The sequence below is a fragment of the Suncus etruscus genome, chromosome 7 (assembly GCF_024139225.1).
Source record: "Suncus etruscus isolate mSunEtr1 chromosome 7, mSunEtr1.pri.cur, whole genome shotgun sequence".
NCBI classification, from domain to species: domain Eukaryota; kingdom Metazoa; phylum Chordata; class Mammalia; order Eulipotyphla; family Soricidae; genus Suncus; species Suncus etruscus.
In genome coordinates, this window is record NC_064854.1 from 34,983,869 (window position 1) to 35,253,952 (window position 270,084).

General features: G+C 40.4%; 1 protein-coding gene, 5 non-coding genes and 3 pseudogenes across 8 annotated transcripts; 6 read left to right on the top strand and 3 right to left on the bottom strand.

Annotated features, from left to right (window-relative positions):
* The first annotated feature begins 4,331 nt into the window (after positions 1 to 4,331).
* On the top strand, positions 4,332 to 4,965 carry LOC126014231 (elongation factor 1-alpha 1-like; annotated as a pseudogene).
* Positions 4,966 to 103,015: 98,050 nt separating this feature from the next.
* ARHGAP12 (Rho GTPase activating protein 12) lies at positions 103,016 to 231,989 on the bottom strand. 3 transcript variants are annotated; one of them, XM_049777162.1, is made up of 19 exons: positions 231,852 to 231,989; positions 206,207 to 206,244; positions 201,768 to 202,516; positions 159,701 to 159,964; positions 153,543 to 153,683; positions 152,053 to 152,133; positions 146,103 to 146,228; positions 141,103 to 141,177; positions 134,777 to 134,838; positions 132,457 to 132,538; positions 125,409 to 125,510; positions 121,756 to 121,854; positions 113,906 to 114,008; positions 111,807 to 111,923; positions 108,913 to 109,011; positions 107,198 to 107,275; positions 106,961 to 107,095; positions 106,609 to 106,711; positions 103,016 to 105,418 (listed from the first exon to the last, which is right to left on the bottom strand). In XM_049777162.1, exons 3-19 carry the CDS (start codon positions 202,446 to 202,448, stop codon positions 105,244 to 105,246), a joined length of 2,523 nt encoding a protein of 840 aa, XP_049633119.1. In that variant the 5' UTR covers positions 202,449 to 202,516; positions 206,207 to 206,244; positions 231,852 to 231,989; the 3' UTR covers positions 103,016 to 105,243. The 3 variants fall into 3 exon arrangements, with proteins under 3 accessions (XP_049633119.1, XP_049633118.1, XP_049633120.1); XM_049777161.1 differs by having other exon boundaries at positions 201,768 to 202,519; XM_049777163.1 differs by lacking the exon at positions 141,103 to 141,177 and having other exon boundaries at positions 201,768 to 202,519.
* Positions 107,789 to 107,928, top strand: LOC126014607 (uncharacterized; annotated as a pseudogene).
* LOC126014743 (small nucleolar RNA SNORA51) lies at positions 130,186 to 130,314 on the top strand. The gene has a single exon (XR_007497741.1). It is a non-coding gene; the product is annotated as a small nucleolar RNA SNORA51 (small nucleolar RNA).
* Positions 183,815 to 183,921, bottom strand: LOC126015253 (U6 spliceosomal RNA). The gene has a single exon (XR_007498139.1). It is a non-coding gene; the product is annotated as a U6 spliceosomal RNA (small nuclear RNA).
* Positions 200,119 to 200,238, top strand: LOC126014635 (small nucleolar RNA SNORA28). Its single transcript, XR_007497644.1, has one exon. It is a non-coding gene; the product is annotated as a small nucleolar RNA SNORA28 (small nucleolar RNA).
* LOC126014828 (uncharacterized) lies at positions 216,110 to 216,312 on the top strand (annotated as a pseudogene).
* A 9,479-nt stretch (positions 231,990 to 241,468) lies between the features above and the next one.
* On the top strand, positions 241,469 to 241,597 carry LOC126014640 (small nucleolar RNA SNORA44). The gene has a single exon (XR_007497647.1). It is a non-coding gene; the product is annotated as a small nucleolar RNA SNORA44 (small nucleolar RNA).
* A 20,850-nt stretch (positions 241,598 to 262,447) lies between these two features.
* On the bottom strand, positions 262,448 to 262,640 carry LOC126014910 (U2 spliceosomal RNA). Its single transcript, XR_007497859.1, has one exon. It is a non-coding gene; the product is annotated as a U2 spliceosomal RNA (small nuclear RNA).
* Between the last annotated feature and the right edge of the window lie 7,444 nt (positions 262,641 to 270,084).

A 270,084-nucleotide genomic window follows, 5' to 3' on the forward strand; every position in this document is an offset into this window, starting at 1 on the left:
ACAAACATGCTTTCCAGCCTCCATTCTTATCTTGTGGACATATTTTCTGGGCTTGAGGGCTGTGAGACAGTAGGAGGGTGGCCTCTGCACTGACAGGGAAGCTGGTGATTTCTTGCAGGAAACAGACACCCACTAGGAATTGCTGAGTCTGAGCTCCTAAGGGTTAATCTGTTTTAAATCTATCGTTTTGACAGCAAAGCACATACATTAGTCCTATCCAAAGCTGTCCTGGCCTCTGAGTTTGTGTGTGTGTGTGTGTGTGTGTTGTGTGTGTGTGTGTGTGTGTTATGTTCATTTCGATGTTCCGTATTTCGATTGGAGTCCAGGTGTCAGAGTGGAATTGGAAACCCTCCGATTGCGGTGCCCTCCAATGCCCTGCGGCTGCTTTGTCAAAGCAGACCCAGGGTCACTTAATTTCCAACAGATGAGCCTATAGACCTTATCACTAATGCCTTTCTTCTTCTAACCCTCTACAGCTGTGACCTGAACTGTTTTATGGCCTGGGAATTGCAATCTATCATGCCCTGCCCTCTCTTTTTCAGTCCCTGAGAAGTGTGAGTTCCAACCCACATAATGTTCTTCACACTTATTCCCTTAAGGCTCATGGATTGACCAGAAATAGATGGTGACCCTGTAACCAACAGGAGTGACCAAAACACATACTGTTGAGAACAAAGATGATACTCCACATGTTGATGCAACTCTGAGCACCCATGGCACATGAAAATGTAACATCTTCCCATGGAAATCTTTTCCTGCTATCATCCCATTCTAATATGCCTAACAATCAAGGTCATCAGTTATACTCAGGAGGAAAATGGTTAATCCTAGATAGAGGCTGGGGATGGGAGGAACCTTCCGCCTTTTCATTTTCTTCAAATTTATTTTGTGTGCCTACAGGTGTCAGTATAAGGCAAAAAATAGGTCTCAACCCAGATAAAAAGTTTGAATAACCATAAAATTTATTCTCTAATAAAAAAGGAAAAATTATAACATGTGCTTCAGTAATTCAAAATGTAGAGAGGTTACTATGAACAATATTATGCTCTTAAACTGGAAACCTAGGAGAAATGAATAGATTTAGTCATGTAATCTCCCAAAGCTGAATGAGAAATAGAAAATCTAAGCCAGGGGTGGTGAACACGCGGCTCTCGAGCCACATGCGGCTCCCGGCCAAAATGAATGTGGCTCTTTGCCTCTTATCATTCCTTTGTATATTGTGGCTCTCTGCCAAGTTTGGATTTTTTTCTGCTGCTTCTGAGGAGGGACCTCTGAGAAGAGATCTCCGAGCGTGGAGTCCCGCCCCCAGGCTGTGTCCTCCCATCTCCCATCCCTCGGAAACAACTGCACGGGCCAGTGAGCGGGGAACCTGTGTCACATGCTGTGTCACATCTGGCCGTTAGTTCTCAGTGTGGAGGACGCAGCACACCCTCACCATGACTGCAGGATTTTGACCCTCACTCAAAATGGCAAAATGCAATATGTGTTTAATATATTATTGCTAAAATTATATGCTTCTGTGTGAGTGTTTGTCTGTTTTGGCAGGTCACTGAGTGGTATGGCTCTCTGACTCTCACAGATTAAAATTTTGGCTCTTTGTGTCGAACTTGTTCGCCACCCCTGAAAGCAGACCAATCGCAATTATAGAAATGGAAATACTAATTAAGAATCTTCCCAAGATCAAAAATCCTAGTGAGTTCATTGGTGAGTCTAGCAAACCTCCAGGAAATATTTGCTGCCTTTATGCCTTTGAGTTCTTCCAAATCACCAGAGACACAGGAATTCTTCCTAACACCTTCTATGAAGCTAACAATTCACTAATATCCAAAGCACAAAGAGAAATTTCCAGAAAAGAAAATTTCAAACAATATACCTGATGAACATTGATGCCAAAATCCTTAATAAAATCTTAGCTAACTGAATCCAACAACATATCAATAAAATCTCCCACCCCAATAAAGTGGAATTCTTTCCAGGGATGTAAGGAAGGTTCAATATATGCAAATCAATTATCATAATACATCACATTCATAAATGGAAAAATATGAACCATATGATCATATTAGTTGATGAATAGAAAGCTTTTGATAAGATCTGACATCCAACATTTTTGAAGGTTTTTTTCTCAAAAAATAAGGGTGGGCAGAACTTTTCTCGAAATAGTAATGGACATCTATAATGAACCCACAATCAGTATCATACTTAATGGTGAAAAAAAATGAAACCACTTTCTCTAATATTAGGCACAAAGCAAATGGCACAAGGCCATTGTCTCCACTTTTATTCAAAATAGATTTCAAAGGAGGTTACCTGAAGGAGGTTATAGCCAGTCCTGATCATCTGCCCTTCCCCTGCAGTGGCATTTCAAGCCTGTGTCTGGGTGAGAACCTATCATCAACCCTCCATTCCCCAAACCATAGGGAAGGAAGACAGTTCCATTTATATCATATAGTTACAGGCTAATTGAATCTAGCACTTCTTTCTCTTAGAAAATATACAGCTCAAAACCCAGCTTAACTAACCAATGAACTAGTTTGCAATATGTTTTGTCATACTTAGATAACCTTGCTTGTTTAGAAAACTAACCTCTAAAGCATATATACCTTTAGCCACTTTTTTTACAAACAGTTCAATAGGCCATTTTCTTAAACACCCTAAAACTCCAGCATTCCAACCCCCTAAATGCAAAAAACAATGAGGAAACTAAGAAAGACGACCACAGTTGAGGCTATGGAGAGAAATTCTGGCAAATTTCCAAGTTCACCAAAATGCTTGAGCCTTATAGATGAATATGTAAAATCAACACTTACTGTTTTAGTGATAGAAATTAAGGAGACACTAGCCTGTGAAATTAAGAAATCTATATATGAACAACTAAAAAAAAACTCTTTCAGAAGATTAGAGAATACATATAAATGGAACTAAAGGAACTAAAATCAAGTCATGATAGTAAAATTACATAAGTGGAGAATCACATAGATGAGCTTGAAGACAAATTACAAGCCAGCAGTGATAAGGAAGTCTAAAAAGAAAGGAGAAACAAAACAATGGAAGAAAATGTAAGGTTCTTAATGAACAAAGACAAAAGAAATAATCTCCAAATTGTAGGAATACCAGAAGGGGAGGAAAAAGAGAAAAGGAAAGTACAAGTAATAAAGAAGATAATAGCAGAGAACTTTCCCACTCTCTGGAAAGAGGCTGCTCTACAAATCCAAGAGGCATAAAAGAGTGCCAAACAAAATAGACCTGAATAGAACAACACCAAGACATATAGTAATCCAAATGGCAAAAGACAAAGAGAGAGATAAACTTTTTAAAGCAGTAAGGAAGAAGAAAAATCTTAAGTATAAAAGAAAGAATATAGAATTAAATCGACAAGTTTACAGGTGAATTTTTTCATACACTCAGAGAAGAATTACTACCATTTATACTTAGACTCTTCCAAAACATTGAAAAGATAGGAATCCTCCTTGATATCTTCTATGAATCTAATATGCTCATTTCCAAAACTGACAAAGATATAACTAAGGAAAAAAACTACAAACCAATCTCACTAATTAATATGGATGTAAAATTCCTTAACAAAACCTTAGCAAACTGAATTCAACAACACATCAAAAAGATCATACATAATGACCAAGTGAGTTTCACCTCAGGGATGCAACAAAAATCAATCAACGTCAGTAAATCAGTAAACAGAAGAATAAAAACCACATATCATATTAATTAATGGAAGAAAGTATTTGACAAAATACAACACCCATTTGTGATTAAAACCCTCAGCAAAATAGGTGTGAAAGGAAACTTACTCAAGATAGGAACAGCTATCTATAAAAACCCCACAGTCAACATTATTTTTAATGGCAAAAAACTGAAAGCATTTCCACTAATGTCAAGCATGAGGCAAGGATGTCCACTGTCCCCACTCTTATTCAACATAGTACTAGAAAACCTTTGCATTAGTAATCAGACAAGAGAAGAAAATCAAAGGTATCCAAATTGGAAGAGAGGAAGTCAAACTTTCTCTATTTGCATATGACATTGTGATATACATCGAAGACCCTAAAGAGTCCACAGAAAAGCTCCTAGAAACAATAAGTCAATACAGTAAAGTGGCTGTCTACAAAGTCAATATACAAAAGACAGTTACATTCCTTTATACAAATAATGACTCAGAGGAAGAAGAGATCAATGAGTCTATCCCATTTAAAACAGGATCCATTGAAACCCACGTTATCCCCAGGAAGAGCTTCATTAATATCTTCATGGTGCATTTTAACAGACTTGACTTCAGTTGTAACATTGATTAAGGCAAACATTACCACCATGCCATGTTTGAGAACACCAGTCTCAACTCGGCCCACAGGGACACTACCAATATCTCTGATCTTGTACACAACCTGGAGGGTCTGGAGCAGGAGTTTGACAATTGGACAAGTGTGTGGCAGGACGCACTCCAGGGCTTCCAGCAGTGTAGTTCCACTGACACTGCCATTTTTATGGATTTCAATGTCAAGAAAATATCTGTTAAAGATTTTTGTCTTGGCAATGTGGCTGGTGATAGCAAAAATGACCTGCCAGTGGGAACAGCAGGCTTCACTGCTCAGGTGATTATCCTGAACCATCCAGGTCAAATTAGTGCTGGCTATGCATCTGTGCTGGATGGCCACACAGCCCACAATGCTGCAAGTTTGCTGAGCTGAAGAACAAGACTAATCGTTATTCTGGAGGAAAAAATGGAAGATGGCCCTAAATTATTATTGTCTGGTGAGTCTGCATTTGTTGGATATGGTGCCTGGCAAACCCATGTGTATTGAGAGCTTTCAGACTACCCTCCCCTGGGTCATTTTCCTGTTCATGACATGAGACAGACTTGCTATGGGTGTCATCAAAGCAGTGGACAAGAAGGCAGCTAGAGCTGGCAAGGTTATGAAGTCAGTCCAGAAGACTCAGAAGGCTAAATGAATATTATCCTCAGTACCTGTCACCCCAGTCTTGGTGGAAGAATGGTCTCAGGATTGTTTGACTCAAATGACCATTTAAGTTTAATAGTGAACGGCTGGTTAATGATAATAATCCACCGTAAAACCTTCAGAAGGAAAGGAAAATATTTTGTGGACCATTTGTTTTTTATGTGTGTGTGACAGTTTAAGTTATTAATTTCTAAAATCTATACTTTTTAATAGAAACAATTTGACCAAAAATCTGTCACAGAATTTTGAGACCCATTAAAAACCATTAAAAGTTGAATTGTAAAAAAATAAATAAAATAAAATAGGATCCAAAACAATCAAGTACCTAGCTTCAATTGAAAATAAATTACAATAACATATTTGATGAATGAGCACTGTAGCAAGAGTATATGGCATGCAATTGCCTAATCTAATGTTATCCTAGAACATAAACATGAGATCAATTAGTAGGCATAATCTCTTCAAACGTGGTTGTCACAGTAAGATTTCTGTAATTAAAGATCTTGGGTTTTGCACAGATCCCCAATGAAGAAAGTCATTGGGTTTAGACAATTTAGTATGCCTAGAGCCTGTAGTTGGTCTTATGGCAGGATGCTTCATGGCTAGGATTTCCCTGTTTTTAGGCCAAAAGTCTTTCCTTTCTATTTTCCCCCAACTTTTGCTGTACCTATGCAAAAATCTGCAATCCCCTTTTTGCTTGTTATAACCCTTTAAATAAGGTCTCCTGCCTTTTTTATAGAACCTTGGGACATGGAATACTTTGCTTTACTTCATATTTCTGCATTTTCTATAAAATTAAGAAGAAAAGAGAAAGGATGGGGGTCAGGAGCCAAGCACTCTCAGGTGAATTGTTGGAGGAAAAAAAGACAACTATATATCCAAGTCAAAGTCAACAATAGTAGAATTAAGAGACCTAAACTTTAACAAAAAAAAAATTAAATACGCCTGTTATATTGGCAGGCCAGGATAAACTCTAGGAACATTGATGGAGCGAGGCTGACATTGACACTGATTCACTGTATATCTGAAATTCATCTATGAAGGACTTTGTAGATCACAATGGTTTCAATAAAATAAAATTTTGAAATGATAATAAAATAAAATGAAAATTAATTAAAAATAGAAGTTCTGCTACAAGAAAAATAAATCAAAGGGATCAACATTGAAAGAAAAAAATCAAATCATTTCTATTTGTAGAAACATGATAATATGCATAGAAAATCCTAAAGAGTCCATAAAAAGTTTCTAGAAATAATTTATACAGAAACAATTTATACAGAAAAGTAGCCAGCTACAAAATTTGTTTGCATTCTGTATTCACAAAATGAACCAGATGAGAAAGTGATCAAGGAGTCTATTCCACTTAAAATAGTCTCCAAACACATCAAGTATCTGGGAATCAACTTAACAAAATACATGGAAAATCTATACCATGCTAATTTTAACTCACTTAAAAAGGAAATAAAAGACCACCTTAGTAAATGAAAAAATATTGCATGCTTATGGAAGAATCAATATTGTTAAAATGACTATCTTACTAAGTTATTATACATATTCAATGCAGTCTCCATCCAAATTTATACAGCATTTTTCAAGGACCTTCAAAAGTAAAAAATAGTTTGTATAGAATCAGAAAAGAACACAAATAGCCAAAGTCATGCTGAAAATATAAGAAATGATATACCTACTTTGGAAGTCATTATTTCATTATCTACTTTGAAACTGTAGTATAAAGCTAAAGTGGGGCGGGGGAAGCCTGATTCTGGAATAAAGATAGAATCTCCAATTAATGGGTCAGAACCAAATACCCTATATGTATGGACTATAATTTTTTATTAAGAAGCTGAGAACACGAAATGAAGTAAAGATATTCTCTTCAACAAATAGTGCTGGGAAAACTGGATAACTACATGTAATTAAAGCTCAGTTATATATCACACCTTACATAAAAGTCAGTTCAAAGTAAGAGACCTTACCAGAAACTAAAAAGTACACTGTGGTAAATATAGATTTGAACCTCAAAGGCATCTTCAGCTATGTGATACCATTAGCAAAGACAACAAAATCAAAAAATAAACATATAGGACTAGATCAAATGAAAGAGATTCTGCATGGTAAAAGAAATATGGGCTAAAACTGAAAGACATAAAATTGAATTGGAAAAATATTCATATTCAACACTTCAGATAAAAGCTTAATATTCATACATGTAAAGTACTGACAAAGATTAAAAAATCTATTAAAAATGGGGAGACAAAATGAGCAGACACTTCTTAGAAGAAAACAAACAGATCACCAATAAATAGGCACATGAAAAAGTGTTCAGCATCACTTATCATTAGGGAAATTAAAATCAAGACTGCAATAAGATATAAACTCACACCAGTAAGAATGAAATATATTAATATATAGTAGGAACAATATGTACTTGTGAGGATGTGGTGTAAAAAGAAGTCTCATTTACTGTTGGTGGGAATGTTGTCTGCTTCAACCCTGGAAATGGCATGGAGAGTTCTCAGTAAACTTAGAGTTGAGCTTCCATATGACCCAGCAATTCGACTTTTGAGTATCTATAAGGATTTAAAAAAAATCATTCAAAAGGACATATGCACACCATTACTCATTGCTTCACTTAGCATAATAGCTAAGATTTGGAATCAACTTAGAGGTCAAATGACAGATGAATGATGTACAAATACACAATGGAATACTATACAGCTACAAGGGTCAATGAAATCATGCAATTTGTTGCAACCTATTTCAAATTGGAAGATTTTATGTTGAGTAAAGTAACCAGAAGAAGAAAGACAAACACAGAATGTTCTTACTTATCTGTGGTATATAGAATAACTGGATGAGGGTATGTAATAGAGGAGAGATGCCTATAATATCACCTTTGGCTCCAGACCCTAGGGAGGAGAATAAAGGAGAAGGGGGAAAAAATCAAGAAAGAGAAGGAAGCTGAGAAAAGCAAGTAATGAGGGAATAGGAGTCAGCGCTTTAATTATATTGAAGTGAGTGTTAATAACTATATATCCAAAGCATAGACTTGACAACACTGAAACCATGAAATCTAAGCTGCTACCACTGACAAATTTTTTTAAATTTTTTTTACAAGTCTTTCACAGTTGTATTTTAGTTACAAAATGATAGTGAATTAGGGCTGTTTCCACAACCAGTGTTGACCTCCCTCCACCATATTCTTAGCATGCATCCCGTATCTCCACCCATAGCCCTCTAGACCGCTAGTTTAATAGGTCCATTTTGTGTATAGTTTGTTACAGTTTAGGTTTCTTGAGTCTACTGTCGTTTACATTGGTTTGGGTATTTAGGGCTGACCATTTCTATTTCCATTCAGTGCTCTTGGGACCATTTGGCTCATGGGTTCCACCCACTGATTTTTTTCCTTTCTTCAGTTTGTAGGGTAACATAAATGCGAGGCAGAACCAAATCATGTTCTATGGTTCTGTAAAAAAAAAAAAAAAAAAAACAAACAAACCAGGGACCCCTACCTAATGCTATAAATATAATAAAATTGAAAAACGGGGGGGGGGGAGCAGATGTTGCAAGTGGTTGTGTTTTGTTTTTGTTTTTGCTTGCATGGGTGCAGTAAACGTTGGGGAAAAAAAAAGAAAATTTTCTTGGCCTAGGAGATATAGGATGTCTGTACCCTTGAAGCATACCCTTGAAGACTATAGGTTCCAGGCATGTTAGTTGTCAAATCCCAGGGTCTTTATGGTCACAGGAAAAGTTCTGCTCAGTCGCAGTTGTCAGAGTCAGTCTTCTATAATTAGATATCTTGTTTTTTGCACAGGTCCTAGGACAGAGGGTCTTCTGATTTCATCTCACCATTAGGTGGTGAGATAGGGCAACCTGCCTTTAGATCAAGTTGTTGCCACTTCCTTGTCATACCACTGACTTTTTTTTTTTAAGACCACTGACATTTTTAATGTGCCTGCTACGGTGGCAGAAAGGATGAGGGAGAGGTGGAGATGACAGACTGTGGGAGCATTGGTGATGGCAGTTGATACTGGTGGTGGGATTGGTATTGAAATATTATGCCTACAACTCAATGATCAATAACTTTATAAACCCTGGCTCTTTAATTAAATAAAACTTTTAAAAATCATTCTCTAAATCTGATACTAAAGAGATCAACTATTAATAATTATGCCAGAAAAGTGTGGACTATGACTGTCTCAAACTAAGTGGGACCTATAGTCACCTTATGAACTGGGCACTCGAGATTAGCTTTGGCTTCTACATTGGGCTCTCATTTACACACAAATGAGCCTCAGTCCATCAGAACAGAGGATGTTAAGGAGACTTGATCTCAACAAACATGCCCATTTAAGGCCATGTGGGGTTGGGGCATAGAAAAAGGGAATTAGTTCATCTTAGAAAAAGCCTGGCTCTGCTACAGACAGGAGGAGAGCCAGGTTCCTTTTCTTGTCTGAACTGCTAGTTGCTCTCAGAAAAGTAACTGAGTTCAGCCAACTTCCTTTCCAGATGCAAAAGATAGAGTCCTGAGTCCTGAAGCTGGAATTATAGGCACACTGTCCTCCCACTGACATCTGTGAAGTCAATCAGGAGACAGTTTCTGATCTGCAACTCTCACTGCACCTTGGCTTCCTACGAGTGGTTCAGGCAAGTGCTGTCTTTAATCCTGGCTGCCAGTCCCCCTGTTTTGCATGTGTTCTTCTCCTGAGCAAGGCCAGAGCGTTCAGTAACTAGTTAGTAAACTCTGCTGGATGCTTCTCAACACACACACCCCAACATAATTCAGCTGATTAGCAGTTTTGTTTATTTTTAATATAATTTTTATTTTAATCATAGTGGCCTACATATCATTGACAATAATATTTTAGGTACATATTAACATAAAATCAGGGGAATTCCCATCACTGAATTGTCCTCCCTCCACCTCTGTTCCTGTCCTACCTCCCATATCCTCCTCCCTCACCCCCAGTGCTGCCAGAATAAGTGGTCCCCCCTCTGTGCCTAGCTAAATACTTAGTGGTCCTACACCTGTTTGGTCTTGGTACCTCCCTTATTTCCCGCTCTAATTGGGAGGTGGGACTAGATAGTTCAAGTTATGTGGTTTTGTTTGAAGAAGAGAAAAGTAATAAACTGGGGGGAAAATCAAATACGCCGAAAATGGGCGGAGTCCTTCTGGAAGCTCTCATCCTAGATTTGAGAGACGAAGGGGAAAAAGGAGGTGGAACACCACAACAGTACAAAAAGAAGTGTCAAATAAAATATCCAGTGAGCACTCCAACAATAAAAATAAGCACCACATAAAGGCCCTGGTCTTGAGATAAAAAACATGGCAGAGCACATAAAGAAAGAAAAGAAAAGAAGAAAAAAAAATATGAATGGAGACAACAACTTCAATAACCATACCAAAACAAAGAAATTGGCAAAAACTAGATAAATAAATAAAAAAATTGTTTTGTGCTTTTTGCCTTTTTTTTCTTTTTTCTTCCCTCCTGCACAGGCACAGTAAATATTGGGGGTCATTCGAAAAGGAATTCCCTTGACCTAAGAGAAACAGGGTTTCTCCACCCTTGAAGTATATTGTCATGGGATTAACTTTAGACTCCTTTCAGGTTCATTTACTCTCGCCTTGGTGCTTTTGTGGTGTATGGAAGACTTCTGCTCCGTCCTGGGTGATAAAATCAGACCTCTGTATTTAGAGATCTCGGTATCTACACAGGTCAGGGAGTGGAACTTATGATGAAGTCTTTGTGGTTCTAGAAGTTCTGATCTCTTCGTGTCTTTTTAATCCGTTTTCTGTGGTTGGTGGTCTTGGTCTTTGCGCTGATCCTAGGATGGGGCCTGGGATAGCATCTTCCGTTATGTCTCCAGAAGACCCATTTCATTGCAATTGTCTCAGACAGACCTCTGGAACTAGAGATCATGGTTGTTGTGCAGGTCGTAGCTCAAACCCTAGACTAGGGCTTTTTTATTGGTCCCAGGATACATACAGCCCGGTCATTGTTCTATCAGCCAGTCATCTGTAAATCGCGATCTTGGCATTTGGACAGACCAAAGGGTGACAAGACTTCTGATTTTGTCTTATCGTTAGTTGGTGAGGTAGGATAACCTGCTCTTAGGTCAAGTTGTTCCCAGTTTCCTCGTTGTCAGGATATCATATTAGAGCTGGCACTTGTTGATGTCCGAGCAGTATTAAGGATGTCCCAGATGGGATTTGTTACCTGTGGCTGTTGTGAAGGACTGTGTCATTTCTATGTCTGGGATCCAGGGTTCAAGGCTGGACGGTTGGTGTCTAATCACCTGGGGTCTAAGTTGGGACCACATGACATATTTTCAAGGTGGGAGATGCCCCTGTATTGTAAAGAAGTATGAGTTCTTATGTCTAGTAAATAAGAGCTCGTTTTTATATGTAAGATTCCCCTTTTTTTTAGTGTGCCTTTGCAGGGAGAAATGGTGCTACATTATATTGCCGGAGCATTTGAGGGTAGAAAAAGAAGAAAATAGAAATAGGTCTCACACCCAAAAAAAGTAAAAAATAGAAATAAAAATATATGTGCTCACATATATATATATATATAAAGAAAAAAGATTTAAAAATTGAAATAAAAAAGTGATTAAAGGAATAAAGTGATGCAAGAGATTACCTTACATTTGGGGAAAAGCAGGTAAAGAGGTGGTATAATAAAGGTCTTATACTTATGATGGAAGTAGAGGTTTCCCCATAGTCTTTTGAGATTTTCTTGTGGTGTGTGGGTTTCCAGGCACCTTTTCATCACACAACCTGACCCTCTTGAGAATGGCAAAAGATTTGCAGCAGGGAGGTCTTGGGAAGAGTTCTTGCATTGGGGATACTTTTATTGCTAAGTCTGGTTTCAAGTAACATTCCACGTTAGGAAGAGTTGGTAAGGAGGACCGCGAAGCATGAGTCAGCAGGAGAGTTGGTTGCCTTTTCTTGCAGGGGATGAGGTGTGGGTTTGACTGGTTGTCTCTTCGCTTGGGTACTGGGTACTGGTTCGTAGGGGTAGGAGGTCAGTCTTGATACCTAATGGATTAAGAACTGAGGGTGAAGAGTTTTAGTGAGGTGGGAAATCTGGGTGGGATTGAGGGGTGAAGGAATAGTCGGATTTCCAAAGTGGGGGAAAGGGGAAAGTATATGGTTCCAGCAACATGACACACTGAGTAGAGGATCTAAGAAAACTCTTTTCTGTATAACAACGTATTACTTGACTAGGAATAAAAACTTCTCTGTAACTGTGAAAAGAAAAGAGAGAAAAAAAAACTTTATATGTTGCATTCTTAGATAATTTAAATAGACAAGAAATAAAACTCAATATAAATTTTATTTTAAAGTCATTTCTCTTGTTTTATGTTTTAATTTTCTCTTCCTAAGCTTATAATAGATGGTGGTCATGAGAACTTTTACTTTACTTCAATCTTCCAGAGTTTTGTTTTGCCCATGTGGCACTAGCAGTAAGGTGTCTGTCTTGCAGCGCTAGCCTAGAACAGACCATGGTTTGATTCCCCAGTGCTCCATGTGGTTCCCCAAGCCAGGAGTGATTTCTGAGCATCAATGGGTGTGGCCAAAAACAAAAACATTGACATATAAAATATAGTTTTGATATGCAAATAATATACATAGTAAATAAAAATCCTGTAAGTCATCAAAATATGACAGATATAAATAATAAAAATGTGCTCAAATCCTCTAATTAAATTGCAATGCAAAATTTAAACTTTTTCTCATGTAAGAATTATCTAAAACATAAACCTGGACCAGAGAGTTAATACAGTGAATGAAGCACTTGCTTTGCATGTGCTCAACCTGGGTTCAAACCCCAAAACCCATATGGTACTCTAACCCCTCTAGAAGTAATTCCTGAATGCAGAACCAGGAGTAATCCCTAAGACCTCTGTCTATGACCCACACCCCCATTAAAAAAATAAGACATTAATGATCTAATGCTTTTAATTTGTTGTTGCTGGGTTTTTTTGTTTGTTTGTTTGTTTGTTTGTTTTTGGCAATACCCAGTGTTCACACCTGACTCTGTGCTCAGGGATCATTTCTGGTGGAGCTTGGGGGAATGTAAAGAATCCCAGAGATCAAATGCATGGAGTCTAATGCATGCAAGGCAAGCACCCTACCAACTGTACCATTGGTCTGGTCCATAACCCAATGCTTTGAAATATAAAAGAATGTGATAGGGACAGGGATGTAACTCAAGTACTTACAAGTACTTATCTTTGTTAAACCCAGGTGAAGACCTGGGTTCACTCCCTAATATTGAAATAAAATCTAGTACAGTAAAATGTAGGAACATACAGGGGGAAAGGGGAAAGATAACTAAAAATTTGGAAATATTAATGCATCAGAAAAATTAGAATTTGAGAAAAATTAAATCAAAATAATAGTATTAAACTGTCAAAAGTAAAATCAACAGCTTTCCAGAGAACTTTTTGTAGAATTTTATTTGGGCCATTCAAAATATATTTATTCAATTCATTATTTTGTGTGTGTGTATGTGGTTTTTGGGTCACACCCGGCAGTGCTCAGGGGTTATTTCTGGCTCCATGCGCAGAAATTGCTCCTGGCAGGCACAGGGAACCATATGGAATTCCGGGATTTGAACCGATGACCTTCTGTATGAAAGGCAAATGCCTTACCTCCATGCTATCTCACCGGCTCCAATTCATTATTTTTTGAGCAAAACAATCTCAATAGTAATTTATCAGCTATAGGAACAAATAATATAATGCAAATAATTCTAGAGAGACATAAAATATTGACAGAAACACAAAGCCATGGGATGTTTAAAAAGACCTTCAACGTAACAATAACAAAGCAAATGGAAGGATAGAAGACTTGAATAAAACAATGAGGTTGTTCTTTTAATTAGTATATATAAAACACTTCAAGAAATTATCCTTACAACCCTAACAAAAAAGAAAACAGTCTAGATGAATTACAAAATCTGAGATTTTCTCAAAACCACTCAGAGGCTGTATAGTAGCCTAAGTGAATTCAACTACCAAAAATGACAGGTTATTTATAGAAAGTAAGATACCTACAGTCATCCCCAGCCCTGGTCTCCGGTAAAATGTCAGGAAGAGGAAGAATCACCCACATTCATAGATAAACTGAAATCCACCAAACCTGTAAAAACCTCTAACAACCATGTATGGACTGACATGATAATTTGGAATTTCAAAGTCTTCCAGTCTGACTACCTATTTTTCAATAGTGTTTTCCCATGTTTTACTGAACCTCAGGGGCCAGTCTGTCTAAGATGAAGTGCCAGAGAGCTTGGCAAGATACTACTGTGTGTGGGTTTTCCATTAAATTCCAGGCAGCCAATCTGTAATAGTGGGGAAGAGAGTAGACAGGCTAAGTGAGAAAAATTATGAAGTATTTTCGAGCACCGAGTGATGGAGAGGAAAGTATAACTGAGGAAAAAAATTGCTCTAGGAATTCTATACATAAAGTATGAGGCAAGAGCAGAGAGCAGGACTGGAAAAATATAGTACAGTGGGTAGGGCTCTTGCTTTGTCAACCAGGGCTTGATCCCCTGCACACCATATGATACCCTCAGAGCCTCACCATGAGTGATTTCTGAGCACACAGCCAGGAGGCAGCCCTGAGTACTGCCAGGTGTGCACTACCCCCCCCACCCCCCAAAAAGAACAGAGAACAAAGCTAGCTGCTTTCAACTCAAAATGCTCAGAGTCACCCTATAAAGGAGAGGAGCAGGGAAAGGAAGATGGCAGAGAGACAGTACAGCCAGCAGGCAGGATGCTTGCCTTTTAATATGGCCATTATGGCCCCTGGAGCCTTGCCAGGAGTAATCTTTGAATACCACTAAGTGTGGAGTGGGTTGGGTGGGAACAGTGGGGAGAGAGGGAGCATGGAGAGATAGAGATTGAAATGTTCTATGACCTAGAAAATTGTGTGGCTTAAAGAATTCTTTGGAATCTTACTGCATTTCAAATTTCTGATTATATCCTCAAGCACCAACTAATCAAACAAAAATAAAAACTGCAATAAATCCAGAATCAACTACAGAAGTTTTAACCCAGCTCTGAATTTTAGCATCCCTTCTTGGGGTTAACTGTTATTTACTTTGCTCTGCTGTTATTTTATACCAATGACTGACATTAAAAAAAAATACAAGAAAAATTAAGAAAACATGTTTTCTGATTACTTCTAATATATGTTATAATTATCAGACAGAATTTAAGACAGTTGTGATAGAAATGCTAAAGAATCTAGTCAGAAGATGAGAAACATGCATGAAAAAAAGAAATTTCTAGAAACATGGAAATTGTAATCAAATTAAATAAAAAAACTAGAAATTACAAATAAAATATTATAAAGGACTCATTGATGGCCTAAAAGAAAAACAGATCAGCAAAAACGTTAGTAATTTATAAACAAGTTACTAGAAATTTTTCAAACTGAAGTAGGAAAAATGAATAAAAATTATTTAAAAATTATATTTCTGAGAAAATATCAAATATAAAACTTTGTGTGTATGTGTCATTGAAGTGTTAGGAAAGAAAGAGAAATAAATAGAAAAAAGGATTAAGAAGATTATGGTCAGTAAACTACCAAGTTCACAAATCTAAGAAACTCACAAATATCAAGTAGGATAAAGAAAAAGATAATCTCACCTAGGAATATTATACTTATACTAATGGAAAACAAATAAAAAGAGCAATCTTAAGAGCAACCAAGAAAGGAAACTTATTGTTTCACACCAAATACAATGGAAAACAATGGGCTATTGGATGGTATCTCTTTAAACATCAACAAAAATAAGTTGACCTAAAAGGTCTATAGCTGACATTAAATTGCCTCAAAAACAAGGCAAAATAAATATATACACACAAAAACCTAAAAATTCATTTCTGGACTATTAAAAATGCAAGAACTGTTAAAATTATTGCAGACGATGAAATTCTTATGCAGTTCGTGAAGTAGCATGGTATTAAAAAGCATTGCACTAAGACATATCATAAGGATATACAGCCAAAAAGTCAATATACAAAATAAAATGGCATTAAAATTAAAGAGAAAGAGAGAAAAAAATTAGTCAACGGGTTTAAACTTTTTACTGCAAAATGAATAAGTACAGACACCATAATTAATAATATTGCATTACATACTTCAAAATTTGTCAAGACAGAAAAATGTATGTTAATTGTTCTCATTACAAACAGAGAAAGAAGAGGACAGAGGATACTTTTGAAGTAATAGATGGATTTATGTCAGATTGTACCGATGCTTTTACAAATGTACTAATCTCTCCAAACTAATGAAATCTGTCATTAAATAAGTACAACATTTTGTATGTCAATCATCCTTTTTTAAGACAGGGAGAAAAAGCAAAGGAATAAAGAACTACTAATGAGGTGAATAATAACCAATTCAACTGGGAGACATAAATCTAATATATAGTAATTATATTGACTATATATAGAATAAATATTACAATTAAGGGTCAGAGCTTAGTAGATTGGAAACTTAAGCAAACGAAACACATATACTGTTAAGTACAAAGATACCTATGATTGGAAGTAATAGGGTGGGGAGATATCCTGCAAATTTTAGTGAGAGAATGTGTATGACTGTATCCATATCAAAGTAGACATTAAGTCAGAGTTACTGAGCATTTACCGGTACTTAGTATTTAATTAAATAACCATCAAGAAAACATGTATATGCATTTCATAACAGATCTTTAAAATAGATTTTAAAAATTAAAAGAAAGAAAGGAAGAGATAGCTGTAGCCATAAAACTAGAAGGTATTTTAAACATCCTCTTTGAATACTTGATAAGGAAAGATTCTTGTAAAATTATAAAATTTAAATCATATACTCATTAGTTTTACCTAATTGACTTTTACTTTGGTTTGTTTTGAAACCAGATATGGTGATGCACTGGAGTTATTCCTGGCTCTACAGTCAGAATAAAATCTGGGCTGGCTGCATGCAAGGCAAGTGCCCTACCCACTATACTATCACTCAAGCCCCCTAATTAACTTCTGTTTTCTTAGGCTACACCCAGCTGTGCTCAGGCTTACAACTTGGCTCTGATATATATATATATATATATATATATATATATATATATATATATATATATATATATATATATATATATATATATATATATATATATATATATATATATATATATATATATATCTCAGCACTTTTTGAACAAAAAATTGGATACAAATTACTTAAATATTGAAATATACTCTTCAAAGTAGCAATGATTAGAGAAGAAAGTAAGATAACCTGAGTTATGACAAATAGTTGAATGCATACTTTAAATGGAGAAGGTCTGGATTCTATTCCAGGTTCTGCATGATATGGAGCACTACAGGAAGTGACCCTACCATTTGTGGTACAAACCCCACTATCCCAAAAAGAAAAAATTAAGAATATGATGTTGGGCCCAGAGAGATAGGACAGCTAGTATGGTGATTGCCTTGCATGATCCCAACCCAGGTATAATCCTTATATGGTCCCACTACCAGCAGTGATCCCAACCCAGGTATAATCCTATATGGTCCCACTACCAGCAGTGATCAACAGGAGTGATCTCTGAGTACAGAGCAGAAGTTACCACTGAGTATTGCTAAGTATGGTTCAATAACAAACAAAAAGAATAGGCCAAAGAGATAACACAGCAGTAGGGTGTTTGCCTTGCAAGCGGCCAACTCAGGACCCATATTGGTTTGAATCCTGGCATCCCATATGGGTTCCCCGAGCCTACCAGGAGCGATTTCTGAGCACAGATTTCTGAGCGCCACTGGGTATGGCCCAAAAAACAAACAAACAAAAAAGAATAAAATGGAAATGATATTAGGGAGAGAGGGAGGGAAAGCAAATAATAAACCAGTTCACTAGTGAAATTTTTAAATAAATGGAAAGTAAATAAAAAGTTAAAGGAGTATGAGAAATTGCTATATAGACAGAACATTGGGCATTGAACTTCGGGCATTGAAAATACTTTGTGTAATATTATAACCATGCATATATGTCATTATAAGCTTATCTAAACCCATACAATATAATGCAGATCTGAACCTCAATATGAGCTATGGCCTTTAAGTGATAAAGGTGTGTCAGTGTAAATTGATCAATTGTAACAAATGATCCCTCTGACGTGAAATGCTATTAAAGGAAAAGACTAGGCAGGAAACATGACCCTTGTTAATTGAAGTTTTGATAATTCCATTTGCCTTTGTGTTAAAACCAACAATATAAAGTAAATTTGTTTGTGCCTGTACAGAGGCAAGTGATAGTGGTGAGTAGGAAATTGGGGACACTGGTGAAGGAATGGTGACTATGTGGTGGGATTGGTGTTTGAATATTCAATGCCTGAAATTACTGTATTATGAAGAACTTGGTAAATGATGGTGTTGTCATAAAACTTGGGAAAATAAAATAAAATAAAATCTCATAAAAAGTAATGATGAAATATTGGTAAACATCAAAGGTAGAAGATAAGATTTAAATATTTATGGCAATAAATTTGAAAATCTTTACAAAAAAGGTCTTTCCTTGTAAATAAAAATAATCATCACTTGTTGCAATATAAATTAATGAAGCAAAAATTGGAAAACCCCAAAACAACCAAACCAGGAAGATATAATGGCTAAAGTTCAAGAATCATACTCAAAAGGATTCAGCATTCTGTTGAAATTACTAGTAGCAAAGGTGCAATTAATCCCAATGTTATATAACCTTTCCCCAAAAATACCAAAAAATGGGAGTAAAACTGCTTAATTTGTGTAACAAATCATATAAGCCTGACTTCAAAATCTAATGAAGAGGGTTATTAAAAGGATATGACATTGTTGATGCAAGGATGAATTTGATTAAAGGGAACCAGGGGACCATCCAGATCACAGTCCCATGATGCTTGGTAGGTGAACACAGGGATAAAACCAGCATGGTGGACATGGATAAACATGAATCACTGCTATTAAAATAAAATGTAGTACTGTTCCACAAATAAAATAACATTCAACAAATAAACACTGTACTTACAAAAACAATGTGGATATCCTGCCATGGGCAGAGGTAAAGACCTGAATGAGGAAAGATCCTTTCAACAACACCCTCACACAACCTGTGACAATCTGGGAGAGGAAGTGAAGATGGGAACATTAAACGTTCCCACAATTATTCTATTTTATGTTTTTATCTCCTGAGGGGATGTGTCACAAAGAGTATAACCTGGTTACCAACAGTATTATCATTTGTGATGAAATATTACCAGAGCAAAACAAAAATAGTGTATGACTAACCTTATTATGTACTATTACCTCAAAGCATAATTATGACATCTGCAGAAAGAGGTGCTGCCAGTTTTTCCTTGTCATCAGGTCCCCATCTCTCCCAGGACATTCCTCTGACTTCCTCCTGAAGGATCAGAGCCAACACTGGATGGATAATTCAGCCTGGAATTAACCCTTCAATCCCCTTCTGTCTTCCCAAGATCTGTGCACATTCTGTCCCACAGCTCCCTGATTGTCATGTATTATAATTTGACTCAAATTTGCCATTTTGTTTCATATACAGATGTGTGAAAGCACGTGGCTAGGTTCCACCCAATTGAATAGTGATAGAAGTGTGTGCAATTTCCAGATGTTACAGGAAGAGGCAGACCCTGGTCAATTTCCTGGATAGAATGCAGACACGAAGTCTAAAGTTCAGGCATTCATCAGATTATGGTGTATGTAGTCCCATCCCCCCTTTCCATATTTACACTGTTGAATTAAATAATAAAAAGGCCCAAAAGGTCCTTTCTATATGGAAAATATAGAGACCAGCAGTAAAACATTATGAAAAAAGTATCAAGGAACTCAAGAAGCTGGGTGAATGATACATTTAAGGTAAGCAAGCGCAATTCCCCCGTGAAGGCTTTGGATCTGAAGCCAGCAAGAGCAGATGAAGTTGGAAGGTCCAGCAAGTTCTGCCTCCTCCTCGCCATGGAAATTTATCAACCCCTAGAATAGTGGGTTCCTTTCTGCTAAGAGAAAAAGGTTCCCAGATATGATACTGCTCCTCCTAAGGTCACAGCACTGTCTGACACTTGCTCTACATGTATAGCCAGAGGTCAGTCTACATGTATCCACAAGAATACTTCCCACTTTCAATTTCTAGAAACTCACTAACGAAACTGCTGAAGTTAATCAAGGTAAAAAATTAACACCCTTTCTTAAATAATTTCTTAACTGTCTTCTTAAGTCTCCGAGTTGCTCACAATTACTATCAGATAACTTGAACTTCCCATATAACATAATTTATAACACAAGGCCCTGGGAGTTCATATGGGATGGTCAATGTAGCACAGATGTACCAGAATATTCCTTTTAGACAGGAGCCCATTTCACAAGAAATGATTATTCCCCAGTCTGATCCTTGGAGCTATTTCTCACACTTCTGAATCATGAGTCTGGCCTCCACATTGTCTCTCCAGGCAGCAACTCTCCCTGTTCTTTCCAGAGTCAAGATGAGGGCAGGAAGTCCGTACCTTCATTCATAATTAGAAGGCTGGGCCAAAGTAATAGTATAGTATTACATATAGCATACTGTATGTATTATATAGAATATACTATACTGTTTATACTATATATAAAATATACCGTACTATATTATACATCCTATAATGTAATGTATACTATATTACAATACTATAATGTAATAACATACTATATTATAATACTATCATGTAATACTATAATATATAGATTATATATGTAGATTATATTATAGTATATTATAGTTCTTGTCAATCTGGGTTCAATTCCAAGCACCCTTATGGTTTCCTGAACTCTCTAGGAATGATGCCTGAGCACAGTCGAGTATGGTCCAAAAACCGATCAGAGTTGGGAGGCTGATCTGGGGAGAATTCAAGATATTGAAACTGCACATTCCCCAAAATTTTGATAGGCTCCTGAGATGAGGAGCAAGAATCCAGGGCAAGTAAGAGGTGAGGAAAAACCATTGGAACATGACAGCAGGAGCTCCTTTTGCATCTTCTTTGGGACTCCCCCTGAGCCTGCATTTACTAGGAAAATATAAATGAATAGTATTATATAGCAATGACCTCTAAGTTTTTTGGCTACTTTAAATTTTAATCACTTTGTCTTTTTTCCATAATAAGTGGGTATCTGAAACATACTTGATATATTAATTTGGAGATATAATGGATGATTATGATTCATAATCATCTTTACCTGAACCTATACCTCTCAGATTCATAGTTATATATGTCACACCATTTCTGATTTACCAAGTATAACATTAAAAAGATCTTCCTATCATGCAGGCACCTAGACAACCAGAATAGATGCCAATTATAAATAATAGGAATGAGCCAACCATAGCCTACTAATGCAGTGAATACAGGACAAGACAGCACACCATCAGTTGCCAGTCTCACAACCAGCTCTTGTATGTTCCTTGCTAATGACTTGATTTTATCAAAGCATGAAGTTTGCTCTCTAAAAGTGAGCTACCATCTAGGACTTGGGGATGAATCATGATGGCCTGAGGGATCAGAACAGTCCCATTGCCACTTGCCAGGAATGATGTAGGTAGATGAAATTTAGAAAGCTCAAGTGGTCTGAAGGGATGTCGAGACTTCTGGGGGAAATTTTTTTTGGTAAAAAATTAAAACGATGTCAAAGTTAACTTCTCTCCTGCTATCCTTTTTGAAGGAAAGTCTTTGAACGTAGCTGCATGTACAGAGTTACACAGACACCACTGACAAAGTGGGAGCAATCCACAAGTCAAGGACATGGAGCAAAGAGATGGAACGTGTCTGAGTCCTCTAACTCTGGAACCTGAGATGCCTCCTCTGTGCCACAATTTAATCTCTTGTTACAGCCACTTTTAAAGAAAATCTTCTCTGCTCTTTGGAGTTAGAGCTTGTCAACATTCAGCCTTTCCATCTTGCCACCCTCTCTCCCCCTGTTCCTCTCTCTGTTCCTCTGCAGCTGAGATAAAATTCTCATTTTCTCCTGCAGTACAGTTTAAACAGCTCTTTTCTTTGCTTGGGTCCCTGCCAAAACTTTGCCTTTCTCATCGTGTCACCCAAAGAGCTTAGTTAAATTATTTCTTAGTCTAAGAAAAAATTCCTTCTCCAAGGAGAATTCTGGGAATTCTTTACAATCAGAGAATGTTTGATTGTCATTGTTGATTTCAACTTCAGCTTCTTGTAGGCTTCATGAAGCAATTGTTGTAGACCTCACAGTGTTAATGGTTCTATCTGGGAAACTTAGCCTTTCCTTGGTCAGCTCTTTTGGAGCCCTATTTCTGAGGGCTTCTACTTCTGGAATTGAACCTCATACAGATGTCCTCCTACTCTCTTCCCAATCTTTCTTTCCAAACTTTGCCTCCCTAGTCTCTGCTGAAATATCTCTGCTCCAAATAATTTCAACTAATCTCTCCCATGTTCTCTCAACCCAACATCTTTATCCCCATTCTCTCAAACCAATACCTTTTTCATTCAACAATGACATCTCATTTCTCTCCTTTATCCCAATTTCTTTATATCCCACAGAGGCCCCCTTTCCCATTCAAAATGCTGTTTTCTGTGCTGTACCAACTGGTATGAGGGAGGGTGCTGAAGTGAGCAGAGGAACCAATTATGAATAAGACAATTGGTCTTTCAGCCTATGAAGCCATTGTTTCAACTCACAAAACGAACATAAGAGGGTAAAATGAACCTTGAACAAATTATTGTACATGCAGTCAAGTATGGTACAAATAAGTGCAATTTGCCTTTCATCGGAGATAAAATGGGGACATGGCTTTCCTTCAGGGAGAACAGGAAGACACATGGACAGAGGGAGGCACTTGATTTCACATTTTTAAATTTATTCAAAGAAAATGCATCACATAGTTGACATAGTTAATCATAATATATTTATTTCCAGTTAAGTTATTTAAAAACAATAGAAATAAAAATAAAGGAAAAGAAAAGACAAAAGAAAGAAAAAGTACAGTAGTAAGCACTTTTGTGAAAATTGTGTCTCCGATAAAGTAATTAAATATTGGCAGGTTTAGTAAGCTCTTGTTAGCTGTCAGTTCTGTTAAATTCTGTTAATACTATATAGGAATGATAATATTAAACAAGTGAAGTTGTCCAGAGATTCAAAGCATTCTTACTGATAATGAATTTTTGGGGTGTGTACTCAGCTGGCAGACCTCCTGGAAAAAGATATGGGTGAAGGGTGCCTGAACTCACTCCAGAGAGCCCTGGTGTACCTAAAGTCTGGTCAAATTAGTGCCCCAAAGGGAATCATAGTGGGTCAGTGATGAGGCAGGGTCTTTGGGAAAAATGATTGATGTTGGGGCTGGGGCTTGGCCTGCCATCTCCTCCCAAGATGGCCAGCTTTTGCTGCATGGGCTGATGTACCCATGATCTTTCATAATTCGGTTTATATCTCATTTGTGAAAAGAGTGACTGTATGGAGCTGGTCCAGTTTGAACATGGTGATGAATTTATGGGCAAGGGCACAGCTGCCAGGCTTCCCAGAAGAAGGAAGATATTGGTAGAGACTCTTGATTTCAAAGCAGTGACCCATTTGTAGAACAGAAAATAGTTACCGCATTTTCCAGTGTATAAGACTACTGGGCGTATAAAAAGACCCCCTAATTTTAGACTCCTCTCTGACTCTGGCCAATCTGAGCAGGCGTTTTACAGTGTAGATTTGGGTACAGAACATTGTCCAATTTGCAGTCATAAAAAGCCTGCTTGGATTGGCTGAGTTAGAGACGTGGTCTGAGCAGCCTTGCAGTGATTGGTGCAGGATCGAGTTGGAAAATTCATTTCCTGGCAATATCCAGACGATTTTCATTTAGCGGCATATGGAAACGTTTTTCGGGATATACTCGGCATATAAGATGATCCCCGATTTTCGGTTGACTTTTGTCGTTTCAAAAGTCGTCTTATATGCCGGAAAATAGGGTATTTAATTTCTGGCAACTCCCACCCCACTTTTGGGAGGAAAACTTCCCTAAGTCTTTTAATCTGTAAATTGGGGGTAATAACACTTTACAGGATTGTAGTAAAGACTAAAGTATTTACAAAACTCAAGCATTTAAAGGCAAACAGGGGCCAGAGCAATAGAGTAGGTAGGGCACTTGACTGAACATGGCCAACTCAAGTTCAATCTTGTAAAATAAATCTCCGGAGTTGTAAGACCACCCCACACACTGTATCTCCAACCCCAGACAGACAGACTTGAAGCAGGTAGGGTAGCCACAAAGGATTAATAAACCTAGCCAATCAGGAAAGAATCATGGAGTTAGTGGCTTCTCCCTGGCGGTGTCTCTAGTGCACCAAGCAAAACTGACTCTATTAAAGTCAATACCCATCCATCAGGAGGGGGAAGATCCAAAGAGAGACAAAATTACCTATCCAGGTGGACTTTTGCATATCAAAGGAAAAGGTTTAAAAAAAGAGGAAGTTGGGGGAACACCTTTGGTTTGGGTTAATGGGTGTCATGTTACACACAATCTGGCATTTAATATGATCCCCAGGAGTAATTCTTGAGAGCAGAACCAAGAGGAAAGCCTAAGTACCACTATGTATGACCCAAAACAGAACAAAACAAAACAAAAGCCAAGCAAAGCACCTTGATATGATAATTATTATAAAAGAATATGAAACAAGAATTTTAACCAAGGCACCAAGCAATAATCAATAAACATAAAGGAGCACGTAGGCCACCATTAGCATTTAAGAGAAGTAGTTAATACTGGATCTACCATCCTGAATGCCTCATTTCTTTCAAGTTACAGGAGTGAGGCTGAGCATAATTCTATAAGATCATCTTTAAAAACTGCTTAAAAACAATGGGTCTCCTTTTCACGCCAAGGATATTTAGAAAAAGTAGTCTCTGTCCTTAGCTTTGGTAAATAAAGGCTTTCATGGCACCTTTTAGAATACTTCAAGTCTTCTCCTACAGGTGGGTCACCAAGACTGAAACTCTGAGGCCTGAGTGAAATAGAACCACAGATAAGGTGCTTGCCTTGCATGTGGCTAACCCAAATTCTATCCTAGGCACCCCATCTAGTTATCTGAACACTGCCCTGTACATTACCAGTTGTAGCCAAAAATAAAATAAAAATAAAAATAAAAGTAATCAGCTATAAAAACTGCCAGGCCCTCTTCTCTCTTTCCTTTTACCTCAACTCTTAACGTGATTAGAAGGGGACAAAATGATAGTATAGCAGGTAGGACATTTGCCTTGCACGCAGTTGGCCTTATTCAATCTTCATCACCTCAAATGGTCTGCCAAGCCTGCAAGAAGTGATTCCAGAGCACAAAATCAGGATTAAGCCTGAGTACCACTGAAGTGTCCCCCAAAATAAAATAAAATAAAATAAAATAAAATAAAACAAAGTAGCCATAGGTCAACTCTACTGTCTGGGAGAAAAAGAGGGAAATGCAAATCCAAGGAGAAAAGATGGTTTGGGAGCTGGTCATAATTTCCCTGGCAGCAGGCAGGCGCCTGTAATCAGTGTTTGAAAGAGCTTAGAAACAGTTAACTTTCAAACATGATTCAATATTTTGAACTGATCATTTTGACTTATGAAGTGAAATTTCTTTAAAACTGAACTTTGTGTTGAGGCCTGAGAGATAGCACAGTGATAGGACATTTGCCTTGCACACAGCCAATTCAGGACAAATAGTAGTTTGAATACCGGCATCCCATATGGTTCCCTGAGTCTGCCAGGAGTAAGATTTCTGAGTGCAGAGCCAGGAGTAACCCCTGAGCACTGCCAGTGACCCAAAAACAACAACAAAAAAAAAACCCTTAACTTTGTGAACTTAACTCTAATAGCAAAAGGGCTCCATAAAGTCAAAGAGCTAACCAAAATGTTTTGCCCCAGCAGGAGCAAGTTCACAGGCAGAGTGTGAGACCCTAATCTGAAGAGCTTTTGTGAACATACCCACGAGTGCTTCCCATAAAGATAAATTTCATGATTATGAGCAGGGATTTAAGTCCCAACTACAGGAGATCTTGGGAATGAGGATATCTCTTTCCTGTCTTCCTCATCAATCTCTGGGCTACCATGGGCTCAGTTATTGCTTGAGTCGCATGTACCAGAGCTGAGCAATTGGCCCCAAAATAGGCAAAATAATCAGTGGAAGCAACTAGGTATTAATGGTAACCCATAGAGGAGGCTGAACTCACCATTCATCATTCTTTCATTCTTTCTCACAACATATTTTTACTAAGTACAAACTATATGAGTAACTGGGTGTTGTGGCCCAACAATAACCAAAATAGAGACAGTCTCTCCCTCTACATCGCTTATATTCTAAAAGAGTAAATTGATAACTATAACAATATAGAGGCTTAACCATGCTCCACAGCTGCGGCTATGCCCATTCTTAGACCAACTCCATAGACTCATTTTATTCTCAAAAGAGATATACACCAAGTCACAAAAAATCCTGGGTACACATGGCCTCACAGCTAAAAACTGGAGCACTATCAGGAGAGGGGTGGGCCAAGTCCTCACCCTGACAAAGCTCCAGCAGCTATACCCATGACCCAAAATCACAGCTTCATCAATGGCCCAATTTCACTGTTTATCACTGAGCTCTGCAGAGACACAAACTCTAACTGTGCCAGTATTTAGGCTGACATCACCAAGACTTTGTCTTCCTCTCACCTTTTCATACTTCCAGAAAGCCTGGCAACTTTTACCATGCCCCATAGCTTCCTACATATCAGTCATGGAACTTGAAATTCTTGACACATATGCAACACTGTGATATGTGCAGTATTTTTTCAATTCTGTCACTCTAAAAGGAACATACCAAATTAGTTGTCAAAATAGCATAAAAGTCACCTAAGGTTAACAAAGAAAGCCAATAACAGAATGATCAACTAGCTACAAATAGCTTACTAAATCTTCAAACAATAACTTAATGACCCCATTGCTAGATAGAATAATTTTTAAAATTTTTATTTGCTATAGATTTTTTTAATAATTTCATGACCACTTAGTTATAAACAAGCAGTATAAAGATAATTATATCATGCCTGCCAAGGAGCCAGGCTTGGGGGGGTGGGAATCTGGGGATAATGATGGAGAGAATTTTACATTGGTGGTGGGATTGATGTTGGAATATGAAATGGCAGAAACAAATGTGTTATAAGCAACTATGTAAACCATGCTGTTTAAATAAAGTAATTTAAAAAATAATAACTATAACTTTTAAATAATTTTAAAAATAATAACAACTATAACAACTCATGCTAGAAAAACAATAGCAGAACTAAGAGATAAGAGGGACTTTATTGACAATGGAGACTTTAGTCAGGAAAGATGTCTACCAGCACAGCCTAGAGAACAACTTCAAAAATAGGGAGTAAAAAATCTGGTTTTATGCTCATCAGAGGACTTGTGAATTAACTGTTTATATTCTAGTAGTTTTAGAATACATATATATTCCCTTAAGTGAACAATGAGCATGCACAGAAAGTACAAAGTATAGATAACATGCACAGAACATGTAGAAGAAACATCATAGTGTGGTCGTAAAGATCAGAGAAGATAGAAGTTTCTCTATGAAGTCTCCATTGGTTGGTCCAATTTGACCAAAGCCAAGGATCCTTATCAGGGCAAAAGTATTATTAAAGTTCCACTTTGGCCCAGTCAGAACCAACAGAACACAATAGAGCAGCTTGTCCTTAGGAGATTTTCCCACTCTCCACAACATCAAGTCCATTTGTTTAGCTTTTCCTATCTCTGGAGAGTCCTAAATTTTCAGAGGCAAAGAAAAGGCAAAGTTGCAGGAACATTTGACACAACCAAACTGGCAAAATCATTAAAAATTATGAGAACTTCTCTAAGGGAAACCAAGACAATTGGCATTTAAGTGTGCTCTGAACATTAAGTTCCACATTCCAAGATTCTGAGTACAGGATTCTAGAGTCTAAAGTTTGGTTTGAGTAACTGAAAGTAAACACATCTAGGACTGGAGCTCAGAGACTCAATCGCAAATGACTGGACACCCTGGGCAGTGGTTCTGAATTTACTTAGGAAAATTAGATGGGGGTTTCTGGGAGGGTTAAAAATAGCTGGTTAGGGGCCGGAGAGATAGCATGGAGGTAAGGTGTTTGTCTTTCATGCAGGAGGTCATCAGTTCGAATCCCGGTGTCCCACATGGTCCCCCGTGCCTGCCAGGAGCAATTTCTGAGCCTGGAGCCAGGAATAACCCCTGAGCACTGCCGGGTGTGACCCAAAAACCACAAAAAAAAAAAAAAGAAAATAGCTGGTTAGTCTAATTGTTCTGGCTCTGATAAGGGAGAGGCTGGAAGCAGGTAAATCGGGAAGGGAAGGCCAGTGACCTGTTTGTCTAGGTTGGTCAATGCAGCCAATGGGAAGGAGTGGTGAACATAGAGACTAGTATGTATATCCAAGACTTGTAAATAAGAGGCTCTGCTAATAGAGTGAATATGGAAGAGACCAAAAACCTTTTTTCTATCCCTAACTCTGTGCATAACTCCAAGAGAAAACAACAACAACAAATGAAACTCAGCTCCTAAAATGTTGAGAGGTTTTCTAATGGAAGAAAATAAGGAAACAAAACAGCCTACATTTACTAAGTATAGCAGTAATTCAGGCACTGTGTTATTCCCTGGTGTGGGAAATAACCACAAAACCCTCTGGACTAGAGATGAGGTATTCTGAAAGGAAAGAGCTGTGTACGAAGGAATCAGCTGAGCCAGGAGCCTAAATCTCATTCTCCAGGATTCACAGCACTCTTCCTTTTCAAATCCCAAATCTTGGCCCAAAGGTTCTGTTTCCATAATATATTTTCCACTAGAAAACACAAATAATTCTGAATGAAAAAACAATCACTTCTCCAAATATACAACTGAACCTGCATATATATACACATAAGTGTATATATATATATGCACACAGGAACTGGAACAGCAGCCCCAGACTTAATAAGGATGAGATTAGAACTAAGATATGCACAAAGGTGGAAATTTTGAAGAGAAAAATTAAACTAAAGAAAATAATCAGTCCACCAGCAAGTTGAGATTATAAGGAAGCTAGTCTTCATGTCCAGATGTGGGGGGAAAAAAACCTCCTGAGATGGTTTTGAATTATTAATTTATTGAGGTCATATTAGTTTATATCAGTGCAAATGCTATTTTGTTTCAGGGGATAATATTACCATACCATGCCCATCACCCGAAGTGCTAATAACTGACCACCATTTCTGTTTCCTTTAGCTAACCTTAGTTCTATTGGGGAAGTTCACAGATTCATGTCTATTGTACATTTGTCTATTTCCCTGTTTTATAATAAAAATACAACTTCATGATAATCCAGAAATGCCAAGTCAAGAACTTAATATAAGAATTAGTTCTGCTCCAGAGGCAAGTGGGGGAGGGGGGGGAACCATGAACATCGGTGATGGGAAATGTTCATGGGTGAAGAGTGGTGTACATTGTAATACTGAAACTCAACCATGAACAACTCATGGTGTTTAAATGAAAGGAAAAAAATTAAACTCAGAAAAATAATTAGTCCCAGAATGGTGACTAGTCTAGATATGGGAGTCTCTTGGGTTTTCTTACCAGGTCGAACACATAGCTTCAGGCTGGTTTTTCCCTGGAATCAAGGTCTGATCTCGTTGCACCCCTGGGCCCCAACTCCAACTTTTTCTTTGAAGATTGATAGCAACCACCTTCTACCTTTCCCCAAGGTTGCAGTTCCTCTTCCATGACTACTTCTAACATTACCAGTGTGCACACTCTCTCTCCCTCTCTCCTCATTTTTTCTCCTGCTTTCTCTCTCTCTTCCTCTCTCATTCTCTCTCTCTCTCACACACATATTTTCTGTCTCTGTCTCTCCCACTTTCTCTCTCTCTCTCCTACTTCCTACTGAGACCTAGATAAGATAATGGATCCCAGCATCAACATTACCCAATCCAAGAGTCCTCTCCCATACCCTGCTGATTCCCTTAGTTCATTCACTACTTGGTAAATACCTCTCTGTAAAACCCTCTTCTATTACCCTACTTTTAATTGCTATCTTTCTTCCTTTAGAGCTTTAGCTAATAGAGTACTTGGTACCAGGAATGGCCTCAGAGGGAAAAAATCTTCAAATGAAAGTCTAGGATTTGATTGCTCACATATTTGAAAGGTGTCAGGATGATCCAAGTACCAGACTGAAATTGGCTGCAGGTAATCTGTAAAATATGATGGCATCACAGATGTCAAAGATAGAATATGATCGGTAGTGTAGAGAAATATCCCAGACAGGAAGTCAGTGCCTTGTGTTTTCTAAAGATCTTCATTATTGAAAGGCAAAAGTCAGCCAACACTAGGAGGCTTTTAGGCATAGTTAAGATGATGAGATCTGATTATTATGAAAAGGCAATAAGGCTACAAGGATCCTATCAGGTGAGGCAACAGTCTCTGCTGTAGCTAATGTGCTGAAGTGCAGTTGAAAAATACAGACAACCAAATATGAGAGGCCCCTAGAGTCATAGTGAAAACATATTCACCTAAGAAAACTATAAAACATATTGAGTTCAGATGACAAAAACCAAAAACAGAGACAATATTGAAAGCAATAAGTTCACAAAAGGATCTTACAAAGGAAGACTCATAACAGCAGATCTATCAAATGAAGTTTGTACAAGCCAGAAGAGTATGGAAGAATATAGCACAAAAACTCAACAAGATGAACACAGCTCTAAGAATATCCAGTTAGATTATCATTCAGATTTGAGGAAATGATACAGAGCTTCATGGACAGTCAACCTCTTAGGAAGTTCATAACTTTGAAAGTAGATTTGCAGGAAACATTAGAAAGAGCTGCTTTAAAGGATAAGAGAAACTTCCCAGCACGTGACATTGAGGACACCCTCACTCATTCATGGTGTCTATGTTTGCCCTCCAGTAGGTAAGAAAGGTTTATTTACACTTAGCTTGCTAAGGGATTTTATACATTGTCAATGACAAATTAAAGTTTTATTTATATTGAATGAATTTATATATCTGACCAATTGTTTTTACATCCAAATAAAATTTTATTACACTCTTTTACTTATCTGTAAGACACTTAAAGAGCATCTGTAACATATTTTCTAACATAAAGTCAATATGCCCTTTCTTAGAATAAACCACACTTTATGTTTTTATAGATCTATTCAGATTTTCTCCTTAAATTCTCTTAATTCTCTTCACTTTTTTTTTTTTTTTTTTGGTTTTTGGGTCACACCCAGCATCGCTCAGGGGTTACTCCTGGCTCCACGCTCAGAAATCGCTCCTAACAGTCTCAGGGGACCATATGGGATACCAGGATTAGAACCAATGACCTTCTGCATGCAAGGCAAATGCCTTGCCTCCATGCTATCTCTCCGGCCCCTCTCTTCACTCTTAATAAAATTTACATTTGTAGGATTTACCTATTTCATGTAAATTTTAAAAGGTGTTATCCTTAATAGTAATTCTTCAAATGTATATATCTCTAAAAAACATTTTACTTTGGAAAACAAATTTTTCAACCTACCATTGACAACTTTATGAAATTTCAGATTAGCCCTATTCACTTATATTTGTGTAGATAACACCACTTCTACAAACAAAAACAAATCTCTGTATGTGGGATTAAAATAAAAACATAGAACAAAAAGAAGCAGGGCCAAAGCGATATCACAACAGTAGGGCATTTTCATTGCACGTGACTGACCCAGGACCAATCAATCCCTGGTGTCCTATGTGGTCCTCAGAGCTTTCCAGGGGCAATTTCTGAGCACAGAGTCAGGAGTAACTTCTGAGCACCGCTGGGTGTGGCCCAAAAACCAGAAGAGAAAAAAAGAAAGGGAACAATCAGATTTTGTCTATAGAACTGAGTTACATGAAGTGGAAAGCCTGGGAGAGTTAGCAAGTGTGTTTGGCACATCGGTGGAGGGAAGAGTGTATTATGAGTGTGATACTAGAATAAAGTACATGTGAAAAATATAATTAACAGTATAATAAATCCTAGTAATTCAATAAAAATGGTGAATAAATAAAGGGTTGAGTGCATCAGCTAGATACAAGGGTGAGAAGTAATGTATATTTTCAAATGAATCACCCCCCCTTTAGCTCCTTCTTTCCTCTGTGGACCTTAAAATTCCTTACCTGGTATGGAATAGGCACCAAACTGAGAAACATGTCACAACTCAGACCCTGAACTCCAAACCAGAAAGCTATAGAACTTCTTTGCTATCTTGGAAACCTACAGTTTCCTATAGTAACCTACAGTTACTGCCCTTGCATCTCAGGTTCTGACTGCCAATAGTGTTCCCTCTTATCTTGAAGAAATACACAAGCTTTGGGGTACACTGGCCTATCACATTATGTTTCTCCCTGATAGGTAAGGGCCCTCTAATCATGTGGATTTTCTAATAACAGTAACAATAGAAGTATACTAATAGGAGGACTAGCCATGCTAACATGATGATTACAGGTCTTTGGTCTAAGATGGCTTTTCTGACAGCCCAAGATTAGAACAGAGGGAAAGTTCTGAATATCCAATCCAGAACCTGACAAGAAAGCTTTCAAGTTTTGAGACAGCATTGTATCTCCTCAGGAGTTGATTTCCTGTTAGGCGGATAAGTCCCAGAGATTCATGATTAAACTGACAAACTAGTCAATTAGATTCTCAGCTCCACCAGATTTCTCTTACCTTTGGCTAGATGTAAAAAGTGATTCATAGACTGGGGTATTTGAGAAGACACATATGTGACTGCCAAGTTATCTCAAGACACCCTTCCATGTTTCTTATTGTCTCCAGGCTAATCATTAGACATATGTCAGTATAGCCCAGATTGAAAAGGACAAAACTCGCTATAGGAGGTGAGCAACCAGGATTATTGCAAGAAACCAGCAGGAATCTGTGTGACATGTTTAGGAGAGAGTTCTAAGAGCACTGGATGGAAAAGAATAAAATATAAAGTTAATTGAGGATAGTTTAATTATCAAACCAACTGACTCACAGTATTTAATTATACTGGCCTGAACACCTAAAAATGGCATTTCTGATTTTGTTGACTAATAGCAGCCTAGGATCCACAGTGGCTGGTAGGTAATGAGGATTTCTCTAGCATTCTGGAGAAAAGAAAACCAGAATCTTCAGAATGTTGGAGAGGATCTGTACAACCTGTTTAACTACACCTCCCAGGAGGACTGTGAAAGGACTCCTTTCACAAGGCCAGAAGAATTCCATTGTAGAGTGTTCTCAGATCCTGAAAAGCTTTTGGCTGTACTCTGTGAGCAGGAAATGGTAGTGAGACAGTTTACCATGTAATTAGGCTCCCTGGTTTTAGTGGGAAAGAAAAAGGATCTCAGCTGAGAGAGATACAGTAGATGTCTCAAAGACATGAAGAATTATGGTAATGAGTTGTGGAAATGGGCCTACAGGGATCTAGTTAACTAGTCCTGAGGAACTTACAACTGCAATCAATATGCAGATTTTTTTTTCCTTCTGTGCTGATTGACCATGCAATTGCAGACAAATTTTGGGTCTGGTGGGTGAAATCATAGTGGATAATCAGAATTTTCCCAGTATTCAGGCACTCAAACCCAGACCCAGAAATAGGGGGGGGGGGAGATACACATGTAGAGGGCCCCTTGAGCAAGCACCAGCAATAAGTCATATAGTTACACTTGGGGTCTCTAAAGAGGCCTGAGACCACTGAACATAACAGGGGAAATGTGATATCCAGACCTTCCAGGAACTCTTCTAGTTTAGTCTCTGAATTCACCACAGGAGACTCTAGCTGCTACTGAGTGAGTCAGAATGTAGGTATTTGGGGCTGGAGCAGTGGCGCAGCAGTAGGGCGTTTGCCTTGCACGCAGCTGACCTAGGACAGACCATGGTTCTATCCCCTGTTGTCTCATATGGTCCCCCAAGCCAGGAAAAAAACCCTGAGCGGCACCCAGTGTAACCCAAAAACCAAAAAAGAGAGAGAGAAAGAAAGAAAGGAAGAAGGGAGGGAGGGAGGAAGGAAGGAAGGAAGGAAGGAAGGAAGGAAGGAAGGAAGGAAGGAAGGAAGGAAGGAAGGAAGGAAGGAAGGAAGGAAGGAAGGAAGGAAGGAAGGAAGGAAGGAAGGAAGGAAGGAAGGAAGGAAGGAAGGAAGGAAGGAAGGAAGGAAGGAAGGAAGGAAGGAAGGAAGGAAGGAAGGAAGGAAGGAAGGAAGGAAGGAAGAAGGAAGGAAGGAAGGAAAGAATGTAGGTACTTGGAGATCTGGTTTAAGTGGAAAAGTGACCTAAGTCTGTTTTACAGTGGATTCAGTAGACTGAGTTTTTGTGTAATTGTTACTTTCCCAATAACAGAGTGTTCAAAAGTAATAGATAATTTGGGCCCGGAGAGATAGCACAGCGGCGTTTGCCTTGCAAGCAGCCAATCCAGGACCAAAGGTGGCTGGTTCGAATCCCGGTGTCCCATATGGTGCCCCATGCCTGCCAGGAGCTATTTCTGAGCAGACAGCCAGGAGTAACCCCTGAGCAACGCCGGGTGTGCCCCCCCCCAAAAAAAAAGTAATAGATAATTTAAGAACCAGATTCAGCCTCACATTGACCCCATGGAAAGAAGACCACTTTTGCAGGGATGATGGAAGAAAGAACAAGTAGAAAGTAGAATTCTACTATCCAAATAGAATGGATCCTCATCCCACTACCAAAATTGTAAAGCCACAGAAATATAATCCTGGGAAAAAGACATAGATTGGTGTATTTTCAAATACCTAAAAAATGTAGAAGGGGTGGGAGCCATAGCACAGTGAGTAGGGTGTTTGTCCTGCACACAGCTGACCAGGATTTGATTACTAGCATCCCATATGCCTGCCAGAAGTAATTTCTGAGCCCAGAGCCAGGAGTAACACTCAAGCACCACCAGGTGTGGCCCCAAAACAAGCAAACAATAAAAGTAGAAGTAATGATTCCTCCCATATTACTCTTGAACTCAATTTGGCTAGTACAGAAACCGGATGAATCTAAGAGAGTAACTATAGATTACTGATAATTCAGGCATATGGTCATGCCATATGCTGCAGTCCCAGATGGGAGAAAAACAATAGTAAAAATTAAAACTAAACAAAAACAATCAAACTAGAAGCAATTATAACTTCAATAGAATGTGTTTAAAAATCACTCCATCAGCAAAACTGCAAAACTGATTACCTTCCTATGATGGGGGAAATAACTAAGGTTTGATATCAGGTTTATATCAACTATTTTGCTCTGTCTTCATAGAGTTAATAATATTTTAATATTATTAAAATTATTAATATTATGATTTAATATTTTAAAGAACATCACTGTATTTCATTGGGGAAGATTGTGCTAAATAGACTTGGAAAGCAGAAAATGGCAAATATATTTGGGGCTTGAATAAGACGTATGCAGTTCAGAGGACAGGCAATAAACACCATAAACAATTAGAAGCACAGTTTCATATCATCAAGTTTCCAGAAACCCAAAGGTATGAAAAAATATGGAGTGAGTGACAAATAGTGGTATCTTCCATTTCTTAACACAAAGAAAGTGATAGAACTTGTGAGTTTCAGAGATAACATAAACTATACATCTATACTATCCTGACTCATCCAAAAAGCGATTTTGAAGGAAGTTAGATTCAAAACTACTCTGTAGTACAAGCTTCTCTACCTCTTGGACTCCATCCATGTATAAGCAGACCCACTGGTAGAGGAAGCATCTAAAGGCACTCTGTACAAAATGCATTGATAGCAGCTAGAGATTTCTGATACTTGCATGGAGATCTCTGGGAGTTGGCTGTAAGACCTCTTTTGTGAACAACTATTCTCTACAGGAAAATCAGTTCCTTGCTTTCTACTAGATTTTGGTAGTCATTGAATCTCTGACCCTATGCTACAGTGCCCCATCCTCCAGTGGGTCATACTGACTGAGTCTTATCTATCTTTTGTATCAGGCACAAGGAAGTTCATGAACATTGTTATAGTTGATTTTAGACCAACTTGCCTCACCTGAAGTCTGGAAGATAGGGTGGGATGGGGGGAGAGAAAGAGAGAGAGAGAGAGAGAGAGAGAGAGAGAGAGAGAGAGGGAGAGAGGAGAGAAAGGAGAGAGAGAAGAGAGAGGGGAGAGAGGGGAGAGAGAGGAGAGAGGAGAAAGAGAAAGTAGAGAGAGAAAGTAGAGAGAGATAGAAGAGAGGAGAGAGAGAATGAAGAGAGAGAAACTCACTGTCTAGAGAATTGGGAGGAGAAGGCTGTAGCTCCAGGGTTTGAGAGAGAGAAAGAGAGAAAGGCAGAGCAAATTGCATCTTCCTGATTCTGTGTATCAAGCCTGGCAGGCTCTACTCCCATATTTATCCAGGGCCCCTTCCTAACTGCCAGGCTTTACCTTTTATACTTGGACAGTTGTCTGTTACAGGCGGGGCGTATCCCAGTCCAATTGCCATTACAGGGGGGGGGCGTCATCACTCCATAAAGATACATTGACAGTAATCCCCTTAAATACATTAACAATCTTCATTCCCTTAGTTGAATGATTGAACTGAACAAAAAAGCTAAGCTCCCCGCAGATTACTTTTGTTCATGAACTGCAACTATTTTTTTTAATTTATTGAATCACCATAAAATACAGAGTTGCAAAGTTGTTCATGGTTGTGCTTCAGCTATAGAATGGTCGAGCACCTATCTCTCCACTGGTGTCCACTTCCCTCCGGCAATGTTTTCAGGAAACGGCAACACTTTCCTGAACCTCTTTCCTGGGCCTGCCAGCCCAGCCTTTCATATCAGATTTTGGACTTGTCAAGACCCCATAGATATGTTAGCCATTTGCTTCAAATACACAGATATACACAAACATACACACATTTTAGTAATTATGTCTTGTTTAAATATACATGTCCCATTGGTTCTGTTTGCCTGGAGAGCACTGATGTATACAAGCCAAAACTGATTTTTGGAAGCTGCTTTGATTGCTCCCCTATCTCTCCTACCACTCACATTTTCAGTTTCAAGGGGAATTCCCTATGACTAATTAGTGGAGAAGGGGAAAGCCCAGGTTGAGATCAAGGAAACAAAAGCATCAGCCAGAAGTACACAAAAAATCAGGGGTGGCACAAGTAATAGGGCATTTGCCTTGCACGTGCTAACCTAGGACAGATCATGGTTTGATCTCCTGCCTCCCATATGGTCCCCCAAGCCAGGAGTAATTTCTGAGCACATAGCAAGGAGTGGCCCCTGAGTGTCACTGGGTGTGGTCCAAAACCAAACAAAAATAAAAGAAGTGCATAATCAGTATCATTACATCCCTAGGTGACAAGAAAGACTAGGGAGAATGAATGACTGGACATCACTGACAAGGTCCAGAATATGAAGACATCCATATCCCACATGAATGCCTATCAGAGGGCACTCTGAGGCTCATTCATTGGCACCTTATACAAAGCCACATGTCCATTTTTCTCTGTAACAGAATATGTACAATATTACAGACACTGGCCTTTGCCTCTGCTGTGTGCCTAACTGCCACAACAGAGATGAAAACTAAATTACTCCAAGTTGAAAAGAAACCCCCCCTTGGTGACTGGTAAAAAGGCCAGATTAGTTCCTTCTTGGTGGGAGGACACAGATCTGTTCTTACAGGAAACCATACATATTTGACTTGGGTTTTTGCTTCCTTCAGTCGGCCAGCACTAATTCCTCCCTATAGAATGTCAAATTTTTAATTTCTCACCATAGACCACAATCAGCCTTGAGCGAGAAACATTTTTTAAGTAAGAAAAGCATGTGGCAACCAAGCATGAGGCCCTGGCAAGCACTGTGACCAACATATGTGCAAGTGCCATATCTGAAGTGTGCAACCCCCAGTGAGATTTGCATTAAAAAATATGTGTGCCTTAAAATGAGCTGTGCAGCACCCCGATCCACCCACCCCATTATCACAACAACAAAGGGAAGGGAAGGAGTTATTTTTTAATTAAGGAAAAACTGTGTGAGGTAAGAGCGGTAGAACAGCAGATAGGGTATTTGTTTTGCATGTTGCCAACCCAGGTTCGATTCCTGGCATCTCATTTGGTCCTCTGAGCACTGCCTGCCATGAATCACCCCTGAGCACAGGGCCAGCAGTAACCCCTGAGCACTGCCCTGTGTAGCCCAAAAGAAAAACAAAGAAAGAAAAGAAAGTGCATCAGAGTTTACTCTAATTAAAATCATTTGATTTCCCCACATGCCCTGTCCACAGAGAAGATAGCTTCATGTCCTAATGTCCTTCATGTCCTAATCCTGTTGAATGCTCAGTTACTGTGCCTACTGGCAAGCAATAGTCTGCACACTTGGGGTGCTCTGACAGTAGATGTCATGTGTGCCAGACCAGACACCAATAAATAAAGTCAACTCATCATAATTTGAGAGCCTGCATCTGGGAATGAGAGGGCATTCAGAAGAATGTTCCCTCCTGTCCATCCTTGCCCTTACACTTAGTAGACTTGGAGTCCCTGCCTACAAGGAAAGAACTAAGGAAGTTTTGTTACAGTGGAAGTAGGAACTGCTTTCATCTTTGCCTTCTCACTCTACTAACAGGCAGAAAGGAGCCAGGAACACACTATTGACCAAGGCATTTAAGCTAATTGCAGGGAGAAATTGAGTTGCTGCTGCGCAGTGAGGCAGTAGAAGACAGAAACTCGTAGGCCCCATAAAACAAGTGACCTTTTTTCCAGTTTGTTATCAGGAAATGGAGACAATCCAATACAGATTAGACCATCAAGGTCACACAGACCACAAAGGAATGAGTAAAATATCCTGATCTAGCAGAACTGGAAATGTGTAATGAATAATAAATCAACAATGACCTACCAGAGTTTCATGACCAAGTATAAAAGTTAGAGTTGGGGGTGGGTTCACTGCTTATGTGTTATGTGATCATTTGACCTCCATTTTATCCGCAAATTTACCTGAAGATCATTATGGCTGACACTGAGAGATTTCAGGTGGGAGTTTATCTCAGCTACCTGCCACCCTGATTGGACTCTGTAGGTCCTTCTTCGGAAAACAGTAAGTCTGGATGGTGAAGGGCCAAAGGGGTAAAAGATGGGGCGTGATCTCTCCAGCCTGTCTCGTGCCAGCCACTGGCCTCTATGAGCACAGTGATAAGTTCAGCAGCAAACTTGATTTGACCAATGAGACACCTGACAGGAGGAACTGCATCAGTGCATCAGTTTCCTCTACAAACACATAGCTTCATTCCCCAAGTTCTGGTGACCTTACCCATCCCCAACTTTCTCCTTTTCAGGAACTAGGGAGTTAATAATGCTCTCCTCCAAGAGACTTTACTCACCATTGCCAGTTTCTCTTAACCCTGCCTTTCCCTTGTAAATGGTCCCTTTATTAAACTCTTCTCAGCTGATCCATTTGAGCTGCATATCACAGCCTGCTTTAGGCACTTACAATGGATCTTTTCTCTCAACCTCATGCCAGTCATCACCAGTTCTGTGTGGGACTGAGTCATAGCACTTGAGTCTAGGTTCTCTTGTATCTGTGAAAGGGTTTTTTTTTTTTTAATTTTTGGGCCACACTTGGTGATGCTCAGGGGTTACTCCTGGCTATGCACTCAGAAATCATTCCTGGCTTGGGGGACTATATGGGATGCCAGGGGATCAAACCACAGTTCGTCCTAGGCTAGCACATGCAAGGCAGATGCCTTACCACTTGTGCCACTGCTCTGACCCCCCCTTTTAAACCTTTTTTTAACTATCACCTTTTTTATCCAACTTTTGAACAGATCATCGAAAAGGTCTCCACTGAGACTCTCCTGGTCTCAACTAACTCAAATACTGTCTACAAGATTGGTGTCTCCCCAGTTCAAATTCTTACATTGAAATTCAGATAATGGTATGTGAGGTGACATCTTAGGGAGGTGATAAAGCCATCATGGTGGTGATAATGGCATTTATTCCTATATAAAGAAGTCAGGAAGCTCTTCCCTCTCATTCTGCCTTGAGAAAACACAATAGAAGTGATCCATCTGCAACATGGAAATGGGTCTTCCTGGAATCCAAACATGTGGGCACCCCTATATTAGACTTTCAGTCTCCATGATAGGGTGAAATGTTTTGCCAGAAGCCACCAAGTCTCTGATGCTTTCTTACAGCAGCACAGACTGAGTAGAGTCAAGGTTTTAAAGCAGCAAGGCTCAGTCCCTAAAACATCTTGGGAAGTAGTTCCAAATTGGGAGTAAACCAGATTGGGCAAAAGGAATATTTGAGGGACTGTCCTTTGGGACAGCTGAGCAGGGTCTGGGCACCTGCAGCTTCACTTAAGGGTCCCTGGAGGACAGCTGAGAGTGGGGCAACAATATCTGCCTTACTGCAGGCAGCTTCCAAAATTGGAAGCACTCCATATCTGTGATTCATCTTCTACCATCTAGCTGAGGCCTACCAATCATGCAACCTGCAACTTTCTCTCATGACAAAAACAAAACAAACAAAACAAAACAAAACAAAACCCTAGAGCTACTGTGGACTGTTACATGCATAGAAATAATATGTCCCATAGCCTGGAAAATGCAGGTTCTCTTCACAGGCACAGTCTATCTCTATCATCACACAAGCTTCAGTGGTATCTGTTGGGACCTGAATTCTGAACAAGGAGGGATGCCATTTTTTAAAAGCCACGTGGCAGGCTTCTTAGATTCTGAGCAGGGAGAGACACCATTTTGTAAGGACCACATGATGTAGGCCACATGTTGAGGCTTCACAAGCCGATTTCTATTTGCACCGCCCCAAACTACCTGGCCATATTAAGTAACCTATCTGGAAGGGACAAAAGGCAGCAATGGGAAGATACCCCTACATGACAGCCAATCATTCTAAGGATCATCAGAAAGCTAGAACCTCCCTATATCCCCATCCTATATAATCCCATTTGTGACCTTGGGCGGGGTTCTTCCATCCCTTGTGGAAGAGAACCCTGGCCAGTCAGTTAGGAGCTGTTGGCAGGCAGAATAAAGTTTAAACTTTACTCCAATTTGTGTGGTCTCATCCTTCAATTTCTGGACCCTAACAGTTTCAAGCTGTTGATAAAATATGGCACTAAATACTTTATAAATGATAAGATGGTTGAAGGGATTTGGGCCATATACAGCAGAGCTCAGTGACTATTCCTGTCTCTATGTTCAGAGATTGTAGTAGTAGTTAGGTTCCAACCGGTATCAGTCACATGCAAAACCTAACCCCTAACCTCTGAACTGGCCCCCAAAATGCATTTCTCTTCTCCAAATTAGAACTTCTTTTTGGGGAGTGACTGGAGAGGGAGTATTAAATTGTACCCAGCAGTGTTCAGGACTTATTCCTCATTCTGAACTTAGGTATCACTTCTGGCTATGCTCAGAAGACCATATTCAGTGCTGTAGTCAGCCATGTGCAAGGTAAATGTCCTATTGTGATAGTATCCATCTGGCCCACAGGACTTCTTTATCTGGAGTCAGAGCTATGAAATAAATTGGCTTGGCTTTTAAATGCAATTTATATTTTTTTCATATGATACCAAGAGAGGAAAGAGTTTGAGTCCTTAAATATAGACATAGATGTAAGGATGATTACCAAATATTTAAGTATTCATTGATTTACATATTAATGTGTACATTGATATAATTATAATAAATATTAAATTATATAAACATCCTCTTATGTTTTATTACTTATTGATATAAGAAGATCTCCACTTACCCAATTCTTCCAAATAGATATTTTCATTTTTAGAGGCTGGAAAGAGTTACTATAAGATTCAAGCACACTTCATCTCCCTACATATGACACTTGCCACGCCAGTAGAGCATTAGCACAAACCAACAACCATGGATTAAACACACTGGCTTAACCTCCTGAATAAAATGGTTCCCTGAACATAGACTCTACCCATAATTATTTCTTCTAAGATAATGAAATAATTTCCCACAAAACCATAACATATGGCCCCTGGTCATCCATAAAAGTGTCATTGTTCTTTTAAGGGTGAAGATGTCAATTAGCAGAAACCTGCCCCTTTGTAACTGCCACAAGTATATATATATATATGTGTGTATATATATATATACATATATATACGTATATATATACATATATAATATATATATATATATATATATATATATATATATATATATATATATATATATATATATACAGGTAGGCCTGTATATAAAGCCCTGGGCTGAAGTACAGGAGGAGACCAAAGAGGTTCTGCCTCCTCCACCCTGGCTCAGTTGCTTCTGCTGGAAGGTTGCTATTGAATTTCTGCTGAAACTGTTTGCCAGACTCACTGCTCCTGCTGCCTTTTACTGTCTCTCCTACTGCTCCAGTACAGAACACACACACACACACACACACACACACACACACACACCCTGCATCTACCCAAATATCAGATAATAATTGATCTAAGGAGAAGATGGTTAATTTTGAGGAATAAAAGGAGCAAAATAACAGCTAATGGTTTAATTGAAATTCTCATAATCTGACCTGTCCCTGAAAAACGTGAGAGTGATAGTCACCAATAAATAATTTGAGGTTGAAAGACCTTGATTTTCAGGCTCTACTAATAAAGTTTGATGAAAAATAACACAATGAATTATAAAAGATATAACAAATCTTTTTAAAATATATAAGCAAATAAGTTATAAAAAATAAAATATAGGGGCCTGGAGAGATAGCACAGCGGCCGTTTGCCTTGCAAGCAGCCGATCCAGGACCAAAGGTGGTTGGTTCCAATCCTGGTGTCCCATATGGTCCCCCGTGCCTGCCAGGAACTTTTTCTGAGCAGACAGCCAGGAGTTACCCCTGAGCACCGCCGAGTGTGGCCCAAAAACCAATTATATATAATTATATATAATTATTATATATAAGTAATATATTATGATATTATATACAATATATTACATATGTATTATATAATTATATGTAATAGTACATTATACAGAATAAAAACTGGCCCAATTAAAAGCAAGAAGGGCTTTTGGGCTGTTGATAATGTCCTGTTGCTTAATACGCATGTGATTTGATGAACTGTTTGTAGAAACATACCAAGTTTTATACTTCTGAGCACTTTAATGTGCATTTATTATGCTTCTGTGAAAAGCATTTTTAATGAAATAGCAGAGAACTCATACCAATACAAAAACACCTGATATCTTGGCACAGAAATGGAAAACTGAAGACGAAATCAATATCCAGGGACCACCAATGATCATATGCTGAAGATGAAATAACAAGTTAGTGTTATTAAAACCAAAGAAATTAAGCTGGGTTCATCCTTGGGCTATAATAAAGGATATTAGTGTGATGATATTTGCAGAGATTGGAAAGTATTTCTTCCACTGTGCACTGTCGCTTCTTATGGTTGATGGCTAATTTGAATTAACACACTCTTAAGACAATGGAAACCTAGAAGGAACTCAGAAAAGAGCAATAGATTGAAGCTTACGGAAAAATAGGCCCTTAAAAGTATAGAAAGTCGCACATTATTAAAAAGCAAATACTTATCTTGATTAATGGTGGAATGAGTCCCCTATCCTTTCCTTTATTCCTTTTCCATATCATTGGCAATTGGATTTGTAAGAACCAAATAAGTTAGCTGATGTTAATTAATTGAGCAGATACGTCAATGTCATCCTAAGAGAATGAAGGTGTTCAGTCATTAAAAAGCACTAGTCAGAATAATGGGGGTCCCTAGCAGGAGGGAAGAGGAAGACTTTCTTGGCCTTAAAATGACTGGTTTGCTTTGTTTTGTTTTGTTTTATTTTTGGAGATGAAAGTTTGTCCCTCATTCTTCACCTCAGACAAAGTGAAAGTCAATGATCTCCAAATAAAACAAAGATTTCAGCCGGATTGCAGAAAGACTCAATAAATCACAGGCACCGGAACACACAATTGGGAGATTCTGACGAGGCTTGGTTCTTTGTAACATCATTTTTACGATCTCCTGAGTCAATGCATCGGCTTTTATTGGCCACAACAAGACTTGACATTTGTAATGCCTCAGAGTGCTCCTCCAGGGACACTTTCGGGTTCTTTTTTATTTTTATTTTTTTGGCCTCCTCTTAGAACCTGCCCCTGAATTAGTGCTGCCAGAGGGAGATCTGGAGCTGAAAGGAGGCCCCAAGGCAGCCCGCGGCCCCCCAGGGGCGGGGCGCCAGGCAGACCTGCCAGCCTGGAGCCTGGAGGTGGGGCTGCCGCCGGCTGTCGCCTGTCACCATGGCGACCTCACAGCCCTCAGCTGAGGCGGGTCTGGCAGGCGAAGGCCCGGAAGAGGCCTGAAGCCTAGAGAAGTCTGGCCTCTGGCTCAGTTCAGCCAAAGGCCCCTCGGCGCTTTTTTGGGGTCCTTTTGCCTTCTCAGCCTAAGACACGACCTTTCCTAAGACAAGCTCCTTTCCTGCCCTGGAGAGTTGAGGCCTGGAAAAGATAGATTTTGTTTGCTTGGTTTTTTTTGTTTTGTTTTTACCAAATACAAATAGAATTCCAAAAAAAAAAAAATCTCAGGTCTAAGCCAATGCTTTATGGCCTTGATCACTGAGTATATTATTTTGCCTCTTTTGTCGCTATTGGTTGGTGACAGGTCCTATTGACTCTCCTAGACCTGAATCCTTAAGAGACAGCTGCCCTCTAGCTCCCTTTGCCTTCCTCTGGGTCATCCTGGACTTCACACTTGAGCCCCTCGACCACTGCATCCGCCTGCCGGGCACCTGCCACCTGGCATGCACAAAGCCGGGCCAGGCCCAGCACCCGAGGGAACCAACAGCTGGCAGGCCATGCATGGCTCAGGCAGGTGTCAGTTCTGCCAGGCTCCAGGCAGGAGGGCCGGCCAAGAGGGGCTCTTGAGGGGGAGTCTCTCAAGCAAGACATCTGCTCCCCTGGCCACGAGATCTGAAGGGCGGATGCAGAAGATCTGAGGGGGCGGGTGTCCAGGCAGCCCCCGAGCCCCGCAGCTGTGCCAAAGACCAGCTCCCACCCTGGCCCTTTCATGCAGCTCTCTCCTCCCTCCCCCCTTCAGCTGGCGTCTCAGGAAAGAGAAGTGTCACAAAGTGCCACAAAAAAAAAAAAAAAAAAAAAAGACAAAGCTGTCTGCTGGAAGCTGGCCCAGTCAGCCTGGGTCCCCTACGGATCCCCACTTTCTCCCATAGGCTGCCCCCTTACTCAGTGCCCAGTCAGTGCAGGGCACCTCCTTGCTCTCAGTCCTAGCTGGATGCCCGTCAGGTGCCAGGGGTATTGGCAGGCCAGAGCCTGGGGGTCAGCATGGAGTGATATATGAGAAAGGAAATTCTCAGTAAATCTCCAGTCCTGGAGCCTCCCTGGCAGCTCCAGAATAGGCCGTTCCTCCACTCTGGTCAACTTTTCTTTTCCTCCTGGCCGAAGTGCATCAGTTGGGGGGTGGGGGGCGGTCATTTCAATTCTAGGACTCAGAGGCACTGGGGTTTGGATGGCAGCGATATCAAAGATCAAGAACCACTTCTAGGAGCCCTTTAAAAACTAGAATGAAATGCAAAAGAATTTAAAAAACAAAACAAAACCTGATCTGCCCTGAGCCTTACCAGAGAGAACAGTTACAAACACAACAGCGGGGCCCACACATTAATGTTCCCCAAGATTCTTGGATTTCCTTTTCTGCAGACAAGCTGGTGATTGAGCCCAGGATATGAACATGAATTCTTGGGGGCCCTGGTCACCTCCAAACGTGACCTTGACCCTGGACTTGTGGACGTAATATCTATACAAAAGTACTATCTTGCTGGCCTCAGATGTTCCTTTAGAGGCTGCTCATTGGAAATCTCTAAATCAGAGGACCCCAATTTCCACTGGCACATGCCACTGGGGGTGGGGGTGGCTGGCTGCCCCCGATGGTTTGTAATGATTGTGTCTGCCCACTCACTTCCTGTTTCTGGTTTTTGCACATTAAGTTTTAAACTTCTTCTCCATGCCCACCACCTCCTCACCGCCCCCTCCAGTAATGCAGGGACATTTCAGAAAGTATAAAATATGCTTTCTGAAAAACATATAGACGGGGAGCTCATTTTCTGGGGGCCTCACTGTTCCGCCCATTAGTCATTAGCAATGAGGCACGCAGGCCCCTTAGAACCCCAAAACCTGGGGGTGCTGGAGATGCTGTCTGCATGGCTTCCACTCCAGAAAACAGAATGCACATCAGATCAATAAGCCCAGTCATGAGAGAGAAAGTGTGTGTGTACATGGCCTCACAAAAGTGTACGTGTGTGACCTCTATATCTCCTGCCATTCCCAACAATCTTTATGCACACCTTTTCATGCTCATTTTCCTACTACATTATCAGTCACTGATTTTGCTCTCTCATTCCATAAAGTGGCAGAGAGGCTCTGTCTTTCTAGTAGTCTGGAACAGGAAGTATACTTCACTGTTGCTGGTAAAATTTAATATGAGTTTTGCCTTCCACCCCATGACCCTACTTTCAGGACCCAGGTGACAGAAAACTAGCCTGGATTCCTTGGCTCCTTAGCTATACTCACCATCTAAACCAGAGCAAATGGAACATGTATTTTTAATGAAGTAGGAGATAAGTCCCCATGATTTTAATGGAACAACAAGGGAAAAACACTTAGTTGTATATGCAAAATGGGATTTATTCTCCTAGGACTTCCATTAGAAAATGGAATTAGAGATTGTTCCTTGTCCCCACACCCCCAAAGAAATCACTTTGCTCTGCTCCTTGCCAATTCTCCGCCTTCAGCAAATATTATATTCCCAAGTCCCCAGAAAACAAGTATGCAAAGTAGGTTGCCCAGCATTGGAGAAAGAACAGTATTATGGTGCCAGAAGAGATGGGTGCCAACCATAATGTCCCCACATCTACCATTTTATTTTTCCCAATGTGTTTCTCTGCAAAATAATGCCCTGACATACCAGACACTTAGAAATCATGATCGTGAGGAGAAAGTGGGCTAAAAATTAGGAGAGAGCTTTGGATAGCCCAGGGTGCCCTTTGAGAGTAAAACGCTGGAGCAATAGAACAGTTGGGTAGAGGGCTTGCCTTGAAAGTGGCCAACCTGGATTTGATCCCAAGCATCCTACATGGTCACACAAGCACTGCCAGGAGTAATTTCTGAGTGCAGAGCCAGGAGTAACTACCAAGCATCACCAAGTATGATCCAAAAACCAAAAAACTGAAAGAATGAAAGTGATCATCGTGGGGAGCAGATAATAGGACTGAAGTTCCATGGAGAAAGGGGCCTATCAAAAAGGAAACCTCCCTGAAAATAAGGGGAAAAGGTGACCAGCCATCTGCATGTCAAGGACAGAGGCCTCAAAGGTACCTCTCTGACAGTTGTTGTACACAGATGATAAGCCTTTCATATATAAGATATTTGTGAAATGTCCAGAAAACAATAATATTTTGACAGGTGTCACTGCTACCTTTCATAAAATCACACACTAAACACTAAATAACACACACTTTAAAAAATAAATACAAATATTCACAAAAATCTGCTAAGGCCTGGATATTGGATATCAGGGCCCAGAACAGGAAGAAAATAGATTCCTGTGTTGGAAGCTCCTCAGCCCTTTTGCTACTTCGTCATGGCAACACCAGTGACCTAATAATACAGCTCAATTCCATCCTCCACTGCTCTGTTTACTAGCCATGATGTCCTCCTAGTTAGGCAAACAAAGCAACTGAGGAGCAAAAGTGCAAGGCCTGGACAGAGGCATGTTAACTAGGGCATATGATCAAAAATGTTTGCTTCATGGGTGACTTAGGTATGTGTCACCAGCTTACAAATGACTTCCTGCCCATGGGAATCCCAATGTATGGACTTTTAAAAGCTTCTCTGTCACCTCGAGATGGTCAAGTACAGACACCTGTGCACACCCACAGGGATTCTAAATCAATCAGCATGAGTGACTCTGAGAATAGGTGCTTTTAGCAATGCCCCAGGAGAAATAGGTCCCCCCATTCCTAACCCAAGCCATCAATCTCCAAATCATGCAGGCTAGTTTGAGGCTGGGGATATGTGTGAGTGAAAATGAGAGTCCAGATATTAGCATAGTTCCTCAACAGGCCTGGGGATTAACAAACACCCACAACTCCAGAGAAAATGTCTCAATGTCCCCTTTGCAAACTTCATTCTTCTCTCCAAAGGAGCCCAATTAAAAATGCTCTCTGAGGAGGCCGGCGAGGTGGCGCTAGAGGTAAGGGTCTGCCTTGCAAGCGCTAGCCAAGGAAGGACTGCAGTTCAATCCCCTGGCATCCCATATGGTCCCCCCAAGCCAGGGCAATTTCTGAGCGCTTAGCCAGGAGTAACCCCTGAGCATCAAACGGGTGTGCCCCTCCCAAAAAAAAACTGGCCCGGAGAGATAGCAGAGTGGTGTTTGCCTTGCAAGCAGCCAATCTAGGACCAAAGGTGGTTGGTTAAAATCCCGGTGTCCCATATGGTCCCCTGTACCTGCCAGGAGCTATTTCTGAGCAGACAGCCAGGAGTAACCCCTGAGCACCGCTGGGTGTGGCCCAAAAACAAAAACAAAACAAAAAAAAACAAAACAAACAAACAAAAAAAAACACAAAATGCTCTCTGAGGCCTGGGAGACAGTATGCATGTTTAGTATGGCCCAGGCTTGGACTGGATCTCTTGTACCATGTTATTCCCTGGGCATCACAGGACAACCCTGTTGTGTGCCCTGAACACTGCCAGTGGTCCTGTTAACCCCCAATAACCACAAGGCCCAAGTAGTAGCAGCCTCAAGGACTTACAATGAACTAAGAATTGAGTTGCCCCCTGCCATCTACACCAGGTCTTCTAAAGGCTGCTCTCTTCCTGCCTCAAATTCTCTCTGCTGAGTCACCATTCATAGTATTCAGGAGCAGAAAGACTAGAAGGACTTTTCCATTTGCCTGCGTGATACAAGGCTACAAGCCTTGCCCAGTCTACAGAACCAGATGTGGCCAGAGCCCAAACTCAAGTTCTGAGTTCCTCCTTGGACTCTTGTCTTTTTTATTTCTTTTTTCTTTTTCTTTTTTTTTTTTTTTTTTTTTTGATTTTTGGGTTTTAGTTTGGAGGCAACACCCAACAGTGGTCAGAGGTTACTCCTGGCTCTGCACTCAGAAATTGCTCCTGGAAGGCTCGGGCAGCATATGGATGGCATGGGTCGAACATGGCTCCGCTGCATGCAAGATAAATGCCTTACTATCATTCTGGTCCCCAATCTTGCTTTCTTGAGTATTCACTTAAACACCATTTCATCTGCTGAATGAAACTCTGACCCAAAATAACAAACAAATCAGAGAAGGGCTGGCTGAGAGCAGTAACACCAGGCCCTGCTCAGGTGTTAGCAGTGATCACAGTGGTCTGGCATCTCCCCAGAACTCACCTGTCACATTTCACTCTACAGAGATCTGCCCAATGGTAGACATTAGAGTTTGAGTCAGGACCCACCTCAAGTGAGGCTGTCTAGCTCCAAGTCTCATAGACCCATCCATCAAAAGGGAACCAGATCCTACATATCTTCAGCTGTCACCTAGAGCTGGGAGGATTCTCCAGCCAGAGCCATATGCAGGACCTGGACCCCCATAACATCTATGACACAACAAAACCTCCTGGCCACACCCCTTCTTAGCCTTCTGGTTCTGCACCTTTTCCCAGCAGGCAGGCCACATAGGTCCACTTTGGCTGATGGTCCACGGGCCTTTTGTGCTGGTATCAGAGGACACCATGACAGAGGGGCAGGACAGCAGCTTCACCCAAGGCTAGGAACAAAAGCAGCCCCTGTCTTGGCACCAGGGTGCTTGGTTTCTTAGAGGCGACTTGATTTGCTCTCAGCATCCTGTTACCTCATACCAGCTCTAACACTGGGGGTTCTGTTTCACCCCTGACATCTCTTTCTGTTCCTGAACCACCAGGAGGTCCAAGGGGGCTCTCTATGCTCATACTGTGTGCTGGGACCCCATCACAAAGATGTTACCCAAATCTATAATGGAGATGAGAAAAAGGAAGACAGAAAGGGGCTCTCCCTTAGTCCGCACCTCATTCTTGACCTCATAATTTGCTCTCCACCTACTCTTCCTGTCCTAGAAAAAGTTTCTGTGGGGCCAGAGCGGAAGCACAAGCAGTAAGGCGTCTGCCTTGCCTACGCTAGCCTAGGACGGACTGACAGTTCAATCCCCCTGTGTCCCATATGATCCCCCAAGCCAGGAGAGATTTGTGAGCACATAGCCAGGAATAATCCCTGAGTGTCATCGGGTGTGGTTCAAAGCCAAAAAAAAAAAAAAAAAAGGAAAAGAAAAAGAAAAAGGTTCTGGATCCCTCCCATTAAATGGGGCAAATTATGGAACTTACTCATTTGTTGAATGAAGTATGAGGGGGTGGCTAAAATTTAAATAAGGAAGCCTGGAAAGCCTTATTAAAAATACTTTTGAGTAAATATGTAAAAACACAACTGTGAAAATATGTTGAGGGGAGAACAGGGCCTGTGCAAAGATCCTAGAGCAGGCAAAGAGGTTGGGATAAGCAGTGGTCAGAAGGGGAAACAAATGGTTCATGGAGAAGAAATTCAGGTGTGTTTGGCAAATGAATGCCCAAATCTGAGTTCTTGTGGTATGTCTATGACTCTTACTTTGAGCATTAGGCAGCAGGAAGATGAATCCTAAAAGTAGGGAGACCAGTCTGGGGCTGCAGAAGTTCCAGGGAGGTTTCTTGGTGGCTGTACCCTGGTATGAAAGTGATAAAAGGGATTGGAAATTGATTAGAGGTGATAGCTGTTGATCAATAGCAGCCTGAGCAAATGGAAGAATAGAATTTGTTCCCTTGCCTTCTAATCCCAATACTCATGTCCACACTAGTACATACATGTGCACATATGTGCATGCCACACCTTCAGCAAAACTGCCCCTTATTTGCTCCACATTTTGCCCTTCTAAAAGAAGGTTTAACTAACCAGAATTTTGCTCACTCATCCCCATTTCCTTGTCCTGGCCCAGTTAAGTCAAATTCAACATAGTGGAGGGGAGGAATAATTTTACTGTTACTGTCACCTTCTGTGTCTATAAAGTAAGAATAGTGTTTTTATATGTAATCTGGAGGATGGTGGGGATTGAGAGAAGGACTAAAAACAGCCCTGCCACTCAGACCTCTCCTAGGTAGGACTGATCCTTTTCACACCTCTCTCCCCCAGGAACAGACTTCTCAAGCAAGGCCTGGTAGACAGGGCAGAGTGTGTGGCCAATGACACCAGACCTGTTTGCTCCATGGCTTTCCTGGACCTTGATGCCTTAGGAAGCCAAAGCCTGACCACGGGTGGGGGCCCATGGTGGGTGGATAGGTCTTAAGATGATGGTTCAGGGGCAACACCTTGGATCCAGTCTCTATCCCTTTGGGCCTGTGCAGTAGGGAAGTGCTCCAGGAGACCCTTCTCTGGTTCTTCTGCTACCAAAGGCTATTTTTTGTGTTATATTGGTGCTAGGACTTACTCTGGATTTAGTCTGGCCTTTCTCATTCCAGCATGGTCAGAGTCCCGGGGCTCATCCTGTCTGAATCCCACTATGACCATAGGATGGGCAAAATGTTTTGCCAAGAGTTGCTGGGTTTTAGGTCAGAATCGACTGATTCTATCAGCTGTGTTCCTGAGCTGCTAACTTAACCTGTCTTTTGCCTCTTTTACCAGGAAGCAAGTGGTGATATTCATGCCCACTGGGTGGAGTAGCCATTGGATCAAAGAAAACTAGCAGTGTGTTGAGCCACAAGTTGGCCTGGTGGAAGCATTGAAATGATGGATGGCATCATTAGGATGAATATAATGGAGGTTGGCAGGACCTTCCAGCCATAAACAAAATGAGAAGTAGAATGTGAAAATGTTCTTTCCCATTCAATTCTGAAAGCAGCTGAGAGGATTCCCAGCCTTCTCACAGACAGCACCTAGTCCTGAGGTGGTAAAGGTCTTAGAATGGGAAAGACAGAGGTGAGTCCTACAGTCACTCTTTAAGCTTCCCACCAGTTAGCCTGAGAGTTTATCTTTAAGGGTCACAACAAACTGTCCAAATGTAGACTGAGAGAGCAGCAATTCTTTCTCCCCCAGTGCCTGACCTGAGGGCAGGCAGCAAGGTCTTTCCAGACACAAATCCTTGGGGCAAGAGATTGAAGAGAGCCCTCTGAACAGACTATAGCAGGGGAGAGACAATAAAGAACAACCCCAGAGACCATTTTCTTTTCCGAAAAGTTTTTCATTTCCAAGCTTAATTGACAATGGGGCCTGTTTCAGTCTCAAACTCAGCCTGATTTGCTCCTGACCTCCTGCCTCCTACTCTCTCTCCTCCCACTTCTTCCTGGCCAGCCCCAGTTAGGAAACACAGCTCAATACATCAGTGTGCTATCTTGTCTAGAATTATTAACCTCAAGACAAACCTCAAACCAGTTAGGCCAACCTAAATGGCAACTCTCACTTGCATTTCCATGGACTGACTACAGGTGAATCCCCTCCCTCCCTCCCACCTCCTTCAAACTTTTCAGAACTGCTCCACAAACTAAGGGCTGCAAGAAAGCCAGACCCAGCCCCTATGGGAACTGCAGGCCTCTTACCAGGGCTGGACCCAACCTTTCTCTTTGAAAGGCCCTTTATTCTAGTGCTTAATGAAGTAAACACAGTTAAGGGCCAGACCTTGGAACTGACCAGATGTGAGTGGCGAATTGGGAATTTGCAGGCACATTATAGGATGAAAGGAAGGCATTGTGGGCTGGGCTAAGCATGGACATGAGGCCAACATCCCACTCCTAACTGTTATACTGAGAGCTGGAGTCTAGGCATTGGAAGGGTGGGGCAGGTATTTAGATTTTAAGTACTTGAGAGCACAACCAGAAAACGTCTTAGAGTTTGGAGCACTAATGATGAAAGCACTTTTTTTCTCCCCCCCAAGAGTGAAAATATGAAGAGAATCTAGTACTAAGAGGCTTCCACACTTCATCTGTAAGGACACCCCTCTCTTTTCTGCTCCTTCATTTTCTAACCTAGTGGTTTCCACCTCAGATCTCCAGAATGGCACCTGGAAGGGCTGGGTTTCAAGTGTGAGAGGGCTGAAAACCAAAGCAGCACGCTGTCACTTTCTAGGACATTTAATGTATTTCACCTGGCCTTGCTTTCTTCATGGCACCTGCCCTTAGTTGATTCAAATATGTTTACCAGTCGAAAGAGAGGAAGAAAGGAAGGAAGGAAGGAAGAAGGAAGGAAGGAAGGAGGAAGGAAGGAAGGAAGGAAGGAAGGAAGGAAGGAAGGAAGGAAGGAAGGAAGGAAGGAAGGAAGGAAGGAAGGAAGGAAGGAAGAAGGAAGGAAGAAGGAAGGAAGGAAGGAAGGAGGAAGGAGAAAGAGAGAAGAGAAGAAGAAAGAAGAAGAAGAAAGGAAAAGGAAAGAAAGAAGAAAGAAGAAAGAAGAAAAGAAAGAAAGAAAGAAAGAGAAGAAAAAGAAAGAAAAGAAAGAAGAAGAAAGAAAGAAAGAAAGAAAGAAAGAAAGAAAGAAAGAAAGAAAGAAAGAAAAGAAGAAGAAAGAAAGAAAGAAAAAAGAGAAGAAAAAGAAAGAAAGAAAGAAAGAAAAGAAAGAAAGAAAGAAAGAAAAGAAAGAAAGAGAAAGAAAGAAAGAAAGAAAGAAAGAAAGAAAGAAAGAAAGAAAGAAAGAAAGAAAGAAAGAAAGAAAGAAAGAAAGAAAGAAAGAAAAAAAGAAAGAAAGAAAGAAAGAAAGAAAGAAGAAAAAGAAAGAAAGAAAGAAAAGAGAAGAGAAAGAGAGAAAGAAAGAAGAAAGGAAATAGAAAGAAAGAAAAAAGGTCTATTTTTAATTTAAGAACTGTAATTTACGGGCCCGGAGAGATAGCACAGCGGCATTTGCCTTGCAAGCAGCCGATCCAGGACCAAAGGTGGTTGGTTTGAATCCCGGTGTCCCATATGGTCCCCCGTGCCTGCCAGGAGCTATTTCTGAGCAGACAGCCAGGAGTAACCCCTGAGCACCGCCGGGTGTGGCCCAAAAACCAAAACCAAAAAAAAAAAAAAAACCTGTAATTTACAAACTTATTGATATGAGTCTTAGGCATACAATTATTCAACACCCATCCCACTTCCAGTGTCAGCTTCCTTGTACCAGTGTTCCCATGTTCCCTCTTACCCCTGCCCTTGTTCTCCACCCCATCATGACAAGCACATTTCAAAGTTAGTGATTGTATTTAGGGCTCATAAGTGCAATGTTGTTTAGTCTGTGCTTTGGACATATAGTTATATCTCTTTCCCACATCACCGAGTCCCCTGGCCTTTGTCCCTCATTACTTCCCTTTCTCCTCTTCTTTACCCCTTGATTTCTTCATTCCTTCTCTGTCCTTCCTATATTCTGGGGTCAAGTGTGCTTGAGGCTGTTACTTTTTCTTATCCAGCAAGCTAGACACCACAGAAAAGTGAGAACATAACAGGGAAACGTCTTCTTTTGGAGGGGGCACACCCAATGATGCTCAGGGGTTACTCCTGGCTATGTGCTCAGAAATCCCTCCTGACTTGGGGAACCATATGGGACACTGGGGATAGAACTAAGGTCTATCCTGGAACAGCTGCATGCAAGGCAAATGCCCTACTGCTGCTCTATCACTCCGGCCCAACAGGGAAATGTCTTCATTAATAGTCCCTGGACTGTCTTGATAGCTAAAGGCAAATAAAATAATTGAAAATTTGTCTAAAAGTGAGGCCTCAGCAGCAATGCATCTTCTTGCATTGAACCGTAAGCCCATGAACTTGGCCATATCAAGGGGATTCCAGGACCTCAAGAAATTAAAATCAGGAGGCAAAACAAATGTGAGGCTGAAAGGACCAATTCCTTCCACCTCAGAGCACTGCTTCAGATGCAACAGAGGTGACCATTGTATTTGGGTTTTGTTTGTTTGTTTGTTTTTGTTTTGGGTCACACCCAGCAGCACTCAGGGGTTCCTCCTGACTCTATGCTCAGAAATCGCTCCTGGCAGGCTTGGGGGACCATAGGAGATGCCAGGATTCAAACCACCATCCTTGTGCATGCAAGGCAAACGCCTTACCTCCAGCCCCCACAATTGTATTTGTTTAAGGAAAGAACCAACCTTTTATCCACTGGGATAAAAAGGTTCGTTTTAATTTTCAGCTTTTTATCCTGGCTGCTGGAAGATGGGAAGGAAATCATATTAAGTGCCGACTGCCAGGTTTTGTCATGAGCACAGGTATTGTGGCAACTGGGAAAAAATTCCGGGTAAAGTGCATTGCCTTGACCTTTAGAAATGCTTGCATCCTGATTGGCGACTGTGCTGCCACGTCCTGGAACAAACAGGCACATAAATCCAGAAGAAACAGAAAGGCAGGGAAGTCAAACAAGCCTGCCCAAGAATCCAAGAAGCTAGGGCAGAAAGTCTTGGTCATCCCTGGACAGGTGTGGGCGTGTGTATTTATTATGTGTGTGCATTGTGTGGGGATGAAGCTGGGTCATGCAGGGTGGTAGGTCTTCAGTGCACCTATTTACTTTTTTTTGGGGGGGGGTCACACCCGGTGACGCTCAGGGGTTACTCCTGGCTATGCGCTCCTGGCCTATTTACTTCTAGAAGACAATGCCTAGACAGCTTGGGGCCAGATAGGGAGTCAGAGTGTAGTCTGGGTCGGGTGTCTCTGCTTGCACACCCCGAGGTAAGCTCTTGTCCTGAATTTCCCACCCAGTAGGATGGCACCAAGGTTAATTCCCAAAGGAATGTCTGTCCTGCAAGGTGTCCTGGCACAAGAAACTGCACCATCCAGGGCCACCAGAGCCCGTGCAGCGAGTACTGAAAAAGCATCATAAAGGTCTGTCCTAGAGACCTAGGAGGAAGTAAGTCCTTCTGCGATCATGGCAAAGAAATTTCCTTGGGCCAGGATCCTGTTCTGTCCACTGTCTACTAAGTATCTGCACCCACTACTAATGCTCTTGGGCAGAATGGAGGACAGAAGCTTCGAATTAAAAATTCTGGTAAAGTTGCAGGGTGGGCTTTAAGGTAAGTCTCCAAAATGCAGCCCAGGAACCGGGGTGGCTGGCTTTAGTGTTTAGATCCCAGGCATCAGTGATGCTGTAACCATGGCAACCACACCAGCTGACTATGACCAATTCTAGGCCCCGCCCTTCTCCTGGAAGCCCCGCCTTCTCTGGATCTCTATTGGCCTTCGACCCTGAGGCTCCCTGAGGCCACCAATCAACACTCGAGCATCCTGACAAAGGGTGGAGAGATGCCTTGAGCCATAGTGGCGGTCAATAATGCAAAGCCAAACTGATGGTTTAATTGAGGTTAATGTAAACTCCAATCAGAGAAGCAAAGTGTGAACTGGCTTATCTAATCACATATACATAAAAAAGCAATTATAAGAATCCAAGAAACTTAATCATCAGCCCTGGTATGGTTTCTGTGGTACGGGGCTTTCAAATTGTACTTATACTGGATACCCAGAAAGACTATAAGTAGTTATGGCTTTACCACTACCTAATTCTTTGTTTCCTCAATTTAAAAATGACCTTAAGATCTTTCCAATTCCAAATTTCTGTGAACTACAGAGTCTGAATCACCTTTGGGTGTGAATACTGTTTAGCATTCAGGCCCAAACCTTAAAGCCCCTTAGGGGAGACTGGTTTGACTTTGGTTTTTCCTTTGCCTCAGTCTGCAGAAAAAGAAGTAGCTGTCTCAGTCCCCATTGCCCAAGGGGGGAAAAAATCAATGTGTTTAATCTGCAAGGGAGATGAATTTCCCATCTAATTCAAGGAGATGGGGGCACAGCTCAGGGCTGAGGATTGATAGAAGTGTCTGATGTCAGAGCTGGCAGTAACCAATTCCCTCCTTCCCTGCTGGCTTTACAGAGAGGACTCTAAGACCCACAGCTGCTTCAGGACCTGTGCAGAACTGCCCAGCTGACAGAGCTCTGGGTAGAAACCAGTGACCTTCTTGCCCCACCTGTGCTGGACAGCTGAAACCATTTGCTTTCTTCAATATATTGTTTGCTTGGCCTCTATCTTCCCCATCCCCCCACCTCTTCTCTTCCTCTTCCACTGCCCAGTAATTGGCAAAATACAAATTCAGCCCTTGAGACTTTGAAAGAACCAAGTTGAATTTTCTGACCCTGAACATGACCCATTTTTCTTGACAAAAGAGAAAGAGAAAAGAAAGAAAGAAAGAAAGAAAGAAGAAGAAAGAAAGAAAAGAAAGAAAGAAAGAAAAGAAAGAAAGAAAGAAGAAAGAAGAAAGAAAGAAGAAAGAAAAGAAAGAAAGAAAGAAAAAAGAAAGAAGAAGAAAGAGAAAGAAAGAAAGAAAGAAAGAAAGAAAGAAAGAAGAAAGAAAGAAAGAAAGAAAAGAAAGGAAGGAAGGAAGAAGGAAAGAAAGAAAGAGAAAGGAAGGAAGGAAGAAGGAAGAAGGAAGGAAAGGAGAAAGAAAGGAATTAAGGAAGAAAAGAAGGAAGGAAGGAAAAAAGGAAGGAAGGAAGGAAGGAAAGAAGGAAGGAAGGAAGGAAGGAAGGAAGGAAGGAAGGAAGGAAGGAAGGAAGGAAGGAAGGAAGGAAATTAGTTAATGGCCATAATCTGAAGCTCTGAAGCTTTCAGATGATTTTGAAACATACTTGGCTTTAGAAGTCTTAGAATTTATTCACAAACTTTCCATGCCTTAAAAAGCAGCATGATGAAGCGCTAGTAGAAAAGCACCTGATGGTGGGATTCTCTTGTGTCCCAAATATCACATCATGGCTACATAGTCAGCAAGATTTGCTATCCTCGAGGTCTTTCATCCCTCCAAGAATATTCTCTCTCATTTTACCAGCCCTTTCTTGTTTCCTATCTGTGTCTTGGGCAGCATTAAGCATGTAGTGAACTCCTACACAATCTTATACAACAATACTTGAGAAGTCACAGAAAATTATTCTCAAAAGTCTAGGTAATCGATGCCAGAGAACACCTGCATGCAATGAAAACCACAACAAGTAGCTCTTGAAAACTTCCCACATTCTCACTAATCTGTGTAAAATATGAGGTCATATCAATAATAATAATACCATCATGTAGACAAATCAGACCCACCTAAAGCTAGATGGCTCCTTTGTTCTGTTGGGACTTCTGGTTCTCTTGCCTAGGTGCTCAAAGCATCTTCCAAAGTGCTCTCTCTGCAGTTGCCTTTGGCCTAGTGTCTGACAGGTATGTAAAACAGTCAATTCCCTATTGCCACTAATGGTCTGTTTCCTGCCTGCCACAGAAGAGATGTGCATTATTTATGGATGTTGCTTGGGAATCCCAGAATCACAGAAATGCTGAAGAGCACAAATGCAGCCTGGTCCTGCAAGTTCACTGTGACTGAAATGGGCAGGCTTCCTTATAGGGCATTCCTTCAGGCCTCTGGACTTCTCCATCACCTACTCACCCTATTTCTTTGACTCTTCCACCATTACCCAGATGCAAAACTTTCTCTTCCTGGCAGTCTTTGTAGTTCCAGCTCTACAAGTAGTGCTCAGCAGCCATTAGCTCAGCAGCAACTTATGTAGAATTAGTTTCTCGCTCTTCAATGAATAAGAGAACTACAGTGTAATTACACAAAAACATGGTACGGAGAATCATTAGAAAAGAGATGTCAGCGAAAGCATGCATGTATGTACAAATACAAAATTGTAGTTGCCTTTGCTAACTCTGTTGGCCAGCAAAGTCAACTTTCATCCCCCCCTCGACCAACTTCAGTTGCCCCAGTGCATTTTTGATCAAGGATGTTCCATCCAGCTGATGACTTTGAAAGAACAGGTCCCATGCTAATGACCAGAGGCACTTCACTCCATTCCAACAATGCTTTTATAGGACAAGAGGAACTGGAATAGGTGCAAGGTAACAGTACATAGAAGAAGCATAGTCTGGGGCAAGTGAGGCACCAGGAAGAAGAAAAACATAAACTTTGGGGCTTAGGAATGCATCAGAAGCAACACAGTGTTGATAGGTATTAGTTCCTTCTAACAGAGCTCTCTATGATGGTAGAGGGAGGGCCCAGGGTCAAGTCTGACAGTAACCACTAATCCTGGAGGGATAGTGTCCCTCTTTGTGTTGTTCATTCCCATCTCTGCTGCAGTGTGTCTCTGAAGCTTTTTGCCTCAAGGAGACTCCCTGGAACAATTGTTCTCTAGTGTTTCCCAGAATATTAGCTTTACAGAACTCCATCTGATAGATGGTTCAGGAATAGTGTCACTGAGGCATTCCAACAGGTGCCCTGAGTTTTGCACTGACAGAAAAGATTTGAGAGTGAAGAATGGATCTGTTTGGGGCTTTTAATAAGTAGCAAGCAGAATGTTCCAGACATAGAGAACGGTGACAAGTTAGCATTGAACAGCATGATTTGGGAATGATGAAGACAGTAATTTTCCTGCTTGGGTGCTGGAAAGGAGGTGGTATCTAAAACAAGGTTTATAATCATGAGTCAATGTGTGCACACGGAGGAGGTGGGGATTCAGTTGGGCCTTTAGAAAATGTTGAGGTTGCCGGTGTTGTATGACCTACATCCACTGCCTGAGGTCAATCTTGTTTCTGTTTTCTTTGTAGATTTGCTGTGTCTCTAGAAACTTTTATAAGATTATTCTTTTTGCTCTGGCTCTTTTGACCTGTCCTATTGGTAGCATGTAAGTCCTCTGATCCTAGGTCTTCTTTATTTAATTATGGGAAATGCACTCCTATTATTTCCTTACATATTTTTCTTCAATTTAACTTTCCCCGAAACAGGGTATTATCTGATGTTTGCATTTGTTCATCTCCTCCATGCACTAGTGTTGTTCGTTGCTATGTAACCTCCTCCCTCTTTCTAGTTCAACAGAGCTCAATCAGTCTTCTGTATTTTAATCCATAGTGGTTTGTTTCAACTAGAGCTTTTTAAACGTACCTGAAGTATGTGATATATGTTGGAATTACTAAAACAGTCATGACAAAATCTCTCAGATTAAATGAGTTAAACAGAAGAAATGTTAGAATCCTAGAATCTAGAAGCCAGAAATGTTAGAATTCTAGAAGCCAGAAGTCCAAGTTGAGGGTACTGGTAGGATTGCTTTCTCTGAGGCCTCTCTTCCTTGTCCTCTCCACCTTCTCATCCTGGGCTCATGTGGCCTTTTCTCTGCACGTGACTGTTCCTGGTGCTTCAGCCCCTTCTGAAAATAATACTAATCTTTCTTTGCAGCAGGTAGGGTGCTGACCACTGCACTAGGCTGTCCTGAATTCAATCCCTGGCATTGTTTATGATGCCCCAACCTCCTTCAGGAATGATGTCTAAGTACTGCTGGGTTCAAAAATAAAAACAAAAACATAAAAGGAAAGTTAATGGTGGTGCCAGTACAGCAGGTAGGGCATTTGCCTTCCACGAAGCCAATGCAGGTTCAACCCCCAGCTTCCCTAAGGTCTCAAGCCTGCCAGGAGTGATTTCTGAGTGCAGATTTCTGAGTGATTTAAGGAGTAATGCCTGAGCACCTCTGGTGTGGTCCAAAAACAAAACAACCAAAAAGGGATACTGATTCTATTACATTAGGACCTTAGGACCTCAATTAGTCCTAACCCTAACTCCTAACCCTAATCCTAACCCTTTCCATAGCCCTAACCCTAATTAGGACCTCAATTAGTCTTAACCCTAACTCCTAACCATAACTCCTAACCTTAATCCTAACCCTATCCATAGCCCTAACCCTAACCCTAACTCTAACCTTCACTAAAATATAGTCACATCAGAGTATAAGGTTCATATTTTTATTTTGGTGAGACATAATTTTCTTGTGTCATACTTATTTTTAATTCTTTTCCATCCATGTGCTCTTCAGGTGCCATATATTCCCTGGTTGTTCTTTTCTGTTGAGATGACTTGTATTTCTTAGGTGTCTAGCTACTTTGGTTTGTGAGGCCATTCTGTAGAAGAAACTAGAGTTTTTTGGGAAGTAGGTAGGGGTATATTTAGCAATTGCATCCATTCTGATAAGTTCACAATGAGAGGCGCTGAGCAGAGCTCTACAACATCACAACCCTACAGGCAAGCACTAGCTACCCAGCACACAATGTCTCCTTGTCTCCTCTGGTCAGACCTTACTTCTGGGACAAATGCCAGCCCTAGGATGGGCCCTGTCCTGCAAAGGACTGAACATCAAGACAAACAGATCTTCTCAGCTCCTTCATCCAAAAGGGCTGGGACATACTATTCTGATCCCATCATACTGTCCCTTCCCTGGCATTTTAGATAAGAGCTATGGATTCTGCAGAGAGGATGCTGAAGCTTTTCTCTGGATCATTCTTGCCGTTTGGCGGTTCCACCCACCCTTGGTTGCAGGCTGCAGACAGCTGTCTGCCCACCACTTATACAATCCAAACCAATGACATGGTTTATATTTCCTAGTTTTTGAGTATGTCTTGAAATCCAAGTTTTTCTTTGATCCCTAGTTTCTCTGCAGCTGTTGAGATAGCCAAACAACAGCTGAGCTGATTTATCAGGTACCATAGATGTAGAAGTTGGTAGCAAGATCATGTGCCAACAAGGGTTGTTTCCCTCAGTTGTTTCCGAGGGATGGGAGACGGGATGATGCGGCTCCTGGCCAAAATGAATGTGGCTCTTTGCCTATTATCAATATTTTGTATACAGTGGCTCTTTGCCAATTTTGGATTTTGTTCTGCTGACCTCTGAGGAGAGATCTCCAAGCATGTAGTCCCGCCCCAGGCTACATCATCCTGTCTCCCATCCCTTGGAAACAACTGCACGGGCTAGCGAGTGGGGGACCCATGTGTCACATGTTGGGTCACATCTGGCCGTTAGTTCTTAGTGTGGAGAATGCAGCACACCCTCACCATCACTGCAGGATTTTGACTCTCACTCAAAATGGAAAATGCAATATGTGTTTCATGTATTATTGTTAAAATTATATGCTTTTGTGTGAGTGTTTGTTTTGGCAGATCACTGCACGGTGTGGCTCTCTGACTCTCACAGTTTAAAATTTTGGCTCTTTGTGTCAAACTTGTTCACCCCCCCCCCACCCTAGAGTCACTTTCAATACTTGGCTTGAAATCTATATCAGATCTGATGGTCATTGAGTGACCAACACTTAGTGTACTCAATTGACTGGACCTCAGTACCAAGAACAAAGACTTGAGATGCAGTAGGGTTGACTGAAAGGGACCACAACATGGAGAGGAAACACTACCATTTTATTGTGGTCCAGGCTTTTGGGGATATCTGTCTTTCCTGGTGTGAGTGGGAAGCAAGGCAGAGAGAGAAGAATGATTCAACTGGACACCAGGCCTACAAGCATTCAGCAAGGTTGACTTTTGTTCTCATGCAAGGTTTCCAACTGGAGAGACATAGGCTGTGAGGAGGAGGCTCATTCTACTCAGTTGGGATCCAAAGACACTACAGAGTGTAAACAACCATCAATGCACAGACTTTCCAGAAACAGAACCTTGAAGGCTGACGCCCGAACTGCCCCTCTGAGAGAGGCACATTCCAGCCCCACTCAGTTCACCCCAACTCAAGAATCAAATCCTTTTGTCCCCAAGAAGTTTAACTGCAGTCAAGAAAAACCTAGCAAAGGTAGCAAAGGTTGCCTTGGCGGGCTGGTATGTGTCCTCCAGGCTCCCTGACCCAACCAAACTGTCTTTCCCAGAGCCTGGAGATCCATCATTCCCCTGAGAGAGGACCATTCGTATTAGCAGATGAATCTCCTTAAAGCAAAACAGCCCAGGAACTGGGGATAATACTCTCCTCTATGGATTCGCCATTTATTACAAATTTCCTCTTTCTGAAGGACATTTGTACTAGACAGAAAATGATTCCCTTAAAATGAACATGTTCGGCCGAACGGTGGCGCTAAAGGTAAGGTGCCAGCCTTGCCTGCGCTAGTCTTGGACGGACCGCTGTTCGATCCCCCGGTGTCCCATATGGTCCCCCAAGCCAGGAGCAACTTCTGAGCACATAGCCAGGAGTAACCCCTGAGCGTTACCGGGTGTGGCCCAAAAACCAAAAAAAAAAAAGAACATGTTCTTCAGGCTGAAGAGAGTACATCACCTAGGCCAGTGGTCGGCAAACTGCGGCTTGCGAGCCACATGTGGCTCTTTACACTTTTAATGTGGCTCTTCTGTGTGCCGGGCAGCCGCTCCAGGAGTCAGGACTCCGCTCCTAGTCTCTGTCAGTGCGCGCCCTGTGTGGCTCTCAAAATAAATTTCAATCGTGGTTTTGGCGAGATTTGGCTCAGTTGAAAAAAAAAGGTGGCCGACCACTTGTTGTGTATGTAAATATTTTAGGGGATTACTATGTTACTCACCCTAAACTGATTGGTGATTGTGCCCTACCCTAGGGTGTGACCTGGCATTCTGCCCCCACCCTAGGGTGGTACCTGACTCTGCTTCCACCATTGGTTGGTATCTGATCCCACCATTGGGTGGTACCTGATTCTGGTGGATAAAAGCAAGAGTCTGTGGAAGGCCAGGGCTTTTTGGCTGGAACTAAAGCTGAGTCTTTGGACTTCAGTCTTGTCCACCGAATAAAGCTAATATTTCCACGAGCCTGACTGTCTGCGAGCTGTTTACCCGCCGTTTCACCTCAGAACCGTCGGCTAGACAGGGTGGCAGACGCGTGCTCCGAGCTGGAAGAGAAAGGCCTCATCCTCCATCCCTCCATCAGTCAACCTCTTCAGGGGCTGACTTGCAACACCACTGACCTAGACCATTTGCCTTGCATATGTACAATCTTGGAACCCCATAAAGACCCCCAAAACCAGGATTGATATCTGAGCACAGAGCAAGAAATAAGTCTGAATACCCAGAGTGTGACTTCCCCAAAAGAACATACTGTGGGGGCTGGAGAGATAGCATGGAGGTAAAGGCGTTTGCCTTGCATGCAGAAGGACAGTGATTTGAATCCCGGCATCCCATATGGTCCCCTGAGCCTGCCAGGAGCAATTTCTGAGCAAAGAGCCAGGAGTAACCCCTGAGCACTGCCGAGTGTGACCCAAAAACCAAAAGAAAAGAACATACTCTGATTATTTTTCTGCCATTTTTATTTATCTGCCATTTTTAAAACTCCTCAAAAAATGAGTTGGAATTCAGGGCTTGAACTGTGAATAATAATAAGGGGATTAAATGTTCTCAATAGTTATGTAGTCCTAGCAACCATAATTTTATATATGCAACCTAATAATAAAGATATGTTATCTATACATAATATATATGTATCTACATGTAATTTTTATATTATCCATATCAGACATGATATAAATTTAATTTTTTCATTAATACTACAAATATACTTTGTTTGTTTGTTTGGGCCATTCACAGCAGTGCTCAGGGGTTACTCCTGGTTCTTTGCTCAGAACTTATGCCTGGCAGAGATACCATGGATCAAACCCTGGTTGACCACATGCAAGGCAAATATCTTGCCCACTGTACTATAAATATATTTGACTTAGAGAAGGCAATGTGATTTTGGATAAGCTCAACTTTTTCTGAAAATTTTAGTGGAAAACTTTGGGATGCAACAAGTTGAAAGTCCAATGTTTCTGTAATAGTTCCTAGATTTTATAAAGACACAGATATAAATGAGTAAGGAGGCATAATTGGGCACACCTGTTAAATCATTTCATTCTCGTATACTAAGTATATGGAATTTTTCATTGAAATTAGGCTAAGTGAATTTTCTATCTACAGAACTTCTATGGACAATCTACACATTTGAAAATCCTGCTTTTATCTTTAATTTACTTATTTATTTCTTTACTTTAGCAGTGGTCCTCAAACTATGGCCCGCGGGCCACATATTGTATTTGTATCTGTTTTGTTTCTTCATTGCAAAAATAAGATATATGCAGTGTGCATAATAATTCGTTCATAAGTTTTGTTTTTACTATAGTCAGACCCTCCAATGGTCTGAGGGACAGTGAACTGGCCTTCTGTTTAAAAAGTTTGAGGACCCCTGCTATAGTCAGACCCTCCAATGGTCTGAGGGACAGTGAACTGGCCCCCTGTTTAAAAAGTTTGAGGACCCCTGCTTTAGAGGGACCACTCCTAACAATACATCCCAATGGTTAGTGCTTCAGGGTCACCAGGGTTATGTTTGGGTGAACTTGGGGAGCCATACCAGGAGTTGGACTCAGGACCTCACATATGAAAGGCATATGTTCTACAACAAGCAACCTTCCCAACCATGTTTCTCTGATTTTAAATGGGCAAATATAAGAGTTTATATTTATGTAACTGCACCTTTTCCCTAGCAACAAAATAACAGAGCACTGGAAATGAAAATGCTTTCAGGATCAAGGAGATAGTGTAAAGGCATGAGCACGCCTTTTGAATTCAAAATGGGATTTGAGTTTAATCACTGCACAATATCCGAAGCTCCACCAAAGAGTTCTTTAAGCATCAATATAAACAAAAATGCTCAATCTTTCTTTCATCAAACATTATTTATTCTTAAACATGAAGGTACAGATTTCATGTATTATATATTTTCCTCTCTCGCATATGGTGGTCAGAACAGCTACATGATTGCAATCATGGCACCTACATGATTGGTTGTTGTCTTTAAACTGTTATTGAAAACATCATGTATTATCAAGAAGATGCCCTTGAATTGTCCTTCCTTCATAGATTAGGAGAAAATTCATGTGTTTTGGTTTCAAGACAGAATTTAGCAAATGCTTCAACTGAATCATGTTGAGAACATATGTACTTTTCCTCATGTTACATGGCGGGACTCCCACTCTGCATTATGCATTCTAATCCTTGTTCCTTCAAATGACCAGCAATTGCTTTCGATGGATCTCCCAATAGTATTTCCTGACAAAAGACTCCAATTAAATTCATCCCCCACATTTTTCCCCATATGTTTTCTTGGCCAGTTTTACAATGATGTGTGACTTTTAAGCTACTAAACATGTAGTTTTAATACTTCAATAAAAATCTTGAAGCACTGACATTTTGCAATCCCTGAACATCTGTAGGAAAACTTAGAGATTTTCTTTGTCTTCTTACAGCTTTTTTTTTCTTTCAATATCTTTCATATGGGGATAGGCTCATTAGCTACTATCTCAAGATATAATATGCACTCAGGTTAAAGGCATCAAGTGATGGCTTCATATCCATCAGTCTTTCAGCTGTTATTTTTCACATAAGAAGAATGATGTTGAGTCCATAAGAGAGATTGAAAAATATACTCTGCCATTTTTTGTTCTCCACTCTGACCTTCCTTTGCAGGAAGTTTTAAAGTTACCACTTATTCATTTATGAGGATTATAAGTTAAAAGAAGTAATCTGGAAATCTCTTTCATCAAAATTCAGAAGTTATAATGAATTGCAATTTGCTAAAAGCAAACATATAGGGGCAGGATGAGGGCTGGTGTTGGGAATCGATAGTACAGCAGGTAGGGTGCTTGCCTTGTATGCTGCTGACCCAATTTCAATCCCTAAGACCCCATATGATACCCTGAGTCTACCAGGAGTGATCCCTGTGCATAGCCAGAGATAGCCCCAAAATAAAAGGAGCCCAGAGTCCACTCTCTGCCTTCTCCACAGCTCCCTCAGACTTTGTATAGCACCATGACAAGCCCAGGTATTAGATATCAGCCAAGCTTAATTTAGTTCCTATTAGATAGTCAAAATAAATAAGAAAGGAATTTTGTGTCCTTTCTTTCTTATTCCAACATATTAGTAATGTGTGAGCCTCACTTTGAGAATCACAAAGGAATATTTTTCAGTTTTTTAAAAATGCTGTCACATCCAAAGATGTGACTCCCTGCAAGAATGCCTACCTGGGGCTGGCGAGGTGGCGCTAGAGGTAAGGTATCTGCCTTGCAAGTGCTAGCCAAGGAAAGGACCAAGGTTCGATCCCCTGGCATCCCATATGGTCCCCCCAAGCCAGGGGCAATTTCTGAGCGCTTAGCCAGGAGTAACTCCTGAGCATCAAATGGGTGTTGCCCCAAAAAACAAAAAAACAAAACAAAACAAAAACGAATGCCTACCTAACAAGCTTCTGGGTCTGGGTTCAATCCCTTGTTTATAGAAATATGTTCTAGAAGATGGAGGTCTCAGGAAAACAGGATCAGCTGAACAGGCAAGCCCAGCACAAAGATGGGTGTCAGAATAATTTGTGTGCACATATACACACCTCTGACATTTGCATGTAAATAGCAGGAAATATCTACTAACACTTCATACCCAGCATCACCTGGGCCAATCTGAACCTGTTTGGGATAAGTGGTTGTGGGGTGCACACATCATCCTGTCTGGCCACCTCAGCATTAACCTATCAGCAGAGTTGAGCTTATGTGATTGGAAAAGGAGGAGAAGGAACTGGAGTCAGGGTGTGGCTTCTGCCAGGAGGCCAGGGAACCATCAGCTTTCTGAAGGGTATACCTCTAGCGCCTGTTCTACCTATGCAGATGCTATTTCAGCTCACTCTTAAGCAAGGGCCCATGTGACTGTAAAGTCCTTCCAAAAACACCTCTCCATACTTCATGCACCATACTTCCTGTTTAGCTCACGTACCCCACAAGGTTTTAGGCCCTCCATCAGGAGCTGTTCACCCTAAAAAGCCATGAAGCATCTAGGAAACAGAAAGCCAACAAGGGTCTGTGGGACTGTGGGTCACCAACACTTAGTGATCTCTGGTTTCTCCGAGTCTGTAAGCCCCTTAGTCCCTCATCTCCAGCCCTCCAAGCACTGAGCTGCTCTTGGCCTATCTTAATATCAATTGCAAAAGGCCTTCTGGTCCTGACAGGGGCCCAGGACTGCCTGTGGAGACCTGGACTGACCATCTAACCCCGGCTGTGGTGATGAGTCCCCCCATTTACTTTCTCCTCTGGTTGCACTAGAGGGAACACAAGGAACCTCAAAATAGTGAGGGAATAATCCAGAAACTTTCAGAGTCATCTGTCCTGCTCCATGTCGAAACACACATCTGAGGTTAAGCCTTTCTCTGATGCTGCTGGGAGACAATCTGGCAGGAATGTCAGCAGCTGCAGCCAAACCCATGACACCTCTTCTGCAACCAAAGCCTCAGGCACACAACTCAAAGATTAAAGAGTTAGATTTATAACTGTAGTCATGGATTGAGCTCCAAAGCAAGGTATTTTCTTTTCCCCCATCTACCGTCCCTTGTTTTCCTTTTCATAGAATAAGTGAATCCCTTGCACTGCGTCCTCTGCGTCCCCTATGCAAGCCTGGCCATCACTGACCCTTTGCTCCAGGCCTTACTGCTCATGAGGCTGGTCAGTGGGACTCTGAGTGTTCCACCCTGCAGTCCTGCCCCAGAGTCACTCCTGCCCCCGCAGAGGAAAGGAGCTGAGCAGTGTAGTACTTGGGAGTCTCAGCCATTGGGGTCTGAAGCAGTAGCATCTCTCACCCCCTGTCCACCTGATGTGTACCTCTAGCAAAAGGCCTGGGTCTGGCCTCATCAATGCTACTGGATCTTCCCCATGCTTGAGCAGTGAGATTTGAGAGTGAGGAGAGGCTGCGACAAAGGATGGAGAGCCAAGGCCTGGGCGGGAACATTTCTGAGGGCCCACAAAGCCAGAGAGCATCCCAGGCCTGGAGATCACACTACTGAGACCAGGAAACTCAATATATATGAGGGAATGTTTCTGTAACTGTGTGCATTGTGAATGTATATGTTACTATGAACATGACAGGATGAGTTAGTGTGTGCACGCCTGTAAGTGTGCACTTGCAAGTGTGTAAGCAGCGTGTGCATGCGAGTGTGTGTATGTGTGCATGAGAGCCCACGTGTGCCTACATGCACGCATGTTTATGTATGCATACGTGTTTGTGAATGTGTGCGCATGAGAGCCAGTCTTCTGATTGCGCGAGTGCTAATATACATCTAACAGCATGAGTGTATACGTGTGTTCGTGTGTATAAGTCTATATGTGTGTAAGTCTACATGTGTTGCAGTGTTCCTGCCAGCCCCGGCTCTGCTGGAGCCGGTTTTATGGATGAGAAGAGAAGCTCCGGGGAAATTTAAGAGGCCACCTGGAGAGTTGATTATGATTTCTCAGAGCTAATGCTCCCACCCACGACTCCGTGTTTACGCACGACCTTTGCTCGGCGCGCAGTTGTGAGCGGTGCGCGGGAGCCCCTGCGCGCGTGCGGCGCGGAGCTGGGTGGGCCGGAGTCGCGCTCAGCAAGGTGCCGGGGACCGGCCCGCCGCCTCCACCGCCACCGCCGCCGCCTCCGGGCCAGCCGAGCCAGGCAGCGAACAAAGGCGGAGGAGCAGCTGCGCGGGCGCAGCTGTGCGGCCCCTATTGAGGCTGACAGATCCCCTTAAGTTATGCAGCCAGGCGCACATAGAGGTGCCAGGCCCGCCGTAAATCAGCAACAGGCCCACAGCTCAGGGAAAGTGCCTGCAGGCTTGGGGAAGGGAACAAATGGGGCCACGGGCCGGGCTGGGCCGGGTGGATGGTAGCAAGTAGACAAGACTTCTGGGCCTCTTATGCAACCTGGCCCAGCCAACCTGCCAGGCCCAGTACAGGGTGCAAGTGGGAGGGCAGGACTCCAATCAAACCATCAATCTGACTCCAGGGCAGCGACTGGACTCAGCTTTCCCACTCTGGGTCAACAGGAAACACCTCCGGAGAGCCACATTAGCCTTGCCTACGTGGAGGAGCATTGACTTCGTTCCCTCCATCCTTCCCACCCAGAGCTGGGCTTAGGCGCTCAGCCCGCCCAGGACAAGTAGGTGCTCCCTCTGCTCTAGAGCGACCACAGCCAGGTGTGACCCCCACTTCTTCAGGTGCAGTTTGGAGACTTCCTGGCAGGGCCCAGGCTAAAGATCACAGTAGACCCCTGTTAAGCCTGTCCACTGCACAAGGCCACAAAGATAGCAAGGTCCTGCTTTGACACTAGAATTTTGGTTATCAGGAGCCAGGGACGCTCTCTAAGAGGAGAAAATCACATGCCATGCAAGTGCAAAGCTCCAGGTTCAAGCCTCAGTACCATCTGGGCCTCAAAGCATTGCTGGGAATGGCCCCGCTGGCCCTGGAGCATTAGCAGGTATGTCCTGCACTCCCCATTACCAGCATGCATTTCTGAAATGGCCCTTCCGAAGAAAAGACCCTGGTTGTAGGACCTTAAAACTAGGGGTTGGTAGCTTGGAGCAATGATGGTTAAAATGTAAATATAAAGCCTCCCGCCTCCGCTCTTCGGCTTTGCTCCCTCGTCCCCACCCCCTTCACCTTCTGCAGACAAAGGCAGGAATTAATCACTATTATTCACGGAACCACGCCTGCTGCAGCCTCTTCCAGGCCTCTGCAGCCTGTGGGAGGAGACCTACAAGCCTTCCTGCCTCCCAACACCATGGAAACAAAGGGAGGAGGACTCGGGGCCTGAAGGGAGAGAGGAGCCCTGGTAGGGGGTCCTCTTGTGTCTCACACTCAGATTCTCCGCACACCCATCTCTGGTCTGTCTGTAGGTACATTCATATGGTCCCCGAGCTGCTTCAATAGTCGGCTTCCTTTGGGTCAACAATCTTTCCATCTGCAAGAAGGCAAAAAAATGGGGTTGTCCTAGTACCACAAAATCAGAAAACTGAAAAGTGTATACCTGGGTTCATTTGATGGTGGGTCTATTTCACCATCACAGAAATAAGGACACTTTGAGGTATCTGGCACATCCAGGGCCAGAGAGCAGTTATGGCTGAGCCCAGAGCATTCAGTTCAGGCTCCCAGGTACTACACCTGCTTGGAAAAAAGCTGCCCACAGAGGTTATATTCCTCTTTTATGTTCCTCTGTGGGTAGCAGCCCACAGCATGAAACCACTACCAAAAGGAATTCACTCAGTAGGCCAAGTCCTCGCTAAACCCCCCACTGTCTCCCTGTCCTACCAAGGTTTGGGTGGAAGGGGTGCCGAATGTACTGACCATGCAGTCACAGGATGTCACAGAAGCACTGCAGAGAGGATTGGGGAAGGGGGTACAACAAGTATTGGAAAAGCCCAGGGCATAAAATTCAAATCATAAGGAGCTTTGCAGGCAACCGACCTGGGTTTATTTTCCAGCACCACATACAAATTTTTAGCTCTGGATTCGAGATCCATCCCATTGAGCTGACAATCAAACTGCAGCACTGCCAGGGATGTTCCCTGAGCACAGAGCCAGGAGTTAGTTCTAATCACTGCCAGATATGGGCCACAAAATAAAACAAAAGTTCATGTCATAAAAAGTGGCCTCCAAAACTATACACACAGGGCACAGGAAGATGGCCCGTGGGAGAGCACATGCCTTATCCATGTAAGGCCCTGAGTTCAAGTGCCAGCACCTCATAGTTACCAGCCTTGTCAGGAGGAAGACAGGCTCCCCCAACCCCTGAATATGCCTCAGAACAGGGCAAAAGGAATGGTGCTGTGGTCTAGACCACCTGCCTTGCAAGTATAGGGTCGCATGTTCTAATCACCAGTTTCACCCCATGATCCAAGCATGATACTGATACCTTGCCTATAGGGAGCTGGCAGCTCTGCTGTCTGTAATCCCTGGGACCACCAGTAATTCCACATGTGTGAACACAATAGTGCCTCTTGCAATGAATTCTACAACTACATTAGTGTATGATTCCCAATCAGTGCATGTGCAAGCACTACAACTAAACCCTGACACGTGGGCCTCAGTGAGCACTCCAGCTAAAACTATGTGAGAAGGGGCCAGAGCTATTGCACCATGGGTAGGGTACTTGCCTTTCACACGAACAACACCTGGGTTCGATACCCAGCATCCTATATGGTCATCCAAGTCCTCCAGGAGTAATTTCTTTTTTGGGGGAGAGGGGCGTAGAGGAGGTGGAGGGTGACACTCAGGGATTACTCCTGTTTTTGCACTCAGAAATCATTCCTGGAAGACTCTGGGGACATATGGGACACTGGAGATTGAATCCGGGTTGGTCATATGCAAGGTAAACATCTTACTCACTGAGCTATTGTGCTGGCCCCTCCAGGATAATTTATGAGCTCAGGAGTACTCCCTGAGCATCAGAGAATGTGGCTTAAAAAGAGACCAAAAAATGTGAATAATCCAATTAAGTGTTCAACCCCTGCTTACCACAATAAGGGCAAGAATAAGCAATAAATAAATAAGGATAATAAATAATAATAAAGGATAAATAAGGATAATAAATAAAAATTAAAAATAAATAAATGAGGGAAAGAATAAACAAAGAAATAAATTAAGCAGGGGCCAGAGAGATAGCACAGCAGTAGGGCATTTGCCTTGCATGTGGCAGACCCAGGAAGAGACGTGGTTTGATTCTCTGCATCCCATTTGGTCCCTCAGCCTTCCAGGAGCAATTTCTGAGTGCAGAGCCAATAGTAACCCCTGAGTGCTGCTGGGTGTGGCCCAAAAATCAACCAATCAATAAAGTTAAAAAAAGAAATAAAATAAACAAAAAATATATGATTGACTCCTCAAAAAGTTAAACACGGAACTACCATTTGATCAAGCAATTACACTCCTCTGCATAGATCTATACACACTTAAACAAATACCTGTGGATAAGTGTTCAAAGTCAAAAGGTGGAACTAACCCAAGTAGCTATTTATGTATTGCAGAGAAAACAAGGGGGGAGAGACCATAGAAAGCCAAGAGGGAGAGGCCAACAAAAATGAAATATGGGGATGGGGGGACTTAGATAATCCAGTCTTCAGTTCATTCTTCATACATGATTCATACATGATCTAACTGACCCACATTGGCCAATACAACCAATACAACAAACCAAACCATAGAAATAACAGGAGAGGTCGCAAGCCATTGCTGAGGAAAAGTAACAGTCATGGCAGTTGGGAATTTCAATGAGACCATCACATTCACACACACTCTAACATGGCATACTTGACCAGACAGGTAGGCAACCAACCAATCAGACAGCATAAACAAACAAGGGAGGAGACACTGTAGAATAGTTGGAGGTTTTGTGACCAGGTATGGAAACCATGTGTTGTCCAGAATGCAGAGGCTCCTGTTTCCCGTGGTTGTTCCAGCTAGCAGAAATATATCAGCATGTCTGATAAATAAAATGAGCTGACCTTGACTCTTACTCATCCCACTGACCTCAGCTCTAGAGTCATTTCTGCCAGAAGCTTGCTCTGATACTGTTTGAACCAAGTGCCATTATAAACATTCCCTTACAAACTGCCATTCTTAGTTTTCAGAACCTTTAAATCAGTTTTGAAATATAGGTTTATTAGAGGAATTCTTTGGTTACCATAGTGATCTCTCAGTGTATTAACACCCTGATAGGAGAAAATAGATCTAATATCTAATACATTTGAAGTATGCAAGAACTATTATTAGTGGCCAAATTGCAGACACTCAAAAAACTTGAGGTTTGTCCCAAATTTTCCTATTTGTGCCTTTTGCTAAGAATAGGTCATTCTGAAACCTAATTTCACTAGTATGACGAAAAATAAGTCCTATCTATCCATTTCCCAGAGTTCTTAGGGGGAGCAAGCAAAGTCCAAAATATAAAGAATGCAAGGAACTTTATTATAAGAAAGCAGTGGGTATATAACTTTATTATAAGAATGTAGTGTGTTATGAGAATGTTTTGCTCTATAATTAACATTGAATGAGCACCTATCATATCATTTATAAATCATATCATTTATAAATCAGTACAAGATATTTATAAATATGTACAAGGTAATTGTGCTACATTATTTCATTTCATCCTGATTTTTAAAACTGTGAAGCGATTGTCTGAGTCCAATCGAATTGAAGAAACTAAATTCCAAAAAGCTTCACAAAGTTTGTTTTGACTCAAAGTGAGAAATTTGGAATTTGAGCTCAAAGCATCCTGATTTAAGCACCCCAAACCCCTTCTTGCTCTGCCTGTGGCTCCTCCCCTAGCCCCATTGCAGCCTCCCCTTGAAACACCCACCTGATTGGTAAGGACTTCTAATAGAAATGTAGGAGACTTGAGAAAGGCCAGAACTGATAAAGGCTTGGTCACGTGAGAGGATTCATCTAAGTTCAAATCAACAAGTGGAGGGGAGCTGGCCTCTATGGCAAAAGGCCTGTTGGCAGGTAAAAGGCCATGAGTTCTACCACACATGCCCAGCATAATCCCAGCCACCAACGGGATCCCCTCTCCCAATGTTTCAGCAAGAACTGTGTGATCTCTGACACACTCTCTCTCCATCGAGCACCACAAACAAGGGATTCTCCCCATTTTAACAACAACAAAGGGAAGGGGGAAAGGAAAGAAATAAAATCAACAGGTAGTCTTGATAATATGCGTCTGAAATATGGTCCTGATAACACACCTCTCCGAATAAAAGTGGATCAAATGTAAAGATATCTCAGTTCTTCTGTCGTGGTCCTAAAGAACTTCTGCAGTGAGGACCCTCACTCTGCAAAGCAGAGCGACCCAACCCTGGGAAGGGACAGTTAAGGACGGACTCTCTGGTGCTTCCTGCTGGTTGTTAGCGAGCCTTTTTCTGAGCCTCCATGCAACTTGGTTGGGATCCCTCCTTCCACTATTTACTGCTCCTTGAATCGTGTGTTTGCATTGTCATAATAAAGCCCCCCTTTCTCCTAATTGTACGCAATTGGCGGGAGTCTTACAGTGAAACCTTCCTCTTAAGTATGGAAATTAGCGCTCTCAGGAACTAAACTTTTTTTGTTGTTTTGTTTTGGTGGGGTGTGGTTGTGGGTGATGAGTGGGTTAATGTGACTTCTGAAGGCTTCAGTGCTATTCTGGGGCTGTGAGGTTAGGACCTCCAGAGTCACAGCTAGTGATGGTTCGGGCTTGTGTAGTGTTGGGGATCAACCAAGGTGGCTGTGTGTTCTTCTAGTTCCCCCCACACCCTAACTAAGCCTCATTTTTACACCAGTAATCAAGGGACCCGTGCCAGGGGTCCTTGGCTCTCCTGGGCCAGTCTTCCCTGAAATAAGGCATCTGATAAGGAAATTCTGTTCAGCAAAGTGCCTCATCTGCCACCTACAGAGTTTGCATGACCTGTGGATGGTGCTACAGGACCCATCCTGCCCCAGATCCTTCCACTATAGACACATCTTTCAAGCAGTCCACAGGGAGCCAAGACCATGGGAGGTCTAGGTGAAATGAAAGGAAGTGGTTTTTCAATTTACAAGAGGTTTTATGTTCTGTACATAATCTTATAACCAAGGGGCTGGAAAGATAGTACAGTGGGTAGGGCACTTGCCTTGCATGCTCCTGACCTAATTTGATTGAAGCACCTCATATGATCCACCCAAGCCCCACTAGGAATGATCAGAGCAGGGAGTAAGCCCTGAGCATTGGCAAGGATGGTCCCAAAAATCGAAATCTTACAATCTAATGAGAAAAATATGCCAGCTTAAAATTGTCACTGTTTGCAAATCTGAAATAGAATTACCCTCTGTCTACCGTGGGATTGGTTTACAGATTCCATTTCATTTTTTGGAAAGCCTTTATGTAATTACAGTAAAGGTATTTTCTATTTCAATTATCTGGGAGCAAAGAATTTCTCAGTGTACAGTGCTTGTTCTCCAGAGGTATACAGACATGTACTTAAAGGGCAGAGGAAAAGGAGAAGATGGCTATTCAGAAGAGACTCCACAACTCTTTCCCAGAATACCAAGATTAATTGCTTAATAAGAGCCAAAACAGTAAGAGTTTGAGTGTTATACTTTGAACATCTCACTAGGTATAAGTGGACAACTACTCTAAATATGCACATAATAAGTTTACTTTCTAGGAAGAAGCATTTTCAACTTCTACCAGTAAATCAAGGAAATTAAAGAACACACACACACACACACACACACACACACACACACAAATATACACAATCTTCTCAACCTATTTTCACCAAAGATAAGAAATAGGGTAGACAAATCAATCTGACAGGTAATTTACTATTAACAGTTTGACTTCATCAGCTTAGCCACAACACATTATGAACCAAGGAAATTAGACAAGTCAAGAGGATGATAGTATCAGTGTTTAATGTTTATTTTCCATTACATGGCAGTGCAATTATTCTTAATAAAAGATAACATTCTCCATGAGAAAAACTTTAAGCAAGTCAGCTAATAAAATAGTACCATTAAAGTTTCAAGCAGATTCAGCTACTTGGAGACCATGTGGATTTTATTGATGATGGTGTGACAGCGAGAAAACCATGCAGATTTATCACTCCATTTAGGTGGAATGAAGGGAAACAGGACATTCTCTGGACAAATAACTTCTATAGTCTACATGAAAGATGTTTTTCTCCTTCCCTTCCAAATGTCATGTATATTTTTTAAAAATAAATTGATAGTTAACTCAAAGTAACAAAGGACAGAACTGTTGAAAATCTTGCCCAAATGAAAGACATCAGTAAATGTCATGCATACACCAATGTCCTAAGTTCAAATTTATAAACGTAACCAAAAATGTTACGAGAAGAATGTCTTAATAAATACTCTGCCTATCAGATTTCACAAAAATTGAGTTTTCAAATGCAGGTAATTATTTGAGGTTGAGTTCACGCACAAATATTTCTATGAAATGGGGAATGTTTTCTTCCCAATTAAATGTTTTGAAAAATATAGTGCAATGCAACTTAGAAGAAAAGAGAGTTTTCACACTTCAGATGTTATATAAATTATCCTTATCTTATTATTTGTGGTCCTAGCAACCAACTACTAAACAATTGGGCTGAGAATATTAGAAGAGCTCTTGGTACTTGAGCTATCTGCTAGGCTGCCTCCCTACCATGTAATACAAGTGTGGGAGAAGAAAATACAGCTGAAGAACAAACGATGAGGCAGAGTCTGAATAAACCACACATCAGAGGAGCAAAAGTAAAGAATGATGAGATACAGTACAAAGCTTATGGCATTTGCTTGCCTTTTTTTAATATAATTTTTATTTTGATTGTAGCGGTTTACATATTGTTGAAAATAATATTACAGGTTCACATTTACATAAAATCAAGGGGGTTCCCATCATCGATTTGTCCTCCTACACCTCGGTGTTCATCCTACCTCCCATATCTTCATCCCTTACCCCCGGGATGTGAGAAATTGTGGTCCCCTCTGTACCTAGCTTACTACTTAGTAGTCTTGGTCTTGGTGCCTCCCTTATTTCCCCCTCTAACTGGGAGGAAGGACTACATAGTTCAAGTTATGTGGTTTTATTTGAGGAAGAGAAAAGCTTGCTTTTAGCTCATCCCCAGTCAATTCCCAACACTGTATGATCCTTCCCCTTCCTGTCCCTCAGCATCCTGGGAACACCCTCTAGCACAGAGCTGAGCAAAGCCTTGAGTACTTCTAAGTGTGGTTTCAAATCAAAACCAAACAACAAAAGGACACCATGGACTAGAAACATTGGTGTTAGTTGTTAGACTGCATGCTACTGTCTAGAAGTTGTCTCAGAGGCTAGGATATTCATTCCCATCTGATGTTCATGACCACCAATTCATGACACACCATGTTTATACCAAAACAATGACTTTTGGTCCTTTGACTAGGATCTGTTTTGACTAGTTCTGTTCTCAGTTGGGGTTGAACAAGTTTGATTCCTTCTACTTTCTTAGTTGGGGAAAATAAAATATCTCAGAAGAACTTCTGTTTCAAAATTTTATCTTCTGGAAGTAGAAAGGTAGTAGTTACAAGAATTCCAATACTAATGAAAGGTAAAAGACATGGGGTCTGGGGGTTAGGCATATCTTCTGGGCCACACATGACAGTGCTTAGAGTTTATTCCTGGTTCTGTGCTCAGAGTTGCTTCTAGTTCTGTGCTTGGGATCACTCCGGGCAGTGCTAGGCTCTCTATGTTGTGTCAGGGATTGAACTGGGATTGGCTGCATGCAAAATATGTATCTTACCCTTATAATATTTCTGTTCCCTAAAATGCAGTTTCTAAAGTCGTAATCAAGTGAATACAATATCCTTCCATCACAAAGAAGAATAAATCAAGGAGCGATAACAAAAAAATAGTGGTAATAGTTCTCATCATTATCATTATAGAAGCAGTAGAGTTGTCAGAGAAAAGAAAACAGTAAATATGTCTATCTTTTCATTCTAATAATTCACCAAAGTACAATGAGTTTTTTTTATCATATCAAGAATCAGGGAAATAATTTCATTAAAACTAAAGCTTAAATACTCCAAATTCTATAAAACACATAGCTTTTTTTTTCCGGGCCACACCCATTTGATGCTCAGGGGTTACTCCTGGCTAAGTGCTCAGAAATTGCCCCTGGCTTGGGGAGACCATATGGGACTTCGGGGGATGGAACCGCGGTCCTTCCTTGGCTAGTGCTTGCAAGGCAAGACACCTTACCTCTAGCGCCACCTCGCCGGCTCCTACAAAACACATAGCTATGCATCTCTGCATGTCATTCTCATTCCCAGAGCATCTCAGAGATAAAATGATTCTTGATGCAGAGCAGCCATCTGATAGTGAGAATTCCAGTAAGAAAACATGGAATGTAGGGCCAAAGCCAAGTCACAGAGCAGTAAGGCGTCTGACTTGCCGGCACTAACTTAGGATGGACTACTGTTCAATCACCCGGCCTCACATATGATCCCCCAAGCAAGGAGCAATTTCTGAGAGCATAGTCAGGAGTAATCCCTGAGTATCACCGGGTGTGACCCTTCCCCCCCCCCCAAAAAAAAAGAAATAAAGAAAGAAAACGTGGAATGGTGTCAAAGAATAGATTCCTTCTGTAAATTTAGGCTTGTGGAATTTCTGCATCCAACTGTTAATTCAATAACAGTAATATGATATTACATTCTATTCTCTACCAGAATAATAATAATAATAAAAGCAATGTTTATGCTAGAGGACACCAAGAATGAAATATTCACTACCCTGCTTTTTCAGCAATTAGGTTGGAGCCAACAGGGCTTTGTGTATGGTACATCGTGTAGCCCAAGCGCAGTTATTTAATTCTAAGTCAAATAGCCAATAGTAAGACCTATTCTGTGGTGCCAATGACCCTGAACAAGACAAAACCTTTAAGAGAAGCTGACCCAGAGACAACCCAAAGTTCACATGAAAAAATGAAGAAGGAAAGCAAGAAGTTAGTTAAAGGAAGAGTAATGAGAAAATGAGGGAAACATTCTAGAAAAAAAAAAGTAGCATAATATGAGTACATGAATTCATAGATTAGTAGTATTAAACAGGCATCACAAAGATAACCTAAGTACAAATGAAAATTCAGAATATGATAAAATTGTCATTTCAAATCAGTGGAATAAAATTGACTTTCAAAGTAACATTTACTGAGGACATATGACTCGGTGGTAAGACAATTGCCTTACAGATGCCAGGTTCTGAGTTTGATCCCTGGCACTGAAAAAATAAAATAAATAAACAAAAACCCAAAACCCAAAACTTTACTGTAATAATTTAGTAGGGATAACAATTTAAAAACATACAAGGTGAAAAAAATCATAATAGAATATGGTTTAATTCTCTATTGATATTTATTATGTTCAAATCTTTCTTACTGCACATTAAAATTCAGAAGTTTTAAAAAATAATTTTTATCTTGGGGGTTCTTTGGGGGGTTTACTTCTGTCTCAGCACTCTGAGAATACTCTTGGCAGGGTTAGGAGAACAAGATAGGGTGCCTGGGTTTGAACTTTGGTCGACTAAGTGTGAGGCAAGTGCCCTATCCACTGTACTATTTCTCTGGCCCCCTTCAGGATGCCTTTTAAAAATTAAGAAGAAATTCACCCCTGTGATGTGTTTGGCATAAGTGAGACCCTGTGTTTGATTCCCAATACAGCATGGTACATGAGCATTGAACACCCCACCCCACACAGACAAAATAAGAATCACAGAGAATAGCACTGTTTGGGAGACTCCATCCAAGTCAAAACATCTGTAGAGGAAAAAGAAAAAAATTAAGTAATGAAAAACTAGGAAACAAATAATTTACAATGCACACCATGGACAAGTGCTTCTCAAAATTTTTAATCGCAGGAATCCATTGCACTATTCAACAAAGTGGAGACTTTTAAAGAATATTGTTTATGTGGAGCATATTTACCATGTTAGATATTTAATCTGAGAAACACCCATAACTACAAATAACAGTTTATGTTTGATAAGATCATTTACTCTTCCATGGGCCAGAGAGAGAACACAGAAGCTAATACACTTGCATTGCACGCAGCCAGCTCGAAGTTGACCCTCTCTTTGCATTTCAATACATTCAACTAAGCACTACCAGAGTAGTGCTTACCCTGAGTAAAAAAATAGAAATAGCCCCTGAGCACCTTTGGTTATGTCCCATTCCTTGAAGCTATATAGTTCAAAATGAAAACTGCTTCCTATTTTTCCAAACTTTTGTACTGTTTAGTAGAAAACTAAATAATAAGACCTGTATCTATTTCCACATTCATGCTGCTGCTTTGATTGAAACATTTGTGGGAAAATCCAACTTTACACGGAAGCATAGATCTACTGGACTCTAGAAACTTGGGTGCTATCCTTTATCCATTCATATTTTTATTATATTATGCATTTGTTCCCATTTGAAAAATGCCATTTCATTGGGTTGTGTTGATCTTCTAAATATTGATATATTTCAAGGTATCAAAAGTTAATGTCAGTGATCTCTTCTAAATGTCTTTAATCTGGGGTCAGAGAGATGGTATAGCAGGTAGAACCTTACTTGGATTTGATTGCTAGTGTCCCATATGGTCCCTGAGCATCACCAGGAGTAATTCCCGAGTGCAGAACCAGGAATAAACCCTGAGCACAGCTTAATGTAGTCTAACCCACCCCCAAAGTCTTTAATATTGGAACATTATAAGCTTTCTATAGGGAACACATTTTTTATTTTCTTTCTTTTTAATGAAAACTTGGATTTTGTCATTAGTTACAAATGTTATTACTCAATTCTTTGGACGGGACAAGATCACTTAGTTAATTTTTTGAGTAAATGTCTACCAAATATGCAAATAGGAATATCCATCAATAGTCAATATTTTTTAAGTAAAAATGAAGCTCCATTTTACAATTGACTAGTTCATTTTGAAATTTAAAAAGTGCCCTTCTTAAGGGCCAGAGAGATAGTGCAATAAGTAGGGTGCTTGTGTTCTATGTGGCCTACCCAGGTTTGGTCCCCATATGGAAAAAAAGGAGTAATTCCTGAATGTAAAGCCAGGAGTTAGCCCTGAGCATTTCCAGCAGTGGCCCCAAAATAATAAACAAACAAACAAACAAAAAAAAAAAACAGAAAAGTACATTTCAATAGTGGTGCTAGATGTAGTGAAATTTATTCACATAAAGTGGTATGAAGTGAGACTCCTCAAATTTTATAATGAATTTATGTACTTTAAAGCAATCAACAAACTGATATACAACAAAAAGCACTATATGTAAATTTCAAACTTCACATTGACTCAAAATTTAATAAAAATAATAACTTTATTGTTTCATCGAAGACATTTAAAAATTAAACTTCATTTAAAAAAAACTGCAAGTGCAAGGCTATGAAAAAATGCAAATAACTATTAGGTTGATGTCATTTTGCTGACTCATTAAAGTGTCAAAGTTTTCCATCTACTGACTTTATGCATCAGTGCCAAATGAGGTAAAAAGGAAAATAATGACTTAGTTTTAATACTAATAACCTTTGAAGAGATCTTGTGGGCCTGCAGAGGTACATGGACTACACTTGGCAAGAATCTGTCATAGACAAAGAATTTGTCTCCCTAACATTTAAAGCACTCATACAAATTAAATAGTGCAAGATCAATAATCCAATAGAAAAATGAACAATGGAAGAGAATAGCAACCATAAACGTCATAAATGATTCAGACAAGACTCATCAATAGATTAAGCCAATGAGTGGACTTTGAAAGAGAAACAATATCAACTCCTGTTTCCTTTCCATCATTCCCCAGTTGCTATGAGTTCTAGAATTCTATTATTCTAGTCTATTCTCTGAACTCTTGTGTCCCATTTAAAGGGTGCAACCAAAAGGACTGACAGTGACCAAATATGGGTCCATCCGTGCAGAGCTAGTGAAATAAATTTCTAGTGTCCACTAAGTTTATAATGGCATCAACTTATTTTAAGGAGAATTTTTTTTTTTTTTTTTTGGTTTTTGAGTCACACCCGGCAGCACTCGGGGGTTACTCCTGGCTTTAGGCTCAGAAATCACCTGGCAGGCTCAGGGGACCATATGGGATGCCGGGATTCGAACCACCGTCCTAAGGAGAATTTTTAAATATTTTTTAGTGTTTTTTTAATATCTTCATTTAAACATTGTGATTACAAACATGATTGTAGTTGGGTTTCAGTCATAAAAAGAACACCCTCATTCTATGTCCTATGCAAATACCAATATCTCTAGCTACAGAGGCCTGATTTTATCATGCACTATGAAGGGGAAAGTTTCCAGCCATCACAAAAGGACCTAGGGGAGAGTAAAAGAACATGTACGGAGCCTGTAGTTATTTCCATGTCTACTTCAAGGGCGGAGAAACCCTATATCTCTTAGGCCAAGAAAATTCCCTTTCTAATCTCCCCAATATTTACTGTGCCTATGCAAAAAGAAAAAAAGAAGCACAAATTAATTTTTTTGGTTTTGTTATTGTTGTTGTTTGTTTGCTTGTTTTTTTTCCATTTTTTCTTTTTTGTGCTTTATTTTGTTTTTATTTTAGGATCGTGGTTATTGTATGGTTGTTGTCTTTATTGCTGTGGTGCTTTTTGGGTTTTTGTTTGATTTCTTTGTATTGTTGTTATCTTTTTCTTTCTTTTTATCTTTCCTCTCTTAAATTGATATTTATAGTCTCTACAACTCCACCCATTCTTTGCTTGTTTGATTTTCTCCCCATTTTATTATTTTTTTCTTTCCTGCAAACAGAACCACATCTTAAATCATCTTGTTCCACTTTGCAAATTGAGAAGGAAATAATGGAGGGTACCAAGACCAAACAGTCATATGAACATTAAGTAGAAACAAAAAATGATCAGACTTAAACACCAAATCCAAAGCCAACAACAACAGAATCAATACCCAATCTACAACAAGTTAGACACAGAGGGGACCACTTATACTAGCAGCCCAGTGGGTAAAGGAAGGGGATATAGGATGCATTCTGGGAACAGGGGTTGAGGGAGGACAACATTGGTGGTGGGAACACCCCTGGTTCAATGTCACTCTAGACCTAAAATATTACTGTGAAAGATCTGTAATCCACTTTGGTCAAAATAAAAATTATTATTAAAAAAAAAGACCACCCCCTTCACCAGTGCAAAATCCCCACCACCAATGTACCCTATCTCCCTCCTTCCCCATCCCCTGCCAGTATTCAAAACAGGAATTTTACTTCTCTCATGCATTAACATTGCTATAGTAGCTGTTAGTGTAGTTATATCTCTAACTGCATTCACACTCTTTGTGGTGAGCTTCATATCATGAGTCAGTCCTTCTGGCCCTCATCTTTGGGCATTATTATAATAATGTCTTTTATTTTTCTTAAACCCATAGATAAGTGATACTATTCTGTGTGTGTCTCTCTCCCTCTGACTTATTTCACTCACCATAATAGTTTCCATGCTCATCCATGTATAGAAAAATTTCATCTCTCCTAATTGCGAGAATTTTTTTAATACTCCTATAAGACTTTTGGCCAACCCATTTCACTCTGACCTTTTCATTCAGCATTTACACATCTGCTTTTGTTGACCTGTTAACTGAGACTTAGGAATACATTTTTCTGCAAATATTCACTTAGGAGGTTTCAATCTACTAATGTTGATTACATCTAAGTACTGCATTTTAATATTTTTATCAGAAGTATAACAAATACCAGAGAGAAAAATCATAGAAATCATAGTTACACAACTGATGAATTTTCACAAAGGAACCTCTGAAACCAGTCTCTCCACAAAACACAAATCATAGCATTTTGGAAGCTACTTCTGTGTCTATATTCAGTAATCTACAAAGCTGACCCACACTGATGATTTCTAGCATGTTTTAACTGTTTCTTTTAGAAAAAATCAAAATAGAATCAGAGAAAAGATGATTCATTTATTTAACACTACATTTGTGAAACATACTGAAATAAAAGGGTAGTAAGTATATCAGTAGAGAGTTGGTTTTCATTACTGAAAATCAATTATATGTGAGAAAAAGAATAGTGTATGGATTTCGAGCCCTGTTTTATTCAACTGACCATCTGCCTCCTTTTATTAAATTCTTGTACCTTTCCAGCTGAATTTTGGTATCTGATAAATTAATTTTTCAAACTTTATTTTCTTTATTCTCTTGTTTTTATTATTTGAAGTCCCTTTTAATCCTGTGAAAACTTTAGAATCAGCTTGACAAATTCCAAAAACAGATCAGCCATGATTTGGGTTGGAATTACATCAAATCTATAAATTAATTTTGTGAAAAACTAACTCTTCTAATATTTAAAGAAGGGGCAGAGAAATAGTACAGCAGATAGGGCACTCGACTTGTGCAGAGCTAACCTAAGTTGGGCAACCACCGACACCCCATATGGTCTTCAAGTACCACCAGGAATAACTTTTGAAAGCAGGGCCATGAGTGACCCCGGAGCATTGCTGGGAATGGCCCCAAAACAAATAAACAAAAGATATCTCTTCCACTTATTCATGTTTTTTTTTCTCATACTGCTAAGAGTGTTGTCATATAAAGGTCTTGCACATTTTCACTGACATTGTTGACAAGTATTGTAAAATTATTTTGACATATTTAATACTTTTAATACTGCATTATAGACCATTTGAAAATCATTATTATTTTAAATGCTAAGCACCATGTTTTATAATGTGCTGTTATTGATAGGGTTTCAAGAATAATTTAATTTCTTACCAAACCCTTCCCTACAGGGTTTACTTCATCCTTGTGTCTCCCCCTCCTCTTCCCTACCATCCCTCCCCATGGTAGCTTCTTACTAAAAACAGGTTCTTAACTTTGTTGTCTTTGGCTATTTATTACACCCCTACTATTTCTTTATATCCTGCATATAAGAGCAATGATTCTAAATAGGCTACTTTTAAATGCTTATTTTCGATTGTTTATTGTTAACTTAAGATGAATAATTTATTTTTATATTGCCTTTGTATTCAGTGACCTTATAAAATACATACAGAAAATTTATTGGCATACTATTTACTGGATTTTCTGCCACACAATGAGTTTTATATCTTTTTGGAATCATTATACCTTTGAATTTATTCTTGCTTATTACACTGAAACTTCCAGTAAACTGCTGAGTAAAAACGGTTATTGTCAACATTCTTGTCTCATTCTCATCTTCAGAGAAGCTTTCAAAGCTGAACATTAAGTCTAATGCTAGCTGTAGTTGCTTTTTAAGAGATATTTTATATCAGATTAAGAAGCAGTCTATTCTTAGATTGCTAAGAGATTTTATTTTGAATGGTGTTTAATTATATTAAATGTTATTTCTGCATCTATTACATTTTTCCTGATTTCTCTCCTTAATTATGTTAATATGGTAAATTATGCTGATTGGTTTTCAAATGTTAAACCAAACGTATGCTCCTAGGATAAAAACTAGCTCAGTCTTCATAAGCTATGCTTCTTGTAAATAAAGGGATTCTATTTGCTAATATTTTGTTTAGAATTGCACCTGTTTATGAGACCCTGTTAGAATAGTCTCTTTTTTTATAACATTCTTGCCAGAGATTGGTTTTTACTAGTCAGAAAAAATAAACAGGCAGTGTTCCATTTTCAGTTATTTGCAAAAGTTTACATACTTTGAGACGAATTCACCAGTGAAACTATCTGATTATAGAGAATGTTTTAAGAGAAGGTATTTAGTCATGAAGCTTTTTATTAACTATTATTTAGATTTTCTACTCTTTTGGTTTGACTTGGTTTGGTTTTCAGCCCACACCTGGTGAATCTCAGGAGTTATTCCTGCCTCTGCACGATTGTTACTCATGGCAGTGCTCAGGGGACCATATGGGATGCCAGGTACGCATACAAGCCAAGTGCCTTACCTGCTATACTATATAACTCAGGCCCTCCAATTTTCCACTTTTATTTATTTATTTATTTATTTATTTATTTATTTATTTATTTAATTATTTATTTATTTATTTGCTCCCATGCAGCATTCAAAGAGGTCTACTTGAAGTTCACCTCTATTCTAGCAATGCTATACGTACTGGGTCTTGTGAGCGCAGTCACTAGGGGCGGACACCATAGATAAAGGATGTTCATGTCTACCAGGGTTTTTCCAGGGGCTGATGATGGTTGCCAGAACTCAGTGGCCATCCCACATGCCTTGACTTTCCAGTCCCAAGATTTTCTATTTCTTTTGCATTGGTCTTGTAAATTTTTCCTTTGAAACTGTGGCCATTTTTAACCTAAAATTTCAAATTTTATGAGACATTAAATAATCCTCATTAATTTTTAAATATTTCGATGACTTGGGTGGGTTTACTTGCTGCTCTTATCAGTATGTACCTTCTAATGTGAATTGTACATTTTTTTATTATCTTGGCTAATTAAAAATATTTTCTAATTTTTTGGGTCAGAGGAAAACTACAGCAAGTAGGGTGTTTGCCTTGCATACGGCTGACTTGAGTTCAATCTCGGCATCCCCATATGGTCCCCCCCTTAGCACAGTCAGAAGAAATTTCCGAGCTTAGAGCAATCCCTTAGATAACTGGGTGTGGCCTAGAAACTAAACAAAAACATTTTCCCTCTAATTTCCAGTGTAATTTCTTCTTGGACTTATGGGTTAGTTATAAGTATGATATTTAATTTCTAAGCATTTGTGACTTTTGAGAATGACCTTTTGGATACTGATTTCTTAATTCCATTCTCCTCAGAAAGCATACTCTGGATGATTCAAATTCACTGACATTTGTGGAAACTTAATTACCTTATGATCAATTTTAGTAAATGTTGGAGGAAGGCTATAAGTCAGTGCTAGAATATTGGGGTTAACCCAATGCTCAGTAGCTATTCCTGGCTCTGTGCTCAGGAATAATCTTTGGAGGTGCTACACAGGTGGTGGTGGAACTTTAACCAGGGTTGGTGAGATGAAAGGTTTAATCTCTGCTCTGTCTCTCTAGCTCTTTGTATGAACTTCAAGTAAATATGTACTTTAATACTGTTGGGTGCACCATTCTACACACAGAACAAATTAACTATGACGAAATTTAAAATGATCTATGTTTTTATAGTCACTGATTTATTTTTGTCAGCATGTTCCATCATCCATTAAGGGAGAATGTGCTAACATTTTCACCATTGATTGTAGATTTGTCTGTTTTAGTTCTGCGACATTTATGTAAATAATCATAACAATTTGGAACTTGTGCACTTTTTTGGTAGCCTACCCTGCTCAGCAATATGGAAATTTTTCCTTCCTTCCTTCCTTCCTTCCTTCCTTCCTTCCTTCATTCCTTCCTTCCTTCCTTCTCCTTCCTTCCTTCCTTCCTTTCCTTCCATCCTTCCTTCCTTCCTTCATTCCTTCGCCTTCCTTCCTTCCTTCCCTCCCTCCCCTCCCTTCCCTCCCCTCCCTCCCTCCCTCCCCTCCCTCCCTCCCCTACCTTCCTTTCCTTCCTTCCTTCCTTCCTTCCTTCCCTTCCTTCCTTCCTTCCTTCCTTCCTTCCCTCCCTCCTTCTCCTTACTTCATCCTTCCTTTCTTACCTCCCTCCCTCCCTCCCTCCTTCCTTCCTTCCTTCCATTCCTTCCTTCCTTCATTCCTTCATTCCTTACTTCCTTCTTCCTTCCTTCCTTCCTTCCCTTCCTTCCCTTCCAATTCTGCTAGCAATAAGGAAATTTTTTTTCTTTCTTTCTTTCTTTCTTTCTTTCTTTCTTTCTTTCTTTCTTTCTTTCTTTCTTTCTTTCTTTCTTTCTTCTTTCTTTCTCTTTCTTTCTTTCTTTCATTCTTTATCTTTCTTTCTTTCTTTCTTTCTTTCTTTCTTTCTTTCTTTCTTTCTTTCTTTCTTTCTTTCTTTCTTTCTCTCTCTCTCTCTCTCCTCTCTCTCTTTCTTTCTTTCTTCTTTCTTTCTTTCTTTTCTTTCTTTCTCTCTTTCCTTCCTTCCTTTTCTATTTTATTGTTTTGCTTTAGAGCCACACACATTGATGCTCAGGGTTTACACTACTCCTCACTGTGTGCTCAGGGATCATACCTTGAGGCCTGAGGAGACCATATAGGGTACTCTGGATCAAACCTGGATCAGTCATGTGCATGGCAAGCATCCTACCTGCTGTATTATCACTTAGATCTTTGAAATTTATTGAGCTTTAGTAATGTTTGTTTTTTAAAATAAATTCTCATTTGTAATTTTAATAGCTTCCCTTTTAAAATTACATATTCATTTATATATGTAATACATGTTATTGTACATGTAAATATACATAAAATATAACAAGTGCATGGCTCTATTTTTCCATTGTTCTACTTTAAAATTCAGTATTTTTATATTTATATTTTTTATATTTACATAAAATATATTTATATTTTATATTTATATGGCATTTTTGTAAATTTGAGTTTTGTTTTGCCCTGTCTGATAAGCTTTCATTTTACATTTATTATTCTTATGTTTTGGTTTATTGTCTTACTATGATTAATCTTAAAATTATCCATTGACTTCTGAAAAACAACAGTAAGTGAACTAAACAGTTTAAGCAATAAAGCAAAAAAAATGTGCTCATAAGTTACGATAAAAATAAAGCAGATTCCAACCAAGAATTTTAAACTCATAGGGCAAAGTGGTGGCACAAGCACTAGGACTATTTGCCTTGCATGCGCTAACCTAGGACAGGCCGTGGTTTGATCCCCTGGCATCACCATAAGGTCCCCCAAGCCAGGGGCGATTTCTGAGTGCATAGCCCAGGAGTAACCTTTGAGTCACCGGGTGTGGCCCAAAAACAAAAACAAAAACAAAAAAAAGAATTTTAAAACTCAGCAACAATGTCCTTTGTAGAGAAAAAAAATATGGGTCACCTTTTTTTTTAGCGGGGGGGGGGGGGGACAGGTTTTGGCTAAACCTGGTGATGTTCATGATTATTCCTGACTCTGAATTCTGGAATTACTCTTGGTGGTGCTCAGGACCATATGAGACTTGCCAGGGATCAAACCTTCAAACCTGGTTGGCAACATGCAAAGGCAAATTGCCCTATTCACTGTACTATCACTCCACCCCCCAAAGAGGTCACTTTTAGGAGAAAAATTTCAGAGAATTTGTGTGAATAATTTCTTAACAAAAGAATAAATGTAGTTCTTTTTGTTTTGTTTTGTTCTGTTTTTCAGTTTTTGGGTCACACCTGGCAGCACTCAGGGGATACGCCTGGCTCTATGCTCAGAAATCACTCCTGGCAGGCTCCAGGGACCATATAGGATGCTGGGATTTGAACCAATGACCTTCTGCATGAAAGGCAAGATGCTTTACCCTCCATGCTATCTCTCCGGCCCCTAAATGTAGTTTCTTTTTTTTATTTAAACAATTTTATTACATACATGATTATGTTTGGGTTTTAGTCATGTAAAGAACACCACCCATCACCAGTGCAACATTCCCATCACCAATGTCCCAAATATCCCTCCTCCCCAACCCAACCCCCGCCTGTACTCTAGACAGGCTTTCTATTTCCCTCGTACATTCTCTTTATTCGGATAGTTCAAAACGTAGTTATTTCTCTAACTAAACTCATCCCTGTTTGTGGTGAGCTTCATGAGGTGATCTGTAACTTCCCCTTCTTTTCTCTTTTGTGTCTGAAAGTTATTATTGCAAGAATGTCTTTCATTTTTCTTAAAACCCATAGAAGAGTGAGACCATTCTGCATCTTTCTCTCTCTCTCTCTCTCTCTCTCTCTCTCTCTCTCTCTCTCTCTGACTTATTTCACTCAGCATAATAGATTCCATGTACATCCATGTATAGGAAAATTTCATGACTTTATCTCTCCTGACGGCTGCATAATATTCCATTGTGTATATGTACCGCAGTTTCTTTAGCCATTCATTTGTTGAAGGGTATCTTGGCTGTTTCCAGAGTTTTGCTATGGTAAATAGTGCTACAATGAATATAGGTGTAAGGAAGGGGTTTTTATATTGTATTTTTGTGTTCCTAGGGTATATTCCTAGGAGTGGTATAGCTGGGTCGTATGGAAGCTCGATTTCCAGTTTTTGGAGGAATTTCCATATTGCTTTCCCTAAAGGTTGAAATAGATGGCATTGGATAAGAGTTCCTTTCTCTCCACATCCCCGCCAACACTGCTTGTTCTCATTCTTTGTGATGTGTGCCAATCTCTGGGGTGTGAGGTGGTACCTCATAATTGTTTTGATTTGCATCTCCCTGATGATTAGTGATGTGGAGCATTTTTTCATGTATCTTTGGCCATTTGTATTTCTTCTTTGTCAAAGTGTCTGTCCATTTCTTCTCCCCATTTTTTGATGGGATTAGATGTTTTTTTTCTTGTAAAGTTCTGTCAGTGCCTCGTATATTTTGGAGATTAGCCCCTTATCTGATGGATATTGGGTGAATAGTTTCTCCCACTCAGTGGGGGGCTCTTGTACCCTGGGTGCTATTTCTTTTGAGGTGCAGAAGCTTCTCAGTTTAATATATTCCCATCTGTTAATCTCTGCTTTCACTTGCTTGGAGAGTGCAGTTTCCTCTTTGAAGATGCCTTTAGTCTCAATGACCTGGAGTGTTTTACCTATGTGTTGTTCTATATATCTTACGGTTTCGGATCTGATATCGAGGTATTTAATCCATTTGGATTTAACCTTCGTACATAATGTTAGCTGGGGGTCTAAGTTCAATTTTTTGCAAGTGGCTAGCCAACACCACTTGTTGAAGAGGCTTTCTTTGCTCCATTTAGAATTTCTTGCTCCTTTATCAAAAATTAGGTGATTGTATGTCTGGGGAACATTCTCTGAGTATTCAAGCCTATTCCACTGATCTGAGGCCCTGTCCTTATTCCAATACCATGCTGTTTTGATAACTATTGCTTTGTAGTACAGTTTAAAGTTGGGGAAAGTAATTCCTCCCATATTCTTTTCCCCAATGATTGCTTTAGCTATTCTAGGATGTTTATTGTTCCAAATGAATTTCAAAAGTGCCTGATCCACTTCTTTGAAGAATGTCATGGGTATCTTTAGAGGGATAAGTAGAATAAAATGATCCCAGATAAAAAGCATGGAAATTAAGAAACAAATTAAAAGTGCTAATTATATGTAGATGTGATATACATAGATTATATATGTAATATATAATATAAACTATATATAGATGTATAGCTATATGACTGCATGTATCAGAGTAACAAAAAATACAGCAGGTAAATAAAATCAAAATGTTGAGGTATTGGCAGTTGCTAAAAAGTGTGAACGTACTAAATCATATTCAATAAACCAGAGATATATAGCCTTTATAGTGGTGATATATAAGGAAAATAAGAATCTATGCCTAATGCATTATAAAACAGTAAAATGAACTATTGAGAACCAGTAGGTTTAAAAGGTAAAATAGTGGAGGGAGAAACAATAATGGGAAGATAAGTCTTTTTTTTTTTTTTTTTTGGGTCACACGCTGCAGTGCTCAGGGGTTCCTTCTGGCTCTACGCTCAGAAATCACTCCTGTCAGGCTCAGGAGACCATATGGGTTGCTGGGATTCGAACCACCATCCTTCTGCATGCAAGGCAAACACCCTATCTCCATGCTCTCTCTCCAGTCCGAAGATATGTCACTTTTAAGCCTGGCACCTTTGTGCCATTTTGATGACATTTTCCCAGTAGTCTCCTTTATCTCCTCCTTTGGGATCTGTGGACTTAAGAGGGCTTCTAGACAAGCACAGTCGTTTCCTTCCTTTTTTTCCCCCTCCCTTCCCATGTTGTCTCTCATCCCTCAACTCTCAAAATCTATTTTACAGTTACCTAGAAATTTATGGGTCTATGCATTTAAAATAAACTCTCAACTCAGAGACATTTATCTCAAACTTTTCCATAATCAGATTCCATACCTATTGAGTAAACCCAGTTCCCAGTTATTCTGAACTTCCAGATAAAGGACACTTCTCCTACATGGCCATATCATGAATAAGCTAGCGGCTATTCAATGAAAAGATCCCCATAACTTCTTCCTGTCAGCAAAGTGTTACTTCACTGCAGGCCTCTGCTCAGAATAGACATCAGTATGGAAGATGACCTTACTGAATCATTTCTGTGTATTTATGTAATTTCTAAGAGGAAGTGTTTGCTCAAATTTCCCTGATAGGTAAGTGGCACCAGGCCAACCTGCGGTGCCAAAAAGTCTCCTTCCATGTTTCTGAGTCTTAGTTACATTTAAGTGTCTTAGGTGTCTCCATTTGGAATTAATGGAATCCTTATTATCATTATCTTATGGTTATGAATTCTGTAAGTTCTTTTTTTATTAATGCCAATATTATCTACAAGACATTTAAATAAAAGACAAAACATAAAGTCTATCATATTCTTTGATGTTCTCTTACCATGAGTAATCTGAAAGCAAAACACTGTGCACAAACAGTCCTTATCACAAACATTACTGCCATGCATGTGTCACATGGTGATTTTGGTATCCATGTTCTTTCTACTTTCCAAAAAGTGGTTTATAACTGGGCTTTCTTGTCATTTGCGTTGATATTTTAATTTTGGGCTCCTTGACTTTAGTTCTCTTCTAAACATTCTCTCGTCTTATGAACACCCTCTTTTCCAGCCCAACTGACAATGAAAACTATTAACATTTATGATGCATGTACCAGACTTCCACTAGTATGCAGAAAAATGTTTACCTAAGAACTGGAACAACAAACACACATACATATAAGTTTATTATAAATTTTATTGTGATGGAAATAAAATATATTATTTGTTATATACACTTATTATAGCTGATTTACTTTCAATTTTGTGTTTGTTTTTTGGGGCTACACCCAGTGAATGATACTCTGAAGTTACTCCTGGAGTGTACTCCTGGCTCTGCACTCCAGGAATTATTCCTGGTGGTGACTAAGAAACCATGAGATACTGTTGATTGAATATGGGTCAGTCATATTCAAAGCAAGTGCCCTACCTGCCGTATTGCATGGCTCTGGCTGCTACTCTGAAAGCTTCAGTTGAGTTTTGCAGAACGCTTCTTTCGGTAGCCGCCTGTGACGCCAACTGATGAATGACTGTAATCTGGTGTGAATGCTGACATTTTCATTTAATGAGCAAAAGCGAACAAAGTAGGTAAAGTTCACTTGTGAATGATGTGTCTGTGTTTACTGAATAGGGTAATAGCTTTTTAATACTGAAGGAGTAGTTTCTCAAGTTTTGTGCTCTTCACAATGTGAGAGCTCCCTAGGATACATTTTCAAAATATTTTAATCTGTCATGTCTGATCTACTAAATGCAAAATTTTTCTACTCAGTGGAGTGTTTTTGTTTAAACCTAGGTTTGATTTGTTCTGTGGAAACTTTCTAAATTTGATATAGTTCCATCTGTTAATTTTTTGGGTTTTGTTTGCCAATAAGATCAAATCGCTGCAAACACCCTGAAACTCCATTTTATGGAGAGTTTCGTCTGTTTTTTTTTTGTTTTGTTTTGTTTTGTTTTTTGTTTTCAATGTAGCTGATAAATTCTGGTCTGAAGTCTTTTTCTTAACTTTTAAAAGATATTTAATTAAAACCATTTTGATTTACAGAGTTCTTCATAGTTGAATTTCAGATATACAATGAGTCAGGGTCCTTCCCACCACCAGTGTCAACTTTCCTCCACCGAAGAACCCAGAGTGCATGCTATAATCTTGAAGTCTTCAATGAACTTTGAATTAACCAGTTTATTGTTATTTTTTTATTTTTAAACAAAATAATTTGGGGGGGGCATCATGGTTTGCAAACTTATTAGTAGGGTTTTCTACCTGAATTATTCTCGCACCACATCCTCCCCCACAGGTATCCACTTCCCTCCACCATTGTCTCATTTCCCTCAGTCCCCTTCCTCGTAGTAAGCTTCCTTTCTACTCACAATTGACAATTTATCTTTGTCCTTTAATAAAACAAAACAAAACCAAAAAACCCAAACATGATGCTATCTAATTTTTTCCAACACTATTACTTAAAAAAGTTTTTCTTGCTCTCAGCTCTTCCGTTATGAATTCCTGCTGAATGTGGCCAACTAAAAAATCAAAGATAGTTAAACCCTAAGGGACCAAGACTCAGGCTCAGTGATATAGTTAGCACCTGCCTTCCAGGCACCTGGGTAAGGTTTGACTCCTGAGTGAATGCCACCTCACAAACTGCGATCCAGCAGCAATGCCCTTGTATTCTCTGGTACACCACAACCAAGTGTAAGTGCTACAATCAAGTGCATCCCCATTGCAACTACAAAGGGAATTTATTTTTAATTCTAATTAAAAATATTTAACCCACCCCTATTCCCCCTCCCTTTATATTTCAGAGCTAAGCAGTGCTGGGAATCAAACCCAGGGCCTTGGGCCTGCCAGCCTTATGCTCCAATCTTTTGTGTTATCTCCCTGCGGTCCCCTTGATTCTTTTTTAGGCATCTCTCTACCCAATCCACTGTTGTTCCTATTTACAATCTTGAAATTTAACTTTTTCCCTTTTCGTTCTTACAATTCTGATGTTTTCCTCTCATATCACTTAAAACTGTCAGCTTATTTTGCAACAAGCAGCCACTTTCTACAGGATGTTATTTGATTCCCTCCTTTGTTATTTCATATCACTTTCTATGGAACTTGGCCTTGAGTATATTACCTTGAGTATTTTTGTATAAAATTAACTGTCAATTACTTTTGTAGATAGCATCCAGGAAAGATTTGTTAACTGTAGATCAGATGCTTGTGTTTTCACATTTTAATACAAAACCAAAGAGGCAGTTTGATTTCTTGTTTAACCACTGATCTTTAACCTTTTTTATACAAAGTCAGAGATCAAAATCCATTGTTCTAGGGGTCAAAGCAATAGCACAGTGGGTAGGGCATTTGGCTTGCACAAGACTGATCTGGGTTCAAGTCCCGCATCTTATATGGTCCCCAGTGCCTGCTGGGAGTAATTCCTGAGTACAGAACCAGTTACTGGTATGTCACTGGATATGACTCAAAAACCAAAACCAAACACACACTGATCTAGACCAGCACTTCCCAGTCAAGGCTCTATGGGCCCCTGTAGGCCTCTTGGAAATATCCAGGGATCACAATTGAACATCACATAAATTGGGTACCATAGCAGAGACTAGGACGTGGGAACAGGTGAACCAGTAGGGAAAGGGAAGCCATAGGAAAATACGGTCTGAAGGAAACCATTGTTAAAAATGGTCTAAGGGCTGATCTGTTGTCCTAATGGCCAATTCTAATTCCACATTGGCAAGTGACCTTGAGAATTTCTGAGGACAGTGTGTTTTAGCTCTGGGGTCCTGAGGTTTGGGTTCTTCTGTTCTTAGCTTACCAGACCTGCCCATGGGCTTCCAGAGTTTCTCTAGTAAATACCAGTCTCACAGCAGCTCTTAGAGCTATTGTCCTTGTTTTAGGGACCATGAGGCCACCCTGTCACCTATGGTTGCTGTAAATATCACTCTTTAGTGTTTCTAATATAGGAACTGAAATATATATTGCTGCCTTAATATTTCCTGAGGACTTTCTCCATGCCTTTCATTTCAATGCTGAAAATTGGATGTGAATTACTTGTGTGACCACCACTAGTGTTAAATCCAAGCTTTTCCTGATACTTTAGCTGAGAATGTTCCCCTTCATATTGGATTGCTTTTCGCCAGGCAAACCCACCTGCCGTTTAAAATCAAGTCTTGTCATGGCACCTCAATAAAAATGTGAGAGGGGAAAAAAGCTTCAATAAACCAGACTGCATCTGTCGAAACCATACATCCTAAAATAATAACTCTTGGCATTTTTAGTATTCATTGGCCAAAATTCCACCTAAGAATTCTATGAATTTCAACACATGCTACCAAGTTATATAGTAGTAAATCTTTGCCCCACCTCAGTGACCACTTTAAGCCTACCCTCTAACTGTGGGTGTTGGAGCTGCAAAAAGGCCAGTTGCTGTACTACCATTCCCAAGGCTGCCAACAGACCAGATGGTTCTGTTCACCACTATAGCACCAGAAATTAACACTGCACTTAAACACAGAAAATAAACACATAATTTTTGAATTAGCAAAGATCTAAGCAAGTTTATATGAAACCCTCTTCCCATTCTCTTATTTAGTAGAGATGTCTCAGTACTACTACCTATTATTTGAAAGAAACTTGGCCTATAGAGATAGGATGGCAGGCAGGGCTCGTCTTTTTGTTTTGTTATTTTTGGGGGGCCACACCCATTTGACGCTCAGGGGTTACCCCTGGCTAGGCGCTCAGAAATCGCCCCTGGCTTGGGGGGACCATATGGGACACCGGGGGATCAAACCGCGGTCCGTTCCTTGGCTAGCGCTTGCAAGGCAGACACCTTACCTCTAGTGCCACCTTGCCAGCCCCAGGGCTCTTGTCTTACAAGAAGATGCCAACCCGGGTTCTATTCCTATACAATCATGGAGCACTGCCAATACTGATCACTGAGCATGGAGCCAGGAGTAAGCCCTGAACAGTTGGGTGACCCCACCACCACCACACCACAACCCCCACAAATTTCATGTTTCCTATCCTGACTTTGTAGAATTACTAGTGTCAACTGAATAGGCTATATAGCTCAGTCGTTATTACTGGCAATTTTCAGGCCTATTTCAGGCTAGCCTCTATAATGGTCAGAAATGGGTGATTCAGAGAGGATAGACCTAAGAAGGAGCCAGTGGTTAGAAACTTTACAGTGGTTAGAAACTTTAGGTCTAGTTCCCTAATGCATGATTTATAAAACATCAACAAATTGTCATGCAAAATAATGTTTTTTTTTAATCAGAGATTTAATTCCCTCTTTAACAGAGCACTGATGGCTTGCCTAGAGAGGTTTTTGATTCTTCAAGTTCACTCTATTCATGAAAACTGGACAGTTTGGACAAAAGTTCTCTTTAAATCCTCCTGCCAGATAGCAATGCTGAGAAAGGGAGGTAGAGATAAAGGGAAGGGGCCCGGAGAGATAGCACAGCGGTGTTTGCCTTGCAAGCAGCCAATCCAGGACCAAAGGTGGTTGGTTCGAATGCCAGTGTCCCATATGGTCCCTCGTGCCTGCCAGGAGCTATTTCTGAGCAGACAGCCAGGAGTAACCCCTGGCCATCACTGGATGTGGCCCAAAAACCAAAAAAAAAAAAAAAAAAAGAGAGATAAAGGGAAGAGGAGAAATAGTTACATAAAGGAAAAGTAAGCCTTTCTAGGGCCAGCATGGCAACAGGTGGGGCAGTTGCCTTGCATGTGACCAACCGGGGTTTGACCCAGGCACCCCTACATGGCCCCCTGAGCTCATCAAGAGTGATGATCCCTTAGATCCCTGTAGAGCCAGGAATATGATCTTAACACCACCAGGTGTATCCCCCTTGGAACAAAACAAAAACAAACCTTTTATGTTTCAATGTATTTAATGAGATGTGGGACACTTTTACTCAATAAAATTATAGAGCAAAAAGTTCTCGGGGGCCGGGCGGTGGCGCTCGAGGTAAGGTGCCTGCCTTACCTGCGCTAGCCTAGGAGACGGACCGCGGTTCGATCCCCCGGCGTCCCATATGGTCCCCCAAGCCAGGAGCGACTTCTGAGCGCATAGCCAGGAGTAACCCCTGAGCGTCACCGGGTGTGGCCCAAAAACCAAAAAAAAAAAAAAAAGTTCTCTCACAAGTTATGAGTATGGAATGATTTTATTAGAGCTTGTTTGACAATTCCATTGGATAGCTGTGTTCTGTTCCAGTCTAAACAGAAGAATTTTATTAATGGATTGGACGGGAATAACTATTGAGCTTCCTGCCTAGAACTTTTGGGATGTTATTAATACTGAAAACTTTTACAAATAGAAAAATATCATCCTGTGGGCTGAAAACTCAAGATATTCTCAGAAGGGAGTGGGCCAAGTCCACCTACCCACCACCCAGTAGCCAAGGGAAAACCCAGTGGCCCCTGTCCATACCCACCAACTTGCCAGCAAAGAAATAGCCAAGCTCCACAACTCTTCTCCAAAAGAACATGCTGTTGCAACTCTTCCAAGTTAGACTGGCTCAGGCTGACATATTCTGGGGCCTTCATGGCATGGGAGTAGGCAGGGTCCCCTCTCTGCCTGAAGGCATAGCAGTCCACAGCCACATCCAACAACCTTCAACATAGAAATGATCCAGCTCTATAAGTGAACCATATCAAACTGCCAAGCTACCAAATCATTACAGACCTATAGTCCCTGGACCATGTGGCTGCATGATACCTCCGTCTACAGCAAATCTAATGGAAAAGTTGCATAGAATCCCACCCCACCAAGCTCATGGAGCCTCAATGACAGACGGCTTAACTAGTACCAACCAGCTCAATAAATTATTTTAAAAGTGCCATACTAAGATATAACAATTGTCCCAAATTGTCTCTTTTGGATTAACCGGTTTTCACCCTAATCAAAGACTGCTTCTTCGTTACATATATTTATCCTACCTGGGTGGAAAGAACCTCTGGATAGGCTTTCTACCCCAACCTGTTCTCCACCCAGGGAACTGGGGGCTGATCCTATTCTTTTCAAAGACTGTGGCTGCAGCAGAGCTCCACTCCTTGTGATTAAAGATCCCCAGACCCGTTCACCTTTCCAGCTTGTTTTGGATTATTTCCTGCAGTGGCTTTGTTTCCAGACCTGAGTCCTCAACCCTCTTGGAATTAGGATGTGAGGAATTATCTACACTTACTGACCTAAATTTTAATAATTTCATTTGCCTTTGTGTTGTAACAAATTATATGAAGTAAATCTGTGCCTGCTGATGGGTGGGAAACTGGGACCACTGGTGGTGGCATTGGTGTTTGAACATTAATGCTCAAAACAATTGTACTATAAACTTGGTAAATTATGGTATTATAATTAAAAAATTAATGGATCACCTTAGTTTCTTCAACCAGAGCATTTTGAACATTGATTATGCAGAGAATTATCAACTCAAAGTCCATGTGGACTGGGACCCATAATTATTTTGACCAAATGAAAACAGAAAATACAAATTATGATATACTTTAGGGGAATCTATGTATCATTTCATTAGTATAGACCTACTAGCTAACTTTGAGACTGCCAGGAATTTTCCTGTGCCCGTGGACTTAGTTTTTGTTCCCATTTACAGGGAAATTTTGTTTGCAGGTTCTTCAAGGACTTCACTACTTCTATGTCATTAAAAACCAAAAGTAAACACTACAGTAAAGTAGCCTGGATTCCCAGAGAAAGATCTACTTTGAATAATTTGATTAGAGGCATGGTTTCTAAAATGAAATTAAAAAAATCATTCCCACCAAAGTGTAAAGCCCCAAACATATAAAACTACTGATATAAGCTTTAGAAATTTAAAAATTAAATTTAGAAATGCTCATTTTTCCATACATAATACAGCATTCCTAAATATTTGCAGGAAAATGACACTATTTACGTTTCTAAGGGTTTTCTCCAAATTTCAGGCATTTTTATGGAGTGATATTGGAAATCAAATCATTTCCCACCCTTCGAGCACTCAATATAAAAGCCCACAGTAAGACTAATATTGGCCTACCTGTAGTAGAAATGGAATTTCCCATTATTTAAACTCTTTGATGATATATATATCTTAAAGAGAGATGAGAAAGAACTTTGAAATATTATGGAGTGCTTTTAATTACAATCTTAAGAATTTTTGTTATGCCCCAAGTGTTTACCCCTCATAACCAACCTTTTTGAAAGCGCTGTCCAATTTTCTGGGATAAAATGTCCTATGTTTATAAGGTCCAATATACACAATTACAGCATTTTAAGGGTGGTTACAGTCTCTAACTGTACTTTTAAGTTTTATTTAATTTTAAATGGCCATGTATGGCCTTGTGACTATATTTTTGTAGAAACAGTTATAATATAGAGCAGATATTTAAATTAAACAGAGATTAATGTATATTGTGGCCTGTCCAGGATTGTCAGTAGAATGGCAATAGAACTACTGAAATCTTGTTATCTGCCATGAGAAAGAGATAAATCATTTTTCTCTGAAAGTAGGAGATACCAATTGAAAGACTAGCTTATACAATATATCAGAAAAATTATAAGTTTCAGTTATACAAAAAATTGGCTTAAAAACAAATTCCACAGTAGGTAGACAAGTAACTTGCTTCTCTGAGTGATTTTTTGGGGGGTTACACCCGGCGGTGCTCAGGAGTTACTCCTGGCTCAGTGCTCAGAAATGGAAGGCGCAGGGGACCATCTGAGATGCTGGGATTCAAACCACTGTCTGTCCTGGATCTGTTACGTGCAAGGCAAATGCCCTACTGCTGTGCTATCTCTCCGGCCCATTCCTTAAGTGATTTATTGGAACACACCAGACTAGGTTTTACTTAAACTGATCAAGACATAAAATACAAGTGTAATTAATAAAAATTCTTTCCTTCGGTTCCAGGTCAATAATCCTGAGCTACTAGTAACTATAGGTTTAGTCATTCACCAAGATTCTGGGCCTCCAAAAAAGTAAGGAGCCCCAAGGGTCCCTATTGATCCTTGCCTTCGTTCTTACTCTATGAGATTCAGTTAACTTAAGTGCCTTAGTGTCCCTATTTACCTGCTCAAATACAGTCTTTTCTTTAAATGCCAGGAGAGTAGTAGGAGACAAAGCACATGCCTCGAATGAGGGCCACCCCAATAGCTAAGAATTATGGGGAGGGCCCCTAAGCACTACTTGGTGGGGGGGGGGGGTGTTCCTCCCCTTTTCCCCATTCAAATGCCCAGAGGAGAAGAGACCTTGAAATTTGAGTAGTTTTCATGATTTGCATGGTTCTCGGCTCTGGAAAAAGGCCCAAGGATGGACCCTTGCACATGGCTGATCCGGATTTGCTCCCTAGTATCCTTTATGGTCCCCAAGTCTGCCAGGAATGATTTCTGAGTGCAGAGCCAGGAGAAACCCCTGAACATTTCTTAAGGTGGCAAAAAAGGCCCAGGGACGATACTGCTACACCATCACTTGTCGCGTTGGCATCACTATAGATTCCACCTTAACAATCCTCAATGCTACTTGAGTATGAACCACAAAGACGAGAACTATCTGGAAGACCAGCATTAGTAATAAAAACATTTTAAACCAAGATTGCTTTTTTTTTAAAAAACTGTGACAGAGCAAATAAAATAAAAGGTTGAAAAACCTAAAAAAACCGATTCTTTCCGAAGCATATATTAGATTTGTTAAACAGTTATCTTGTTCTACAAGTGCTCTGTTTTGAGAGCACTATAAAAGTACTTTTCTTTTTCCTTTTTTTTCCCCCCTGTGGGAGAAGGGAAGCAATGAAGGAAATGAAAGAGTTCATTTTAGTGCCATATTCACATAAAGCTGATTTGTAAAAGCTCGATCCAGCTGAATATATTTGCCACCACCACTGGGTCACAAAACTTCAGTTGAGAAGTCTAATTGAGATTCGTCAGGACTCCCTTGTCTTTAGTAGTCACAGAAAGTCTCATTAGGCATTCTGAACCTGCCCCTCCTCTAGAATACTAAGTCTGACTGCTTGGCCTGAGTTTACAGCTTGTGAATTTTCAATAGATTCTAATGCACCATCATTTAAAGACTGCTGGTTTTGTTTGTAGCCCCTTTGCCTTCTGGGGAGCTGGGCTGTGTGCGTCTCAAACTAAAGGTGCATTCAACAGGACTGTATCTATTATCATTAGAATATTGTCTAAAGAAAAAACTATGTTCCACCTCCAAGAATGAGAGGTTTAAGTCCTACTGAATACCTTTCTTACTGTTGCACTTGGGGTGAAATGCTTTCTATAAAGGAGGGTCAATAGAGCTGATGGCTGGAGGCCAGAAAGACCAGCAAACTCCACAAACTCTTGTTTCCATATTGATACAATACTTAAACACCTGAGTTATTAGACCAGTGAGGGTGTGATGTTCATCTTTTTTTTCTTTTTTAATAAGACATGTACACACTTTTTCAAATGCTTAAAGATGTTGCAGAATCCAATGTCCTTGGAAACTACCTGTTTACTTTAAATATTTAACTAGACATTTCTCCCTGAGCTAGGGATAAATACCACCACCTTTTGGCACATCATAGGGTAGCCTTTCTTCTCCTTTTTGTGATCCTTTTGTGCCTATGTGTTTGGTACCAAGTATCAAGCCCAGGTTCACACATGCCAGGGAATGCTCTACAGTGCTGTTTACTACATCCCTCTTTGCTATCTTAATAGCTAATGTTATGAGTTAGCAATGTGAGATGAAACTAAAATAGCGTTAAGGTCTCAGGTATCTGCTATATTATCAGTGATGGATGTCACCTGGATATAAGCAACAGTGTATAGACACATATCTACACAGACACACATATATGTATGTAACATCTTCTCAATCCCAGAGTTTGGCTGAATTATTCAACAATTGTGTTTTTCACAAAAGGGAAAAAAATCTAGGGACTAGAGAGATTAGCATATGGGGTTAAGACACTATGCCTTGCATGCTGCTAACTCCAGTCTGACCCAGATACCATATGGTCTCTGAGTACCACCAGACCTGGCCCTGGCAGTTCCCAGCACTGCAGGACATGAGCACCACCGTATCCACCACATCCTCACCACCAACTGACTGACTGGGTGTGCATTGCCAGGAAGGTCCCCAAAGCCTCCTTTCTGGTCAAGACTTGGAGACCCCAAGAAAGAACAGGGGGGATTTTATGGACTTACTTCTAGGAAACAGTAACATGTTTTTTAGATATCTCATAATTAACTATTACCAGAGTAAAAGGTAAAATTTCTTATTGCTGTGCAATTTTAAATAAGAATACTCCTTCAAATTGAAATATAATGATTAAACATAATTCTTCTTTTAATTGCCAACTCCCTTTGAAATGACACTCTGAAAGAAGGCCTAGAAGTAAATAAGTTTCCACCAACAAATTAGTTGAGCCTTTAATGTATTTTCTACTAAAAATCAAGCTGTCAAGACAGGAAAATATTACTGCTTTTGTTATTACCAAAAAAAGTGAGAACTTTTAATTCACAAATTAAAAAAAAACAAACAAGAAACTGATCTCATCACACATACAATATTATAATAAACTGATTAGCTGTAGACTTATACAACATTTAAGACTTCACATACACAAACAAGAAACACAGGACAAATTTCAACTTTGATATGTTCACAACTATCAACAGAAAAACATCACTGATTTGAATCTAATTATTTTCCTGGTGTACAACCACATTATAATCCAGTCCTAAACATAGTATATTATTAAGGTAATTCTTAGGCAAATATAAATGTTTTAATTTAGGGGCTTTGACTCCCTGCCCAAAACAATCTGTTCCCATACCTGTCAGGTAGCTTCATTTGTTAACGAACAACAACAAACAATACTTTTATCACAAAACTCGGGTGAGACTTTTAGACAGATCATACAAAAATGACTGGTTCTTTTGATTCTCTGGCTGCACGCTCTCTCTCCAGGACTGCTCAGGTGGGCAGTCAGTGTTCCTGTGAAGGCAATCTGTAAATTATAAATATACATCCTATGAAAAAGAACCTTGGTTACAAACTAATCACTTTGAAAATTGATGAAGAAGTAAGTAGGGAAAGAGTGACAAAGGTTGTTGACATAGCAGGAAATAGAGAAGGTGTGAAATGAAGAAAATGTATTCACCACAGAAAATACCAGATTCAGTTGATTTCTTAAAGTGAGGTATTAAAAATATGCCAGTAAATGCAAAATCAAAAACAAAATGAGAAACCAAAATGCACATTTCCAATGGAAAAATCTCTAAACCTCTTATAGTTTTATTCAGATTAGACATTTCATGTACAGCAGTTAATCTAGAAAAATACAATTAAAAAAATCTCCAACAGACAACCACGCTCTCTGTAACAAAACCTTTCAGACCCTGTTTTATTATACAAATCAATCTATATTAGTAATGTAAAAAGAAATTCTCAAATTTAGTAATGTCATTTCACATCTGACATCTATCTAATTTGCATATGGGTTTCCACTATTCATATGGCAGTTAGAATTCTGTAATAAATTTTTCTAATGTATTCTGTACATATTAAATAACCTAAAAGGTTCCCCTTGTAGTGCATTGAGCATCTAGCAATTCTATTCGGTATTTTTCCAGTACCATTTGCATTACAGTGATTTGCCTGTAAATATAATTAAAATCTAAAAGTGCACAGTTAACTTTCTCAAATAAGGGCCTATTTCTGGAGGAAACCTCATATTCACTGAAAGGATTACCAGTATAGTGATTAGAAATGTAAGGTTAGAATGAACTCTTGAGACTATACAACACAATTATATACATAAGCTAAAAGATATTGTCTTTTTAGCCTGTATTTACATAAAATAAAGTCTATTTCCACAGGGTCATACCAAGAGCTCAGTATGGCACAAGATATAATTAGGATTGCTACCTACACAAATCAGTGTAGCACAGGCAACCCCCAAATACCCTGAAATGACTTATGCTAAATAAAACCCCAGTTTATCACAGTGTTTGAAGTAACATTAGTGTACTGCTCAGACAAGCCAACTAAGAAATCCAATGAGGATGCCGTGCAGCACAGAACAAAATAGCAAGCCTTCATCCGGGGATTAAAGGTGTGCTCTAAGAAATTTTAGCACTGAAACTGCTACTGCATGAAGAAACCCTGAAAAAGGATTACACAGGTTTCTAAACAGATACTTTTTTTTTAAATGCCCAAGTATTTTTAATAAAACTGATACTAAATATTATTCTATTAAGTAATGAACCTAATGCATCATGAGAGGAAAGTCTACATTATCCAGTTTAAGGGAAAAAAAAATTAAAAACTCAAACCAAACACAGTAGCTTCCTTACCAAATTATCCAGTGTATACGACTGGTCAGAATGACAAGTTTTGCTTTTTACTGAAATTCAGAGTATGAAATGCAAACATTCAAGATAAAATTAATTCAGAATTAATTCAAGATCACATACAGTTATATTAACTTGCAACAAAGCAGCAAATATGAGGGTTTAATATACGTCTTGACTCTCCCATTCCCTTCTTGCCCCTCAAAAAAGTGCAAAATCAAAGAGTCACTGCTTGGTCCAAAAATGAAATACAACATAAGAAAGGATGTGAAATCCGATGGAATTCAGCTTCTATTCCACAGGCTGTCTTCAGCAAGCATCAGCGTCCAAAGATGGAATTTATTTCCAGAAGAATTAATTCTACAATCTGATTTTGGTAGACAGTATGAACTGCTATATTACCAGTCTCTTTCTCTGGCTTTAACAGAGTAGGACCAAAAACAATTGCTATACTCTGATAGGTCATTCGGTTTTTTTCTCCATTTTCTATAACTCTAAAGGAGGAAAAAATAAATATTGTAAAAAAAAGGAAATAAACAGAAGGAACAATTGTAAATCATGTTAGAAACAGGAAGGCGTTTATTACAGAAAATAAAACATGTTCATTTTCTTAAGCTACATATCAACTTTATCGAGTAGAAGTCAGTGCAAATGCCCCCACTGGATTTTTACTTTATTCTTATTTTATTTTGGTTTTGGACTACAACCAACAGTGCTCAGAGCTGACTCTTGGCTGGGCTCAGGGGATCACAGAAGGTACCAGGGACCAAATCTACGTTGGCTATGCACAACCAAGTGCCTTACCATTACCCATCTCTCCAGCCTGTGAAGGCTTTATTCTGTATAAAAAGCTGACAGGCATGACTATATTTTAACAAACTTTTTATGTGAGATATTCTACCTTAGTCTTTAAAAATAAGAAAATGTGAATTGAAGGTATAATTCAACTACTAATGGTTATTCCAAGGTAACAAGGAGAAAAATTTCCCTCACTCCCTTCCTCTCTCTCTTCTTTCCTCCCTCTTTTTTTTCCCCAACCCTCTCCCCTTGTGTCTCACTTTCTCACACACTATTTGGTTAGTTAGTTGTTTTGGGAAGACCACATCTGGCTGTGCTCAGAGCTTACTCCTGGCTCAGCTCAGGGATCATTCCTGGTGGCTGTGGGGAACTAGCTGGGGGTGCTGGGGATTGCCAGAGTTGTTCATATGCAAAGAAAAACACCCTATTCAGAATACTACTGCTCTGGTTCCACAGTGGCATTTTAGTATTCTAGTTCTATTCTAGCTGAAGTAAAAACATAGTTATTAAATAGCTATGTAGTAATTTAGAGGCAATGGCTTTATTTTAAGGTAACATAATGTGTCTCATTTAATAGCCAATATCATCTTTGTATTAACTTCTGCAACATTTATTTTTAACCAGCTCTACCTGTTAGGTATTATATAAATGCCTTGCATTAAAAGAAAGCATATTAATGTACTCACCAGGCCATTATACTGAGTTCATTAAAGCTCAAAGGTTCTGAGTGTCCTTTACACAAAAAGGCAAAATGGGGCACAGAGGAGTTTTAGCATGTGTCAGGATGACCCTGGCATGAGCATGGGCACCCAGCAGAGCATCTCCTAAGTGTTCAGCTCTCACTATACTTACTTATTTTTGGGTATGATTCATTTGTAGGACTCACCTTTTAAGATGTCTAAAAAGAACCTGCATCGTTTCTTGATTTGGCTTTGGCAACTGTTTGATAAGGTCCTTAACAGCAGAAACTCGCTGTCTCGGTTCTTGTTCTGGGGAGAAAAAAGGGTAACAACTAGAGATTTTGCAAAAACTGGAAGCAGTGGCAGTTTGGTAACACATAGATTTGGTAATACACAGTGACCTCTGGTGGTCATGTTAAAATTTTCTGGAGTAAAACAATCCCTTGAAAACACTTGTTTCCATTAAGATCAAACAGAAAGTACAAGCTTCCTCTATTCAGGATTTTAAGATCCTTATTTTTTTTTTCAATCTGGGGGAAAAAATCATGATATACTTACTAATTGCATTAACAAAATCATTAAAATGATTAAATGTAAAAAGAGGTTCTGGTAATTCTCGAAAAAACATTTTGAGGGCTCCAGTGATGACATGAATATCTTCCCATTTACTGTCGTTTAAGTCCAATTTCTCATCTGAAAAGCAGGGGCAGCAAAACATTTTTTTTAAATTACATCACATCAATTTTAATAACTATAAGTTATTAATCTGAATTTAACTATAGAGGATGATCTTACCATGATTAACTGCAAATCTCAGCTTCTGGATCACAGCGAGGTTACCACTTACTCTGTAAATGCCATCCACATCCAAACCTAAAGCAAAAATTGTTTTTTATGTCAAACGTTTTGCAGTTTCGAAACATGCACACACGTTTCAGGATTCTTAATAATGTTGCCCCATAATCAAACTCGCAAATACCTTTCCCTCTCTGTGTCTTTTTCATAGGCTTGGCAGGCAAAACAAAGTTGGAGATTCACTTAGAATTTTATTAATAAACAGCAGTAACTCTACTTTGGTTACTGTATAAACTGTGGGACATCTCAAGGGAATCATTTCATTAAATTTGAAATACTAACTTTTAGTATTTTAGGGGCTCTGGGGTTATTCCTGGCACTGTGCTCAGAAATGACTTGTGGAGGTGCTCCAGGAACTATATGGGATACCATGGGTGGAACCCAGGTGGGCTGCATGTAAGGCAAGTGCCCTACTACCTCTCCTTTTCTTGAAATACTATTATCTTAAACTCCAGCAGACATTTGGGGATAGTTCAAAAAGTAAAGGAGTATAATATATGAAATCAATACATTGTTGTATATAATTTTACAAGGCACATTCAATATAATTTTACAGTACAATTAAGACACCCACTTAAAAGTGTGTCAGGGAACCAAATTTGCTAAAGTAACTGCAGTGATAGTAACTTCAGATTGTACTGAGGTATTGCCTAGTCTATCTTAGTACAGGGGAAGGAAAGAAAGTATGTCATTTAGTCAGAGTTGGCTCAAAGGGAAGATTGTGCTTTGAATGTGCTTTGCCTTGCCTGATCCCCAGCACCACCAGGGATGACGCCTGATCATTGAACCGGGAGTAGTACCCAAACACAGCTGCATGTGGCCCAAAAACAAAAATGACCTGATCACTGTAAATGCTCATAATAAATTTATTACTAAGCAGAGACTAAAATAACAATTGATAATTAGGAGTTTACTGATTTCTTTCACATGTAGCATACAATCATTAGTTTGCTAGAAAATTTTGCATTAAAGGGATTTGTTTACATACTTCATGGTTGAAATTTAAGTTACAAAATGTCATCCTCATTTATATTAAGAGAAGCAGTAAACAAAATCTATCTTCTACACTGCCTATTCATTCCCTAATAAAGCCTCTTTCACAATCACCACCTTCTTCACTTCAAGCAAATGCCATTTCTAAATGAATTCAAAGGAGACCATAATTAATGAAAACTAATAGATGTCTACAAAGGTTTTAGTTTGAAACAGACACAAACCTAAGTTTTTTTGCAAATAAGGTGGCTCTGTCTCAACATTTGATCACTCTTGGTTGAACTAGTTTGTCATGAAAATTCTTCAATTCTGGAGCCAGAGCGATAGCACAGTGGTAGGTGTTTGCCTGGCACACAGCTGATCCAGGAAGGACCTAGGTTTGATCCCCAGCATCCCATATGGTCCCCCAAGCCAGGAGCGATTTCTGAGCACATAGCCATGAGTAACCTCTGAGCATCACCGGGTGTGGCTCCTTCCCAAAAAATACTTTAATTCTGATGGCACAACAAGGGGTTGGTTGATTAGTGGGATTAGTTCATTGGTGGGATTAGTACTGAAAGATAAGCCTCAAACTCAACTATCAATAATTTTGTAAACCACGGTTCTTTAATTAATTAAAAAGATTTTTTAATACAATATTGAAAAGAATTTAACTTCCTTACCATATTGTTCAACATGCTCAATGCATAACTTCACAAACTTCGGGACTGTGCCATTCTCTCTCTGACACAAACTGGCAATATTGCATCCAAATACCTGGTCTGAAAAAAGATTTATTTTATTTATATATTTTTAAAAATAAATTACCTTATTAAAATTCAGGTCACAAAATAACACAACGATTGCATAACAGACAATAAATAGTGCAGCCAAGGGACCAGGGCAATAGCTCAAAGGTTTAGAGAACTTGTTTTATATAGAGAAACCTCAGGTTCAATGCCCAGCACCGCAAGGCCCCTGAGCACTGCTGGGAGAGATTTCAAAGCACTGAGCTAGGAAAAGCCCTCAGCAGTACCAAGTGTGATTCTGGTAAAAGAGAAAAAAAGATCACACCCCAAGCACTGATGTCCATGTCATACACCTTAAATGTTTTGCACTGTGCAAGTTCTTCCACTTCATTTTAAAAGCATTCCTTCCTAACTGAACTGCATGAACACTTCCCATGACAATCTTCTTTCTATTGCCTTCACAGCCACCAATCTGACCCAAATATAGCTTCTTCCTATCACTCTTAGTATTGTTTTCTTTTTCCAGCTGAGAGAGAAAGGGATGATTCATTGGACATGCTACATTCAGGCTGTCAAGAATAGAACTAGGCTAGAATGTTGGGCCCAGAGCAAAGGACTTAAAGGGACTGTTTTGGTATGAGCAAGGAGGGTCTATCTCTCAAAGGTGGTAGCAGGAATCAGATGATGATGTGTTCCAGATCCAGCAAGATGAACTCGAAACTACATGCATGTTAGTTTGTACTAAGTCCACGGTCTCAGCTATTCTTTCCTTCTGTTTTTGTGGCCTTACACAGTGCAGAACTGAGCAGTTTACTTGGCTCTTCACTTCAACTTTTGTGCTTCAGCCTGTGCATTTCCTTCTTCCTCCATTTAGCTCTCCTGCTGCAGAAGTTTCTAAGATGGTGCTGCAGTTGAAAACTCACTCCTGGTCTTAATAAGGCATCATCTCTTCAGAAAAAATCCCCTGACCACTCTTGAGATGACTCCCATTTCAGTCACTTTTCACTATTGATAGTGTCTTCATATTAATCATCATTTTCTATTTTTACACTTATACTTCTAAAATATAATTTGGGTAGCGGATTTGGACCATACTGAGCAGTGTTCCGGAGTTTTACCTGACTGTCTCAAGAGAATCCTGATGCTGCTTAAGAAACCACATGCTATGTCAAGGCTCGAACCAGTGTCAGCTACATGCAAGGCAAATGCCTCAGATCCTGGACTACCTTTACTATTTTTCTGATCTATAACATAAGAGGGGCCACCCCCAGTGGTACCAGTACTGGGACAAGGCTATGAAATGTATAGATCTAGCCCAAGCATATGAGCAATGTACATCAACATACTGGGCATGTGACTCCATCACCTCAGCTATCACCCTGGTCCCTCATTACTCTTGTAAGAATGATACTCAGAACACAGACTCATGCTAGCACTCAGTAAATATTAAAAAACTAGAGCAAGCATGTACATGTATGTACATGTATAGTGCTAATACTTGATATTACAAAATGCATTTTTCAATAATTACTTTCTTGGGGCAAAAGTGAAAGTACAGTGGCTAGGGCGCTTGCTTTATATGTGGCACATTTGGGTTCGATGCCTGGCACCCCATATGGTCCTGAGCCCACCAGGAATAATTCCTGAGTGCAGAGCCAGAATTATATCTTGAGCATCACCAGGTATGGCTCCAAAACTAAACAATAAGCTACCATATTAGTATTTGTGCTTATGTCAACCTATATTCCAAAATGATGTGCCAGGACTAAATCTTTAGAAAAAATGTTACTTGTGGGGCCGGCAAGGTGGCACTAAAGGTAAGGTGTCTGCCTTGCAAGCGCTAGCCAAGGAAGGACTGCGGTTCGATCCCCCAGTGTCCCATATGGTCCCCCCCAAGCTAGGGGCAATTTCTGAGTGCTTAGCCAGGAGTAACCTCTGAGCATCAAAAGGGTGTGGCCCGAAAAAAAAAATGTTAAAGAGACACATTTTATATTGCTCAGGTTTATTTCTCAATGAAAAGGCCTGGGGAACAAATTAACAGCAGTTTCTATTATTTATCTTGTAAACTTAAAAAAAAACACGCTCTAAAGTCCTTGATAGATCCATATGCATTATCTGGAATATTATAGGACTCCTAATTTTAATCACTTAATTAGCTGAACTCTTCCTAGAAGTTTTAAGTATCTTTTTAATGAAAGCTTTTTGTAAATTTTAATTTATATGCTTAGCAAACAGATGTTCAGGAATTATCCTTTTTAGAAGCTTCATAATCAAATATATGATATATGCAATGTATCACAGCATGATCATTGCAGACTTTATATCAAATTCATTTGCAAAAAGGTGGGCTGTGACCATTACATGAAGCTTTTTTATTTGCCTACTGCATACAAACAGACCAAATCATATATAGTGATATGTCATATATTGTCTTTGCTGTAATCTGAAGAAATGTCACATTAGAAAGCTTGATTGTCTCAAGTCACTTTTCGAAAGCTTGACTGAAACCTGCTTATACGTGAATATATTTACACATATGTGATTTTACTTTACACTTTAATCAGAAAGAAGCCTGTTTGTAAATGAATTAACAAATATAGAGGTAAAGGCAAATAACCCAGAATAAAACGTTATTAATTAACCTCAATTAAACTCTTCATGAATATTTGAAAAAATCAAATTTAATCACCTTAATATATTTTAATAACAAAATCTAATAACTTTAGAATAAAAGTGATTTTACTGTTTAGGATTTTTTCATTCTTAATTTAGAAGGTATTAATTATCAATATGGGGCTAAGTTCATTATTAGAAGCATCATGACCTACCTTTAATGTAACCTTTCTCACGAACAGCTTGCAGAGTGGGCCGTCGAGTAAGAAACTTCTTTAAATTTTTCTTGGTTTTCTTCTGTTCTGAGGAATCTATGCTAGACATTTTCATGGCTTAAAGACAGAAAGATGTTAAGTATCTCATAAAATAAAAACTCCTTTGGTAAGTTAACCTCACATGTAAAAGTCATAGTACAAAATAAATCAAACACATTTTTTCTTTGGTATAAAGTAATATAAAACTTTCTTTAGCTTATGTAACCAAAACAGCCATAAACGATTCTAATTTATCATCATTATTTCCTAAATATTACTATTCACCTTTGACTCTACATCAGTTTGAGAAGGTAAAATTCTAAACTTAATTACATTCAGACAATCCAAAAGGAGGCTGGAGATAGCACAGCAGGTAAGACATTTGCCTTGCACATAACCAACCTAGGTAAAATCCCTGGCATCCCATATAATTCCCGAAGATGGCTAGTAGTAATTTCTGAGCACAGAGCTACAAAGAACCCAAGTGCTACCAGTGTGACACAAAATAAAACAAATTAAAAAAAACATAGGTGGGGCCCGGAGAGATAGCACAGCAGCATTTGCCTTGCAAGCAGCTGATCCAGGACCAAAGGTGGTTGGTTCAAATCCCGGTGTCCCATATGGTCCCCCGTGCCTGCCGGAAGCTATTTCTGAGCAGACAGCCAGGAGTAACCCCTGAGCACCGCCGGGTGTGGCCCAAAAACCAAAAAAAAAAAAAAAAAAAAAAAAAACAAAACCATAGGTGGGCTGGAGGGATGGCATGGAGGTAGGGCGTTTACCTGGCATGCAGAAGGATGGTGGTTCGAATCCCAGCATCCCATATGGTCCTCCGAGCCTGCCAGGAGTAACCCCTGAACGCTACCAGGTGTGACCCAAAAACAAAAACAAAACTAAACAAAATCCATAGGTTCAATCCCTGGCACTCCACATGGTTCTCCAAGCCCGGCTAGGAGTGGATCGCAGAGCCAGGAGTCAGCCCTGAGCACCAATGGATGTGGCCCCAAAACAAAGCTATAAAACATAAAAATCCTTATCCTCGCTGACCAAAGACTATCTCTCTCCATATATAGATATGCACATATATATCACGATTATCTGTATGTTGCATCTTATAAGGAATTAGGAATGGAAAATATTCTATATTATCTTTAAGACTATCTTTAAGTTACAATATTGAAAACTTGTAAAATTTCGCTTCTCTAAAATGTTTGGAAGCATAAAAAATGTATCAGTAAAATAGTCCTATTATGCACAGCAAAACAATAGTAGGCTGACCAGTTCACTAGAATGTGGGCCAATAGAAACAGAACCGAATCTCTATAATCATTCAATATTTGGAAACTAAAATTTTTCAGCTAAATGTAGATTTACTGAAACAGATATAACAAATTTTAGAGCTCAAAGGTGAATCCATATAAATAGTGGACTGTTAGGAATGTGATTTAAATGAAAGTCCAGGCTTTCACAATGGCATACTAGGCAGGGAGGACCTGGGCAGTCCCAGCTGCCCCTCCTAAGACCTTCCCTAGGGCACAGGTGGCTGCCAGGTGTCCAAGGACAGTAAAATATACCCTATGACTTCTGACTTCTTGTAACAGAAGATTTGGGGCTGGAGCCATAGCACAGTGGATCGGGCATTTGACTTGCACACAGCTGACCCAAGTTCAATCCCCAGCATTCCATGTGTCCACCAAGCCTGACAAGAGTTTTCTGAGAAGAGCCAGGAATAACCCAAGTGCCATCAGATGTGGCCCCCAAAAAAACAAAACTAAGGAGATTCTGAAATTTTAAGAATTATGTATTTGCAAACAAAGCTCAGCTTCCTAAAAGACTCAACAGAAGAGCATTCTAACATTTTTTTCTCTTAGAAGTGTCACAGTAGCTTGATATCATAGGATGCAGTAGAGGAGAAATTGAAACACAGAACACGGCTATCTAATCTACGAGTTTTCACCTAACACTGAGGAGCCACTTAGGTTTTGTGTATTTATTTTAAAAATCTGAGGAGCTATGAGAGAAAAAGACAACACAAAGTATTAGAAATACAGGGAAGAACTTACAACGAAGTTTTTTAGGCTCCTTATGTTCTTTTTCTTTATCATGCTTTTCTATTCCTGGCGAATCTGGGATCTCCTCTTCAAAAGCTTCATCTTTTTCACCTGTCTATTGAATAGACATTTCCCAAACGTGTGTTACTTTTTATATCACAGAAGATGTACTAGCATAATTATCAGATGACTGGTAATTGATTCTTCAGAAGGATTTTTTGGAAAACTAATTATACAGTATACATGACTTATATATAGCTAATAAATTGTAATAAAAATATTGTTTCCGAGGCTGAAGCTATAACACAAAGGGTAGGGCAATTGCCTTAAATGCAGCTGACCTGGATTCACTCCCAAAGCCCCATATGGTTCTCTTGTGTACTACCAGGCCTGAATTTAAAGCCAGGAGTAAATACTGAGCATCTTTGATATGGCCCCCAAACAGAAAAGCTTTAAAAATAAGGTTTTTTAAATTTCATTAATCTCATCTGAATTTCAAAATCAACAATATCTGCTAATTCCTTAGGTATAAGACCTCTCAACAATAATGGTTTATCTTAATTTGTTTTGATCAATAGTATATGACTGGGAAGAGTTTTTAAAGGTCAGCTACAATCTATTACAAAAGAATATGATAAAACTATATTCTGAGTCACAACATATGATAAACTAGCCAAAGGAACACTGGGCACTTCAAGGGTTAATCATGACATAGATTCCTGGATGTCTGAAGTTAAAAGTAACCCTCTAGTTCATATAAAAAGGCAAACTTTTATCACTTTTTATACCGCATTTGCCGGCGTATAAGACGACCCACCAATTTTGCAGTTAAAACATAGGTTTAGGCCTATATTCGCTGTATCAGACAGAACGTTCCTGTGCTGCATGTGTTCCCGTGCTCATGTACCACAGTGAGCCAATCACAACAAGCAAAGGTTCAAAGGTTATACTGTAAGAGACTTCCTCTCTGACTCTGGCCAATCTGAGCAGGCTTTTGACAGTGTAAATTCGGGCCAGAACATTGTTTAATTTGCATGCATAAAAAGCCTGCTTGGATTGGCTGTTAGAGAGGCGGTCTGAGCAGCTTCGCAGTGATTGGTGCAGGATCGAGTTGGAAAATTCGTTTTGTGGCAATATTCAAACAATTTTCGTATAGCGGCATATTGAAACATTTTTCGGGATATACTCGGCGTATGAGACGACTCCCGATTTTCGGTTGACATTTTTTTTTTTGTTTCAAAAGTCGTCTTCTACGCCGGAAAATACGGTATGTTTAATAAAAATGATTAGGTTCTAAAAATTAAAGGCCCTTTCCCCCCCATTCTTTATTAACTCTAGAATTAATTTTTGTGTACAGAATAAAGGCTGCCATTTCTTCTTGAACTGGCCAATTTTCTCACTTTCTATATTAGATCTAGAAGAAGTAGTCAGAGAACATTTAGAAACAGAACCTGTTTCTGGTTTCTTTATTCTGTTCCCTAGACCTGAGTATCTATTCCAGTTTGGACATCGCCATTTCTGAACTGAAGGAGCTTCTTTGAAAAAAATTATATTGGAAGTATTGTGATTCAGAAAGTTCTTCATAGTTTGGTTTCAGACATACAATGTATCAGGGCCAATTCCACTATCCATGTTGATCTCCCTGTACTAATGTTCCGAGTCTATCCCATGTCACCAGCCCCTGCAGCCTGCCAGCGTTATAGGCCCACTTTAAGTTTTGATTGTTAAAGTTTGGGTTTCATGATTTCATTGTTGTTAACTAGCATGAATATTCAGTACTGTTCTTTCTTAACACCACCAATGCACCTGAGACCTCTTGGCCCCTGTTCCCCATTCTTTCATATTTGTGTTTTTCCTCCTCCACTCAATTTCTTTCCTTCTCACTATACTCTGGGCCTACAATGTTCTAAATACCATATATAAGTGATATGATTCTGTATTTATCCTTCATTTGGTTTCACTTCATTTAAAAAGACTCAATATCATATGCTTTGGATAATAATCTTTATCAATGTATAAAATGTGTTCTATGTATATGTGTTGTATAAAATTATATTCTACCATTCAGTAGATAGAATATAATTATTTAGCCCAAATTATTATTTACCATGTAGAAATTTTTAATTTGATGTAGCCTTCTTTGTTTTTGATATTATTTTCATTTTAAACAGCTTTGAAATTCAGACATTCTGCCTATAATTTCCCCAATGTATTTTATGGATAGTCTATTTCTCAAGAAAATTATTTATTTATGTTTTTGCTTGTTTGTTTTCATTTGTTTTAAGATCACAAACAATGATATTCAGAGCTGACTCTTGGTTGATTCGGGGGATCAAACCTATGTCAGCCACATACAACACAACTGTACTGTATCTCTGGCCTCAATTCTCATGATTTTTAATCCACTAGAAATTAAATATTTTTGTTTGTTTTGGGCCATACCTAGTGATGCACAGGGGTTACTCCTGGCTGAGGGGACCATATGGGATAATCGAATCGTGGTCCATCCTAGGTCAGATGCATGCAGGGCAAACATCCTACTGCTGTGCAACCACTCCAGTCCCAGGAATTAAATTTTTGTACGATGTGACATATTATTTTTGCATGTGATTATCCAGTTTTCTCAGCACCATTTGGGTTAAAGAGTTTTCTTACCCTACTTCATGCATTCTGTATATCTAAATTTACATCTAGGATATCAATTCTAATCCATTGGTTAGACAGTCTCTCTTTTACAGTACCTTGCTGTTTTGATTTATGATTTAAAATCTGGAAATGCCACATCCTTCTTTCTCAAACTGTCTTTAGCAGAGAATTTGTTACTCTATACAAATTTTAATAGTGTTATATCTGTGGAATTTTGTCAAAGATTGCTTTGAATCAATATATACATTGGGTTGAATGGTTATTTTAACAATGCAATTTCTTCTATATTTGAATTAGAATGATTTTTTATTTTTTGATATTATTTTTTAAGGTTTTGGGTTTTTTGTTTGTTTTTTTTTTGTATCTTTAAATACCGTGATTGGTGTTTAAACCAAGAGCTGTTAAACCCAAACCATAGTTGGGTTTCAATCACAAAAATAACACTCCCTCCCTTCATTAGTGCAACATTCCCACTACCAATGTACCCCTTCTCTCTCCATCCACACCTCCTGCCTGTATTCGAGACAGGCATTCTCCTTATCTCACTCATTAACATTGTCACAGTTGTTAGTGTTCTAACTGCACTCACATCATGAACCTGTCCTTCCAGCTCTCATCTCTGGGCATTATTACAATAATGTCTTTTATTTTTCTTAAAACCCATAGATAAGTGGGACTATTCTGTGTGTGTGTGTCTCTCTCCCTCTGACTTATTTCATTTAGCATAATAGTTTCCATGTCCATCCATGTATAAGAAAATTTCATGACTTCATCTCTCCTGACAGCTGCATAAAATTCCATTGTGTATAATGTACCACAGTTTCTTTAGTCACTCATCTGTTGAAGGGCATCTTGGTTGTTTCCAGAGTCTGGCTATTATAAATAGCTGCAATGAACATATGTGTGAGGAAGGGATTTTTGTATTGCATTTTTGTGTTCCTAGGGTATATCTCTAGGAATGGTATATCTGGATCATATGGGAGTAAATTTTCAGTTTTTTGAGGAACCTCCATATTGTTTTCCATAAAGGCTGGAATAGACGGCATTCCTACCAGTGAACTGAGAGTTCCTTTCTCCCCACGTCCCCAGCAGCACTTTTTGTTCTTATTCTTTGTGATGTGTGCCAGTCTCTGTGCATGAGATGGTACCTCATTGTTGTTTTAATTTGCATCTTCCTGATAATGATGTGAAATATTTTTTCATGTGCCTTTTGGCCATTTGTGTGTCTTCTTTGAGAAATTGTTCATTTCTTCTCCCCATTTTTTGATGGTGTTGCTTTTTTCTTGTGAAGTTCTGTCAGTAACTTGTATTTCTTAGATATTAGCCCCTTGTCTGATGGGTATTGAGTGAATAGTTTCTCCCATTCTTTGGGTGGCTTTTGTATCCTAAGCACTATTTCCTTTGAAGTGCAGAAGCATCTCAGCTTAACATAGTCCCGTGTCTGTTTATCTGTTTCCATTTGTATGGAGAGAGCTATTTCTGCCTTGAAGATGCCTTTAGTCTCAATGTCAAGGAGTGTTTTATCTATGTGTCATTCAATATACCATATGACTTTCGGTCTGATATCCAGGTCTTTAATCCATTTGGAGTTGACCTTTGTGCCTGGTGTTAAATGGAGGTTTGAGTTCACTTTTTTCCAAGTGGCTGACCAGTTGCTTCAACACTACTTGTTAAGAGGCTTGATCCATTTTGCAGTTCTTGCCCTTTTATCAAAGATTGATTGTATAACTGGGGTACATTGCTTTGAATCTATATATACATTGGGTTGAATGATTACTTAGCAATGCAATTTCTTCTATATTTGAATTAGAATGATTTTATATTTTGATGATATTTTCTAAAAAAAAAAAAAAAAAAAAGGCTCAATATATGGTCTTCCAGACAACACAAAGGAGTAGAGAGCCTGCTGTTCACTATGGAGTATCTGGTCAACTGCTAGCACTGCACAGAGTTCTGCTGAACTCCAAGAGTAAGCCTCGAGTACTGCACAGAATAGCCGCATCATTAGCCCTAACCTGATGCTGTAGCCCGCCTCACAAACTCTCAACACAGTACAGCAAGTGCCTCTACTTTTTTTCTTCAGGATTCTCTTCGATATTCTTGCCCTCTGGACTTCTATGTTAACTTTAGAATAGGCTTGTGGAGTCAGCGAGATAGTTCCAAAGACTGGAAGACTTTATCTGCATGCCAGGACCCTACATTAAGCCCCTGACTTTGCATGGACCCCAGTGTCGCTTAGGTTACTGAGTATCGAAGCCAGAAATAGCACTGCCCAAGTGTGAACTCAAAACTAAAATAAAGTAAGGCTGTCAGGTTCCATCGAAAAACCAACTAGGATTCTAAATGAGGTTTTAAAATCCTCTTTCTGTAATTCTAATATATATGAATAAAAATCCAAACTACATTTTTAAATCCTTGAATCCACATGTGATAAACTTCTCCTTTAGTTAGGTTTTCTTCAATCTCTCAATAAAGTTTTGTAATTTTTCTGATAAAATTTATATATTTCTCTGTATGTTTACCCTAAGTATCTTTGACACTTTGAAAATAGAGTATATTTTTAAGTTTTAGAGTCAATAATCTTCCTAGCTCTTTATTGGGTTATATTCTCTAATCCTATAGGTCTCAAAGCAAAACCCAAAGTGAAAAAAATAACAACCTTTCTATTAAAGGCCTTTGCTATGCCCTAACTAGATTAATTTTCTCCCTTTTTTTGTGTTTTTACAAGGGCTGGAGATAGTCCAGTGACTATCTGACAAGTCCAGGCTTGTCTGGCATCTGGCTGACTTGGGTTCTATCCTTGGCACCACATATGGTCCTCCAAACAGCGCAAGGAGTGATTATTGAGTGCAGATCCAGGAGCAACTCTCGTGCACCGCACGGTATGATCCAAAACCAAAAATTATGTTGTACATTCCTTTCTCGTATGATCATAAAACTGATCACATTTCATTATTTTAACTTTTTATTGTCTTCACTAATCTTCTGACTACAAGCTCCACAGAGAAAGGTGTAGCACCTGGTTGTGTGATGCTATATCCTTCCTGTGTAAGACATTCATACATTTGTTCATACAATTCATACGTTGTTAAATCCAAGTGTACTTAGTTTGAAGTGCACAGATTATATGATTTAGAGCTGAAAATCAACATTGAGGGGCCAGAGAGATAGCATGGAGGTAAGGCGTTTGCCTTTCATGCAGCAGGACGGTGGTTCGAATCCCAGCATCCCATATGGTCCCCCGAACCTGCCAGGAGTGATTTCTGAGTGTGAAACCAGGAATGATCCCTGAGCACTGCCGGGTGTGATCCAAAAACAAACAAACAAATAAAAATAAACATTGAGTAGAAATGAAAGTATATTTTAAGAGTTAAGACTGGGCTCAGGATGTTTATTGTTAATAGGAATCACAGTAAGTTTCTGAGAAAAAAAGAATCATAAAACTGACCTTAAATTAGGATGCTCAGTATATCTGTGGCAATACAGAATGAACTGGTTGGGGGTGGAATTAAGTAAGGGACACTATGCTCAGTGTAATTTTGAGGAAGTTTTCTCTGGTGAAACATGCTGTGCATGTATGAAGCTGTGGGTTTGATCCCTAGCACCATAGCAAACAAAACAAAAACAATAGTACCTAAGTATTTAGGAGATTGCTTTTATTTCATTATGAAAATTTAAATGCCACTATGTGGTATCAGGAATGAATGGAAAGAGACAAGATTTGAGAAAATCACAACACTCAATAAATTGTAAAGGAAGATCTTATCCAGAAGGAGATGAATAATGTGCCAGGAGAGATAAAGTAGAAATACTCAGATTCCAACTCTGGGTAGTATTAAATTTCATAAATGGTAAAATTTTAGAACTTAATGAGCACTTACTTAGAAATAACCACATCCAATTGCTCTCTTTTATTAGCAGGAAAAATGGTAGTCCAAAGGTAGGATGCCTTGGTAAGACCACAATCTTTATGATTTACAAACTTCCTGAAAGATACTGTCTCTACTAAAGCCTGTGAATCCTGATTTTTTAGTCCCCAGTTAATTTAAAACAAGAATCTGAAGAGATATTACAGTAGGCAGGTTGTTTGCTTTGCTTGTAGCAGACTTGGGTTCCAAACCCTATATAGTCCCAGAGAGCTCTTGTTAGGAGTAATACTAAGCACAGAACCAGGAGTAAGCCCTGAGTACTATCAGATGACAAAATAATGCTCAGAAGTTATTCCTGGCTCTAGACTTAGGAATTACTCCTGATGGTGTATAGGGTACTATATAGGATATTGGGGATTGAACCCAGGTAAGACACATGCAAGGCAAGTGCCTTTCCTGCTGTACTATTGCTCGACTTCTAAGTATTTTAATTTTAACAAATTAGAAATCAGTGTGATAGCTTTCATTTCTACTGTTGACCATGGTTTCTAAGAGAAACCTTGTTTCCTATGGTGAGGGGAAAGAATACAGTCAGCAAAAGTATAGCTAATATGTTTATTACTGCTCATATGAATACAGAGTTAGAAAATAAAGCTGAGTGCTGGTTTTTATGTTTGTTTTCCACCCTCCCTCTTTGACCCCCCCCCCTTCTCCACCTGCCCCCCCAAAAAGGAAAAGAAATTAGAAGTTCTTTTTGGTTTCTATAATAAGAATAGATTTATCAGGAACATGTGGGTACTGAGCACCAGCTGGCTGGAAGCAGCAAGAAGAAGTGAAGAACAACCAGTTAAGAACAAATGCTAAACATTTCCTTCAAATATCTGCCTGGGACCTGCCTTCAGCAAATTTTGCCCCCCAACTACTTATTTGGGGCAGGAGCAATAGAACAATAATTTGCTTTGCATGTAGCCAACCTGAGTTCGATCCCCAACATTTTATATAGTTCCCAGGAATAATTACTGAGTGCAGAGACAGGAGTAACCACTGAGCAGCTCCAAAAGCAACAAAAACAAAAAAGAAAATTTCTTTCTTGAACCATGTCACGTAAAAATTATTTTAAATTACACTAACTGTAGCATTATACAAATGAGAACATTAAATCTTTTACCATCTTCTGGAAATTATTAGATTGATCACTGTTTTTTCTATTTCAGATACCATATGAATAGTGTTTTCTCACATTTGAATTGGAAACAACATAAACAACTGGTTAAATAACCAAAAGTGAAACAGCTCCAAAGTTTAAAAACACAAAACAAAACAAAAACACTCAAATTGAACACATACCTGATTACTGATAGTGTTACTGATAACTTTAAACCAATCGTTGATAATAGAATCATTATCAGACTGAATTAGCAGCTCTGTTCCTTGGCGGGTTTTCAGCTTTATAGAAGAAGAAAAGATTAGATGTCATTTATAGAGAGAGTGATCAAAATTTAAAATACTACACTATGACTGAATCATTTTAGTATCAAGTGATATTATTTGAACTCTTATAGAACATGGAGTATTTCTCACAATCAACTCTAGGTGATAAATTTAGTTTTTTCAACTTTTTTATATAAAAGACCTAGAGCATGATAAAATCTAGTACACTTAATGATTAAAATAATTAGTCTGGGGCTGAGGAGATGGTTCAAAGGGCTAGAGCACATACTTATTATATACAGCAGCGCATGGTTTGACTCCTGACACAACACTTAAGTACCAAGCCAGGAATATTCTGAGTACTGGGTATGGCCAAAAAAAATACAAAATAAAAACAAAAATAAAAATAGAACAAAAAAATATTAAGTTTGGGGTTGGAAAGACAGCGGGCAGGAATTTTGCCTTGCAGGCAGCTGACCAAATACCCCAAATGGTCCTCCAGACCTGTCAGGAGTGATCCTGAGGACAGAGCAAGGAATAAGGCCTGAATACCACTGGGTGTGGCCCAAAATCCAAACAAAACAACATCAAAAAATTAATTCAAGGGGCTACCCTGAGCACTGCCGGGTGTGACCCAAAAACCAAAGTAAGAAAAAAGAAAGTTCAAGGGCCAGGGAGATAGCACCAGCGGTAGGACATTTACCTTGCACGCAACCACCCAGGGACGGGCCCGGGTTCAATCCCTGGCAGTTCCTCCAGCCTGCCAAAAGTGATTTCTGAGCACAGAACCAGGAGTAACCCCTGAGCATGTCAGGTGTGACCCAAACCGCACCCCCAAAAGGAAGTTCAAGTATCAAAGCAAAACTTGAATTCAATCTATGATGTTCTTAACATAAATCTGAGAGAATTTTTTGTTAAAATTATAAACTATGATAAAAATATAAACAAGAATATATAGTGAGACTTTATTTTTCAGATAATAGTTAAAAGCAATGATTTTATAGGAAGACAGAGACAATAAATATCACACCCTTATTGAAACAGCATTACTAAATGCTACTAACATATACAGAAATAAAAAAATAAAGTGTTGGGCCCGGAGAGATAGCACAGCGGCGTTTGCCTTGCAAGCAGCCAATCCAGGACTAAAGGTGGTTGGTTCGAATCCCGGCATCCCATATGGTCCCCCGTGCCTACCAGGAGCTATTTCTGAGCAGACAGCCAGGAGTAACCCCTGGCCATCGCCGGGTGTGGCCCAAAAACCAAAAAAAAAAAAAAAAATGTTTGAGGGGCCGGAGACATAGCACAGTGGTAAGGTCTTTGCCTTAGACACAGAGGGACGGTGGTTCGAATCCCAGCATCCCATATGGTCCCCCGTGCCTGCCAGGAGCTATTTCTGAGCAGACAGCCAGGAGTAACCCCTGAGCAACGCCGGGTGTGGCCCAAAAAAACAAAAAAACAAAAAAAAAAAGTGTTAATTATGGCTGACTACAGATATGATGAAGCATCCTATATGATTGAAATAACCAATTAACCTACAACCTAACAGTTATTACACTTGACTGAGGAAAAATTTTAAGATTATTGGAGAAAATATTTTTTCCATTTCCTGGTTGGTAACTGATATTTTCTTCTTCTTCAGAGTAACATATGGCAATATTTCCAAAACAACATTCTTGAAACATATTCCTCAAATATAATTTCCAAAATAATGTTTGAAAAAAAAAAAGTATTCCTAGGCCTGGAGAGTTAGTACAGTGACTAGGGTCTGTTTTATATGTGGCCAACCCAGGTTCAATCCCTAGCATCCATATGGTCACCAGAGCTCACCAGGAGTGATCCCTGTGATTAGTCAGAGCCAGGAGAAATTCCTGAAATTCCTGAACATTACCAAGTGTAGCCAAAAAAAACCAAAAACAAAACCAAAAAAAAAACCTAAAAAAAAAGAAAAAAAGATATTTCTCAGGGGCTGGGTAGAACCTTTGCTTTGCATGTGGCCAACCCTGATACCCTGATTAATCCCTGGCAGGAGTAACTCCTACGTGCAGAGCCAGGACTAAAGCTCTGAGCATAGGAGTGAGTGAGTGAGTGAGTGAGTGTGTTTGTGTGTGTATAGAAAGAGAGAGGGGGAGGGAGAGGTAAAAGAGGGAGAGAAAAATGAGAGGGAGAAGAGAGAAGAGAGAGAGAACTGGTTTTTAGTGAAATAACATGGGGAGGGAGGAGGGACAGAAAGGAGAACTGGGACAATAGTGGAAGGAAGGAAGGAAGGAAGGAAGGAAGGAAGGAAGGAAGGAAGGAAGGAAGGAAGGAAGGAAGGAAGGAAGGAAGGAAGGAAGGAAGGAAGGAAGGAAGGAAGGAAGGAAGGAAGGAAGGAAGGAAGGAAGGAAGGAAGGAAGGAAGGAAGGAAGGAAGGAAGGAAGGGAACTCTCTAGAGAAGGGCATGGCTTGGGAATGTGTTATGAAAGAAACTAACATTAACAGCATCGTAAACCATGGTGCCCTAAAATAATTTATTCTTAAATAGTAAGAAATAAGCATGGACTCCCGTATGCCCCAACTACACTGAATATCTGGTTGGCTTTCTGATGTGCTTGAATTACAGATTATACTGATAGAATCACAGCTAAATGTGAGTCTCAAGAAGCCTTGCAGCTTCCACTCTTGCCCTCCTGGAATTCCAGCCCTTCCATATGAAGAAGTCTGTGGTACCTCTACATAAGACATCTTATGCAGGAAGAGTCCAAACCAACAAGTGGCCCCAATACCAAACATATGAACCTGATCACTGAAACTGCACATGCCCACTCCCAGGAAAAGTAGCCGGAGAGATGAGAAGACTCACCCCACTAATTCTAAGTGAGGAAGTTCAATCTTCAACTCAGAAAACAAAATGGTTCTTTCTTATGCTACTGAATTTTTGGAGTGGCTTGCAAAAAATAAATAAATAAATAACTGGCATGGTTATTACTGTAGAGAGTGACTGATAAAGTAGCATAGTTTAAAGTTATTTTGTTGGTATTAGGTTAAGTAGGTAAAAGAAATCACATACTCTTTTATTACTGCTGGAAGAAAGACAATATTAAAATGAACAATATTAAAATGTGTACTGCTAAGAAATGTTATAATGTACTACAATCTGGGGGCTCGAGGGACAAAGTAAGTGTGCACGTATTTTGTTTTATTTTTCTTAATGTGTTTTTTTTGGCTGAAAATTCAAAATTAATGTGTCAGCAAGAGGATTTCTTTGAGAATTCTGTTTATGGGTGATTGCCTTCCCACTGTAACTTCACTTGGTCCTTTTTTTGCATCTTTGTCTTCAATAAAATTTAAAAAATAAATAAAAATAAAATGAACAAAGGCTCATAATGTGTAGTCAGAGATTCAAAAATGTATGCAAAAGAAGTCTAGATCTTTAAGCAATCTTTTCTAAAAGATCCTAAAATTATGACATAAACTGACTTAAATAGCAATTTTGTCTGAACTATTCACATGGAAAGACTTTTCCAAAATAACCGAAAAAGAATATTCAATTTCTATGATCAAGAATATGAATTAAAAAAAATTATTACCTCAAATACATTCTTTTTGCTGGATTTCTCCTTCGAAGCAATCTCGATCGTTGCCCCCTTAAGGTCCACTGTGAACTCTGGTTTGGACTGATTACTCCCAAACTTTTAGAAAAAGGAAAAATCTAAATGTAATACTGAATGAAGCACATATGTATATTCATTAATTCAAAAAGAATTAAGACAGATTTTATTAGCAATAAATCAAATAGGTGATTACCTCAAATTCTTCTCTTTATATATTATTAAATAATTTCTACTTTAAAACTGAAAAATGTAAGACAGAGCTCATAAAAAGAAATTGGCTCAAGTATCATTTCAACAATGAAACAAAACCCATCAATTGTTTTCACCCATCAGTGCAGAGAAGTCCAAAAGTGTGAGAAAAAGATACATGTCAGGATAAAGAAAAATAAGGCTTCTTGCATGAGTGGCATTCAGACTGGAACAACTCCTGAAGAAGGAAACGGTGTGATATATTTATAAACATACAAACCTCTACCTATTGCTCAGTAATTTCTTTCTTGGAAAGGGCATATTGCAAAAAAAAAATTAAAGCAATAGTCTGGGGCCCCACAAACACTTTGAGTATCTCCAAAGGAAATAATAATAAACCTAATTTTGTGTTTTCAAAATATTGCCATACTGCCTATACTGTTAAAAATTAACAATAGCTTGTAAAAACAGAACATAAAGCTCTATTTTTTTTTTAATTAAATACTGGTTGGGCCGGAGAGATAACATGGAGTTAGGGTGTTTGCCTTGCATGCAGAAAGATGGTGGTTCAAATCCTGGCATCCCATATAGTCCTCCATGCCTGCCAGGAGCAATTTCTGAGGGCAGAGCTAGGAGTAAGCCCTGAGCGCTGCTGGGTGTGACCCAAAAAACAAAAAAAAAGAAATCATGGTTAAAAATTATAGCTAACTAAAGCCCGATACTCTGAAGTCTCAGCAATTTAATAAGGAACTGTGAAAAAAAAACTAGAAAGATAGTGACATAGGGTTATTTAAGATTAAAAAGTACTTAACTGGACATGATAGTCTATTAATTAGAGAAACACTAGCAAAAAGAAAAAAAAGTATGCTAAATATAAACTTATCTTTCTAACATTAGCTTAAATATTTATTTAGTCTATTAACTAAGAGCTTATTTCAAGTCAAATTAAGTTTGATGTATATCTTAACCCCAACCTTGAAAGTAATTCATAATGCTGATGACTATTCTCTAACTTCATATTTAATACCCTGACTTCATCTATTCCCTTTTACATCACCTTTTCATCTAGAAGAGTAAATTTAAATAATATACCATGACACCAAGTGTATAATATTATATGGAACTTACTAGTAGGTTGAAAACAAATTTTAGGTTAATGTCTAATTTTATTAGTGGCATAGTAAAATTTTTTAACTCATAAAAATATTTACCTTTTCAAGTATCTTTCATTTTATTTACATTTTTGGGGGTTTTGGGGTCACACCTGGCAGTGGTCAGAGTTTACTCTTGCCTCTGCTTTAAGAATTACTCCTGGCTTTTTTCTGGGGCTGATTCTGGGGTTTTTGGCTTCAGTCTTATCCACGGAATAAAGCTGTTATCTTCAGGAGCCTGATTGCCTGTTAGCTTTATACCTGCCGCATTCACCTCAGAACCGCCGGCTGAACAGGGTGGCAAGACGCGTGGTCCAAGCTGGAGGAGAAAGACCTCATCCTCCATCCTTCCATCAGTCAACCCCATCAAGGGCTGAATTGCAACACCCTGACATCCCATATGCTCCTCTGCACTGCCAGGAGTGATTCCTGAGTGCAGAAATAGGAATAGCCCACCTGGCCCCCCCAAAAAGAATAACTCCTGGCAATACTTAGAACCATATGTGATTAGAGAGTGAGGGATCAAACCCAGGTTGGCCAGCAGCAGGCAATTGCATTTCCCAATGTACACTATCTCTCCAACTTTTTATTTTCCCAAAGTCATTTAATTTAATTAAAATATATGATGGATGGGGCTGGAGAGATAGCATGGGGGTAAGGTGTTTGTTTGCCTTTTATACAGAAGGACGGTGGTTTGAAGCCCGGCATCCCATATGGTCCCCTGTGCCTGCCAGGAGCGATTTCTGAGCGTAGAGCCAGGAGGAACCCCTAAGCGCTGCTGGGTATGACCCAAAAACCAAAATATATATACATATGATGGACACATATCATTTTCTGAGCAAAAGAATGACATATCTCAAAAATTTGTAAAACATGTACACAATTAACAAGATAATCAAATTGTCAATTTTAATGTCATTCTCATGTTTTGTAAATCAATTTATAACTGTAAACTAAGCTATAATAAGCTAAGATAAGCAACTGAATATGAATACAGTAACAAATGAAATTTTAGTAAAAATACATTGAATATGGCTGGCAACATTTTGTGTCATTTATTCTTTTACTCCATTTTTTTTTTAAATCTAGAAACATTTGTTCCATACTTTAATCATCCCTTTACTGTATTCATGGCATAGAAAATAGAATTATTGTGGCAAGATGCATGCAACAAGAACACATTCTGGCAGCTGAAACAGGATCAAATTTCAGTTGCCTGCTACATATGCAACAGTGGGCCAACGATAGTTTTCTAGAAGACAGCAGCAGAAGCAAGAGCTTAAGAGACTGAGCTCTGATGGGCAGAATAACATGATAGTAAAAGGAAAATTAAGGATCATGTGCTAACAAAATACAACATTAAACAAGAGAAAAACTTAACAGGCCAAAGGGGCAAAAAACAGTGCAATTCTCTAAGAAAAACAACAACAAAACAACAAAGCTAAACTTCCCCCTTTTTTGCAAAGTCCCTAGAATTTAAGAGTATTTCCTGTTTATTGCATTCATGATTTAAGGTTAATATTTCATCCAATTTGTAGAGACTTTTATCTAAGTCCCAACACACAAAAGAAAACAAGGGCTAGAGAACTATCCCCATCTTACCAGCTCCCTGAAACTTACAAAAAGTAAAGTTCTCAGGTTTCCCTCTAAACATTCTCTTTCCTTCAGAAATCCTACTATTTACCAGACCTTCTCTTACACCTAGGACAGTGGATCATAATCTGAGTTAAGTTTGTCTCCCAGGGAACATCTGGCAAATATGGAGACATTTGTCACAACTGGAGCAACAAGATGCTCCTATCACCTGCTAAACCACAGGATATTCTCTAGGACAAAGAATTTTCTGGCTCCAGAAAGTGACTTCTTTTATAAAACCTGACATGTATATATAATACTTGGACTAACTCCCCAAAATTTATTTAGTTTGTTTGGTGTGTCAGATCTCACAAGTGCAGGACATATGCTCTATCATGGAATATCTTTCTATACTGTAATGTGCCAAAATTGGGGGTGGGAGGTTTAAAACACTCAAGGAGCACCCTTGGAGCTGGTTCAAGGGAGAGAACCCAGGCATAGCATTCTCAAGGCCTGAGTTAAATCTCCAGCACTGCACAGCCTCTTGAGCATCACTGGGAATAGCCCTGGTGGAACCCAGCAATTATGGGCCCAAGCAGCACTATATTTCCATGCTTAAGCATCAATTGAACTTTGGGGGCAGACTGCTGAGCTGAATCCCATGGGAGTACCCCCCCCAGCCCCCAAAAATACAAACTCGAGGAAATATTTAGGAGAGAAGACAATAATGATAAATCTTACTTATTATTGCACTTATGTTCTTCCCCATTATGTAAACTATTAGAACAAGGACCATGTTAGTTACTTTTAAACTTCCACACTCAGTACTATGCTGAACAATGCAGCTTTTTAATCTATAGTATAACAGTGGCCAAACAAGCAAAGAAAAAAGGCAAGAATAATTTATGTTAATAAGAAAACAATTTGATGGGATCAGAAAACATTTTCCAAAAATAAGCAAATATAAAACTGGAGTATATCTAACTGAAAACAGAAAGGCCATTGGATTCTGGATGTCGAGACATTCATAAAATTCATCTGCTACAGGAGTTGCAGGCAGAATAAGTACTTAGAATTAGCCCAATTTTTAACTTGATTTTAAAAAGTGTGAATATTTTTAATTTAAAAATAAAAATTTCAGGGCCAGAGTAATAGTAATGGCAGGTATGGCTTTTTACCTTGCATGCAGCCAACACAGGTTCAATCCCAGGCTTACCACATGGCGTTTCCAGAGCACAGAGCCAAGAATAACCCTGAGCACCATTGGTATAGCCCCAAAATCAAAACCAAAAAAGGAATTTCAATTAATATGCACAATTTAGATTTCACATATATGTTGAAATCTCAGTGAGTATATATTCAGGAATCCTAAGATTTTATCAAATCAGAAAATTTGACCTTATAATAGTCCAAGTAATAAGGCCTTGGACGTGGCCAATCCCACTTTGATCTACTTGAAAGTTTTGGTAAAGATTTTTGCACTGAATCAGATTTGAAAGAACCATATACTGGTCAAATAAACCACCCAATATAAATTAAAAAAAAAAAAAAAAAGGAAAGGGCCGGTGAGATAGCATGGAGGTAAGGCGTTTGCCTTGCGTTTAGAAGAACAGTGGTTCAAATCCTGGCAACTCATATGGTCCCCTGAGTCTGACAGGAGCGATTTCTATGCATAGAGCCAGGAGTAACCCGAGTGCTGCCAGGTGTGACACCCACCCAAAAAAAGGGGAAAAGCAATCAAATAATAAAAAGAAAAACTAGCCCTGCTAAAGACTGGTTGCACTGGTGAAGGGTTTTTTAAATATATATTTAAAAAATAAAAAGAAAAGAAAAGATAAGGCCTCCCAATGCTTACCACAGGCTGTGTTCTTTACACTGTATAGAAAGAGGAGGTACAGTAAATGCACCCCATATACACCTCAACCCAGGCCCTTAGCCTAGTCTGTATTGTGAATGGGGGGACAAAAAAAAAAGACTGGTTTCTAACTAATAACTTCCTAAGAGTCAAAAGCAGTTTTCATGATGGGTGATTTTTGTCTTTTTTGTTATATGCTAGTCTAAGAACTTCATCCTCAAGTATTGCAATTTCATTGTCTAATGGGGTATAATTTATCTCAATAGATCCAATTGAGATTGAGCAGAAAAACAAATCTTGAATTCTTTCAAATCTTTTGTAAGTAAAGAGTTTAATGAGAGAACATCTACACATATCACTAACTCTAAGTATTGATGAAAATTATAACACACTCTTAATTAAAATAATCTTACTGGGTCAAGAGTCAACAGGTACAACAGGCAACAATAGTACAATGGGTAGGCCATTTGCCTTGTACATGGCTGAAATGACTTAGAACCCCAGCATTCTCTATGGTTCCCTGAGCCTGCCAAGAGTAACTTCTGAGCACAGAGCCAAGAGTAACCCCTGAGCACCATCAGGTGTGGTGCAAAAACAAACAAACAAACAAACAATAATAAAATCGTACTTGCTTTTACCTATTTGGTTTGTTTCCTTGTGTTACATGTGGGAGGAAAACAAGGCTATTTGAGATTTAAAAACCTACTATAAAATAAAAATCGAGAAGTATGGAATCAGGCAATTTATTATAGCCTAAATGGTTATTTTTTGGCTATATTTTACTTATCACAATAATTAGAAATTATCAAATGATGCATTATTAATATCTAAATAATTTCAAATACTGTCCTTATTCAAATAATTAATATCTAAAATTAAAAATTCACTAGGCAATCTATCATTGGAAAATTGGCCCTTTAAGTGATTTTTTTTTTCTGTTTTTTTTTTTGTTTGTTTGTTTTTGGTTTTTGGTTTTTGGTTTTTCTGCACTTAATCTTAGCCAAAAGGCTGAGAAACATTTTTTTTTTTTTTTTGGTTTTTCTTTCAGTAATTTTTTAAATCTATGTTTCTACTATTCCCTCATGCTAATATAGTATCTGCAGGTGAAGAATAAGACTAAATTCAGAAACTTTAGTTAGGATCAGTTTTAATTTAGGATTCTGAATTGCTAAAATTTTTCAAGAATGAAAATTTTAAATTAAATCTTAATTTTTTTGTGTTACATATGGAAAGGGAAAGCAATCTGCATCATTTTTGTTTGTTTGGGAGCCACACCCAGAGGTGATCAGGGGTTATCTGATCTCTACACTCAGAAATCACTCCTAATAGGTTCAGGGACCATAGAAGATATTAGGGATCAAACACAGGTCACCATGGTCAAGACATATATACTAAATGCCCATATACTGTTTTCTGCCAGGAATATTTATTTGACATATTTAAGGTTTCTTAAAAGTTCTCATTAAGGGCCCGGAGAGATAGCACAGCGGTGTTTGCCTTGCAAGCAGCTAATCCAGGACCAAAGGTGGTTGGTTCGAATTCCGGTGTCCCATATGGTCCCCCGTGCCTGCCAGGAGCTATTTCTGAGCAGACAGCCAGGAGAGAGCAAGCCCTGAGCATCACCTTGCCCAAAATCACAAATAAGAAAACACTGGAGTATAAAACCAATTACCAAATAACAGGACAGAGGGCAGATGACCATACTGGAAGAGATGTAATTTATATACAAATACCATAAATTTTAACACTACTGCAACATCCTAATATATATAAATGTTAAGTGTTAGTTGTTATGTCACAAATGATCATTTTTAGAATTTTTATTACAAATGACTTAGGTGTGATGATAATAAACACAAAAATATGTAAAAAATTTCAAAGTCCCGAAAGTAAAAGTGGCATTTCTTTTTATTTTGAAGCTAGCTAACACTTACATCATCAGCTGGTATCTAAAATTCAGATCCCATTTCAGATTGGGATAGCAACATAACACACATTTTCTGACTGAATATCTGAATGCACAAAAGCTTTAGCATCCTGGAGATATATAAACAAACAAATAAAATATCTGTTCTAGTATCCAAGAAAACAAGAATTTCTTGTTGTCAATACAATTAGACTCTTCTAATTTGTCCTTTCTTTTAGGATCAAATGCATCTTTAAATAAGGAACAGTCATTTTCTTAGGACTCTGGGATACTTTGTGAAATTTAATTACAATAACTGTCACACTGCCAAAGGAAAGAAATACTTACCCAACTTGTACTACCTCCTTGGGTTTTGGTGAAGAGCAAAGATGACCCCTGCAACACAGCCCAAGAGGATGACCAATTTTTCCTGTAATTATAAAGATGAACAATCAAACTACACCATCCAGTTCTCTAAGCAAAGATATAAAAAAAAAAAGCAAAGTTGTTGTTCACAACTTAGTCATTATTAAAATTCAAATTGTTTTTATCAAAGATACAAAGTTAATGAAAAATTTAAACATTTTGTAGTTCCCAATGTGACCCAAAAGATCAGAATAATCATAAATTATCTCAAAGAGTATTCACATATGAACCATTCAGCAACAGTCATGATCCAGAGTACCAATTTGTTAGGAACATCTGGAAAGAATCACTTATTTGTGTCAACATCCTCTTCTTTTCAGGACACTCATTTACAGTATGTGACCCAAGTTAACAATCTAGGAAGTAAACTATGACAGCTAAACAATATGCAGTTACAACAGCAGCTAAAAACAATATGGCAGCTCTACATGAAATAAATTAAAAGTATCTTAAAAATTAACTGTTAAAGGACTCAATATACAAATTAATCTATGTGCAAGTGAATATGAATATATGTATAATGTAGAGAAAATTAGTGGATCTTTACACTTAAATGGTTTCCTCTGGACATAAAAACTAGAAGCTGGGAAACGTCTAACTAAATATAGTTCATGTTACATTTTATCATGTACCATATTTTTCGCGCTATAGGACACACCTAATCATAAGGTGCACATAGCTTTTAGAAGAGGAAAATAAAAAATATTCTAAAGCAAATGGTGTACTAAAATATTTAATAAGTAATAAATTTATTTGTAAAATTTATCATTTATTTATTAAAAACAGTGGCTAGGAACAACCAGCCTGCGAGACTGAAGTATATTTACAATACGCCAGTTCACAGCTGGTTAAACACATTTACCTGACTTTTATTTTTACATCAGAAAAAAAATTTTTAAATACTTTTTTGTTAATATAAAAAAATTAAAACTCGCAGCAGCCATCAAATAATCTTAAACAAAAGCTCTATATGTGACAGTTAGCCTGCATTAAGGTAAGTGCATTAACCTGATTGCTTGTACTCTGTGGTATGTCTGCACAATAAAGGGGGTATAACACTGTGAATGGCCATGCACAGGCATTTCAATACAAGTCTAATTGTACTGACATTTCAATTAAGGGGGTGTAACACTGGATGTCAATACACAGACATTGCATTTATCTTTATCTTTTGGGGGGAATGCATCTTGTGGTATGAAAAATACAGTACATTACTTTTGGGGGGCATTTGGGTCACACCCAGCGTGCTCAGGGGTTGCTCCTGGCTCTGCACTCAGAAATCTCTCCTGGCAGGCTCGAGGGATCATATTGGATGCCAGGATTCAAACGACCGTCCATCCTGGGTCAGCTGTGTACAAGGCAAACGCCTTACCGCTGTGTTATATCCAGTCCCCCTGCACTTACTACTTTTTTTAAATAAGTAGGGCTTTGGGTGAGGGGAAAAGACACATCTAATAGTGCTTGGGGCTAACTCCTGGCTCTGTGACCAGAAATTACAGTTAGTAGGATTCATGGAATCATATGGGGTGCCAGATTGAACCTAAGATTGGCTCTGTTCAAGACAAGTGCTTTAATTCTGTTTTAGTTAACCTCTCTGACCCAGACATAAATTTTCTTTTTTTCCCCAGTTTTAGGGCCACAAACCGTGTTACTCAAAGCTTACTCCTCCTGGTAGTTAGTACTTAGGAGGCTATATGGGATGCCAGGGATCAAACCCAGGTCAGCAAACACTCTACCCACTGTATTATCACTCTGACCTGCCCAAATTTTCCTTTTTTTTTTAATAAAGCTAACGTCTTCTTAGAATTCACCCTTCTCACTTATAAATTCAATAGTTTTAAAACCATATCAAGAAAATGTTTTCATATATTATACTATGTTGGAAAACATATTTTTTGAAATTCTTTTTTTTTTTTTTTTTTTTTTTGACAGGGACAGGATCCAGAACTTCTCTAACTGATCCTTGGCTGGCTGGAGTTAACTGTGAGGAACAGAGGATACAGAGCTCCTCAGGCCTTATATTCTTCAGGATAATCCAGCATCAGGTCCTTCAGGGCTATTTCCAACGATGCTGAGGAAACCATGGGTGGCACCCAACCCAGTAGGGGTTGGCTATGTACAAGGGAAGCACTGTAATTACTCCATACTATCTCTTTGATCCCTATTGATCATTTATGCTAAACTATTACTATAGTCATAGTTTTTATTTTATTTCAATGAAACAACAGATCAGTGTACTTACCGAACCTTTTTCCCATTCTCGGTAATTTTTGTTACATTTAATGATCCATATTTCTCTTGACCCTGTGGAACATAGTAATGCCATTTAAGCATCACACATACAATGAGGAACATGTTCTTATAAATGACTGACTCTACATAATCTGTTGATTACGTATATATCTGTATACATATATACTATATTTGTATATGTATACACGCATACATAGATCTGTAATTTTTAAATTAGTTTAAAATATTGGTCAGTATGCAATGTGCTTAGTTCTAAATCTAAAATAATTTCCTAATCTAGCTGTTAAGTTATTTCAGTAATTTTATACTTAAACATCTCCTTTTCTCATGTCATAGAAATCATTAAGTACTTTGTTATTAAATTTTATTTCTGTACATGTGCTACTGCCAGCACCAGAAAGCTAATCTAGCATCTTCCTGTTCAAAGAAAATGCTACACTAAAATGATAAATACCATTAAAAAAAAGGTAATTAGGGGCTGTCGAGGTGGCGCTAGAGGTAAGGTGTCTGCCTTGCAAGCGCTAGCCAAGGAAAGATCGCGACCGCAGTTCACTCCCCCAGCATCCCATATGGTCCCCCCAAGCCAGGGGCAATTTCTGAGTGCTTAGCCAGGAGTAACCCCTGAGCATCAAATGGGTGTGGCCCAAAAAAAAAAGGTAATTAACTTATTTTACTGTTATTTTACAGCAGTGCAGAAAAATACGATACTAAGCTACTTTGTCAGGATGTAAAAATAACTATAAAGAATCTATGCAATGACCATATTTATTAAATATTACACATAAACTGGCATTAATGTGGCATAAAAAAGACCTATATCTGTGCTTCGTTAAACATATTATCAGAAATAAACTTCGCTCTGGACAAACTAGAAACATGAATCGATTAACGTTAAAATGGTGGCACAGATTTTTATCAAGCCTATGAAAAAAGCAGCCATGCTCAAGTTTAATGGTCACCTTTCCCTCTTCAATTTATATTTCTGTTTTTGAGTAAGAACAGGTGGTACTCAGGGAAACCTGGGACGTCAAGGATGGAACTTAGGTGTTCAGCATGCAAAATAGGAACGTGGCCCTTTATGCTCTATCTGGCTCTTCTTCATATTTTTCCAGGGGAAACTAAGAAAGCCCTTTCTCAGTGTTTCAGTATCCTATGTTCAAGTAAATTTAACTGAAGTGATTTGGTACAGGGAGTTAGAAACTATAATATATCAATCCACAATAAACATCAATTAACACAGTCTTCATAACAGAACATTTTACTTTGACTAAAAACACATACACAAAATACATGCAACAAAGATGAAAAATTCCCGTTACACTTTGCTATTTAATGTATACTTCAACTATTTTCTTAATTTTAATTAGAACTTGATTATAATGTTCTAATGTAATTTCATTAAAATTTATTTATGTTGAGAGGACAATATCTGGCAGTGCTCAGGTTTAATTCTTGGCTCTACACTCAGAGATTGCTTCTAATGGTTCTTAGGAGACCATCTGGGGTATCAGGGATCAAATCCAAATTTATCACATGTGAGGCAAGTGTCCTGTCCACTGTCCTATCTCACCTAACCCCCCAAAAGTAATCATTTTATTGAAACATAATAGTATTTTCTCAAAATTCTAAAATATATTGTTTGACAATTTTTCTACTCTGATAAAAACAATCAACCAAAAAAAAACACCTTAGAACTAGACACAAAGTTGACAGTTCACATTTTTTGGAAGACTGGGAATTTTCAAATTAATAAACTATATTAAGTTTTACTGTAATTTCCCATAAACCTCAGGTCTCATTAGATAGGCAACTCTTGTATTTTTCATAAAAGTTCTCTTTTCCCAACTTATTTTTTGAATCAAGGATAAAAATTTTCAACGCTACATAGAAATAAGTAAGAATATTCATCTGAGAGAATGGGACTAGTCACGTAAGCTAGAAAGCAGAACAATTGGCAGCGCAGAGAGGCATGAATTAAGCCTATAACAAACGGAGCAAAGTATAAAAGCAGGAATGAAATACAAGTACAAAGAGGAAGAAAGGGGCCGGGTAGGTGGCGCTGGAGGTAAGGTGTCTGCCTTGCAAGCGCTAGCCAAGGAAGGACTGCGGTTCGATCCCCCGGCGTCCCATATGGTCCCCCCAAGCCAGGGGCAATTTCTGAGCACATAGCCAGGAGTAACCCCTGAGCGTCAAACGGGTGTGGCCCAAAAAACCAAAAAAAAAAAAATATATCAAAGAGGAAGAAAAATGGAAGGGAAAGCACTAGTGACGCAGATTAAGTTTTAGAATGAGTGAACATTCTATAAAATGGATTCTTACCTAAGTCAATGAAAGAGCTGAAACTGATACAAAATTGTGAGTGTAAATATATCATCCTAGGAAGTGATTCAAAACTTCCATGAAATTCTCATAGGCACCAAGGCCTTAATAATAGTGTTCTAAGTATTAAGACCTCTACCAAATACACAGTAAAATCTGTAGGACCAGAGTGATAGTACATTAGGTAGGCATTTGCTTTGCATATGGACAACCCAGGTTCCATCCCTGGCACCCCATATAGTTCTCTAAGTCTGCCTAAAGTGATCCTTGAGTGCAGAACCAAAGGGGGGGGGGTGAGGGATCTGCAACATCCAATATATACAATAACAAAATGATTTTTTTTTAATTTGTGGTAAGTTCTAAAACAAACTCAACCTGGGAAAGAGAAATGAGTCAAAGCAATCTTACAAGAGAGACAACTGAGCAAAGGAAGATAATAATGGAAATGGAGATGACCATGACAGAACACATAACCTGAAAGAGAACAAATCATTTCCGAGAGTCTACAGTTTTCTTCAAGTATTGAGATGGGCTGGAGAAGTATGAAGAGATGCAGTGACGGGAAAATAAAATGACTCACCATATATATCAACACTTTCCATTAGAGCTACATGCTGAAGGCAGGACAATGGAAGTAAAAAGTGACCACAGATGAGAGATTCAGTGAGGGATGAAAGGTGAGGACAAGAGGGAGATGTGAGGGAAACAGTCAAGCTTGAAAGCCTACAGATGGTGGAAACTTAGCTTCAATAAAACCTTGTCAGAAAGACTTCTCCTGACCATTTGTTTCCCTCCACCTTTTGAGCTATAATAATGATTCTCAGGACTTTGCACCACTGCGCCAGACCCAAGCTTTAACTTTTAAGCACTAAAATTTCTATCTTTAGGTTCAAAATGCTAAGTAGAGATAGGTGACTGAATCAAGATTTGGAGGAGGTGTTAGGATAGTTTGAGTTCATACTGTTTGGTATATTTCTTTCTTTTTAACAAAATTCAAAACCAGGACTGGAGCTATAGCGCAGCGGTAGGGCATTTGCATGCATGTGGCTGACCCAGGACGGACCTCAGTTAGATCCCTGGTGTCCTATATGGTTCCCCAAGCCAGGAGCGATTTCTGAGTGCATAGCCAGGAGTAACCCTTGAGCATCACCGGGTGTAGCCCAAAAACAAACAAACAAAAAGAACAAACAAAAGTAGGGTATAACTGATTTGCCTTGAATGTGAGTGAGGCCCTGAGTTTGATCCCCCAGCACCACAAAAAAAAAAAAAAAAAGAGATTAGCTTCTAAAAAATTAGAAGAGGTAGCTGACTCTCTTAAGAGAATCTAAATGACACCAGGTAACTACAGTTGATTACAGTCTTTTTGTTTCTGAATGTGTAGCTAGCTCCCCTTTCCCTACCCCTATAGCTTTATATGAAAACAGTGTTTAATTGACAAAGAAGGACTATATCTTTGCACTGACTACATAAGAGTGGCTGAGATAGACAAAACTGTGAAAACAGGGCAAATGGATAGGAGGGACGTGGGAGGGCAGGAAGATTTAGGAGGGCAGAAATCAAAATGCAGAAGGGCAAGACAGCAGCCAAGAACAGAAGAATTCAAAGAATCAGAGAATGAGCTATAACAGGAGAGTAACAAACACCATATGCTTGGGTAAAAAATAAATGCCTCAGGAAGAATAATGCCTTTTGAAGTTAATTCATTTTTCCCACTTCACCTAAAGAATAAAGGAGAGAAAAGACTGGTGTGGTAGTTCCCCGTGATGGCCATCAGAGGGTACCATGAGTCCAGGATAGCCTTAGTTACAGTCCAACTTCACACAATGATGATTATGTGCTGGGAAATAACCTGCAAATAGCTTTGTAATTCTATATCGACCACTAAGAAAATGCTTATTTCTAGAATTATTCAGAAATACCCTCTACCAAGATTTAAATAATTTAACAATTATTAGGTTAAAATACTATTAACTTATAGTAATTCTATATTACCTATATTTATTTTATTTGCCTAAGGTAGGGGGACTGGAACACATCCATGGTGCTCAGGGATCACTCCTGGAAGTGCTCGGGGAACCATATGGGATGCCAGAGATCAAACCCAGTCAGCCATGTGCCAGGCAAGCACCTTACCTGCTGTACTATTGCTTTGGCCCTAATATTACATTTTTTAAAGGCTAAATGTATGTTTTCTATATAAACTAACTATAAATGCTGCACTTAACACCTTATATTGACACTAATTGGCAGCATCAATAAAATTATGCTCACTTTTATATTTAATGCTTAATCTATTCAAAATCATATAAAACAATGCAAACAATAAAGGGTAGAAGAAACACAGTCCTGATCTATTGCCTTCGGGGTTTAAAAACCTGAAGAGAAGTACATGAGGCAACTTGCACATCTTTTAATCAGTGGCTTGAGACTTTAAAAGGGGGAGAAATAAAGATTATTATATGCTGAGGTTAGTCTCACAAGGCTTCAGGCTTCCTGAAGAGTAAATCTTAAATATCAGTATAAAATTTCACTGTAGGTGCAGAAAAGCTAGTATCATCTACAAAGGCAAGAGAGTACCTAAGCATAGGACAGAAGGAAGTGTACTCTGATCTGAACCACAAATGGGGGATCGGAGAAAGAGTTAGAAAAGGAAATTGTTAATCTGTGGAAATCCATAGCTTAAGCAATCAGAAGTACCCTAACACATAAATCTGTTTGACTTTCACGAAATAACAAAATAATTAATAAAAGGCTTGACTCTAAAAGCTATAGAAGTTCCATTTATTCAACAAGTATTTATTGAATAGCGCCTATTGAGCACTACAGAAGGTACTGGGGTTTACTCCATTCCCACTGACCTCTGGTAGAGAGAGTTTAATAAACACTGCAGACTCCTACAAGGAACAGGAAATGGAGAGTTACACTATTTCCTACAATCACATTACCTGTCTTTCAATGCTACTAAGACCATCACAGGCCACCTGACCAAATGGAGAGGATTCAGATAAACTTCCTTACAAAGAGAGGTCTGAACGAAGTTCCAGTAAGTGAACAAAGGTTAGCAGGCAGACAGGGGAGGGAAATGTTTCTGCAGATGGGGCCGGCATGGTGGCGCTAGAGGTAAGGTGCCTGCGCTAGCCTAGGACGGACCTCAGTTCGATTCCCAGGCCTCCCATGTGGTCCTCCAAGCCAGGTGCAATTTCTGAGCTCATAGCCAGGAGTAGCCCCTGAGCATCACTGGGTGTGGCCCAAAAAACAAGACAAAACAAAAATATGTTTCTGCGGAGGGAAATGGCACATGCAAAGACCTTTCACTGAGAACAGGCTACCTGGAGGAAAAGAAAGATGTGCAGGTAACTGGAGGAAAACAAGCCAGGAGGGAAAAAGAGGATATAAAACACAAGTATGAAGTGAGGCGGGAGAAGCGTTAAGAGCCAGAGCACGCATTGCCTTGCAGTCATTGCTAAAACGGTTAGTCTTCACTCTAAAAGAGAAGGGAAGCCAGCACAAGGGGCCTCTGAGAAGTCATTCAGATATTTGCAGTTTAGAGGAAACAGGGCTGAGTTATGCATCTCCAGCATTTCTCTGGACTAAATAACGTACTCTGCGGCAAAGCTGAAACCCCATGTCTGTAAGCTCATTATGACACAGGGAAACACTCCTTACCTTTGGACTGCTGGCCTGGGGGGGGAAAAGGGTAAACCATAATTGGATAGTTCTCTTGGCACATTCGTGGTTATTTTTAAAAACCAGACCCAAATACATACAAATACAGTATGTAAATTAATCAGATTGTAATCTGTACAAAGGGGTTTTCATTTAAAAGCAATCAAGTTTGATACCTAATTTAAACCTATTTTAATTAATGATTATTTTTGAAACAATCATGAAATACAATCACATCTTAAGAATATTTTCTAATTTTGCTTAGAGATATTAATTTATTGAATTTGGTGGAAATTACTGAACTATACTAAGTGCTACTATCATACTAACTGTATCTTGATGCTTTGATGAGGAGGGAGAAGATTCATTTTCTGGAAGGCAGAGTTTTGAGGCAGTTGGAGATTCCTATAAAAAAATGTAATGAAAAATGTTACTCTATTTTATAACACTTTTTCTTCCTCTCCTCACAGTATGAGAGCTTAGGATGTGAAGAATTTTTTCCTACTCCCTTCTACAGTTTTGAAACATGGTACTGATCTAAAAATTGCATATGCCATAGTTTATAAAATACTGCTTGTGTTATATTAATTAAAATTAAACTTAAATACCTCATACTAAAGTAAATCTTGCATGTTACCTTATGATGCTGCATAAAGTCAACTAACCATATTTAAGAGATGAAATTTAAATATTTACTGATAAAATTATAATGATCATACTAACTCACCTATGATACATAAAGTATGAAAGCCGAGGATTATCTAGGAAGTTATAGAATTTACCTGACAAATGCCACTTTACCGTAGGCCACTTTACCATAGTGAGAAATTAAAGTGCTATTAATATCTATAAATATCTATTTTATCTTAAAAATATTTCAATATTATTATTAAAGATAAGCAAGATTATAAAACTGCAAAGAATTTCAAATTTAAAGATCAATAATAAGAAAAAATGTTTAGTGCCTAAAGGTGTATAACAGATAGGGCTAGAACAATAGTCCTGCAGGTAAGGTTCTTGGCTTCCCCATGGCCAACTTGGATCCAAACCCTGGCATCCCGTATGGTCCTGTGAGCCTGTCAGGAGTGATTGCTGAAGGTGGAGCCCAGAAGTTATGTCTTAGCATAGCCAGGTGTGGCCCAAACACCTTCTCTCTGTTTCCAACACCCAAAGAATATAATAGAAGTAAATCAACTATAGGCTGGGGGTGGGGTAGGGAGGCATGGTACATATGCTTTCCTAGGGTCATTCCTGATGATACTCCACCAATCAGGCAGATGGTTCCATATTAGAGGCTGGGATGCAGCGCTGCTAGAGCCCTGCCATGCTGGATCCACCAGGGCCACATGCAGCAGGGCCCAGGGTCCTCCAAGGCTATACCTGACAGTCCTGGTGGTAGAGTAGGGGCATCAAGATTGATCTGGGGTTCGGTATTTGTGAAATATGCAACTCTGAGTTCTGTACTCTTGTCCTAGCTCCCTATAAAAAATTATATGCATTAGGGACCGGAGCAATGGCGCAGCAGTAGGGGGTTTGCCTTGCACGTGGCTGACCCAGGATGGACTTAGGTTCGATCTCCGGAGTCCCATATAGTCCCCCAGTGCCAGGAGCGATTTCTGAGATCATAGTCAGAAGTAATCCCTGAGTGTCACAGGGTGTGGAACAAAAACAAAACAAAACAAAAAAAAATATATATATACACATATATACACACACATTTATAATGTAGGTGGTTCCTATCCAGTGATGCTCAGGGGCCACACCTGACAGTACTATGGGACCACATGCAGTGCTAGGAGTTGAACCGAAGGAGACCACATTCAAGGCAAGTGCTCTCTAATTCTAATTTTTTTGTTTGTTTGTTTTTTGGGTCATACCCGGCAGCACTCAGGGGTTACTCCTGGCTCTACACTCAGAAATTGCTCCTGGCAGGCTCGGGGGACCATATGGGATGCCAGGGTTCGAACCACTGTCCTTCTGCAAGCAAAGCAAATGCCTTACCTCCAAGCTATCTCTCTGGCCCCTCTAATTCTAATTTTTAAAGTATTTCTACTTAATATATATAGTTATTTATATAGAATAAGACTAAATTTTCTTTGGTATCAATAACCAAGTCCCACTCAAATTTTCTTCATTCCCCTAAATATTTTGAATGATTAAAAAAATCCAGATGCTAATACCTATTGTTAACCCTTTTTTTTTTTTTTTTTTTTTTTTTTTGGTTTTTTTGGGCCACACTCGTTTGATGCTCAGGGGTTACTCCTGGCTAAGCACTCAGAAATTGCCCCTGGCTTGGAGGAACCATATGGGATGCCGGGGGATCGAACTGCGGTCCTTACTTGGCTACCGCTTGCAAGGCAGACATCTTACCTCTAGAACCACCACACCGGCCCCTTGTTAATCTTAACAACCCAGATTCTTTGAGCAATCTTCTTACATCACCAGTCTACTTTCCTATGCTTATGAAGCTGGATAAGGTGCTCTCTACAAACCTGGGAATTTTTAATTAAATAATAAACTCACTTGTCATTCACCTAGATGTCTTTAGGTTTATATCCTATAAAACTAATACATAGGCACTAGATAGAAGTACAAGTATACAGAAAAGTAAAACCTGGAAGAGACAATCTTACAAATCAAAGACCGTAGGCCTTTATTATTAATACTAAAACCCTATCAAATAATGTGTTTACTGCTGGAGAGATAGCACATCGGTAGGGCATTTGCCTTGCATGCGACCGACCGAGGGCAGATGGTGGTTCGACTCCCAGCATCCCATATGGTCCCCTAGCCTGCCAGGAGCAACTTATGAGTATAGAGCCAGGAGTAACCCTTGAGCACCACCAGGTGTGACACAAAAACCAAAATAATAAAAATAATGATGATGATGATGATAATAATAATGTGTTTACAAAAATAAATTACACTTGATTCAAAGTTCACTAAATGCCTTAACAGTTTCACTTTCCAAATTCTTGACTTCAGAAAGTGTCTCAAAGTAAAAGTGTAGGATAAAGGAAAAATCTGAAAATCTACTAACTAGAAAATAAGTATTAGCTATGATCTTTATTATATTAGTCCTGTTGGAATAAAAACTAAGGAATAATATGCATACATAGACAAAATTCTTATAATAATATGTAGATATTTCTATTCACATGCATAAATGTTTATACATATATTGTTCCACAAAGAAATTCCACATATATATCTTCACATATCCACAATGAATACATTTTTAAAAACTTCAGTAAAAGTACACATGGGTAAAACTTGCAGCATAAACACACAGGATGTTCTTCAAGGTCATCTGACAACTAAACTGGGGCTTTTTTTTATCTTCTCAACATTTGCTACATCATTCCAGATATTTTATTATTAGATTTCAAGTTCCACAGGTCTTACCCTTTCCCTGAGTAGTGAGTTATTTGCTCTGGTCTAGTTCCTCTTGCCTATCCCCACTGACTAGGCTACTTAAAAACAGCTAGAGGCCGGGAAGGTGGCACTAGAGGTAAGGTGTCTGCCTTGCAAGTGCTAGCGTAGGACAGACCGCGGTTCGATCCCCCAGCGTCCCATATGGTCCCCCCAAGCCAGGGGTGATTTCTTAGCACTTAGCCAGGGGTAACCCCTGAGCATCAAACTGGTGTGGCCCAAAAAAAAACAAAAAACAAAACAAAACAAAATGCAGAGGTTTCAAAATCTTTGGGGCTAGCGAGGTGGCGCTAGAGGTAAGATGTCTGCCTTGCAAGCGCTAGCCAAGGAAGGACCATGGTTCAATCCCCTGGTGTCCCATTTGGTCCCCCCAAGCCACAGGCAATTTCTTAGCGCTTAGCCAGGGGTAACCCCTGAGCATCAAACTGGTGTGGCCCAAAAAAACACAAAAAACAAAACAAAAAAAAAAATGCAGAGGTTTCAAAATCTTTGGGGCCAGTGAGGTGGCACTAGAGGTAAGGTGTCTGCCTTGCAAGAGCTAGCCAAGGAAAGACCGAGGTTCTATCCCCTGGCATCCCATATGGTCCCCCCACAAGCCAGGGGCAATTTCTGAGTGTTTAGCCAGGCGTAACCCCTGAGCATCAAACGGGTGTGGCCCGAAAAACCAAAAAATAAAAAAAAAAAAATCTAGGCAAGGCGGTAAGAGAAAGGTTACGCAATCTTTCATGACTTCATTTATAAAAAGGTAAAGTGGAGAAGAGGAGAGAGATTTCTACCAAAAAAAAAAAAAAGTAAACATCTGGTTTCAACATGCAGGTTTTCACAACTCTGAAACAATTAGACAAATATGAAAAAGAATTAAGAACTTCACACAGGTTCTAGTAACAAACCAAAAATGAAATTCAGAACAAGAAAACCAGAATAAGAAATCTTAACTCTCCCATCACCAAAATGATCATCCTTATTTGCTCTAGTATAAAAAAGCAGTAAAGCTAGGTCAATATTACTTTTGTGATAAAGTACTGTACATAGTATTAGGAGCTTCCTATACATACTGAACCTAGTTTTTAGTTCAGATTCTTAAGGGTTTTAATGGAAAGTAATTTTTCTATTCAAGTCCATCCCAATATTAATTATTTCAAGCACTAATCAGTAAGACAGGCTCCAGAATTTCATTCTTTCAATATACCCTTCAAACTCAACCCCTTAAGTCTTTTTAATATAGATATTAGAAATTATACTAGTTTAGTTGTGCTTAATTATCTTAGCTTATAAAGATAATAAGATTATCAAAAAGAGATGTCACTGACTAAATTCAAATATACCAAGTAATATACATTATAGTGCTATAGTCTAGCCAGTTTACTTTTCAAAGAAACTTCAAAATCGGGGCCATAGTTATTGCACAGCAGGTAGTGTACTTGCCTTACAAGTGGCCAACCTGGGTTCAATCCCCCCAGAATCCCATATGGTCCTTTGAGCCCACCAGGAGTGATTCCTGAGTGCAGAGGCAGGAATAGCCCCTGAGCATAGCTGGGTATGCCCCACACACCGCCCCACCACATGAAAATCAAAGCCTATTCCAGAACAAATTGATGCTACATACAGTAGACTCACAAAGGTATTATAGATTCAGCTGAGGATAAAATTTTAAAACAATTATCAAAATTCTCAATAGAGGGGCCAGAATAATAATATAGTGGGTAGAGAGTTTGCCTTGTAATCAGGTTTGATGCAGCCCATGTGGTCCCCCAGCACTGTTAGGAATGATTCCTGAGTGCAGACAAGAGTTAGCCCTGAGCACAGCAAGATGAAGCTCAAATTCTACCCCTAACCCCCACCAAAAACAAACAAGCAAAAACAAAACACAGTCAATAGATCCTGTCAAAGTGTCCTACCTTGTCATTGGTGTCCAATACAATGGTGCTATGCCGCCATTTTGTTAACACTATTGGTTCTTGCAGCCGCCTGTCCAGGCTCCTGCTCTTTATTATTTCTCTTTGCTGCTGGGATGAAGCATTATACTACAAGAAAACAAAATACGCTCAGAAAGAACACAAACCAAAGTGAGCTGCTGGCTTCACACATGCTGGCTCCAGTGCCAAGTGGCAACAGACAGATTCATCTGAGGAAATGAGCACAGCTTTGCTGGACACAGCTTTCTCATTTTTTGACCAACATCATGGCATACTTGAAAAAAAAAAAACACTGAGATTTTGATGTCATTAAGGGCAAATTTATGTAATCCATAGCGAAATATTTCATCTTTCCAAGTCTAAGCTATCGATCCAAAACAGAAAAATATCTCATTAACAGTCATTATGAAAATTAGGCAAATTGTTAAAAAGTGTTACATAGGAGGTTGGAAGTGCTGTGTAAAGTGGTAGAGTACATGCCTTGCACGTGTGAGGCCTGGATTCCGTCCCTGGCACCACCAGCACTGTCAGGGTTGCACCTAAACACCAGTATACCCTGAAGCCCAGGCAGTGCCCGGTGAGATCCCAGTGGTACCACAGGGACAACTGAAGTACCAAACTCTGACAGTTGATAGCAGGTGCTTGCTAAATACTTGTCACACCTCACAAAATAGGTGACTGAATAAATGAGCTTTAGGGTCCTCTATTTCTAAGAGATATGTAGATTCAACGTTTAGTCTTTTAAAATGTGCTTACAGGGGACCAAAGCCTTGCACAAAGTCCACCCAGGTTCGATCCTGGGCATCCCATATGGCCACTGAGCCCACCAGGAATGACTCCTGATTGTAGGAGTAAAGCCAGGAGTAAATCCTGAGCAAGGCTAGGTGTGGGCCAAAAATAAAAATGAAAGTCAAAACAAAAACAAAATTTGGAAGGCATTTTTAAAAACAGAAATGTCAGCATCTTCAGAGAACGTCATAGTTCCTCAACTATTTTCCAAAGGTGCTACCTTCTTTTTCACAGTAACATTGGTCAGTCAATCATGTGTGGCTGTTTGCACGTAACTCACATCTGCTTAAATAGCTATTCAGGCCGGGCGGTGGCGCTAGAGGTAAGGTGTCTGCCTTGCCAGCGCTAGCCTAGGACGGACCGTGGTTCGATCCCCCGGTGTCCCATATGGTCCCCCAAGCCAGGAGCGACTTCTGAGCGCATAGCCAGGAGTAACCCCTGAGCGTCACCGGGTGTGGCCCAAAAACCAAAAAAAAAAAAAAAAAAAAAAATCGCTATTTAAAGTCTGTCGCAAATGTTCACCAAGAGATTATGACAGAATGAATAAAATTATTAAATTTTGAAGGTACTCCCAAATTATGTACATGGAGTCTATCAGTAAAGACACCTGGACATGAAATAGACTATATTTTGCTCTAACAAATCACTATTAGTAATAATTAAGATATATACTTACAAACTTACATATAAATTTTAATAAAGACTTTGGTTTTGCACTTTGTAATTACTACAATTATAGAAAAATCCTTTATATATGACAACAAAATTACGTAATTGAGGTGGATAATAACCACAATTTTAAATGTGTTCATAAGTTTTATTCAGTAACAGTATGATCTTAAAAGAAAAATATGATCCTAAAAGAAAAATAAAGCATAAACAAAATGTTAAGATAAAAATCTAGTATACGTAACACAGAAAAAATGTAACCCCTAATAATAGAAAAGAAAAATACCCCCACACACATTAGTTTATATAAAGTATATTTTATCCATGTAGTTTATTGTTTATATCATAGTTTCCTAAACTCTCTAAAAACAACTTCAAGAAAAAAATTTTTCTTTTTTTTTTTTTTGGTTTTTGGACCACACATGGTGAAATTTACCCACGGTGAATTTTAGGGCCCAACAGAGAACATAGTGGTTAAGACACTTTTCCTGAATGTAATTTCTCTTGATACAATAGGGGAGGGAGGGAGGGATTTTAACTCAAGGTTGGAGACAGCTCAGAGTGCAGCATGTGCCTTGCTTGCACAAGATGCTAAATTCAATTCCTACCCCTGTACTGCACACCCTTCCCTCCCTCCCATGTTCCCAGCCTTCCTTCCATATGCTCTGTTCGGACAGAGCAGTGTCATATCAAGGAGCCTGAGCCCCAACTGGCAAGCCTATGCCACTGGACAAATACTACTAGAAGTGACCCTTAGGTCCCCAAACAAACTGATAAAATTTCTGACTCAATTTTTTTATCTGAATCATTTCCAATACATCCAAAATAATAAAGACTGTAATGAGAACATTGAGCTTATTTAGCAAGTCTAAAGTAAAAACAATTTGCTTTAGGTACTTTGGTTGTTTAGAATACAAGTGTGTAGCCATATTAGGGGTTTTAATTCCACTTCTCTCCCACCCACCCCAGCAGTACCAACTGCATCGTTTTCAACTTGGATATATAATATCTAATGCTTGTGAAAATTTAAGTTTTAAGAAGCCTTTTATTGCATGCTTAGTTTTCAAATTTTTACTCTAATGTTGCCATTGTTGGTTTGGGGAAGAAAGAGAATTCCTCTACCAATGCCCTGTAAACCACACTTGAGACAGAGATCAAACCCCGGATTTCGAACATGCAACACATGTGCTCTATCCCTTGAGCCCATCCCCAGTACTAAACCCAGCCAAAACAGTAGCTATATTGGCAAGGATGATGCAGCTCTAACTCACTTCTTTCCATTTCTGTGTAACAGGAGACACCACAGTGGAACTATAGACAGACATAGCCAAGTGGCAGCACTGTTTCATATTCCTACCAGTAGAACACAATGTCCTACACAAACCTACTGGGTTCTGTTAAACTACACAAAATTAATATATATCCATTAGTTATGGAGGTGCCACTGCAAGGGACTGCTACCACAATATTTTAACTTACATTGTTCTGCTACTTATAAAACTGGATGTCTCTCTCCATACATTTATTTCATGGATTTCCCCTTCTGTGAATTGCTCAGTTACATATTTTGCCTGTTTTCAACTGCTCTTCTTTCTCTCTTTAGAAAATTTAGACATGTAAGCTGTGCCAGAGATAAATATATATTTTCCCATTTATGTAAGGGATCTTTTACATTAAAACTTTGTTAAATGGAGTCACATCTGTGAAGCTTGCCTTGTATAGGTTTCCTTATATAGTCTTGTTTAAGAAATCCTTCCCACTCAGCAGTCAAAGATATTCTGAATTCTAATCCATCCTCCCATATAAGAGAACAGAGACTATTATGGCCTCTGGTTAGCCATAAGAAGGATCCTCTCGCTTTTAAGAGTTAGAACTTCAGTTAGAAGGACTTCCTCTAACTGCCTTGGGGGGAGGGGGGCACTGTTGGCTCAGGGGTATATAAGCCCAGACTGAAGTGCCAAGTGTAGTGGGGGGCGCCCCCTGTCGGTTTGCTCCTGCTGGATGGTTGCTGCCAAAACTGCAGGATTCCCTGCCCCTCTTGCCTTTTGCTGCCCCTTCTACAGTTTCCTTTTTTCTGGTCCCTTCCCTGGCTGACTCCTGGTCCTAACCTTGGGCCCCCCCTCTTTCTCTTAGCCTAGTGGATTGGGTGTAAGGCCCTTGACCTCCCTGCTTTACCTCTCCCCTGATTAAATCCTGTTGTTTGGTTTTTTTTTTTTTTTTTTTTTTTGGTTTTTGGGCCACACCCGGTGACGCTCAGGGGTTACTCCTGGCTATGCGCTCAGAAGTCGCTCCTGGCTTGGGGGACCATATGGGACGCCGGGGGATCGAACCGCGGTCCGTCCTAGGCTAGCGCAGGTAAGGCAGGCACCTTACCTCCAGCGCCACCGCCCGGCCCCTGTTTGGTTTTTTTTAAACCCAGTTTTTAACTCTCTCTCTTGTTGGGGTTTTCTCTTGTTGGCCTTGACACTCTTGCAGTCTGTAAAGCTTTGTTTATTACATTTTGATTTATCTGCAATTAATGAAGTGAGGTCAAGGTGACTGGTAATGGATCTCTGATTTTGTTCAGGGGACATACCCAGCTTCTCAACAGGGATCCCTCCTGCCAGTACTTGGGAAACCACGTGGTACTGGGAATCCAACCCACATCTCTCAAATGCAAAACATGTGCTTCAGCCCTTTGTGCTCTCTAGCCAACAACATCTTACATTTATTTCATGCAAATAACCATAATTTAGCAATATTTATCACATAGCACATGCTTGCCCAATGATTCACATAACACCAGGTTTGAGCTTCCAGTTCTGTTCTATTAGTTTCTTCTTTAGTACACGTGCCCCTAGTCCCACAAAAAAAAAAAAAATTTTTTTTAAGAGTTTTGGGGCCACACCTGGCAGTATTCAGCTCAGGGAATATTCCTGGCTCTGTACTTCAGTAATCTTTCCTGGAGGGCTTGGTAAACCATAATGGATACCCAGGATCAAACCAGGATAGACCATGAGGAAGGAAAATATCCTACCCACTTAAATATCTCTCCAGTCCTTATCCCACATCTTGATCACTATAGCAGAACACTCCTACTCCCCCAAGTGAGCTCCCACAACACAAACTCTCTTCTTCCCTCCGTCCTCAGGAAAACTTTAGAGACCTTTCTGGCAAAACTGAAGGGCTATTATTTAGTGACATCCTAAAAATCTGCCCACAAGCTGTCAATGGCCAACTCAATTACAATATACTTTTACATAGAATTAGTGTATTTGTTTCTTTTAAGAAAATATTAGTAAGGATACCTTAATAAAATTTTTATAAATAGAGGGCAAACTTCATATGGAAAGCCCAATATACTCTAATATACTATACAAGGATATTTTTGGCACTAATGAGAATTGTTTCTTTTTATTTATTTATTGGTTTTTGGGCCACACCCATTTGGTGCTCAGGGGTTACTCCTGGCTATGCGCTCAGAAATCGTCCCTGGCTTTGGGGGACCATATGGGACGCCAGGGGATGCGGTCCGTCCTACACTAGCGCTTGCAAGGCAGACACCTTACCTCTAGCGCCACCTTCCCAGCCCCGAGAATTGTTGTTTCTAGGGTTAAAAGAAAATCCAATCTCAAGTAAAGGCAAAAAAAAAAAAAAAAAATCGTTAAATAGGAGTTACCAGTGTTTTACAGAAAAAATAATTTATATTCTAATAAAACTTTAGCTGTCAATGGATTTGCAATAAATTCTGAGAGAAAGTTATGTAGCTCCTTTGGTGGGGGAGTTTGGTATGTTTGGACCACCCCCACTGATGCTCAGGGGTTACTCCTGGTTCTACACTCCAGAATTACTCCTGCTGGGGCTCAAAGGACCATATGGGATGCCAGGAATCGATTCCAGGTCAGCTACATGTCCTAAACAAGCATCCTAACCACTATCCTGTCTCTCATGCCCCTTTAATATTTTATTTTTAATTTATTTTGGTTTTTTGGGGGGGCTTTTGCCAGACCTGGATACTCAGGTCTTACACCTCAGGCTCTTCTTTCAGGAGATCATTCCTGGAAGGGCTTGGAGGACCAGTTAAGGTGCCATGGACAAACTGTATGCAAGGCAAGGACCATACCTGCTATAATAGTCACACCAATCCTGAACATCTCACAACATTTTAAAGGGTGATTACAATTTAAAAAATAATTCCACACACTTTTTTGAATAGTATTTCACTTACTATTTTATAAATAAAGCCTGACGGGTTGGAGCAATGGCGAATCGGTAAGGGCATTTGCCTTGCACCTGGCTGGCCCAGAATGAACTGCGGTTTGAGCCCCCGGTGTCCCATATGAACTCCGAAGCCAGGAGGGATTTCTGAGAACATAGTCAGGAGTAACCCTGTGCATAACTAGGTGTGGCCCAAAAACTAATAAATAAAATAAAATAAAATAATTAATTAATTAATAAAAAATAAATAAAGCCTAATGGTACTAAGGATCATTACCTTTGGCAGTTCCCATTCTGACCGAGACCCATCAGCACTGTAGTAATACTGTCTGCCTTGATCATCAACATGCTTGAGCCACTGTGAAAACAGAATAGCATTATTACACAGAGATATTAGATACTATTTCATTCATTTCATTTTACTTCTTCAAGGACACTGATGCAATTAACATACTAACAGTATTCATTTTAAACTTGGTAAGTATGTATTAAATATTAATTTATTTCCCATTTTACATGTCAAGTTAGTGACAAGCACCACTTATCAAGAAAACAAGAAATATATAACAAAGGTACAAAAAATGTATATACATTGGTCACAGGCCACAGCCCCCCAAAAACAAGTGCAAAAGTAAATTAATTTTAAACTTTTAGTATTTTTACATTTATCTACTGACAACTTAAGCAGAACTTCATGAAACTCTCGAAAATTACTTCCTGTTATCAGAATGTAAACTCAATATAATTTAAGTAGCAATCGCAACAAAACTTCATATAATAAAATACAGATAATAAGAGGAGAGTAAAATTAAGAATTGTTAATAACAAACATTTGGTCCCGGCTGTGAAAATGAATGATCTGGCAACTTATGTTCTAGTAGTGTATAATAATAAAAGCGGAGTAATAAAAACCTACCTCTACTTATTTCCAGTGGTTTGTTCTTCGAAACTAGCATCTTCTCTAATGACATCAGATATAAATAACATATAAAACTTCAACATAAACTCCCAAATTAGTTGACAAATAAAGTACTAGATTCATGGTTTGTTTTAATATAATTTAATCATGATAGAAAAAGGAGTATAGAAGGGGAGGTGGCACTCATAATAGAAAATAGGGGAAAAGTCTACCCAAAAAAGGTCAGTCCAGGAAGAGAGTAGAAAGTAGCTTGCCTTGCTTGCGGCAGACTAGGTCTGTTCCTAGACATCCTTTATGGTCCCCAGAGTCCACCAGGAGTGATTCCTGAGAACAGAGCTGAGCACTGCCAGGTGTGATGCCCAAAGAAGCGATGAAGGGTGTAAGTAGAAATTTTAGAATTTTAGAAATTTTAAGAAATCTAAATAGAATGACATACAAGTCTTCTCTTAGAACACTCTGTCCAGGGCCTGGAGAAATAAGTAACAGTGGCTAAGAGTGCCTGCCTGTAAGAGTGCCTGTAATCCCCTAAGCATGAGTTCAAATCCCCTGTGTCCCATATGGATCTAGCACAATCGTGGCAGCTCTGTTACTGGACCTGCCATTGGTCCTGCCATTTATGATTCCAGGCATCATCAAAAAAAAAGGAGGGGATAGGGTGCAAGTTTTTTTTTTTTTTATTAAAAAGGCTTATCTTAAATGGGTTTTTCTTCCCCCATCATTATAATTAGAAACCATGAATCAATAGTTAGACTGTTTTCATGTCAACTGACACAATTACAGAATCATAGAACACAACTCCTTCAAGAGGATTCTGCCAAGCAAACTAGAGGAGGAAATAAAGAAAGTACCTTTTCCTTAGTATAGTCACTGGTATATAGGGTATGCCCACGTTCATCCAACTCTTCTGACCAACCCCTTGGAGGAGAACCATACTGACTATCTGACTGGCTGAAACAAAGGCTGGGGTAGTTTTCTTCTGATGAAAGAAGCTATAAATAGTCAGAAACATAAGGATTTTTTTTTCTTCTTTGAATATACAGCAGCTGAAATCTAAGAGAGCAACTTTATTTATCGGTCTTACATATACTTGAACATCTAATTACCAAAACCAATTATCAAGTCTTTTCAAATGGCATATTTTATCACATTAACTCTAAAAAAGCTCATCACAAGACTGAAAATAATCTCTACAGACTGAGAGATATAATGCTATCTTCTATTTCATGTTCCTTTTGAACTAAAATTGGATTAAATTGTGGCATTACATATGGACACATACATCTATATGTAAGGAGGTGATGGGACTAATCACTGAACTTCTCTCTTTCACAGGATCTAATCAAATGCATGGAAAACAACAGTGCTCAATAACTATCTCTTCAACTCAATTTTTTAAGTATCCTGGCAGAAAAGAGTGAGAAAAAAAATTAGCTCTGCATCATTATGATTTTATTCCCTGATTTAATGACAAGCTTTCCTTACACACTCAACACAAATGCTTCCAAAAGTCTAGAGATATCTAGCCTACAAGCAAGAGTAAATAATACTGAGTAAATTCAAATATTCAAACAGAGAATTTCTGTTGTGGAAATTTAAGTTTATTTCATATATATTTTAACCACTAATGGGCAAATGGTTAAGAAAAAAAATCAGCGGCCAGAAAATAATACAGTCAGTGAGCAGGATGCTTGCCTTACAGATATGGCCAACTGGATTTGATTTTCAGCATCTCATCTGGTCCCTGAGAATTGCAGGAGAGATATCCCTAAATGCAGAGCCAGATTTAACTCCTGAGCATCACTGGATGTGGCTCAAGAACAGAAAAAAAAAAATGTTTTTAATGTTAAAGAGTGAGAGAAGTAGAATGCCTCAAATATAGACAGGAAGTGGGGTTGGAGGAAAATGAGAGGCTTTCGTGGTGGGAATGTTGCACTGGTAAAGGGGGGGAGGGGAGGATGTTCTTTGTATGACTGAAAACCAACTACAAGCATGCATGCAATCATGGTGCTTGAATAAAGATATTACTAAAAAAGGGGAGAGGAGGGAGTCAGAAGACAAAAGCTAAGTATGAGCAACATCCAGAAAGAAAGGCAGAATAAAGGCAAGTTTTTACCTTAAAGGCCTCTTTCAAATCCAGAAAGAGGAAGTTCATTTTCAAGACAATGTAGAATAGAGAAGGTTCAGGAGATCAGAAAGAATATCCCACAATACAGAGCTACAGCCCCAAAAGATCCTGCCTGCAGATTATGGTAAACCAGAAACTTATCTTGCCTTTTCTCTCCACTTGGTAAATGGTGGGAATCTTCCTTAAGAACTGAAAGAAGCGGTGATACAGAGGGTTAAAGTGTCTGCCTTGCCCGTGCTAACCTAGGAAGGACCGTGGTTCGATCCCCTGGTGTCCTATATGGTCCCCCAAGCCAGGAGCAATTTCTGAGTGCATAGTCAGGAGTAACCCCTGAACATCACTGGGTATGGCCCAAATAACCAAAAACAAACAAACAAACAAAGAACTGGAAATTGGACAATCTCTCTATAAGCCAGTCTTCATGCAATCCAAGTTACTACCTAGATGACCTTAGAAGAATAATGCTAAAATGTTGGTTTTATATATTCACAGATAACAGTTTCCCTAGATACCTGGCAGAAACAAAAGCAACTTTTATTTAAAGAAATGAAGCAGATATGAACAAACTTTCAACCCCAGCATTAAAGATTAATACAATTGAATTTCCAATAATTACTCATCTGAATGAACACACACACATTCACATAACATACATACACACAAAATATACTAAAATATCATGAATGAAAGTCAGCAAAAGAAAAAAAGATGAGGGGGCAGGAGGGATAGCAAAGCAGTAGGGCATTTGCTTTGCATGCAGCTGACCAGGACAGACCTGATTTGATCTCCAGCATCCTATATGGTCCCCTGAACCTGCCAGGAATGATTTCTGAGTGCAGAGCCAGAAGTAACCCCTGAATACTGCAGGTGTGGCCCAAAAATAAAGACAAAAAAAAGGACGGCAATCCCCTCAAAAAGTAGAAAAAACTTTAATTCAAGGATTGGTTTAACATCAAGTAAAGTTACAGTTAAAAAAGAAAAAGAAGGGGCGGCGAGGTGGTGCTAGAGGTAAGGTGTCTGCCTTGCAAGCGCTAGCCAAGAAAGGACTGCGGTTCGATCCCCCGGTGTCCCATATGGTCCCCCCAAGCCAGGGGCAATTTCTGAGCGCTTAACCAGGAGTAACCCCTGAGCATCAAACGGGTGTGGCCCGAAAAAAAAGACAAAAAAGAAAAAGAAGAAAAAGCCAGCTAAGGGCAGGAGAGACAGTACAGTAGGTAGGGCAATTTGCCTTGCATTCAGCTGACCTGTCAATCCCTAGCATCCCATATGGACCCCAAGTCTGTCACGACTAATTTCTAAGTGCAGAACCAGGAGTAATGCCTGAGTGCAGGTGGGTGTGGCCCCAAAACAAAATAAAACAAATAAAAAGCCAACTAACAGAAACTAGAACCAGCCATTATTTTTTGAGAATGAAACAGAGAAAAGAGAGAAAAGGTTTCCGTGGAAGGGAAATCCAGAGTAAACAAACATTTGCATCAACAAAGTTCCCAGTAAAAGAAAGTGTAAAAGATAATCATCCCATGGCAGAATTAGATAGAAGGTCTTAATAGTTGCCAGCAAGATTAGGCAAGCTGGAGACAGGGATACCTCAGCAGGCTGAGCACATGCTTTGCATGCAGGAGACGTGGGTTCAATCCCCAGTATCCTTTTAGAAAATCAGACTGAGAAATTAACTTTCAACATCAGTAACAGAAAACTGACAATACAAAATGAAGCCTTCAGTAAACAAGTCCACTGCCTACTTATAATTGTCTGAAAAAGATATTCTTCAAAAAAGGACAAATAAGGGGCCGGAGCAGTGGCACAAGCAGTAAGGCATCCACCTTGCCCATGCTAGCCTAAGACGGACCGCGGTTCAATCCCTGGGAGTCCCATATGGTCCCCCAAGCCAGGAGCAATTTCTGAGTGCAGAGCCAGGAATAACCCGAGCATCATCAGGTGTGGACCAAAACAAAACAAAATAAACAAAAAATGAGACAAGTTTACAGATAAAAATCAAGATTCTATCAGAATATCCTTTGAAAGAATTTACTTAAGATTGTAGCCAAAGGGCCAGTGAGATAACAGAGGTAGGGCATTTGCCTTGCATGCAGAAGGACAGTGGTTCGAATCCCGGCATCCCATACGGTCCCCCGAGCCTGCCATGAGCGATTTCTGAGCGTAGAGCCAGAGTAACCCCTGAGTGCTGCCGGGTATGACTCAAAAACCAAAAACTAAAAACCAAGAAAAAGAAAAAAAAAAGGTTTGTAGACAAGTTAGGCAAGATAACCACATTTGCATAAAGAAATGTGATCAGAAAGCAGTAACCATGAGATTAATTTTGAGTTACCCGTGTACAATAATAATAAGGCAACTAAATATAGAACTACAGCTTAATACATCAATAGCATAACAACTCATATAATTCTTGCAGAGCTTTAAGGAGAAAGAAGTTAATAATTAACTTCAGATTCTATCAAGCATGCATGTTAAATTCCTTAGGCAGGATATTTTCAACAGCAGTGCTACAGATATCTAGGGCAAAATAATTTTGAGCTATTTTGTGTATCCCAGTCTATTTTGCATCTCTGACCTCCACCTACTAAATGTGAGTCACACTCCCCAACTTCAAGCAAAAATGTTTCCAGTCTTTGAGGTCATCCAGAAGGCAAACCTGTTCCCAGCACAAATCTAGTGTTCTGGGCTAACTACTAAAATAAGTCTGAATAATGGAAGAGTTAACACTTGCTATCGTCAAGTCCCCCCCACCCAAAATTGAATTAAGCTTAGAAGAAGCTTAACCCATAAGGACAAGAAGAAACAACATCACAACTCTGGAAGCCAAGAAGTAAATGAGAGTCTAAACAAGAGTCTAAATCATTCCCCTGGAATGGAAGATTAGAATGGGGTAGAGCAAGAAAATGCAGCACATAAACAGAGTAGTCTTCAGATGGCTCAGGAGAGGATAAGAGCAGGTGCTTGTGAAGGTGAGAGCAGCCAGCATGAAGGCAGGGGTACCAATTACAGAGAGGTCTGAAATGGCCAGAATCCCCTTCAGATCTGGCTGCTACATGTTCAGTAAAGGACAGGGATTATTTAGTCCCACTTAAGGGGGAAAACAGTTGTCCTAGTAATAGGTGGGACCAAAATCTACCCCTGTGAATATGAAACATGCACAGATCCAACCAGTGCTGCTAAAGAGTTAACTCAATCTTCAAACTAGTGACTTCCAAGATCTTATTTTCTGGTTAGAATATTTAGAAAATTCTCAAGATTTGTATTAGTTTCAAAGGAAAAGATTGAGGGACCAGAGCAATCATACAATAGGGAGGGTGCTTTGCTTTATACTCAATGGACCAAGATTAGATCCCTGGCACCACATTCCATTACACACAAAGTCTTGATTTTATCTTCTTTCTCAAGAAGGTATTGAAAGATATACTCCAATCACTTTGAACATTTTGATTTGTGTAGAGACTACCAGTATAAACTGATAATATAAATCACTGCCAAAAATAATTCCTGAGTGCAGAGCCAGAAGTATTCCTAGATTGCCGGATGTGGCCCCAAAACAACAGCAATCATTAAAAAGTTTGTATATTTTAAAATTCCTTTATTCTGGGCCCGGAGAGATAGCACAGCGGTGTTTGCCTTGCAAGCAGCCGATCCAGGACCTAAGGTGGTTGGTTCGAATCCCGGTGTCCCATATGGTCCTCCGTGCCTGCCAGGAGCTATTTCTGAGCAGACAGCCAGGAGTAACCCCTGAGCACAGCCGGGTGTGGCCCAAAAACCAAAAAAAAAAAAAAAAAAATCCTTTATTCTTCAATTAAATCCTTCTCCTGATTACCAAGTCATACGAATCTACCTTAGTGTATAACTTGTTTTCACATCTTTCTAGATCCACTAAAGATTTTTCCTACCACTTTCATACTTTATATATATATATATATATTCATAACATATGAGTGATTTCTCTCACTATTTCCTAATTCTTGAACATAAAAAGTACAAGTTATCATCAAACCAAAGCTATAATCAACTGAAAATAATAGGACAAAGAGGATTATTAGCTACAAAAAGCATTTAGTTTCTGCTAACTACAGTATGCATTACCTGAATTTTCCAGCTAACTAGGCTGCTATTATTGTATAGTCAGAACTGCTTTCTGTGCACAGTGTTCTTATGTCCTATGCAGTACAGGCAGCCAATCCCATCCAACAGCAGGATGTAACTAATCCCACTCTCATTTCCACCCAAGCTTCTGCCTATCTAAGCAGATCCAAGGTCTCAGGAAGCTCTCCAGCCCACTTGGTTAAGTCAATGAATGTTTCTTCAAACACAGCCAATAACCAGCTACTCTGCCCTGGGAGGCTGTGTGCTGAGGACGGGGATGTGTGTGTAATACTATATACAACTGTCAGAGAAAACTATAACTTTAGAGTAGATTTGTCAGATTTTCATACTGTTCCATCTGTAGCACATGACTTAGACTTCATATAGATATTTGTAGCCCTGACAAAAAAGAATTATCTTGGTAGCTCTAGCTAACCAATAAAAAAAACTGTTTCAATTAATTTTGTTTCTACTTATTTGAATAGGTCACATCATATATTTCTTTCCTTTAAAAGAATTCTTACTGCTTGAACAATCACAATGATTGAATTCATACTGTTCGTCAATTGAAAGAGAGACTGTCAGCACTGGCAACATTAATCCAATTAATTCTAAAACTCATAGAGATACCCCTAGGTGGGCAACTGCCTACTGGAGACTAGAAGTAACTAGCATTAATACAGAATAACTTAGAACAAATAGTATCTAAGAGATTTAACACATCCTACCATTGTAATACTAGCATACACTCTGTTCACCTCTTTTGCCATGTTTCTTAATTGCTCATACCTCTTGGTCTCCTGGATTTTGGAAATCTCCTTTGCCTATGCTTGTATCCCGGGTCCAACGAGGTGGTTTCCAAGTTCTTTCCTGTGTTCCTCTGTTATAGTAATAAGCACGTCCTGAACTATCTTTATGAGTTTCCCATTCACCATTAATCTGAATGGCCGGGCTCCCAGGAAGAGGGGGAAGAGCTGACTGGGAGATTTTCAGTTCTTGAAGATTAGCATAAACAGGAGATTCTGGCCGTCCTTGACTTGGAGGTGTTGTTGCCTATAAAAAGTTTGAAATAATCAGTTAAAACTAGCAACGCATTAAATTAAAATGAAATACAGCATACATTTATTATACATGCTCATTCAGTAAAAACATACTATGTGTGGCTGTTTTATAAAGAAATCATTAAACATGCACAACATCATGGGAAAATATACATATAGAGATAAAGCTTCAAATAGATTCTAACATGTGCTTAACATTTCCCTCACCACAGAAGACTATCTGTCATTGAATCAAGAACTGTGGGTTCATGATCTGGCAGTAACAAAGATAAGGCCATTTTATCTCTTTGAAATAGATTTTGTTTTATCTTAGTGAATTGGGTTAAAAAAAAAAAATCAAGATCTCCACTGACTATGTAATTCAATTATTTGAAGCAACTTTAAAAGATATACAAAGTTTCAAAGGCAACGGCATTTATTCCCAAAATTATTTTAAAATTTTACCTTTTTACCTTTTTACAAGTTTTACAAGTTAAATCAGAAGTAGAAATAAATAGCTAAAGCAACCCTTAGGGAAATAAAGATAGGAGACATCACTTTCCCAACTTTACATTGTATTACAAAGCAATAGTCACTAAAACAACATGGTATTGGAAAAAAGACAGACCCTCGGATCAATGGTACAGACTTGAGTAATCAATTAATCTTTGATAAAGAGGCAAGAAACACAAAATGGAACAAGGAAAGCCACAGGCAAAAATGCAAACTTGGACCTCCATCTAACACTACAAAGGTCAAATCCAAATGAATTAAAGATCTTGATATCAGTCCCAAAACCATAAGCTATAGATAAGAAAACTTAGTGTAAAACACTCCATGACACTGAAACTAAAGGCATGTTCAAGGAGGAAACACCACACTGTCCAAACAAGCAGAAGCAGAGATAAACAAATTGGACTATATTTCACTGAGTAGCTTCTGCTCCTCAGAGATTAAAATAATAACTAGGATACAAAGGCCTTTCTCCCACAGAATGGTTGAAACTATTCACCCAATACTCACAGATAAGGGGCTAATATCTAAGATATACAAGGGACTGACAGAATTCAAGAAGAAGAAGAAGAAAAAAAAAACATCCAAAAAATTCCCATCAAAAAAATAGGTAGAAGAAATGAACAGAAATTTCCTCAAAGAAGAAATACAGATGGCCAAAAGGGACATGAAAAAAATGCTCCACATCACTAATCATCAGGGAGATGAAAATCAAAACAACAATGAATTACCATCTCATGCCAGAGACTGGCACACAGTACAAAGAACAAGAACATTCAGTGCTGGCAGGGATATGGAGAGAAAGAAACACTCATTCCGTGCTGGTGAGAATGCAGCCTTTATGGAAAACAATATGGAAATTCCTCAAAAACTGGAAATTGAGCTCCCATATGATCTAGCTATAATCATTCCTAGGGATAAGACCCAGGAACATAAAAACATAGTACAAAAATGCCCTCTGCATGCCTTTGTTCACTGCAGCTCTATCTACAATTGCCAGGATCTGGAAATAACCCAGATGCCCAACAACAGATGAGTTGTTGGTGCAGGAGCTGGAGTGGTGTCAAAAGCGGTAAGGTGCCTGTCTGCCTTGCCAGTGCTAGCATAGGACGGACTGTGGTTCAATCCCCTGGTGTTCCATATGGTTCCCTCAAGCCAGGAGCAATTTCTGAGCGCATAGTCGAGTAATCCCCGAGTATCACCGGGTGTGACCCAACAAAACAAAACAAAACAAAGAAACTGGTACATATACACAATGGAAAACTATGCAGTCGTCAGGAAAAATGAAGTCATGAAATTTTTCTATACATGGATGGACATGGAAACTATTGTGCTGAGTGAAATAAGCCAGAAGGAGAGCGATAAGACATGGAATAGTCTCACTCATCTATGGGATTTAAGAAAAATAAAAGCCAATATTGTAATAATAACCAGAGATAATAGAGATGTGGGCTGGAAGGACCAGCCCATGATATGAAGCTTAACACAAAGAGGTCTGAGTGCAGTTGGAGAAATAACTACACTAAGAACTATCATGACAACAGTTACGAGTGAGAAAAATAGAATTCCTATCCTGAAGATAAGCAGGAGGAGGGAGACAGGATGCATTGGTGGTGTGAAGGTTGTAATTGTAAAGAGAAGGTATGCTTGTTTGTGTGTGTGTGGTTTTTGGGTCACACCCGGCAGTGCTCAGGGGTTACTCCTGGCTCCAAGCTCAGAAATTGCTCCTGGCAGGCACGGGGGACCATATGGGACACGGGGATTCGAACCGATGACCTTCTGTATGAAAGGCAAACGCCTTACCTCCATGTTATCTCTCTGGCCCCGGAAGGTGTGCTTTTTATGACTGAAACCCAACTACAAAAATGTTTGTAATCACGGTGCTTTAATAGATATTATTATAATTAAAGAAGAAGTAGAAGCAAATATTATTAAAGGAAAGGGGCTAAAGAGAAAGTACAGTGGATACATTGCTTGTACTGTACTAAACTGGCATCCCATATGGTTCTACTCTAACACACACACACACACACACACACAACTCAGAACTCATAAAAACCATTGAAGAGAAAAAAATACATAAACTAAAACGTGTCTATTCTCTATTCCATGTCAGATTTTTCCATAAACAAAGAAACAGTATTTTTTCCTAGTGGTCTTAGAAATTTCTGACTAGTAGCAGTAACTCAATGATTTACTTTTACTTTTCAGTTAGAAAAGACACACTCAGGGACTACTTCTGTTTCAGTGTTCCAGGGTCACTCCTGCAACTACAGGGTCTCAGAGGACCATGTAGTAGAAGGAGCTGAACCTGCTACAAAGCTTACAAAGCGGGCCGGGCGGTGGCGCCAGAGGCAAGGTGCCTGCCTTGCCTGCGCTAGCCTTGGACGGACCGCGGTTCGATCCCCCGGCGTCCCATATGGTCCCCCAAGCCAGGGCAACTTCTGAGCGAATAGCCAGGAGTAACCCCTGAGCGTTACCGGGTGTGGCCCAAAAACCAGAAAAAAAAAAAAAAAAACAAAGCTTACAAAGCATATGCTTCAGCCTTTTCAGACGTAGCCCTCTTATTCTTCAATGTCTCACTAGATGTCAGTCAAGAGCAAAAAACTGGATGCATTTAGTGAGCAGGATGGCTCATACATGAAACTCACCACAAAGGGGGTGAGTGCAGTTAGAGAAATAATACACTAACAATTACCATGACAATGTTAATGAGTGAGAGAAATAAAATGCCTGTCTCAAATACAGGCAGGGAGGTGGCAGGAAATGAGGGGCACTGGTGGTGGGAATGTTGCTCTGGTGAAGAGGGGGTGTTCTTTTTATGACTGAAACCCAACTACAGTCATGTTTGTAATCACAGTGTTTAAGTAAAGATATTGTTTAAAGAACAAAAAAAAAAAACAAACAAATAGGGACCGAAGAGATAGGATAGAGGTAAGGCATTTGCCTTGCATGCAGAAGGACAGCAGTTCAAATCCCAGCATGCCATATGGTCCCCCGAGCCTGCGAGGAGCGATTTCTGAGTGTAGAAACAGGAGGAACCCCTGAGCGCTGTCGGGTGTGACCCAAAAACAAAAACAAATAAAAAAGAAACACGAAAAAAAAAATAACTCAATGCATTTCACATCAGGTCAAAGCAAGCTATGTTAACTGAGAGTTCCAGCTGTTAAAGAGAAAAAAGAGATCTGAAAAAATGTTTTTCTCCTATGCAGCATACACATATCTTCCCTTTTATAACACTGTAGCACTGAGATCCATATCACCATTAATCACGTCCTCCCTGCAGATAAGTCAAAGAACAATTTTTTAAAATAAGCAATGGAGTTTAATAGAAAGTACCATATGGCCTCCTGCAATTTCATCAGGTCTGCAGTCCTGAGCCCTCAGAATGGATTGCTGGGCGAGGCCAACAGCATTGTTTTTGACCAGCCTCTCTAGGGGGCACTGAATCAGCTGATCATCACTGGGAATGGCAGGAGGGAGCTCCCTGAGGACGTGGGAGACTGCCCCCACAAAATTAAGCAAAAAGGAGTGAATGCTTCCAGCATACCAATCGAGTAAAAATTACTTTTCTAATATGTGTAGGATGACTTTGACTTTGATATTATGCACTTAAATTGAACAAGCTAGTTCATCAATTGTTACCAATAACAATGGATGTCTTTATACCAAAAAGTGTTTTACAAGGAGAACAAAGTATGTTTTTATGGGCCATATCTATCATTTATTAATAACTGAATTGGGACTAGTACCTCTGCACATGACCTAATTTTAAATTTTAAAAATGACTTGGCCTGTTCCACTTTATCTATATATAAACTACAACTTCCCTATCTACAAAAGAGAACTGGGAAACCATACATATGATAACTTTTTGACTCTATATGAATTCTTATTTTTAAATATCAAAGATAGTTTTGTGTTCCTTTTATTATGACATTAGTTCAAGAATTACTTGTAAAATAAGTTCTAGGGAATGGTAAAATAGCTGTCAACCAAGAAGTTATACCACTTGCTTCTTAATTCGCATGTTACTTAATGCTAATACTTATATCTCTATTTTAAATGCAAAATTATATTAATGAACGATTAGTATCAGTCTCTTGACCATAATCAGATCTTCTGACTGGCTTACATTTAGTCAAAAGTATCAGGCTCCAAGAAGAAATTTGAACTAGATTTTTTTAATTCTATTTTAATTCATGTGTTATTTAAAAACTAGTTCAGGGGCCTGTGGATAACACATCAGGTATAGCATTTGCCTTGCACAGGCCAACCCAGGTACGATATCCAGCATCCAAGGTGGTCCCTCAGCCTGCCAGGATTAATTTCTGAGTGAAAAGCCAGGAGTCACCCGTGAGAGCTGCTGGGTGTGGCTCCCCCAAAATAAAACCAAACCAAAACAAAAACTAGTTCAAATTCCTTCATGGGGGTCTTTGGTAATTTTTTGGGTTTTTTTTGGGTCACACTCTGTGGTGCTCAGGGGTTGCTCCTGGCTCTGCACTCAGAAATCACCTCTGGCAGGCACAGGTGCCCATATGGGATGCCAGGATTCAAAGCACCGTCAGTCTTGAACTGGCTGTGTGCAAGGCAAATGCCCTACCACTGTGCTATCTCTCCAGTCTGATCATTTATATTCTTAAGCTTTATTTTACATAAATGCTTTTTCTATTAGGTCATAACAGCATAAGATTAAATAAAAGTCAAACATACATTTATTATGAGACTAATACTTAGTTTCATAACAAAAAAATCACAGATCAAGTTTAACATCTAAGGCCAAATTTTACGGAGGAAAAATAAATTAAACTATCCTTGTTCAATAATTTTATTCTCATGTTCATATCTTTTTTGTTTGTTTGTTTTTGTTTTTGTTTTGTTTTTGGGCCACACCCGGTAACGCTCAGGGGTTACTCCTGGCTATGCGCTCAGAAGTTGCTCATGGCTTGGGGGACCATATGGGATGCAGGGGGATCAAACTGTGGTCCGTCCAAGGCTAGCGCAGGCAAGGCAGGCACCTTACCTCTAGCGCCACCACCCGGCCCCTCATGTTCATATCTTAAAGCATGACTGTACTGAGATTCAAGCTCTAGACTAGTATACGGATACTTTCTGGTTTAACATTTATGAATTATGAAACGAGAAAGAGATGAAGATGAACACAGTTCCTGCCATTCCTTATAATAAAGGGCAAGTAGCCTAGTAAAGCAGACAAGTTAAAAATCAAAACAAACAAAAACCCACAGAACTAATGGCATGAACCAAATGTTAGAGAAATGTGTTTATACAGAAAGCCCTGGAAAGCCACAAAAGGGAGCAATAAACAGTGAGAGGATAGGGAGACAGGTGTTCAGGAAATTAGGTTTTAGCTCGAGCTGTACAGGGAAGCAAAAGGAAGTAACTCAAGAGAAGGGGTGATGAGTTCCCCCAAAATGTTTTTAGTTACTGCAACTTAAGGCTCCTGAACTCGTAGAGATTGCACAAGTTCAATGCCATACACTAACTCCTCAACCCTCCATCTAATTTCTGGCCCCTTCCCCTCCTTCAGGCTAGTATAGCCAATAGTCCTCCTTCCCATCACGATCTGTGTACGATCTGTGTTCCCCATTTCTACCTCTATCTTACTGTTCCTTCCCTTGGGTTCCAAGAAAATGTGAAGGCTGATCTTCAGTAGTAGGAAAACTGAGAGACCTGACATATGCTTATTTCTACAAATCATTTCCATGCTACCAACCAGCAGTAATAGCTGTCAATTCACTAGAGAACAATCACCCGTGCTGTAACTTAAGATTCCTGGGAATTTAAACCTACCAGTACCTAGAGGTTATATATATGATTGACAGGATAATGAAAAGCACTGGGTGGCAAGCATAACCACAGAGGTAGTCAGGGAAAGTGTGCAGAATTAGAAAATTTGTCATCAGTTAGAGATTTGCAAAAAAAAAAAAAAAAAAAAAAGTAACTTTTCCCTACAAGCCCAAGTCTCTCTGATATGTGTGTGTGCTCATACATTGTACTAAGGACTGAACCTGGTGTGTGTGTGTTCATACATGATACAAAGAATTGAACCTGGTATGTGTGTGTGTGTCCATCTATACATGGTACCACAGAATTAACCTGGGACAGTCACATGCCAAGTGCCATACCACTGTACTATTACCCTGGCCCCAATGTCATTCTCTATGACCTCTCAAGCACCCTTCTTATATTGATAGTTAATTATCATGGAACTTATTGTTATTGTTACAATCCTAGATTTTCCGGTCTTCCTTTCCTAGAACTTGTTTGGCTTTAAGGCAGAAATGTTTACTTTTCTTTTAAAAATAATTTCTTCATCTTCAATGCCTAGACCAGCACCTACCAGTAACTTAAGCAGTCAATATTATCACTGAGTGGGAATTACTTTTATGTAGCTAAAGAAACTGTCGTGAGACTAGGAAAAGACATAGCTCATGACTAGAACATTTGCCTTGCATGTGTTAGGCACTAAGTTTTGATCCCGAATCGTGGAACCCACACACTAAAATTTATTCTCTGCTCCTGTTCCTTTTGTTTGGGGGGTGGGGATGGGGGTGTTTGGGCCACACCCGGCAGTGCCCAGAGGTTACTCCTAGCTCTGTGCTCAGGAATTACTCTTGGCAGGCGAGGGGGACCATACAGAATGCTGGGGATCGAACCTGAGTCAGTCTCGTGCAAGGCAAATGTCCTACAGATGTGCTATCACTCCAGACCCTCTGCTCCTGTTCTTATATCTCAAGATCTCTCATCATAATAATTCCTGAGAGAAGAGCCAGGAATTAGCCCTAAGACTGCAGGGTATGGCCAAAATAAACCAAAACAAAACAAGAGAGTCCTCATCATAATCCATTGTTTCAATAAAATGATCTCATAAATCACTAGCTCATCCTCCTAATGATACACAAGTATATATGAAATATTATCTGTTCTAACTCCTAGGCTCTGCCTCAATCATTTCCTATTATTCTTGTGCTTTCACATTCTGCAGTTGGAAATCTCAAAGTCATACTGTTATCTCTGTTCTTTAGCTCAACAAAATTCTACTAATTCTCCTTTCTAATATATCCTAAATTCCTTCCTGTTCTATCCCAAGAAAATAGTCTTGACTGAGTCTTCTCCATTTTTGATCAATGTTTACAAGCATTCAGAACCTCAACCATTCCCATTCCTTCATCTTTTCCAACAGTTCCTTGCAGATCTTTCTCTAAGGAGGCAAAGTCTGTTTTGTTATTCACCAGCTTAAAACACCAATAAATTCTTCACAGACTAAGGACATTTAAATTATAATAAATAATTTACAGCTCATTGGGGTCTGAGCATGCACCTGCCAGGGTTTGATCCCCAACATCCGATGGGGTCACCAGAGCCTGCCAGGAGTTGATTTCTGAGTGCAGAGCCAGTAGTAAAGTCCCTGAGTGCCACCAGGTGTGGCCCATAAACAAACAGAAACAATTACAGTTCATGGTCACTACTCTTGCAAAAAAGAAAATCATTTAAAAAAAATTTATACTTGGATTTTTTTTTGAGATGTTACAAAACTGTCCATGATTCAGTTTCTGTCATGGGATGTTCAAACCGACCCTTTCACCAGTACAGTGTCTGTCACCACTGTCCCGTTTTTTCTTTCTCCCTCTCCCTCACAACACACTCCCTTCCCTCAACTCTCTCCCTCCTTTTTCCCCTTTAGACATTGATTTGCAATGCAGTTAATGAAGGGTATCATGCATATCATTTTACCTCTTTTCAGCACCTTGCTCTTATACAGAGTGATCATTTCCAACTATCATTTTCACAATAGTCCCTTCTCAGTCCTAACTGCACTCCCCCCCCCCCCCCGCCTCCGCATGCTCCCCATGACAAGCTTTCTACCACATACTGTCCTTTTGGCCCTTGTTCCTGATGTCTTTGAGTTATTAGCATACTATGTTGCTGAGTTGTTTTTTATATCCCACAAGTGAGTGCAATTATTCTATGTCCCTTTCCCTCTGACTCAAGAAATAAATTTTTTCTGCATCATTGTCATTTTCTATATCTTTGCTCACAAACTCATGTCTCTTAGAATTTTGCTGAGTACTATGCACCCCTCCCAAACACCTTCAAATCTCTTTACTCTTCTCTCTTGGCTCCTCCATTTCTAATCACTTATCAACATGTGCAACCAACAAGATAGTTTAAAAAGCACTTTTTCTTTGCAATGTTCTTTTAGTCCTCAACAAGAAAATTCAAAGGTTCCTGGGCATAGAGTGGCATTAATGGATTGTAAACCACATATATAATAAAATATATTCACGGGGCTGGAGCAATAGCACAGTGTGTAGGGTGTTTGCCTTGCACATGGCCGATCCAGGTTCAATCCCCGACATCCTATATAGTCCCTAAGCCTGCCAGGAGTGATTTCTGAATGCAGAGCCAGGACTAATCCTTGAGCGCCCACAGATGTGGCTCAAAAACAAAAACAAACCAAAAAATCTCAAGTTAACATGTTAAGAAGGTCAAAAAGGCCCCAACCACCACCTGGGTTTCCCTGTCCTTTCTAGCACTGCAAATCTGAGGGGCATCCCAGTCCAGGGCCAACTAGCCTGGATGGCTGGGGACTACCCAGGTGAACACCAAAGGTCCCTGGGCTCCCTGAAGACTATGTGGGAGGCAAATGGGTTAGAGAAGAAGATAAATAAATGAGGAAAACAAATTCTAGTTAATTGTTCACTTAATCCAACATAATATAGCAAAGAGCATTTATCATAAAATCAATGAAAATTGAGATTATAAAAACCAACCTCATGCATATTTCACACGAAATCTCAACTCAGATCCAAAATTTTTATCAAAATAACTATTAGAGGGGGCTGGAGAGATAGCATGGAGGTAAGGCATTTGCCTTGCGTGCAGAAGGACGGTGGTTTGAATCACGGCATCCCATATGGTCCCCCGAGCCTGCCAGGAGTGATTTCTGAGCTTGGAGCCAGGAGGAACCCCTGAGTAACCCAGGAGTGACCCAAAAAAAAAAAAAAAAAGTAAATAAAATGCAGTCCAATCCCTGACCATTAGCCACATTCAAGGTCATATTAAGCACCATGGCAAGTGGCATCTGTATGGGACTGTGGCCATCTACAGCAGGTTGTATTCTCCCTTCCTACTTCTCTCCTTCAGTCTACATTTAGCTGTTGTATCTTTTTTGTTTGTTTGTTTGTTTGTTTGTTTTTGGGTCACACCCAGCAGCACTCAGGAGTTACTCCTGGCTCCATGCTCAGAAATCACTTCTGACAGGCTCTGGGGACCATATGGGATGCCGGGATTTAAACCAATGACCTTCTGCATGAAAGGCAAATGTCTTACCTCCATGCTATCTCTCTGGCCCCTTAGCTGTTATATCAAAACAAAACACACACAGTAGTGCACATAGGTTACTCCTGGTTCTCCACTCAGAAATCATTCTTGAAAGGCTGGGGACCATATAGGATGCCAAGGATCAAACAAGGGTCAGTCCCAGGTAGGCTGTGTGCAAGACAAACACCCTACCACTGTGTTATCACTCAAGCCCCTAATTGTTACTTTTAAGTCTTCCGTTCGATTGTGAGCTCCCAAGAGTTCAATCAAGACCAAGCCTTAATCACTGTATGTTTCAGTGTCTAGAAACAAATAAACTGCAGATCCTTTCTTGAGCCATAACTCAGACTCCGATAATTGTTTTCCCAGGAACTTCTTTCCCAATCCACAGAAATATTTAAGAAGCTGAAAAGTCAGAGAGACAGCTGCTAGGATGATTTATTGATGAAACTTCATTATTAATTTGTTTCTAAAAGCATTCAGCCAGATGTTTGTCCTTGGTCAGTTACACAAACAAAATTTTTCCACAGAACATTATGCTGAGATAGCAAGAGTTACCATTTTATACTGATGAAGGAACATGCAGTGAACTGAGTCACTGCCACTCACTATTACAAATAGCGTAAATATTCTCCCTTCGGGGAACTTGGATGGTAACTATAGATTCCGCATTCAATAGATGATTAAGGAATACCCTGCAATAAAGTTATTCTAAGGGGCCAGAGAAATAGTACAGAAGATAAGATGTTTGCCTTAAAGCTGTACTAAATCCTTAAAGATAATACAGTGTAAGTATAAAGGACCATCATAATTTTAAAATGGCAAGAAATATTTAAGTCCAAAATTCCTTGAAAACCATTCAAAATAGGTAATTTTATGAAAACATAAAAATATATGCATATACATTTGCATAAAAAACTGCACTACTTTTGACATTTATTTCATGGACTTATAACTGGATTTGATAATTCTTTGGCATTTATGAAATTGAAAAAAAAAAACTATGAAAAAAGGACATTCGTTTTAAACTCAGATGCTTAGAATACTTCTTTGGAAGTTGCATGGCCTAAGTGATAAAAGGCAAGACCACTTAAGATATAAATAATGGTCAAGTTTACAAAAAAAATCAAGAATAGACACAGGGGCTGGAGCAATAGGACAGTGGTAGGGTGTTTGCCTTGCACACAGGTGTCCAGGACGAACCTGGGTTCGATCCCCGGTGTTTCATATCGTCCCCTAAGCCAGGAGCGATTTCTGAGTGCATAGCCAGAAGTATCCCGAGTGTCACTAGGTGTAGCTCATTTTCAAAAAGAAAAAAAGAATAGGCAAGAAATAGAGTTGGTTCACAGGTATCGACACTTTGGGTTCATTATATTTTGGGGGTTCTTTTTTGGGGACTACACCTGGCAGTATTCAAGAGTATTCAAAAGTTACTCCTGGCTCTGCACTCAAGAATCAGTCTTGGCAGTTCTTGAGGGACCATATGGTTCAAAGATCAAAGATCAAAACCTGGTCAGCCATGAACAAGACAAATATGCCCTCCTGCTGTGCTATCACTCCAGTCCACATTCTAAACCAAAATATAGTCACTGTGTTTACAATAACCTTTTAGAGTAAGCCACAATGAGAATAAGATCTCTGTTAGCAAGTTCTCCAAGTTGTGAATGGATAAATGTTACCACAGGGAAAGACAGGAGAGGTAAATAGCATGTTCTGTATAAGTAACCAAAACTTCAGTATCTCCCTCTTAGCAGTTCATCCAAAGATCCCATCTTTAGAACTTTATTTATCTCGCAAAACTGAGCTTCTGGGGGCAGAAGAGATAGTACAATGGGCAAGGCGTTTGCAAAACAGCTGTTTCCTGGGTTTGCTCTGAAATCCTATATGGTCCGCTGAGTACCACCAGAGTTATTCCTGAGTGCAGAATGAGGATTAACTTCTGAGCACTGCAGATTATAGACCCCGCCCCCACAAATAAACCCTTAACTTCTATATCTGTTATATAACTCTCTAGCCACCACTCTCCATTTCTTGGTAACCAATGTTCTGTCCCCACAAACTTGACAAATCGTACAAGTGGAAACATACTGTACTTCTTTGACAGTCTTGTTTCACTTAGCATAATGTTCTTAAGATTCATCAATGCAGAGGCTGGAAAGATAGCACAGCAGTAGGGTGGTAGGGCGTTTGCCTTGCATGTGGGCTGGGAGGGACCGTTCAATTCCAGCACTCCTTTTGGTCCCCAGCCTGCCAGGGGCGATTTCTGAGAGCAGAGCCAGGAGTAACCCCTGGGTATGGCCCAACAACCAACCAACAAATAAATAAATAAAGTAAAAAAAAAAGATTCATCAATGCTACTGAAGCCTCAATGTGACAACTGTGATTGAGAACTTTTCTTGGGACCATGAAGAAAGACCTTACGGTTAAGACAACTCTGTCTGCATGGAGCCTATATTTGGTCTTATGGCAGGATGCCACACGGATAGGGACACCCTGTTTTTTAGGCCAAAGGGTATTTTCTATTTCTCCCAATTTTTGCTGCGCCTATGAAAAAAATTGCCACTCCTTTTTTTTATCTTTTTTTTGTTTGCTCGTTTTGTTATTTGTTTTGGGGCCACACTGGGTGATGCGCTCAGGGGTTACTCCTAGTTCTGTGCTCAAAAATCACTCCTGGCTTGGGGGACCATATGGGATGCCGAGGATCAAACCAAGGTCTGTCCTGGATCAGCCGTGTAAAATCCAAACACCCTATTGCTGCACTATCGCTCTGGCCCTTTTTTTTATCTTTTAGATAGGGGCTCCTGCCTTTTCCAAAGAACCTTGCTTTACCTCATATTTCTGCATTTTTTCTATAAAATTAAGAAGGTGGGGATAAAGGATAGGGGTCAGGAGTCAACTGGTCTCAGGTCCATTGGTGAAAAGAAAAATGGACAGAACTAAATATCCAAGCCAAAATCAACAACAATGGAATCAAGAGACAGAAATGTTAACAATCTAAACTTAAAATGGGACTGTTATACTAAAAGGCCAGGGACAAAGAGTATAGGACGTACTCCAGTGTAGCTAGTCATCAGTGACTCTGACCTCACCTGTGACTTCTAGAGTTTTGGGTCTGACCATATCAGCTTCATTTACACCTGGCACATGTTCCCTGGGGTAATCTTGTGGCTGCTCAAGTGGATTTTTCTGCTGTGGATTTTTAAGTTCGTTTCTGTTTGGTTTAAAGTTAAGACAATAGCTTGGTTTTGGTTGAGGGACCCTGGCCTCCCCTCACATTTATTGCTACTGTCTTTGTTCCAATAGTCAAGATTAAAAAAAAAAAAAAAAAAAAAAGATCAATGTAGGGGCTGGAGAGATAGCATGGAGGTAGGACGTTTGCCTTACATACAGAAGCACGGTTGTTCAAATCCCAGCAACCCATATGGTCCCCCGAGCCTGCAAGGAGAGATTTCTGAGTATAGAGCCAGGAGTAACCCCTGAGCACTGCCAGTTGTGATCCCCCACTAAAACAAACAAAAAACAAACAAACAAACAAAACAAAAAGATCAATGTAGTAATTTATATATGGTTTACTCTGGTACTGGTTCTTCGTTATTACAGTTTATATGTATCATGAAATGCAAAAATTACAAGCCAAACTTTCTGAAATGCTTTCAACTATTTCTGAAGCTCCCTTTACTGTTTCTAAAAAGCATCCAACTCTGGAAAACAAAAAGTGTATTTCCACTAATTATACATGATCAGGGCAAGAGCCTGAGGCTAGTGATCTGCCACCACCACCCCATTGGCATTGGCCAGAGGAGACACCAGCAACATCACCAGATGATATTGACTTAAATGAATGCCAACAATAAGATAGTGACAATCAACAATAAGATAGTCCAATCGAATGCTGAATCAGAAAACAGATCTGTAAGATTAACACTCGCCCTGCCTCCGCCAATCTGCTAATTCTCAGAGAAATTGGTACTGACACAGATCCAGAACTAACTCTTCCTCATCAGGAAAACAATCAAACTTCAAACTATGGGTTTAAATATGAAATATCTCGGTCAATTAAAAAAAAAACGTGTTCAAAGTATGAGTCACTTTCACCACTTTGTGTTGAATTCCTTAGTACCTGGAGTGATAGTAAGTACTTGACCCATCAGTACTTTAATACTGTGGCTAAGACTTGCCTGAGTGCTTCCAACTTTTAAAGTAGAAGGTGTGATTTTCTAAAAAAAAAAAAAAAAAAAAAAAAAAAAAAAAAAAAAAAGCTCAATAGCCTAGATCACTCTGGAAAGATAGTTGCAGGAGTTCCATTATCTTATGAGCTATTGATAGGAGAAGGGGAGCTTTCAGAAATAAAGAAGTAGGCAAAATTACCCTGTGCTATCCTGAAACTCATCAGAGAACTCATGTTGAAGGCTTGGAAAAAAAATTAATTCTAATGCCAAAGTTTCTAAGCTACATGTAGAATTTCTAGGGAAACTAACAGAAGCTATCTGAAGGCAGATTAAAAACACAGTAGCACAACAGGTCCTGACAAAAACTTAGCCTTTGACAACGCGAATGAAAATTGTCGGGCTATATTACATCCCATTAGGAAGGGAGAAGATGTCATGGATTTCTACATGCTTGGAGAAATGTTGGACTATACAGTTCTCTCTTCCCGCTGCCACTGCCCCTTTATCAACCTATGTTATTCAGATGCAAACTCCAGGGAACCAGAAGTGATACAATTATCCAGTTAGTAGACATGGTGGACTCTGCCCAAGAAAACCCCCTGGATTTTGCCCAAGGTGTGGCAAAGGATTCCATTGGGCCAGACATTGTTTCTATCTGGTTGTATCTCCAGCAACCAGAAGGGATCCAAAACCAGCCTCATGAGTTCACGTCAGGTGCTTTAACTGTGGCAAAATGGAACAATTACATAGAGACTGAAAGATGGAATCCTTTTCTGCTCTGGCTCCTGGACTTGCCTCTTTGAGGTCAAGAGATAATCATCTTATTATGGGAAAGTGGATCAGGGACCAATCCCAGGCCCCACAAAATCAGGAAACTTTTTCATCAATAATTCAGGTGCTCAGCCCAGCCCAGGAGAACCCCACAGCATGAGATCATTAAAACCTGCCACATTGAGAAGCTGCATTTGGATCAGGAATTAAGTATGACTGCCCTCACCAATATGGTGAAGGGACGCAAACCACTAAAAGTCTATTGAAACAAAAAGGCAGAGTAAAGGAGAACCAGCTTAGCTTGAGTTAAAAAATTCATGACAGTCTCCTTCCCTAGGACCCTGGCTTTTTTTTTGCTCTTAGGTCTTAGGATTCATGGAAATTTCTATCACTCAGATCCCTATATTTCTCTTAATAAGAATGAATATGTTACTCCCTGTCCTAATTCAGTAAGAATATCATGAGATTTCCTGGCCTCCATAACACATTAATCAATCCCTGTAAGTCTCTCCACTTCCTCTTTTTTTTTTTCCGTTTTTTTGGGCCACACCCATTTGATGCTCAGGGGTTTCTCCTGGCTAAGTGCTCAGAAACTGCCCCTGGCTTGCGGGGACCATATGGGACGCCGGGATCGGGGGATCGAACCATGGTCCTTCCTTGGCTAGCGCTTACAAGGCAGACACCTTACCTCTAGCGCCACCTCACGGGCCCCCAGTTCCTCTTTCTCTTTGAAGAATCCAAATACAAATTTATATCCAGAGCCCCTTTTCCTTAAAACTTATGAAATAAAACTCAGCATCAACTCTAAAGGTGATATTAAAATATGACACTGATACCTTAGGAAGCTTCCACTTTATAATCTCTTACTGAAGGTTATAAAGGTCAACAGGATTCAGGTGCATTGGTTGGTGTTAAGGAAAAACAGAAATAAATATACAAACCATGGTGTCAGCAACACTGAAATCATGAGACTCAAACGGTGTGTAAATTGGTGCTGAAACGCTGTATGTTTACAACTCAACTATGAGTAACTTTGTAAATTACAACGCGTTAAATAAAAAAATATAAAAGCTTTTAAATAAATGTTTTCAGATTTCAGAAATCTGTACAAAATCAGTGGCAGAGATCTAAATTTAGTTAAGTTTTACTTTGTGTATATAGTGTCCATCTGAAATACAGTTGTTTTTCAGAATGAAATATATTGTCTCATTCGTCTCTTTATATTGGGGACATGGACTGTTTGAGGCACACCGCATGTTGCTCAGGACTTATTTTTGGCTCTGTAAACAGTAGTTATCCTGGTGGACTGGGAGACTCAATGGGGTACCAGAGACCAAACATGAGTCAGCAGCACGCAAGGCAAGAGCCCTACCAGCTGTACAATTGCTGCTGTCCCCTCATTCTTCTCCTCTCTCTATAGAGCACAAGGGCTGAGCATGTGCTTTGCAAGCTGGAGACCCAGCTAGTTCCCCGGTACTTCAGAGTTCTCAGGACCCGAGAGAGCAATGCCAGGGCACAGAGATGAGCTTGAAGGAAGCTGCTTAAGTACCGCTGGATAGAACCCAAATTATATTTCCAACAAAGAATGTGGGCCAGAGCAATAGCACAGCAGGTAGGGCTTTTGCCTTGTATGTGGCCAACCAAGGCCAATCCCTGACATCCTATACAGTCCTTCCAGCCTGCCAGGAGTAATTACTGAGCATAAAGCCAGTAATAAACCCTGAGTGCCACTGGGTGTGGCCTAAAAATCAAAACCAAACGAAAAAGAGACATGCTGAATGTGGCCTGGTCCTTCTAACAGAACAAAGTACTACCTATAGGATGGAACAAGTCTGTTATCACAGTTTTCAGTCTTTTTGGTCTACTTCACTAAGTGCACTTAAAAAATTATCTATAATAATATGTAGGACAAGTAACTAGAACAAAGCATCCAAACCACTTTCAAATTATATTTAGCTACCAAAGAAACACTGAGATGTGTAACTACCCATGTAAATCTTTAAATCTCTAACTGAAAATAAATATATATCATAGTTTTTTCTGCTTGATTATGTTAATGAATATCTAGCTATTTAAGTCACTGTAACCAACAGATTCTTCTGTTGATAATTCATTTAAATATTTAAAAATTCATTAAATAACAGTCAATAATGGGAAAAATAATTGATATTGGAATATCAAATTTTTGCTATAAAGACAAAAAGCTCTGGTTCTTAGGACTATATGTTCCATTACTTGAATAATTACTATTAATATTTCATTGATACAAAGGCTTAACAACTCTTGATAATTCAAGTAAAGAAAAATCCACTTAATATATTGAGCAATTAATAAAAATTTTAAAACCATGTTCTATTGCCTAGAAAAGTGATGTGCTAAAGCTACTTTGCTCTTTTTAATAAAAAAAAGGTCCCCCTCAACCAACTTCCTTTAAAACAGATAGAAAATAAACCTTAAAAAAAATCCCCAGAAATCTGCAACTCAATATAACCCCAATATTTTGAAGTTATTATATAATCGTAACATGTAAAGATCCTTTACTTAAAATTTTTTAGCTTTCCAACATCTTGCTTTTCCATGATTCTCCTTAGTCAGAAATGTCCTAAAATTGGTGAAAAGTATGAGCGAAAATTAGCAGTTACAGAAAACCTAAATGATATCTGCATTGCAACATTTCTACAATTTTGTATATGAGAATTTCAATGCATTGTACATTAAACTGAGACAAAAGGTAAAACTGAAAAGCCTTCCTTAGGTATACGAATAGGCAAAGTATGGTTCAAGGTGAGACTATGGTCTGTTAATAATTAAATTTTTATTGAAATAAGTCACAGCCCTTTGCTACTTTGTCTTGGCTGTTTCAATGATACATCCAATAGCAATGACTTGAGATCACAGAACTTCAAAGCCCAAAATGTGTCTTTTCAGAAAGTTTGCCAACTCCTACAAAAATGTCCTCCCCATTTTAATCTTGATTAAGCTAAATACACAAGAATCCAATGTGTGTGGATTATGCTGCATTCTTCCGAAGTACTTCAAATAAATACAGTTTAGATGTCTTCAATGCTGACATTCTGCATAAATCTCAGGAAATTTAAACAGACAATGCAATCTTCAGGGACCAGCACAAATTCTGCCCCCCAAAAAATAAATCTTCTATGATGTACAAGTGTCTCATTCTATTAACAATGAGTAACACAATTTATTTTCATACGTTACATGTAGGTTTTAATATTGACTTACAAGACAGCAGGGGCTAGAGATAAATTAGAGGAGTAAGGCACTTGCCTTGCATGCAACTTGCATGTTTGACTCTCTTCTCTTCTTCTCTCCCCACTCCCTCTCTCTCACACACAACTTATCTTGCCTAACTATAGAAACAGTTATTCTAATACTTTATAGTGATTCCCTTTAGAAAGGGAAATTTTTTTGAAGGGGGTCACACCCTGTGGCTATACGCTTAGAAATCACTCCTGGCCTTGGGGGACCATATGGGACAAGCCCTACTGCTGTGCTACCATTCTAGCCCGGAAATTTTTATTTAAAAAGATATTAATTTTGGGGCCGGAGAGATAGCACAGTGGTGTTTGCCTTGCAAGCAGCCGATCCAGGACCTAAGGTGGTTGGTTCGAATCCCGGCATCCCATATGGTTCGCCATGCCTGCCAGGAGCTATTTCTGAGCAGATAGCCAGGAGTAACCCCTGAGCACTACCGGGTGTGGCCCAAAAACCAAAAAAAAAAAAAGTATATAGAATTTTAGTGGGGCCGGAGAGATAGCATGTAGGTAGGTCATTTGCCTAGCATGCAGAAAGACAGTGGTTCGAATCCCCACATCCCAGATGGTCCCTGGAGCCTGCCAGGAGGGATTTCTGAGCTTAGAGCCAGGAGTAACCCCCCCCCAAAAAATATAGAGAGAAAATTTTAAGTAACCATATCAAATGAACACAAAGACTAAACGCAGACTGTCTAGCTTCAGTGTTGTTTAAATGACTGTTCTTTGCCCACATATTTTTCTTCTGATCTCATCTTTATCATATCATTATAGATACCATCCCAACTAATCACTGGTGCTAGGAGCCCTGGATTCAAAGTCCAAGTTGAACACTATGCTCTTTGCCTCTCTCTTATTATGCTACCCCTACATTCTGTTAATGGATAAAAGTTTTTCAAACTTAGGACTTCTGGTTGTTTTTGTTGTTGTTGTTTGTTTGTTTGTTTTTGGTTTTTGGGAGCAGCACTCAGGGGTTACTCCTAGCTCTATGCTCAGAAATTGCCCCTGGCAGGCTCAGGGGACTATATGGGATGCCAGGATTCGAACCAATGTCCTTCTGCATGCAAGGCAAACACCTTACCACTGTGCTATCTCTCCAGCCCCATGACTACTTGTTTTTGAGAGTTATTTAGAATTTATAAAACCAAATTTCAGGTTTGGAAGTACTTGACAAACTTTATTGGAAAACCAAGAAAAATACCCAGGCCACTTAATAATAATATATGTATATATTACTTAAGAAGCAGAACTGAGAATACATAACTCTTATATGTCCAGGTTTTCTGATTTCACTAGAAATCTTTCCTATCCTCCATTATTCACCTATTTAGAAATGTTCAATAACCCCCAATTAAAGGATGGGAAAAACAAACAAATTCTCATTCTTGAAAAGCTTTGAAACTCAGATACTAAAAGCAAAACTCAGGGCAGTCAAGTTTACTTACTAGATTTTCCATCATGCCTTCTCCCAAAAGAAATTTTCATCAGCTTCCCATAAAAAGTAAGAATGAGGAGCCAGAAGTCTGCATCCAACCAGCTCCACAGATTTACTCTGCTCTCAAAAGAAAGGTATACCACGCTGTGAAAAATATGGGTACAGGGTTCACCTAAATGACTGCTGGTAATCTCAGGAGGAAGAGGCGGGCCAAGTCCCTGCCCTGACAATGCCACACCTCCTAGGCCCGTCACTTACATCCTACTTCACCTGTGGCCCTCTTCGCCACTCCTCTATGACTCTCTGAAGAGACACCAACTGGACCAAAACTCCAGGTATTCCAGTATTTGGTCTAGTATGACCAGGACATTTTTAGGTGCAACCTCACCACTGCTTTCTCTTATTTCACAAAGACCTGCCAGCTGAAACCACACCCACAAATGCTGAAATTTCAGCAATAATCTTGGAATTCCTGGACTGGTGGCCACACATTTGCAGTTCCACCACAACTCCATTTTTGTTTAATACTGTCATCTCTATTGGAACACACCAATTAAGATGGCAATGAATAGCCAAAGGCATCTAATGCTCAGAAATAAATGAAGTAACAGTATGGTTAGCTAGCAACAAGAGCTTACTAAACCTTCGGACAATGACCTAAGTGATCTCACTGATGAACCTTATATTTGTAAATTTGTTTGTCTCTGTACTTTTTCGTTTCCCCTCTTTCCTTTTTTTTTTTTTTTTTGGTTTTGAGTCACAAGTGGTGATGCTCAGGTGTTACTCTGGACTAAGCACTCAGAAATCATTCTGGCTTGGGGGACCAAATGGGATGCGGGGGATCAAACCAAGGTCTGTCCTGGGTCAGCTGTGTGCAAGGCAAGCAACCTACCACTGCACTACCACTCTAGCTCTTCTTTCCTCTCTTTAATAATTTTGCTCCTGCTTATCTGGAAACAAATGTATTATAATCAATTATGTCAACTATCTCATATGTGCTCTTTAAATAAAGTCAATTAAGAAAAATGTGGCCGGAGTGACAGCACAGCGGTAGGGCATTTGCCTTGCATGCGGCCAACCTGGGACAGATCCAGATTCGATCCCTGTCATCCCATATGGTCTCCCGAGACTGCCAGGGGTGATTCTTGAATACAGAGCCAGGAATAACCGCTGAGTGCAGCTAGGTGTGGCCCCAAAATAATACCCCCCCAAAAGGAGGAGCCAGAGATAGTACACAGGTAAAATGTTTGCCTTGTATGCAGTTGAGCTGAGTTTGATCCCCAGCACCCCATGTGGTACCCCAAGTCCTGCCATGAGTGATACCCAGGCAGAGTCAGTAGCAAACCCTGAACATAGCCAGGTGTGTCCCATGCACCAAAATATAAACTACTAAGAATAGCAAAGGACTACAATTATATTTGTGTAACATGTAATATCGGTGTATAGCACAATTGTATAAATGTAATGAACAATCATTATTATCGAAAACTGTAGCTGGAGGGGCAGAGCAATAGCACAGCGGGAAAGGCATTTGCCTAGCACACAGACAACTTGGATTCGATCTCTGACATACAATATGGTTTCCTAAGACTGCCAGTAGTAATTTCTGAATGCAGAACCAGGAGTGACCCCCTGAGCACCAACGAGTATGCTCCCTTTAAAAATAAAAACAATCTATAGCTTAAGGACAGAGAGCTCAAACAGAGGTTTAGGCTCTTGCCCTGCATCCCAGAGAACTTGTCTGAAATCCTTTCAGCACATATGGTTCCAGAAGCACAGCTAGAGGTCACTCCTGAGCAGAGCCAGAGTCAGAATTAGCACCTGAGCAGCACCAGGTGTTGCTCCAAAACTAAACAAAAAATTGTAACTAACAGTAAAATCACACCAACAGCTAAAATAGAGGAGTGTATTGTCAACAAATGGGTTGGAAACCAATATGTGAATATGTGTTTATGAACTCTTATTTGCATCAAAAAAGGGTAGTAAAGCTCTTTTGAGTGGCCAGAGCAATAGCACAGCAGTAGGGCATTTGCCTTGCATGTGGCCTAACCGGGAAAGACCCAGGATCGCATAGGTCCCCTGAGCCGGCCAGGAGCAATTTCTGAGCACAGAATCAGAAGTAACCCCTGAGCACAGCTGGGTGTGGCCCCAAAACCAATCAATCAAGTTAAAAAATCAAGAAAGAATAGCTCTTTTGAAGAATCCCAAATATAATTTCAAACCTTGCAATATTAGAATTATACAACACAATATATATTAAGCATACATTCTGCTTAAGGCATACCTGACTTCCTTAATCCATTAATCTTCTCTGGATTCAGAGTTTAATTATCTTCCTCATGAGGAAGTGGCTATGCCAGAATTTAAAAAATAAATAGGTGTACTTAATTTCAAAGTTCAGGTTACTATTAAATACCACCACTACTGCCACTACCAAAGCATAATACTGGTTACTGTTACAGATTAGCAAAGCATAAATCATTTCTTTTCTTGGGGAGGCCACACACAGCAGTGCTCAAGGAAGCATGTGGTGCTAAGGACTTCCTACATGCAAGAATAAGCTCAGCCTGCCAAGCTCTCTCAAGCCCCTCAGCACTTTGTAGTATTTAGTAAGAACTTTTACTATGCCCTGTAAACTAGGTTTTAAAAATCGGCAGGTTCTCTCCCCATAGGGCTACAAACAGAAAGTCTCTAAAGTAAGTGCTCACCTGGTCCATTTTCTTTTCAGTTGGTTCCACAGTTTCTATGGCTGCCCAGCATAGTAATATTTTGAACATGCAAACAATGTACAGTGTGAGCATAGCAACCATACAACTCAGTTCAAATTTCAGCTATAATTTCCATTGTCACCAGAAGTATACTCTCACTTCCTACTCATCATAATAAGTGTTTTTTTTAAGTTTTAATTTGGAAAGAATAGTTCCACATTAATGATACAACCCAAAATCCAAGCTCCAAGTAATTTTGCTAAGCAAAAAATTAAATGCAGGTTGGTTGGCAGGGCAAAGTGTGTCCCTAGGACACTAGGAAACATTACCCAAATCAATACAATGTCACTCCACGTACAGAGTATAAGTATGACGCATAGGGAATTCTAAGCAGAAAAAGAGAATGTCCATGTTTCCTCAGTACTTTAAATAAACAAAATTAAATTGGACCCTGAGAACTAGTTTAACAGAACAATAACACCTTCAAACGTTAGCACTGTTGGGTGAGAAACCCCCAAATCAAAAAATTTAATTTTTTTAAATCTCCTGGAAATTAACAAATTACTGCTGAGACACACCTACCACTTCTTTTAAAAACTGAGCTCGAATACATTCGACTACAGCACGCCTCTCTTATCCCTCAGAGATTGGACTGGGGGAGTCCTATCAGTCCAACCCTCCCACTCAGCCCATTTCTCAGAGAAGGGGGCCGGGCGTCGCCCACTGTGAAACACTCAGCAAAAAGATGATGTGCGTAGGTACTCCAGAAGCTGCAGCCAACAGCTTTACTTTAAATCCTCATTTGTAGATAAGGTACTAAACAGAAAGATTTTTCGAATCCATGAACATGAATACACATATACTTCAACCCTACCTTGAAGAGGACAATAGTAAACAAAGTTCAGAGGATAGAATTGCCAAAACCAGACAAAGTCTAGGGGACAGAGAGATAGCATGGAGGTAGGGCATTTGCCTTGCATGCAGAAGGACGGTGGTTCGAATCCCAGCATCCCATATGGTCCCCGAAGCCTGCCAGGTGCGATTTCTGAGCATAGAGTCAGGAAGAACTGCTGAGTGCTGCCAGGTGTGACCCAAAAGCCAAAAATAAAATAAAATAAAATAAAAAATAAGACAAAGTTTACTCTACAAGAGTTTCAACAAATGTCAGAAATAACTCTAAAAAATTATTTTTAAAAAAGCTAGCAGCTCACAACAGTAGAAACAATTTTCTTTGTTTTATTAGATTTTTATTATTGTCATTTTATTAGATTGTTTGGGGGCCACACCTAGAGGCGCTTAGGGGTTACTCCTGGCTCTGCTCTCAGAAATCACTCCTGGCAGGCTCAGGGGACCATATGAAATGCCAGAGATTGAACCCAGTTCAGCCACATGCAAGGTAAATGCCCTATCTGCTGTGCTATCACTCCAACCCCTCATTTCATTAGATATTTTTATTTTGTTTTCTTGTTTCGTTTTGTTTTTGTCACACCCAGCAGCACTCAGGTTATTTCTGGCTCTTTGCTCAGAAATCGCTCTTGGCAGGCTTGGGGGACCACATGGGATGCAGGGAATTGAACCAGGGTCTGTCATGTGTTGGCTGTATGCAAGGCAAACACCCTACCGCTGTGCTATTGCTCTGGCCCCTCATTAGATATTTTTTAAAGGAAATCTATTTTACGTGTCATCCTTGCACAGGGACCATGCTAATCTTCTCTGTATCGTTCCAATTTTAGTATATGTGCTGCCAAAGAGAGCACAAAAGGAAATCTAAATTTAAAAATTCCATAGCTGGCAAAGCTTAATGACCAAAATAGTTATCAGGAAATTTTCAATGATTCTCATTTCAGGGTTATTGGACAAATGATACCTGACAGTAATTTTTCTCTCCAAAGTAGTACTGTGTATCAATCTTGAGCCACTATAAACAAATCTAATAATATAAGGGCACCTAATAGCTATAACAACAATGACTGACTAGTTCATTTTAGAGAAATGTTTAATTCTTATATGAATTTAATGTTAATTAATTGTATTGATTTTATTAATATTAATAGATATTAAGAGATAGCATGAAGGTAAAGTATTTGCCTTGCATGCAAAAGAACAGTGGTTCGAATCCCGGCAACCCATATGGTCCCCTGAGCCTGCCAGGAGTGATTTCTGAGTGTAGAGCCAGGAGTAACTCCTGAGCGCTGCGGGGTGTGACCCAAAAACCAAAAAAAAAAAAAAAAATTTTTTAATTAATTAAATTCTTATAGAGAAAGGTTCGACAATCATGTGAGGGGGGCAAGGAATCAGTTCCAGTAATTTTCAGCCAAGGTGCCAGTTATTCAACATCAGGACCCAAGGACACAACGCTGGGAAGCCCTGTGGTGTCCGGGATTGCCTAGGCAGGTGATGCCAAGGGCCTTCAGGATGGTACCTGGTGATAATTACAGGACTATATGGTGCCAGGGATCAAATCAGAGTCAGCCAAATGTGAGGTACACATCTTAGCCCTGTGTGATTACTCAAATGCTAAATTCATTAATGACAGAATTAGCTAAAATGCACTAATGCAGAGGGTGGGTTTTTTTTTTTTTTTTTTGATTGGGGCCACACCTGGCAGTGCTCAGTGAATACTCCTGGCTCTGAAGTCAAACCCAGATAGGCCACGTAAAAGGCAAACACCCTGCCTGCTGTACTATTTTCGCTCTGGCACTACTAAGCCAATAGTTCTTTAAAGGTAGGAACTAGGGGCCAGAGTGATGATAGCAGAGCAGGTGCTCTTGCCTCGCATGTGACCGACCCATGTTTGATCTCCGGCATTCCATATGGTCCCTTGGAGCCTGACAAGAGTGATTTCTGAATGCAGAGCCAGAAGTAACCCTTGAGAGCAGCCGGGTGTGACCCAAAACCATAAATAAGCAAACAAAGGCAGGAACCAGGTAAGACTTTAAGTCTTTTTTGGGGGGGCCACACCCGGTGACGCTCGGAGTTATTCCTGGCTATGCACTCAGAAATCGTTCCTGGCTTGGGGGGACCATAAGGGACTCGGGGTGGGGGGAATCGAATCCAGGTCCATCCTGGGTCAGCCTCGTGCAAGGCAAATGCCCTACCGCTGAGCCATTGCTCTGGCCCCAAGACTTTGAGTCTTAGTATTACATAGAAAGCCTCTAATGTGGGGCCGGAGAGATAGCATGGAGGTAAGGCGTTTGCCTTTCATGCAGGAGGTCATCGGTTCGAATCCCGGCGCCCCATATGGTCCCCTGTGCCTGCCAGGAGCAATTTCTGAGCCTGGAGCCAGGAATAACCCCTGAGCACTGCCAGGTGTGACCCAAAAACCAAAAAAAAAAAAAAAAAGAAAAGAAAGCCTCTAATGTGTAGAAACTGAAAAAATAGTGGGTACTCCTAGCTTACTAAGGAAAGTCCAACTAGACAAAACTGTCTCCCTTCTAGGGCTCAGGAGACAGCTCAAAGAAGGGCTAGATTTGATCCTAAGGAATTGTAGTGGCATCTTGTTCTGCCTCAGATTTCTATGTCTTCCTACAAACTGAGAAAAAATAAAAAGTGGATGGTACCAGAGGCAAAGCACTCTCATGAGCATTGAGTGAAAAATAAAAAATGATCAGACTTACACACCCAACTCAAAGCTAATGACAACAGAATAAAGAGACCCAAACCACAACAAGCTATACACAAGAGGGACCTGTTACACTAGCAGTCAGATGGCTAAGGGTGGAGGTATGGGATCCATGCTGGGAACAGTGGCGGAGGGAGGTCATCAGTGGTGGTGGAAATTGCCCTAATTCACTCTCACTATATACCTTAAATATAACTTAGAAAGACTTGTAATTTACATTGGTCTCAATAAAAATTAAAAAGTTCTAGGTTCAATTCAATTCCAAAAAATATTTTCCCCTGAAGGCATTAATTATCCCTCACCTAAACTTGCCCCAAATTTTAGTTCTACAGGCTGAGTAAATAATGGAGAGAAATTGTATTAATTCATTTCTATCAAAATACTGGAAGATTAAGATATCTCGCATACTGAATATTGTACTTAAGAAAGAACTAATACAACAGCCACATGAGAGAATAAATTTTCCATTGCCTAACTTCAGCACAAAAACATTTAAAGCAGTCTAGTTGCAGAAAATATTTCCTTCCTCTTTCCCCTTCTTACAAGTAACTTGTCTTTCGCTTCTTACCACTTCTATTTTTGCAGATTCAGGATATTTTGTTCTTGAGCAGAATATTCTGACATTGTACTTTCCTTATAAAATATGTAACTTTAGGTACAATAATCTTTAATATAAGTATAAATTATTCCTCTAGCAATAAATGTCCAACTTTCTTTTGGCTTGGAGGCAACATCAGAAGTGCAGAGGTGATTGCTCTGAGCTTAGGGATCACGTCCATCAAATTTGGGGAACCATGCAGCGCCAGAGGTCAAATACAGGTCTCCAGTGCACAAAGCACATGCCCAGCCCACAAAGCACATTCACTGAAAATGAAATTATGTGTTTTGTTAAAAGATCACTAACGATATGCTTTTCTAATTAAAAGAGTTTAAGGACACATCAGCTGCCTCTATAATCAAAAATGGTTAGCCAAAAAGAACTTGGCTAAATTTTAAAGTATGTTGCCAAAATAAATGAATGGTGTCAGACACTAAACCACTTTTATACCTACTATATCAAGAGATTCTGTGTGTGTGTGTGTGTGTGTGTGTGTGTGTCTGTCTGTCTGTCTGTCTGTCTGTCTGTGTTTCTCTTTTGCAACTTGAAAATTAAGCCCAGGGCCTCACATACAAAGTGGCTTCTCTACATCTGGACCAAATTGCCAGTCCTCGGGCATTAGCGTCTAAGCAGAAGAATCCTGCCAGCAGCCAATCAAAGGCCACTTTCCCTTAGTGAAATGCAGATTGTCTAGGTCCCACTGAGCACATGGAGGACACAGTGCATGTGAGCTCATGACCAATAAATACACTTCCCAAGGCTGGTGCTCTATGGTGTTGTGTTTATCTCCTGGATGCAAGAGTCACTGATAGATAAGAGAGTGTCCTGGAGAGGTAGCACAAGATTAAGGCACTTCACCTAATGGGGAGATGAAACCAGAAGACGCTCCACATCCTCCTGACTTCAACATAGGATCTGTACAGAAACCTGATAGCAACAACCGTGATTGTGAGATGCTTTTACTGGGATCACTGAGAAAGACTTTGGGGTTGGACAACCTAGTATGCCTGGAGCCTGGAGTTGGTCTTATGCCAGAGTACTTCATGGGTAAGGTCTCCCTGTTTTTAGGCCAAACTTTATCCTTTTTACTTTCCCATATTTTGTTGTGCCTAAGCAAACAACAATAACTGCCACACACATACCTTTTTTATTGCATTTTTTTAATCTTATCTTTAAAAAAAAAAGCTTACTAAACCTTCTGCTATTGTATTAATTACTTTATTGGAGATACAATAATTTTCACAAATATACTTGCTACTGAACTTTTTCTTCTTTCTTCCATTTTATTTTTTTAATTTTTTCTATTTTCTTCCTATCTATTTTAATAACTTTCTGTCATCTTGAAACAAATATATTTTGATCAGTTATGTGATGAAATCATGTGATGCATTTTCTTTAAATAAAAAAAAGATTAGGGCCCGGAGAGAGAGCACAGCAGTGTTTGCCTTGCAAGCAGCCGATCCAGGACCTAAGGTGGTTGGTACGAATCCCGGTGTCCCATATGGTCCCCTGTGCCTGCCAGGAGCTATTTCTGAGCAGACAGCCAGGAGTAACCCCTGAGCACTGCCGGGTGTGGCCCAAAAACCAAAAAAAAAAAAAAAAAAAATTAAAGGGGCAGAGCAGTGGCACAAGTGGTAGGGCATTTGCCTTGCACACACTGACAAAGGAAGGACCGCAGTTGATCTCTTGGCGTCCCGTATAATTCCCCAAGCCAGGAGCGATTTCTGAGTGTATAGCCAGGAGTAACCCTTAATCGACACCAGGTGTGGCCCAAAAACAAACAAATAAACAAACCCCCCCAAGCACCTCCCCAAAACCCCTCAGACACAGAGCCAGCGGTAGCCCCAAAGCAGTTGGGGCTAACTTCCCCATCCCAGCCCCAAATTAAAAAGTAATAGCTAGAAGACTGGGACAGTTCAATGAGCTAGCGCACATATCTTGCATGCAGAAGCCATAGATCCAATCTCCCGGGACCAGGTGGTAGCCCAAGTACTGCAGGAAGTGACCCCTGAACACCATCAAATGTGGTACAAGCCCCGGCAAAGTCATACCTACCTTGTAAAGCCACTGTGAAGCAACCATCTATATAAGCATCCATTCTCCAGTTTGAAACATTAAAGCTCCTCAACAGTGGTCAGTTCTCAACCTCTCACTGCAACACTGACTATTGCAATCACTCCCCTCTTGCATCCCTCCCCAACACACAGATTACAAAAAAAAAAAAAAAATCAAGTTGTCAATCACTTTTCAGCCAATTTATTTTATTTACTTATTGGTTTTTCAGCCACACCCAGTGACACTCAGGAGTTACTCCTGGCTATATGCTCAGAAATCGCTCCAAGGTCCATCCTAAATCAGCCGCATGCAAGGCAAATGCCCTACTGCTGTGCTCCGGCCCAATTTTATTCTAATGAAAATTTTTTCTCTGCTCTAATACAGAAAAACAAGTATTCAACCAGAGGTTATAACAAGAGGACCTGGAAGTGTCTTACTGAAAAACTCTGTGAGATGAATTACTCTGGTTTAGAAAACCCCATTCCTGCACCTCTTTCTTTAATCTAAAAACATTCATGGTTTCCCAGAGATCTTAGTTTGAGTGTCAGTATACCACGCTTCAAAGTAACTGTTGTGATAAAATTATTTGAGCAGTCATTCTGAGTTTAAACCATCTGTCTGGCATTTACTGAAGCAACTGCTAAAGATATCCTCTGCATACAAATGAGATTTTTTTCAACAAAAATGCAAAAATGTTTCCACATCTGTTGTTTTTGTTGATATGTCACCTAGATTAACAAATTCTTTGCTAGGATGAAAACAGAGAATCATTTTAATGTACACATTTTTAATGAGTCTATTAAGATGATGTCATCTTTACTAATGCTTCTCTACTAAAATTATCTATGTGTCCATGTGGATATATACACATCTAAGCCTAAAGACAGAGAAATTTCTAATAAATGAGTCTGTGACTTTCATCTTTAAACATTATGTCTGGGGCCAGAGTGATAGCACAGCAATAGGGCATTTGCCTTGCACATAGTCGACCCTTGACAAACCCAGGTTAAATCCCTGGTTTCTCATATGGTCCCCAGAGCCTGCCAGGAGTGATTGCTGAGCACAGAGCCAGAAGTAACCCCTGAGCACTGCCAGGTGTGGCCAAAAACCAAAAAAATAAATAAAATAAAATAAAAATCAACATTATGTCTAAGACTTTTAAAAAAAAAATCAATGTTTTCGGGATGTCGTGCTTCCATTTCTAAGCACACCATGGGTGGCTTACTCTTGGCTCTGTGCTTAAGGACTATGTCTGGCAGAACTTGGAAGTCCATATGGGATGCCAAGGACTGAACTCTGATGAGGCACATGCAAGGTAAGCACCCTACCTGCTATCCTACCACTCCAGCCCCAAGACTGATTTATTTTAAGGTACTCAATCATGCAATTGTAGTTAAATCCAAAATCTTCAGAGTAGATCAGCAAGCTGGAGTCACAGAAAAGAGTTACAGTTCAAGTTCAAAAGCTGGCAGAATCCCTTCCTGCTAAGTGGAGAGTTCCACTAAAGTCTTCAAGTGACAAGACAAAACCCACCCACATTATGGAGGGTAATTTGCTTTACTCAAAGTCCACCCACTTAGATCCAAAAACACCTTCACAGAAAAACCCAGAATAATATTAGAATATATTATCTAGACACCATGGCCCAATCAACGAAACACATGAAATTAATCAAGATAAATGCATCTCTTGTCAAATGTAGACATACTGTATTAAGATTTTTTAATTCAATATATAACAAGAAATGTATCATCATATCATTTCATTATTGAGCAAAGGATGTCAAAATGTAATTACATTAAAAACCAATCTGGTTTATCTTATAATGCATATGGTTTAGTCTTTGGAAACAATATCAAACATGTTTATGACATTGATGCCATGATACATGCCATGATTATCCAAAATATATCTAAGCAATGTATAAATGCACTGCAGTCACTATACTTACTATTTACTATACTATTTGTTAAATTTTTGTTAGCAGACCAGGGAATGGTCTCTGGTAATAAAAACTAGAATCTGGAGAGAGCAAGAGATACACCAAATTTCATTCACAGCAAGTTATTATTTTGTGTTTCCTAATTCATAAGCTATAGGTTTTCCTTTGTGTCTGAAATCTAGATCTACAGAACCTTCTATGCTAGACTAGAATCAGCCTGAAAATTCCACTTGTGGCATCACTCTCCCTGGCTTTCACAGTCAATAACAGATCTGGCACAAAGTAGATATACTGCAGGAGACATAACAATTTAAACTCAAGAAAAAGATAGTGCAGTAAAGAACTGCTATTTTGTCTACCTGGCAACTCCTGCTTATTTTACTATCAACACATTAACTACTTATTTGGGAAAACTGCTTCTCCTCAAATCCAACTATGCAGCTTGGGGAGGCTCCAATTATATTCAAGTCATAACTGTAAACTTATCACAAGCCAAGTCAGATTCCTTCTTCAAGATTGTTATTTATTCTAACTAAAGGAATAAAAATATGTCTATTAGAAAAACTAAGGATGTGATCCTTAGCAGTTGCCAGCAATCTGTCTACAGTCCTGCAGAAGTGCATCTGGAAGAATGACAGAGCAATGAAGAGAGAGCCAGAGATATGAGGAAGAAGTTCAAAGGAATTTTGACATTAAACAGTGCAGTTTCAATCAACCCTCATGCCTACATAAACAAACTCTCCTGAAATTTGGTTACATGAGCCAATAAATTCCCTTTTGCCTAGTCACAGCTGTATCTCTAGCACTTACAACTAATTTCTGGCGAATGTAAAATAAGGTCAAATCCTTCTAGGAGTCCTGATGCTTGGAGTACAGATGATTTTGAAAGGGGTAAAAATACCAACTTAGAAAAGTTAAGAGAGAGGTGGGTATAAGAAGCTTGTTTTATATGTAAGCCATATAAATGCATTTGCACAAATTACTGCAGGCATATTCCTAGAAAGGTATATGGTCCACAGTTGTCATGGGAGCTTCGAAAAAAAGTCCCAGTCAACAATTCACGAAAAGGGCCTGATAAATGACAAGGTGCTAAAATAAAGAAGGTTTGTAGAATTCAGTGATCTGGGGCTGGATAGCACAGTGGTAGGGCTTCTGCCTTGCACTCGTCCAATCCCAAACAGACTCCAGTTCGATTCCTGGCATCCCATATGGTCCCCCAAGCCTGCCCGGAGCGATTTCTGAGTGCAGAGCCAGAAATAACCCCTGAGCGCTGCCAGGTATGATCCAAAAACCCAACCCCCCCCCCCAAAAAAAAAGAATCCAGTGATCAATTAAAAAAATATATCCAAAAAACATAATCTACCTCTACACCACCTATTGGCATCTACCCATTAGCCCAAAATTTTACTTTGAAAAGATATGTTCATTGCAGCACTAATCACAACAACCAAACCTGGAAAGTGCCAGTTTCCAAGAATAAATGACTGGAAGGAGAAACCATGATACATATACACAGTGAAATACTACTCATCTCTAAGGAAGAATTAAATCATGCACACTGGCACTGCATGGGTCGATCTAAATTATCATGCTGAATGAAGTTAAGAGAAGAGGGGCTGACACAGAAGGAGCTCTCCTATCTGGAACAACAAGGAACAACAAGAAAACAACATGACCAGATGTAACTGGAGAGTTGGTCTACAGAACTGAGCTTACCTTAGATCAGGGAACGAGGAACACTTGAGATGATAAAGGAAAAGACAACAGTGGAAGGAACAGTCTTGGCACACTATGTATGAAACTATCATTAACAAAAAATCACATCATTTCAAATGAAAAAGGAAAAAAATTTTTTGCGTTATTAACTAAGAGCCAGAGTGATTAGGGCATTTGCCTTGCATGCAACCAACCAAAGTTTAATCCCTGGCATCCCATATGGTCCCCCGAGCCTGCCAGGAGTGATTTCTGAGCACAAAGCCAGGAGTAACCCCTGAGCACTGCTGGGTGGCCCAAAAATAACAACAATGAAAGTCTTAACTAAAGAGAGGGTATTACTTTTCTCTTCTGTGGCCATCACTAAAGTGTTAACGTCCAAAATAAAGTTCAATCATTCTATGACTTACAGTAAAGAACAGTAAATGGCATTTCAACGTGCCTTCCCACATTTGCAGGAAGATTTTGCCTTCCCCCTCTCTCCAAAGGGCTGACCTAGAAGTACAATGTGTGATCCATGGCCATCTAAAAGACAATGACCTTCAGGCTTTGAGAGGTCACACAGGTGAGAAAATCGGCAAGGCAGTCCTGGTTTACAGGGAGAAATATGGCATCTACACGGACTGAATCCAGTGGGAGAAAGCAAATGGCGCCGCTATCCATGTGAGTATTCAACCCAGTAAGGCATCTATCACCAGCCTAAAACTGGACAAAGACCACAAAACAAGATACTTGAAAGCAAAGACAAAACTCTCAAGCAGGAAATGAAAAGGGCAAATCTAAGGAACAAACTATTGAAAAGATACAGAAATAAAGTTATCTTGGAAGGAAGGAAGGAAGGAAGGGAGGGGAGGGAGGGAGGGGGGGGGAGGGAGGGAGGGAGGGAGGGAGGGAGGGAGGGAGGGGAGGGAGAGAGGGAGGGGAGGGAGGGAGGGAGGGAGGGAGGGAGGGAGGGAGGGAGGGAGGGTAGGTAGGAAGGGAGGGAGGGGAGGGAGGGAGGGAGGGAGGGAGAAAGGAAGGAAGGAAGGAAGGAAGGAAGGAAGGAAGGAAGGAAGGAAGGAAGGAAGGAAGGAAGGAAGGAAGGAAGGAAGGAAGGAAGGAAGGAAGGAAGGAAGGAAGGAAGGAAGGAAGGAAGGAAAACAAACTAGCTAAGTCTATTTTTCTATTGCTCATACAATGTAAAATATTAAAACCCCAGACACACTATATAAAACTAATTTGAGGGGCCAGAGAGATAGCATGGAGGTAAGGTGTTTGCCTTGCATGCAAAAGGACGGCGGTTTGAATCCCGGCATCCCATATGATCCCCTGAGCCTGCCAGGACTGATTCCTGAGCGTAGGTAGAGCCAGGAGTAACCCCTGAGCACTGCCAGGTGTGACCAAAAACCAAAAAAAAAAAAAAAAAACCCTAATTTCAGAGAGAGAAAGTAGACCAGCCAGCAACCCCATGAACATTGTCAGTTGCAAGATCCTGGGTTCAGATGTGGCTTCCTCTAGCCCAGATTCAAAGAGGGAAGTTAGCAACCCAGAAACACCGACAGCATAGGCAGACCAAAATAGCCCCACCAAATTCCTGCTGTCTAGCAGAAAAAGACTAAAAAAGGGGAAACTCAGCAAGACAGAAAACTTCAGAGATGACCATTATACTGCAGCCAAATGCCACAAGAAAAAAACCCATACATCCCCACAGTGAAGAGAGGGAACCTATATTTTCATACTTGCCAGACACTCAAAACGCCCACAATGGCAAGGTTAAGGAAAGCAGAGGAAGAAACTTGGAGAGTTAAAAGATGACCCCATCTGCCCAGAGTCAGACATTTCCAAGAGGTGAAGAAGCCACAGTCTTGCCCTCATGTCCTGGGGCCAAGGGATGAGACTTTTCAAAGCCTCCTAAGCAGGGAGGTTGGAAGGAGTCAGACACTAATGAGAAGAAATACTTCGAGATGTTACAACACACAGATCCTTGAGATCTAGAAATTCTGGTTCCTACAGTGGCAGGAAACACTACACAAAGCCCAATTTCTAGCCAGATTAATCCAACACTTTGCACTGATTTACTTCAGTGCCTCTTACTCAGGCATCATGTCTGACTTTCAACAACAACAAAAAATTAACAAAGGTTAACAAAGAGCAAGAAAACAGTCCAAAAAAATGAAGTGCACTCAAAACCAAACCTAAATATAGCACAGATGTTAGAATTACCAGACAAGGGACTTTAAGTAACTATTATTAATATCCTCAGCAAGAGACAACAACGTTTGAAAAAGTACACATATACAAAAACAAATAATTAATGTAAGCAGAGAGATTAAAATTCTAAGAGTTGAAAAGAAATGTCTAAAATTAAAACACAGAGGGGCCGGGAAGGTGACGCTAGAGGTAAGGTGTCTGCCTTGCAAGGGCTAGCGTAGGATGGACCGCAGTTCGATCCCCCGGCGTCCCATATGGTCCCCCCAAGCCAGGGGCGATTTCTGAGCGCATAGCCCAGAGTAACCTGTGTCAAATGGGTGTGGCCCAAAAACCAAGAAAAAAAAATTAATAAATAAAGAAAGAAAGAAAGAAAGAAACTTAAATTAAAACACAGAAAACACCTTTACTCCTGTCTGTACGCTCAGAAATCGCTCCCAGCAGGCTCGGGGACCATATGGGATGCCGGGTTTCGAACCACCGTCCTTCTGCAAATGCCCTACCTCCATGCTATCTCTCCAGCCCCAGAAAACACCTTTAATGGGATGATCTGCAGATTAGAAATGCTGGGGGAAAATTCATAAGCTTGAAAATTATATCAATAACAAAAGAAGAAAAGTATATTAACAGAAAGCAAGATAAGGAACAAAACTCCTTTACTAAGGCCTGTCTGTCCTACAAAACTACAGAGAACCAAAGATGAGGTAAAAAATCTTGAGAAGCTTGGAAGTGTGGCGTATATTCTTAACTATTAAAGTACTAAAGTAAGAAAGACAACATGCAGAAAGCATAAAAATGAAGAGTGGGGTTAGATAAAGAGCTTTAGTGTTTTAAGGAGCAGGAACAGGAATGGTTCAGTGCCAAAGCACCTGCTGACAAGGATGAGGCCTTATATTTCATCCCAGTTTCACCCACACGCACCAACTGTGTTCAGTCATTTCTGCTGTCCGGGGCCCCAGAAGTCACAAAAGAGCAAGTGAACGCCAGTGCACTGCAATTAGGACTGTGAAATCACCCACAAGGATTCTATATACTAGAAAATGATGGGACAGCAGCAGCAGCAGCACCACCACCACCACCACCCACTGCACCATTCAGTCCAATTCCAACCGCCACCACCACCACACCAAAAAGGAAATAGGAAGAAAAAAAAAGCATTAAAAAAAGAAATAATGGAGGTAAATGAAGCAGAAATGGATAGTTTCTTTAAAAAAGAAAATCAGGGGCTGGAGAGATAACATGGAGGTAAGGCGTTTGCCTTTCATGCAGGAGATCGTTGGTTCAAATCCTGATGCCCCATAAGGTCCCCCGTGCCTGCCAGGAGCAATTTCTGAGCCTGGAGCCAGGAATAACCCCTGAGCACTGCTAGGTGTGACCCAAAAACCACAAAAAAAAAAAAAAAAAAAATCAGCACAACCAGGAAGTACCCTGCAAGAAATATGAACAAAACAGCATTAACTGGGATGGAAGCAAAAGTGCGGCATTTGCTTTGCTTGTGGCCAGATGGGAGTTCTATCCCTGGCACCCCATTTGGTACCCTGAAACCACCAAAAGTGATTTTTTTTTTTTTTGGTTTTTGGGTCACACCCGATAGTGCTCAGGGGTTACTCCTGGCTCTATGCTCAGAAATTGCTCCTGGCAGGCACGGGGGACTATATGGGATATCAGGATTCAAACCGCCGTCCTTCTGCATGCAAGGCAAACACGTTACCTCCATGCTATCTCTTTGGCCCCCAGAAGTGATTCTTGAGTACAGACCCAGGAATCTCAATCAATCCCTCTCTCTCTCCTTTCTCTCTCTCTCCTCTCTCTCTTTCTCCTCCCCTCCCCTCCCCTCCCCTCCCCTCCCCTCCCTCTCTCTCTCTCTCTCTCTCTCATTAACTCTCCAAATTGATCTGTACCGTACAGCTCTACTAATCGGTATCCCAGGTTATTTCTTTGTAGAACTTGACGAGTTGATAAATATTTGGAATTGCAAAGGAGTCAGAAACACTATTGCAAAAGAACAATAAAAATAGGAGAACATCACGTCTCACTTTCAAAGTTTACTAAACAAGAAATCAGTAACCAACACAGTCTATCCCATTGATCTATGTATCAATCCTATGAATAAGATACATTGGACAGTCTGTGTGTAGACAAATATAGATAGCAATGGGCTAGACTGAGACTCCAGAAATAAACTCATGAGTCATTATCACAAAGCAGAAGATCTAGAATAGCCAATACAACACAGTACAACAGCAAAGCCGGAAGATGTGCACTATCTCATTGCAATGCTTTGATACAAAGCTACATTAATCCACACAACATGGTAGCTTGCAGACAGTGGGAATGGATATTGAGAAACCAGTGATAAACCTACAGTGTCAACTGACAAAAATATAAAGGCAGAGCAGGGGAAGAGTCTGAAGGAATGCCTACATGCTGTGCACGTGAAAGGCCCAGGTTAGAACACTGGCACTACATAGTCCAATAAGCACCACCAGGCATGACCCCAAAACAACACAAAACTACAAAGGAAATTTAGTAAATAAAAGTATTTTTCACAAATGATGAAAAATCACAGGATATATGTATGCAAAAGCAATAAATAAACCTAGGCAAAACCATTGTAACTTTCACGAAAACTAAAAATTGACCACAGGCCTGTAAAAACTTTAGATTTTGGGAGTGCAGGAAGGACACATTCAGCGGCACTCAGGGCCTACTCCCAGCTTCATGCCCAGAGCTTCTCTTAGAACACGGCTGCTCAGGAGATCCAACTATAGTACTGAGGATCAAACCTTGTATGGAGTCCAGTTCACTAAGCCCAAAACCAACTTTGTTGTGCTCAGGAAACAAAACAAGCAAATAGGGTCTGGAGTGGTGGCGCAGCACACAGCTGACCTAGGACAGACCTTGGTTTGATTCCCCGGCATCCCATATGGTCCACCAAGCCAGGAGCGATTTCTGAGCACAGAGCCAGAAGTAACCCCTGAGCATCATTGAGTGTGGCCAAAAAAACAAACAAACAAAACAATAAGATATTTGATAAAATCATTATTCTAGATTTTCTGAGAGAGTGCTGAGGGATCTGATTGGGGACAGCCTCATTCAATCAATCTAACAAATTTGGTACGTACCATATCCTAAAATAGTGCTCTTTCACCTTGTTAAATCTGTTACTGAAGATTATTACCTTAGAATACTGGTCAGCAATAGAGAGAATGAACACTGATACAGGCAAACACCTAGATCTATAGAAAATGACATTGAAAGACAATCTTAAAAGGTTATACAGAAAAGATTTCATTTTATAACATTGTAGAACTGCAAACTCATCAACTATAAATGAGATCAAGTAGCAGCAGTTTTGAGAGAAGGAAGAGAGGAGCCAAAATCCTTAAGGTAGGGGTCTCAAACACGCGGCATGGCCCTCCGTACAATATTTTGTAGCCCTGCCCTAGAGGAATTTTTGTTTTGTTTTGTTTTAGTTGTTTGGGTCACACACCCCCAATGTTCAAGGCTTACTACTGACTTTGCACTCAAGGATCACCCCAACTTTGCCTCCTGTGGCCCCCAGGTAAATTGAGTTTGAGACCCCTGCCTTAAGAAGATAAGGAAAGAAAATCCTAGAACACTTCTGAAGTTCCATTGAAAAAGAATATTAAGGGGCTGGAGAGATAGCATGGAGGTAAGACATTTGCCTTGCATGCAGAAGGACAGTGGTTCAAATCCCGGCATCCCATGTGGTTCCCGAAGCCTGCCAGGAGCAATTTCTGAGTGTAGAGCCAGGAGTAACCCCTGAGCGCTGCTGGGTGTGACCCAAAAACCAAAAAAAAAAAAAAAAAAAAAAATTCTGATCAGGGGCTGGAGCAATGGTGCAAGCGGTAAGACCTTGAGCGCACTAGCCTAGGAGTCCCATATGGTCCCCAAAGCCAGAAGCGATTGCTAAGTGCATAGCCAGGAGTAACCCCTGAGAGTCAGTGGATGTGGCCAAAAAAAAAACAAAAATAAAACAAAATAAAACAAAACAAACAAACAGAAAAATCAGGATTCTTAGAGGGGGAAGATTAGGCTGAAGAGCTTCAGGGAAACTGGAAAAACGTGGTCAAATTTCAAGATGGGTGTAAAGAGTTTTATAAATAATGAGTCTAGAAGGTGTTGACCACAATGAAGTAATCTCAGTATAACATTTGTAGGGAAAGTGGGAATATTAAATATGAAAAGATGGCCATTGGTAGGAGAGGCTAGGCAGGCGTTGAACTATTGATCCAGGAATACTTACAGAATTGATGCAAAGATAAAACAGAAATGGTAATAAGGCCATGACACTTTACTGTATACTGAATATATACTGATAGCCAAACCCAAGGTGATAGTCAACGATACTCATGCTCTAATATTTACAACCATTTGTTGTCTCCTTCCACACAAAATAGAGCTAAATGTATAACACAAAGGATGTTACAGTGTGTGCCCTCAGGTCTGAGACATAATGATGCAACTACTCTTCTTCTCTCTTGGATTGTTCCTCCTGGAGGAATCCACTTTTATCAGATATGAAAAGAGCCAGCTGGCACTAGGTGAGCGAGCAAAGCATCTGAGAAGAAATTCCAGCACAGGGAGATGGTTCAAAGGGCTGCACATAGGAGCTCCTGGCACTCTATGGTCCCTAAACACCACCAGGAGAGGCCTCTGTGTACCTAATCACAATCACTGCAGCACTACCAAGCACAGCAAAACAATAAAAATTCAAAATTAGCTCTAGTTCCTTTGCAAGATGGCAAAACTTGGGATAAATGTTTACTGTTTTATGTAAACACAAAAAACGGTTTGTTGTTTTAAGCTACTGAATTTGGGAGTAATCTCTGAACAGCAGGAGATAAACTACTACACTTCTGTGCCATTCTAAACATATGAGAGTAACCACTTCATCTTCAGTTCTGTGATTCTATGTTAAGATGAGGAAACTGGGGGCTGGAGCGGTGGCGCAAGGGGTGGGGCAGTTAGCCTTGTATGTGGCTGACCCAGGACAGATGGGGTTCGATCCCCTGGTGTCCCATATGTTCCCCCAAGCTAGGAGCGATTTTTGAGCACAAAGCCAGGAGTAACCCCTGAGTGTCACCAGGTGTGGCCCAAAATCCAAAAAGAAAAGAAAAAGAAAAAGATGAGGAAACTGAGTCACCCAGAGGTTAAGTGATTTGTTCAAACTGTCACAATTAGTAAGTGATATCTAGTGGTAACTAGATTCAAATCCAAAGACAGTGCTATTAATTACTGTGGAATACATTATCCCCAAACCTGAACTGGTTTCCATTCCATGTTTTTTTATTTATGCTGTGAAGTAGACGGCAAGGTCATCTGATAAAAGAACAGGCAGGAAGCCAACTGAATCACAGAACTGAAGAAAATGGGAAAAATCTGAAGCCACTGCCAAGAGAACTAGCTAAAGAGATCTATTAAGATTTCCTGAAAGTGTTAAGGGCACCACAAAGGTCAGGAATCATGAACTTCCGGTGCAGTGAATTGAAGATGACAATAAGGAGAGCAACTGGCCCACTGGCACAGCTAAATATAAATTCTGTGGCGAAGTTTCCCATGATGCTGAAGAAAACCAATCCTACTGAGAAGCTTGATAAGCTGACAGTGCTACTGCACATACATGCCTTAGTCTCAAGTATCAGAAGTATCTGGGGAGAACCTTCCCTTTTCCCTAGTTTCATTCAAAAGACCACAATAAAAATTTAAATGTACAGATAATAGCACATTGGCCCTACTGTACTAAGACCACTGAAGAGCAGCCTCACAATGATGCACTGACTCAGTTCTTCTTAAAATACCGCTCAAGTTGCAAACAACACTCTGGCAGATGATCAAAACTGTCTCGCACAATTTGCAAGATCTCAAGACAGCCTAACCTATTCTGGCGTTCTCTACTTCATGAGACAAGTCATTATGTAGACTGAAACAGAACCCAAGTGGGGGCTGGGGGGAGGGAGATTTAGGGCAAAAATTTTTTACAAATTTTAAACTTAAATTTTCAAGTTCACTTAAAATTAAGAGTTTTCATCCCTACCCTGGCGAATGAGAGAGTCCGCAAGTTCTTTTCCAGTTGCTCTGGAATTGGGATCCCCAAAGATAGCCCTGTTGTCTCCATTATTTGGTTTCCTCTTGACTTTGGTGATATTTTAAATTTGGGAGCTACTCCATAATCAATGACTGGGATTTGTGAGTAGGATTCCACTGAACCATTTTGGACATTGTACCAGAAGTGCCTTCTACTGGATTTCAGGGTCCCCACAACCTGTGTGAATTGGGGAACCATTTGTGTCTTACCAAAGACCACCCTTTCTTTAAAAAGCACAGAAATCTGCTGAAAAAAAATTAAGAGTTTTCAGGGGAGAGAGACAGAGACAAAGAAGGAGAGAGAGAAACAGAGAAAGAGTTGGTTCTATAGTCTGGAGCATATATTTCTTCATGCAGGAAGGTGGTTCAAACCTTAGAGCTGTAGGGACCCCAGGAGCACCATCGGAAACAGCAGGTAGGGGTGGAGGGGGAGTAGGACACAGAACCCAAAGTAACCCCTGAGCATCATCAGGCTGAACCCTAACCCTATCAGACTTCTCCAAATTTCAGTTTCATGCATTTACTTCACTGTATCTGACAAATAAATGGCATAAGCTAATCACAATTACTGTTTTATAGAAAAATCGATCAATTAATAGACAGCAGGATATCATTCAAGTAATTGTGGACACTTAAAGAGACTAAGACAAAAATGCATTATGGAGGTAAAATTTTGTAAGAGTGAAATACATACACACACACACACACACACACACACACACACACACACACACTGCATGATCAAAAAGTTAGAAAATATTCAAGTAACAACTTTTCTCAAGTTTCCTGAAGACCTTCTGGAAACAAGTCAAATGACTAATGCTTGAAAATAAACTTATTCTAGTAAATGAAATATCACCATATAAATAGTACTCCCTGTACATCTTGTGCCCCTTTTGGGGTGGGGGATGACTGTGACCCCACAACTAAAGTAACTCTAGCCCTAAAAGGTCAAAGAATAATTATAAAACAGTAAAGTGAGCCTTTATGAATGCCACAAGTTCCTTCACGTGTATAAACTCCACATCTCTCATCATCCTGTAACCCATGGTATTTGGAAAACCTTAAGCAAAACAGACCATTCTTAACTTTTACCAAGATTTTAATTAAAATAAAGCCTATAACTGGGGCCGGAGCGGTGGCGCAAGAGGTAGGACATCTGCCTTGCATGTGCTAACCTAGGACGAACCGTGGTTCAATCCCCCAGCGTCCTATATGGTCCCCCAAACCAGGAGCGATTTCTGAGCACCTAGGCAGAAGTAACCCTTGAGCATCAGCGGGTGTGGGCCCAAAACCAAAAAAATAAAATAAAGCCTATAACTAATATTTTTATTAAGACGGTCCAAATGCTTCACCACAGCATTTTCACTCTTACCCTTATCTGTTCAGTGGAGCTACTGCTCAGTTCATCCCCAGATTCTGAATCCTGATGTATTCTTTCTGAGCCTTCACCCGCAGAATCACAAGACTGCTCCTGGGAGAAGCTCGTTTTCTCTATATCCAAGAACTCTGGACCCGGAAAGTGACCGAATAACCGCGTTCTGTTCTGGCTGGAAACTTTAGGAGAATGGCAGTCACTGTTCACAAACTTCCCATTATTATGCGTCAGATCCAGGCTGAGATTCAATGTCTGGCCTGCCGTGTAATTCGGCCCAAAATTCTGATTGGCATCGCGAGTTAGTCCCGTTCCTTGAACAGGCAAGGATGGCTTTCCAAAGCTTGAGAGCTCAGGCAGTTTGTTCACATTCTCGGTGGATCTCTGCAGATGCAGACTCTGTGTGATTTTCGCAGAGTTATTTGGCAGCGGGACTGCCTGCTTGACAGGTGGCATCAGGGCTTTGCGGGTCACCTCCTTCACATACTGGGCGGGCACATAAAATGCTTTGGAATTCTCATCCGGTTTGACTTGCCACCAGTCATCGTTGGTCTTTTTCACCAGGATATATCGCTCGCCTTGCTTTATCGCAATTTTTCTGTCTTTTGCTTCATACTCATAAGCATACTCGACTTCGATATACACTTGTCCTGGAACACTCTTCCCACTCTTGTCAGCCATTTTTGTTCAATAATATTCACCTCTTCTCAAAAAGGAAGGAGTGCCACATTATGCTTGTTGGACTGATGCTGCTGTTTTTTTATTTAAAAGAAGGAAGAAAAGAAAAGGTTAAACTCTGTCAAAACTTTTTTTTTTTGTTTTATTTTGTTTCTGCAATGCCAAAGTCCAAACCCAGGCTCTCACTCATGTAAGGAAAATGCTCAACCTCTAAGCTAAATGAATACCTGGCCCAAAACTTTTAATGTTCACTCACAAGATGACTAACATTAGCCATTGGAAAATCATGACCAGGACAAGGGAAAAAGACCAAACCACATGACCTGCATACTGGAGTTCCGCATTCATTCCCTGGCACTGCATGGTTCCCTGAGCACTGCCTGGAACTGCCCTGAGCATCAAGAGAGTGGATACCAGTACACCTGCCTATGGCCCCAAATACAGATTTTTTAAAATGTAGTAAAAAAAAATTTTTAAACATTATCTTCAAATTTCAAATCCCAGAAAGTTGATACATATCTAAAGAATCTGTGCTATGTTAAATTACTCTTATTCTAATTTTAATCTATGTTTTTCAGTCATTTAAGATCAAAATGGAGTGGGGGGCAGAGGGATGGACAGCGAGTAGGGCATTTGCCTTGCACTCAGCCAGTCTGGTTCAATGCCTTGCTTGAGGCCAACCCAGCTTTGATCCCCAGCATCCCATATGGTTTACCAAACTTGCCAGGAATGATTTCTGAGCACTGAGCCAGAAGTAGTCCCTGAGTGCCGTCAGGTGTGGCCACAAAACAAAACAGAACAAAACGAAAAGAAAACCAAACCAAAGATTGCAACTACAACACACAAAGAACCATCCAAAGTAAAAGGCAAGAACTTTCCTTCAGTTTTAGAACTATCTCAAGCCTCTGTTTCTTTTTTCTTTTTAAACTAGGTTGGTTGGTTGGTTGGTTGGTTGGTTGGTTGGTTGGTTGGTTGGTTGGTTGGTTGGTTGGTTGGTTTCTGGGCCACACCTAGCGGTGCACAGGGGTTACTCCTGGCTCTGCACTCAAAAACTGCTCCAGGCAGGCTGGGCGACCAAATGAATATGGGAATCGAACTGGATCCCTCCCAGGCGGGCAGCATGCAAGGCAAACTTGCTGTGCTATCTGTTTCTTTCTTAAGAGAGACTTACTAATATACGTTAGGCAATTACCAGGCACTAAGATAAGTCTGTGACATGCCTTATCTAAAATCCTGTTTGAAAGGTTGAGAGAACCAGGTAAGGCACCTGCATTGCATGTGGCCAACCAGGGTTCAATCCCCAGCATCCCCTATGGTGCCCCACGCACTGCCAAGAGTGATTTCTGAGTGCAGAGCCAGGGCTAAACCCATGAGCACCACTGGGTGTGACCAAAAAACCAATAAATATATAAATCAGTCCAATTTGAAGCTGAAATTCTTGGAGTTAGTTTTCTTCATTTTGTAAAGTAATTGAAGATGAAAGAATTTTTAAGTTAATTATATAAATTTGTTATGCATTACGTATATAAACGAACTGAAAATAGTTATTCAGGGCCAGGGAAATAGTTCAAAGGGATGGAGTATGCGCTTTGTGTACAAGAGCCTTGGGTCCGATCACAAGACTGTATGGTCCCTCCTGCTTCCATGCACTGCTGGATGTGCCCCCCCCCCCCCCCGCAAACAGAAAATTACTGTTATTCTTAGGCAAAGAGACATAGAGATAAGGAAACTGAGGGGTACGGATATAGAACAGGGATTAAGGATTGTGTCTTGCATGTGGCTGACCTTAATCCAGAGCACCACAGGGGTACCTGAGCAGCACAGCGTGTGGGACAAATACCTCTTTCTGCCTCCAGATCACAAAGTTGCTACTTTGCTTCCATCTGATTCTTTTAGGGGCCCACTGCCCAGTGGTGCTCCAGTGAATATCCAGGGCAGTCCTAGTTCCTTCAAATATAAATCAGGACAAGATGAACCCTACAAATGTCAACAAATACTGGTTTATTTTTAAATGCGAAAAAACTCAACACCCAGCCAACACCCTGACATTCAAAATCCAATAGTCCAAAATTGGCTTGTGAAATCTGGCATGCACTCTGATTTCTCTACTAACTCCAAAATATTTTCCTATGTAATAGAACTGCCTTAAAGCTAAAGGGGTTAGAGCGATACCACAGCGGGTAGGGTGTTTATCTTGTACACAGCAGACCCGGGACAGACTCAGGTTCAATCCCTGGCATCTGATATGGTCCCCCGAGCATACCGTGAGTGATTTCAGAGCAGAGAGGCGCTGGATGTGGCCCAAAAACCAAACATCAAAATAAAAATACAGAATCATAGCATCTTGTTATTATTACACCTTAAATCTATAACTTAAGTTACAACCAAAAGGTAAATGGCATAATGCAAGTGCACGCAAGTGCATACCTTGCATGCAGAAGGTCAATGGTTCAAATCCCGGCATCCCATATGGTCCCCTGAGCCTGCCAGAAGCGATTTCTGAGCATGGAGCCAGGAGTAACCCCTGAGCACTGCCAGGTGTGACTCAAAAACCAAAATGCCTTATCTAAAACCTTGTTTGAGAGGTCGATAGAACAAGATAAGGCACCTGCATGCATGTGGCCAACCAGCGTTCAATCTCCCCAGCATCCCATATGGTACCCACACCCCACAATACAAACACACTCCATGATGATGGTGCAGTCCCCACTCTAGGGCCTGTGACTGTGGCCTTATTTGGGATCATGGTCTCTACACACATAACCACTTTTTTTTTTGGTTGGGGGCCACACCCGGTCACGCTCAGGGGTTACTCCTGGCTATGCACTCAGAAATCACTCCTGGCTTTGGGGATCATATGGGATGCCAGGGGTTCAAACCGAGGTCTGTCCTAGGTTAGCACATGCAAGACAAACGCTCTACTTGTACCACCGCTCCAGCCCCTCTTCACACATAACCACTTTAGCCTGAGTGGCATAGCCACTGATTCCTGGAATTCCAAATCCAGTGGAAGGTGTCTTTAAAAGGAAAGATTGATTAACAGATGAGGGAAGAGACACCGCAAAGACAAGCAGATACTGGAAAGAGGCAGCTATATAGCCAAAACTACCAATGACAGTTACTATACACAGATGCTGAAGAGCTAGGATGGATTCTCCCATAGAGCCTGACAACCTGCCTGACACCTGTATTTAGGACCCTCAAACTCCAGAACTCAGAGAATTATGTTTATGTTATTTTAAATCATGTTTATAACATGACTTACTTAATGACATTCTGTTACAATAGTCTTGGGAAAACCCATCACTAAACTCAATGCTCAAGGATCCTACAGTAAACCTAAGAAATTAAGAAAACACACAGGGGTACTGGAAATGTCCGTCTACCAATTTCCCTCAACACCCAAGAATTTAGCATGCTCCTCTTCCATGCTCTATCCTCCATGCAAGAACAATCACTGCCCCAGAATAGCATTCTATAGATAAAGCTCAAAAACTCAGGGGTACAATTTAGTAGCTCAAAACTACTTAAATAAAACATTTCAGTGGGGACTGAAGAATAGCACAGTGGGTAGGGCTCTTGCCTTGCATGCAGCTAACCCAATTTCAATCCTTGGCATCTCATATGATCCTTCAAGCCCTGCGAGGAGTAATTCCTGAGAACAGAGCCAGGAATAATCCCAGAGCGTTGCCAGGAATGACCCAAAAACAAACAAATAAATTAAGGTGGTAACATTTTAATTTATGGGGGGGGAGGCTTACCTTAGAGAAGAAATACGTGTCCAGTATAACATTTAAACCTATAAAAAAAAATGAAGTTCATTAGTTTTAACTAAGATCATGTAAAAAAGGCTTATTAATAGAATGCTGACTTGTTAAAAAGCACAACTTTCTTTTTTTTTTTGACTGTCCTTTTTTTTTTTTTTTTTGGTTTTTGGGCCACACCCGGCGATGCTCAGGGGTTACTCCTGGCTCTCTGCTCAGAAATAGCTCCTGGCAGGCACGGGGGACCATATGGGACACTGGGATTCGAACCAACCACCTTTAGTCCTGGATCAGCTGCTTGCAAGGCAAACGCCGCTGTGCTATCTCTCCGGGCCCAAAAGCACAACTTTCATATTAAGTGCTGTAAGGTACACCGTCAGCATCACTGAAAATATCCCAGTTGTATTCTGCATCATCTTTTTTTTGTTTTTGTTTTTGCTTGTTTTGTTTTTATTTCAGCACCATTTTCTAACTGTGGTCAAATACGTGGTAAATTTCATCCTCTCCTACTTCCCTTCTGCACTTTTCAGCTTCATTTTGGTCCTTTTTCATTCTGACAGAAATCGTTTAGAACAAGTAATATGAGAAGCTATTTTTGCAAAACTGTTAAAAGGACACCTTTTTAAGTTTATGGTGTTGACTGATGAAGGTTATTGGAGTCCTAGTACATTCCTCCACAGCTCACTTAGTAATTATAAACAGGAAGTGAACCTTTCCCATTGGGAGCTGTGGCAATTATAAGTTTACCTGGGAGAGGCCTTACCTCAATTCAGGTATATACTTCCAACACATGCTAATATATATGACATGTACATTATATCACCTAAGTTCCATGGTCAAAAGCAAGTTAATTATTAAGAGCTTATTCAGAACATAAAAATGGCCTTTTAAATAGATGAGAGAAAAAGAGAAAGAGTCGAATATGAAAGGAATGAGATATCTCTAAGGGAATATAGACATTTGACAACCAAATTCACCAAAGACATCCCCAAAAATCAAGACCCTACACCTCTAACCCACCTAATCCTTCTAGATCTGAATGGTCTTTCTCTTCACAGTGAACAGAAAGTCAAACATTCCTAATGTCTTTATTTTCAAGTATGACCAGGATCTTGCTCGCTTTGTCTACATCATCATCATTTTATCTACATGAAAGACTTTCCCTCCAGCTTTTCAAAATTCCTCACAGAAATATTTATCCTCAGGTGACTGTCATTCCAGGAAGTAATACAATAAATTAAGTAATACCTTGGTAGCTGTAGAAATCAGTATGGCCATATACAGAAGGTTTAACAGCACAGACATACACTATACAGGCCAGACTCTTATCCACAGGAATAAGGTTTCCATGGTGGTGGGAGAGGAGCAGAGGGGTGGGAAACAATAACGAGTTAAAAGCCAATCAACACTCAAGTATCTTTCACTTCCAAGCTTTATGGCGACACTCCCCAGTGACTACCAAGATAGGTATGTAGGAGGAGCAAGGGAGAAAGATAAAGGAGTTTCACCACTTCAACCTGGGACACCCAGGCAACTTGAAAAACTAGGCTTTTTTCTTGACAATGTCCCAAACAAATGGCAAAGAGGTCTCAGGGAAAATGCCAGGAGCATAAGGGGTACCATGAGGCAAAAGAACAAGAGCTGAGCTAGGCTGGGGATGAGGAATGAACGGGGGAAGCTCTAAAGACACATTTAAAAATAAACTTCTATTAAGTCAGGAAGCAGGAATTACATGCTACAGTCCAAGATTCAGGAGAGTTAGATTAAGAATGTAAAGCAAGCCATGAAGACCAACACATTTAAAGAATTATGGCAGTGCTGTGATGATACTTTTCATCTAAGTGAAATTTATCTGCAAATGTGAGAAAATGCTGCCTATTTAATCTAAAACATGAGGCTTCAGATCCCAAGTTCCTTCCTGATACAGGACACTGATGTCACCGGCCCTGTCCACCCTGTACCACCAGCTATGACCCACAACAAACAGTACAACAGAGTAAATACTTGATGTGACATTTGATTTGGTCAGAGTTTACGCAGTTTTCTTCCTGTATTTCCCAAACTTGAGCATTTTTTCTCTGTAGGTTAGTTTCCAACACTGTTCTTTTTGATCTTTTCAAGTAACACAAACCAGACACATTCATTCAACTAAATAGCTCCATCCTTCCCCCTACTCCTCCATCACCTTAGTCTCACGTATACTTAGAGATACTAAGCAGCCAATCCTGAGTCTTAGCAAATCTGCTTGCTGCCCAGCACTTTTTGCTGCAGTTTCAAAAATATCCATGCAGGTTTTCCATGCCTCCTACCAGACTTTTTCGTGTTCCAACAAGAACAGGCATAAACACAGACACACAGAGGTACCTAAGATGCTGACATCTTTCCCATTTTTTCCTCCATTTCAAACAGGAATTTCTAGCATGGTATTTTAGCCTATAATAGACTCCTCCTTTCTGTCTGCCAATTTCTCTCATTTTTTTCCCTACCACAAGTCACACAGCTCAGCAAATGTTATCTTCCTCCCCCAGGACATCTGTTTTTTCTTTTTTTTTTTTTTTGGTTTTGGGCCACACCCAGCGTTGCTCAGGGGTTACTCCTGGCTATCTGCTCAGAAATAGCTCCTGGCAGGCACAGGGGACCATATGGGACACCGGGATTTGAACCAACCACCTTTGGTCCTGGATGGGCTGCTTGCAAGGCAAACGCCACTGTGCTATCTCTCCGGGCCCAGGACATCTGTTTTTTAATCAACTGCATTGCTCAGTATGATATGCTTATCAGGTATATTATAAAAATAAACAAGTAAAAATGCTAAGAGAAATATGATAAAATTACACATAATAATGCTACCAATTAAGCCCAATACATACATCACACACACACACCAAAAAAAAACAATTTTAAGCAATATTAGTAACAGCATGTTACTATAGCTCTAAATATTGACCCATTTAAAAATAAAATTTAGTGGACTGAAGTAATAGTAGAGTGGGTAGAACATTTGCCTTGCATGCAGCCAAGTTGAATTCAAACCCTAGCATCCCATTTGACCTCCCAAACACCCCAGAAGTGATTCCTGAATACAGAGCTTGGAGTAAACCCTGAATACCACTGGGTGTGGCCCAAAACACAAAAAGAGAAAAATGAAAGAAAAATAGAACTTAGAGACACAGGACTTAGCTCAAGCAGCTGGTGGGCATGCTTGATATGCCTGACCAGAGTTTCCAAGAAACTGCCAGGTATGGCCCAAAAATCAAACAAAACACATAATTTAGGCATTAATTCTTAAAGAGTCCTTTAGTTACTGAAGTAGCTGTTTTAGGGGGTTAAAAGATGACAGACCCCAGTGCTATCCTTGGCATTTCAGATGATATCCCACCACCATTGGAGGTGATTCCTGAGCACAGAGCAGAAATTAAGCCCAAAGTACCCAGAAACAAAAATAAATATATGGGGGCTGAGAGATAGCATGGAGGTAAGGCGTTTGCCTTTCATGCAGAAGGATCATGGTTCGAATCCCGGCATCCCATATGGTCCCCTGTGCCTGCCAGGGGCGATTTCTGAGCATAAAGCCAGGAGTAACCCCTGAGTGCTGCCGGGTGTGACCCAAAATAAAAAATAAAAAAAAAAAAACCAGAAAAATAAGTATATGAATAAAAGTACCTGTTTAAGGCCATGGATGTAGCTCAGACTTGCATATTTAAAGACTTTTTTTTTTTTTTTTTTTTTTTTTTTTGGTTTTTGGGTCACACCCGGCAGTGCTCAGGGGTTACTCCTGGCTCTATGCTCAGAAATCGCTCCTGGCAGGCACGGGGGACATATGGGACGCCGGGATTTGAACCACGGACCTTCTGCCTGAAAGGCAAACACCTTACCACCATGCTATCTCTCCGCCCCATATTTAAAGACTTTTAAGTCTCGGCACCACCAAAATAAAATTACTTTTAAATAAAACAAAATAAAGTAACTAAATAATGGGAGCCAGGGAGACAATTGAAAGGGATGAAGTTTATAGTTGGCACATGGAGTTTGATCTCTGAGACAACATGGTCCCGTTAGCACTGGGTTCTTAGAGTTTTCTGGTGTGTGGTGTATGTTTGCTGGGAGTCGGGGGAGAGGGGGAAAGGAGGCGCTCTTAGCAGTGTTAATAGGTTTACTCCTGGCAGTGCTCAGGGGATCATATGAGATTCTAGGGATCAAACCCATAACAGCCGTGTGCAAGGCAAGCCCTATACCCACTGCACTATCTCATGGGTCACTTTAGAAACTGTTCTATTTTTTGTTTGTTTGTTTTTGGTTTCTGGGCCACACCCAGTGACTCTCAGGGGTTACTCTGGCTATGTGCTCAGAAATCACTCCTGGCTTGGGGGGACCATATGGGATGTCAGGGGATTGAACTGTGGTCCATCCTAGGTTAGCGCATGCAAGGCAAACGCCCTACTGCTTGCACCACTGCTACAGCCCTAGAAACTCTTCTTAATGATTCCTGCTTTCTAAAAATAAATGCACACAATAAAAGGTATTCTAGGCATGAGATAAGGGAAACACAGTGATTAAAATCATAAACTATTCTGACCTTAAAATAGCCAAAAACAGGGGCCGAAGAGATAGCAAGCAGCCGATCCAGGACCAAAGGTGGTTGGTTCGAATCCCGGTGTCCCATATGGTCCCCCGTGCCTGCCAGGAGCTATTTCTGAGCAGATAGCCAGGAGTAACCCCTGAGCACCGCCGGGTGTAAGCCAAAAACCAAAAAAAAAAAAGCCAAAACAGAAACCGCAGAGAAGATGAAAGAAATAACTGAGAAATTTGAGAGCAGTGGAGAGCATTGTCAAAAAACAAACAAACAAACAAAAAAACTGGTAAAGGAAATTCAACATCAAGATTTAAATCTGAGGGGCCGGGAAGGTGACACTAGAGGTAAGGTGTCTGCCTTGCAAGTGCTAGCATAGGACCGACCAGACCGCGGTTCGATCCCCCGGTGTCCCATATGGTCCCCCCAAGCCAGGGGCGATTTCTGAGCGCATAGCCAGGAGTAACCCCTGAGCATCAAACGGGTGTGGCCCAAAAACCAAAAACCCAAAAAAAAAAAAAAAAGATTTAAATCTGAAACAAAATTGAGGAAATAAAAGAAATGTCTGTGGAAGCAAGCTCATTTTAAAAAATGGATTTTCAGTCTTTTAAAAAAGATTCATGTCATGAAATCTTAGAAAAGAAGTTGAGAGAATGATATTTTTCTTGGGTTGCTATAAGAATTGTGCAAATAGTCCTATTTTAAAAAGATTAAAAATGGCCTTGGATTTGGCAATGAGCTTTCAAGTTATACCACCAAGTACATAATACAGGAAAGAAATAAAGAGAAATAAAAACACAAGCTATAAAGCAAAAATATTCACATAGCATCAGTTAAGACCTTAAGTATTCAATATATATAAAGAACTTAAAACTCAACAAAAAGAAAAGCCAGAGTGGTGGCGCAGTGGTAGGGATTTGCCTTGCACACAGGTGACCCAGGACGAACCTCAGTTCTATCTCAGGAGTCCCACATGGTCCCCAAGCCAGGGGCAATTTCTGAGCACAGAGCCAGGAGTAACCCCTGAGCATCACTGAGTGTGGCCCAAAAAACCAAACAAAACAAAAAAAAAAACGCAACAAAAATAACCAAGCCTTTTTGTTGTTGTTGTTGTTGTTGTTGTTGTTTTGGGGTCACAATCAGCATCGCTCAAGGGTTACTCCTGGCTCAATGCTCAGAAATCGCTTCTGGCAGACTCCGGGATCATATGGGATGCCAGGATTCGAACTACCATCCTTCTGCATGCAAGACAAACTCCCTTCCTCCGTGCTATCTCTCCAGCCCCTATAACCAAGCCTTTTAAGTGGAAAAAAGGTTTAGAAAGGCATATAATAATAAAAAAATAGGGTGGCTGAAAAGATTGTACCGTGGGTAGAGCACTTACCTTGCATGCAACCAATCTGAGTCCCCAATCTCAACAGTCCATATGATTCCATGAGCCTACCAAAAGTGACCCCTGAACACAGAGCCAAGAGTAAGCCCTGAGCAGAATCAGATGTAGCCCAAAAACCAAATAAAAAATTTGAAAGAAACAGATGACAGGGACCAGACTGATAGCACAGCAACAGGACATTTGCCTTACATGCACACGACCTGGGACAAAGAGATCCCCAGCATCTTATATGGTCCCCTGAGCCTCCCAGGGGTGATTTCTGAGTGCAGAGTCAAGAGTAACCCCTGAGCACCACCAGGTGTGGCCCCAAAGCCAAAATGGGAAAAAAATGACAACAAAAAAAGGACATGAAAAACTGCTCAATAGCATGTCATTACAGAACTGCACACATTAAAACATGGAGAAAACACTGCATCCCCAATAGCACAGCTATACTCCAAAACACTGGCACCACCAAATTCTGTGGCACATGCAGAGCAATGGGAGCTCTGATATGAAGCTCACTGCTGGTAAAAAGGCAAAATTACACAAAAACTCTGCAAGACAGTTTAGCAGCTTCTTACAAAGCTGGTCTCACCATAAGATCTAGCAATCATATTCCTAGGCATTTATCCAAATAAGCTGAAAACATATGTCCATAAGAAGTTTAGTGTACAAATGCTTATTGTTGTTTGATTTATAACTGCCAATATCTGGAAGTAGCAAGATGTACTTCAAAAGGAGAAAAGATAAGCAATCTTCTAGACATCCAGACAATGCAGTGTTATTCAGTGACAAAAAGGAATAGCCAACCAAGCTACAGAAAGCCACACATGCAACTTCAATATATTTTTCTAACTGAAGCTATCAGTCTGAAAGAGCCACATAAATGGCCTCAGTTATATGACATTCTGGAAAAGTCAAAAACATAAAGACAGTGGATCATCAAGTAGAAGGAAAGAGAGCAATGGTTCCAGAGTTGGAGCAGAGGCGATTCTTCTAGATCAATAAAACCAGTTATATATTACACAGCGATGGATATGTGACATTAGAATACTTGCCAAAAGCTGTTTGTCCTTGCAACAAAAAGCAAGAACTTCAATATACAAATTCTTAAAAACACTTAGGTCTACATTAAATATTACTGTGAAAGACTTATAATTCACTTTGATCACATTATAAAAATTATTAAAAAAAAAAAAGAAAAGGTCAAGATTAGTTCAAAAAAAAGGGAGGGCGGTGAGTTGGCACTAGAGGTAAGGTGTCTGCCTTGCAAGCGCTAGCCAAGAAAGGGCCGAGGGATAACCCAGCGTCCCATATGATTCCTCCAAGCCAGGGGCAATTTCTGAGCTCTTAGCCAGGAGTAACCCCTGAGCATCAAACAGGTGTGGCCCAAAAAATAAAAGAAAAAAGATTAGTTCCAAGGATGAAAAGCAGATATGCCAACAGAGTCTGCCCATACTACAAATTCATAGGGTCACAGAACAGAGTGATCGTGGGGACATTAACATAACAAAATATAACAAGGCCTACTAGAAAAAAACGCTTCCTTTGGGCCAGGGATGCAGCTCAGTGGTGGAGCTCAAGCTCTGCATCTATGAGTGCCTAAAGCAGACCCCCAGTCCCATGCACATGCAAAAATAAATAATTCATTAAAAAAAATTAAAAGGAGGGGCCGGTGAGGTGGCGCTAGAGGTAAGGTGTCTGCCTTGCAAGTGCTAGCCAAGGAAGGACTGCGTTTTGATCCCCCGGCGTCCCATATGGTCCCCACCAAGCCAGGGGCAATTTCTGAGCGCTTAGCCAGGAGTAACCCCTGAGCATCAAATGGGTGTGGCCCAAAAAACAAAAACAAAAAAAATTAAAAGGAATGCAGGTGTTGGACTACAGAAGACATCACATTTAGAGGTCTACTACGAGATTAAGAAAGGTTAAAAGCATATAGCAATCATTCACCACAAATTGATTGATCAATTTTCTCATAATTCTATTTGCTGTTCCTTTAAGTTTTACTGGAGCAAGAAAAATGAAATCAGCTTATTCTATGCCTGCCAAGGGGGTAGGCTGGGAAGGAGGAAACTGGGGTCACTGATGGAGGAAAAGTCACAATATTAGTGTGATTGGTGTTGGAACACTACATACCTAAGACAACTCTATTTTGAACACCTTTGTAAATCATGGTGTCTCAATGAACATTCCTAAAAATAAATTTAAAATAAAGGCAAATAGTTAGTTACTAAGCAGCCCAGGTTAAGTCCTTTCAAAGAAAAAAAAAAATTAGGGATTAAACTAGGACTGAGTCTCTCACATAAACTTGGTATTTTATTTAGTGGTTTTGTTTGTTTTGAATATTCCCCACTAGGCAATAGTCAGGGCTAATCCTGGTTCTGGACTCAGAGATTATTCCTGGAAATGCGTGGGGACCATATGTGACGCTGAAGATCAGACTTGGGTTGATCCTAACTGGGTATGCAGGTCAGGAGCATGCACGACAAATGCCCTGCTCATTGTACCTCTCTCCAGCCCTACACTAAGTTTTATTGTAACAATATAGCTAGGAAAAAAGATGATCAGATTTTGAAAAGCCATAATTAGTAAAGTAACAAACAGAACTGTTTCTTAAACTAATAGAACAACTTCCCTTTCCTTCAGAGTCTTCTATGTATCTATCAAAACTATATTATTAATATGCCTCTACATTAACCTTTAAAATCACCTTTCTGGAGAGGACACTCCACATCCTGACTTCAATGTAGGATATGCAGATTCCAGGATCTTTAATACAGAAACATGATACCAACAGAGACTGTGTGAAAAATAAAAGTGTGTTGGCACTACAGACAATGTCTTGGACTGGACGATCTAGCTTGCCTGGAGCCTAGAGTTGGTCTTGTGCCAGGAAACTTCAGGGGTCGGATCTCTTTGTATTTAGGCCAAGGTTATTTCTTTCCATGTCCCTCATATTTTGGTGGGCCTATGCAAACAACAATTGCCACTCTAACACCATTTTTACTGTGCTCCTTTGACTCTAATCCTTAAAAAGAACTCACTTAAAATTTGAGGTTAACTTAAGCTAATATGCATGTATATGGAAATGTAAGAAAATACTAGGCCTGTAATGTTTAAGGAGTTACGTAAGTTTTATGGCTTTGGATTGCCTTGTGTGCTGTTAAGAAATATTATAATGTGTTACAATCTGGGGACTTGAGGGACAAAGTAATTGTACATGGATTCTGTCTTATTTATCTTAATGTTCTTTGGCTGAAATTTCAAAGTTAAGATATCAGCAAGGGGACTTCTGAGAATCATGTTATGGGTGATTGTTCTTCCACTGTAACTTTACCTTGTCCTCTTTCTTTGCATCCTTGTTCTCATAATTAAAAATAAAAATTTAAATTAAAAAAATTGGAATAAGGTTGTATATATAAAATACCATAAATATATTAAATTTTTATATAAATCACAGAATTATACTAGATTTTTAAAATGTAAAATTATATCCCTAAAGACATTTCTCATGTGTATATACATAATCTATGATGTATATTTTCTGGGTGGGGGAATACTACATTCATTGTTGTACCAATAATGTATTAGAAAAACCATAAAACAAATTGATTGTAAATTCCTTGCTAATAAAAAAATAAATAAATAAAATCACCTTTCTCTGACAGGACAGCTTCTATATTTTTCAGCATTCCTTATTCTCACTTACGTGCACTCACTCAATGGAGTCCATCTTCTGTACTCTTAACACTTGAGTTGAGAAAAAAAATGACGATTTTTTTCATCCAACAAGAAGCCATAACTTTATTAGTGATCAATACAGTAAAATTTCCAAACCAAGTTGTAATGACTCTTTAAAAAAAAAAATTAAAACAGGGGCCAGAGAGATAGCATGGAGGTAAGATGTTTGCCTTGCATGCAGAAGGATGGTGGTTTGAATCCTGGCATCCCATATGGTCCCCTGTGCCTGCCAGGAGCAACTTCTGAGCATATAGCCAGGAGTAACCCCTGAGCGCTGCCAGGTGTGACCCAAAAACCAAAAAAAAAAAAAAAAAAAAGAAAAAAAAAAAAAAAAACAAGGAGGTACAGTAAATGCACCCCATATACACCTCAACCCAGGCCCTTTGCCTGGTCTGTATTGTGAATTGGGGGACAAAAAAATAAATAATAAAAACAAAGGTTTCAAAAAAAAAAAAGCTCAGGAAGCTCACCACAAAGAGTGATGAGTTTAGTTAGAGAAATAACTACATTTTGAACTGTCCTAATATTGAGAATGTATGAGGGAAATGTAGAGCCTGTTTAGGGTACAGGCGGGGGTTGGGGGGGGAGGAGGGAGATTTGGGACTTGGGTGATGGGAATGTTGCACTGGTGATGGGTGGTGTTCCTTTTATGACTGAAACCCAAACACAATCATGTATGTAATCAAGGTGTTTAAATAAAAAAAAAAATTAAAAAAAAAAAAAAAAAAAGGAGCCGGAGAGATAGCATGGAGGTAAGGCGTTTGCTTTGCATGCTCAAGGACAGTGGTTTGAATCCCGGCATCCCATATGGTTCCCAGAGCCTGCCAGGAGCAATTTCTGAGCATAGAGCCAGGAGTAATTCCTGAGCGCTGCCGGGTGTGACCCAAAAACCAAAAAAAAAAAAAAAAAAAAAAAGGCTTCATTCAATGATAGCTGGAAATAATCACTATGGACAAGAACTGAGTGCTGAGGCCAGAGCAAATAGCAGAGCATGGAGTTGCATGAGGCCAACCCGGATTCGATTTCCCCGGCATCCCATTGGGTTGAGCCTACCAGAATTAATTTATGAGCACAAAGCTATATATAAAATACCTCTTCTGTAACAATATTGCAAACCACAGTTCCTAAAAGGAAAAAAGGGGGAGGAGGAGAGAGTGTCGCCATAGAAGCAGGAAAGGGAGGCAGAGGGGAAGTGGGGAAGAGGGAAACTGGGGACAATGTGCAATAGTGAAGAGATGGGTGTTGGGCATTGTTAAGACTGAAACTCAGGGGGCCAGAGCAATAGCACAGCAGTAGGGCGTTTGCCTTGCACACGGCTGACCCAGAATGGACCCAGGGTTCGATCCCTGGCATACTATATGGTCCCTCAAGCCAGGAGAGATTTCTGAGAGCATAGCCAGGAGTAACCCCAGGCATGGCCCCAAAAAACAAACCAAAAAGAAAAAAGACTGAAACTCAATCATGAACAAGTTTATAGCTCTGTATCTCAACACTAAAAAATTTCATTTTAATTTTCCAGATGATTGCACTGTTAATTCTCTACATATCATGTCTATTCTATACCTTAACTCCCCACTCCAGTTTCTTCCTCCTCTTCTTCCGTGGAGTCTGTTTTCTTGAATGTTCCCCAACAGCTTCACCTTGAACTTGGAGTTTCTTAGCAGCTGCTACTTCTCTGCTTGCAGAGATAATGTCTTAATAGGAACTTGCTAAAATAATCTCTTGTTTGTTCCTAAAGCCAAGAAGGGAAAATAAAGAACTAATTTTCAACAGCTCACTTAAATTTTAATCTTGCCTTTGAGGCATCTCACTCCTTACTCCAGTAAGGAGGACATCTTGACTTTCCTTCCTTCAGGACACACCCAGGCCTAAGATAAATTCTTGTCAGTCGAAAACAATCCATGAACAAGGAGGGTTGGAGAGACAACACAGCAGGACACTTGGTCTTGCACACAGCACAACCACATTAGGTCCCCCTAGCACTGCCAGGAATGAACCGTAAGCTCAGAAGCAGGAGTAAGGCCTGTACCACTGGGTTTGTCCCAAACCTCACTGCCACCACCACCAAAAAAAAAAGAAAAGGAAGGAAAATTGTGGAATATATACACACAATAGAATACCATGCAGCTCTAAGAGCAAAACCATGCAGTTTGTGCCACATGGATGGAACTACAGGTTATCATGCTGAGTGAAATCACTCTGAAGAGACAGAAACTGAATAATCCCCCTGGTAGGTGAAACATAAAAATACACAGCAAGGTAGCAACAAAAAGCCAAAGGGCACACAAAGGAGGAACTGGTCCACACAACTGAGTTGAGCTAAAGGGTAAGTTTACGAATGGAAAGTAAGGGGGTCAGAGAGATAGCATGGAAGTAGGGTGTTTGCCTTGCATACAGAAGGATGATGGTTTGAATCCTGGCATCCCATATGGTCCCCTGAGCCTGCCAGGAGCGATTTCTGAGCGTAGAGCCAGGAGTAACCCCTGAGCACTGCCGGATGTGACCCAAAAATCAAAAAAAAAAAAAAAAAAAAGAGGGAAGAATGGAAAGTAAGGGCACAAATAGATATAGGTACACCATGTTCACAGCAGTATACTGCACATCAAAAGGAAGCAACAAGGGCCAGAGCAACTGCACAACTGTAAGGCATTTTGCCTTGTGGCTGCCCAGGAAGGACCTGGGTTCGATCCCCTGCATCCCATATGGTCCCTCCCATGCGGTCCCTCCTCAAGACAGGAGCGTTTTCTGAGCACATAGCCTGAGTATCACTGTGTGTGTGGCACCAAAAAAAGGGGGAATGGTGGGGGAACAAGGGGCAGTAAACCCTGTCCAGTGAGGGCAGATAAAACAACTATAGTATGCAACCTTACAAGCACAACCTAAAAATGTGTACATGCCCCACAACTGGAAGCACACCTAAAAGCACATGAGTGAGCGCCGTTGAGACACGTGGCAAGCACTGCCCCACTCAGTTGAGGGATTTCTCGTGAGCAAGCACCACATGTACGTAATCCCCAAGTCATTTCAACAGTATCAACAAAGAGAGAAATAGGGACCACAGAGATAGTACAGAGGTAGAGTAGTTGTCTTGCATGTGTCTGATCCAGGTTCAATCCCTGACATCCCACATGATCACCTGACAGGAGTGATTCCTGAGCTCAGAGCCATAAGTAACCCCTGAGCACCATCAGATTTGGCCCAGAAACAAAAAAAAGAGAAAGGGATAAAAGGGGGAGGGTGAAGCCACACCTGGCAATGCTCAGGAGTTACTCTTGGCAATGATTGGGGGCCATATGAGATGGTGGGGATTGAACCCAGGTTGGCCATGCATCAGGCAAATGCCCAAAATGCTGTACTATCACTCTGGCCCAATGGGGAAAATAATTTTTAAGGACAGTTATTTTAAATGTTATTCCAATTCAATGATTCCTCTGTAGAACAAATTCCTTAAAAGGCCTTCCTCAAAGGCAGATTATCAAAGTTCCAGTAAAAACAAATAGAGGGTGGAGCCCAGAGGGTTGGAGCTAGGGTGTTTGCCTTGTACACACTAACCTAGGACAACTGCGGTTCAATCCCCCAGTGTCCCATATGGTCCCCCAAGTCAGGAGCAATTTCTGAACACATAGCCAGGAGTAACACCTGAGTGTCACCAGGTATAGCCCTCCCAAAAAAAACAAACAACAACAACAACAACAAAAAAAAAAAGAACAAATGGGGGTGGGACGCAGAGTGATAGCACAGCAGTAGGTAGGGTATTTGTTTTGCACTAGGCCTACCAGATTCAATCCAGTGCATCCCATATGGTCCCTCGAGCCTGCCAGGATTTGAGTGCAGAGCCAGGAGTAACCAATGAGTGCCACCGGGTATGGCCAAAAAATAAAATAAAATAAAAGAACAGGGGCTGGAAAAAAAACACAGGAGTTGGGGGTACTTGCCTGATATACATACAGCCAGCCCCAGCTGGATGGTCCCCTCAACAGTGGGGTGTAGTCCCAGAGAAACACCAAAGAAACAGATCACCTAAATATAAATATTTCAATATATTGAATCAGTCTCTAAAAATCTTGCCCCAGAAGCCAAAGAGGCAGTATAGAAGTTAATGCATGTGCTTTTGCTGATAGTCAAACACAGTTCAATTCCCAGCCCCACATACGCCCCCACCCCAAACACGACCAGGAGTGGTCCCTGAACAGTGAGCCAATATAGTCAGCCCTCAGCACCACTAGGTGTGGCTCAAAACAAAAACAAATAAAAAATCTTTCCATGGGCTGGAGAGATAGCACAGCGGGCGTTTGCCTTACAAGCAGCCAATCCAGCACCTAAGGTGGTTGGTTCGAATCCCAGTGTCCCATATATGCCAGAAGCTATTTCTGAGCAGATAGCCCTGAGCACCGCCGGGTGTGGCCCAAAAAACAAAACAAAAAAAAATCTTTCCACAAAACATCTGGCTCAAAGGATGGAGTGACAGCACAGCCAGTGTGAGGGCATTTGCCTTGCATGGATCCAGGTTCAATCCAAAACATCCCATATGATACCCTGAATCTGCCAGAAGTGATTTCTGAGTGCAGAGCCAGGAGTAGTTCCTGAGTGATATTGGGTGTGGCCCAAAACAAACAAACAAAAATCTGTCTCCAATTGTTTCACTGGTAACTCTTACCCGAATACGGGATCAATTTTACACAAACCTTTTTTTTTTTTTTTTTTTTTTTTTTTGGTTTTTGGGGTTATACCCAGCAGCGCTCAAGGGGATCCTCCTGGCTCTATGCTCAGAAATCGCTCCTGGCAGGCTCGGGGACAATATGGGATGCCAGGAGTCTTTCTGCATGCAAGGCAAATGCCTTACCTCCATGCTATCTCTCCAGCCCCTTCACAAACCTTTTTTGTGTGTGTGCAGCACAAAAAACTGGAACATATTTTTTTTGCATGCTGGATCCCCAGATTCAATCTCAACATCGCATAGTCCATCTGAGACAACCCGTGGCCCCAGCACTGTGCCAGAAGTAGCCAGATGAGACCAGGTGAGACCCAAAACTAGAAAGAAAAAAAGGCAAGAAAACCCCTTATTCATCCCACATAACTCAAATTTCTATCTCAAAACTATTATTTTTAATCTTTTATAAACAAAGGACTTTTTTTTTTTTTTTTGGTTTTTCGGGCCACACTCGTTTGATGCTCAGGGGTTACTCCTGGCTAAGCACTCAGAAACTGCCCCTGGCTTGGGGGGACCATATGGGACTCCGGGGGATCGAACCGCAGTCCTGATCCTTGGCTAGCGCTTGCAAGGCAGACACCTTACCTCTAGGGCCAAAGGACTTTTATTATGACTATATGAAGAATCGTACTGTCAATAAGACAATCCAATCAAAAGTGAGCAAGTCACTTAACTGAAGATACAGTTGTAAATAAAAACATAAAAAAAGATGCCTTAGCCAGAATGCCTCGCTTAGTCATTCAAGCACTACAATTAAAACTACACAAAAATAACACTATACATCTACTAGGAATGGCTAAAAATATTTTTCACTAACCATACTATTCAAGAAAGCAAAACTCTAACACAATTCTAGAGAGTAAAATAGCCACTTTGATAAAAAAAAAAATCTGGCAGGTTCTTAGTTTTTAATATGTACATCTACTATATGACTCAGTGTCTATTCTTAGATATTTATACAAAGAAAATAAACGCATATATTCTCACCAAAAAAAAACCCAGAAACTTTATTTTTTGATAGTCACAACTAGCAATTGCCCAACTGTTTACCAAAAGATGAATGGATAAACCCATTGTAATATATCTATGCAATGAGATATCATTCTGCAATAAAGAGGAGCAAATGTCATACACAAGAACTCAATGAATGAATGAATGCCAAAAACCATCTTGCAAAATGAAAAAAATTTCAAGGCAAGCGTACTATAAAAAATTCAAGAATATGAAAAGCAGGAGCCGGAGAGATAGCATGGAGGCAAGGCGTTTGCCTTTCATGCAGGAGGTCATCGGTTCAAATCCCGGCGTCCCATGTACTCCCCCGTGCCTGCCAGGAGCAACTTCTGAGCGTGGAGCCAGGAATAACCCCTGAGCACTGCCGGGTGTGACCCAAAAACCACCAAAAAAAAAAAGAATATGATAAGCAGTGGAAAATAAGCGGAGAATGCTGATCAATAGTTACCAGAGAACAAATGCAATCAATGGCAAAGCACCCAAGAAAATGAGGGAAGAAGGAAATGGCTATGTTCATTATTTTGATAATGGCAATGATTTTACTGATATATACCGGTACATGTCAAAACTCATTCAACTGCAAATGTAAAACGTACCATCTATCATACAGCAACTCTACTCAATAAAGCTGTTCAATAAGACCCTAGTAACAAATTTTAGGCCACCAGCGATCACTACTCTGCTGTTAGAATGGCTATATACATGTGCGCATATTTATACACAAGTGTATATGAGGTATTTCGTAAGATAAGCATACAAGCAACTGGAATTCTCATTCATTAGTTGTGGGAATGCAGAATAGCATGGCCACTTTAGAAAACATTCCAGCAGCTTCTAATCAAGTTAAATACACATTTTCCATAAAATCTATTAATCCTCTTCACTCAATTATTTCTCAAGAGATATGAAAACATAAGTTCATGCAAAGACCTTCCACGAACATCCAAATCCCTTTCATTCGTTATAGTCAGAAACTGGAAACAATCCAAAGGCCTATTGACTGGTGACAGCCTAAATGAATTGCGGTACATCATCTGTAAGACCAGAAACAATACAGGGCACAAAAGACCCTTGTGAGAATGATAAGAAATGAGGGAAAGCACTTGGGGAACTATGAAAACAAGATCTTCAAATTAATCTCTATTTATTCAATGAAGCAAAGTTGTGATAGACAATTTCTAACAAAGCACGAAGAATGTGACCTATGCCTGGCAATTTCACTTTGAGCACTTCTGAGATTGCTCCATGTTGCTTACAGATTTGTAGTTGACTACTTTTTCTGGTTGTGCGTAAGTAGATTTTGTGGTTGTTCACTCAAGAAACATGATTTCATTTTGTTTTTGTTTTTGGGTCACACCTGGCAGTGCTTAGGTCTACTCCTGGCTCAGTGCTCAAAAATCGCTCCTGGCAGGCTTGGGGGACCCTATGGGATGCAAGGAATCAAACCCCGGTCAACCTCCTGGGTGGGCAGCATACAGGGCAAATGCCCTACTGCTGTGCTCTCTCCAGCCAAGGAACATGATTACCAATAATGTGCAGAAAACCACAGGTAATTTCCAACAGACAATTAGCATTCTCACTCTAACACATATGCTGGGAGCAGGAGGAGCTCAATGGGCTTAGTACAAACTGCGTGCAGAATGCCTGGGTTAATAATGGTTACTCTGAAAGAAGATCTGTGAAGGTTCTGTGGTTATTCTAGTGACTTTGGGGTACTTGGGGGTATATAGGTAGGTATTAGTTGAGTTAAGTTGCTTTGTCAGTGCCCAAGGCTATCACAATTTATTGTATTTCATTGCATAAATACACCAAACATTTGATTTGTTTTCACCATTTTTGTTTGTTTCTGGACCACATCGTGCTGAGGTTGTTTCCAAGTATTGCTCAGAGGACCAAACTTGGGGCTCCTGCATGAGAAGCACATGTTGAACCACATAAGTCATGTGTCAGGCTATTTCTGCTTTTCCACTGGTGTGAACCACATTGCTGTGAATAGGATGTAAATGTATGTTTGAGCTCTGCTTTCCACTCTTGGCTTTATGTCCAGAGAGAGAACTGCCAGATCACTTTATTCATAATGTTTTGAAAAATATCTCCATACTGTTTTACCCCCCCCTTACCTGCCCCATTTTACACTCCTACCATCAACGTATCAAAAATTCAGATTCAGAGGCCAGAGAGAGAACACAGCGGTAGGACGTTTGCCTTGCATGCAGCCTAACTGCAGATAGAATCCTGGCATCCCATATTATATCAGGTCCCCTGAGCCTGCCAGGAGCGATTTCTGAGTGCAGAGCCAGGATTAACTCCTGAACATTGCCAGATGTGACCCAAAAACCAAAATAATAATAATAATAATAATAATAATAATAATAATAAAATGAAAAGAAAGAAAATTTCAGATTCAAAGCCAGACAGTAAGCTGAACTGTGAGATCCCAAAACCAAAACCAGGGTTAGAGAGATAGCACCAAGGTAGGGAGTTTGCCTTGCATGCCGCTGTTCTGGGATGGACCTACCTGAGATTCCCAGCACCCCATATGGTCCCCTGAGCCTGCCAGGAGGGATTTCTGAGCCCAGAGCTAGGAGTAACCCCTGAAGGCCACCGGATGTGGCCCAAAAAGCCAAAAACAAACAAACCAAAAAACAAAAACGAAACAAAACACTGGGGGAAAATGTATTCCAAAATTTACTTTGGTGAAGAGCACAAGGTCAAAGAGCATGAGGGAGGGTTTGTAAAAGTAATGGGAGGGAAAGAGTACCTAGAACTCAGTGGCAGAGGCCAGAAATTTAAATCAAGAATTTGACAGACTGCTTCTCAGACCTCAGAACTTGCCCTACCTACAGAACAAAGAAGCAAATACAAATCTCAAAAGATCCTTGAGAGAATAAGGAAAAACTGCTTTGCAAATTACAAGGCTGCATACAGAAGAATATCCACACTAATCACAGCTTACTCAAAAAAGAAGCAAAATGTGAGAAGAGAAAAATACAAACTGACCACCCAGAAAATTAGCTCCGCCCTGTACTGGGGAAATAGCCAAAAGGTTAGCGGGCATGGCCTCATGTAGGAGGCAGGGTTCAAGCCACAGCACATGTCTCCCCAGAACCGACAAGTACTGTGGGAACTGCATACTCACTACAAAGTGGAGATCAGCCCCTGAGCATCATCCAAATAAAACAATTACATCCTCCTCATTTTTTGCCTCTTGCTAGCGGTATGACTTAAGGCAAGTCATTTACCCTCTCTGAATCTTAGGGGATTTATTTATTTATTTATTTATTTATTTATTTATTTGAAATGGAACTCACTAACATATAATGAGGAAAGCAAAAGCACCTGGCATGATGCAAGGCACACAAATTGCTTTTTATATTTTAGCTATTCTTTTTTTTGGGGGGGGGAGGGGTCTATACCCGGTGGTGCTAAGGGTTTACACCTGGCTCTACGCTCAGAAATCACTCCTGGCAGGCTCAGGGGACTATATGGGATGCCAAAATTCGAACCACTGTCCTTCTGCATACAAGGCAAATGCCTTACCTCCATGCTATCTCTCCAGTCTCATTTTAGCTATTCCTTATTTATTTATTTATTTATTTTTGATTTTGGGGTCAAACCCGGCAGTGCTCAGGGGTTATTCCTGGCTCTATGCTCAGAAATTGATCCTGACAGGCTCAGGGGACCATATGGGGTGCCAGGATTCAAACCACCGACCTTCTGCAAGCAAGGCAAACGCTTTTACCTCCATGCTATCTCTCCGGCTATTTTAGCTATTCTTACAAAAAATTTTGTAGCTCTTCTTACAGAAACACTATTATTATTATTATTATTATTATTATTATTACTATTATCATCAAAAATGCACCAAATCTGATACTAACTGCCATTCTGCCTAATTCACCCAGGACTAGAACTCCAAGAGAAAGTTCTAGACCACTACTTCTCAAACTTTTTTTTTTATTGTAAGAATTTATTCAAGAGACAAAATTGATTAACATATTGAGGTGAACTAACAACATAATATAGTAACATAACATGTAATATAATTAATATAATACATGTAAGTCAAAGAACATTTCTGATTAAAACACAATTTTTTGATCATAATGGCTTACATTATTAGAGGCATTTTTAATTTATTTTTTTTCTACAAATCTTGCACAGTGATATTTAAGGTACACAGTGATAATATACTTCTCAAACTTTTTGTTTGTTTGTTTGTTTTTTGTTTTTGGGCCACACCCAGCGGTGCTCGGGGGTTACTCCTGGCTGTCTGCTCAGAAAAAGCTCCTGGCAGGCACGGGGGACCATATGGGACACCGGGATTCAAACCAACCACCTTTGGTCCTGGATCGGCTGCTTGCAAGGCAAACGCCACTGTGCTCTCTCTCCGGGCTCATACTTCTCAAACTTTTAAGGGAGAAATAAAATCACTTAGCCAGCTATCTTTTAGGGAGAAAAAAGTCACTTTAGACAAATATTTTGCAAAGATAATTATTGCACTTCCACAGGCTGTGTGGTGTGCATTGTTTCCCCTAGCATCAACATCTTATATTGAACACTTGTCATGTTCACTGAAATAAAACTGATACAGAGTGTGTCCATACTTGAATCAGACTGCCCTATTTTCACCTCTCTCCCTTTTTCAGTTTCTGAGAATGGAAACTAGAGTCTTGCACATCTAGGCACACAGTCCCTTCCTCCCTTACAGAACTTGAATATTCTAATATTATTCTAATAAGTAGATGAAATGGGGTCCCCAAACAAACTTTTTTTTTGGTGTTTGGTTTTTGGGTCACACCTGGCAGTACTCAGGGGTTACTCCTGGCTCCATGCTCAGAAATCGTTCCTGGCAGGCTTGGAGACCATATGGGATGCCAGGATTCAAACCACTGTCCTTGTGCATGCAAAGCAAATGTCTTACCTCCATGCTATCTCTCCGGCCCCTAAACAGACACTTTTAATATATTCCCAAAGGGTTTCTTTTTTGGTTTGTGGGCCACACTCGGTGACACTCAGGGGTATACTCCTGGCTTGGGGGACCATATGGGATGCCGGGGGATCAAACCTCAGTCCGTCCTAGGCTAGGGCGTGCAAGACAGATGTCTTACGCCCTGAGCTACCGCTCTGGCCCCTATTCCCAAAGGTTTTAGATCTGAAAACACACTTGAAAAAGCACCAAGATCAGAGGACTAGCAAGATTACGAGTTGGAGCAAACACTTTGCAAACTGGAGGCCCAGGTTCAATTCCAGGCTCCATCCCCTAAGGACACTGGGAGTAAACCCCCAAGCAGAGATGGAAATAGCTCCTCATACCACCAGGTGTGACCCCATCCCATCCTCTGAAAAAGAAAGCATAGATCTAAGAGCCAGGGGTGTCACTCAGTGATAGAATGTATGCCTCACAAGTATATAGGCCTAGGTTTGATTTGCAACTACCACCATCTATACCCTCGATTCTAAAGACATGACGTTCAACATACTAACCAAAGAATGTTACTGAGCATCTGAAATATGGCTAATTGAAATTAGGATGTCCTATATGTAAAAAAACTAACATAATTTCAAAGATTCTAGAAACAGAAAAATGCAAGGTGCCTCATTAATAATTTCTCAGGGGTCAGAGAGATACTAGAGTGGTAAGGCTTTTGCCTTGCATGTGGCTATTCTGGGTTCAATCCTTAACACCACATAAAAGTCCCTTGTATCACCTGGAGTTACCCCCAAGCACAGATCCAAGAGTAATGCCAAACTGAAGAGGTAGTACATTGGGTAGGGCCTTGACCCTGCATTCCCACTGGTCCCCTGGTCTAAAAGGGGTGATCTGTGAGCACAGGGCCAGGAGTAAGCCCGGAGCAAAACTGGGTGTGGTCTAAAAGCAAAAAGAAAAAATGAAAATAGGGTAATCTCTGAACACTTCCAGGTATAGCTGCAAAAAAAATAAATAAAAAAAATAAAAAAATTAAAAAAAATATATATATATATATATTACTCGGGAGCAGGAAATGGCTCAAGAGGTAGAAGGCATTCCTAAAATGTTCAAGACCCTGGCCTAACTCTGACTACTGGCACATTTGCTTCTCATGCTTCCCCCATGACTCCCGCACTACAGCCTGGAGTGTCCCAAGTGGTTGCTCAAAGCACAAGGTTTGGTCCTGATGTCCACGCTACCACCCCCAAAATCATGGAGTTAGAGCACCAACTGCTCAGGTCTGTGTGCAGGGTTCCCAACACCCCACCACTACCACCAGATGTGGCCCTTATAAAAAATAATTTAGGGTGGGGCCGGAGAGCTAGTACAGTGGGTAGGGCACTTGCCTTACACATAGTAAGCTAGATCCAACCTCAGCATCCCAGATGGTCCTTCAAACACTACCAGGAGTGATTCCTGAATGTAGAGCAAGGAGTGACTCCAGAATTCTGCCAGGTTAGGCCCATAAAACAAAATTAAAATAATTTAGGACCAGAGACAGGTGCCTGCCTTACATGTGGCTGACCCCAGTTCAAATCTCTGCACCACATGGTTCCCCTCAGGCACCACAGCTGTGGCTCAACTCCTGATAAGAATATTTTTAATTAATGGGCCACTGAGATAGCTCAAAGGGTTGTATTGCATGTCTTGCATGAGCAAGGACCCAAGTGATATACCTGGCACTCATGGCACCTAAAATAGCCACACTTGGCTCTGGTGACCCCAGTATCCCTGGATCAGAAGCCCTGTATCCCCAAAGAGTGTCCCCCAGGTCCCAATTACTACTGGGAGGTCCCCATACTGAATGATTTCATATTGGTTACTTGATAAAACTATACAGTACATTTTATTTCCTTCCCTTGGGTTTTCAACTTATCAGGTGAGTACTAAAATCCTGGAAATAAACAGGTGACTGTTGTGTTTCTAATACACAACTGTGGTCTAAGCAGAAGAACAGCACTGGCATCACCTGGGAGCTTGTTAACAGCTCAGGGGTTCAAAGGCATCCTGGAGTTTGAGAGGCACCTGCTCTTCAACAGGGGAGGGGAGGCGTGCTTAGAAACAGCAGCCTTTGGCAGTTCAGTTCAGGGAAAATGCTAAACGACTGCAAGCTGCAACTGCAATGTGTGAAATCAATAAAAAGGAAAATGGCTGAACCACAGCAAAGCTGTCCACAAGGAGGATGTGGCCCAGTTAGACCAGTTAACAACTGAAGAAAAGCAAAACCACAGAGAAGTGGCTCAACGGCTTCCTCAAAAGACGTTGATTTGGGAAGCGTGATTTGAAGCACAGGGCTAGCTGCGAGCCTGAACCTTTCCCATCCAACTCATATTCTTCAAACCCCTACCTATCCACAACTCAAAGTATGAATATAGAAGACATTTATTTATTTATTATGAAACTGCCTGTTCCAGGGTCAGAGAGATGGTAGAGGGTAAAGGCCTTGCATGTGGCCAATCCTTTTGCATCACATTTGGTTTCCCCTGCCCCAGCAAAAGCAGCAGTGGGTCCTGAATGAACACTGACTGGTGTGGCCCAAACACCACCTACAGAAAAGGAAAAAAAAAGTGACTGTCGGGGCCAGAGAGATAGCACGTTTGCCTTGCATGCACAAGAATGATGGTTCGAATCCCAGCATCCCATATGGTCCCCTGAGCCTGCCAGGGGCGATTTCTGAGCATAGAGCCAGGAGTAACCCCTGAGCACTGCTGGGTGTGACCCCCCCCAAAAAAATTTTTAAAAAAAAAGTGACCGTCCATTGCAGTTTCACCTATTTTCTCCTAGTACCTGTTTTTTCTCAGATTAATAAATTAGCAAATCCATTTAATAATTTTACACATCCCCATATGCACCACTTTTATTACTCCTCACAGTCTCAGAAAGGTCAAGTGCATAACATAAATTTGTGAAGCCCAGGGGCCGGCAAGGTGGCGCTAGGGATAAGGTGTTTGCTTTGCAAGCACTAGCCAAGGAAAGGACCGAGGTTCGATCCCCCAGCGTCCCATATGGTCCCCCCAAGCCAGGGGCAATTTCTGAGCGCTTAGCCAGGAGTAACCCCTGAGCATCAAACGGGTGTGGCCCGAAAAACCAAAAAAAAAAAAAAAAAAAAAATTGTGAAGCCCAGGTCAGAGAAAATATAGAAAGGTTAATAAGGCACTTGTGTGTAGTGGACACCAATTTCATGTTGGACAGCCAGGGCTACCAGGAGTAAAATGCTTACCCAAATAGTGAAAACAAAATTAGATTTGTAAAGTCTATTTGCTATCGCCAGTTTTTAACAAGGCTTGAATTCAACTAATTGAATTGAGACTTCCTAACTAATGTAAAAGCCAAATAACTAAACAATACTGTTTTTCTACTGCATTACACATTTTCATTATACTCCGTAATTGGTGTACTAAGTTACAAAATATAAAGGCACAAAAAACAGCGACTGGTGACCAAAACTATTCAGATGACGTAATAGAAAGAAGTGTGGCATTCACAAAGTCTCCAAATTCTATATGTTGATAAGACGGAACAGAAACCATATACTGAGGCATACACACCTATTGACAGTCCACTATTTAATTTTCTTATCCACGATGAGAAACACCTCCGGAGCCTAAGAACAAGAAACCACCAGCCACACAGATATGCCCTGCTTGGATCCTTGGCTCAGAGTCAAGTCTTCTGAGCCTTCTCCGAGTCCAAATCTCTTGCTCTAAAAACGTTCCTAATAATGAGCCGGAATGATAGTACAGCGGGGTCTTGCTACCAGCTGACTTGAGTTCCATTCCCCAGCATTACCGAATGGTCCCCAAAACACAGCCAGGCGTGATTCCTGAGTGTTGAGCCAGCAGTAACCCCTGAGCATCACAGGGTGTGGCCCCCAAACAAAACAAATAAAAATAAAATGTTCTCAAGACATTTTTGAAAACAGAGAAAAAAAGACTCACACCAGCAGCCAATGTGGGAGTTTCTGGGAGGTGACCCAACATGGAGAGCAGGTAAGGGGCAGGGGATCAACAAACAACAAACACCCTCAGGGTCACTGAGGGCCAAGTCTTATGCAAGAGGCGTGGCTTGGGCCCAGAGCCTTTCAAGCCACATTTCCTTAAGACCCTTCTTCCAAGGCCTCCTCCCCTTTAGGGCAAAATCTAAAGCAGAAAACGAATGTTGCTTTCCCTCGTCTTAGCAATAAGTGCACAGTCAATAAAAGCCCAGCTTCTCTATGTCATTAACGATCGGGCAGTCCAGTGCCCAGGGAGAGGGCGAAAAGCCTTTACCTGGAACACACACTTTCATTTAAGTTTCAGTCCAGGGGCCGGAGGAGGTTGGTTCGAATCCCAGCATCCCATCTGGTCCCCTGTGCCTGCCAGGGGTAATTTCTAAGCACAGAGCCAGAAGTAACCCCTGAGCACCACCGGGTGTGACCTAAGACCCCCCAAAAATCAAACAAGTTTCAGCCCAAAGCAGTTTGCAGGAGCCAGTGCAAATGCATTTCAAGTAGCAGCTGCTGGGGGTGGAGGGGTGGAGCCTGCACCCGCCTGGAAAAGCCAAAGCCGAAGCTTTTCGTGTCTAAAGATTACGCTGAGGCCAGATCTTCTTAGGGTCTGCGGTGACTCGACACCACCCCCCCTTTGAGACCAGTCATTCGTGGAAGCAGGGCAACTCCCCCGGAGACAGGAGTGGGGAGGCAGGCACGCTTGCTTGCAAAAAAAGGTTTGTTGATTTTTTTTTTTTAACTCAAGGACTTTAAGGAGAAGCAGCACTGGGGGAGTAACGAGCGTGCATTCTGCAGGGGCGGGGCCCCTCTACTGATTGCAAGGATCAAAGTGGCCACTTTTGGGGGTGCTGAGCTGGAATTGGGGGGTTCAGGTGAGCTGCTCCGGGTCGCACACTTGTGCTACGGGAAAAGGGGGCTAGGAATGCGCCACCCCAAGTCGGGCTTTAGATTACACACTTGCACGCACACATACAAACACACACACACACACACACACACACTCGGGCACCCCAACACCCCGCTTCCTGGGGGCGGGGCGGGCAGGCAGTGCCCGCGCACAGGAAGAAGTCAGCGAGCCCGGGGAGGTAGGAGGGGGGGAGGTCAGACGACCTGCATGCAACTTGGAGCCATTGAACCCCAACCGTCTCGCCCACGTCCCCCCCAACCCACCCCACCCCAACTCTGGGGGCGCCCTCGCCCCGCAGCGCCTTTGTGCCACGCCGGACCCACCTGCACCCCGGTCCCACCGGCACCTCGGTCCGCGGGCCACTCACCTACCCGAGGCGGCTTGCACGCGGGAGGCCTGCTGCCTGTCCCCCACGAGCAACGGCGGCTGCGGGGAGCCGAGGCTGCGGGAGCCCCGCAAGCTGCTCGCTCGCGCTCTCTCTCTCCCTCTCTCCCCGGGCGGGTAAGTGGCAAGGCACGTCGGAGCGCGTCGGCGCGGGGGCGGGCCGGGTGAGTGGTCACGTGATCTAGGGGCGGGGCGATCCGGCCGTCACATGGTCCGGTGGGCGGCGCTAATTGGCTGTCATGTGGTTTGTGGGCGGGGCGAGTGGGTCATGTGACTGCCCGGTGGACTCCAGCAAAATCGGCCCCTGCGGATCCCCCAGATGAAGTCCAGGGAAAGGCGGTCTAGGATGAGGGGAGCTGGAGGCACCCCCCGGGATGGGCTGCTGGGTGAATCGGGAGGGAAAGGATAACAATAATAATAATTAATAATAATAATAATAATAATAATAATAATAATAATAACTTCTTAGGGATAAACCAGGGCAGGTCGCAAGAAAAGTGGTTGAGCTTGAGAGTGGCAGGAATGAAGCTTAGGGGAAGGAAGCGCGCGGGGTGGTGGGCTCAAGCTAGAAGCGATTCTAAGCGCAGAGCCAGGAGTAAACCCTGAGCATCAAGGGTGTGGCCCTAAAAGAAAAAAGAAAAAGAAACAGACCATTAACTGATCCCCGAGAATCTATATTGCAGCACAGTGCACCCAGTGTGCTGGGCAGACCAGCTGTGCAATACAGACTCCGCAGTGGGGCTAGCCAAACCGCACTGGCAGGTGACTCCAGAGCAGCAAGGCCACCCTTTCCAGGGGTCCACCGCGCCCTGATGTTATGTCAGCCCCCCTGGGTGGCATTGCCCAGTCATCCCCGTTTGCAGAGTTTGCAGTATGACAGCACAGAACCCAGAGATCGGAAGCATTAAAGATTTTCCCTGGTGAGCATGTGGCTGAAAGAATTCTAGACTGGAAACCTAGAAAGAAAGCTTGGCTTCTGTCCTTGGCAGCTCATCTTTCTCCGACATCGATAATGAAGGAATGTGTTGCTGGACCGCAGAAAGAGTACAGCGCGTAGAGCGTTGCATGCATATGGCCAACCCAGGTTCAATCCCTGTCACCTCATTTGGTCTCCAGAGCCTACTAAGAGTGATCCCTGAGCGTAGTTCAGAAGCTCTCAGCAGTGCTGTGTGCCCCCACCCCAAATGAATAAAGGATGTGTTGCTGTAATCAAAGACTCTTTGTTCCAAAAGTAAAGCATGTGAGAAAGAAAAAAAAAAAAAAACGAAACAGATGAGTATTAGAACTTAAGAAACCACCCATGCAGGGCAGGGAATGTAGCAGAGCAATTGAGCCTTGCATGAGTGAGGCCCTGGGTTTTATCCCTGGCACCGCCAAAAAATAAGAAACGGGCTGGAGCGGTGGCGCAAGGGGTTAGGTGTGTCTGCCTTGCCTGTGCTAGCCTAGGACAGACCGGGATTCAATCACCCGGCGCCCCATATGGTCCCCCAAGCCAGGAGAGATTTCTGAGCGCATAACCTGGAGTAACCCCTGACTGAGCATCACTGGGTGTGCTCCCCTCCCAAAAAATGAGAAGAAACTGACTCATTTGGTAACCAATCACTGGTTACGGTTAATTATTCACCTATTACAGTGATAAGATGGTTTTGTTTAAGGTTTTGTTGTTGTTGTTGTTGCAATTCAGGGGATCAAACCCAGTATTTCACACATGCAAGGCAAATGCTCAACCACAACATTTTTAATATAAGCAGAAGAGAGCCATGACATCACACTAAATAGAACCTCTCTTTGGAATTGACTTTTCCTGGGCTTCCCCTCTTACTGGAAGCTCCCGCATCAGACTTCTGAGCTGAACTCCCAACTGAATATTCAAGACTGTGAAGAACCCTCTGGGTATTGACAAGACTAACAGCTGTAACTTGTCACCATATTATAAATAAAATTAAACCCAACAGAGGCTAAAGTTTTAAGATCGTCTTCTTTTAGCTAGGCAAGAGACTTAGAATGCATGTGAGACCAAACCATCTCTATGATTGCACTAGCCAATACCTTTTCCATGTGGTGGATGGCGTCTTGTCTGTGTGGAGTCTAACTTGTTTCTTTTCCCATACCTTTGTTCAGCATGGAGGATATTGCTGCATGCCTCTGAAACTATCGTCCTTAGAATCACGTGTGCCCTCTTTATAGAATCAAAAGAAAGATGGACAGCAAACTATCCTAATGGCAATGCGCTGATAGCTTTATCCTCTCTACTCCCCAAACCTGAATTGGGTATCTTTAGTTTCAGCAAGATAGAGAACTGAGGCTTTTGCATATACTTGCAGATCTGCCTGTAATTCCACTTCCTATTTCACAACTTAATCTCAGATGATACCACAATGCCCACAGTATGCTGATCACTACCAACAGAAGATGGAATCAGATTTAAAAAAAAAAAAAAGAGCTCTCACCCAAGTGTTTTGTATGGAAGGACCTGATGGAAAACCATGAAATCAGTTGCAACATTGCCTCTAGTTAGTTTTTAGGTTTTTTTTGGTTTTTTGGTTTTTTTTTTTTTTTTGGTTTTTGGGCCACACCCGTTTGACGCTCAGGGGTTACTCCTGGCTATGTGCTCAGAAATCGCCCCTGGCTTGGGGGGACCATATGGGACGCCGGGGGATCGAACCGCGGTCCGTCCTATGCTAGCGCTTGCAAGGCAGACACCTTACCTCTAGCGCCACCTTCCCGGCCCTAGTTAGTTTTTAAATAACAACGGTAGCATATGTCTGGCGCCCGGGCTCAGGATCTCAACAGATCATTTCCAGGATATTGACATTTAACTGACTTCTTATGAGGAGCATCGAGTTCCAAAATGTAAATTTCAAATGTAAGCTCGACAGTAGAGGCAAAGAATTAAGTTAGATTTGTGCCCAAATATGCCTAATATCACCTGGTGTGCAGTAGATACACAGTTGAATGTATTTCTGCATGAAAATGGACTTAGCTTGGCTGAATAAAGGTGACCTGCTTTCTCTCTATTTTTTTTAATAAGTAACCCAGTTTTCACTGTATTTTGCTGAGTGAAACAGGACATAAGATTATAGCTGGCATCACTGCTTTGGCTGGGCTGTAGAGAAACAAGAATTTGGCAGTAATTTTCAAAATTACAAATGCATATAAGTACTCTGACCCTCTAATGTCACTTCTAGGAATTTCTTTGTTCAGAATTTCTTCCATAGATTTACTTCTCCATATGAAAACTGGTTTTAAAAGTTTTTTTATTAAAATATTGAATTGAGAGGAATTTAAATACTCATCATCAGGATGCTAATTAAATGATGGTGTATCTATACATTTGAACACTTCAACAATAACAATAAAAATAATAAAAATGTCTTGATAATGAAAATGTGCTGAGATTTTATTTTTGTTCAGTAAGAGCAGGGAAATGTCAGAGAATAATACATTGGATGTTTTTAAGCATTAAATTAATGCAAAATACAGGGATATCAACTTGGTAGTGGAAAACATAGAAAATACTCTTATCTGTTTCCTATTTAAACTCTTTGATCTTTGAAATATGACAATGATTTGCATGTCCACAAAATAAATAAAAATATTTAATGGGGGCCAGAGAATCAGTGCAGCAGTAGACTGCTACACGACTGTCCCAGGACAGACCTCAGTTCTATCCCCGGTGTCCCATATGGTCCCCCCAAGCCAGGAACTTGCCTTACATTGAGCTAATCCAGGATCTATCCATGGCATCACTTGGTTCCCTGATGGTAGCTGAGCACCACTGGCGTGTCCTGGGTGATCCCCAGCACCACAGGGTCTGAACAGCACCGCATCATCTGATCCTTGCATTGAACCACTAACGGATATGGTCGAGAAATTCTAGTAGGATCCTCAGGCCTCCAGAACACAACTTAGGAACAATCCCCATAGAAAAAAATCATAATAAAGTCAATTTTTATTTATATATTTATTTTTATTTTTTAATATTTTTTATTTAAACACCTTGGTTACAAACATGATTGTGGTTGGGTTTCAGTCATATAAGATGACACCCCCCATCACCAGTGCAACATTCCTACCACCAATGTCCCAAATATCCTTCCTCCCCTCCCCAAAGTCAAATTTTTAAAAGCTACTTCTCTAACTTTAGGAGCAAAGCAATATATGTCTCCTAATCTATATTCTACTGGTTTTTCTAATAAGTATCCTGCTTTAAGTAAAGTTGTAAGACTAATTCTATATAATATGACACTGTAGAAAACACATTCAAGCAATCATATTGCTAAAATCCTTATGATTGGGGTATCAGGGTAGATGGGAAAATTAAGTGAAAGGCACCCAAACCTAACATTTGGTAGGTGGACTGGCAGTAAATAATGTTGAAGTTTTGTGGAGTTTTTTTCAACTCACAGAATACTGTGTTATAAAGGAGTTGAAAGATAAAGATTTATATATTTATACAGGAAGGAGATAAAATTATACTTCTTTTGGCCAGGGATAAAATTCTTCCATAAAACATATCCCTCACATGTGACATCTTAAGATTGATTCCTGGCACAAATATATGTAGTATATAATATTATATAAATAAGTTAACACATATAATAAATATGGGTTGAGGAATCATTCTGGGTAATTTTTTCTATTCCACATTTAAAAAACACATTTGTGTTTGTGTAATCAGAATTATGTTTAAAATATTAGGATTCAAGGAGAAAGTACTGGGGGTTAGGGTGCTTGCCTGACATGCAGCTGGCCCAGGTTCCAGCCTGTGTATGCCATATGGTTCCCCAAGAACTGCCAAGAGTGACCCCTGAGTGCTTCAAGGTACACCCCCAAAAAACCAAACTAACTAAATTCTTTCTATTTTAGTTTGAGGAGTTCAGTCACCTGCTGCTTTTTCTCCATTTTTCCAGTCACAATCCACAGCTTTATTCTCTTTTTACTCTGTGCCATGGATCTAATTTTCTGTTACTGCATCAAATTCAGGCTCCCTGGCCCTATGGTGTTTGACTGAGAGACTCTTACAGAAAAGAAAGGTTGGAAGGAGAGGAATACTGGGACCATTTTTTCCTTCCTGAACTCCCTGCTCACCTTCCTCATTTGTGCTTCCTGCTCTCTCATATTCTATAGTAGTATTGGTTTTTCCTCATCACCTTAAGCCCAATGGCCTCTGACTGTACAACTCTCCTCACCCCGCCCGTAATTGTTCCCTTAACCCTATATACAGCTAAGTGAATATTCCCATTTTCAATCTGTTTCCTAAATTCACTGAAGTGGAGCTTTTTTTGATAGGACCTTGATTGATACATTTGATTCATTGTTCTAAGCAGGGACGCTTTCAAAATAGATGTTTCCCTATTCTTTAAGAATTTTCATTAAGACAGAGAGATTACACAGAATTTAAGGCATTTGCCTTGCATGTGGCTGACCCCAGTTTTATCCCCCACATAGTTCCTCAAGCGTTGCTAGGAGTAGCTCCTGAGCATTGCCAGAGATGGTCACAAACTCTCCTCCAAGAGTTTTTCTATTTGTTTTAGATCAAAGTTCCAATTTCACTTATTTTTTTGAGGGGAAATTCAGGCCACACTCACTGGTGCTCAGGGGTTACTCCTGGCTTTGTACTTAGAAATCACTCCTGGCTGGCTCCAGGGGTCATAGGGGATGCCAGGGATGGAACCCAGGGTCAGTCCCAGGTCGGCTGCATGAAAGGCAAATGCCTTGCCTCCGTGCTTTCACTCCATCCCTTTCATTTCACTTTTACAAAAGAACCATATTATTACTTGTTATTTTTTATCAGAAAGCAATTAAAAGATGATTTTTCTCTTTCTTAACAAATGCAAAAATCAAACCGAGCACTGAAGCAATTTCTAAACCAGTGTGACCCCTGATGAACACAGATACTGAAAAAGTGTGGGAGCACCATCGCCAGGAAACATAGCCCCCAGTGAGTACTTCAGCAATTCCTGTCAAGCAGCCCTTCCAGTCTATGTCCCAAAACAAAGTGTGACTCCTGTGAGCCTGTGTGACAGCACTGCAACCGTAGAGAAAGCACAGTGCAGTGTGCAAGCCCAGTGAGCACCAAGAGCTAAGAATGACAGTGTGGATCCCCACATCAAAACATCAAAATACACACACACACACACACACACACACACACACACACACACACACACACACACACGGAAAAAAAAAAGTTCATCAAAACAAAGCATCAGCAACAATGAAGGGGAGTGGATGGGAGGAATAAACATAATAATAATTAAGGGGCCACAGAGGTGGCACAGGTGGTAGGGCATTTGCCTTGCATGTGCTAACCTAGGACAGACCTTGGTTTGGACCCCCCCCCAGTGTCCCATATGGTCTCCCAAGCCAGGAGCGATTTCTGAGTGCATAGCCAGGAATAACCCCTGAGTATCACTGGGTGTGGCCCCAAAACCAAAATAATAATAATAATAATAGTAATTAAATAGGATTTTTAAAAATCTGGTGTTTTTGCAGAAGCCTCTTTAGAGTTATAGGTTCAAAGGGCATGAAAAATAACACCACCAAAGTCCTTCACTAGAAGGGGGTGTGAGGACAGATAATCAAGGTGATCTAGGTGGTCATGTTAAATGTCACTTACATGAGATATAACCAATCAGAAAACTGAAACCGCTAAGGGTAGGGCAAGTAATCTATAAATATAGGTCACTGTCAGGCATGCAATGGTGTGAAGGAATGGCAAGACTGATGAGCATAAACTCATGGACCAACAGGGAAAAGAATAGGAGGAAGGTGACTCAGATTATTGGAGACCAATAAGACCAAACATAAAGCATCTTAGCAACCAGGCCCACAGAAATATGCATATCTACATGAGCTGTGAAATAAAAGAACTGTAAAATCTATACAGAGATTGGCACACATCGGAAGAGTGAGAGCAACCAGTGCTGATATGGATATGAAGAGAAAGGGACTCTCATTCACTGCAGGTGGAATGTCAATTATTTCAGCCTTTCTGGAAAATAATATGGGTTTTCATAAAAAAAAATCTAGGAATTGAGCTTCCATTTGAACTCCAGCAACTTCACTTCTTAGAATATACACCAAGGGTATAGATACATCTCATTAAGGGCCCAAAAATGAAATGGAGAAAAGACATTTGCACCCCTGCAGCACTAGAAATAACCCAAGTGTCCAAGAGTAAATGACTGGATGAAGAAACAATAGATACATATACACAAAAGGAAATAACTCCACCGGGGGTTAGAGCCATAGCACAGTGGGTAGGGCCCACCCAGGTTTGATCCCCACATCCCATATGGTCCCCTGAGCCTGCCAAGAGTGATTTCTGAATGCAGAGCCAGGACTAACCGGAGCACTGCCAGGTGTAGCCCAAAATATAAAAAAGAAGAGAAAAGAAAATTACTTGGCCATAAAAAGAGATAAAGTCATGCAATTTGTTGCTACACAAAGTACCTGGAAAGTATCATGCTAAGTGAAGTTTTAGAGGGAGAGAGACCAACTCTGAATGATCTGTCTCATATGCAGGATAAAAAGAAATATAATGGTGGAATAATGAATACCCAAAGACAGTGGAACCAAAGAACATAAGAATTGGTCTTCAGTAAAATACAAGCCACTTGGGGGGATGGTTGGGGGGAGGGAAGGTGGGAATTGCCCTATTGTGGAGAAATGCATTGAACCAGGAGGAGGTGATACTGAATAGTGGGTGGTTACAAGTTACATATGAAACTCTATCAGCAATAGTACTGAAAACCACGGTGTCAAAGAAAAAAAAATTTAAAGCACCTCTTGTAGAGCAGAATAACAGAAGGTAGATGGGAGAACCACAATGGTGGAGGAAGTGGATACTGGTGAAGGAGATGGTGAAACATTATATACCTGAAACCTAATTATGAATAATTTTATAATTTCTGGATAACTATATAAAAATAAAAAATTAATAAGACATCCAAGGGTGTGTGCTAATTTTAATGCTAAACTCCTGTCCACATGAACATACAGTTAATCCAGGCTGACTAGGAATAAACATTTCTCCAGGAATTATTTTGTTCTGTTTTGCTTTGGAGCCGCACCCAGCTGTGCTTAGGGCTCATTCCTAGTTTATTTGTGATCCCTGAAACATGGTCCCTTGAGCACCGTTGTGAGAGATACCTTCTCTCTACAACCACACCAGAAATAATCCTCCCAAGATTATTTGGTGTGGCCCCCAAATAAACAAAAACATAGAAATAGAAGAACTTTACCAATTTTACCAATTTTTTTAGTTGTTTTTTTTTTGGGGGGGTCACACCCAGCAATGCTCAGGGGTTACTCCTGGCTCTATGCTCAGAAATCACTCCTGGCTGGGGCCGGAGAGATAGCATGGAGGTAAGGTGTTTGCCTTGCATGCAGAGGTTGGTGGTTCGAATCCCGGCATCCCATACTGGCTCTACACTCAGAAATCACTCCTGGCAGGCTCGGGGGACCATATGGGATGCCGGGCTTCGAACCACCGACCTTCTGCATGCAAGGCAAACACCTTACCTCCATGCTATCACCCTGGCCACCAAATTTACCAATTTTTAATTTTTGTTTTTTGGGGGTTTTTTTTGGGCCACACCCGGCAACACTCAGGTGTTACTCCTGGCTCTACACTCAGAAATCACTCCTGGCAGGCTCGTGAGATCATATGGGTTGCCAGTATTCGAACCACCATCCTTCTGTATGCAAGGCAAATGCCCTACCTCCATGCTATATCTAAGGCCCCATTTTTTTACTTTTACAAACTATTCTCTGACCCAAATTATTAAAAGGTCAGAGAAGTAGTCAGTGGGCTAAGAAAATGAGGCCCAGATTTGATCCCCAGCACTTTATGGTTCCCCTAAATTCTGGAAATGACTCCACAAACAAAATAGGATGAATAAAATTACTAAAATTTAGAAGGGGAAGAATCCAACATTCGGGGAAGCCTATACTACATTTGTTGCTCTTATCATGGCAGCATTTAGGGAGCTGTCATGGCAACCAAAACTAAATCCTCGATTAGTATGTTGGAACACCCGGGTGCCCCAGGAAGTAGGGTGTGACTCAGCAGGGCATGCTCTGTGAGTCAGAAAAATGCCAATGACCTCGCATAGCCCTGCATAACCATTCTTCCACCACCCATCCAATGTAGGTGCCCTGTCATCTATGGCAACTTCCACAAAAGCAAAGTGTTAACTTTATGAAATATTCCTGGCAGGGCCACTTTTGATTTTTAGAAACAAAGTTTTGTTCTCTGCTAATACGAATCCTTTTGTTTCTTTTCTGGTGTTGTTGTTGTTGTTGTTATTATGGTGGGGTGAGGCTTTTAGGTTGCTCACAACCTAATTTTCACTTTATCTTTGAGCGCAAGGTCAGTGAAAAGATGTTACAGAGTTTTTGTTGTGTGCAGTTTTTTTTTTTTTTGCCTCACTAGTTTTGTTTGAAAGTTAATAAAATATATGCATGACAGAGCAATACCATGATCTACTGGAGGTGGTTTTCTCATGCCCAGAATTAGCTATTGTCCTGGGGAAACTTGAGGGAAGAATTTGTGAAGGTATGTTCTCTCTTCTGGATAGAAAAATATTATCGTAGCATGTTCCCAAGGTCTGTGGCTAATAGTGGCCATGGGATCTCCAACAGCATGCTAGAGCAAACTGGAGAGTCTTTGACAGCACAGGTCACCAGTACTTGTAGCTGCCACTCACTTTTCCTATAAAATTGTTTCTGGGCTAAGCCTTCAACCTTGAGTTTGATATTAGCATCACATTTCCAGTAGACATGTATTGTATCGACTGTATTATAATTTCGTAATGTTTTTTCTTATAGGTCACCATCCTGAATTTTGAGTATCTGATGCAAAGACAGCTTGTCTTTGGAGCTGTTCTTTTTAAGGTCTGTGTCACTAAGTTCCATGGATTGTGGATTTGTGCTAATAGGTGTGAAGACAAGCTGAAAAACAGGATACATCTGGAATCAGTTTGGGGGCTACAGTTTTTTATCATGCGGTGGTGGTTTTAGACAGAACTAAGTATGCTAATGCTGTTACCTGGCTGAAACTATAATAAAATAAAGCATCAAAAATTAAAAAAAAAGAAAAATATTATCAAGAGAAGATATTAAAATGAATAACAAGACAGATTATTTTAGACTTCTTTTCCTGGTCTAATATCATGAGATCCGAAATCATCAGGGCTACAGAATTCAAATCCACAGTTGCTTTTTGCGTGGACTATTAAATCTGGGAAATCAGAATGATATATCTGATGGATCTGAACTATCGAATTTAGTAAGCAAAACTCAAAAGATTTATTTTAACAAAAAGGAATAAAAATGTCATATAACTACTTTGAAAAAGCTACTTGAGGGGCTGGAGAAATAGCACAGCGGTAGGGCATTTGCCTTGCATGCAGAAGGACAGTGGTTCGAATGCCGGCATCCCATATGATCCCCCAAGCCTGCCGGGTCGATTTCTGAGCATAGAGCCAGAAGTAACCCCTGAGCGCTGCCAGGTGTGACCCAAAAACAAACAAAACAACAACAACAACAAAGAAAGTTACTTTGAAAAGTTCATTGTTGTTCCTTCATTTGGTTAGCTCTTCCTATTTCGTGTGTGTGTGGGTGTGTGGGTGTGGGTGTGGGTGGGTGGAAGCGACTGTAAGTCCTAAAGTAAAAAGGAGAGAATTTGGCATATGTAAACAAACATATATTAGAGAAATTGGGGAGAAGGACTTCCCTGAATTTGACAGTTTGTTTGCTGTCTATCTGAATGGGCAACTTGGAAACAGCTGCTCTAAGGACCCGTTTGAGCTCTTACTATTGCAGAGTATTTACATTATTACTTCTCATCATATCACATCAAAACCCCAATTTGCTGTCTATTTTCACAGTTTGGAATAAAAATTTTTCTCTTGTAGTGATTTCCTTATTGTAATCCATAGTATCTCTGTGGATTGCACTTTCACATCTAATGATCAGCTAAAAAGAAGTGTGTCTTCTATTGAATCACAGATTTCAGAAATGGCTACTTCCTCAATGGCTACCACGTGTATTTCTTCTCATATTAATCAGTCTGTTGAAACCAGATTGCATACTTTCTGTCAAACTGGTTCCACCTCATTTCAGTGACCTTCGTTCTCTCTAGTGTATTTGCAGTGTTACACCAGCTGATAGAGAATGATATTGTGTTGCAAGTGTAAATCCAAAGAAAGGCCTTCCGGTTTGTTTAATATCTGCTCTTTGATGCTTACTGCCTAAACTTTTAAGCAGGTAATAGCTTAAGTTTTAATTTACATGCTGTGTCATAAAACTTTATATTCATGTTTGAATCTACTTAACATAACCCCCTTTAATTGTGAACACATTTTAAAATTCGTTTTGTTTTTGGGTCACAACCTGGGGTGCTTGGGGGTAGGGGGTAGGAAGATTACTCCTGGCTTTGTACTCAGGGATGTGGGGACCATATGGGATTTCTGGGATCAAAACTGTATTGGCCACATGCAAGGTCTTACCCACTGGACTTTACCCACTTTGGTTCTAGAGATAGTTCTTAAGGAAACAAAATTAAATTATTTAGTTGATAGTGCTTCTTTCTACTGAAAGGAGGGAAGAATACAGGACTAGCAAGATTTCTTTGAGGAAATTCAATAATATAAATGCCTATATTGTGGCTCTAACAGTCATTAGAAGTATTGATAATACTAGTTATGGGGGCCGGCGAGGTGGCGCTAGAGGTAAGGTGTCTGCCTTGCAAGCACTAGCCAAGAAAAGGACCGCCCGGCGTCCCATATGGTCCCCCCAAGCCAGGGGCAATTTCTGATCACTTAGCCAGGAGTAATCCCTGAGCATCAAATGGGTGTGGCCCGAAAAACCAAAAAAAAAAAAAAATACTAGTTATGATACCTTTCCTTCCTAGATCAAATCTGATAATCAATTTGTATTATTCTAAAACCCTGGTGTTTTTTTTAATGTTTAGGCCATACCTAGTGATGCTCAGGAATTACTCTTGGCTATGTACTCAGGAATCTCTCCTGCCTAGCACAGAAAATCATAAGGGACCCCAGGGATCAAGTCAAAGTCAGCCATGTGAAAGACAAGTGCCGTACCCACTGTACTATCTCTTTGGCACTAGTCCTGTTCATTTTTAATGTCCCTTGACTCTCTTCATGACCTCAAGATTTTCAACAAAGGACTCCTTTTGGGTATTCTATTTGAAAAAAAATATTTGCTAGAGTTTAATACAACTCAATGCTCTTCCGTTTAACCTCAACATAGTTTTATTTTATAACAATCTTTAAAAATGTCTCTTGAAGACATAGGATAAAATGTCCCATGGATAAGATGTGTAATTATCTCCATTCTCAGTTAGATAAATTTAGGGAAGTACCTTAATTGGCCAAGTGGAACAAAGGCAGTTAGACTCACTATCAGCATAAGTGCCAGAGTTATCCTTCTCCACTTTACTGTTACACCTAGGAGGCCCCTGTCATTTGAGCCAGTAGCTGAAGTCATCAATTTGAAAGAGAACAGTTCATTCATCTACAGGACCTCAAAGCTATTGTATTAACTGTTCCCTTCATGTATTTTATGTACTTACATTCAATTGAATTTGTAAAAAAAAAATAATACACAAAAGTTCCAAACTTTCAGCAAATACAGATGAAAAGATGGCACTGTGTTAAGTTAAATCACATCTCATTTAAATTTAAAAAAAAATGTAACTCCCAGTTTTGCTCAGGGTTTACTCCAGGCTCTGTGCTTAAGGATTACTTTTGCCAGAATTTGAGGAGGCAATATGAGATGATAGGAATCAAACCTAGGTCACTATGTACAAGACAGGAGCCCCTGCATTATCTCTTTGACCCTCTCAATAAACCATCTTGAGAAAGTTATAGCACAGTGGATAGGATGTTTGCCTCACATACAGCTGACCTGAGTTTGATTCCTGGTATCCCAATATGTCCCCTGAGCCTGCCAGGAGTAATTCCTGAGTGCAGAGCCAGGAATGACCACTGAACATAGCTTGGTGTGGCCCCAAAACAAAACCAAATAAAACATCTTGAAAGATAATGCTGGAATGGCAACATTTGTGGAGCCACCTCAATTCCCCATGACACAGACAAAGACCTCATGCCTGGTATGAGCTAATATACTAATAACATGTTTATAAAAGTAGTCTACACTTAATCAAAGGTCGTAAAATGAATAGTGGGTTATGTATACGAACTGAGCTCTTCTCCAGGGTAAAGTGAGCTCTGATTTGTGCTACCCAGAGAAGTACATTGCTTTATCTTTCTTCTTCTGGGTGTCATATTGCAGTGCATTGTGGGGTATCTTAAAGAAAGGCCTAGCAGCAACTCGTGTTAGTCTAAGTGGAGGCCACAAAGAGAGGAAGTTCCTCAAGAGAAGAACATGAAGAACCACTCATAGAAGAGGGAATCCAACTGTTTAATAAAAAACAGCATGGAAAGGCTCCATCTTACTAATTATCAAAGATGAGCAAACTTTAACTCTAATGAGAGATTGGGCAGCAGATAGGATACTTGCCGTTAATGCAATCAGATGGGGTTTGACTAGGGTTCAATCCCTGGCATCCCTATGGTCTCCAGAACCCCACAAGAAGTAGTACCTAAGAGGAGAGTCAGAAATAACCCCTGAACACTGCCAGGCATGGCCCAAAACCCCAAATAAATAGAAGAATAACTAAATAAAAGACCCTCTAAGAAGTGTTTATTCTGATACTCAGAATGCTATTTGCTTCCTGCACTTCCCTAGGGCAGAGTAAACCCATGTAGCTCAATTGGAAGAAAAGTGTCAGTGATGGCAAGCAAAAGTAAAACTTTAAACACTGGACACATTAACATACTTTCTGCCTTTGAGCCAGGACACACCCAGCAATCACTTTGTGCCCTGCTCTGGGGACTCACACCATGTAGAACGGAGCCTGGTCCCCCTGTATGCAAAGTATGAACCATCTCTCTATCCCTCTGTAGCCGATCAAGGACCTTCACTCTAAAAAAGAAAAGGTTTGTATCTACTAACATGTTTTTGACATGGCTATTTGTAATACTAAAGAGGAGAAACTGAATAAACATTTAATAATAGGTTAAGCAAAGTATGGCTACTCCTTAGCAAAACATTGTTAAGTCATTAAAAAATTATGTTACTGTGTGTTTCTAATCACAGAGGAAAACACCCATGAAGAAAACAGATTCTTAAAAAAGATGGAGAAAATTATCTTAGGAAAAAATGATGGCAGAAAATACTCTAAATTATTCCCATGTCTTCAAACTGTTAACTCTCTCTTTTATGTTTTTGAACTTCCAATATTTTAATAGAGCTCACTTTGAATTTGTAGAACAAGACAAAAATGTAAAAATTTTAAAAATAAAAAGATTTTCCAAGCACTGCTGGGAGGCCATAAGGGCACAGCTCATAGAATGTCTAGCAGTAGCCTTGCACCACTGAAGCTGAAAAAGACCAAGAGCTTGACATTTTTTATTGTTGCTTCCTTGAAAAGTAGTCTCTATCCCTGCCAAAAAAAAAAAAAAGGAGAAGAGCTTAACATCTTTTATTGTAGTTGCCTTTAAAAATACTGTCTATTTATGAACTAGAGAAATAGTATTATGGGGAGGGCACTCATCTTGCAGACTGCTGTTTCTGGTTCAATCCCTGGTACTTAATAGGGTCCTCCCAACTCCTTCCAGGAGTAAGTCCTGAGTTCCACTGAGTGTGTTTACTCAATGCTAGAACACTTGCCTGCATGTAGATAGCCCTAAGTTCCAAACATCACACACACACACACACACACACACACACACACACACACACACACACACAAATTGTTCCTGGAGTGATGAATAGCCTCGGGCCATAGAGAACTCACTTTGCAGGTATGTGGTCCTGAGTTGAAATCTCAGACGTCTCACTTGTGACAAGCATGAACCTGCCATCTTTGCTGTCTGTCATGCCTGCTGCGAGGTCTTTCCAGTGGCTATGATGTGAGAACCACAAAGGTATACAGCCCCTTGTGAGCACCATAACTAAAGAGAGATACACCATGGCCAGAAGGACATCTCTGCGGAGCATGTTTGTGAGCACGGCAGTGAGACCACAATCATACGGGAACTAGGTGAGCTCATCTAGGCAAAACTGCAGGCTGATGTGTAGGCAACGCAGCCAACATTTGTGCAACCCTTGGTCCTTACCAAGCAATAAAGAAAGTGGGGGGGGAGTGATAAAAAATATTTCAAGCAGCTAGAAATACTCTAAAGGAAAAAGCAGACCCCTGGACTCCTCTCCCATCACCATCATTTGGGTCTTCTGGTTTACGCATGACCTTCACCTATTTTAAATGGGTTATTACCTTTTTTTTCAAACAGAAGGGAAAAGTTCCTTGCAAGTGCCTTAGAAGTTTTGCTGAATATACCCTAATACACAATTTTGTTTAGAGTCTTTCACGTTGACTTTGACCTCTGTGTAAATTACAAATCTTTAATTGGGGGATGGGTCTCTCAAGTGGTACTCAGGGCACCATGTGGTGTTGGGGCTCAGACTAGAGTGAGGTTTGTGCTTTCATGCATTGTAACCCCTATATAGTCTCCGGCCCTAAGATTCTAGTGTTTACTATGTAAACTAGAACTGTGTGTGTGTGTCTGAGGTGTAGGTCTATACCCAGTTATGCTCAGGGCTTACTTAGAGAACACTCTTGATAGTGTACAGGGGGCCAGGGTTTCAAACTAGGGCTGACCACTTTCAAGGCAAGTGCTTTACCTTCTGTACTAACTCTTTAGCCCAGGGGTCTCAAACTCAATTTACCTGGGGGCCACAGGAGGCAAAGTCGGGGTGAGGCAGGGCTGCATAAGGGATTTTTTTTTTTTTGGTTTTTGGGCCACACCCTGTGACGCTCAGGGGTTACTCCTGGCTATGCACTCAGAAGTTGCTCCTGGCTTCTTGGGGGACCATATGGGACGCCGGGGGATCGAACCGCGGTCCGTCCTAGGCTAGCGCAGGCAAGGCAGGCACCTTACCTCCAGCGCCACCGCCCGGCCCCTGCATAAGGGATTTTACAAAAAAAAAAGTCCTCAAACATCATTATTAACAGTTTTACTTATTTCTTCTGAACATGAATAGAACATTGAGAGAAGATCATGAACAGTTCTTCTGAACATGGCATCTTTTGCCTATTCCTTGCTGCCAGAGACTTGACAGCGCTTCTTCTCACAAATCTGAACCACATTGGGCTTTAGAGAGGAAGCAGTTGAGATCCTCAGTATGGCTTGAAGATGATCATCATTAAGTCTAGACCTGTACTTTGACTTATTGAAATTCAATGTGGAGAATAACTTTTCACACAAATATTTGCTCCCAAAAAGGCACATGGTATGCTTGAACATTCGGGAAAGCTCAGGGAAGCTGGGGGATAATTCTCTCAAAAATTTCCCAGGCATGTCTGATTTTCCACTAATCTTCCTGAACTTGGCTTTGAGATCAGAGTTGCATTGCAGGTCAATGAGCTCCATTTGAAGCAGAGGAGGGGCATCTTGCACATCAAAGGAAAAGGGGTCCACAAAAGTTTGGAAAGTGGCTCTGTGCTTTTTGAAGTCTGCAAATCTGTGATCAAATTCCTTCTCTAGGGGCCGGAGAGATAGCATGGAGGTAAGCGTTTGCCTTTCATGCAGAAGGTCATCAGTTCAAATCCCGGTGTCCTATATGGTCCCCCGTGCCTGCCAGGAGCAATTTCTGAGCCTGGAGCCAGGAATAACCCCTGAGCACTGCCGGGTGTGACCCAAAAACCACACACAAAAAAATTCCTTCTCTAGCTTTAAAACAGCATCAACATATTTCTCACCACTGAATGGCATGCCTGCATCCACAAGTTCCTTGCATGCTGGGAAATGGCAAAGGTTTGTCTGAGAGAGCTGGGATTTCCATAACACAGGTTTTGTGGAGAATGCTCTCATGTTGTCATAGGCAGCACTGATAAGCTGCCCCGGGTCTTGTAGCATCTTGTTTAGTACATTCAGCTTATGTGTGATGTCAACAAGAAAAGCTAAGTCCATGAACCATTTGTGATCACTCAACTCAGAAACAGCATTCCTGTAGCATACAAAAAAGTTTCCATAAGATGATTCTTGGAATTGTATATAAAAGTGTTTCCTTAGGATTGTTCTGTGACTTTTGCCCCACCTAACCCTTCCAGGTGGGGCGCTGTGGAGTTGGGAATAAATAGCTTGAGGGAGAGGAGTGAGGGGCATTCTGTGAAAAGCTGCTGGCTGCAGGAGGATTCTCTGGCTCTCCTTGCCCGATCTTTTAAACCCTATTGTTCTTGTCTGTGTGGATTATTATTTGCTGCGGATAAATATTACCAAGGTCTTCCCCCGAAAGGGGACAAGGGGATGGGAAGTAATTTCTCGTTCTGGGGACTGTTCTTGGATTCACAAATACCCAGCAAAGTTAACAGCAAAGATACATTGCACATTCCCATCCTTCTCCATGAAGGCTTTCACTTCTTTTCTCAACTCAAAAAATCTTTTCAGGACATTTCCCCTGTTGAGCCAATGTACCTCAGTGAAATAGAGCACATCTCCATATTCTGATTCCATTTCCTCTAAAAAAGCACGGAACCTCCTGTGCTTTAAGCCCCTGGATCTGATTTGGTTGATGCATTTCACAACAGACATCACATTGTCACATGGCACGCATTTACTGCAAAGAGCCTGCTGATGGATAATGCAGTGAAGAGCAATGGCCTTCTCTATACCCTCCTTTTCAAGTTTTTTTTGAACAAGTGCCACCAGTCCATTTTTCCTCCCTGTCATCGATGGCACTCCATCAGTTATGATTTCAACAAATCTCTTCCATGGCAAACCTGCATTCTCAATGGCATCACACAGATGCCAAAATATCTCATTAGTGGTGGTCTGGCCATGCACTGGAATTATTGTGAGCAGCTCCTCTGTCAATTCAAAATTGTAATCAACATCACGGACATAAATTGTGAGCTGCACAGTGTCTGTTATATCTGTGCTCAGGTCAAGAGCAACTGAGTATGCATCAAAACATTTGGCTTTCTCACACAGTTGATGATAAATGTCAGAAATGCGCTCTGCCACAGTGTTGACAGAAAGGCTGATTTTGCTAAACTGACCTTTCTTTTCTGGACAGATAATACTTGCAGCCTGTAACATGCATTTTTTAACAAACTCTCTTTCTGTGAATGGTTTTCCTGCCTTAGCAATCATCTCACTAACCATGTAACTAGCTTCGACTGATGCAACATTCCCTTTGGTTGCTTTTTTGAAGAAATCTTGTTGCCTCATTAGACATGCTTTAAGATTGGCAACCCACTTGGCTTTCTCACTTCCTTGATATTTTGCACATTCCTCAGCATGTTTAGTTGAATAATGGCATTTCAAGTTGTATTCCTTGTGCACTGCAACTTCCTCTGGGCAAATAAGACATGTGGGGATGCCCCTGTGTTCAACAAAGAAATACTGCATCTCCCACTTTTCCTGAAATTGTCTGTGCTCGTCATCAATCTTTCTCTTCACTGCAGGCTTTGATGAAGTCATAATGAAGGTATGACAAAATCTAATTCTGTACTAAACTTCTCTCTCTTAGGCCTCTGATAATGCAAGGGACAGCGGGCAGGAGCAGCGGAAAAGACGTCTGCGCTAGGCGCAAAGTATTCGCTATTATTCACTTACCAAATATTCGCAATAAAAAATCACATTAGTAAGAAAAAATCGCAAAAAATCGCATTAAACATTTGAATACCCCGAACAGAACTGCTCGGGGTATGCGAATGTTTAATGTGATTTTTTTCTTACTAATGCGATTTTTATTGCGATTATTCGGTAAGCGAATAATCGCGAATACAGCGATATTTGAAGGCAGGCCGTGGGCCACAAAATGTTGTACGGAGGGCCACGAGTTTGAGACCCCTGCTTTAGCCCCAAGCTAGAACTTTTTGAAATTTAGTTACATGACCTTATTGTCAGTTTTCAAAGAAAATAAAATTAAAAAACCGGTATGGGGGCCGGGCGGTGGCGCTGGAGGTAAGGTGCCTGCCTTGCCTGCGCTAGCCTAGGACGGACCGTGGTTCGATCCCCCAGCGTCCCATATGGTCCCCCAAGAAGCCAGGAGCAACTTCTGAGCGCATAGCAAGGAGTAACCCCTGAGCGTCACAGGGTGTGGCCCCAAAAAAAAAAAAAAACCGGTATGGTAGAGGCTAGAATGATAATACAAGTAGGGAACTTGCCTTGAGCATGGCCAACATATTCAATGCCAGCATCCCATATGGGCTCCCAAGCCTGACAGGAGTGATTTCTAAGGGTAAAGCTGGAGTAACCCTGAGCAATGAATGACAGTTCGTGGCCCCCAAAAGAAAACAAACAGGGGCCGGAGAGATAGCATGGAGGTAGGGGATTAGCCTTGCAATCAGAAGGACATGGTTCAAATCCTGGCATCCCATATGGTCCCCCGAGCCTGCCAGGAGTGATTTCTGAGCATAGAGCCAGGAGTAACCCCTGAGTGCTACCGGATGTGACCCAAAACCAACCAACCAACCAAACAAACAAAAAACTAGTATGATAATAATTAATGGTTATTGGTTGGTCTTAATGAGAACATGGAATCCAGAGATACTGTGGAGTAGAGGCTCTATTCTATCCCTGGCATCACCTATGTTCCCTTCCACTATGAGGAGTGACCTCTGAGCAGAAAAGCAAGAGTAATCCTTGATAATAGCTGGGTTTGGTCTCTAAACCCACTCTATATGCACACACACCCAAAAAACAAGGCTTCAATCAGGATTATCTAGTAGTATTTAAAAAAAAAAAAAAAAAAAAGAGGCCTGGAGAGATAGCATGCAGGTAAGACGTTTGCCTAGCTGTGGTTGGTGGTTCGAATCCCGGCATCCCATATGGTCCCCTGAGCCTGCCAGGAGCGATTTCTGAGCGTAGAGTCAGGAGTAATCCCTGAAAGCTGCCGGGTGTGACCCAAAAACAAAACAAAACAAAACAAAAAAAGAAATCCAGAGAATGAGAAAATGATGGCTACTCAGAGTATGTGTGTATGTGTGTGTGTGTGTGTGTGTGTGTGTGTGTGTGTGTGTGTGTGTGTGTGTGTGTTGTGGGAGGTACTTTTGCATTAAAACTGTTAAGTAATTGAATTTTCCAGTAATTTGGGTCTAGATTTTGGCAGTGTAGACTCTTCATCATGAATTAGGGTAGTATGGGCTTGTGTGCTGTGAGATGGTGAAAGAAGAGTGGGGGCGTGGCACAGTCCTGCCTATCGGGACCTCCTGAGCAGAAGTAGCCCCACAGTAGCAGTCCCTGAAGCTTCCTTCCTCCTCTTTCCTTAAAATATTCTCTGAATTTGTGGCTTCTGTTTAGGACATACAATGCCTTTTTTGCTGCTAAATTTGATGAATTCTACTTGAATCTCAACAACTTCTCTTTTCTTCTTCTTTTTTTTTTGTTTTTTTGTTTTTGTTTTTGGGCCACACCCGGCGGTGCTCAGGGGTTACTCCTGGCTGTCTGCTCAGAAATAGCTCCTGGCAGGCACGGGGGACCATATGGGACACCGGGATTCGAACCAACCACCTTTGATCCTGGATCGGCTGCTTGCAAGGCAAACGCCGCTGTGCTATCTCTCCGGGCCCAACTTCTCTTTTCTATGAGCTGTTCTTTAAAAGTGATTCTGAAAACTAAATAAAACATGTAACAAATGGTGTGACCTTTATTTTTTTTGTCTTTTGTCTTTTGATTTGGGGACCACACCAGGTAGTGCTCCTGGGATACTCCTGACCTGTTTTTTCAGGGAATCATACAGTGCTGGGTCCTAAGAATGGATTCAGGCTTCCAGCATACAAAGTTCTTTGTGGGGGCTGGAAGAATAGTACAGCAGGTTGCTTGCCTTGCATGTGAGTGAACAGGGTTCAATCCCTGAGCCCTAAGTGCAGAGCCCTGAGCATCACCAGTTGTGGCCCAAATACCAAAACAAAACATAAAAGCCCTTTTGACTGTCTTCTCCTCAGACTCTGCCTGCACTTTGAAAAAAAAAAAAGCACTTAAATTTTTCATTAATAACTTAAAAATAAATAATCTGAGCCCCTTGCATGATGGTGGTTTTTAGCTGCTGGTGTGTCGAATTTAGCAACCCACTATTTATCTTCTTTTCCTGGGGACTCATCATTTTTTCTGCATTACAACATTGCATGTTCATAGCTCTATTAAAGATCACGCCCTGTATACATTCCTTTCATCCTGCTCACCCATTATGGGTTATTGCCATCTGGTGGAAAAACAGGGCTGACTAACAGATGGTAGTTTTGAAATTTCAGGAAGTAAAGTGATGTTTTTCGACAGGAGAAATGCATTTATTTGTCTTTTGCATGTGCTAGCATCTAAAACAATAAGCAGTTTTCTATTCCTTTTCACTTGGGGGAAATACAATGTGTTCAGCTGCTGAATAGACAAAAAGCGTTGACTTTCTAAAAAGGCAACATAGAAATAGTGCTTCGGGAAAAGTTGGTCCACATGTTTTTAATTCATTTTATAATTAAAGCAAAACGACAACAGATCAGAACTCACCTGACACGTTGTCTTTTTCTCACCAAGGATAACTGAAATATTGATCTTTTCTACTTCTAGGTTCTATAACAAGGATACTTGAGTCATTGAGCAAGTTTCAGATAGATTGGTTTTTTAAAAAGAGATTTATTTAGCACTAAAATTTTGCTAAGCCTTCAAAATCAAAGAATGAATATAAACTGAAATCATGGGGCATTTCTCTTTTCCAAGTTGTCATCAAAGGTACCAATACTATCACAATTTTTTTTTTTGGTTTTTTTTTTTTTGGGGGGGGCCACACCCGGTAACGCTCAGGGGTTACTCCTGGCTATGTGCTCAGAAGTTGCTCCTGGCTTGGGGGACCATATGGGACACCGGGGGGTTCGAACCGCAGTCCGTCCAAGGCTAGCGCAGGCAAGGCAGGCACCTTACCTTTAGCGCCACCGCCTGGCCCCACTATCACAATTTTTAAAAATCCAAATTAAGGGGCCAGAGAGATTGCACAGTGGTAGAGCATTTGCCTTGCAGGCGGCCAATCTAGGACGAACCCAAGTTCGATTCCCAGCATTCCATATAGTCCCCTGAGCCCACCAGGAGTGATTTCTGAGTGCAGAGCCAGGAGTAAACCCCTGAGTACTACTGGTGTGGCCCAACAAATAAACAAACAAAAACACAAAAACCAATAGTGATTAGGGTTGATGGTAGTGCACATACCAAAAGGAAGCTCTGTGTTCTGTCCTATCCCCGACATCACCTATGTCTTATGTATTTATATATTGGTGTGCATATCAGATTATACAATAAGAAAGCATATGTAACAAAATATTAATAGTGGGGGAACTTCGATGATTTTCTGGCATCACTCAAACCCCCTTCTCCTTATTACTGCTGTGACATGAGTCATACACTTGGTTGTGGTAAACAATTTCACAAAATTCAGTGCCACCAAGAATGTATTCAAGCATGTGGGCTGGTGTTGACTAGGCTTGGACTCGAGGTCTCACATCTGCAGACCAGCATTTCACTGCTCTGACTATTTCCCTGGCTATTCATTGTCCTTTCCTACTTCCAAATTTCCATAGGCTTCCATTTTTTTAAGTTAGGAGTGTGGGATTCCCCCAAATGAAGAAAATGACCTTTAAAAAGAACCTTAAAAGGGGCATCAGAGAGAAAGTACAGGAGCTAGAGTGATAGTCCTTTGGGTAGGGCATTTGCCTTGCATATAGTTGACCCAGTTTCAATCTCCAGTATCCTGTATAGTTTTGCAAGCCTGCCAGGAGTGATTCCTGAACATGAGACCAGTTGTCAGTTCTGAGCACTTCTGGTGTGATCCAAAGCAAAACAAAAACAAACAAACAAACAAAAACAGAGAGTATACATGGTTTAAACCAATGACAGTTTGATTCAGGCTTCAGATATGGTTCTTCCAAAACCACCAGGAGTGAACCCTGAGTAGAGCCAGAAGTAAGCACTCGGGGACAGAGAGAGTGGACGGGGTGTTTGCCTTGCATGTGGCCAGCAGATTTGATCCCCAGCATCTCATATGGTCCCCTGAGACTGCCAGGAGTGATTTTTGATTGCAGAGCCAAGAGCAACATCTGAGAGCTTGCTGGATGTGGTCCAAAAATAAGAAAAGAAAAGAAAGAAGGAAAGAAAGAGAGAGGAAGAGAGAAAGAAAGAAAAGAAGACAGAAAGAAAGAAAAAGAGAAAAAAGAAAGGAAGGAAGGAAGGAAGAAAGAAAGAGAGAAAGAAAGAAAAAGAAAGAAAGAAAGGAAAGAAAGAAAGAAAGAAAGAAAGAAAGAAAGAAAGAAAGAAAGAAAGAAAGAAAGAAAGAAAGAAAGAAAGAAAGAAAGAAAGAAAGAAAGAAAGAAAGAAAGAAAGAAAGAAAGAAAGAAAGAAAGAAAGAAAGAGAGTTTTGAATGGAGAAGAGCTTCGGTGTCAGCACATAATGCAAAACGTCGCAGATAGCAGTAGATAATTGATGAGCATTTGACTCTAATTATAGACTTGTTTGTCTTATAACTGGATGTTGGCCATGACTAATATCATTTTACAGGACACACAAAAATCAAGTGCTTCTGATTCCAGCCATGATGCAACAACAGGAATTGGATTTACAATCCTTCCTTAACTAAAAAATTACACAAAATTGGGTTTGGAGGGGCCAGCGAGGTGGCGCTAGAGGTAAGGTGTCTACCTTGCAAGTGCTAGCCAAGAAAGGACAGCGGTTCGATCCCCCAGCATCCCATATGGTCCCCCCCAAGCCAGGGGCAATTTCTGAGCGCTTAGCCAGGAGAAACCCCTGAGCATCAAATGGGTGTGGCCCAAAAAAACAAACAAAAAAAATTGGGTTTGAAGTGATAGTACAGTAGAGCTTGTCTTATACGTGACTCACCTGACATCAATCATCAGCATCTCATGTGACCCCCTGTACACTATCAGGAGTAATATCTGAGTGCATAACCAGGTGTGGCCCAAAACAAAACAAAGATAAAAAGGGAGAAATAAAGTGTACAAAACTGTGGTTTTCAGATGTTCAATATTAGAAGGCTCTAGAGAGAGTTCCTGAGAGAAAGAAAACAAGGGAGGTAAGAGTAGGAGCTGCAAAAGCCAGAGTACAGACATTGCATGTGGGCCTGCCAGGTCTAATACGCACACTGTCTGGTTCACTGAGCACCACCAGGAGCAACTCTGAGCACAAAACTAGGAGTAGCTCCTAAGTACCACCTGAGATGGTTTCCAGGTTTGAACTTAGTGGTTTTAGCTTACTGGTCCACACCCAGTAGCTTCCCCAACTTGAGTAAAGCAGTTGAAAATGCGATTTAACAGTGGCCACACATTTGACTTCCATGCTTGAAGTCAGGGGTCCTCAAGCTTTTTAAACAGGGGGGCCTGTTCACTGTCCTTCAGATCATTGGAGGGCTGGACTAAAGTTTTAAAAAGAAACTATGATCAGTAGTGGCTTTCGAGCCATAGTTTGAGGATTCCTGCCAGAGACTGTTAAGAGGAGTCAAGAGATAGAGAGAAGGAAGGGAGTCGAAGAGTGAGACACACATTCTACACATGAGTGCTGAGGGCCTGGGACAAGTTGAGAGTTAAGCAGGACAGGCAGCAGCGGCAAAAACACTCAGTGGACTGGATAAAAGTCCTTGGTGGGCTGCATGTAGCCCAGGGACCATAGTCTGAGGACACCTACTAAGCCCTAAATTTGATCCCCAGAACTTCATGCCCCAGCACCTCGAGGTGGCTGCTGAGCATATGTAATTTGCTTGATCCCAGGGCCTCTGAATACTCTCAGGGATTAAACCCTGGGTTAGCCACATTTTTTTTTTTGTTTGTTTGTTTTGGGCCATACCTGGTGGCGCTCAGGGGTTACTCCTGTCAGGCTTGGAGGACCATATGAGATGCCAGGGATTGAACACAGGTCTGTCCTGGGTTGGTGACGTGAGTGCTGTGTTATCACTCTGGCCCCTATGGGTTGGCCACATTTAAGGCAAATGCCCCACCTGCTGTACTATAGCTCTGGCCTCAGGGCCTCATTTCTTCCACTTTGAATTTAGTATATTTCCTTCCTTCCCCTTCCTTCCTTCCTTCCTTCCTTCCTTCCTTCCTTCCTTCCTTCCTTCCTTCCTTCCTTCCTTCCTTCCTTCCTTCCTTCCTTCCTTCCTTCCTTCCTTCCTTCCTTCCTCACACATAGTGGTGCTCAGAACTTACTACTGGCTTTGTACTCAGGTCTTACTCTTGGTAGGCTCAGGGAACCATTTGAGGTGCTGGGGATCAAACACCGGTCAGTTGTATGCAAAACAAGCACCTTACCACTGTATTATATTCCCAACTCTAGTAGCTGTTTTTTAGGAAAAATAAAACATTATGCCTGGAATATTTATTTATTTATTTATTTATTTATTTTGGTTTTTGGGTCACACCCGGTGATGCTCAAGGGTTATTACTAGCTCTCTGCTCAGAAATCGCTCCTGGCATGCATGGGGGACCATATGGGATGCCAGGATTCAAACCAACATCGGTCCTGGGTCAGCCGCTTGCAAGGCAAACACCCTACCACTGTGCTATCTCTCCGGCCCCATGTCTGGAATTTTTTTAAACGGTCTCTTTTAGCATTACTGACTTATTTTGTAATGCTGTCACTGATATTCCTAATATGGTAGAGCTTATCTTTTTATCCGTGAAGTAAATGTAGCAACTTTAAAGCACTCAAAATATTTTTCTTCAGTATGTTGAAAAATCTAACATTTAAAATTCCTTTGGGTAGTCATTAAGTCTTCAAAAAATGTTTCATTTAATAAAATGCAGATACCATAGAGAGAGAGAAAAAAAAAGAGGAAATGATTTTGAAAAAAAAAAGTAGTGTTTTTTGTAAGGCCAGAGATAGCTCAGGGAAGGGACGATTGTGATAATGACAGAGGTAAGTGGCCACTCTGGATGAGGACTGAGTGCTGAAAGGAGGTAAAGTGGCATGCAGAATACTCTTTGGTAACAGTATTGTGAACCATAGTGCCTAAAAAGTGAGGAAAGAGGAAAAAAGAAAATGTGCCTGCCTTAGAAATGGAAAAGAAACGGGGAACACTGCTAGAGGTAGTGGACACTGTTGAAGGAATTGGTGTTGAAACATTGTGTGCCTGAAACTCAACACATATATTTGTAATTGCATAATTCATAGTGATTCAATTTAAATAAAAGGGAAAATAGGGGGCCGGAGGGATAGCTTGGAGGTAGGGCACTTGCCTTGCATGCAGGACAGTGGTTCGAATCCTGACATCCCATATGATCCCCCGAGCCTGCCAGGAGCGATTTCTGAATATAGAGCCAGGAGTAATCCCTGAGTACTGCCGGGTGTGACCCAAAAACCAAAAAAAAAAAAAAAGGAAAATTGCTTTGAAATATTAAGAGATAATAAAAATAGGGGCCGGTGTGATGCAGCAGCGGTAGGGTGTTTGCCTTGCATGAGACTGATCCAGGATGGACCTTGGTTTGGTCCTCGGTATCCCATATGGTCCCCCAAGCCAGGAGCAATTTCTGAGTGCATAGCTAGGAGTAATCTCTGAGCGTCACCGGGTGTGGCCCCAAAACAAAACAAAACAAAAAATATATATAATGAAAATAGAATGAAAAAAATTGTCTGCAAACAATCATATTGAAATGTTTACTGCTTCGGTGCACTGTGGATGTGGCTTAGTAATAAAAAGGGCAGCCTCACATCTGTGAGACCTTGGGTTTGATCCCTGACACTGAAAAACTACCAATAATTTAATCAAGTACAATTTTTAGGGCCCGGAGAGGTAGCACAGCGGCGTTTGCCTTGCAAGCAGCCGATCCAGAACCTAAGGAGGTTGGTTCGAATCCCGGTGTCCCATATGGTCCCCCGTGCCTGCCAGGAGCTATTTCTGAGCAGACAGCCTGAGCACTGCTGGGTGTGGCCCAAAAAAAAGAAGTACAATTTTTATTGCTTTGATAATTCAGAGAAATTATTAATTCCCCTGAAAAAAATGTGAAGTTAGGAAAAGCAGATATAGTAATACAACATATAAACACAATCTGAAAGCTATATGTTTTCTTTATCATAACTGCTATGAAATACATCCTGAGTAGCAGGATTATGGGTGATATCTATCAGTTCTTTATTCACATTTTGCTGTTTTTAGTTTAAGAGGTCCTATGTAATGTCATTAAAAAAAATTGGGGATTGGCGGAGAGATAGCATGGAGGTAAGGCGTTTGCCTTGCATCCAGAAGGATGATGTTTCAAATCTGGCATCCCATATGATCCCCTGAGCCTACCAGGAGTGATTTCTGAGCGCTGCTGGGTGTGACCCAAAAACTTTTTTGGTGGAGCAGTACTGCATGCCGTCAGGGCCACTAAGGAGTTCTTCTACATTCTAGGCATGAACTCTAGCCATCTCCCAGTCTCTATGTCATTTTGGGGGGCTTGGAGGACAGTAGGGTCATTTTTGGTGGTACTTGGGGGTATTGTGTGGTGCAGAGAATTGAATTCAGAGATCCCTCATACAAAAAAAACCACCTTGCTTTTTTGAGCCATCATCTTAGTCTTGCTATTCCTCTAAATAAAGTTAATTAAATTGTGCACACAAAGAAATCACTGAGGTCTGAAGTAGATTGAGGCTCAAACTACACAGTGTTCCAGAGATCTAGGGTGGGGGTGTGTGTGGGAGCACAGTTTAGCATAACAGAACGTGTATAGTATGCAGGAGCCCCATGATAAATCCTACCAACCTAACTCTTGACAAACCGAATGAAAGATCTTATCCCTTGTTTCTGCTGTGCAAGGTATTAACAGTTTCATAGGCAATAACGTATCTAGAGATTGAGTGTGGCTGAGCCAGGAGAGTTACACCCCAGGAGAAAGTAATGAGGCCGTTTTACTTGACAGCTTACAATTTTATTCTGCCAGATCACTCACAAGCCGTTTTTCAAAATCCGTGACATACTGAAATTATTTCAGGCTCAGCATGCTCATATGGACAGACATGTGCCAAGCAATCTGTAACTGTCCTACCAATAGGTAAGCTATAAACAGACACACTTCTAGTCGCTAGCATTGGAAGCACTGAGCATTGTGCTAATGATAGAGTGGATTTAAAGGAATACAATATAGAGGGTAAGGTACTTGCCTTTAGACAGCTGGTTTGATCCTCAGCACTTCATATGTGTGAAGCGCTGCCAGAAACAATCCCTGAGAACTGGAGTTTGGGGGTGACCCACCCTCCCAAAAGATAGGCAGTATCTGAACTTCAAGATCAGAGTATAGAAATGGTTCGGTTCTAACTTGTAAAGATTGTTCTCTGTGTGCGTATTATAGGTACCATGCTACCACTGAGGTCCCTGCACATATATTGAGCATCTGGATAGCTCATTTATGTTAAGTTTAGATATAAAAGGTAGACAAACAAGCCATAGTCCAGGTACACAAGACCTCAGTGAGGGGAAGGAACATGGTTAAGGTATCTGCATAGATAATGCCAGGGAGCAAACAGGAAAGGTGCTGGGAAGGCTTGGGAGGAGATTATGTTGGAAGTAAATCTTGTCATGCAGACAGGAAAGAAAGGAAGGACATCTCAGACTGTGTATGAGTGCCAGAGCTATAATACAACTGGTAGGGATTTGTCTTACACACAGCCAAACTGAGTTCAATCCCCAGCATCGTATATGGTCCCCAGAGCCCATGAACCCAAAGTAAGTCCTGAACTCAGAAGCAGGAGTAAACCCTCAACACTGCTGGGTGTGACCCCCTCCCATCATCACCAAAAAAGAGTATAGAATAAGCAGGGCTCCAGATACTAGTACAGAGAGCTCCAGTGATGGACCTGGAAGTCCACTGTCAAGATAGGTGTCAGGGACTGAATATACATTCCCACCTGAGACATTTGAAAAACAAACAACAGGTTAGGGCCAGGAGCTGTATAGCAGGTACTTGCCTTCATGAGGCCCCTCTTGGTTCAAATTTTGGTACCACATAAGGTCCCCCGAGCACTGCCAGAAATGAGCCCTGAGCAAAGAGCCAGGAGAAAGCCCTGAGCTCTGACAGAAGTGCAGAGGTGGCCTCAACCGCCCCGACATTTCAACACACACGTGTGCGCTTACAAACACACGCAAAAACACACAAACACAAACACACACACAAACAACGCTAGAAGCTAGGAAGATAGATAGTACAAGGGTTGAAGGGTGTAAGCCCTATATGCACAGTCTCCTGATAGCTCCGGCACCACAGGGCCCAAACTGCACTCACTCGCCGAGCATTAAATGGTCCATCTGCTTGGCTATTTCCTGTCACAGCAGTGCTTAAAGAACAAACAAAACAAAACCAAAGTGAGACAAATATAGAAAACAAGTGTTTTCAGACATATAACACCAGGCAGCAGAGGACAGTAATTCCTGAGAAAGAAAGAGAGAGAACAAATGAGGCAGACCCTGTGGTTATCTAAGCAGCTACCTGGAGAGGTTCCAGACAACTTAGGATTCTGGGAGTATGGGGGAACCTGGGGGTCTGAGAGAAAGTAGAATAGGGGTTTCTGAGGAAGGGGACAGGGTGGGGTCCAGAGGGGGTGCTCAGAGACCGCAGAGATCCCCATCTTCTGAGAGTTCCTGAGTGTGGGGCTACTCAGGCTGGGAGAGGGAGCCCTTCGCAGGCAACCCATGAAGTGTTGAAAGGAGCTTTCCACCTAGAGTAAACTGAGCTTTGGAAAGCTCAGAATGTTCCAAGTAATCACACTAGTCCTTAGAATAAAACTCAAGGAAACACTTACAGGAATAGAAAAGCACCTACATTGGTCATATTCACAACGTTGGGTATCCAGGGAAAAAAGAATGAAAGAGGCAAGCAAATAGGAAACTACAATAAATAAGAAGAAAACATCAGTCAAGAGAAACAGACCCAGTAATGCACTGACACTGACTTGACACAGACAAGTTAAATGTAGATAAAATTAGTAAATAAAGATGTTAAAAACAGCCATTATGGGCCCGGAGAGATAGCACAGCGGCGTTTGCCTTGCAAGCAGCCGATCCAGGACCTAAGGTGGTTGGTTCGAATCCTGGTGATCCATATGGTCCCCCGTGCCTGCCAAGAGCTATTTCTGAGCAGACAGCCAGGAGTAACTCCTGAGCACCGTCGGGTGTGCCCCCCCCAAAAAAAACCAGCCATTATAAATATATTCCATTAAGTTTAAGAATCTAAAGGAATGGCTAGACATGTTCAGTAGAGAAATAGAAGATTAAAAAAACTGGACAGTTCTATACTCAGAGGATCCATCTCTGTGCTAAGGGGACCATGCAGAGCTGAGATCAAACTCGGAACTCCAGCATGCAAACTATGTGCTCAGCCCACTGAACTATCTGTCTGGCCACATATTTCCCTTTCTGACTTCAATGTGCTATTTCAACCACAGCTATACATCTCTTTTCGGGAGAATTTGATTTTGAAAACTGTCACCCTACATTATTTCTTTTTTTTTTCTTTTTTTTGGTGCACCGTTCCTGGAGGTACTGCAATACCAGGTTGATGTGTGGAATGGACGGAGCAAGCTCCTATTCCAGTTCCTAGTGCCAAAAATCCATTTAATATATTGTCGTCAGATAGACGACATATCAGATATTAAACTGATAAGAACAGGATACTACACTTGATTTTTAGCCAAAAGGCCAAGAAGTGATCTTACATTATTTCACAATAGTTGAAAAGACTATTAAGGACATGATCAAAAATGATTAACAAAGAATTGAGATCTTTCCCTAAAGAAAAATATTGTGGAACCAGAATTATAGTACAGTGGGTAGGGTACTCACCTTCAATACTTGGTATTACATATGGTCTCCTTTTATTTTTTTTTGTTTTTGTTTTTGGGTCACACCCGGCGGTGCTCGGGGGTTCCTCCTGGCTGTCTGCTCAGAAATAGCTCCTGGCAGGCACGGGGGACCATATGGGACACCGAGATTCGAACCAACCACCTTTGGTCCTGGATTGGCTGCTTGCAAGGCAAACGCCACTGTGCTATCTCTCCGGGCCCTCCATATGGTCTCCTAAGCTCACTAAGCCCACTATCCTGAGCACAGAGTCAGGAATAAGTAATAAACACTGCCAGAAATAACAGGAATAAAAAAAGATTGTGACCAGAAATTTGACTTGTGGTAGAGCACTTGAATTGCATGTGTGAAAATCTGGATCCAATCTAAGGCACTGTCCAAAAGAATAGAGAGAGAAAGAGACTACAAAGAGAAGAGAGGACACAAAAGAAAATGAAAAGAGGGATGGAAAGAAAGGAGGGAAAGAATAGGAAGCTAATATTATTACTGAAAGAGGCAAAAAAATGTCTGAGAAGAGCATATGGAAGAGGAAAGAGGAAATCATACCTCATCAATCTATGAAAGTCCTTTTTTGGAAAGATATTCACATCTGGTCAATAGCTTATGAATGGTGTCTATTTAGATTTTCAAAAAGCCTTTCACAAAGTTCTGCACAAAAGGCTATTTTAAACATTGAGTCACCATGATTTGATGGAGACTATTATAACGTACAGGGAAATTGCTTGGAGACAAGAAACAATGGGTTAGGATAAAAGGACATTTCTTGGAGGAAGGCATGTAAACATTGTCCTTTCCCAGGACTAGCATTGTTAAGTAGTTTAATGAATTATGTGGAAGAGGGGCAGGAGATAGGGAAATCACTTGAAGTTAGTGTAAAGCTATTTGAATAGACAGAAATTATTGACTTGATTTTCACATGCCAAAAATAATACTAAGCTTAGGGGGAAATAACCTGAAGTGTATTTAGAAGATTCTTTTACTAGTACACTTATTAGAGTTATTGAGGATGTACCATGTGGCCAGATACTGTACTACAATGGAGAGAGGAAATGATAATTCAGAAGGCTTTTCTCCTTGTACGGTACTTAGAGAATCTAAGAGGTACAAGAGGATATTTCCTCACTTGATATTTCTTTTTTTTTTCTTTTGGTTTTTGGGCCACACCTACTGCACTCAGGAGTTACTCCTGGCACTGCGTTCAGGGATCACTCCTGGCAGACTCGGGGAACCATATGGGATGCCAGGAATTGAACCCAGGTCAGCTGCATGCAAGGCAAATGCCTTACCCTCTGTGATATCACTCCGGCTTCCTGACTTGATATTTTTTGAGAAAAGTACATCTGAGGTGAATAATAAGAAGCTGATGTACAATAGGAAATATGCAGATCTTAATAGTTAATCCGATAAGGTTGAAAAATAATAACATACTCAAAATATTTAGACAATTTAATGAAAGGCACAGCCTATGATGGCTTTATTTTAAGTAGCTACCATGTTTTTGTTTGTTTGTTTTTTGGGCCCCACGTGTTAATAATGCTCAGAGGTAACTCCTGGCTCTGTACTTAGAATCACTCCTGGCTGTGATTCCATATGGGATGCTGAAATCAAATCTAGATCAGCAGCATGAAAAGCAAGATACCTGCCCACTGAACTATCTCTCCAGCCCCAGCTAAACTATTTTGGGCTAAAATCATACATGAGGCTATGTTAGAACACTTCTGACAAAAATCCCACTCAAAAGCTAAGGCTGGTTTCAGGCTTAGCTGGTTATTGAGAGGTGAGAGATTCCATATTGGTGTCACTTCCTCAACTCCCCAGTTCTCAGCTCTGTTTTAATCATTCTAAGCAGTTTTTCACATGGAACTAAGGTGTTCTCAATTGAAGAAATGTGGAAAAAAGAAAGAAAATTCAATTGTTTATGTTCCATGGAATTTGTGACCTTAGGGAGACAGTTTTTCTCCTAAAATTCATGTCATTTCTTAGAAAAGGACTTCAAAGGTCCATCCCTCTGGCATTGTTCTGTGGCCAGAAAACTCTCACTGGGCAGACCAGAAACACCATCACCATTTCAACCCAAGAACCACTGTGGGGGGGTAAGTGGTGAGCCCTGTTTGACTCATATAGTTAGAAATGAAGGAAGCAATTTCCTAAAAGAGGACAGGAAAGAAACAAACAAGGAAACAAAAAATAAATGAGAGAATAGCTACTCCTAAATTTCTATTGTAGAAGATCCTTGGAGATGGGTTGTAGAACTGTGCAGGGGACTTTGAACATAATCCCTCTTTGATCCCCCACTTCCTGGCTGGCTCACAGCTGATGTAATTCCCTCCCTTCCAATGTGGTCTCTAAGGATTCAGTGACTCACTAAACACACACACACACACACACACACACACACACACACACAAAGATGGCAGAAGCAATGATTAATTCATAGGTTATTAAAGATTTCAGATTCCATCTTGGGTATTTGTTTTTATCTCTGTCTGGATTGCTCAACCTGGGGAAGTCAGCTGCCATGAGACTGCTCATGGAAGTGAGTGTGAAGGTTGTTTTCATTTCCCATTGTTTTATTTTATTTTTTATGGAGTCGCATCCAGCAGTGCTCACTGGCCACTTCTGGTGATGTTTGAACCCTGGAGCATCCATGAGTAAAGCATGAATTCCGGTCCTTTGAGGTGACTACCTGGGTCCCCATGGAAGTAATTTGTTAGATTACAACAGAGAATTAATACACTAGAATTTAGTCATAAAAAGATAATACTTATATTTTTATGTACAGATGACCAGAAATTTGGGTGCATACATATAGAATCAGATGAAGAAAGCTGTTAAAAATTGTCCCTATTTGACTTCTGTTAGGTGTGAATATTTTCTAGATTGAGAGTAAAGAATATTAACTTTTCCCTCTTGGATGAAATAATTGATAATTTACTTTTTACTTTTTTGTTTCTGGGCCACACCCAGTAATGCTCAGAGGTTACTCCTGGATCACTCAGGAATTACTCCAGGTGGTCCTCAGGGGACTGACTTTATGGGATGCTGGAGATCAAACCTGGGTCAGCTATGTGCAAGGCAAGCACCTTACCTGCTATACTATCACTCCAGCCTCAAATAGGTTATCATTTTGTATCAAGAATAGAGTGACTTTGATCACTGCCTTGGATCTTGTTAAATATTTTAGGAATTGTGGAGGTAGGTGGTAAAGCAATAGGCCTTTGCTTGTGCCTTTTGGTTACATCAGAGGCAACCACATATAGTCCCAGGAGCACCAGCAGGGATCACTCGACTACAGAGCCAGTAAAAGCCCTAGAGCATCCCAGTATGTATCTCCTCCCTCCCACTCAACAAATGAAAACAAATCCTAAAACAGCAATCCACATCACATTAATTAGCTATGTTCTAGATAGTTTCCTAGATTTCTAATGGCTCAATTTTTCAATGTAATTTATGGTTAAGAAGATTCAGTTTGCCAAGTTTCCTTTGACTTGTTGTTTAAAAAATCTCAAATAGATCACCATGAAGTTAAGGTCCATATAAGGTCAACATGACTGTGTCTTTGAGGTCTGTGTATATCTCTGTTTGCAGGTTACCTAAGCACGGCTCCTGGATGATAAGTCTAAAAAAAAATATAAATAAGTCTCCAAGATGAAAAAAGAGGAATGGGTACAGTATCAAAAGAATGTTTGTTAAAAGTGATTTTGGGGGGCCGGGCGGTGGCGCTGGAGGTAAGGTGCCTGCCTTACCTGCGCTAGCCTAGGACGGACCGCGGTTCATTCCCCCGGCGTCCCATATGGTCCCCCAAGAAGCCAGGAGCAACTTCTGAGCGCATAGCCAGGAGTAACCCCTGAGCGTCACAGGGTGTGGCCCCAAAACAAACAAACAAAAAAAAGTGATTTTGGGGGGTTGGAGAGATAGCATGGAGGCAGGGTGTTTGCCGTGCATGCAGAAGGACGGTGGTTCGAATCCTGACATCCCATATGGTCCCATGAGCCTGCCAGGAGCGATTTCTGAGCGTAGAGCCAGGAGTAATCCCTGAGCACTGCCAGGTGTGACCCCAAAACAAAACAAAAAGTGATTTTTGTTAGCCACAGGCTTACAATCAAAGACTTTGAATTTCATAACTTCATAAACCTGTGTGTAAACTCCAGACTGATATACCACCCGAAGAAAAAGCAAGTTGGAATATCTTAAAAAGGAGCAAGTAGGTAATAGAAATGTTGATTAACCTGAACTGGAGTGCTGATTTGTGGCTATTTTCAGAACTCCTTACTACCCTGGGGCATTTTAAACTTACATGTGATGCTGAGTGGGATTTCCTTGATAATTGCCCTAATATTCCAGAAAATTCTAATTAGCAGCTAATTACCTTTCTACCCTATCATCATATACCTCTTAGGTGGCTGCTGTAATTCCATTTCTATTAATATGACAAAGCACTAGCAAGACCTGAAGGTTCTGTGGATAATTATACAGCATACAGATGACACTGCATTTGCTATTATTTCTATGAGGTGTCACTGCATTTAAACAATGAGTGTACTCATGTAGAACCAAAACAAGGTGAATTTGCTTGTATATTTTGGAGACCAGTGTTGAAAAGTAAGCCTGGAAAACTGCCTCCCACATTATTACAGGTTCCATCAGGCTAGGAACAGGGCTTCATTGAAACTCAGTTAAAATTTCGGATCCGTTACTCATTACCAGTTAACTCTTTTGGTGCAAATTCCATTATCTTTTTTTTGTTTTTGTTTTTTTGTTTTTGTTTGTTTTTGGGTCACACTCGGCAGCGCTCAGGGGTTACTCCTGGCTCTATGCTCAGAAATCGCTCCTGGCAGGCACAGGGAACCATATGGGATGCTGGGATTCGAACCAGCGACCTTCTGCATGCAAGGCAAATGCCTTACCTCCATGCTATCTCACAGTCCCCCTGTTTGAAAGCTTTTAATTTTTGTGTGTGTGGGGGGTCACACCTAGCAGTGCTCAGGGATTACTCTTTTTTTTTTTTTTGGCCACACCCAGTGGTGCTCAGGGGTTACTCCTGGCTTTTTGCTCAGAAATAGCTCCTGGCAGGCATGGGGGACCATATGGGACACCGGATTCAAACCAACCACCTTAGGTCCTGGGTCGGCTGCTTGCAAGGCAAACACCACTGTGCTATCTCTCCGGGTCCTCAGGGATTACTCTTAACTCTATGCTCAGAAATCACTCCTGGCAGGCTCAGGGGATCATATGGGATGCCGGGATTCGAACCATCATTCTTCTGCATGCAAGGCAAAAGCCCTACCTTCATTCTATCTCTCTGGCCCCAAAAGCTTTTAATTTTTGTATTGTCCTCTCACTCAAATTTTTGAAAAAAAAAAAAAACAAACTGATATGAATATACACTTGTTCATAGAAACATCCTTCCTTGTTTCCTATAATACAACTAGGTAAAACTCAGGATTATTAACCCGAAGGAACCAAAAATTAAACTAAAGAAAATTAGTGTCCTAAATAAGGACAAGAGGAATAGCCAGAGAGATAGTATAAAGGTTAAGGCATTTGCCTTGAACATGGCTGCTCTGGTTCAGAATCTGGTACTGCATCTGAGCCCTGGCAGGAGTGATCCCTGAAAATAGAGCAAAGAATAGAGCTGGCTGACTACCACTGAGTATGGTACAAAAAAAAAAAAAAAAAGAGGAGAACATGGGACTGGAGCAATAGTACAGTGGGTAGTGTGCATTTACCTTGCATGCAGCTGACCCAGGTTCAGCCCCTGGCATTCCATATAGTCCCCCAAGCCTGCCAGGCTTAATAAGTGCAGAGACAGGAGTTGTAACCTCTGAACACTGCCAGGTGTGACCGAAAAATAAAAATGAACCAAAAAAAAAAAAGGAACTTTTTCATTAACAAAAGCTCTTAAATTCCAAAGACTTATAAAACATTCAGCTTTTGGAACAGAGAGATAGTACAGGGCTTAGAGTACTTTCTTTGCATGCAACCTGTTAATGTATCTTTAAAGGGATTATTGTTGATGCATCTTTAGGGCTGACATGCCCTTGTAATGGTCAACTGACCTGGCATAAAAGGAGAAGCCTGGCAGTTGGGGGTAGACCCCAAGCACCACTGGGCACAAACATCCCCTCTCCAAACTGTCTCTTCTGTTCCTACATTATGGGAAAGTGGAAAATGGAATTCAATTTCTATCTATTTTGGAGCTAGAGTTGCAATGATTTGACTTAAAATATAGCCTTGGAGGACTATAGATTTAGTTCAGAGGGTAGGATGCTTGCCTTGAATGCTACTGACCAGGGTTTTATCCCCCATACCATATGGCCAGTCTCCCAAGCACCACCAGGGGAAGAGAGCTGGCAGTAAGCTCTGAAAGCAGAGCTAGGAGTAAGCCCTGTAGAGCATTGTGAAATGTGGCCCTTAAACTAAATATATATGGCCTATGAGTTATACTAGGAGTCCTACAGGTGAAGCTGAGTTTCCAAGCAAGCCCCCTTCTTATATGGCTCAATACTCACATGCCTGTTAACAATGTCTCCACATTACTAAGTGTATAACACTGAAAGATTAAGTGTGATCATCCTTATAAAGTGCTAGCACGTTCCCTTCTTTTATACTTTTATCTAGCAAGTTTGTACCGAGTACCTAGTCTGTACCAACACTGTGCTAGGTACGAGAGTCACATCAGTGGGCAAAACAGACAGCAATCTATATTCTAAGGCCGATAACCTACTGACATCTAGTAAACATTTTAGAACAGGTAGTTAGCATGATAATGTAATGCAAAATATGCCTCAAGTAAAAATCACATTGCCAAGGAGGGAGAGATAGTATAGCAAGGCAGAGAGAGAGAGCACTTGCCTTGCACATGGCTGACTGGCTGACCTGCGTTCAACCCCAGCACTCCATAAACCCTGAGAAATATGATCACTAAGTGTAGAGCCAGGAATAAGCCCTGAGCACTGCTGGATGTGGCCCCAAACAAAACAAAAACATCACGGTACTTTTTTTTTTTTTTTTTTTTTTTTATGAGCTTGACTGGAAAGACTCTGATAAAGATAAGACCCAGCAGCTAAGGGCCGAGGAGATGGGAAAATTGGTGCTTGAATGTAGTTCTGAGGACAATGGGAATTATTGCACTTTCAGAAGGGCAGGTGGCAATACATATGTGCCAACATCCTTAACTCCCTCAACCCTGCTTCTACTTCCTTATCCTAAGGCAGAATCATGGATTCCTCAACTGTTGTTGCTTGACTATGAAGTTAGAGGGTCAGCCAGGAGCTGGGTGAAGAGCACTGGG

Excerpts from the sequence above, each read along its gene's own strand:
- ARHGAP12 (XM_049777162.1), bottom strand. The coding sequence starts at position 202,448 with ATGGCTGACAAGAGTGGGAAGAGTGTTCCAGGACAAGTGTATATCGAA. Across the intron at positions 134,839-141,102 it reads CATCAAAGCATCAAGATACA|GGTCAAGAGAAATATGGATC; the intron begins GTTAGTATGATA and ends TATGTTCCACAG. Across the intron at positions 105,419-106,608 it reads CTTTTTAGACATCTTAAAAG|AGTTATAGAAAATGGAGAAA; the intron begins GTGAGTCCTACA and ends TTCCTCCTTTAG.